Source organism: Episyrphus balteatus, chromosome 3 (genome assembly GCF_945859705.1).
Source record: "Episyrphus balteatus chromosome 3, idEpiBalt1.1, whole genome shotgun sequence".
Lineage (NCBI taxonomy): Eukaryota > Metazoa > Arthropoda > Insecta > Diptera > Syrphidae > Episyrphus > Episyrphus balteatus.
In genome coordinates this window covers 50,576,494-50,856,700 of record NC_079136.1, presented here as the reverse complement: position 1 = coordinate 50,856,700, position 280,207 = coordinate 50,576,494, and the positions used below count along the sequence as shown (strand labels likewise).

The 280,207-nt window shown below is 29.6% G+C and overlaps 6 protein-coding genes across 11 annotated transcripts; 4 read left to right on the top strand and 2 right to left on the bottom strand.

Annotated features, from left to right (window-relative positions):
* Positions 1-3,607: 3,607 nt before the first annotated feature.
* LOC129916703 (probable cytochrome P450 6a20) lies at positions 3,608-20,389 on the bottom strand. The gene is made up of 3 exons (XM_055996811.1): positions 20,348-20,389; positions 4,138-5,272; positions 3,608-4,075 (listed from the first exon to the last, which is right to left on the bottom strand). Exons 1-3 carry the CDS (start codon positions 20,372-20,374, stop codon positions 3,654-3,656), a joined length of 1,584 nt encoding a protein of 527 aa, XP_055852786.1. The 5' UTR covers positions 20,375-20,389; the 3' UTR covers positions 3,608-3,653.
* LOC129916706 (probable cytochrome P450 6a20) lies at positions 6,762-8,447 on the bottom strand. Its single transcript, XM_055996814.1, has 2 exons — positions 7,291-8,447; positions 6,762-7,229 (listed from the first exon to the last, which is right to left on the bottom strand). Exons 1-2 carry the CDS (start codon positions 8,357-8,359, stop codon positions 6,808-6,810), a joined length of 1,491 nt encoding a protein of 496 aa, XP_055852789.1. The 5' UTR covers positions 8,360-8,447; the 3' UTR covers positions 6,762-6,807.
* On the top strand, positions 11,200-12,828 carry LOC129916708 (probable cytochrome P450 6a20). The gene is made up of 2 exons (XM_055996816.1): positions 11,200-12,315; positions 12,375-12,828. Exons 1-2 carry the CDS (start codon positions 11,247-11,249, stop codon positions 12,788-12,790), a joined length of 1,485 nt encoding a protein of 494 aa, XP_055852791.1. The 5' UTR covers positions 11,200-11,246; the 3' UTR covers positions 12,791-12,828.
* Positions 20,373-21,906, top strand: LOC129916712 (probable cytochrome P450 6a20). Its single transcript, XM_055996819.1, has 2 exons — positions 20,373-21,435; positions 21,490-21,906. The coding sequence occupies exons 1-2, from the start codon at positions 20,373-20,375 to the stop codon at positions 21,903-21,905; spliced, it is 1,479 nt and encodes a 492-aa protein (XP_055852794.1). The 3' UTR covers position 21,906.
* A 5,699-nt stretch (positions 21,907-27,605) lies between these two features.
* LOC129916705 (probable cytochrome P450 6a20) lies at positions 27,606-29,243 on the top strand. The gene is made up of 2 exons (XM_055996813.1): positions 27,606-28,729; positions 28,797-29,243. Exons 1-2 carry the CDS (start codon positions 27,661-27,663, stop codon positions 29,216-29,218), a joined length of 1,491 nt encoding a protein of 496 aa, XP_055852788.1. The 5' UTR covers positions 27,606-27,660; the 3' UTR covers positions 29,219-29,243.
* Positions 29,244-67,514: 38,271 nt separating this feature from the next.
* Positions 67,515-273,920, top strand: LOC129916700 (acetylcholine receptor subunit alpha-like). 6 transcript variants are annotated; one of them, XM_055996804.1, is made up of 13 exons: positions 67,515-69,069; positions 132,357-132,415; positions 182,704-183,287; positions 186,054-186,098; positions 186,169-186,278; positions 191,324-191,504; positions 216,251-216,366; positions 234,117-234,285; positions 237,663-237,799; positions 265,557-265,700; positions 266,618-266,737; positions 267,137-267,386; positions 272,035-273,920. In XM_055996804.1, the coding sequence occupies exons 3-13, from the start codon at positions 183,078-183,080 to the stop codon at positions 272,230-272,232; spliced, it is 1,680 nt and encodes a 559-aa protein (XP_055852779.1). In that variant the 5' UTR covers positions 67,515-69,069; positions 132,357-132,415; positions 182,704-183,077; the 3' UTR covers positions 272,233-273,920. The 6 variants fall into 6 exon arrangements, with proteins under 6 accessions (XP_055852779.1, XP_055852777.1, XP_055852778.1 ...); XM_055996802.1 differs by having other exon boundaries at positions 267,122-267,386; XM_055996803.1 differs by lacking the exon at positions 191,324-191,504 and adding an exon at positions 187,090-187,270.
* Positions 273,921-280,207: the final 6,287 nt, after the last annotated feature.

Genomic DNA, 280,207 nt, shown 5'->3' with positions numbered 1-280,207 from the left:
ACACCTTACATTTTGATGATCTTTTTTTTTCAAACGTCGGTAACGTTATGGTGTTGCCATTTTGATTTTTTAAATTTAATTGAAGATTTTTGTGAACAAACAAAATTTTTTTTCAAAAATTTTTCTTAAATTTCATAAATTAATTGATGCCAAAAGATTGTCTAGGAAATTCAAGGAAAAAAATCAATCTTCCATCGTTCTTATTAATTGACTTCAAACACAAAAAAAAATACTTGAACACAACGGCAACACCTACAATAATTAAATATACATTTTAAAAAAGCTAGAAGCTTAGTCACATTTGTAAAATTAAAATTAAATAAATTGAATGAAGGGCTTTTGAAAGAATAGTAATTGAACTCAGATTTTTGAAAAAAAAAATTATTATTTTAAAACTTTTTCGTAATATAAAATGCATTTATTTTTCAAATTTTTTCGGCCACATTTATTATAATTTGAAATTATAAAAGGAAATGTCAATATGTATAACAGTTTATGAAAAAAATTAAAGAGTATTTCATTTTCGGAGAACTTTTTTTAATAGATGTTTTGAAAAAAAAAATTAACTTATTTTTTTATAAAAAGTTCAAAATTTAAATATAAAGTTATTTTTTATTTATTCAATAGCCTTTACTGTTGAAAATTAAATAGCAAAAATTTAAAGTTCCTATTTACCACAGTCTTTGAGAAAATTAATTATTTCAATGCAAAAATTCAGTTTTTATAAAAAAAATCCCATTGAAATTGAAGTAATTTTTAATTTTTTTTTTTTTCAAAATTGTGATACCTATATATTACCTTTTCTGCTTCCAAATTCAATTGATAATATTTATGGCCAAATATTTGTTTAAAATAAATTCATATTTTATTAGAAAAAGTTTGGAAAAAAGTAATTTTAAATTTTTTTAATAACATTTTTTTTTTTAATTCTGAGTTTGATTACCATTTTTTTCAAAAAGTCTTACTTAAATTTAGTGGATTTAAATTTAAGAGTTAAGAATGAGCTTCTGGCTTTTTAAAAATGTATTTCAAAATATTGTAGGTGTTGCCGTTGTTTTCAAAATATTTTTTTTTTTTGTGTTTGAAGTCAGATTGTGAGAAAATTGCATTTATCGCTTAAACGATGGAAGATTGTCTCTTACTCCCTTATATTCTTTTTTCCTTAAATTACCTAGAGAATCTTTTGCTATCATTTGTTTTATGAAATTTAAGCAAAAAAATAGTTTTGTTCAAAAAAAAATTTTATTTTAATTTTAAAAAACAATACGGCAACATCGGCAATTTTTAATCTATAGACTTTAAAGTATTTTTAATTGCCTAAGTTTGAAAAAAAAAAATCGTCAAAAACAGAGCTGTTCGGCCAGGTTCCCTAATAGTCCAAGCAGCGAGTTACTTAGCTCATAAGGTTAGAGGTTAAAATTGGTGTCAAATGAAAGATAAGTTGATACTGAAAATAAAAAAAATAGGGTTGCCACTTCTAAAATGGGAACTTCCATGTGGCAACCCTATTTGAAAGGAAAAATTGTCACATAACTAATACATTCATATCTTTGTTGTTTGGCCAGATAAAAAATTTTTTTAATTGCCAAACAAAAGTCAAAATATTAAAAAAAAAATAATAAAATAATATAAAGAACGTAACCCTACAAATGTGGCAGCCCCATTCAAATGAAAACACCCAACATTTTTCAGATAAAAGAGAGTCTTAGCTAAACATGATGTATTTTGTTGCCTTTAACTCTATCAAATATTATACACTTTGGCCAAAAAAACAAGTGATTTTTGCAATTTTTAGCATTTGGATAGGGTTGCCCAGTACTTGTCTGCACTTGCGAGGTGGCGACCAACATTTTTTAGATAGAAGGGACTATTATCTAAAATATAGTGCATATTTTAGCTCTAGTGCATATACAAAGTTACACTGTTTTGTTCAAAGAAGATTTTTGTCAGTGTTGTTTTCATTTGAATGGGGTTGCCACATTTGTAGGGTTACGTTCTTTATATTATTTTATTATTTTTTTTTAATATTTTGACTTTTGTTTGGCAATTAAAAAAATTTTTTATCTGGCCAAACAACAAAGATATGAATGTATTAGTTATGTGACAATTTTTCCTTTCAAATAGGGTTGCCACATGGAAGTTCCCATTTTAGAAGTGGCAACCCTATTTTTTTATTTTCAGTATCAACTTATCTTTCATTTGACACCAATTTTAACCTCTAACCTTATGAGCTAAGTAACTCGACGGTCGCCTCTCCGAATATAATAATTTGATTTAGTTATTCTACTAAACAGGAGATTGAATGTTTTTTTAAAATTTGTATTTACGGTGTTGATTAAAGGAATGGCAGCTTATATGAACCTTGCGTCTAATACGGACCACCAAATTTCTTCCATCACACACACAAATGCAATCGAGGTGATTAAGTTAGTTAAGTTAGTTTTTCCACCTTAATTTGAGAAAATACCTAGATGGTCCAAATTACCCGATACTTTTTATTTTCAACGTTTCTCAGTTTCTTCAATATTTATTTTTTGTATAAATTGAATTTTTATTTGCCTTCTAATTATTCATAAAAATGAAATGTTGTTTGGTTTTAAATGCCTTCACAATACACAATGCAGCTCAAATTGTGCACTTGCATTCGATAATAATTTTACTTGTTATTATTAAGTGTCTTTAAGTATTTCTGACACTTCTAAAATTCTTATATCATACATAGATGAACTTGTAAGTATAAATGAATTGACATTTTTTCAAAATAATTTCATTCTACTATTGATTTGAAAAAAATGACAACACGTTCTCTATATTTGACTGAAATCAATGTAAACTTTAAACCGTTTTTTTTTCGCTCTCTTCCGAGATTTAAAATCACTTCCAACGGAAGATTTGGCCGAAGTCCGATGTATCATCGGATAACGATTGAACGATAAAACATAGTATGTGTGTAATTATAAAGCGCAATATTTTGTGCTAGGTTTTGATTCAATTTGTTTTGATTGATTTGATGTGTCAAATACAATCAATTTATGTACACAGAGAAAAATATGACCCGCTAAAAACTAATAGATTGCCATATTGTTTTACCGTCCATGCATTTCATAAGGAAATCTTATTAAAATCAACGATTAATAAGGTTTTTTTTAAGGAGATTTCTTATTATTTTTATAGAGAAAATCTTATTAAAATTTGACTGAAAAGTTGATTTTTTTTGCAACTTAGCACTAGAACAAAAATCGCGATCAATATTTTCATGGCAGGTTGGTTCAGGTGGTAAGGTGTGAGACTAATGATTTGAAGTCTCCAGTTCGATTCCCAGCCTGGTCATCGTTTTTTTTATTTTTTTGCAGATTTTAAAACAATAAGGAAATCCCGATTGTTTTAATAAGGTTTTCTTCTTGGATGAAAACCATAGAGAAATCTTATTGTTTTTGTTCTATTTTATGTGGTCTATTTTTCTCTGTGTAGAACAAAAAAAAAAAAAAAAAAAAACTTGAACTTCAATAACCCTCTACAGGTTATTATAGACTTATCACTTTGTCCTATTATGAAAGATATTATTTTCTTGCTGAAATTCCACAGTGAAAAAGAATTGATTGACCTTTTTTTTTAATTTATTTTTCTAAATAAATAACTTAAATTCTTAAATATCACAATTTTATCCTCTCAACACGTAAGAAAATACCACCTTTAGCTGAATATACCAAATTTGTCACATCCGGTTGCAGGGGATTTGGAGTTTTATCACAATAATGAAATTTGTAATTTCTCAAAAGCAAACTTAGTCCAATATAAGTTTGCATTTTGCCAAACCTCAATCCAATACAATTGCGAGGTCCTTCACCGAAGGGCAGCCAAGTGAGAGGATGACGTTTTTGTGTCTCTTCTGGACTAAATCGCTCCGGATCAAACTTCTCTGGATCAGGATAAATCTCTGGATCACGATGAATAGAGTCTGCTGGAATCATTACCGTAATTCCTTTGGGAATTACATATTTAGGATTCGATGTGGGATAATCATTGAGTGCTTTTCTTATAAGGTTTGTTGCAACTGAGTGCTTTCGGAGAGTTTCTGTAGAATAAAAAAGAAATTAAAAACTTTTTTTTTTTTCCCAAAAACTGAAAGTTACCAACCTTTCATAACCATATCCATGTAATGCATCTCAGCCATACTATCATACGTCAATTTTCCTGCATTTTTATCAAATTGAGTATTAATTTCAGCTCTCAATCTATCTTGGATCTCCTGATTTAATGCCAGTTCAAAAAGTGCAATACCTATTGTAGTTGAAGAAGTTTCAAAACCAGCTAAAAAGAATACAAACGATTGAGCTGCAATTTCGTCCATTGTCATTCCTTCTTCGGAATTCTTCAAATCAATCAACAAATTCATGAAATCATTTCGTTTAACCGAATTCTTTTCACGAAATTCGACAGTTTCTCGCGTCACACGCATATAAAACTGATGAACTTCTTCATGTATTTGTCGCATGCGCAGCGTTTTGGCTAATTTCGGAAAACTAAAGATAAACATATCAAGAAGTTTGTTGTGCCGCGGTTGTGTGAACGCTTTTGTACCCATAATACGAAATTCAGCGTGTGGATCTTTAAGGCTATTGCATTCGAGACCGAAAGCACAATTTCCAATAACATCGACAGTGAATCGCGCCAAAATATCTTTAACTTCAACTATGGAATCTTTTTCAACCAAATTATCGAATGCTTCTATAAGACGATCTCCAACTGATAAGACTATTGGAAACATTCCCTTAATTTTTCCGGAACTAAATGTTGGTGTCAGCTTATTCCTTAAATGTTTCCATTTTTGTCCTTCAACAGCGAATAAATGTCCAGTCAATGGATCATCGCGTTCATTGTGGAAAATAGTTCGATCAGTAAAATTGTGGAAATCTCTTATTAAAATATTTTTTGCCAAATCCAAGTCATAAACGATGACTGCTTGCTTGAGGAAGAAATAGAAACCACCAAATGGACCAGAATGTTTGTATTTTTCGTAGTTAGCTCGGGTTAAGTCTCTCAAATGATGAGTCTTCTTGACACCTTTTAAGTTTCCACTCGGGAAATCTGGTGGATCGTGTGGAATTCCGCGACGTTTCCAATATGTCATGTGTTGTCGAATAAAGTAGACCAATGGCGATACCAATGCCAATACGATGTAAATCAAAACTTCCGATATTGCCATGATGATAAGTGTTAAATTTCTACTTTTAGTTAAATTCAACCGATCTCGATGAATGCTAATAGAAAACTGAGAAAATGAGAATATTAAAATACAAACTGTTTCATAATATTGTTAGAGATTATTTTATTTTATTCCTTGATAAAATAGGTTAGGTATAGACTGCAGTTATGAGTGTAAACAAACAGGTTGATGTCTTGATTTACAATTTACATTACTAAAGGTCACAGAATCGTAAGTTTATTTGTGTTAGGTAAGTGGATGATCTAATTTAGAACCTTAGGCAATCATAGTTTATAAGAAAAAGCTAAAAAATGTACCTTATTTTTTCTTTTCACGTTATATCATTTTCTGTATAAGACAAGCTTACAAAAAAATTATACCTTTATACCTTGAATAAATTTTATACCCTATATAAGGTTATTATTTTGCCCAAAATATTTACCTCACTCACGTCTGCATGACATCTAAGAAAAGAGCTAGAATTTTTTTAATGCAATCACTTTTCATTGAAAAATCAAAAAATAAAAACCTTTTTGTCTTCTATCACCCTAGTGTCCTTTTTTTTATAAAACAACTTATAATAAAATTTATATCATCTGAGAGCATATTATTTTACCTTTCATAATATGCCTCAATCATATCTGTATGAGGTTTAAAAAAAAAGTTACAATTTTTTAAAGCCAAACATGTCGAAATTTAAAAACTGAAATTACAGTACTTCTTTTACTGGTAGTTGGCCATCTGCAACAGATCTCTTCACGTGTTTTGTGGTAATTTTGAGTTTTTCAATTGAAGATTGTGAAAGGTTATACATATTATTTTTATGCGAAATAAAGGAAAACCAAATTTGTATGTAAGAAAAAAAAAAAATAATTTAACCGTCATTTCAAAATTGTGAATACGAAATTAATTGAAATTTTGTACACATATAGTCCTGTCTATTGTCTATTTACAGTATAGATTTCATTCATTTATCTTTAAAAAAACGGTTAAAAACTGTCAAAAAATGTGGGACAAAAATAAAATAATACCTAAAAATACCCTTAAAAAAGTATGAGTTTTTCAACATTCATAATTAAAAACGCAGCGCTTTTGAAAAAATCCGTTCGAGTATCAGATCCTAATATTTTTTTTTCACTTTTCACTCAAATAACTTTCACTTCATAACTTGGTTTTTGAAATTATTTAGAATTTTTTTAAATAACTTTTTCAGCCGAACAATAAATACATCTATCGCTTCAACCAACTCATTTCAACATATTTCAATTCATTTTCTATATTTGACTAAAATCAAAGAAAAACACAAGTTTAATCCGTTTTATTCGTTCTCTTCCGTATACAGCGCAATATTTTGTGCTAGCTTTTTATTCAAATTGTTTTGATTGATTTAATGATATCACTTACAATCAATTTATGTGGAACAAAAAACAAAAAAAAAACACCTTGAACTCCAATAACCCTCTACTGGTTATTTTAATAACCTTATCATTTTGTTCTATTCTGATAGATATTTTTTTTTACTCTTGACCACAAAAAACTGACAAAACCTTTTGACTATTTTTTTTTTAAATTTATTTTCTCTCAACTAAAATCCTTAAATATCAAAATTTTATTCTTTCAACACGTAAGAAAATACCACCTTTAGCTGAGTACAAAAAATTTTTCACATCCGGTTGCAGTGGATTTGGAGTTTTATCACAGTAATGAAATTTGTAATTTCTCAAAAGCAAACTTAGTCCAACATAAATTTGCATTTTGCCAAATCTCAATCCAATACAATTGCGAGGTCCTTCACCGAAGGGCAACCAAGTCAGAGGATGCCGTTTTTGTGTCTCTTCTGGACTAAACCGTTCCGGATCGAATTTCTCTGGATCAGGATAGATTTCTGGATCACGATGAATAGAATCTGCTGGAATTATTACCCTAATTCTTTTGGGAATGACATATTTCGGATTTGAAGTGGGATACTCATTGAGTGATTGCCTTACAAGATTTGTAACAATTGAGTGTTTTCGAAGAGTTTCTGAAAGAATGAAAAAAAAAATTAAGAAATGATTTTAGCCAAAAAGTCGAAAGTTACCAACCTTTCATAACCTTATCCATGTAATCCATCTCAGCCATACTATCATACGTCAATTTTCCTCCATTCTTATCAAATTGATTATTAATTTCAGCTCTCAGCCTGTCTTGAATATCCTGATTCAATGCCAATTCGAAAAGTGCAAAACCCATTGTCGTTGAGGAAGTTTCAAAACCAGCCAAAAAGAATACAAACGATTGAGCTGCAACTTCGTCCATTGTCATTCCTTCTTCCGAATTCTTCAAATCAATCAGCAAATTCATGAAATCATTTCGTTTGACCGAATTCTTTTCACGAAATTCGACAGTTTCTCGCACCACGCGCATATAAAACTGATGAACTTCTTCGTGAATTTGTCGCATGCGCAGCGTTTTGGCTAATTTCGGAAAACTAAAGATAAACATGTTAAGGAGTCTATTGTGACGCGGTTGGGTAAATGCTTTTGTACCCATAATACGAAATTCAGCGTGTGGATCCTTCAGGCTATTGCATTCGAGACCGAAAGCACAAGTTCCAATAACATCGACAGTGAATCGCGCCAAAATATCTTTGACTTCAACAATAGAATCTTTTTCAACTAGGTTATCGAATGCTTCTATAAGACGATCTCCAACTGATAAGACAATTGGAAACATTCCCTTCATTTTTCCGGAACTAAATGTTGGTGACATTTTATTCCTCAAATGTTTCCATTTTTGTCCATCAAGAGCAAATAAATGTCCAGTCAATGGATCATCACGTTCATTGTGGAAAACAACTCGATCAGTAAAATTGTGGAAATCTTTTATTAAAATATTTTTTGCCAAATCCAAGTCATAGACGATGACAGCTTGCTTGAGAAAGAAATAGAAGCCACCAAATGGACCAGTATGTTTGTATTTTTCATAATTAGCTTGGGTTAAGTCTCTCAAATGATGAGTCTTCCTGAAACCTTTTAAGTTTCCACTGGGAAAATCAGGTGGATCGTGTGGAATTCCACGACGTTTCCAATATGTCATATGTTGTCGGATGAAGTAAACCAATGCTGATACTAATGCTAATACGATATAAATAAAAACTCCCGATATTGCCATGATGATAACTGATAAATTTCCGCTTCTAGTTTTTCATTTCAACCGATCTCGATGAATGCTCAGAGAAAACTGAGAATGTGAGAGTATTAAAATACAAACTGTTGAATAATATTGATAAAGCTTAAGCTTATTTCATATATGCTTTGAGAATAGGTTAAGTAGACTGCAGTTATGAATGTAAACAAACAGATTGAAGTCTTGATTTACATTGCTGGGTTACAGAATCATGTAAATTGGTTAGCTTGGTAGATAGATAGGTATAGCTATTAAAGTTTATTTGTGTTTGATAAGTGGATGACTTCTACTTTTGAACCTTACGTGGTGTTTCTTGTACATTATGTTTTTAAAATAATACAAAAACAATACGAACAATTAAGAAGAAGACATTTAAGGCCGAAAATACATATAACTAAGAAGTGATTCAGCAAAAAACTGTACCAAACCATTTGGAAATTATGCTGTTTTTTTTTTTTATTTTATTTGACTTGCACATTTTTTATCAAAGAAAAACAAGAAACAGTGAATTTCGCTTAGTTAAGTTCAGTTAAATATTTTTTTATAAAATGAGTTCTATGCTTTAAACCATACAAAGCAAACTTAACCACAACAAATTCACTGCTTTCAAAAGCTAAACAATATGTTAAGAAACGAAAAACCGGCCATATAACCGGTTTTTTTTCGGTTTTTTTTGTGCTCCCTGTTTAAACCGGTTTTTGCAAAACAAAACCGGAAGAAAAAAAAACGTCGAACAAAAATATCCTAAGAAGAGACAAAAAACTGAAAACCCTCAAATGGTTTGTTCCCTCTCTCTACTAACTATATAATTATCAATTTTTATTCATATTCAGCTTAAAAAAATCTTCAAAACTCCTTGGCCCGGTTTAACCGAAAGGAACAAAATCGGAAAAACTGAAAACCGGTTTTTGTAGTAACAACCGCCATCCCTAGTTTAACCAATTTGGTTATATTAATTCATGAGAATCAACAAGAACGAATATTTTTTTTTAAAAGCTTTCATAACTTTATACTGTGCGTGTGCAGCACAAAATGTCAGAAAAATTGTTTTTAAACCTTTTTTTAAAAAAATTTCGACAAAACGTTCATGTATTTAATTCATTTAAAATTTAAATAATACTAAATTCCTTGTTTTTTTTTTAATATCGTAGTATTGTTTTGTTTTCGTTTTAAAATAAAATGCACGACTGGGGTCGCACGTACTTGTTCTTATGATAAAAGTACCTTTTATGTCAAAGCTTTTTTTGGAAAAATATTTTGAATTAGGTACATAGTTATAACTCATTAACGATGTACGGTTAGAGCCGATATCAGCGATTAAAAAAAAATGTAGGTATTATCATATTTTCACTACCCGTATTTTTTGAGAAAAACTAAAAATGGAGTTTTGTTAGATTTACGTACAGTATAAAGTGTGTCAAATTTAATCAAAATCGTTAGAGTCGTTTTCGAGAAAATCGCAATACCTCGAAATCTTTGTATGGGAGGTATATTATCTAAGCGAGATATTAAAAAACAAAAAAAAAACCTTGGAAATTACAAAAAAATCATCTGTACCAAATTTCAAGAAAATCCGTCCAACCCGTTTAGGCTGCAGCTACATGTACAGCTTTTTGTGACGACGCACCGACGCACAGACCAACGGACGTCATGACGAAAAGCACTTTTTCGGACTTCTCCATCTTTGTAATGTTGGTTTTGATTAAAACCTCGAATTTTTTTTTTACACGAAACCAATATACTTGCCCTATTGAGCAAGTAAAAAATTCTAGGTTTTATGCAAAACCAACATTACGATGATGGAGAAGACCGACAAAGTGGGTCTTGTAATTCTGTCCTTGAGACAGTCAAGTCAATCAGTCTGTGCGTCCATTTGTACAATTTTCTTCAGCTTAAATGGATAAACGGATTTTCTTCAATTTTCGTACAAGAATTTCATACAATCATAGAATCATACAATTTTTTTGAGTTATTCAATTTCTCGAAAACGAATCTAAAGATTTTAATCAAACCTTGTATCTACACGCAAATATATTCATACTTAAAGCCATTGCAAAAGACCTGCATTTTTTAAATTTTTATGAAAAAAAGTCAAATAACTAATAAAGTTTGACACCCGTATATTTGTAGTAAAAATAATTATTTGATATGATATGTTTATTTAAATACCTTCACCAATTATTTTAATACTCGATACTAACCTTATTAAAAAAACAAAAACAAAAGCTTTGAATCCGAGTTTTTTTTTTACTCATTACTAAAATTACTCCATTCAAACCGTCATTTGACCTTATACGTGCGAAGGCACTATCAGTTTTTATTTAATTGATCAATGGATTAAGTATTTATATTATGATTATCATAATACAGATGTTAAATTAATAGTTAACAATATAACCTGTCATACCTTCTAACAAAATAAAAAAAATTGTTTATTATTTCATTTTGGTCACACTAATTCATGAGAATCAACAAGAACGAATATAATAAACATGCAATCGTTTCCTAAACTTAACACATAGAGTGTGTTAAACATAAAACAATAAACTCTGAATCTGCGCTGAAAAGCCCCCACCCTGGGTCAGATCAATTAATTTAAAATATCAACTATAACTTCTTTAAGTGTTTTATTTATTCAGATAAGGTGAAACGTGTATTTCGTTTGTTTACATATTTTATTTAAACGTTAAGTCTTCACCAAATTCCTCGAACTTGTTTCTTTAGTAAACAATTTTAGACGACTTGCCCACTACCTCTCAACAAACCACAAGATAATTCTTGACAATATCAAATTCCATAATAATTATTTCAATTTTCTATTTCAGTTTTGTTTTGGCATTCATTCAGATCGGTTTAATTCTTAGCTACCATTATGGCGTTATCGGGAGTTTTTATTTATATTCTTTTAGCGTTAATAACAGCACTAGTTTATTTTATACGACAACGCATGTCATATTGGAAACGTCAAGAAATTCCACACGATCCACCTGATTTTCCAACTGGAAATCTAACTGGCTTCAAGAAGAAATATCATTTAAAAGATTTAACTAAAGCTAATTACGAAAAATTCAAACACACTGGACCATTTGGCGGGTTCTATTTCTTTCTCCAACGTGCTGTCGTTGTTTACGACTTGGATTTGATTAAAAACATTTTAATAAAAGACTTTAATAACTTTACTGATCGTGGTTTGTTTCACAATGAGCGTGATGATCCATTAACAGGACATTTGTTTGCGTTGGATGGACCGAAATGGAAACATTTGAGGAATAAAATGTCACCAACTTTTAGTTCGGGCAAAATGAAAGGAATGTTTCCAATAGTCTTATCAGTTGGAGAACGACTTAAAGAGACATTCGACACCATGGTTTCAGAAGACTCAATTATCGACGTTAAAGATATTCTAGCTCGATTTACTGTCGATGTTATTGGAACTTGTGCTTTCGGTCTAGAATGTAACAGTCTCAAAGATCCAGAAGTTGAATTTCGAATAATGGGAGTGAAAAATTTCACTCAACCACGTCATAACAAACTAATTGACGGATTTATCTTTAGTTTTCCAAAATTGGCCAGAACCTTACGTATGCGACAAATTCATGAAGAAGTTCATCAGTTTTATATGAAAGTTGTGCGAGAAACTGTCGAGTATCGTGAAAAGAATTCAATCAAACGAAACGATTTTATGAATTTGCTGATTGAAATGAAGAATTCCGAAGAAGGATTGACACTTAACGAAGTTGCAGCTCAGTCGTTTCTATTTTTCATCGCTGGTTTTGAGACTTCATCCTCGACAATGGGGTTTGCTCTTTACGAATTGGCATTGAATCAAAATGTTCAAGATAAACTGAGAGCTGAAATTAATACTCAATTTGATAAGAATCGAGGAAAAATGACTTATGAAAGTATGGCTGAGATGCATTACATGGATATGGTAATGAAAGGTAAAGGATTTTAGATTTTTCGTCAAAAACTATTGTTTGAAAATTATTGTTCCTTACAGAAACTCTTCGAAAATACTCGATTGTAACAAATCTTGTGAGGCAGGCATTGAATGACTATCCCACTTCAAAACCTAAATATGTGATTCCAAAAGGAGTTATGGTATTAATTCCTGCTGATGCTATTCATCATGATCCAGAGATTTATCCTGATCCAGAAAAGTTCGATCCGGAACGATTTAGTCCGGAAGAGACTCAGAAACGTCATCCACTTACTTGGCTGCCCTTCGGTGATGGACCGCGTAATTGTATTGGACTGAGATTTGGCAAAATGCAAACTTATATAGGACTCAGTTTTCTTTTGAGACATTACAAATTTCATATATCTTCAAAAACTCCAAATCCTCTGCAATTTGACAATGAAAATATTCTTAATTCAGTTAAGGGTGGTATTTTCTTACGTGTAGAACGAATTTGAATGTGATATTGAAATTTCTATTAAAAAAATTAATTTAATTATTTTTAGTTTGATTTTGGACTTTTATTCTATTCTAATTATGACCAAGAGAAATGAACTTTTACTCGAGGTCAACATTCTTTAGTGTTCTTTCGGGAAGGTTTCAGAAAATCGGAGAAAATGACCCTCGTTTTTTATGCACCATGAAGTAATAAATATAGATATGACTCATTTAAATCAACAGTTCAACACATTGAAACTGAAAATGTAAATTGCGTTTTCGTTTTCTATACGTTCAATGAACAATGTTTCATATTGTAAGCATGTAATTAAGTGTCCAAAGCAATTAAGCGAGTTAAGCATTTCAATATTGTTTGATATGGTTTCTAAAGTACTTAGACACTTGATATACCAAAACAGATACAAATTTTTATTATTTTATTATTAACATCGCAAATGCATGTGGAATAGTTGTAGGTATATAAATAAGCTGCATTTTATGAATATGCGTAGGAAGTAACTAGTTCATTCTGGGCACGAGTGGGATTAATTGTTATAAAGTAGCGTAATAGATAAAAAGCTTTTTATTAATATTGTTTTTATTTACGTTGTTAGTTTGAAAATGTAAATGTAAAACTATTGTAAACAAAACATGCTGAATAATTAAGCCTGATAAAGATGTTAAAAAAATACCTTACAGGCTATACTAGGCTGTGCCATTTTGAGGCAACTTTCTTTTTTTTAAATAAAAAACAGGTTCAATATTTTCGAAAATATGAAGCAAATAGTTTCTCAAAAAATGAGCTCTTAATATTAATATTTAGAGGTGCCTCTTTCTAATTTTCTATTTTCCATATAAATAACATGGGAAAAAGATCATTTTTTTTTTTCTAATTTTTCTAACTTTACAATACCTAAGGCATTGTAAAAATTAACTGATATATTATTCTTATAGTAAATTGAACGCTCTATCTCTTATGTATATCTCTTAGAAATTTTTTCATAGAGTGAACCCATTTGAAGTTATTCAAACTTAAAGTTCAAAATAAATGAAATTATGACTTTTTTGGACTAATACTGATTGATTGAACTTTTTTTGCCACAAGAACCAAGATATACTTTTCTAAAGGTTTTCGGGTTGCTGAGCTCGAATCCGCAATAAAAAAAATTCTATTTGTCTTTGTTCTTGAAATATTAACGTTATAAAATGAAAATAAAAGTTTTTTTTTAACGGTTATATTTCAAGAACATAAGCTAATAGAATTTTTCTGATTACGAATTCGAGTTCAGCAACCCGAAAACCTTTAGAAAAGTATATTTTGGTTCTTGTGGCAAAAATTCTGTGGCCAGTGGCTTAAATTTTAGATTAAGTTTAGTTTCTCTTTGGCTTATTAACTGAAACTTAAGATATCTCGAGCAATAAAAGAGATATCGGAAAATGTAAACAGTTTTTGAAAAAAGAATATCAGTTCTTATTTATAATTCATGTTAAGTAGTTATTTTTTATAACAGAAAAGGCAAAAAAACGATTTTTTTACACACGGGTTACACGAATTGAGAATGCAATCGGAAGCCCCTTTTTCCGAAAAAAACAGAAAAAATAAAATTGGTGTTCGTCAAATCGACGAAGGTTAGCTTTCTAGGGTTAGTGGACCCATATCATTAACATTACCATCCGTTTTAATGATAGGATTGTAGGTACCCCTCAGATCTGATCGTTCTGTCTCTAATTCATACCCACCACAGCATATCGATGAAACGATTTCCGACCCAATAAAATCTGATTAAGTTCATTTCTACATTCCTTTACTCTGTACTCAAATGTTGAAAATTATTTGTTTTACCTAAAATCAGGCTTTAGACGTTAAAAATTATTTTGGAAGCCTTTCTCAATAAATTTGTTTACAAATTAAGCAAAGTTAAAATTTTTAAAAAGATGGGAGAAAAGTTATTATTTTTTTTAATACAAACCATCTACATATAAATACCTTTCAAATAAATAAAAAATTTCCAAAATCGGACCAGCCAAACGCGAGTTTATCGGCCACACACTTATCGAACTCTGTTTTATATTACCCTACATACATAAAAACAAAACCTCGAAAACAGCCAAAATTACGTTTATTAGCATTTTATAACGGTAATATTTAAAAAGTGGAGGCCAATCTAATTTTTCTGACTTCAGATTCGAGATCAGTAGATCAAAAACCTCTAGAAAAGTATATCTTAGTTCTTGTGGCAAAAAAAAAGTTCAATCAATCAGTATTAGTCCAAAAAAGTCATAATTTCATTTATTTTGAACTTTAAGTTTGAATAACTTCAAATGGGTTCACTCTATGAAAAAATTTCTAAGAGATATACATAAGAGATAGAGCTCTCAATTTACTATAAGAATTAAGAATAATATATCATTTAATTTTTACAATGCCTTATTGTAAAGTTAGAAAAATTAGAAAAAAAAAAATGATTTTTTTCCAAAATAGAAAATTAGAAAATTAATTATTACTTTTGAATAATTTTAGCGACCGTACTTTTTCATTCGTTCTTATTTTCTACATATATCAAAGAGGCCCCCAAATATCAAAGAAGCCTCCAAAATTTAGTCTTTCCCCGGAGCCCTGGCAAATCAAAGTAGGTACGCCTCTGCGACAGGTTTACACGAAATTGCTCTTAGAGTTCTTATTATTTCTTTTATTTTATCTCTGATCCAGAGAAGTTTGATCCGGAACGATTAAGTCCGGAAGAGACTTAAAATCGACATCCTCTTACTTGGCTGCCCTTCGCTGAAGGACCTCGTAATTGTATTGGAATGAGATTAAACAAAATACAGACTTATATTGGACTTAGTTTTCCCCTGAGACATTACAAATTTCATTTGTCTTCAAAAACTCCAAAAAAAAAGAGTGTGTGTACACATGTACACGCGACTGAAGTTATACTTCTCATTCAGTATATGTAAATGAATTTCATTTGATATTTTTAATTTCTATTATTAAATTAATTAATCTACACTTCGTTTTTTTTACATTTTTATCAAGTGAACAATAAATTTATTAATTCTTTCATCCTCCTTGCGTCCATGTAGTTTTCAATTTATTCTGTGAAACTTGCAGGGTTCCTACAAAGCTCAAAAGTAAGCTGAGCTCAGCTCACAGCTCAGCTTAAATTTTGAGCTAGCTCACTTTTGAGCTATGTACCATAGCTCAGCTCATTTGAGCTGAGCTGAAAGTGAGCTGAGCTGATGGTTGAGCTGAGCTGTCGGGTGAGCTGAGCTGTCGGTGAGCTGAGCTGTTGGGTGAGCTAAGGTAAAGTGAGCTGAGCTGAGCTGTGATGGGTGAGAGGATACATTGATTTTTATTTGGAAAGTATAATGAAATATGAAGATATTTTAAACTTTTATAAAACACCATAGCTTAAGATGTTTGGTTCTAGTTATTAATGGAATTATTTTAACACATGGATATTTTTATAAATAAAACAAATAATTTTTCGTGATCTTTTCTCTTGGTTTTTTTAATAGTAAATATATTTCTATTTTTTTAGTAAAATATTTCTTTTTTTATCATAAAAAAATTTCGGTACATTCCGGTTTTTCGACTTTTTTCAAAATTCCGAGAAAATCGCGTTTGAAAGTTGGGTTAAAATTTTTTTTCGAAAAATCCCCGAATCTTTGAACGCTCATGGAAGCTAAACCGCTTGAGAGCAATTTTTGGGAGTGATGCCAAATGATAGCTTGTGTCATGGGCCTACGCTTTGCACATTGTCAGATTTTTAAAAAATCGCCTTCCATGTTAAACCGCCACATCATGCCTATTTTTTCAGAATCGTGCCTATTTTTTTTTTTCACTTTTAAGTTCTCCCGGTTTGAGAACGCGTGGACCTACAGGGATGGGAGTTGTACCCAAATGTAGGTTAGAGTCCCCGCTACCTTTTGGCATCAAAAAATTTTTTTTTCATTTTCTTCAAAATTCCGAGATATAGGCGTTGGAAGTTGGGGCGCTCACTTTCAGCTCAGCTCAAATGAGCTAAGCTAGGGTACCTAGCTCAAATTTGAGCTGAGCTGAAATGTGAGCTTTTTGCAACCCTGGCAACTTGCCACATGGAAATTACCACATGCAACTTGTCACATGCAACTTGCCACAAGTAACTTGCCACATGCAACTTGCCGCACGCAACTTGCCACATGCAACTTGCCACATGCAACTTGCCACATGCAGCTTGCCACATGCAACTTGCCACACGCAACTTGCCACATACAACTTGCCACATGCAACTTGCCACATACAACTTGGCACATGCAACTTGCCACATGAAACATGTAACTTGCAACGTGTTGTGTGTTTTATGTTTGTCGTACTGCGGCGTACTGCATTTTTAAATACTAAAGTACTGCCTACTCTAAAGGTGAAACGACAGCCCTGCTACCCAGGGTGATCGCGTCATAATCCCTTTGACATTCTTGTCAAAAAGTAAATTTTCATACCCACCCTCCCATAAGAAGTATAACTTCAAAAAGAGTTAAAGCTACGGCTAGTTTCCCGAACATGAACAACTTTTCACCCGAAACTCACAAGTAACAAGTTAAATTCAATTTTTCGTTTGCAATTTTGTTCACGTAAAACTCACGATAGGGCTGTATTTGAACTTTTTAGTGAATACATTTAGAGTGAGTGAACGTGGCTCAGTATTTAAAATTTTGAAATGACAACAATTAAACTTTGGTTAGGTATTATTAAAAATTTTAAAAAGGGAGTAGTTTTTCATTTGGGCTAAAACGCAGTAGATCTACTGCTAAAGGAGTAAGGTGGCAGCCCTGATGACACTCCTTTTGGTCTGTTGAGAAACTTAACCTTTTTGCGAGGCAGTTCGCTACCACATAGTGTCACAACTCCTCCAGTAATTGTTCTCAAAGTTCGTTCTGAAGAGGTAGGTATTCTTCCACTCTGGAAAAATCAATAAGTTGGCTTTTTAATTTGTCCTTTTCAACTAGTTTATTCCCGAGTGGTAGGAAAACAGCATTTGACCAGCCTTTCGTTACAAAAGCCGAATTTTTTGTAGAACGTTTAAGCCCCTACAAAAATATATCTTGCTAATTTGAAAATAATGAAACAAATTTTCAGCGAATTAGAAAATTTTGAAAAGTAAAAAAATGTTTTTATAATTTTTTTAACTTTGACCTCGAATATCTTTAGAATGGTTAGATTAATGAAAAAAGTTAACAAGACCTTATTTGTGAAACAATCTATTTCCTACAAGAATATGTCTTGCGCGTTTGATTATTATAATTATTCAATTTGTTACAAAATTAAGAACAACAAACGAATTTTTAAAGATTTTCTCGATTTTTGGACCTCAAATATCTATTAAACGGTTAGATAAACGAAAAAAGTATACAAGGCCTTTTTTGTAGAGCGTTTAATTTCCTACAAGAATATGTAAAAAAATTTGCTAAAAAGTCGATTTAAAGCTTGATGTAAAAATGGAAAATTGCAAAGCGGAGGACCTTCCTATTAATATTAAGAGCTGATATTTGGTGTGTATAATCTAAAGGTGCCTAGCAATCTATTTTTCGGAGTACCAAATCAACCCACCCTAATATACATAATACTAAATATCTAAATATTAATAAAAAAATCTAATAAAAAAACATAGTTTTGAACTTAATGCATTTAAAATTGTCATTTACAGACACTCGATACAAAAGTAAAGTTTATTGAATATTGTTATCAATTGATTGAAGGGGGCTATGTGCACCATAGTTTACACCATATTTTGCGAATGTGGATCTTGAACGGCTAAATATTATGATAAGCTAAGCTTATTAGATTCTGATCTTGATAGCATTGTCTATTGGAGAATAAGAAATCTTTAAGAATTAAATGCTTCAAAAACACAATTCTATTTAGTATTATTAAAGCGGAACCTTCCTCCCATGCCCCACTTTCCATGATTGGTACTTGGATCGAGGAAACCGACAAGTTTTCCATTTTGGGTACGTGCATTGCAAACCTCCTTTTGCGAAATGAACACTGCGAAATGTTTAGGTTTAGTACAATTCACACTTCTAGTTCGTACAAAAAAAAAAAGTTGAGATAGCATTTTTCCATGACATTACGATGGTAGAGAATGCCAAAAAAATTGCGTCCCGGAAGTCCGTTTGTCTGTCAGTCTGTCTGCCTGTAAACCAAGCTACAGCCTAAGCGGATAGACCGATTGATGTCAAACTTGGTATGTAGCGTTATTTGGCGACTCTCCAGAGGGGTTTTTGGAATTAATTTTTTTGGACCAAAAATAACGGTACTTGTCATATACCGATTTTAGTAATATTGAAATATCTCGAAAACGGCTCTAACGATTTTGTTTAAAAAATTCAAATGTTAGTTTAAAGACAAGGTCTATCTTCCAATGAAAAAAATTTTTTTTTTGAAAATCAGTATTAACGGTACCTGCCATACAACGGTTTTTTTTTTTTCAAATCCTATTATCTCCGAAACCGCTTATTTGATTTCAACAAAAAAAAAAGAATTTATATGATTTAAATATAAAACAAAAATTAAATTTCCAAAAAAATAATTTTTGGATTTTTAAAAAAATTTTGAAATTTTTTTTTTTTTGAAAAATCAAATTTTTGAAAACGGGACATTGAATTTCTTTGATATTTTGTTTTTACATGTTGATTAGTGATTTTTACAAAATGGCATACCAATTTTATTTTAAAACTTTTTTTCAAAAAAATTATTTATAAAAAAATAGTTTTTTAAAAAACGACTCTAACGATTTTGAAAATTTTTTTTTTAAATGTATCTTAACATATTAATCAAAACTGTATACTTGTTTTGGAGGGCAATTTTATTTCAGATTTTATTTTATTTTTAAAAAAAAACGAATTTTATTATATTATATTTTTTTTTTTGTAGGTACCAAGTTTGCCAAGTGGCAAACAATTTTCACTGTCGAAAAATTATTTTTGATGAATTCTTAGCAAATCTTCTGTAACACTTAAATTAGATGTGAATTACATATATATTAAAAGAAAAAATTCAGTATAACAGTGCTTTTGTTGCACTCTGTATCCAAAAAAGTACCAACTTCAATGAAGTTCTGAATATTTTCTCACGACCACTTTAATGGTTCACTTTCCGCCACTAAATTTTCTTATTTCACAAATTTGTCTTCTTTTCAAAAATTGGGATAATTTGTGCTTGGAAGTTGGAGTTCAAAATTTGCTGAATTTTGTTTGCTAAGGTTCATTTTGAATTGAGTTCAAAGTCACGAATGAAATAAATTGTCCGGGCTTATCAGAGTCGGAATTCAAAATGCACCGTTATCTAATGCTTATATAATTCCCTTCTAAGGGAAAAATGTATTTATAACCACAATATTCAGGATATTAATTAAACATGCACAAGTGAAACACAAAAGATAAAGTTAATTAAATTTTCCAAACGAACAGATAAAAATGATAACAATATTTGATTGATAAGTTCCTATTAGCCTTCAAATTTTCCAATAAAATCAAACTTTTACGCTCTCCTGACATTTTAGTTTATTCCCAATTTTCAATACATCATCATTTACCTTATAACGCCGTGCGTTGGTTGTCATGGATCTGTGGATCTTCATAATTAACGTGTTTCTTTTTTCACTATCCGTGGCTTATTTATTCGTTAAACGACGTTTTTCATATTGGAATCGCCGAGAGATTCCTCACGATAAACCGTGTTTTCCTGGAGGAAATGTCAAACCTAACTGCCACATTAACGAAAGTATTCGTCAAAATTACTTTAAATTCAAAGAAACTGGACCATTTGGTGGATTTTTTATGAATCTTCAACCAGCTGTTGTTGTTTATGATCTTGATTTGATCAAAAACATCCTTGTTAAGGATTTTCATAATTTTACCGAAAGAGGATTATTTCATAATGAAAAAGATGATCCACTGAGTGGCAACTTATTTCGCCTCGATGAAACTAAATGGAAACACTTTCGAAGTCAACTTTCTCCATCGTTTTCTGGAATCCGGATGAAAGATATGTTCCTAACAATTGTGTCAATTGGTCAAAATTTGGTGGAAACCTTTGATGATATTGTCGATGTTCCAAGTACGGTTGTTGAAATGAATGAAATAATCGCCCGATATGTCACTGATGTCAATGGAAATTGTGTGTTTGGTCTCGATTGTAATAGTTTGAATGACAAAAATGCTGACTTTTTTCGAACTGTCAAAGATATGCCCGGATTGAAACTTCATTCGAAATTAGTCAGCATATTGATATCTAGCTTTCCGAAATTGGCTCAAAAACTACGAATGCGAATAACTCATGAAGATTTACATAATTTTTTTCTGCGAATTGTGCGTGAAACTATCAAATATCGTGAAAAGAATTCAGTGAAACGAAATGATTTTCTCAATTTAATGATTGAATTGAAAAATATTGACGCAGATTTGAGTTTGGGAAAGATTGCTGGTCAAACGTTTGCATATTTTTTCGCTGGTTATGAAAATTCTACGGCTGCTATTGGATTGACATTGTACGAACTTGCGCTAAATGAAGACATTCAAGACAAATTGAGAGCGGAAATTGTGAATCGGATGGAAAAACATCGACAAAGGTTAACTTTTGAGTGTATGATGGAAATGAAATATTTAAAAAAAGTTGTCAAAGGTTAGATATTTTTTCAAAATCTTCTATCTTTAATGTTTTGTTCTTAATTTTTAGAAAGTCTTCGAAAATATCCAATAGTTCCGTTTCTATTGCGATTAGCTAAAAATGATTATCCCACATCTGATCCAAAGTATACGATTCCGAAAGGAACGATTGTTATTATACCAACTGATGCAATTCAAAATGATCCAGATGTTTATGTCGATTCAGAACAATTTGATCCAGAGCGATTTAGACCAGAAGAAGTTCAACTTAGAAATACTACAACATGGTTGCCGTTCGGAGAAGGTCCAAGACATTGTATAGGTTTGAGATTTGCTAAGATGCAAATTTATGTTGCTTTAATTTTATTGCTGAAAAATTATAAATTTTATTCGTGTTTGAAGACAAAAAATCCAGTCGAATGGGATCCAAAGAAGAAAGTTCTTGGTGCAAAAGATGGAATTTTTTTGCATGTGGAACATATTTAGAATTAAATTTTTGTTTTTTCGTTTTTTGTAAATCTTTTGTGTTGGCAAGTAATTTATAAAAATTACAAACTATTTAATTAAAAGCTATTGGGCAGGTTCAGAAACGTAAGGGACTAAATATTTAGGTAATTTCTCGGTCTCTGATTGGTCAGCTGTCAAAAAAAATCTTTCCAATTTAGGTAATTTTAATGGAAAGCTAACTGGAAAGTTAGGCAAGAAAATTTTCCCTAAAAATTTAGGAAAGTTTTTCTTGTCAACATGACAGCAGATTGTTTTTAATTAAAGAATTAATTTAGGAAAAATTGAATTTATTTGTGTGAAAAACGAGTAAAAAGTGCATTACCGGTTATAATTAATATTATTTGTTCATTAAAGTTAAGTGAAATTTGGTGTCTTCGCCATGCGATCGGTAAAATACTTAAGTAAATTTCGAAATTTGACAATAGCATCAAATCCAAACTAATTTAGGCAATTTACTTAAATTTCCGTTCAGAAAATGACGTTGCCTAAATATCTAGCCCCTAATATTTCCTGAACGTGCCCATTTTCATAAGCAATTGAAGTATATTTCTATTTATGTCGGAATAGTTTCATTTCATATTTGAATAAAAAAAAAAATTGTCTATTCAATTCTTAAGATCTCAGTCGACGACAACGTTTTCAATTTTAACAGTCAATAAAATCGTATATTTTTACTATAAACAATAATTTATGAGTTTTTAAAGGTTATTTTTAATAATGGTACTCCCTCTAAATAATAAATTAGGTGTTATGATGATGCAATCGCCCATTATATTTGTTTTGCATGCAAATAGAAAATAAAAATACAATGTTTTTAGAAGAGGTAATTATAATTAAGATTTTATACATTTTACAAACTATGCAACAAAAAAACATTGTATTTTTTCCCATAATTTTCTGAGCAACTTCTTCCTTAGGACAAGTAAAAAATATGGAAATTTTAATTAATAGCAAAAAAGTGGGTGAAAGGATGATTTGTTTTGAAATGTCTCGTAATTAATCAAATATTTTTTCAAAAATATTGCATGTTTATTTTTCAAGCAATAAGCAATTAATGCATTTTTTTGTTTTTTCTCGTGAATTGTACAACCAAGTGCTGTTTGCAAAACTGAGTTATGTGATCTTAATTTAAAAATAGATAAACTTTTGAAGAATCGCTTTCATAGTTCTATAAAAAAGTTCCTTAAAGCCAAAATTCGTGAATTTCAAAGAGAGTTTATTCTAGTCTAGAACGTTGAAAAATCGAATTGAAGTTAACATTCTGACGGTAAGTACAAGTAAAATAGTACATTCAATAAATAATAAAAAAAATGTTTACCCCCATGAAACTGAACAAATAGTTTTATTTTGAAATCATCAAAAGTGTCTAATGTCTATACATACATTTAGCATGGAAGTGTGTTTTTTTCCCTGCAAAATAGGGAGGGGGTGAAGGCCAACAAAACAGTGAACAAATTTTGTTTGGAATATAATTATATCGTTTGTGATGCGCGCAAAGTGTTTAACTACATTTTACGAAATTTTTTAGGAAAGCAAAACCAAACTTCCTATTTTCAAAGCAAGTCAAATTATTTTCTTAAAAATGTAATCATAAATAATTTTAATTATGAATAAATGGGAATTTTTGGTTTGAGTGATTGTCGTATTCAGACAAATCTAATAGATTGCATCAAAATCTAATCTTCGAGAAAATTAGAGTTACACAGTTTGCGCCCGCCCCACCGACACAATTACGAATTATTTTTATTTATTATTTATTATTTTTTTTTGCTAAAACAGGTTTGTAATTTTCGGATTTTTAGAAAAAGCATCACAAGAAATCCAAAATTTCTTCAAAAATATGTGTCAAAAAGGTTTTATAACAGCGGAGATATTTTTTTTAACATGGTGAAAAAATTACGTCTTTTTTTTATGGCAGGTACCATATTAATAACGATCCCATTTACTTGGAATTACGACGTTATTTGCAAAAGGACACCACAAACATTTGAAACAAAATCGGCTACCATCCCACTTTTAAATAAAAGACAGCTAATATTTTTGAACCATTGTTCTATTTAATTCTAAAAAATATTCTCGGTCAGACCATTGACCTAACCGATTTCCGCGAAAATTTCTAAAACACCCATGTTTGGGTTTAAAAATAAAAATATAATGTACATAGGTACCATCGATGAATCTTACTTTTCATATCAGTCGAAAAAAAAACACCCTTTCAACTTGAAAATTTGTATAAACTCTTTTGTTTCTTGTTTATCTCATATACCTACCTCACCACGTGAAAAATAAAAATAGATTTTATCGATCAATTTATTTTATGACATAGTGGCAAATTTAACTAATTTTACTGGTATTTAATAATTTTTCGCTATCGATAAATTCTTTTTGGGGGAGAGCGGGGCTGAAAATTAATACTTTTTGCTTTAACCGATGGTTCTCTTGCTCGAAAAAAATCCTCCAAACCTTCATATTTCATCTTCATTTTTATTTTATAAATTAATACATTTTTAAGTATTTTCCAAAAATGTATAACATAAAAAACCTTTTGTTGATATTTTTGATATTTTTCAAACAAAAAGTGAATATAAAAAATTGGAAAAAGTTAGTAGGGTCAATGTGGGTAAATGAAAACATGGCTCATAACAAGCTTCAGTTATATCCCTTTGATGCATACATAAGTACAAATCGAGGACGCATGTATGTTTTAACTTATACGTCAAGCTCATTGCTGTCAAGAGAGAATTCATTCGACGAGCGTATTTTCCGTGAAAGATAATTTTTTAAAGTGCCAAACAAGTCGTTAGTCTTTCAGAAAAATTAAATATTTTTGCAGATTCAATTAAGTCAGTATAATTTGCAAATACTTTTTAGTTTTTAATTTTGATGTAGATTCTATGTGAAACAAACAAATTTTAAAATACAGGACATTTATGTCGATTTGCATGTGTTTACATTTACCCCAGAATATTTTTCATAATGGGTAAATGTAAACAACGTATTTTTGCTGAAATTATTGGTTTTTATAAAAAAAAAACGTATTTTTAGTCAATTACCATTGCCAAAGTGCCGCGGAGTCCAATTAAAGTAGCCAACACCATATATTTCAGTGGATGATGTTGCAAAATCGGTCTTTGACGTAAAAAAAGAAATATGACATTCAAAGCTGCACACAATGCATTTTGGGTGCCTATATAAAGATTCAAAGGAAGAAAACAAAAACTTTTATTGGAATTTGAAAAAGTTTTTGTCAAGTAGCTTCTTGAACGTTTTTCAAGTTGTAATTCATATGATAAAGAGGAATTTCTAAATTTTAAACCACCGTTTACATTTACCCCGAATTTGTAAAAAAACACAAACATGGTGGGGTATTTGTAAACATGCCATATTTGACAGTAATTTAAACAATTTGGGAAATATTTGTTTATATTTATAAAGAAGAATTGCCATCATTTCATATTTGCATTTTAAGATACCATTCAAGTTGTTTCGTGAAAACATATAAAAATCTAAAGTCGAAAGAAAAAAAAGACATGAAATTGTTTACATTTATCCACATTGACCCTACACCGAAAAAAAAACCAATATCAATTTAACATTTTTTAAATATCAGCCAAATAAAATGTGTTTTGTGATATTTAAAATGTTAAAACAACATTTTTATTATCAGGATGATAATATTATCAGGATGAAAATAATCACATTTTGGAATTTTTTTTTTTGATATTTTATTATCATTTTTTCATATCAATTTCTTATTCAAAATTATTGAAAAATATTAAATAAAAAATTCTTAATGTATACTAATTTAAAGGCGCTTTGTGTTTTTTCAAAGTAAAATGTATGATTTACTGAGAAAATTCGATCGGCAATAAGATTTTACTTCTTATATAGTTTGGGAGAAAATAACAAAACAATTATATCACCTATAATAGAAAAAATAATATCACCACTATTTTATAAAGAATATTCACTTTCAGTAATTTTTTTGAAAAAAAGAAAGAAAATACTTAAAATAATAAAAAATAATAAAAAAGAAAAAAAGGAAATAGGTTTCATTATAATAAACTAAAACGTAAAATCTAGTCAACATTGATATTTTAATTGTCAAAGTGAAGTTTCCCCTATCCACTTAAACTTAAAAAAATGTCAAAATGATATTTTAATTGTCAAAGTGAAATTTTTACTATCCCATCTGAAATTAAAAAATGTCAAAGTGATATGATAAAATATCAAAATTGATATTTTAATTGTTGGACGACTTTTGTCACTGAAAAATGTTAATTTAATAGCTGTTATTATCAAATTTTTTTCGGTGTAAGTAAAAAATTAAGCAGCAAATTGTTAGAAAATGACTTTACAAAATTCTACAAAAATTAATTGGAAAATGATAAAAAGTACGCGCAGAATTTTGAAAAACATAATAAAGAAAATCAGAATTTAAAAAAACAGAATTATGAAGACAAAAAATTGTAAAGCTGTATTTTGAAACCAGAATTTAAAAAAAAAGTATTAGGACCCCGGTAGAATTTTGACCCAAAGCCCCAACCCACAAAAAAAAAAAACAAAAAGTTACAAAAGTGCTAAGATATTTGAAAAAAAAAAAAACAGTAAACAAATCACGTATACGCCACAGTGCATGCGAACAACGTGCACAAAATGCGCATTACATCTTTGGATTAGATGATGCTAGCACACCCTTATCGAAATCAAATTAACAGCACTGCGGCTGTTAAGTAAAAATAAGAATTTCAAACCCCGTCACTGCTTAAATGCAATGTTTCATAATGAAAACATTTATTAACAAAATATTAATTAATGATTTTAAAGATACCTAAACTATTCTATTATTTAGAAAAAAAAACAAGATACTGATCGGACATGTGATATACAATAACGGACATGTGATACAATAACAACAAAAAAACAAAACATTTAGCGATAGATAACATATATCACTCTTAATATAAACTCACAAAATTCATATCATCGAATCGCACTTCAAGCGCATTTCTAGAGATAGTGATATCATAATATTTTTCATTAATAAATTAACAGCATTTCGTACACTGAATTAAAATCAACTCGTTATATATTTATTTGTTGGTTTATAGACATGTAGAGTAGGGCATTCGTTATTTAAGAATCCAGTTCCTATAAGTATAAAAACAATTTCAAAATATTAAAAAAAAATCCCCTAGATGGCGCCCCAAGAGCAAAGTTTTTTCTCATTGGAAATATATAGGTGGTATGTTGACTTATAAGGCAATTTTTTGAAAAAAAAAATTGTACCTTCTTGGAGCGCCATCTAGCGTCAAAATAAAAATCTGAAGAAATTAGGGGATTTTTTCTTTAATATTTTGAAATAGTTTTTACACTTCTTGATTCTGGAAAAAACCCTTAAATAGAGTCATACCACGTTCAATTCTAATTGAACGACGAATTGTATATCGTTTTTTTTTTCTAGCTTGGTATATTTTCTATAAATCAACAATTGCTAGTTTTAACAATGTTTTTCTCTGAGTGTATACCTAATTGAAAAGCTCGTTAGTCGTTACATCTTATAGACATGTCACATGTATGATTAAAAAGCTTCAAAGTCCAAGTTAATAGAGAAATATGTAAATAAAGTTTAGAACCACTCGAACTGCATAAGCTTCTTAATTATCATCAACTTAAAATACCGCCAGTCGATTTTTAACACTTAACGGTGATAGAGTGCTCTGAGTTCGAAATCATGGTTTTCATTGCAACTTTAGTTTGCCTTCTTATAACCGCTGCAAGTTTAATATTTTATTTTATCAAACGCAGATATAATTATTGGAAAGATCGTGGAATTCCACACGATACACCAGTTTTTCCGTACGGAAATGTAAAAGATTACATGACAACACGTCACGGACGCTATGTAATGCAGGAATACTATGAAAAATACAAACACTCCGGACCCTTTGCTGGAATGTATTTTTTCATTACACCAGTTGCTTTCATTGTGGATCTTGATCTTATCAAAGATATTCTTATTAAAGATTTCCACAACTTTAGTGATCGTGGAATGTTTACAAATGATAAAGATGATCCACTGTCCGGACATTTATTTTCACTTGATGGTGAAAAATGGCGAACAATGCGTAATATAGTTTCACCGACATTTACATCGGGCAAAATGAAGTTTATGTTTCCGACAATTGTGACAGTTTGTGATGAACTTTTAGACGTAGTTTCCAAGACGATTGAAATAGATCCAGTTGTTGAAATTAAGGATCTGTTGGCCCGATTCACTACTGATGTAATTGGAACATGTGCATTTGGTATCGAATGCAATAGTCTCAAGGATCCGAATGTTGAATTTCGTGTTTTTGGTGTGAATGCGTTTACAAAGACAAGACATGGTAAAATAGTTGAAGGTCTTATAATTGGATTTCCGGAATTGGCGAAAAAGCTGAGAATGCGTTTGGTTCATGATGAAATTCATGATTTTTTCATGAAGGTCGTCAGAGATACTGTGGAATATCGGGAGAAGAATTCTATCAAGCGGAATGATTTTATGGATTTGATGATTGATATGAAAAATTCTGGGGCTGGATTGACAGTGGAACAGATTGCAGCTCAGGCGTTTATATTTTTTGTAGCTGGTTATGAAACTTCATCGACAACAATGGGATTTGCACTTTATGAACTTGCACTTAATCAGGAAATTCAAGATAAACTTAGAACAGAGATTAATTCTCGTTATGATCAACATAATGGACAATTTAAATATGAAGCTATGGCAGAAATGCCATATATGGAGAAAGTTATAAAAGGTTCTATTTATTCAACTTGAAATTGTAAAAAAAAGAAAGTACTAAATTTTCTTTATTTTTTTTCCAGAAACACTTCGCAAATATGCTCCAAGTTTGGCATTGTTGCGAAAATGTCGCGATGATTATCCAACTAAAAATCCAAATTTTACTATACCCAAAGGAACAATGATATTCATACAAGTGGATGCTATTCAAAATGATCCGGAATTATATCCAAATCCAGACAAATTCGATCCGGAACGTTTTAGTCCGGAAGAAGTTCAGAAACGACATCCAATGACTTGGTTACCATTTGGTGATGGACCAAGGAATTGTGTTGGATTGAGATTTGGAAAGATGCAAATTAATGTTGGGCTGGCAATGTTATTGAGAAATTATAAATTTAATGTTTGTGAAAAGACTCAGATACCATTGGAATTTGATATTAAAAATCCATTGTTATCATCGAAGGGTGGTATTTATTTGAGAGTTGAAAAAATTAAGCAATAAAATCAACTTGATGAGATCGATACAATTTTGTTTTGTTTTTTCTTTGAGACTTGCTAAAATAAATTGCACGTACTTTCTCTTATGCTAAAATTAACTCTATGTTAAAGCTGTTTTATTCAAGAAAATTAGGAATTAGTGTAAAAAATAAAATCTGTTTTTATAATTAATTAAATGATCTTTTATCAAAAAACAAGTTTGCTATTTTATTACATACTTGTATAAAAATGTATTTTTTAGAAAAAAATTTTCGAAAATCGTTAAAGCCGTTTTTTAAAAAAATAATTTTTTATATATAAAAATTTTCTTACATTTAAAAAAAAAAAAAAAAAAAACAAAAAATTGGTATGTTATTTTGAAGAAATAACTAATTTCCACATAAAAACGAAATTTCATAATTTTTCACAAACCCGTTTTCAAAAAATTGATTTTTCAAAAAAAAAAAAAATTTTAAATATTCTTAAAAAATCAAAAAATGTGTTTTTTAAAAATTTTCTTAAATTTTAATATTACTTTTACTTAAATGCTTTCGCATAAAAATTTTCGTTGAAATCGGGTTAGTCTTGAACGAGATATTTAAAAACCTAAAAAAGCGTTCTAAGGTACAAAAAATATTTTTGTACCAAAAATTTTAATCAAAATCGTTAGAGCTGTTTTTGAAAAAAATTAGCTTTTCTATTTTCGTTATATGAAAGGTAAGGTTATTTTTGGTCCTAAAAAAAAATTTCATTTTGTCCTCTATTAAATCACCCAAAACTGTTAACTTCCAAGTTTGAAAAAAAAAACGCTCCAGTAGTTTAGGCTGTAGCTCGACGCTCGAGGTACTTACAGACGGACAGACAGACAGAATTGCACTTTTTTGGCTTTTTGGCGGCATAAAAAACATCTCGTCTACAGTATGATTAAGTCTACACGTGACATACTTTATAACGTTTAAAAATTTTTCCTCTCCCACAAAATTTTAAAAATTAGTTAGATAGTGTTTTTCTGCAATTTTTTTTTCAAAATTTTGAGTTTGAAAGAAATGTTTGTATTCCTTAAAGCAGTTTATTCAGGCTGTTATTCGATAAATTGTCATTCGGAGAATTGTTTTCGACTAAATCTCATTCGAGGAATTTTCATTCGAAAAAATGCATCGAAATTCATTTTGAAAACAATGAAATGAACAATAATTTTTCGTTTAACCAAAAATCTCTTTGCCATTTGACACGCGGCCGGCGGCGTTTATAAAATTGATATTTTTGATACCAAATTAAAGAAGTTCTTACTCAATCAAAAACCCAGAAAATGTGATTTTGTGTTTCTGGTAACATTTTTAATACCTTTGGGCTTCAACTGTCCTGACGAACTCTGATTTCCAATTACTTTTTCACCTTCAAAACTTTTTGTATATTACTTCCTTCCATCTATTTAAAAGTTCAATCTTTTTCTAGACTGATATGACACTGTCACTCATATTTGCTTTCAACTTGATTTTACTTAAATCCTTAAAAAATCCTAGAACTCATAACTCACCTTTTCAATCCAATCGATAAATTGCAAATTTTCAATAAAATAACCTCAAAGGACCGTTATGGTTTTTTTTTCACTCAACCTTTTTATTTTTCATAAAAAAACCTTCTTTGTTCTTTCGGCAAAAGACACCTTTATCATAACGGAATAGGTATCGTCATCATGCAAATAAAAGCAAATAAATTTCAATTTTTTTTTTCTTTTTTGAAATATTCTTTAAAACCATTTTTCTTTCTATTTCAACAATTGTTGTTTAAAGTCGTCGCTATTCTTATTTGCATCCCAGAGATCGAGATGAATACCTTAGGCTTGAATGAACTCATTCAGGCAAATAGACATCTGGAAAGAATAGAATAATTCCTAAAAAGGTATTTTTTGTTTTTTATTATAAACGAAGGAGGAGAGCATTATTGCTTTGAAAAGTTTTTGCCGCACCTTTAAAAGGAATGAAAATACCAACCTACCAAGGCTCCAATCTTTATTGATCCGGGGATGATGATGGTGTATAGACTGTGTAGAGCAATGTTGGTATATTTACTTTTAGCTTAAGAAAATTCTTTGCTTTTCTTCAACTTATTCGTTGTTTTTCTTCATTGTTTGGGTTGAACGATTTGGTATTAAAGTAAAAGGAGAAAGAGAAGGTTACATTCTTCCTTTTAGACGGGAACGTGCCTCCATAAATCAAATAATAACCACCGATAAAAAAAAATGTGAAAAAAATGATATACGGCTTAGTACGAATTTGATTACCTTGATAACTGGGTTGGGGGTGGTAAATATTTGGGTAAAACAGAGTTGTGCGGTCGCGTCTGATGTTAAAGGTTGAATATAGAACAGAACAGTCTACCTAACCTATAGCTATAAAGCAAAATTTTGAAAATTACTTACACACGTGAGAGCAATGACAAATATTTTTGTCGTACAAAATGATAAATAAAACCTCGAGCAGTGGGGTTTTCGTTTTGCGCCAACAGCGATGAAATACGATAATCCCCAAATAAAGTACCCCAAATCAAATGATGGGAAAGAGGGCATCAACGAAATTTTGTAGGTTTGGTTTGAGGAGTATCTGTTTCTACGATTAGGGAGATTAAATTGGGGATTATTTTGGTAAGGAGTCTTAGAAACGTTTAACCACATTTTTTGTTTCTGATTATTTCCACTTCGATAGAACTAAAGGGATCACAAGGTTTCACCTTGTTTTGTTACCGTGGTGAAATTAGTTTAATATTAATAGTTACATCTTTTAATTTGGTTTAAAAATACATTAAAGCGAAGAAACAAAATTAAAATTAGAAATAACTGTAGTATAAAAAGATTGTACTATTAGGTACTATACCTTCTTAAGGGTATCTCCAATTTTTAAAGTTCCATAAAGTTTAATTAAGGGCATTCATAAGTAAAAGAAAGGATGGGTATACTAAATGTCAAATTTAGGTATTTGAACTGTAATACCAAAACGAAAAAAAGTGTTATAATTGTGTCTTGGTAGGAAAGCAAGTAGATTTAAGGAGATTTTACCAAAACAAAGATTTTGAATAAAATTAGGTATATAAACTGAAAATGTAGGTATGGGAAATCTTGTTGATTCCGATTAGATTTTGAAATTTTTCGATTTGTTGTGAGAACAATATTATCTCCAGCTTAAATTGCAGATTAACATTGTATAACTTGATACAGTCTTAGTAACTTGCTAATGTTTGTATCAGTGATTTTCAAATTTTCTTTGTTTTTAATTAAAAGGGGATTAAGAAAAGAAGGTTTAAAAAAAAAAAATAGGGTAAATAGGGGTAAAACGACATTAAAAATGAGGCTATTTTCTAAATGGTAAGTAGCAGAGAGTTCATTTTTTTAAATCGAACAAATACAAGAATTTGAAATAGGTAGTGAAAAAACTCGAAAAAAAACTTCAAAACCAAGTTATGAATAGTTTTTAAAATAAAAAATAAAAACCAAGTTATGAATAGTTTTTAAAAGAAAAAATAAAAACCAAGTTATGAATAGTTATTAAAAGAAAAAATAAAAAAAAAAAACCTAGACAAAGTAGTCATCGTTTGTAGTGAATTTTTTTTTGACAAATTTATAATTTATAAAAACAAATTAAGAGAAAAGATGATCTTTTTTTGACATTTTATATCTTTTTACCTAGAACCCTTAGAAATTCGATTTTACTCTTTGATCACTAAACTATCATTTGATATAAAATTTATTGTACTTTTTTTCTATTTTTACAGGACATATGTATAGAATAGAGTTATTATTTTTATAATCTTTTAGATGTTACTATATAGCTTTTTTTACTTTTTATCAGAGATCAGAAATAAATCTCAACCTTTTGAAAGGTTCCTTAATAACTCTTATTTGTTGCCATTTTCATAAAATAACTTTTATTTAAAAAAAAAAGAAAAATTTCGGTGAAGGTCTGAGAGAAACCTTTATTTTGTATTTTTTGTATGTTTCGGTCTGCAAATGTATCAATTAGAACATCGGTCTCCTGAAATATTCGAAATTGCATTGGCTGTGCTTGGCTCGTCTTTACATTTTACTTTAAACGAAAAGATATATAATCTTGGGTCTTAATAACTTTGAGAGTCTATTCAGGGCCGATTTTAGGGGGGGGGGCAGCCTGGGGCGTCGCCCAGGGGCGCAAAAATTTGAGGGGCGCCGAACTTTTACAAAAGTTATATAAATAACACATAAATAACATAAGTCTTTCCAATCGATGTTTTATTTATTTTTACTTTCACAAAGGCGCCCCAATTTTTTTTCTATTTTACTTTTTCAACGGCGCTCGTATTTTTTGTCCTAAACTTTTTGAAGAATGAAGGTGCCCCCAATTTTGGGTTAATTTGGTGTCCAAAATCTTCGTTTATCTTTGAAGAACAAGGCGCCCCAATTTCTTTTGGAAAACTAAAGCAATCTTATATCTTAATATTCCTCCAACCAATTTAATTTTTGCAAAGTCGCCCCTATATATAAATCACTAAATCATAGCTGATAATATGGAGAGGGAGTGTGTTTCTTTATTTTTTCCGGATATGGAAAAGAATAGACCGACGAGCAGGCATGGAAAAGTCGATACAATTGTATCGAATTCGATACAAATGAGTTTGCTCGAGTACAAAAATACAATTTGTCGAAATTCAATACAATTTTTTAATCTGTGTCTTAAAAATTTTCTTGCAATCTAAGCTTTCAAAAATCGAGAAAATCGAAAGAATTAAGATTTAAACTAATTTCAGATTTTTTAACCAAAATAAATGTTACAATTTGAGTGAAGTGGCTTGTTTTTTGAAAATATTTATAAAACTGATCAAGCTGTTTTATTTTTTCTTATTTAAGCCCAATTTATTCACTCTCCATTGTATTTAAAGTCTCCATTAAAAATTAGAAATTTGTCAAATAGCATACAAAATTTAAAATTTCCCTGTTTAAATGACGACTTAAAATTTAATGGAGTGTGAATAAATTAGGTCTAAATATAGAAAGTTTTTAAAACTTATTTTAAGTTCAAAAGTGAGCCATTATCTACAAACCTGTCAAAATTGTACTTTTAGGTATTTTTGGGTCCTACGATTTTTGAATTAAGAAAAAAAAATTTTTTAGGTAATACTTGTGAATATGTACTTCCTCCATTATACTGAAAATAAATAAAAATTACTTTTTTACGCAGAAAATAATGAAAGGTATATGGAAAATTTTAGAGTTTTTTCAAATAAAACATTTTGAATAAATTTTATATTAATTTCTCTCGTGAAAAATAAATTTCAATACAATTGGACCCATTTCAGTACAATCAAAATGAAATTTTCAGTACAATTAAAAAATGTCATTTTCCATCCCTGCCGACGAGACAAAATAGTTTATGGAGAATATCCAGACTGTAATATTGAATAAAGAAACAGAAGGGAGACGGACAGAATCCCGAAATCCAAAATCCAGAAAACCTTATTCCCGAAAACTCAAAAACCAGAAAACCCAAAATCCCGAAAACCTAAAATCCCGAAAACCCATGAATCCCGAAAACCCAGAATCCCGAAAAACCAAAACCCGAAAACCCAAAAACCCGAAAATAAAAAAGAAAAAAAAAAAAACAATTCAAAATTGTGAAATTTTAACTGAAACATAAAATTAAAACCAATTAAATAACAATTTAAACATACAATTATTATAAGTTAAATATTAAAACTCATTATTCCTTTGGCGGTTTTTCAACTTAACTCAATCACAACAAAAGACTGCTGAAAGTGCAATAAGAGCTTGAAATCATGTATGTAAATCATGAGAATCATACACTTACATTGTTTTTTTACGTGTTAATGTTAACACCTTTATTACACACTAAGGATTGTTTTCGAAACCGAAATCTCGAAAAAAATTTCGGGATTTCGGGATCCCATTCTGGATTTTGGGTTTTCAAGGTTCTGGGGTTTTCGGGATTTTGGGTTTTCGTTTTAAAATGATTTTTGTTTTAAGGCACCACTTGCAATCTTGCCCAGGGGCGCCGGTAGTGCTTAAACCGGCACTGAGTCTATTTATTTCATACATTATTTAATACATAAACTTAGAAAAAACATCCTTTTCATATATATTTTTGCAAAATAAAGACATTCATCACATGTTTGACATTTTCCTTTGAATTGACCATTTTTGATTTATTTTCAGCGAAAACGGTTAAAGGTTGACCTTTTCCAATTATTTTTTTGTAAAAATCTCAACCATTGAGAGATATTTGGCTTCAGAAAACTCTCCCTTTTCTGCTAAAAAACGTATACAGATTAGACTGATTCAAAAAAATTTTTTTTTTTTGTTCAAAGCATTGTTGAAAATATTGTTGGAAATGACGAAAAAAAAATACTGTAAAAGTTTCAGCCTTTAATGTTAACATTTAGTACCGCCGCATCGCAAATTTCTATTTCCCATACGATTTGTATGGGAAAGATTGTGTATTTGTGTTTTGAATTTTTCATCTTTTTAATGGTTCATCAAAAAGGCTAGATTTAATCATTTTCTTGTATAAAATTGAACGCTCTACAAAATTGCATTTATAAAATTTAAAAAAAATGGACGCGAAAAATTAATTAAAATAATTTTTAGTTGAAAAAATGAATAATTCGAATTTTTTGAAGAAATCTAATAGGATAGTATTAGGGGTTTGAGATGTATATAAAAGGATCTATGAAACCAAAACACAACATAGAATACAAATATTCGAAAATTTTGCCAAATTTTTTGAAAAACCTAATAATTTCGTCAAAAAATCGGAAAAAAAATGAGAAAAAAATACTTTTTATATTTTAAAGTTGAATAACTTCGAAACGCTGGGGTAAATCAAAAAAATTAATAAGAGCTTTTTTGTAGAGCGGACAATTTTATAAAAGAAAATGTTTTTGTCAAGCCTTTTGGATGAACCATTAAAAAGATAAAAAATTCTAAGCACAAATACACAATCTTTCCCATACAAATCGTATGGGAAATAGAAATTTGCGATGCGGCGGTACTGTTAACATTAAAGGCTGAAACTTTTACAGTATTTTTTTTTCGTCATTTCCAACAATATTTTCAACAATGCTTTGAACAAAAAAAAAATTTTTTTTTGAATCAGTCTAATACAGATACTGATATAAAGTTTTAGTTTTTAACTTTTATATTATAATATGAAATGGTATTTATTACATACTACAAAAAAGTTGACAACAGTTTATTTTTAAATCATATTTTTTTGTTTTAATAAAGCACACAATTATAGTCCTTAAAACAAAATTCTAGATACAGAATGCTACTCAACTCATACATAACCAGAACCGTAATAAGATCTTTCTCAAATATCCGTATTTCCAAAACAAAAAAAATTTGTTTTATGTTTAACAACAAAATTTAAATAAATAAATCAGAAAAACTAAAAGTCAAAAGCTGCTAATTACAAATGCCCATTCACATAATAGTGACATCTGACATCCTTGTGTTTTTTTTCGTTCTGAAAATCACATACAAATTTTAATTGCAACACCCACTTGAGTATGCCAAGGACTCATCAAACAAGAAGTAAACAAGGCTAGTTGGCTCTCAATGTTTTCAATTTAGTTGAATATAATCACATTTAAGTGCTTCTCGTTCTCAGTTTATAGTTTTTAAATTGTGTAGCAATTACACTCCGAATTGCTAGCGGTCTGTCGGTGTGTCGGTGCGGTGTCAGCAGGGTAGATAGGGTTTTGAGGGAATTGAGTACAAGTTTAAACCGCACAATTGGTGGTGTTGTAGAAATGAACAATTGAACTTGTTATACCTTTTTTGTACCTACACCGAAAGAACGTTTATGATATGCGATTTCTAGCTACAACCATTTTGAATGTACATTTTACCTTTACCTAAAACATAAAAGCATAGCAAACCACGGCCAAACCTTATCTATAAAGCAGCTAATTCTCACACATAACCCACATTCCGGCTGCAGGGTTTTCTCTGGCTTTAATTCACATAACATTCATTTTGACTTTTAGTCAGTGCCAAGGGCTTTTTTTTTTTTAGCTATGTACGCTTGGTAGATCCTCTTGTGACTTTCGTACCATGCTGCCGGTTGGTGGGTGCTTGAGGTAGAAAAATCAACACTTTTTTTTTTCACTACCAAATACACGGGATACACAGTTCCACATTAAAATATTAACTACCCCCCCATTATTTTAATGGCAATACCAAACTCGAATCGTGTGAATCCAACACCTACGTATTTTTTTTGTATATATGTTTAATTCCATGAGTTGGTCGCATTGACTCGATCATAAAGGCAAGTTTAGAATTCGTAAGAAATAGAACTCGATCAGATATGATATTATTAGGACGGAGGATCTTCCGTGAACTTTCTATTTTTTTCTATCTAATGGCATAAAAATAAAGTCAATACGATTGCTCTAAGAAAAGTTATTGCCGATTAAAAACAAGGGTGCTTGTTTTTTGACTTCAACAAGTAAAATATAACCGAAACCCATGTGAAAAACATGCTACACTGATAAAATTCGGGATGAAGATTTTAGATAAAGCAGGGACAAAGGATTCATAAAGTTCTTAAAACTATTTTTGGTAAAAGGGTGTTTTTTTGATGGGTTAAGTTGTGTGTGACGAAGGTATCATAACAGCTGACTTAAATTTTATTAATTTTTAAAACTTGGTGTAAATGTTTTGGTTGGTATAAGAATTAAGAATCTATAAAGTGTACAAAATTATCTTGAGTGAAAGGGTGTTTTTTTTTTTTAAGAAATGATGAAATTCGGAATTAGTACCACAAAAATGGGAAAAAATTGTTACACCATTGAAAATTGGTAAAAATGTTTCATTTAAAACAGAAACCAAGAACACAAACAGTCTATACAAATGTTTTAGGTTAAAGGGTGTTTTTTTTTTTTTTTTTGAAAATAGGGTCAATCTGCGATAAGTCCGATAAAATCATTGGTATAAAAGGTAGCCTTACGAAATTCATTAAATATGTTCTCTTTCCAATGGGAACTACGAATAATGTAAGTCTATAACGTTTTTTTTATGTGAAATGGTGTTTTTTTAGAAGTAAAGAAAATATGGGTATATGTATTTGAAAAAGTGTGTAATACTAGAGTACCTATTAGTGGTACCCTATTGAAATTTAGCAATTATGTTACTTTTAAGATAAGAAACGAGAATCTTAAGTGTCTATAAAAATATCATGGTTAAAAGAGTGTTTTTTTGAGTGACAACAAAAATGAAGAGTCACCCTAATGAAATTTGGTAAAAACATTGATTTTGGGTTTCGAAAGCAAGAATAGAGAGTTTTCATAAAACAAGATCCAAAAAGTGCAAAATTTGTTAAACACACTTAAGATCATTTATTATTCTATTTCATTCAAAATTTTGACATTTTCCTTACCTATTGTTTTTTTTTCATAAAAAAATTACTATTTTGGCCAACTATGTTTTAAAATAAAAATAAAAAAAAAACTTTAGGTATAAAATGAACAATTACAATGGGCAATTAAACTGAGTAAACTTGGTACATCTTGAAAATCTTATATCTAAAAAAAACGTGAAGTAATTGATTTTTTTCTTCTCGAAATTGAATTTGGAATGTTGAAATCTATTAGAAAAGTTATATTGGTTTACCAAAAAATAAATGCTCAGTTTTATTCAATATTGTAATTTTTCATTTTATCGTGCTTTTTTAATTAAAAAAAAAATGAAGGAAATAAAATGCACAGCATTATGGAAAAGTTATTTATTTACAAAAATTCATTAAAGAATATTTTTGTTATTTTTTTATGAAAAATTTATCACAAACTCAAAAAATAACATAAAATTTGTTTTCAAATAACAAAATCATCTCTTTTAATATTTGGAACTCCAATATATTAATGCAAATTAATTTCTTGTATAACAATGAATTTTTAGAATTTTTGTTTTTTTTTTTAGTTCGGAACCGATTTTATAAAAAATAGTTTAATAGGTAAAAACGTTTACAAACAAAAATTTTAAATAAAAAAATATTGTTTTTTTTATGAGAATAAGAAATTTGTTTTTTTTTTTTTACTACCGAAGGTGGACCATATTTTCCAAAGTATAACCTATTTTTTTTTTATAAAAATCGTTTTATAGAAAAACAACCTTTTCATTTTGGTCAAAGTAGGTATCGTTGATTTTAATCATAAAAGGGCAATTCCATGGTAACTCACGTTACATTCACAAAAATTTCAAACACATAAATAATATTTTTTTTTTTCAATTTTAATGTAAATTGATACGAAATTACTATCCATGACTGGAGCATAACTATTACTTTCATAATTAACTAAAAAAATTGTCTTTACTTTTAACATTTGCTTGGGAAAAATAAAAGTTTGATGGTAACTCACGTTACAAAAATCGGACACGAATTTTAAGAGTCCGACAGTATGAAGTTTTTATGTGAAATTAAGAATCTCAATTTGTTTTCAATGAAGATTCCATACATACAAAATTACAAGCTTTTAATATGAGTGACAAAACCAATATTCAATATTTCGAGGAAAAATTTTAAAATATTTAGGTAACTCACGTTACATTATTTTGGTAACTCATGTTACCTGCGATTTGTGGTTCCAAAAGTAAAGAAAAGATGCATTTTCACTCAAGTTTTTTTTTAACCGAATAGTGTGTAACGAAGCTTGGTTAAATGTTAACTTATTTTAGCACTCACGAGGGGATATTGTCATCGTCACTATTAGACTCATCATATTTTCAGTTTGCTTGTTTTTGCGTCATTTTCATGTGAAATTCTTCTGTTGTTGGCAAGCTCATGCTATAAAAATGCTTTAAGATTATTAAACTCCCTGAATCTTATGTCTATCCATAAGAGAATACAACAAAGAATCTTTTCTTGCAACTAAAATTTGCTACTAAAAAAAGTAAAAAAGACTGCATAATTTGTTCAAAATTCGTGTCCACTTTTTCATGGAATTACCCAAAAATAAATTCAATTTCCATTTTAGGCGGTGTAACGTATGACCAAAAACTCTTAATTGCCAAGTTTGAAGCAATTATAGTGCTCTATGAAATTAAGAAATTCAAGAACTTACCTAAAGAATTTTTACAAACATTAAAATAAAAATTCGTATTTTTTTTTACAAAACAGTAACATACCCTCTTAGTATCAATATCATGTTGCTAAACGTATGCATAGATATATAGGAAGATTCCAAACGCTATATGGTGCTATGCACAGCACACATACATAATAAAAAAAGAAGATTTTAAGTGTTGCAAGCGATTGTCGGTTGTAGAATTTTTTTTATATTCTTTTTTTTTTTTTTTTTAATTTATTACAAATCACGAGGACACATTTTTCAATTTACGAGGAATTTATTCATAATTTTTGCTTAAAGTGTCGCTAGAGAGTATATGTTTTTCTGCGAAGCTCCAAAAAAAACCATAAACATTTTTTGTCGTATAGCAAGAAGTGGTAATGTTATAATTTTGTTGACAAAATATATATGAACATTTTTTATTTTGAAAATAAAAAAAAAAATAAAAAGACAAAATGTAAAATAGCTTGTTGAATAAAGTCATGTTTAATGGTAGGTTATTTAAAATATTTATATGTCTTGTGTGTTTTTACATACACACATGTATTTGTGATTTTATTTTGAATCTTATGAGGCTTTAGGAGGAAAAAATACTTAAAACAACGGTTGTGTCTCTTTATGGCTTAAATAAATATTTCTTACAATTTTTATGGCAACATAGAATAAGACAGGATTTAGAAAAGAGATTTTTCCCGGTGAATTGTATTTAACGAAAAATTATGAGACTTTTCTCTGAAAATAAAGTCCTTTAACCACATTTGGGACATTTCTTTAAAGAACCAAACTTCTTAGTAATATTTTGTCTATTTTCCTGGGCTATAGTTTGTTCACACATTGACTCCTTAAAACTTCCTTTCTCCACCTTAATTGAAAATTGGCACTCCTACGATTAAAATCTTCAATTCCTTTTTATAGTAACGAGTTAATTTCATACCTGTTTTGAATATTATATAAGAATCCTTTGGGTGGAAGTAATACAAATGGCATCAGCTTGCCACAAATTTCCCATTACCAATCATTCTGTTGCCTTGTGTGTTGAATCATTACAACGAATTTTCAAACCCAAAATGATTATACCTGTGCTGAAATAATGAAATCCATTATCGAAGGATCGAATAATTTATTATCTAGAATTCCAACTCTCATGCATAAGTAATGTGCGAATCCTTTAAGATTTGTTATTAATTCTCTTAAAATCTTTCCCTATATAATACCTCGCTGCGTTATATCTTATTCCTTTCTGCTCTCATGCTTCCGAGGAAAAACTTCCGATACCATAAAACAACCTTCCCCTCCCCCCCCCCCCCCCCTTAACTGAGGAAATATCTATCGTTTCTTTCAAAGTAAATTGTAACGAAGTATAGCAAAACCGTCGCCATCTCCATTATCGCTTGAAGCTCATCCGTTTAAGGACCAAATCAACCACCAACTTGATATTGGATAACTCGACACTTCTGTGCTGTATGCCTGTAGCCCTCTCTATCAACCCCCTCCCCCCTATTTTCCCAGGTAGACATGGTTTTGGATTTGTTGGCCTTAAACGACTTGATTGATGCCTTTCTACACACCCGCACTCTCTACAATAAAACGACACATTTACAGCGTGTAATAGCATCTTATGTATATATTTGAGATGGAGCTTCATCCATATCTTTACACAAACTAAAGTTTGAAAAATTGTTTTAGATATCGATCCTATATATGCGGAGAAACAGCGAATACCGTCATGTGTGTCAGAGAAATTTAGTTCGGATTTTTTCGGATAAATTTATTCATTGTTGTATATGATTTTTGTTGTTCTCTATTTGACATTTGTCGGTAGGTATAAATAACTCTCAGAGTTTTATTGGGAATTTGTAACTAAATAATCCTCGTTATCGAGGACAAATATGCCATAAAGATGAGTTTCATCATTTTTTTGTTTTTGAAGAACATAAGAACATGATAAGGGCAATAACAACAAATTTTTTGACATGAAAATAAACTCGTCAGTCATCAATCAATATGATGACGAAATTGGTTTTCATTTTCTTTTCTGGGAACATAAACTTACTGACTGAAAAGATTTACCTCAGAAGACGATGAAAAGTATCTATTGGGATTTTTCAGTCAAAACCGATTATATTGGTGTAATTTGCTTCAAGCTGAATTCTTTGATTTGAATAAGAATAAAGAAGAATTTGTTTGGTTGGTTTAAAACGACTTCAGAGGTACGAGTACGGCTTTCAACAAACAAACTAATATCGTTTTCGATTGATTTCACTCAAGGATTCACTCATTCTGACATCCAATAAAACAGTTTGAATCGTTTTCACTCAATTCTGAAATTTTATAGGTATCTGCATTGGTGAATAATCAAATAAAAAATATTTTGCTCTCTATTAGGAAATTTGGTTTGACGTTTGTTTACTAAAAATTTTAGTTTATTTAAATATTAGTGATTTTGGGTGAATTCTGTTTTGAAATAAAGAAGGAATTTGAAATTTTATTCCGAGAAGCGTCATTTCTGTCATGTTCGTGCGAATAAAACACTTTCAGAAGGCTGATGATTCAGAATGATTCGGGACGCTTCTGGACGACCAATAGAAAATGACATTAATGAAATTTGAAATACTAGTAAAAAAAGAGTGTGTGTACACATGTACACCCGACTGAAGTTATACTTCTCAAAAGCCATGTTCCATGGAAAAAAAAATCGTCCCAAACGAATTTTTTTTAATCTTTTTTGAGACATTTAAGTCAAATTTTTAAAATTTTTTAAATCGCCTCAAAAAAAAATCGAATTTTTGGTGCTAAAAAGGAACATGAAAGCAGACCGAATTATTTTTGCGATTGTATGTGCGTCTGCGTCATTTGACAAAAATTTTTACACGAACGTCAAGCTGAAACCAAAACAATTTCTGCGAAATAAAACCAGAGATTCCTTTTATTTTCTTCAAACGGAAATTTCTGTTATTATTAAGATCTGAGTGAAGATGAAGTAGGTTAATTATTTTGCACGTATGCTGTAGTTTTACAGAGAAATTTGCTGAAGACAATCACGAGAAGAAAAGTCACAGTAATTTGAGTTTTTCACAAGAAGTATGCCGGGAAAAAATGTATTTTGATCACACATTCTATTTTTTTATTTATTTCATATTTTTCCGCAATAAAGTACGATATACGATTATAATTAACAAATTATTAAATATTTGATTATAATTAACTCTTTATTTGAAGTTGGTGTTCTCAAATAAACAAACAACACGAAGAAAACATTCAGCTTGACATTTGAGAAGCGGCAGCCACCATAAACAAAAAATACCAAGACTGGAAACTCGGCGGTCAACTGACGTTTGCCTACAAGCTGCAAGGTGTGGTGAATGTCGTGAACCTATCGTTGTGTTCGTGTCAAATGTGTGGTGAATGTCGTGAATCTATAAATGTGTGCGTGTTAACGTCATTTACCAACGTGGTGGCTTTCACATATATTCACAGACAGCACTGTACACAAAAGGGTTTCGGGGGGAAAGACGTACGAAAATTTCCAGTCTTGGTATTTTTTGTTTATGGCAGCCACATTTATTTTTTTTAAATTGACGTTTGTGTTGTCAGCACTGATCAGCTTTAAAATTTTACTTCTTTACCGACGTATTGTCGGCAAGGTTTAAAATATTTACAAGGTGACTCAAAAATCGTTTTTGTATTTAAGGCGAGACCCACACCCATAAACAAAAAATACCAAGACTGGAAACTCGGCGGTCAACTGACGTTTGCCTACAAGCTGCAAGGTGTGGTGAATGTCGTGAACCTATCGTTGTGTTCGTGTCAAATGTGTGGTGAATGTCGTGAATCTATAAATGTGTGCGTGTTAACGTCATTTACCAACGTGGTGGCTTTCACATATATTCACAGACAGCACTGTACACAAAAGGGTTTCGGGGGGAAAGACGTACGAAAATTTCCAGTCTTGGTATTTTTTGTTTATGCTAAATGATTATCCTTAAATAGATTTTGATTCTTTTAGTGCCTGGCTACACGGTGATTTTTCAATCGCCTAAGCAGTGAGTTTGTAGGCAAGAGGGAGTAGGATTGAAGGGGGAAGATGCTCACGAAGCCAACTGAATTTTCTGTGGGTAGTACAGTTCCATTCCTAAATTTTTCCACTTTTTAACGTTTGTTCCTAGAAAATGTAAAAGTGGAACGCGATTGGGCACAACAGTGTGTAGCCACCTCATGTGATTTTTCAATCGATTGAAAAATCACTGTGTAGCCAGGCACTTACAGGCCGCCTCCACAGGAGATATTTTTCTCTAACTCAATGTCTAACATCTACACTCTACAGCATAAAAGTTTTCATTTTGTCGTCCGCTATTACTGATACAACCTTGCTCATGAGAAGACAAAAAATAATGAAAAAACTACACTTCCAAAAGAACAAAAATACACATCTGTCAAATTCGTTGTTATACATCCGTGTTCAGACAAAATCGAAGACACGTGTCTTACATTGAATCATAACAAGAAATGGCGAGCCTCCACAAGAAATTTCTTGTTAAGACACGTCAACGTGACAAAAATTATCTCCTGCGGAGGCGGCCTGTTATGTTGTAGATGTTAGACATTGGCATCTCCTGTGGAGGCGCCCTGTTAGTTAAGGCTTTACACATAACTCAGATGATAAATTTGTTTAGTTTTACTAAAAAAACAAAATATTGTTAATATCTCGAGATATACCCGATGCACTTTTCAGATAAAAGTCTTAAATGGATCCTGATAAGATTGTTGAACAGATATGTATATAAAATTACCAAAGTTTTTTCGAAAAATTAGAAATAAAAATAAAAAAGTTTTCACATTTGATTTTTAAAAAATCGAAAAAAAATTCAATATGGCTACCTTCAAACGCTTATAACACAAGAACGACGCAACTAATGTTAATGGTCATGGTCTTAAAATGTAGCTAAGAATATACAGATAATTTTTGGTTTTTTGTGAAAAAACAATTTTTTTGAATCCAACATGGATGCCATGGCCATATGAAAATTTTTGTTTGCATCCAACATGGATGTAATGGCCTTCCCACTTCAGAGTTAAAATAAAAAAAAAACAAAAGCAACATTTTTGACAGACAGCTGCCAAAGTATATGTACAGTGGTGCCAAATGTTTTCATGGATTTCAAAAATCCCGATGTCGTTTTTTTGCACAAAATCTATATAGATAAACTAAAAAACACACCTATTATTCCATTAGTTTTAAGTATATCTATTGATAATAATTTTAAAAGTATATAATTTTTTTTACCGCACCCAGGAATCGAACTTCGTACCTAATTGGTGGCAGTCCGCCACTCAACCCACTCGGCCATCCTAGTATATTCATTAATGAAATCAAAAACTTAATCAGTTCAAATAGCAGAAATGTCAAACAAATGTCTGAGCTAAATTATTCAATGTCAAAACCAAAAAGTGTCCGAGCTAGATTATTCAATATCAAAACCAAAAATCAAATACTAAACTTGGTAATTTCTGTAAAGCTCCTATAAACTCACTAAGCAGGCTTTTCCGAAAACAAACTTTTTTCGTTTAACTTTCTTTAACAGTATTTAAACAACTTATTAGAAGTTGTTAAACAAGTTCGAACTTCTATACCTAAGCAATTAAATTCTGAAGCAAGCTCAATACAAGCTGTATAAAAAGTAGTACCTCTGAGATCTCAATTTATAGAAGCTGTTGTGCTAGTTGGGTTCTGCATCATTATTTTTAATTTTGTGGGTGGAAAAACTGTCTCAAAGTGAGTTTGAAAATTTTCACTTTTTGACTTTTTGCAAAAAGTGGCCGTTGTAGTTATACCTTTCTTCTATATCTTCTTTGAAGAGATTTGGTACTACATTTTGAATTTTTTATTTTTTTACTTGGTCCGGTACAGCTGCTGTGTGAGACCTCCGTTTATTTTCGTATGGAAAATAACGTGATTTAGAGAATAATTATATATATTTAATATTTACTTAAGCCTGGTACGCTGCTCGCGCTAAATTTTAGCTCCCATACAAATTATCGAAAAAATTTCTCTGAGCTAAAATGGATCCCATACAAATTATCGATAACTTGTATGGGAATTTTATCTCAGCTAAAATTTAGCGCGAACAGCGTACCAGGCTTAAACCCTAATCTAGATTTTGATGTCAGTATGAAGATGGAACATAAGTTTCAAAATTGATAGGGAACACCCGACAAACAATTTTGGTTCTATAAAGCTTTACAGATGCAATTGTTTCTTCTGTAAAGCATTATAGAAGCAAAATTGTTAGTAGGGCAGTCAACGCTATAAAACAAAACACTACTTTTCTAATCCCTTTTGTTCTGACAGTTTTCACGTATTTTCTAGTGAATTAATTTAATTTTATTTTCTTTATTAAAGCCTTGTACGCTGCTCGCGCTAAATTTTAGCCAAGATAAAATTCCCATACAAGTTATCGATAGTTTGTATGGGATCCATTTTAGCTCAGATAAAATTTTTCGATAATTTGTATGGGAGCAAAAATTTAGCGCGAGCAGCGTACCAGGCTTAAACAAACATGATCACTCCCAAAAATCTTTACAAATTGAAAAAGTAGTGAATTTTTTTGTTCTCTTCACTCCACAAATATTCTGATGTTTTTATGATTTTTTTGTATTTGTATTTTTATTATTTTGACTTTGACATAATACTCGATATTGTTTTTTCTTTAACATGTTCGCTGTGGGCATTGGGGCCTCAAAAATTTTTGTTTTCCCCAACTACGTACTAGTCTTAAGAAAACGAGCCATAAAATAATCAAAATCTCTTTAAAGAATAATCATTTAGGTGTAGCCTCGGCTTAAATACTAAAAAGATTTTTGAGTCACCTTGTAGTTACTACCTTGCCGACACTTCCTAAAAAAAGAACTGTCAAAAGTCAACCTGTGGCGCTGGGAGCACCGTTAATCCCTTTGACAGTTCTTGTCAAAAAGAAAATTTTTACTCCCACCCTCCCTAAAGAAGTATAACTTCAAAAATTACAAATTCGTGCGAATTTTTATTTCCACACCTCAAAACCTTCGCGTTTGGGTTGTGCAAATTCGGAGGAGATTCACATGGTTATCACAATTATCAATTAAAATTGCGTTGATTCAATTTCGACTTACCAATAAATTAACTTTGGTTTTGTTTTCCAATATCTTGTAACTGTACTTAGATTGGAGGTGGTTTCTACTACGAAAAAAAAATTAAGAGAGCAATACCGGTACCATTATTTCATCAGCTGTGGTCACTTTAAATAGTTATACACTCCTGCTCAAATTTAACGCACGTCATATTTATTTTACAAAAAAGTCCTACTATTACTTTATCTCACAGTATCGTGGTTATTTTCTCAAATAAGACAGGAGTTAGCTTAAATTGAATGTATGGAATAAAATGTTTGTGGGGAAGATTTGGAGCGGTATGCTGAAGTCTGTCTGTCAACCCGCGAACCTTTTAGAGATGAGTCATAAATTTTATTGGAGTAAACTCTGCTTTACAACACCTACGGAGTTAGTGAGGTCTCCTAGACCTACTTTAAGTACCCAAAGATACTTGACTGATATCCTCGAACAGCATCCGGTTCCAATCACCCCTAGATTTGGTCCACAGTTCAGTCTGATGCACGATAATGCATGCTAGATTAGTTTGAGAATATCTTCAAGGTTAAAATATGCCAGCTTTGAAATGACCACACAGATATTCGGATTTCAATTCAATAGAACATGTCTAGGAGATGTTGAAAAAAATGCATTTGCGGCCGAAATCCACCTCTAAGCATTCTTGATCAAGGGAAAACTGCAGTAAAAAAAAGTTGCAACAAAACCTTCAAAATTTAATTTGTGGAATGAATAGACAACTCCAAATTATCATATGCGCTAGAGGAGACAATGCCAAGTATTGAATAAAATTATTGGAAAGAACTGTCACGCGCTTCCATTTTTTAACATTTTTTTTCTTAAAAAACAAAAATTATTTTAATATCAGTTTTCAGACCTTGAATTGCTAAATTTGGTTCATCTTTTTTTTGGTTGATAATACTGTTTCAGTTTAGCATTTTTCTGACTTGCTAAACAATAAGCAAACACAAAAAAATACAACAAATAATTTTAAAGTCATTTTAAATAAGATGCAGGGGTATAGCTAAAGAAGAAAAAAGTGTGCGTTAATTTTGAGCAGGAGTTTATATACGTGGGACATAAATCCCGAAAATTTTTTTCGAAACTAATGTTTCAGTAAGGTGGGACATAATTCCCGAATTTAATTCGGGACTAATGACCGAGTAAAGTGGGACATAAGTCGCGAAAAAACAATTCGACAAAAAAACATGACACGAAGATAGAAAACCAGCAAAATTTTTTCTGAATGCATCTCTCTAATGCCTTTCAAAAACATAGCACAAGCAAGAAGTATAGAATTTGAAAACTTTTTAAACGGTTTTACAAGGCAAAATCTTTTGTTTACTTAAAAGTACCGATTTAGAAAAAAAAAATGAAAATATCCAATCTAACGGTAATCGGTTTTCCAAGGGTTTTACTTTCAGATATAGTGCTTTGAAAATTATGTGTACATATTTTAATGTTTTTAACTAACTTTAGGAAGCTGGAGCCAAGTTTTACATGAGAAAAAATAAAAAAAACCAAACTTTGTTATGCTCTAACTCGATATAAATATTTACTCACAGCAGTGAAATTTTGAGGAGACATTAGATGACTAATTGAAGTAAGTGATGGTGGTTGAGTTTTAAAACTTACAAGATTCAATGATGGACAATGAGCAATGCTGTGATGCGTTTTGTCCGTTGGCGTTGTAGACCAGTGCCAATCCGGTTTTCAGAGGGTAAAATTTGAAAAAATTATTGGCACCATGAGGGGGTGGGAAAATTTATAGGATAAATGGTATATGAAAGGGGAAAAATAAATTGCCCACAAACAAATTGGCGGAAAGGGGGTGGGTGGGCGAAAAAGTGGGGTGGGTGTAAAAAATCGTGTTTTTTTTACGATTTCTGTCAAAAGTAGACCTCCTATCGAAAAAAGTTAAAAGCAAAAGTTGTAGATCGTAACCATTTTTTTATATAACCTCAAAATATTGAAAAAATTGCATAAATACGATTTTTTTATTTTTTATTTTTATCTGTTACAAAAATGGTTGAATTTTAACAAAACTTAATCAAACATTACTTTGTTATATTTTCTATGTATTGAAAATTTTTTTTTGAGCAAAAAGTTAGTTTTTGGATTTTTGACGAATTTAATTTGAAAAAATAGCCTATTTTTCAAACAAAAAAGTTACCAAAAAAAATTTTTGAAATGTTTGGAGTACAATTATTTAGATTAAAACCTATTATTTAAGATTGTGTGGAAAAATTATACTTTTGTTTTAAAAAATATTGAGAAAAATTGAAAAAAAAAAACAAAAAAACGATTTTTAAGATCGATTTTTCCGTAAATGACAGTAATATTGGCAAGAAAAAATTTTCCATAGAAACTAAATTATAATTTTCTAATGGCCTTTGACCTTCTTAATTTGAATCTAGGATTAGAATAGCTCTAACGTGAAAAGTTTTTGAGATATTGAATTTTGAACGTCCAAAACACTATTTTTGTGATGCTCTGCATGGTAATATCTCAAAAACGTGATGTGATAGAATTTTTTTTGACGGTTTCGAGCTTAGCGCACAAAAAACCATTAGAAAAATATATTTTGATTTCTATAAAAAAAAATCTTTTTGACTAGTGAAATTGCACATAAGGCATTCGATTTTTTCTTCCGTGTTCGATTTTACCAGTCAAAAAGTTTCAAAATTCAATAAAAAATAAAAAAAAATCGTATTTTTGCATTTTTTTCAATATTTTGAGGTTATATAAAAAAATGGTTTGAGTAAAAGTTGTAGACACTTACGATCTACTTACGATTAGACAGCTTATATGGATAAAAGTATTAATAGGGATCGGGTCAAAATTCTGGCTTTAAAATTCTGCTTTTCAAAACTCTGCTTTTTCAGCGAAAATTCTGTTCTTCAAAATTCTGCTTTTTTTCTATTCTGTTTTTTTTAAATTCTGCTTTTTAAAATTCTGCCAGCATTATATTTGAACAAAAAAATTCTGCTAATTCTGTTTTTTTTTATAGCATATGAGCTGGCTAAAGAAAAATACACCTCATTAATGTAATTCAACATTGGTACTTTCCTAAATTTTTTTATTTAAGTGTCGCAAATATTTTTTGAAATGCATATACTGACTTTCTTTCAAATAAAATATGTATACTAATTGGAACCGATGTTGTATATTCCTTTTCTTATTCAAATTTTTGAATATTCATCTTTAATTGATAAATTAATAAATTTTTAGTTATTTTCGGAAATGTTTAATATTAAAAACCTTTTCTTAATATTTTCAAATTTATTCATTTATAAAACAAAAATTAATTCGCATTTAAAAAATGACAAATTATGTAGGTAAGTAATCAAATAAGCAGATAATTTTTCAAAAAGATGATTTTACAGAATTCTGCAAAAAATTAAAAAAGGGTTTGGAAAATGTTAAAAAGCGCGCGCTTTTTAACATTTTCCAAACTCTTTTTTAATTTTTTGCAGAATTTTGAAAAGCAGAATTATGAAAAGCAGAATTTTGAAAAACAGAATTTTGAAAAACAGAATTTTGAAAAGCAGAATTTTGAAAGCAGAATTTTGTAAAGCAGAATTTTGACAAAAGAATTTTGACCCCGGCAGAATTTTGACCCCAACCCGTTTTCATAATATCAAAATTCGAGTTAGCCTAGGTGATAAGGTGAGTGCCTCATAATCTCATGAATTTCCATACGATTTTAAAACGATTTTTTTTTAAATCGAAAACGTTCAGAAAAAACGCAACGCTCTCGTCTCGTCGTCTCGCAATATTGTAAATCAGGCATAAGTCACTATTTCTTGAATTTCATTTATAATAATTTTGAGTCTTCGTTGACTATAGACTACATTTATTTTTTTCTTCGTTCAATAATATTTAAACTCGTCAGAAAAAAAAACTTAAACGGTATTATTAGTTACTGGTACTGATTAAGTTCTAAATGATATTGGAAAACATTAAATAGATTTATTACTTATCATTGTTATAAATGAACAATTCCCATTTCCCAATGCCAATCCAACACGACTTCTCATTTTCTCCATAAACTATGTACAGTGCACCTATATCCTCCATAAATCTGTTCAATTACAGCAACGAATATTTTTATCTATTAATCATAGTTTCTCCTTAAGGAACTACCATCATGGATAAAATGTCTATGATTTATGAATACTATTCTGTACCAACAGGAAGGTGCAACGAAACTCGCAGGCAAAGCAGCCGATTGCAATAAACGGAATGAAAACTTGAGTGCTTCACGATGTTCGTCATAATTCATGTTCATTTGTTCATGTTCACCCATTGGTAAAGGTATATCATAGTTTTGGTGGTACCCTATAGGAATTGATTCCCAAAATGGCCCTGAAAAAAAATCTCCTTTATTTTTTTGAAAAGTCCATCAAAGAAATGGCTGTTGAAAGAGAGAACAAAAAAAATTAAGCAAATTATTTGCACTCTTTCTGGGTCTCTGGATATTTACATTCTGAAAACCTTTTTGGTTGATTTTTCTGTGATGGGTCAGCTAAGTAAATATACTTCAGTTACACTTCTACAGGAACTTTTGTATTCGTGTAGTAGTTGCTAGTTGGCAATGGATTACAGTTAGTGAAGAGAAGAGGTGTGTCGTACAAAAAAAAGAAACCAATTATTTTGTTAAAATTTGCATTTTCAGTTTGAATAAATTACAGTGAGAGCTTTTAATGAGTTGATAATTTTGAGGACCAATTAAGAAAACAGACGTCGTCGTTGCCGTTGTGTGCGGTTGGTATTGGTATAATTGCTTGGTTCTGCTATTCTGCAAAGCTTTTCTCGCGGTCTAATTCGCAATACACACATAATGGATAAATGTATGCAAGGGGTGCATCAATTTATCCTTTATGTTTAGTATAGAGTTATTTCAAGGTTTTTATACATCATGAGTGGGTCTATGGGTTTTTTAAAGGAACTATTTTCTCAAGTCTTTGCTTAGAAAAGGCATGTAAATTAAGAATTATAATTTTCTAAAAATATAAGTTCATTATTTGGTTCTTTGAGGTCTTTTATAAAATTAAATTTAATAGAAGCATATTGAAACTTAAAGATTCATTATCATAATAAAATATGTATACGGTGCTAAAGCAATAATGGAGAGAAATTTTTTAAAACCACTCCTAACAAGATTTTTATGTTAAAATGGCTTTTTATTACGTATTTTTGGATAAGTTTTGTTTTGAAAACACTTTTACCTTTTTAATAAAAACTGACGAAACTATAGTGGAGAAGCTTGAAAGTTGTAACAATTTCTACTCGTTCTCGAGGAGTTTCCTCCTGCATAGGAAAAGTAAGAAAATCACAAAAAATATAAAAATTTGTTGGAAAACTGTTATTGGTCTAGATAAATCTTAAGAAATATTAAATGCGATGACTTTTTTTGAAGTTTTAAAATGGAGTGCACTCGTAATTAATTTTATTTTTTGATTTATCTTTGAAAATTTTTTCAATAAATGCTTAAACTGAGGTTCAAAAAAACATTTTGTGCTACATTCATTGTAGCTCAGGGAAATTAGTCAAAATATGGGCATGAAATCGCATTTTTCGCGGGACAAAATTTTTTTCATGGAATGTGTTCGGGTGGTTGTCCTTATCATAAAAGTCAATTTGTTGGGATAATTGGAGGTTGGGAACAGCCGCCATCTTGGAAAAGAGATTGGTATCGTTTCTATTGAATAGCTCCATTGTTATTCATTTTAACAAAAAATGACAAAGGTAAGACTTATTAAAAATAAAATTATCTAAGAAATGATATACAAAACAATTCCGTGAGTTGATTAAATGAAATTTTATAGTTGGTCAAAGTGCGGGTTTGTATCGCAAGGTTGGGACAAAATGATATTTGTTCATATATCTGACGAACTTTTGATTTGTTTGGATAATTCTTCAAGAATGAATTGTAGTACTTATAATTACCTATAAAATGAGCCCACAATCGTTATTGTCACCATCGTATTGTAGAAGTAATCTAACTCCGAAACTCTCCATGTACTAGTCAAAAGTAAGAAAAAAGCTGTTTTTTTGCTAGTAGGCCGAGAAAATTTTGGGAGTAGAGGTATAACCAAAATATAAGTACGCAGTTTTGCAGCCATACGCGTGTTTATGTCGATTTCGAAGGTCTGACAACTCTAATTTTGTGCTTTATACGGTTTTTGGGGGGTTAAATAACGTAAGTTTTCCAGTTAATGTGAATGGGTTAAATTTATACTATTTGAAATTATAAATATACAAGCTGATGCTCTATTATTTTTCCTAAATCTGAACACCCCAATCTTGAGGATGTGACCAATAGAACTATATATAAGCCGTTTATACGATTATGTTTTAGAAGCTTTTTTTGTTTAGATTTTTGTTTGTTTATTTGAATTGAAAAGCCTGATATGGTTAGATAAAAAAGCTTATATCGTGAGTTCTATTAACCCCATAGCCGAGATTGAGGTGTCCAGATTTAGGAAAAATAATAGAGCATCAGCTTGTATATTTATAATTTCAAATAGTATAAATTTAACCCATTCACATTAACTGGAAAACTTACGTTATTTAACCCCCCAAAAACCGTATAAAGCACAAAATTAGAGTTGTCAGACCTTCGAAATCGACATAAACACGCGTATGGCTGCAAAACTGCGTACTTATATTTTGGTTATACCTCTACTCCCAAAATTTTCTCGGCCTACTAGCAAAAAAACAGCTTTTTTCTTACTTTTGACTAGTACATGGAGAGTTTCGGAGTTAGATTACTTCTACAATACGATGGTGACAATAACGACTGTGGGCTCATTTTATAGGTAATTATAAGTAGGTACTACAATTCATTCTTGAAGAATTATCCAAACAAATCAAAAGTTCGTCAGATATATGAAAAAATGTCATTTTGTCCCAACCTTGCGATACAAACCCGCACTTTGACCAACTATAAAATTTTATTTAATCAACTCACGGAATTGTTTTGTATATCATTTCTTAGATAATTTTATTGTTAATAAGTCTTACCTTTGTCATTTTTTGTTAAAATGAATAACAATGGAGCTATTCAATAGAAACGATACCAATCTCTTTTCCAAGATGGCGGCTGTTCCCAACCTCCAATTATCCCAACAAATTGACTTTTATGATAAGGACAACCACCCGAACACATTTCATGAAAAAAATTTTGTCCCGCGAAAAATGCGATTTAAATTACTAATTTCCCTGGGCTATTGCTTAATGCTTATACATATTGTTTTAATCAGTTTAATGAGAATTGGAAAAAGTTCCAGTAATGTGAATCCCTCTAAAATCCGAAAACGACTTGTTTTAATTAGTTGACATTATCGAGGGACTATACCTTCTGTATATGCACATATGATACATGATTTCGAAGTATTTTTTTATGCTGATTGATTTATGCTGAATCTAAAATCAAGGCAATCTGACGTCTCTGAAAAAAGTTATACCAGTTTTTCAGCTGTCAACTCATATTATTATAACAGTTGCAAACTTACTACCGAAAAACCCTTAAAAGTTATGGTAGAGGAACCAAATTTTGCATGAAGGTTTTCATATCCATTATTATTAGGAATCAAAAAAAAATGCAAAGAAAAAAACATTCATATCTATGAAAAATTGGTATTTTTTGAAAAAAGGGGACATTTTGGGATATGCACTAAAAATATCCTGGTACAATCTTGGAATTAGTGCTAATAGGCAAATTTTGTTGTTTCTACCTTTGTTTGGATATTCTATATCTTATGTCAAAAATCTAAAAAAATCAGCATTAAAAAATACCTCGAAAACATGTATCATATGTGTATATAATACCATAGCCTCTTTTTGCTAATTTTGAAAATTTCCATTTCGCGATTTGACCTTGAAATCGCGACAAGCGGACATGAGATTTTTCTAGACTTTTGAGATATGTTATAGAATGGCAAAAGGAAGATATTGAGCAAAAAAAAATTTTATTAACATTCATTCCGAGATTTACCCCTTTTTTCTCCTTATTTGACTGTATTATATAGGTATAGTATCTAAAAATCTAATATTTTTTTCAAAATACATAATAAACTTATACTTAAGTCTATACCAACGTCTTGTAAAAGGTATACAAAAAAATAACATTTTTCCCACAACATTTTGTCAATATTTTACCTGGAAAACCTAGGTACTACAAATTTATATTATCTGATAACTTCCTATTTCAGCTAAAAATACTAACGACATCTACAAAAATGCTAAAATTTTTTTTAATGCAATCAGTTTTCATACAAAAAAAAAAAACAACAAAACAACAAACTTTTTTCATTCCATCAACATTTTGTCTATTTTTTCATAACAACCAATAATAAATTGTTTATCACCGAAAAGCTTACCTATTATTTTAGCCTGAATGAAGGCCGCCTTCAAAATAAGTTATAATTTTTTTAAGCTAACGCACATCGAGAATTCGGTACTTCTCTCACTGGTGGTTGATGTCAAAACGATCTCCACAAACGTTTTGTGGTAAATTTTTTGAATTTTTTGAATTTAAGATTGTGCATATGAAGCTCGTAGTGCTCTAAGTAAAAAGACATCAGGTGTCAAAAAAAGATAATCCTTTTACTGTTACCTCTAAATTCTGAATTTAAAAATTATTGTAAAAATAAACTTAGGCCTGTCTATTATTATCTACCTCGCCTATAAATTTCATTTTTCTTTGCATCTTTCATTCAAAAACAAAGTTTTATGGACCATATTCCCACAAATTTCTATCTGAAGGATCCGTGAAACGCAAAGGAATGGTTAAAGCTCCGTAAAATTTGAGAATTCAATTTTTTTTTTTCAATTTTTGTTTTAGGTATGTAGGTATTATCTTCCCATAAATATGGCAAAATTGTCTTCTTAGAGCTAAATTCGAAGGGTACTTTTGGTAACCAATTTTGACGTCTTATAAATCGATGAACAATGGTAGCCACCACAAAAAAGTGACGCCATGTTCTCCCGTTCTACTCTCGCACTTTCGCAGTGCGGCAAAAAATTTCAATTCAAAATTAAAATTAAACTATTAGAGGTACAAAAATCTTCTAAAGCTTATTTGAAAGACAATAACCTAAAGCTTAATCCAAATGAAAGATTTTAAAAAATTAAGTCATTTAATAGGGTAAACAGGGGTAAAACGGAAAGATGAAGTTTGGGCTAAAATCTAAACGCAAAGTTGTAGAGAGTTGATTTTTTTTTTTGTTATAGATAGACAAAACTAATTTAAGAATAACTGCGTTAAAAAAAAAAATTCTAAAAAATTTTGAAACTAAGCTACAACGCTTTGTTTGAACATTGTACACGTGTTGGGGCTATGACAAAATGATGATTTGGGTAATGGAAAATTTTTTTGACAATTCTAAAGGTGCCAGGTGAAAGATGAGGGAAAAAAAATTAGGTGTCTGATACGGATTTTTTCCAACACTCTGCATTTCGAAATATGAATTTTTGAAAAACACCTTGTTTTTTACGTGTATTTTTTGATAGTTTTTGATTTTTAGCTTTTTTTTGGAGCGTTCAAAAAATCTCAAACTTAAAGGACATGTAGGTTTTTGCCACAGGTTTTATGAATACATGTGCAAAAAACTGGAATCGTTTAGTGAGTTGTGACTGAATAACGAAGAAACAAGTTTTTAAAAAACCAACCAGCCGTTTTTAACCAATTTTCATCGTTTTTTTATTTTTATCTTTTTTTGTTTAATGGATAAAAGAATAAAGTATATGGAGTAATGATAGACCATGACGACTATATGTGTGCGAACTTTCAATCATTTTCGTAAACACAATTTTGAGATAACGGTTAAATAAAATTTTAGAATTCAACAGGTTATAACTTTTGGCCAAGAGCAGATAGAAATTTTATTAAACTTGTATAAGCACCCTGATACAATTACCTTTCATTTGGTATATCACACATAACGGTAGAAAAACTACAAGCTACACAATGTTAAATCAAGAAACTTGTGAAAAACCTCAAAACACCATGGAATAACGAAGAAAAAAATAACAAAAATAACAAAAATAACAAAAATAACAAAAAATTATTTAAATTATTTCTATTTTAAGTGGAGCGATTGAATATAATCCAATTTTAAAGTTTAAGTGACCTCAACTCTAAATTTATAAAGCGTTTCGCCCAGGTATGACAGTGGGCTCATCAGTTAGATCTGTCGTACCCTTGCTAAGTGGAAATCTGTTGCCCCCCGAACAGCCACCAGGGCGGGAAGTACCGTAATCTTAGCCTGGAAATTTTACATGGTGTAAAATTTTGTATTGGTTGTCAAACAAAAAAAATGCACGACTGGGTCGCACGTACTTGCTCTTGTAGTTCACAGTATCTTTATCTTAAATGTCTATTGGAAATTTAAGATTTTATTTAGTGTCGAGAAAAAAAAATCGAAAGTTTAAAAATTAAATTAAAAATTTTTTTTTTCAAAAATGTTTTTCAAAATATTTTTTTTTTTATTTAATACTTCAAAATGATGTCTGTAAATTTTTAATAAAATTGACTTATGCTTTGGTGAAATATATGAACTTAAAAAACATGTCAGTTTTTGAAAAACGGCAACGCCATATTTCCGTTCTCCGCATTTTTTGAGAAAAACTAAAAACGCAGTTTTGTTAGAATCAATAAGTCTATTACGTATACCAAATTTTGATCAAAATCGTTAGAGATGTTTTCGAGAAAGTTGCAATACCTCGAAAACATTACATGGGAGATATGCGTTAAAAAGGAGATATTAAAAAAATAAAAAAAAACTGTCCTAGGGAATAACCTAAAAAGCATCTGTACCAAGTTTCAAGCAAATCCATCCATCCTTTTAGGCCCTAGCTCGATGTACAGATGGACGCACACACGCACAGACCGACGGACGGCATGACGAAAACCACTTTTTTGATGTTCTCCATCATCGTAACGTTGGTTTTGATTAAAACCTCAAATTTTTTTTCTACACGAAACCAATACTTGCCCTATAGAGCAATTCTAGATCTTTTTGTAGACCTGATCGATATATATATTTTGAGCTAAGACAAAAAGCTTTCAGATGGTATAAAAATTTTTATATGTTGTTAGGGAAAAAAATGGAATTAATGACGTGAGAAGATAAAAATTCATGTTTTTTTTGCTTTTTTTTATGAAAATGATTGTTTTCAATTAATTATTTTTATGCGTTGTAAAAATTTAAAATTAGTTTTATTCTTAAGAAGAAATACTTGGCTTTTAAATTGCATAATTTTTTACTTACTAGGGCAAGTATTGGTTTCGTGTCGAAAAAAAAATTTAGGTCTTCGTTTTAATCAAAACCAACATTATACGATGGTGGAGAATCTAAAAAAAAAAAGGGTCTAGCAATTCTGTCCGTGCGTCTGTACGTCTGTGCGTTCATCTGTATGCATTTCCACAGTCTAAACGGCTAATTTTTATGGAATTCTGAAAGTTGTTTTTTTTTTATACTTTGCTTAGAAAGTGTACCTCCAATACAAATTTTTAAATTAATACCAAATAACTCGAAAAACGGCTTTAACGATTTTTATTAAAATTTGCAAACGTAATATTCAAAGCAATGGCAATAAAACTGCATTATTATTTTTTCCAAAAAAAAAGTCAAATAAAAATATGTTTTTTCATTTAACAAAGTTTTGGACTTAATGTCAGCTCTTCCCAAAGATCAACAAAATTTCTTTCAAATTTATATAGAGGCAGCTCTTAAATCTACATGTAGACTAACATTAAAGTGTGTTATTTAAAAAATCACTTTTAAAAACACAACGGCTCTAAAGATTTAAACAAAAAAATAAAAATTTTATGGATTTCAAAAAAAAAAAACAAAAACTAAACAACTTTGTATCATTAAGGATATTTTTGAATTTTTAAAAACTTATTTAATTTTTTTTTTTTTAGATTTCTATTTTTGAATTCCTTTTACTTTCGTGGGTTATATCTAGGGGGACATAGGGCCTCAACTACAACTGTTCCCCGTATCATGTTCGTTTTCCAGAGATGTACTTCAGCTCCCTCCCGCTCTTACCAAATTTCACTGATATCATAAGTTTCAAATGGTATCATCAGCTATCAAAAACTTTTCAGACATTTTTGAGTCTCCAACCTTTGAACTTTTATTAAAGCCATAGAGCTGCTTTCAAGAAAATTGTAAAACCTTCCCATAAAAGGTATTTATTGATATTGAAAAAGAAACTTTCCAATAGTATAAAAGCAAAAAATTTTTTGATATTATGAAAGATTAGACTTTCCTGAATCTAAATCTGGTTTCAGAAAAATTCTATCACATACCATTTTTGTAAAAATGATTTTTGAAAAAAGTGAGTAGTTTCTAAAAATCACCCTTTTAGATTCATTTGAACTTGTATAAAATTAAAACTATTTGTCGCATTGAGCTCAAATTTGGAGGACTTATTCTTCATAATATGACCTACCGACACCAAATATGTTCTTTAACACTCATGTTTACTCATTTTTTAAAATACTGATTGACAAAAAAAGCAGACATTTCGAAAACCTTCACTTTTTAGTAAATCCAACATGAACAAAAGCACCTTAATTAAGGAAAATGTAAAATATCAATGACCATTATATTTTAAAAGTCAAATATGTAAAGAAAACCAAAATAAAATACTTTAAACAAAAATTTTATTTACTATTTTTCTATTTAGAAATATCTTATTTGTAATAAACCATTCGATAAACTGATTTGTAAAGCTTCAGATTTGTACACTTTTCTTATAGTTTTTGATGTGCTGAGTTAGAATCCGAAGTCAAAAAAATTCTATCACGTCAGGATTTTAAGATATTCGCATTAAAGTATCACAAAATCAAGTTTTTTTTTAGAAAATCTCAAAAAAAAACTACTTTATCTCAAAAACCAGAGCTGACCGAATTTTTTTGAGTTCGGATTCAAAATCAGCACACTAAAGTCTATTAGAAAAGTATACTTTTGTTCTAGGGAGAAAGATATATTAATTTTTAGAGATCAGTTTCTCTATGGTAAGATATGCCAAACCTACTAAACTTACTTAAATTAAGATATCTCGGAGAAAAAAAGAGATATTGAGAAGATTGAAATTGAATTTGAAAGAAAAAAATAAGTTCTTTCATAAACCGTAACAATTTTAATTGAAAAAGATTACATTGTGCCAAAATATTTCTTTGAAAAAAGCAAAAAAATGGGTTTTTGAGATTTTCTAACGGGAATATCTAAAAAACGTGACGTTCTAGGTCAATTCTGACTCTAGGTCAATTCAGATTCGAAATCAGCATACAAAAATCCTTTAGAAAAGTATAGTTTTATTTAAAGAAGAATTTCCTTGCAGACCAGTGTTATAGTTTATTTTCTGTAAAGAAATTCGGTTACATTTCAGCAGCTCAAAGTTATTTTCTTAATAAAATCAAAAATTGCTTTGCTTTTTTTTAAATTATTCTTAGATTTTTTTTTTGCCTAAAGTCATTGAATGGCTGTGAATAAAGAAGCAAACATTTATTTTTTAGAAGATGCCCTCCAGTGAAATATCTATTTTCCCTTTTCAACCCATGAGGAGTGAAATAAAAAAAAAAAATAAGAAAAAAAAAACCAAATCCCTTAACGTAAAGTCCTCCATTTAAATGAGATATGCGCCAATGGGTTTGTTCCTATAACTTTAACTCAAAAACAGAAAAAAAAAACTAAAAATAAAACATCAACATCAACAAACACCGCTATATTTGATGATAAGAAGAAGAAGAAAACACATTTTCCATTCTTCTTCTTCCAAACTTCATAGAACCCTCGGGAGAAATCTTCAACAAAACTTAGGAATAGGCAAATCGATAAACAAATCCCAGCCACGTTTCTTAGCTGTCCGCAACATAAAATCACAAAACATAAAATAATCCTATTTCCAACACACACTTTATACCAACAACAACAACTATGTGTAGAAAAGCCACACCATAAAGCTTAAAAAAAAAAAGAGAAAAAACAAAAACAAAATACCTTAAGAAAAACGAAAAGAAAAAAAAACTAAAAAAAAAAAAGAGGAAGAGAGCATAATAAAATGCCAAAGATAAAAAGGCCCAAAGTCAAATCTCCCACAAATTGCCAACTGTTTCCGTTATCCATCCGAAATGGGCTTCCGCCGGCCATGTCGGTCGTTCAACCCCCTCTTTCCTCCACTCAATCTGTTTTGCTTCAGTCCAACTGAGCTCACCCCCCCCCCAAACTGGCTGTCAATCTAGCGTTCAATAGTCCAACTAATGATTGTCATCAGTATAATGTCAGATCCGAAATAATTTATTTATGCCGTCTACAAATCCCGACGTACAATCACTTGAGTTTTATAAATCGCCCTCGATTCCATTCACTTGAGTGTCTAGCACTTACAATCTTTCTCAGTTTTTTTTTTTTTTTTTCATCATTTTTTAGTGAAAAAAAAAAAAAAATAATAAACTTAAAATGAAAGAAATCAGCTTCCCACCTTTTTTTTCCACCCACATCTCACGCCTATACAGAATCGAGCCTTGAAAATGTATCTAAACCAGAATGTAAGTATCTTTTGCCATCCAACCATCCAACCAACCAACCCTCAAACCCCCAACATCACACTTTGGGCATTTTTAATGAAATTTTCAATCTCATCAGGCGCAGATACTTTCGTTGTGGTGTGATTTGTTGGTCCTCGTTCGGTTTTTGCAGATCCTTGGAGCTTTATACTCTGCTCATCGTCGTAAAGGAGCTGCTGCCTGCTGAAATTGAGTGCATTTTAAACATTACTCGAGGAGGATGGAATTAATTTCAAAGATACTTTCTGCTCTCGAGCAACGAAACAAAAGAATTTAATTGTGAATTACTTTTTATGGACCCTTGTCAAACTTATAGTAGAGAGGGAGTAACTTGGCCCGAGAGGAAAGAGAAGATTGAAAACATTTAAATGATAAACAATTTATGGCAAATGGAATGAAATATGAAGTTTTTTTTTTGTTTTTTTGTTAATGTTGTTGTTTTGGTCATCAGAGATAGAGACGATAGAGAGCTTGCCAAACGAAAGGATACTTTTGCTTATACTTACTTGAATGGGACGAAGGTCGAATCTGAATTTGAAAAGGTGTTTTTTTTTTTGTTGCCTTGTTTGGCTTTAAGGATTTTTTTTTTTTTTGCTTTTTGGAAATATGATTCCAAAATGAAGGTTTCTATTTGTGTTTGTGTGATGTGACCTATGGAAATGGGTATTTAGGATTCATTCTATAGAGGTGCTTTTTCATTTTGATAGGGTTATATGCTTAAAGTAAAAAGGTTAAAGGCTTTGATGGGTCTATAAGTCGAAATGTTGACTAGGTATATTAATTGGTTTTTGCTGGAAAGTAACTATAATATGGAAACGATAGAAAGATCCTACGATTTCAAGTAAGTTAATTAATTATAAATGATGAAAAAGGATATCAGTTATGGTAAATTATTTTGTTTTCGACAGGACTGGAATATGTATGAGATATATGGAAAACAAGTTCCTTTTTTTGTATACATGTAGTTTTTAGTAAATTAATTTTGGTATCAAAATTATGTACAATAGTATCTTTTTTTTGAGTAGGTACATACAAGGTCAAGAATTAACAAAATTAGATCGCAATAAAACTATTCTTTCGGGGCGTTGACATCCTAAAGATACAATACCTTTGTATTAAACTGAGACGTTTTTTATGGTTCGAAAAATAAATTAAGTAAAATATTTAATAGAACAAGAACGGTTTTGCATAAATATTTTCGTTGAAATCGATTTTATTATTACAGAAATAAATAAAAAAAAAAAAAACGGTTCAATGGCCGGTACTTTTAAAAACGGTTCACGGTTTCGCTTCAAAAGTACGATTATAGATGAATTACTGCGCACACAAAAATAATCAAAGTAGTTAAAGTCATTTTTGAGGAAAGTCGGTTTTTACTTGCGATATAGGTACTTTATATCAAGTTATGCATTCGTAAAAAAAAAAGTTGAGATAACATTTTTCCATGACATTACGATGGTAGAGAATGCCAAAAAAGTGGGTCCCGGAAGTCTGTCTGTAAACCAATCTACAGCCTAAGCGGATTTACCGATTGATGTCAAACTTGGTATGTAGCGTTATTTGGCGACTCTCCAGAGGGATTTTTGGAATTAATTTTTTTTGGACCAAAAATAACGGTACTTGTCATATACCGATTGTAGTAAAATTGAAATATCTCAAAAACGGCTACAACGATTTTGTTTAAAAAATTCAAATGTTAGTTTTAAGCTCAGGTCTATCTTTAAATGAAATTTTTTTTTTAGAAAGTCATTATTAACGGTACCTGATATAGAACCATTTTTTTCAAATCCGATTATCTCCGAAAGTGCTTATACGATTTCAATGAAATTTTTTGTGAAGAAGAATTTATATAATTTAAATATAAACCAAAAATAAAATTTATAAAAAAATAATTTTTGGATTTTTAAAAAAATTTTGAAAATTTTTTTTTGAAAAATCAAAATTTCCAAAACATGACATTGAATTTTTTTGAAATTTCGTTTTTAAGATGTTGATTAGTGATTTCTAAAAAATGGAATACCAATTTTATTTTAAAACTTTTTTTCCAAAAAATTATTTATAAAAAATTAGTTTTTTAAAAAACGGCTATAACGATTTTGAAAATTTTTTGTCCAAAAATGCATCTTAATATGTATATCAATCAAAACTGCATACTTGTTTTGGAGGGCAATTTGATTTCAGATTTTATTTTATTTTTATTTTTTTATTCCAAAATTCTATAAAAAAAGTCTTAAAAATCTAAGCAACTTTAACTCTAAGAGCAAGTTCTTGCGACCCAGTCGTGCATTTTATTTATTTATTTTTTTTTTTTCATTTTGGTTTGTTGGACTGTATATTTTGATCCTAAAAATTATATCCAAATGTCACCTCTACGGAATCTTAAAAAACTCTTAACTTCCAAGTTTGAAAAGTTGTAAAAGTATCAATTGACAAAAAAAAATAAAATGCACGACTGGGTCGCACGAACTTGCTCTTAGAGTTAAAGTTTCTTAAATTTTTAAGACTTTTTATATAGAAATTTGGAAAATGTAGGTACCTACTATATAGGTAAAAAAAAAAAATAAAATTAGTTTTTTAAGAAAATAAAATAAAATCTGAAATCAAATTGCCCTCCAAAACAAGTATGCAATTTTGATTGATATATTAACATGCATTTTTAGAAAAAAAAATTTCAAAATCGTTAGAGCGGTTTTTTAAAAATCTAATTTTTTATAAATAATTTTTTGGAAAAAAAGTTTTAAAATAATATTGGTATGCCATTTTGTAAAAATCACTAATCAACATCTAAAAAAAAAATTTCAAAAAAATTCAATGTCCCGTTTTCGAAAATTTGATTTTAGAAAAAATAGTTTTCAACATTTTTTTAAAAATCCAAAAATTATTTTTTTTGAAATTTTGTTTTTGGTTTATATTTAAATTATATAAATGCTTCTTCACAAAAAGTTTCGTTGAAATCGAATAAGCTCTTTCAGAGATAATCGGATTTGAAAAAAACGGTTCTATGGCAGGTACCGTTAATAATGATTTTCAAAAAAAATTTTATTTATTGAAAGATAGACCTTGTCTTAAAACTAACATTTGAATTTTTTAAACAAAATCGTTGGAGCCGTTTTTGAGAAATTTCAATTTTACTAAAATCGGTATATGACAAGTACCGTTATTTTTGGTCCAAAAAAATTAATTCCAAAAACCCCTCTGGAGAGGCGCCAAATAATGCTACATACCAAGTTTGACATCAATCGGTTCATCCGTTTAAGCTGTAGCTTCGATTACAGACAGACAGACTGACAGACGGACAGACAGACGGACTTCCGGGACCCACTTTTTTGGCATTCTCTACCATCGTAATGTCATGGAAAAATGCTATCTCAACTTTTTTTTTTGTACGAATGCATAACTTGATATATAGTACCTATATCGCAAGTAAAAATTGATTTGAAATTTAAAAAAAATATATTTATTGCAACCAAACAAAAAATTAGCATTAAAAAAAAATTTCATTGCAACTGAAAAATATTTGCATTGAAAATAAAATTTTTATTGAAAATTCAAATATTTTGCCCTAAAAAAAATTATTTTATTGCAAATAAAATTTTTTTCTGCATTTAAAAAACTCAATACTTTTTTTTTTACTATTCAATGAATCTCTTAAAATTTTGACTATTTGACTATTTAAAAAAAAAAACTATATGCCAATCAATTTTTCAGATCTCACAAAAGAAAATTTAAACTAGAGGCCAGGAAACAGAGGTAAAATTAAAATCACTTATCGTTAAAAAAATTAGTAAGTCGCCATATAAAATCATTTGGTTTCATCTTTTTGGTCCCTGAAAAAAAAAAATGTTTTATAATGTTTTAATTTAAAAACTAATGCGGTCACTGTGGCGTATGTGGAACATTTTTCGTATATTGAAAATATAATAAATAAATAATTTACAATTATTCAATTATTTAAAAATCTTTAGACAAAGAGGAGCAGGAAATGAAAAATGTTATAATACGTGAAATATTTCCAAGATATTTCCGTAGATGGAATGAAGTTAAAAATTTTTATCATTCAACTAAATCGAATATGATTGAACATAACATTTAAATTATTATCAATGGTAAAAAACAATAATGGAATTAGGTAGGTATTCTATTTTAATACTTTTGCTGGGATAAATTTCGGTTTCAATAAACTCCAGTTTTTGAAAGATAAATAGGATTTTGTAAGTGGCCAGGCTTAAATTGAGCCATCAACGAACGCTTTTAACTTTTTAACCTAGAGTAAATACCTTTTTTTATTTGCTTTTTGGTTTTGGAACCCGTAGTGACACAACACCACAAAATTCACACACCTTTTTTAACCGTTCTGTTGACTTGTTTCCACTTCCATTTAAAATAAGTTTTCATAAATGTTACCGATGCTAAAATCAAACATATGCAATGCTTAATCAAAGACTTGCTAACTTAAAAAACCAAAATTGCATATTGAAAACAAAACCTGAATACAGAATAAACAAAATTTTGCTTCCTAAAGCAATTAAACTCCTCAAACTGCAACCTTACAAGATAATAAAGTTAACCTAGGTTATGTTCCACACCAAAAAAGGCTAACGCATTCTCATACAAAAACCCATCACACCCTCTTCTAAATATCAAAAAAATAAAAAATAAACTCTGGTAGAACAAAAATTTTAAAAAATATTACAAAAGGCATGTTAAAAAATTGTGTACACTCATATACAAAAGCGTGTTTGTGTGTGTTTGTCTTTCCACGCGTGTGTATGTATAAACTGACCTAATTTCTATCCTAATACTAGGTCACTCTTTATCATCCACAACAAAAATAGTGTTCCTTCGTGAAGGCCACATTAAGTGCCTCTCCATTGCCATCACATCTCTTTACCCACATAAATAATAAATATATCCTCTACTTGCAATGTTTTTTTTTGTGTACGAGTAAAAAAGTAAACGGCTGTATATGTCGATGCTGGGTTTTTGTTCTCATAAAAGAAAAAAAAAATACAAAGAAACAAAAAAAGGAAAGAAAGAAAGAAAATTTGCGCGTTTCTATCCTTTTTCGATAAAAATCTGATAACAAAAAAAAACGCAAAAATTTCTCTCGATTCCAACACAAAACTTATCCCCTTTTTCATTCTGCCTCCCTCTATCTTTTTTTTTTATCTTATCCCAACAATGATGTCCTATTGTGAATATGGTTTAGGATTTTCGTACAAAATCATATGTGTGTAAGGCCATGCGTCAAAACAGCTGTTTTCCTTTTTCGAAAGCTTTTTATTTTCTTCATTTATCCTTGTACACAATGAACAAACGATGATGCTTACGTTCCACAACAAAACTGAGATGACATCAACTTCCGTTTTAATCTGAGAGAACAATTATTGAGAGAGAGAGAGATTTTTTGGTCCTTCGAGCTGGATTCATCGAAGAAGAAAATTCATCTCAAAAACTTCTCTCAGTCAGTGAATGGATATCGTCGTGTTTGGTTGAAGTTTTTATTTCTCGCGTAAGAATCCGTTACAAGGATAATAGTTTTTATTACAAACAAGGATATTTTTTAGGGTGTTTTCCCTTATTTTTTTCCTCCAAAAAGGATATTACAATCTCTGGATGACATTTAAATGCATTTTATGAAAAAAATACCAAAAAAGGACATAATTATTTTCATCCTTTTTATGTGTTTAAGTGTTTTTTTCTGATTTCTTGGTAGAATAAAAATCATGTCCTTTTTCTAACAATTTTTTAGAAAAAAAAAAAACAAGTGCTCTCCCAGTTAACTTCTCTCAATTTATATTTACGTTGTTGTCGTGTGGCTGTGTGTGTAGCTCTGACTCTAAAGCAGAGTAGGAGTATCGTTGTCGTCTCTCCGTCTGACCTCGTGCAGTGAATCATTGAGTGAAGTGAATCGCACAGGACCTTCATTCATGCAGTTGTCCTGTGACGTGTCTCTACTGCACAACGCGCTGTGTTTTTACTTTGTATAAGAGCCAAGAAGTGTATTTTTTGTTTGCGTTGTTCTTGTTTTTGTGTTCAAAAAAAAGGATACAAATCTAAAAAAGGATCCTCTCGGAAAAGCGAAAAGATTTAGGTGTGGATTTCGTGGGCGGTGGCACACACAAAAGGACCAAACCCCAAACCATCTCTAGACCGCATTCTGAGCGCCTGCTATGCCATTCATTAATGCAATTATATCCTTTTCAATTCTCAGCATTAGAGAATGAAAGGCAAAAAAAAAGAAATGTGTGAGTAGCTCCTGTCAAGAACAACAACAAAAATAAAAAGAGAAAAGAATTATACAAAAAGTAAAAAAAAAAAAGGAAAATAAGAAAATTCATATAAAGGAAAAGTGTGTAAGAAAAGAAAATTATGTAACACAATACAAGACGGGCAGTGAAAATTCCTTTTTGGTGGGGGATGTAAACCAAAAAGAATAAAAAATAATAAATGCAAAAAAAAATCCTTAAAAGTGTTTTGTCCTCGCGAATGCGTTCGATGCAGAAAGCAGGACCAACACACAAAACAAAGTGAATGAATGAATTATTTTTATATAAAAATTTTAATGTCCTTTCTGGATGATCCTTAAATAGTGCATTCAGATAATTGTAAAAATATTTTCTATCCTCTTTTATTGAAAATTAGAATCCTTGCTGTTTAAAATGGTGTTAAGAGGAATTTGATGATGAAAATGTGCGAATAATTCACAGATTGTCAATTGTTTTTTGCAAGGATATTAAAATTAACGCGTGTGTTTTAGTGAATTGAAAAGTGTTTTTGTTATAATTTTATTCTGTTTGTCCTATATTTTGTGTGTATTGTAGTTATGCAATGATGTCCTTTGGTGGAAATACTTTAATTTGTATTCTAGATCATCTAGTTTAGCAAAACCGGAAGTGAAACCGCCCATCAAATACAATATATTATATAAGTTAAAAGCATAAGGATATATTTATTATTATTATTATTGTCCTCTGTGTGTTTTTGTTTTCGTCCTGTGGTCCTGGAGTCCTTTCTTCATATTTGTAATCAAAGTAAGTACCTTACTACAAGATTAGTGTTGTTTTTCGATGTGAATAGTTTACTTTTATGATTTAATGTGTCTTTCCTTCCTTTTAAGGACCAAAGTGTCCTGTATATTTTCTCTCTATCTCCATGTGGTTTCCATAAATCCTGAGAAATATAACAAAAAAAAAATAAGAAAAAAGAAAATGAATAATTTATGAATTTGTGAACACAATTGCCGAAAGAGGATATTATTTAGCATTATATCCTTAATCTCTTTATTTTCATTTTATGTGTGTGAGTGTATATGAGAGTGTCTCGTGCTCTCAGACAAAGCCTAATCTTTAACATTTTTTTTTTGTGTTTTCTTTTTTTTTAATAATTCTAAAAGGTTATTTTATGTGTGATAGAATATTATAAGATGTTATTGTTCTACTACTTTTCATATCCTTTTTTTTGTGGGGTATGTGTATGAGCGAGGGAGGATGGAAAATAAAGGTGAAAAGCAAATTTTAATTAAAAATACGTCTTTAATACGAGCAAACTAGGTAGGTAGGTATAAAGTCCTCGTGTCTACTCTTAAAGTTTGTGATGATACCTACTAATTCATCTTAAGTGGATTATCAGAAAAGATAAATTTATTATATTGAAAACTTGGTCCTTTGGAACAAAGTTAAGATAAGTATTTTATATTAAAAAGCTTTGCATGAGTATGTAAATGCATAAATGCAAATTTATATTTGTTTTATTTTTGTAATTATACATGCTGACAGAAACAAAAAAAAAACTCATGTGTAGGTGTTAAAAACTTTTTCAATAAGTAGGTAGTGTGTGTGTTTACTATAGAAGAACATTATACATATATATATAGAGAGATTATTATCCTTTTGTTTATTTTTCTGATGAAGCGGATAATTATAACATAAAAATTGATTTAACCAAACAATGGGTGCTGGCATAAATTGAAATTTTTCAATTAAAATAGTGTTTGTTAATTTAAAATAAGGTTGTTAAAATAGTTTCTTTATTTTATAGTTTTAAGGACATTGAGTAGGTATGGTTAAGTGATTTGTTGACTTTTAGAATTTCTATAGATGGCATTTTTTGTGTGTTGTAAAAGTGATTTAAAAGTTTACTAAATCACTTTAAGTTCAAAATGAAAATATGTAATTAATTTAAAAACAATAGTGTTTTGTATTGCTTTGTGTGGGAAATAGGATTTGAAATTTTTTTAAGTCACATGATTAGGTACTTAGTATGGCTTTGATACTGTAGCATTACAATTTTTTTTTTTTTTAATTAAGTAATGATTAAAGTAGAGTGATGTAGCTTGTTAGTTATCGAGGTTCTTGTGTGTATTGATTTCTTTTATAACTTTTATGCATTTAAAACTTAATATTCATACACTATTTTTGTTTATTAAAGAAAAATTAAAAGATTCAAAAAATAAGTTCATTTTTTAAGCGATTTTTTATATGGTCGTGTAACTTTGTTAAAGAACGTTGTATCGGAGAATCCAAATATAAAATTCAAAATCGAAGTTTCTAGTTGAAATATCTTATGATTAAAAAATTCGACACACTGTTTGTTATTTTTATACCTTGATTTGACCATATCCTGCTGAAAAATAGGTCTTTATAAGGATAATTTTAGTTTATTGATCATTGATATTTTTGCAAGCAATGATCACGAACAAAACTAAATGATAATTTTTGTATTAGTTAATTTTTGGGTTAGCTTAATCTTGTTTTTTTAAGATCTTAAATTCCAACATTTTAAACAAAGATATGGTCATTTAGAACTCATTTAGAACGTTGATAAAAACTACAAAATACATGAGCTCTCATTGCGGACTCCTATTTTAGGCAGTTAATTCACCCAATACTAATTGTCTTACACATTCAGTCTAAATAATATAAAAAGACGTACAAAACCAACTTAGATATAATAATTCAGTTCAATTTGAATTTATATTGAAAAAAAAAATAGAAACATTTTACATGAACAAAAATTTAGTTTCGCATTTTAAAAAACGCAGGAACTGATTTTTAAATGTTCCTTAGCAAACGGATTTTAAAGTCTATTGGCTAACAACTCTTTATTGTTTACACTTCTGTAAAAAATAAAGTCATGTTCATGACTTTGAGTTTTCAACAAGTAGGGGCTAGAACCCTCAAATAAAAATTTCCAATTAGAAAGTTTTTATACCTCTAAGCAGGGTTCCCAGGTTTTCAAAATAAAAATCCCCTTTTTTTAACACCAAAACGTTTATTTTTCCCCTTTTTCGTAAAAAAATCCCCTTTTTTCCAGAAAAAAATGCAAGTATTTATTTAAAAAAAAAAATTTTTTTAATCTTTTTTTAAACATATTAATTTTGTATTTAATTTATTCATAAAAATAAAAACTTTTTAATGGACATAAGTAAATAAAAAAAAAACTAACAAAAATGAAGCTCAAAATACATATTTCATTTTCAAACTAAAAACTGTCAAAATAAAATTTATGAAGTATGGAACTACTTCATAAATTTTATTTTGAGGGTAAATCTAATATAAAATATCAGTGCTAATTTAATAAAAAATGGATGTTATTTTCTATATTTAATGTATTTTTGTAAATCATAGAGTATTTATGCCGATTAAGGCAGGATTTTTTAACAACGATGTCTTAAAAATGTATAAGTATTTTTTTTACTTTTATTTTTTTACTGCCGCGGCTGCTGGCCGAAAATATTTTGAGGAGTGAATTAAAAAATGGAAGCACCCTAGTTTTTAGTTTATTAAAATATCCACTTAGCGTGGAATACGATAGTTTATTTCGAAATTAAGTTTTATGTAAATTGATTCCATTGTTCAAAGATTATGTCTAACGTTTTTGTAAGTTTAAATTTTTCCCCTTTTAGATATTTTTTCCCCTTTTTTATCCCCGTCCCCTATTTTATCCCTTTCGTCTAAGAAAATCGGCAAAAATGGTGATTTTCCCCTCAACCTGGGAACCCTGCCTCTAAGGCCTAATTTATTCACTCTCCGTTTAATTTTAGGTCCATTCAAATTTTAAAATTTCTTCTTTTTAAATGAGGACTTTAAATTTAATGGGTAGAGTGTGGATAATATCGTCTTTAATTTCAAATTGTTTTAAATCCCTTCATAACAAAAAATGATTAAAATTAAATGAAGGAAGTAAAGTTGTATTAGTAAATAAATTTTAAAAATCATTGTAGATAAATAACAGCTTTTTAGAATTGTAATATGTTATTATTTTTAAACAAGTGTGTTGCAAGTTATGGATATTTTAAAAACGTCATTTTGTCAGGTTTTATAGTAACGCTTATCTTCAATAAATAAAAAATACTCTAGTACTATATTTTACGATTAGTTTATAACCATTTACATGCAGTTTAAAAAAGACCCATAATATGCTATTTTCACGGTTATTTAAATTAAATTTACGGTTTTTGATATCAAGCAATTTAAAAAAACAATTTTTATTTCTTTAAATAATTTATCAATTTTTTTTTTAATAATCATTTTTATCAAAAAAAAAAAAAACAATGGTTTTATGGTTTTTCTCATAGTTTCTATTGCCAGAACAGAACGAAATTGAAATCCGAACACACTGCAGTAGTACCATGTAGACAATATACAATTGATATGATGCATGTTTTCATATATTTCTTGGTAAAATTGTATGTTTAAAATCAATTAAAAAATAAAGTTATTAAACAAAAAAAAGTATTAAAAAGTTACGTATACGTCATAGTGAACATTTTTTATGTGTAAACTTTTTTATTTGATTTATTGGAAACTTAAAAAAATAATATAATAAAAAACAAATATTATTTGTAATCCAGTTAAATAAGGGTTTAACCTCGGAATGAATGTTAGTAGAAATTTTTTTTGCTCAATATCTTCTTTTTGCCATTCTATAACATATCTCAAAAGTCTAGAAAAATCTCATGTCCGCTTGTCGCGATTTCAAGGTCATATCGCGAAATGGAGATTTTCAAAATTATCAAAAATAGGCTATGGTATTATATACACATATGATACATGATTTCAAGGTATTTTTTAATGCTGATTCCAAAAAATCTAAAATTAAGACAATCTGACGTCTCTGGAAAAAGTTATACCTGTTTTTAATCTGTCAACTCATATTATTATAACAGTTGCAAACTTACTGCCGAAAAACCCTTAAAAGTTATGGTAGATGGACCAAATTTTGCATGAAGATTTTTTGAATTCATTATTATTAAAAATCAAAACAATCTATTGCAAAAAATATATATACCTACGAAATAATGGTATTTTTTGATGGAGGGGCAAATTTTAGGATATGCACTAAAGAAGATTCTTGTTCATCTTAGGAATAAGTGCAAATAGGCTAACTTTTTCATTTTAATCTTTGTTTGGATATTCTTTAACTACCCTCAAAAATCTAAGAAAATCTCATGTCCGCAAGTCCTAATTTTCTTGGTTTGAAAATAAGGTGCAGATTTTTAAAAAATTAATAAGAAAAGTTTAAATTTTTATATGTATACCAACATAAGCGACATGATTTAAAGGTATTTTTTAACACTAATTCCAACAAAACTCACAAACAAGTCAACCTGACCATCCCTGAAAAGTACCTAATGCACCTTATTCATGTTGATCTGACACAAATATCTGAAGTGTAGTTTTCCAATTTTTTAAAATCTGCACCTTATTTTCAAACCAAGAAAATTAGGACTTGCGGACATGAGATTTTTACCTTGAAATCATGTATCATATGTGTATATAATACCATAGCCTATTTTTGCTAATTTTGAAAATCTCCATTTCGCGATTTGACCTTGAAATCGCGACAAGCGGACATGAGATTTTTCTAGACTTTTGAGATATGTTATAGAATAACAAAAGGAAGATATTGAGCAAAAAAAATTTCTACTAACATTTATTCCGAGGTTAAACCCTTATTTAACTGGATCATTAAAAGAATGAAATTGAGCTGGAAATGTTGTGAATGCAAGGATTTAAAAGTCTGTTTAAATGGTAAAAGATGTATGAGAGACCTTTTAGTAGTTCATATGACCTTTTAATAGTTGCATATGACCCTGAAAAAAAAATGATGATCGAAACAATTCTCCCCTATTCCTCCAAGTATCTAATTAAAAACTTCGATTCAGCTGTTGAGGAAGCAAAATTTCCTCTGAAAACGCATTTCAAACACGTAACGGCCGGTTACACCAAGTATCACTTAAATTTCAAGAACGTTTCATATATGTAGGTAGAATAAATCCTCTTAAAATTAAACTTAATGTGAACTCTGGAGTGTTATTACCTCCAGCTGCATAGTCTATAAAAAAATTACTATTACCTTGCTCGAGTAGTCACATTAACCTACACATACTTAAGATGGCTCGGGCCTGATATAATCACATTTTCTTCTCAGCTGTTTTACGTCAAGTTGCCTCCAAGGGCTTTTATTTTCGTTTCGATTTGAATTTCTTTCGTTTTTTTTTTTTTTTTTTGTTGCTTTTTTTTTTGTGTTCACACATAAGGAAAAGTGGATTCTAGAAAAGTAATTTTAATGGCGGCTCAGCATGTTTGGTGACGGTCGGTATTTCCTCCGCACTCGATAGAACATTATCACTTATGCTATACTTTCGCTCACGCTGAGTGTATGGGATGTGAATATTGTGTGTATGTGCCTTGGTTACTAGATTAAGAATTTATACGTAAAGAAAGGATGCAAGGACATTTTTTTGTATTTTTGTTAAACTTGTGTGCGGGATTGGTATTTCTTTTCTAAGTTTATGGGTGTGACACAAAAATGTAATTACATAGGTAGGTTTGTATGGAACTTGGAAGTTTTGGAACATTAAAATAGAAAGATATCTCGTAAACATCTGCTGTCGAATAAAAAAGAAGTTTTATGGTTAAGAGAAATGGAAATTAAGTTTATAGATACTTATTGGCATATTTGAAGTTATGTGTTTTAATTCAATCGCTCCACTTAAAATAGAAATAATTTAAATAATTTTTATTATTTTTGTTATTTTTTTTTTTCTTCGTTATGTGTTTTAGCTATTTTGCACATTTTACTTCTGTTATTTTTTTGTTTTTTTTTTTTTTTTTTAATTTGTACTAAGTCCGGTGTGTTAAAACAAAAATTAAGCTCGAAAAATATTAAAAGGATACCTAAGCCAGAAATTTTGGGCTCCCAAAATCTTGACGAAATCTCGATTAAAAGCTTTTCTTTTAAAATTTCAAGAAAAGTATTTCTACAATTTTATCACTTAAGGGCTTTTATCTAGTTCTAATTTCGAAAAAAAACTTGAATATTAAATAATATTATTTAAGAATATATTCCGAAAATTTCACATTGATACTGCAAACTAGCATATTTGTAAAGATGTGTTAACTTAGTTTATATGGTTTCCAAAATTTTTTTTATTCTCGAAACCGTGTTTTAAAGTGTAAATTTTCTTAATAAAAAACGATTTTTTTCTTTGGGAATACGCCATAGTGTCAAAAAAATTGATTCCATAGCGTGAGAACATAAAAATAAATGTTTTTTTTTTGCTTTTTTTTAATGAAATGTGATCGAGTTCAAAAAATTCTAGCTCTTTTTGTAGATGTTTCATAGACCTGAAATTTTAAAATGATTTTATTCTTAAGAAGAAATACTTGGCTTTTAAATTGCAAATTTTTTTTTGTAAGCTTTTAAAATAAAAATATTAATATGATGAAAAAATAAAAAAGGTATTTTTTTTAGCTTTTTCTTGTAAATTATGATTGTTTGAAATAAGTAAACGCTTCAAATGTGCAAGGAAGAGACGCTAACACTTTTTTTGTTTTTACCCCACAAACATTTTTAACATGCCTAATCAAAGTTAATCGGATTTTTCAAGAATTTTTGTTCTTGACATACGAATTTGTAAGCATGAACCATTTCATGCAAAAATGGTAAAAAAATGCGATATAGTAATCAAATTCGTTGCAAAGTAAAGGAGACACGGAGAAAAAAAAGGCACCTTAAAATAAGATGATGCCCACCTTAAATATCACTCTCTCAGAACAATACGATTTCCGCTTAAAATAAGTGGAATTCGCTTAAGTTCTGTTAAATTTAAGGTGAACTTTAGTTATTCATTATGAATTTTCATCTTATATATAAAACTGACAAAAACAAGAGGTTGTCTGTAAAGCCGGTTTACGGATGATGATTTTACGTGATCAAGGGACACGGTAGTGCCCAGCCAAGTTCTCTAGCAACTTTGGCACTACACCCTTATTTACAGGAAACAACTCAGGCCATTTTCGACCCCCCTCTAACTTCCACACCAAAGATGCTAGAAATTTCAAACTCGCTACATTTATTGAGCTTGTCAAAACCAAACTCCTCACAAAATTTCAGCCTTTTACGATGAGTAGTTTCTGAGATATAGGGCTTCAAAAATCGCAAAAACCGTAACTGACTGACTGACTGACTGACTCACTCACTCACTGACAGATCATCAAAATTATGGAGAACTTCCCGTTAACGTAGAAACTTGAAATTTTACACGGGAAAAATCGAAAATTTGAGATTTTCAATTCAGGGGGCGTGGCATCCGCCCATTTCCGCTGAATTATCATCAAATATTATAGATCTCTTCTGATTATCGTAGAATCTTGAAATTTGGTAGAATGGTAGAGATGGTAGTTTATACAAAGGAAAAAGTTTAAAATTTGAGAATTTCAGCCAGGGGGAGTGGAAACCGCCCATTTCCGCTGAATTTTCATTAAATATAATAGAGCACTTCTGATTATCGTAGAATCTTGAAATTTGGTAGAATGGTAGAGATGGTAGTTTATACAAAGAAAAAAAATTAAAGTTTGAGAAGTTCAGCCAGGGGGCGTGGCAACCGCCCATTTTCACTGAATTTTCATCAAATATAGAGATTTTCAATTCTACAGCCATACCTTGCAAAAAGTAGTGAAATCACAACAAAAACATTACTGTTAAAAAAGGAGCCAAGTTCTCCTATGTTGAAATTATGCTGGCACAAAAAGTACTGAGATGTTAAAGTGTACCAAGTTCTAAAGTTTTGGTTCAAATTCGTATCAATAAAATTTTGATTGTTTACTTGGCAATTTTTGAAATAACTTTAAAAATCGGTAATTAAAAGAAAAATTGTCAAGAGAACAATCAAAATTTTATTGATACGAATTTGAACCAAAACTTTAGAACTTGGTACACTTTAACATCTCAGTACTTTTTGTGCCAGCATAATTTTCTGATAGAGTTATCAGAAAATAGGTTGTGTGCTTTTGTTTAAAATGAGTTAATTGAAGCGTTTACTTTTTTCAAACAATCATAATTTACAAGAAAAAGATAAAAAAAAAATACCTTTTTCATTTTCTCATTATATTAATTTTTTTATTTTAAAAGCTTACAAAAAATATTATGCAATTTAAAAGCCAAGTATTTCTTCTTAAGAATAAAACCATTTTTAATTTTTACAATGCGCAAAAAGTATAAAAATAATTTATTGAAAACATCATTTTCATCAAAAAAAGCAAAAAAAAAACATGAATTTTTATTTTCTCACGTCATTAATTCCATTTTTTTCTCTACCAACCTATCAAAAATTTTATATAATCTGAAAGCTGATTGGCTTAACTCAAAATATATATATCGATCAGGTCTATGAAACATCTACAAAAAGAGCTAGTATTTTTTGAACTCGATCAAATTTCATTAAAAAAAGCAAAAAAAAAACATTTATTTTTATGTTCTCACGCTATGGAATCAATTTTTTTTTTTGACAACCTATACAAAATATATACCATGTTAAAGCTTATTATTTTACCTTTCATATGAAGGTAACGCAGAGTGTTGGAAAAAAATCCGTATCAGACGCCAAATTTTTTTCCCTCATCTTTCACCTGGCACCTTTAGAATTGTCAAAAAAAATTGTCCCTACCCAAAAACATCATTTTGTCATAGCCCCAACACGTGTTCAACGTTTAAACAAAAAGTTATAGCTTCGTTTCAAAATTTTTAAGAATTTTTTCTTAAATGCAGTTATTCTTAAATTAATCTCATCTATCTATAGCAGAAAAAAACAACTCTCTACAACTTTGCGCTTAGATTTTATCCCAAATTTCATCTTTCGGTTTTACCCCTGTTTACCCTATTAAATGACGGAATTTTTAAAAATCCTTCATTTGGATTAAGCTTTAGGTTATTATCTTCCAAATAAGCTATGGGAGATTTTGTATCTCTAATAGTTTATTTTTAATTCTGAATTTAAATTTTTTGCCGCACTGCGAAAGTGAGAGAGTGGAACGTTAGAAAATGGCGTCTTTTTTTTGTGGTGGCTGCCATGGTTCATCAATTTATAAGACGTTATCACGTCAAAAAGAACATTCTTCGTGAAATGAGGAACTTCACTAAAAATAGTCGAGTTCTTAATTATTCAAGAAAATTTGAAAAAAAAAAAATTGTTTTTGGAAAAAAATTAATTTTTTTTTTTTTGGATTAATAGAACAACTAGTAATCACCTTAATATTATACCAAACCCGATTTTGTACTTACAGTTTAGGACATTTTCTGTTAATTGCTCTGCTAAATTGATTTAAAGTTAGCAAAGCAATTACCAGAAAATGCCTTAAACATTAATTTTTTCCAAAAGTAGTGGAGCACAAAATTTGGGGTACTTAACTATATTAATTACACTGGTCAACAAAATTAAACTTTTTTTTTGTTACAGAAACCAAGGTATACTTTTCTATAGGATTTTGGTGTGCTGAGCTCAAATCCGAAGTCAAAAAAATTCTATCACATCACGTTTTTGAGATAATCCCGTTAAAATATCGAAAATGCCGCTTTTTTACCAGTTTTCGAGATTATTTCTTAGCTTTTGGTTATTTGTTCTAAATAAATTTGTAACAGTTTCTAATAGAACTAAATGTTGTCTTTCTAAATCCGTTTAAATCTTTTAAAAATCTCTTATCTTCTTTGAGAAATCTGAAATTGAAATCAACGTGTTTGGTATATCTCATGTTTATTTACTTTTAATAGCGAATCTCGAAAAGTTCTTTGCCAATCGCTTTCAAATTTTGACACAACGTTTCATTTAGAATCTTGCAAGTTTTTATATTTGCGAAGGTGGTGAATCGCAGTGAGATACATCAAAGCGTGACCGTGTCAGATACTTATACTAAATAATTACTAGTGAGAAAAATATAATTTTTTTTCTTGTTAAAAACAAGATAAGAACTTACTGGAATGTAAATGAAACGTTGTGTCAAAATTTGAAAGCGATTGGCAAAGAAAATTTCGAGATTTATTATTAAAAGCAAATAAATATGAGATATACCAAACACGTTGATTTCAATTTTAGATTTCTCAAAGAAGATAAGAGATTTTTAAAAGATTTAAACGGATTTAGAAAGACAACATTTAGTTCTATTAGAAACCGTTACAAATTTATTTAAAACAAATAACCAAAAGCTAAGAAATAATCTCGAAAACTGGTAAAAAAGCAGCATTTTCGATTTTCTAACGGGATTATCTCAAAAACGTGATGTGGTAGAATTGTTCTGACTTCGGATTCGAGCTCAGCACCCAAAAAACCTATAGAAAAGTATATCTTGGTGTCTGTAACAAAAACCTTGTTGACCAGTGTTATCACTTAAAGATCCAATGACAAAACTTTTGTTCTGTTCACCTTGCTCTGTTAACTTGAGGGACATCTTATTTTGTTCATTGCAATAGATTATGTATTTTTAACATTACTTTTTTTCATTACTCAATGAAACACAAAGACGTATTGACTAACCAATATCTCAATGCAATCTACTCTTCTCTTGCATATATTCAATATCCAAGCAAAATAGTTTTTCAACTAAATTAAAATTAATTCCAAAAAATCTAAATCAACCTTCTTTTATATAATTAATTAAATAAACTTTTTTCATTATTATTTTCTCTATATCCTTAAGGACGTGATTTGAAATTGAATATACCTACATTATAACAAAAGAATAACTTTCATGCTTGGAATTCATTATAATTTTTATTTGTTTTTCTTGTTGGGCACTGATGGCCTAACTTTGTGCAAAAACTTACTTTAAGTAGCTAGAATTCAATTATACAATTAACACCAATGAACGTAAAAATGATTAAGTAATAGTGCGAGAGCTTATTTAGCTCACCTTTAAGTCAATGAAATACTACAGACCGTTATGCTATGAATTTCTTTTTTTTTCTACCTCAAAAATTGCTTGTAAATAACAAAAAAAATTACTTTATCAAAAAAAATCAATATGTATGGAAGTGTAATTGGAGTAAAATTCCCTAAATTGCCATACAACACCACACACAAACACATAAACATATGTGTTAATTATTCATATCCCCGTAGCGACGACGACCGACTACGATAAAGTCGACGACGAGGACGTTGAACAAAAACTCCCTCATCCCCAAAAATGCCAGAGCTCTTCCTCGTGTAATATTTGTTAAATGGTCCGTTAAGAGTAACACAGTAACAACCTAAATGATAAAACAACATGTTTACAAGTTCATTTTCATGCACAGATGGATTCCCTGCATTTCCACCCTTCAGCCAGCTTGATGGTACAAAATGTATGTGACCGTTGTTTGACACAACAAATTCACATTCTTGTCCTCCATCTTTATTATATTTTTTTTTTTTTGTTATTTGTTTAACTTTTAGTTGCGTCAAAAAGTGAATTCTGTGCGTTTCAATTTCCTTTTTTTTTTTTCTTTTTCTTTCAAAGGAATGTTTGATATGTCGTGTGTTTAAAGAGTGACATCGGGGACACTCGGGCGTATACTTGTTTTTTTTTTCTTTTCTTTTTTTTAGCTTCTTAATTTCAATTAACGAAAAATGTTCTTGGTGACTTTGGCGTTTAGATTTGTTTATATTTTTTTTTTCTGTTTTCTTTTGTGTTTATTGTTTATTCAAGTCACTCATGTGAACGGAACGAAACAGAGACAAGTCATTGTGACATTTCTTAATTAAAATACTTAATTTCAGAAAATGTACAACAGAGTGTCATGGATTTGTTACCTTGGGGGGATGGGAGTTTGACAATACCATCATCATTGGAGAGTAGGAGGCCGAGGACGCATGCAAATGTGTGTATATTCTGGTGTGTTTAGTTTCGACCTTGGACTAGGTCATTTGAAGAAGAAGGGTAAAGAAGAGAATATACATCAGTGATGTCTGCAAAGCAAATCCGCACTATGTATAGATATTTATGTGCTTTGTTTATTTTGACGTTTAATCAGTCAGAAAATGATGTCGTGAGCAATATAATACAGGAGCTCATATAGAAGCTCATAATAGAAGTACTAATGAGAAGTAAATTGTTTGTATCCTTGAACGAGAGACATCATTTCAGTAACTCGACTCGTATTCGTATGTATGAAGGTTGTATCTTGTATCATCCAATTGTAGGTAGAGAGAGTGTGCATAAAGTCAATATAACTGACAGCAGAATGCGTTGTCATTCGTTTTTGTTGACTAAAGTAGGTACTTAGAGTTGACAATAATCTTCAACATTACTAAAGCTTTTTTATTGCATTTTGTTTGAGTATATACTACATTCACAAATACACATGTTCATGTCATGACAAAAGTAGGATTTGTGCTCATATTTATCTTGGAATTTATCTTTGACTTCTTATTTTTTTCAAAAAACAAAAAAAAAATACAAAACATTCTGTAATCTAGATAAGTTTATGAGAAAGAGTTTTAGTCTTTTGAAGGAGGGTTATAAAAAATTCAATCTTGTAGCAAATAAAGAAACTTAGGATTATTATAGTTTTCTGGAAATTAAATAATATTATGCTGTACGAAATTAATGTTTATTTTAGTAGAAAATTCATACAAAATTGATGTCAACGATGCTGAATGTGCACATTATGGGAGCACAGGAGCATTAATAGCCTATTGTGTGGGTTTTTGGTAAAGGCTTTTTCTTTTTGTTTTAATTCAAAAAGCACATTACCTACATCTTTAAGCCAGAAAAGATACAGCCGTCTTAGTGAAAATGGTAATAACTCAAACATTTGTTTTAAGCCAGATATATGCAAAAAAAAAAAAAAAAATTTTCAGAAATCCATAAAAATCATCTGTACGAAATTTGGAGCAAATTGGTCCATACGTTTAGGCTATGGAAATGTGTACAGATGAATGTACAGACGCACATAGGTGATGGACGTACAGACGAGAACCACTTTTTTAGATTCCTCCATCATCGTTATGTTGATTTTGATTAAAACCTCTATTTTTTTTATAGCGAAACCAATACTTGTCGTAGCAGGTAAAAATGTTTGTTTTAAAGCCAAAAAAACGTTTTTGACCTAGCACCCATTAAAGATTTTTTTTTTAAATTTTGTATTTTAATCAACTTTAAAAAAATTGTTTGAAGAATTTTAGAAGAGCCCTGATTGATTTGAAAAATTTAATAAGGGAGTCACATACAAAATTTTGTTTGTTTTGTTAATTGATTTATTTTTTTAAGCAACCATAATTTTAATATTAAGAGACATATCAAAAAAATCATTAGTGTCCGACCGAAGGTCAATTTTCAGCTCAAGCCGAAACCTAAGCCGAATTATTAGGCTAAAAGAAAATCTTCGGCCGAAGCCAAAGCCTAAGGTTGAAAAAAGTCAAGAATTCTCCTTTCCAATTGGATACAAATATTATTTTTATTTATTTATCCCTTTCGAACCCAAGCTATGAAAATCAATAGTAAAAAATGTTTATTCAGTATTATGACGATTATAAAAAAATTGAAAAAAAAAAAGAAAAAAATGTGAATTTCAGTCCCTTTTTCGATAAAAAAAAATTAAAGGTATGATATTTGACTAACTTTTTGTAATAATCCAGTAACAAGGCAAAAAATGCACAAATACACAAAACATTTCAAACTTGAAATTGACAGTATTTGTATTATCTATTCACAAATATCTCAATGATGTTTTTCAAACTGGAAGTTGGCCAACTTTAGTTTTTTAAACTCGAGAATTGAGAAGAACATTGTGAAAAAGAAACAAATCTTCAACTCTTCAACTCTCGAGTTGAAGTCAACTTTCAAGTTCGCCCACTCTAGACTTTGTTCCAAATTGAGGAATAGTGAATAAACTGGCCCTAGCAAATGTTTAAAAAACAGGGCTTAGAGTAATAAGGCCTACATTTTCAATTATTTTTTTAGAAACTTTGGAACAATTTTTTTGAAACATTAGCTGTCCATATAAAAATCTTTTTGGATTTTTGGTTTGGTGGGAGTGTTTTTTGTAATATTTGTGACCTGTTTACTTTAAACATAGGTATAAAATTTTAGTGTAATTTGAGGAATCAGAGGGTAACCTTGTTTTCATTTTCTGATTTTTACTTTGTCAAAATGGGTTTTTCTTTTTAGTATATATCTTCAATTTTCCATCATTGATTTGTTGGAAAACGTTTGAATACATATTTGTTTTCGAAATAGGGGAATCTTTGAAAAATTATTTTTATTGAAAAACATGACTATTTAATTGTAAAATGTGTTTTTAAGATAAATACTCTGTTTTAATTTTTTGTAGTTTTGAAATAGTAAATTAAGAAGTTCAAAAATTAAAGATTAAAGACATCACAAGCGAAAACTTCTACAACTCGGAACAGTAGGGAGGCTATTTCAAAACGATTTAAAACGATACGAAAAAACGGGAACAAAATGGAGCAATTTTAAGAAAAAATATTCAATTTCGATTAATGGAGGCTAAAATAAATAAATAAATCGAAACTATGATCAATCTCAAAAAAGTATAATCATGATTATATGGTTTACTAGCTGACCCGGCGAACTTCGTTCCGCCATTTTTTGAATTTATTTTTAATTTTCGACTCTATAATTAGTTAACATTTTAAATGAAAAAGGGAATCATAACTTGAAAAGTTCGTAAAATGAGTTTAAAAATATTCACTTTTAAACTTTTAGCAAAAGTGGCCTATGTAAAATATGGCCTATGTTAAAAACGGCCAAAAAACTTGGGACAAAAAAACTTGTTTTTCCCGTTATTCGGTCAAAAAATTTGTAAATGCTTGCGCATGACTAAAGCCTATATTTCCTATAAGCTTGAGATTTTTTGGAGGCTTATAAAAATTACAAAAAAAATTAAAAACTACTCAAAAATGTCCCTAAAAATTAGTTGTTTTTCAAAAATTCAAATTTCAAAATCCAGGGCCTATGAAAAAAATCCGTATAAGACGCCTAAATTTTTTTTTTAGTATCTTTCCAATCGTGTAACTCAAGTTTCCGTACAAAAATGTCCCTACCTTTAATAAGCCTTTTGTCGAAGTTCTACCAGATGTTTCACTGCACAAAAACCTTCACAACTTAGTTTTGAAATTTTTTAGAATTTTTGCAATACCTTTTTCAACCTTAAAATAAATTTATCTATCATTAAAAAAAAAATTCAACACTCTACAACTTACCGTTTAGAAAATAGCCTCTATTTTCAATGTCGTGTTACCCCTATTTAACCTATAAAATCATTAATTTTTTAGCCTAAAACCTTCTACTCTTATTCCCCTTTGATTTAAAAAAAATAAGCAAAATAAGGTGTGGCCGGTTAGCGAACGAAAAAAAACCAAAAAAAAAAAACATGTAATTTTATTTTCTCTCGTTTAAAATGTGTTATCAAATGAAAGGTAATATTATCAGGATGCTCAATAAAGATAAATCAAATTTTTATAAGCTCCAGATCAATATGTAATATGTTGAAAAATGAAGTTTTATTTTACCGTTATTTCATATTTGTCATTACAAAATTAATTGAAACTTTGTACAAATATAGTCTTGCCCATTTATCTATCTACACTGTAAATTTCATTCATTTATCTGTTGAAGAAAAAAACATACCGCATGTATGTACAAAAAAACAAAATTTTGTACATGCATGCGCATGATTGAAACCTATATTTCCTATAAGTTTGAGATTTTTTGCAGACTTTAAAAAATTCCAAAAAAATAAAAGACTACTCAAAAATGTCAGTAAAAATTAGGTTGTTTTTCAAAAATTTTTATTTCAAAATACAGGGCCTATGAAAAAAATCCGTTTTAGACCCCTAATTTCTTTTTTTTAATATCTTTCTCATGGTGTAACTCAAATTTCTGTGCAAAATTTTGCGTACCTCTAATTAGTCTTTTGTCGAAGGTCTATGACTGCAAAAAAACCTTCACAACTTGGTTTTGAAATTTTTTGAATTTTTTCAATACCTTTTTTAACTATTGAACAAATTTATCTATCATTTAAAAAAAAAGTCAACTCTTTACGACTTACCGTTTAGAAAATAGCCTCTTTTTTCAATGTCGTGTTACCCCTATTTACCCTATAAAATCTTAAATTTTTGTTTGCCTTAAACCTTCTGCTATTATACCTCTTTGATTAAAAAAAAAAAAATTAAGAAAATAAGTCAGGCGGTGTGGCCGGTTAGCGAACGTACACAAAACCAAACTTGAATATATATAATAGATTTTATGTGGTTATTTTTATTCTTAACCATGCGTCATGGAAAAATTCTAACAAGAGTAAAAGCAACCAAATTTGATATTTCACATTTCTTAAAACCAAGATAAACTACAAAACCTTATCACTTTTCTTATTGCGAAAAAATAGGTTCCCATCTCATCTTAAACAGCACGAAGCACACTGCCATTTAAAGACAAATGCTTAACTTATAATTATTGTTTCTCTTTGACGTATAGCTATCAAAATTTCTCTATGTAACTCCATTAAAATTGTTAAACATTTAGTTTTAAATTTTGTTGGTGTCTTACCTACTTTTTTTTTTTTTTGAAAAGACGAATCCAATGAAAACATGAAAAACCTTTTTCTTGCTTTTAGTACCATTTTGTGTCGCTCTTTTACTTTTATGTGTGAAAGTAAAAGAAGCTTTCACCAAGGAACCTCTTAAAACTATTAAATATGCCTTTTCTGTTTCATGTTTCAGTTTTTTTTTTTTTCTTTTTAATTTTTTTTTTTTTTCTGCTGCACAACATACTGTGAGCAAACTCAAAAAAAAACATCCCATCAAGGCCTTCTGGCCTTCGCTAGCTGACACGAGACTATGTCAATCCTGCAACGAACGTCCACGAGATATGATATACCCTCAAGTTGAATGTGTGTCTAGGATATAAGTATGTAGTATAGGGATATAGAGAGAAAGAGAGGATATATGAATATCCTGCTGCTCCCTTATGTGTAAAATTATTTTAATTTAAAAAGGATTCACGACTAAGAGTATCTATGGCAACACAACTTGAACGAAAACGAGACTACACAGAATTTATATGAATTTCAGAGATATTGCTTAAAACACACACAAACACACACCCGCACACAAAAGTACGTGTACGTAGTTATACCTACATGGCGTGTACCTACGATGATAAATCGCCAGATTAAGGTTCCATCATCCATCTGACCATGGACAACAACGACGACCGACCGACCGACGACGATGATGATGATGACGAAACGGATATGGACTTAACTGAAAAATACACAGTAAAAAATAAAGGATCCCACTTTTGATGAGTTTTTATGGTTTTTATTTGGTCTTTTTGTTTGTCAGGATACATTTCATTGAATATTTTGGGGAATTTCTTTTTTATTCCCTGTCAATGATGATTTTGAGTATTATAAACGTGAAAATGCCATTATTCTTTAAGAATCATTTCATTACGCTTAATGCGTGTGTCCTGAGTGAGGGAGGATGTTCATCTACGAGGATTCCTTTAAATGAGTGTTCATTTTTTCAGCTCATTTTCATCTAAGCACCTCTAAGATAAAAATAAATTTGAGATTTCATTTTCTCGAAAATACCCATCAGCGAAAAAATAACCAAGACTCACCATTTGCAAAAAAAAAAGGACTGAAAAAAAAATGAAAAAATAAGATGGACAAGAAGAAGGAGGATGATGATGGCTTTTGTATATGACTTTGCCACCGCCCATTTAATGTGGCCTAACCTTAACCTTCGGGCTTTGATATTTTAACATTAAACTCATACCTACCTTTTTTTATCCTCTCTGATGATGAGAATATATACATACAAAAAAAAAAAATCATGTTTAAGAGATTATGATTTGGGAGCCTTGAAGGATACATGACGCATTATCCTTATTTCTTTCCAATAAAAGCTATTATTTAACAGAGGACGTTAATATGAAGCGAAGGGCATCCCTCGCACATATACAAAAGAGGATGAATATGATTACCACAAAATTGTGGCGTTTATTTTTTTTTCTTTTAGAGATTTCTTATTTTTTTTTTTTTTTCTTTGTATTATTTAATGGTTGTTGTACGTGATATTCATGTTAGATGAGTTCTTCAAAGTTTAAGGGCAGATTATGGTTATGGGCGTTTGCATTAAAATAATAGTTTTTCACATAAAAACCATATCTTGAATGTTGTAAAAGAGCTATTTAAGAATGATGTTAAGAATTTTTAAATCGGAAATAAAAAAATTTTATTTTAAGTCTATAAAATGAACATGGGATTTTGTATACAGCTCAGTCAGATTAGTCTGTGTTGGAAGACATAACAAACAGAAGTTTAGTTCATAGAAACTCGTACAAATTGTGAAGAAGGGTTATTTATTTAAATCATCTTATAAAACCTGCGTCAGTTGCAGATTGCAGTAATCTGGAATTCGAATTCGCTTGAAAATTTTTATTTTTGAATTTTTTCTGGAAGCAATCCAAAAATTTGTTTTTAAGTTTTAAGATTTGGTAATTTTTCATCAAAAGCTATATATTTGTCAGAAATGTTCGTGTTCTATATCTTTTTCTTTTTAAATTTGTAAACACGATAATATCTGATAAAAATTAAGAGGTTGTCTCTAAAGCCGATTTACGGACGATGATTTTACGTGATAACGTCGTCAGAAAACAGGTTGTGTGCTTTTGTTTAAAATGAGTTTTTTTTTATTTTAAAAGCCAAGTATTTCTTCTTAAGAATAACACCATTTTTAAATTTTTACAATGCGCAAAAAGTATAAAAATAATTTATTGAAAACAATCATTTTCATCAATAAAAGCAAAAAAAAAACATGAATTTTTATCTTCTCACGTCATTAATTCCATTTTTTTCCCTAAAAACCTATACCATCTGAAAGCTTATTGTCTTAGCTCAAAACATATATATCGATCTGGTCTATGAGACATCTACAAAAAGAGCTAGAATTTTTTGAACTCGATCAAATTTCATTAAAAAAAGCAAAAAAAAACATTTATTTTTATGTTCTCAGGCTATGGAATCAATTTTTTTGTTTGACAACCTATACAAAATATATACCATGTGAAAGCTTATTATTTTACCTTTCATATGACGTATCAATCTCATTTCAAAGATGCCTACAAGAGAAGTAAGAATTTTTTAAAGTCAACCATGTCGAATTTCCAGACTGAGATTACGGTACTTCCCACACTGGTGGCTGTTTGGGGGGCAACAGATATCCACTGGTGTTTTGAGGTTTTTCGCAAGTTTCTTGATTTAACATTGTGTAGCTTGTAGTTAGTCTACCGTTGTGTGTGATATCCCAAATGAAAGGTAATTGTATCAGAATGCTGATAAAAGTTTAGTAAAATTTCTATCTGCTCTTGGTCAAAAGTTATAAGCTGTTTAATTATAAAATTTTATTTTACCGTTATCTGAAAATTGTGTTTACGAAAATGATTTAAACTTCGCACATATATAGTCGTAGTCATGGTCTATCATTAGGTACTCCATATACTTTATTCCTGTTTCTATTAGAGACAAAAAGATAAAAATAAAAAACGATGAAAATCGGTTAAAAACGGTAAAAAAAACGTGTTTTTTAAAAACTTGTTTCTTCCGTTATTCAGTCAAAACTCACTAAACGATTACACTACATGTCCTATAAGTTTGAGATTTTTTGTACACTCCAAAAAAAAAGCTAAAAATTAAAAATTACCCAAAAATATCCCTAAAAAACAAGGTGTTTTTCAAAAATTAATATTTCGAAACGCAGAGTGTTGAAAAAAATCCGTATCAGACGCCTAATTGTTTTTCTCTCATCTTTCACTTGGCATCTTTAGAATTGTCAAAAAAAAATTTACTTTACCCAAATTTCATCTTTCCGTTTTACCACTGTTAACCCTATTAAATGACTGAATTTTTATAAATCTTTCGTTTGGATTAAGATTTAGGTTATTATCTTTCAAACAAGCTTTTTTTGTATCTCTAATAGTTTATTTTTAATTTTGAATTTAAATTTTTTGCCGCACTGCGAAAGTGCGAGAGTGTAACGTTAGAAAATGGCGTCACATTTTTGTGGTGGCTGCCATGGTTCATCGATTTATAAGACGTTATCACGTCAAAAAATATATACATAGTCGAAATCTGTAAAAATCAGAATTTAGATTGTTAGAATTTATCTAAATTTGATTCCATATGAAATCTGGTTCTGCACCTTTTTGTATAAAGAAGAACCAATGAAGACACTTTTGTAATAGAATATAACAAATTATTATATTTGATTCATTTTAAGAATGAAAAATTCAAAACAAGTATACAATGTTATATCAACTCCAAAGTATCTCTTGCGGAAATCTTTAAGAATTGGACAAACTCCCATAAAATGGAACACATCAAGAAGTAGGCCTGTTGTTCTAAAAAGTGCTTAACTTTACTGTAGTAAGCTCTATATAGTGATGATTCCGTTTCCTCAATAAACTTGTTGTACATCCTGTTACCTAGTTTCATCAATAACTCAACAAATTTCGTTTTAAGCGAATAAGGGTTATCATCAGCTGATATTGAAAAGGTTATTGAGCAATCATTCACCAGCTTATACCACTCACCTACGCATTTTTCCATTTTTTAACAATTAAAAATTAAACCCAAAATGTTATTGAAAAAAAATTGTATTTTCATCCAAGATTTATGTTTTTTTTCAAAATTTTATTTTTGATTTATGATAAAACTATCATATAGTCCAAGAACTAGTGGCACATTTGACTAAGGTAGCTCTTGTAAGGCTGAAAATTCGTACAGTGGTAGATTTTAGCATGCTTAGTAAGAAAATCTTGGTCTGGCAGGCCTCAGCGGTGCACATCATATATGTATATGACCTTGAAAGTGTAACTTTCAACTTTTTTTGCCCAAAATTTCACTTTGAAATCGATTATCTCAAAAAGTATTGATTAAAATAACTTGATTTAAAAATTAATATAAAGTGCAATATTCTGCCTTTTGAAAAATGTATCACTCATAACTGTAATATGATGTTTTTGCATAACGAAATTCTTTGAAATAGAATTAGTCCTTTTGGAGGAATTTAGATTTAGAAAATGGTACCGTTATTAATTATTTTCGAAAAACTAACCCCTGATTCTTATTCGTTTTAGGGAAGCAAAACCGATTGAATATCGTAAGTAATTAAAACAACGAGAATTTTACAAAATTTGATATACCTACCTACGTAATGAAGATATCTCCATTTATCTTTATTAAATGTTTTCACTATAAAATCGATCACAAAAATGCATTGTTTCTAGTTCTTTTCAGTTGAAAGTATTTTTCTACAACAACAGAAAAGTTTTTTTTTTTGCATCAATTAAAGTAAAATATTAAACCAAAAAATACTGTATTGAATTCAAAGCAATGCAATAAAAGAAAATGTCGATACCTTCCCGTAAGAATGTATTAAGCGACATTTCTAAAATTGTTCAGGAAACGCAAAAAACAACAGGGAGCGCGTCATAATTCTGCTTGTCAAAATTCTGTACGACAAAATTTTGTGGGGTCAAAATACTGTAAGACCATGATTCTGTATGTCATTCTACTGTAAACACAAAATTCTGTACGTCAAAATACTGTATGAACAAAATACTGACTTGCAAAATTCTGTTTTGTAAAATTCTGTACTGCAAAATATTGTATTTTCAGTATTTTTCAAGAAATTACAAAATTTTGAAATACAGTATTTGGCCAACCAGAATTTTGCTATACAGAATTTTGACTTTCAGAATTTTGTTCGTACAGCATTTTACACATACAGAATTTTGACATAGGTACTGTATTTTGACATACAGTATTTTGAATACCGAATTTTACAACATACAGTATCTCGACCCCAACAAAAAAAAAAAAAAAAACAAATGTATGGGTTTCACAATTGTATCTATGTATAACTATAAAAAAAAGGTAGTTTTAAACAGAGGTGAGATTTTGGGACATGCACTAAAAAACATCTTTACACATTCTCGAAATTAGAGCTAATAGGCTAATTATTTTGTGTTAATCCTTGTTTGGATATTCTATAGCTATAACTAAACTAAAAATCAATCAGGCGTGCATTTTGTTTCTTTTTATCTGAAATAAAAATGATCATTTATATGACCACTAACAGTTTCCGAAAATAAAAATTGGTTGTCTCATTTTTGAAAATACAAACATTTTTTATTTTTAGTTCAAAAATTTATTTTTTTCTAATTTTCAAAGATGAAAGCAGTTACTTTAGTGACCATCGTTTGAAATTTATGTTTTCTTAAAACATGATCATCTTTAAAAATCGAAAAAAAAAAAAAAAATTTCAAAAATCGAAAATAAAAATATAGCTATCTAAAACCAGTCAAAAAAGTTTAAGGGAAGCCTATTACCTAAATAGAATAACAAAATTTGAAGAAAACAATTTTTCGGTGGCAGTGTACTTCTCAAATAAGAAAATCATCATGATTTTGGGCCTCCAATATTTATTTATTGTAATATATTTATTGTAACACCTCAAATTGCATATATTTAATAATTATTAAAAATTAATAACAAAAATTAAGTGCGAATGAAAACACTCAAGAATTTCATAAAAGTCCTGTTTCGTCCGGTAAAACTCTCAATTAGAAAAACACATCCAGCCACAACTGCCATACCAGAAAGTATCTGAAATGCCCCAGAAAAATGTTGCGTTGACATTTTCACTGGCAAATATTTTCCTGCTACAAAATTTCTCCTCTGCATTTCATTAAAAATTATATCCCGATAAATTCTAATAGTCACTCCACTTGATTCCATATCTGTTAAATGTTTATTCAAAACTGAAGTTAAAAATGAAAATTTTGGCAAATACATCGTCGTATAAAGTATTAACAATGGTTTATCTGAAATAATCCATCGCTGATATTCCTCTTTGAAGGGTGATTTTTCATTTCGAAAACCTGCCAAATATTCTCCACTCGATATTAAAATATATTTTCCATTAAATTTGAAAAATTCTTTAAAAACTTCATTAACTGTTATATCCAATATGAGTATTCGAGATTCATCAATTCCCATTAGCAAATACTCACCAAAAAGATCCCAAAATACTTGTCGAACAATTAAAGTGTATCCATCAGCAATAGCTTCGTCAATAGATTGAGGAAGTTTTTTGGATGGATTTTCATGGAGAAATTTATAAATTGATCCTTCGTAGGAACTTCGAAATATCAAAACACCTAAAAGCCATGCAGGCATTAAGAGTTTAAAGGATAATTTTTTACTGATGCTAAATTTTGATGATATTTTCTTCCAAAATTCGTTGAGAATCCATTTGCCTCCGATAAATGACAAAATTGCAAGCCAAGTATATCGGTCAAAGGGAAAAAGTAGAACTGCTAAGGGGCCATATTTTTCAGGAGGTTTCATTGTTAGTTTTACGGATAAGGTAAAATGTGGTTTTGTAGCAGCAAATTTGGCCGTTCTTTTGACATCAATTGTTATTCCAGTGAACATTAAATCTCCAAGTCCGTTATTCAGCTAAATGGAAATAATGAGTTCTGGAACTTAAATGGAACTTTTGGACTAATTTTTATAAGCTTACCATTTTGAAGCCTTTTGTCATCGTTCCATTGGGGTAAATTCTGCCTGGACCAGTGGAACTTTTTATATTCCAAGAAACGTTCATAGCGTGTGACAAAAAGTTCAAAAATTTCTTATCAACTCCCAAAATATGATCCGAATTATTTGAATTCTGAACAAATGGAGGTTCGTCCCATAAGATAACTGTCAAAGGACATTTCCAAAGGTTTTTCAATTTAAGTGGAAATACAGGTTTCGTCCATGTGAAAGTGCCATTTTGGTATAAATTATGAATAAAAGGTTCAATATTTCTGCAATTTGTAGGTGTAAAAGGATAATACGAATAAATTGTAATAGTCTCATTTGGATTTTCCACTAGAATATTCAAGTCTGTTATCATATTTTCTCGACAAAATTTTATTAAATTTTGCAAAACATGATTCAGTTCATCACCAATATTTGATAATATGACATAAAAGAATTCGAATACACCAGAAACATTGTTTGTACGAGATCGTTTCAATCTGAGAAGTTGTCTTAAAAAAAAAAAGTTTATGGTTAAATATCTTGAAAAATCTATTCACTTACTTAAAAGATATAACTGAATCAACAAATAAAATTCGTCTATGGATGGGGAATTGTAAATCCACATCTGGATTAATATTGTCTATTTGAAATGTCACATTGAAATCATTTGAAGATAATAGTTGATTCACTATTTCTCCGAAATTCCATTTTTCTAATTCTGAATCAGTTTCGATGCTTATTTGAATACATTTGACAAAAGTTGCATTGTCATTGCGAATTAAATCATGGAGACATTTAGCTAAATTTTGGTTGGTTTCAATTGATTTCCAGGTAATACCAGCTATTGGATAGATTGTTAACAACAAGAAAACAGTTGACCACAAACGTGCCATTTCTTTGGATTTTAACTTACGAATGATTCACTTTTTGTGAAATTTTCATTATTTCATTTGGGTTGCATGTCAACAATTGGCTTATCACTGTCGTCATACAAGGTTAAACAAACTCGATTAAAGAAATATTAGTCAGGTATTCATTTTGTTTGCAAAACATTATTCTTCAATTGAGTCAAAATTGATTTTTAGAAATCTTACAATTAACATAAATTGGATTTTGTCAACAACTTTCGTTAAGCAATAAGGAAACATCTGGTAATTCAATGTTCAATAAATTCAATCGCTAGTTTTTTAAATAAAATATAACGCACAATGCATGCTGGATGATAGAAATTAGTGATGGTAACTATTGAATGATTTGAACTATCGATAATAAAATTAGTAACTGAATGATTTGAACAATCAAATAGTTCATTCATTTATTCATTCGAATAAAAACTATCGAATAAAACTATCGAATAAAACATCGGATAAAAACTATCGAATGAACTATTCAATAAAAACTATCGAATAAAAAAAACTCTTCGAATGAAAAAACTATCGTTTAAGAAAACTATTCGAATGAGAAAACAATCGAATAAAAAACTATCGAATGAAAAAAACTATTCGAATAAAAATAATAAATAAATGAATGATTTAAAACTATCGAATGAATGAATATTTTACAACTATCGATAGTTTGATAGTTTTAATTCGATAGTTCCCATCATTAGTAGAAATCAACCCAATATTTACCTGTGAGAAAAATCCATCATTAACTACCTCTTTCTCGTGCCTTTTTTTTACTTACCTCATTTGCAGACTTTATAGCAGTACAAGGGACGGATCAGCAATAACAGTTAGAAATAAAGTGAAGTGAATTTTAACGACACACAGTGCGGTATTTTGGTCTTAACCTGGCCAAAAAAATATTTGAGCACATTTTCCACATCAAATATGTACCAAATGACAAAAAAGTTTTTCGGAAGGAAAAATTTACATTCTGTTGGTACAGTAAAAGTCACTTAAGTGCTTACCTACTTACCTCCCGATTAGACGGGAGAGAAAAAAAAATTAAAAATCATAAAATGCACGTACAATCCTGTGTTATAACTTTTCTTAAAGCTAGTAATTTATTCTTTATTTTATTTTTGCCTCAAGTTGTTTCATTAAGGCCCAATTTATTCACTCTCCATTATTTTTAAAGGCTCCATTAAAAATTATAAAACTGTCAAATCGCATACAAATTTTAAAATTTCCCTTTTTTAATGGCGACTTTAAATTTAATGGAGTGTGAATAAATTGGACCTAAATAGTTTTTGTGAAATTATGTTTTAAAGATGAAATTTAGAAAATAAAATGTTTCGATTTTTAATTGATTTTGTATAAAATTTTGCAATATCATGGACATATTTATACCATTATTTAATAACCTGGTAGTTTTTAGTCACTACATTCTAATAAATATTAAAGTTCCAAAGAATTAAAAAAAACTGAAACATACACTTTTTCCCGCGAAACCCAGTTTTTTTCATTTGCATTAACATTTTTTTATATATCAGAAATATTGTGTTCAAATTGTAGGTCTATTGGAGCCAAATTGACCAAGTTATGAGTACTTTGGAACACTATTTCTTCCATATTTTTAAAGGTATCCGTTGAGAAATTTTCTTAAAAACATAATATTTATAAAAATCTATAAGTAGAGGTCGCTTTCGAGGAGTTTTTTTTTCAAGGGGTCTTTATTGTCGGGGGTAGAAACTTGGGCAAACTCTTGAAATGCAAGATTGTTCTACATATCCAGCAGTTCAATAATATATAGGTTATGCAATGTTTTGACGTGTCGCGCTATTTTAAAAACACTAATGTTAAAAAAACAACGAAAAAAGTGCAAATTTTTTAAGTGTGTACTTCAACCCCTCCGTATGACAAATAGAGTTGCATGCAATTGATTTTTTTTTAGAATACCATTCATACTTTGATTGTCGATGTCCATATCAAAATTTTTCACCAAAATCACTTTAAAGTTTAAAAAAAAAATTGGAAAATTCACTTTTTTATAAAATCGAAAAAAATTCGTGTTTACCCTACAAATAGTCGTTTATTTATTTGTGGGGTGGAGCATTTCATTGAAAAGGGATGCAACACACAATAAAATTCGCATTTCCAGCCAGAAATAGACAAGAGTTTCACTCAAGTTCTTTCTGTTATTATTCAAATATTTTAACAACTCTTATTATTTGATTTGCTTTAAGTATTTTTGTTTTTTTTTTTGACGGGAGGAAATCTTCAAAAGACACTTGGCAGTATTCGACACCAAGTAGTGTGGGACTCTTGACCACTAAAACCACCAGGCTTGTAAAAGAATGCAATCTTTTGTGAATGCAGTCATTGCCATTCAGTTACACAATTCCAACAAAAGATTGCATTCATTGACTTACACTTGAGACTTAGACTTCAAATTTTGCAATCACCAATCATTTTCCATGAAATGATTGCAATCTTTTTTTTTCCCCAATCAATTGACTGCATTCAAATGATTGCAGTCTTTTGGGACTGCATGCAGTCTTTGCATTCTTTTTGCAATCTTTCCATTCCTTGGCAGTCTTTGCATTCCTTGGCAGTCTTTTGCATTCATTTGCATTCCTTGGCAGTCTTTTGCATTCATTTGCAGTCTTTTGCATTCATTTGCATTCTTTTGAATTCTTTTGAATTCTTTTGCATTCTTTTGCATTCTTTTTGCATTCTTTTGAATTCTTTTGCATTCTTTTGCATTCTTTTGCATTCTTTTGCATTCTTTTGAATTCTTTTGCATTCTTTTGCATTCTTTTGCATTCTTTTGAATTCTTTTGCATTCTTTTGCATTCTTTTTGCATTCTTTTGTCACACCCACACCAAACGTATGGGTTTCACAAAAATTTTAACATTTTTTTAGTTCAAGGATGAATTTGATAGTTTTAAGAATTAAGTTCAACTATAGTATCATTGTCTATGCAGGAGTAATAGTACAGTCAAATAAAGTGAAAAAGGGGTAAGCCTCGAAATGAAATCTAATAATAATATTTTTTTTGCTTAATATCTTCGTTTTGGCATTCTATAACTTACCTCAAAAATCTCATGTTCGGAGGTCGTGATTTTTAAGGCCAAACCACAAAATTAAGATTTTGGAAATAAGCAATAATAGACAATGGTATTATTCAATGATGAAAAAAAAACTAAAATCCAGGAAATCTGACGTCTCTAAAAAAAAGTTTTAACTCTTTTTCATCTTTCAACCTATATTATCAAAACACTTGCAAACTTACTACCAAAAAACATTTAAAAATTATGGTAGAGTAACCAAATTTTGCATGAAGGCTTTTATATCCATTAATCATTAACAATCATAACAAAAACATATCTCTGAAATCATGTATCATATGTTTATATAATACCATTGTGGTTTGGCCTTAAAAATCACGACCTCCGAACATGAGATTTTTGAGGTAAGTTATAGAATGCCAAAACGAAGATATTAAGCAAAAAAAATATTATTATTAGAATTCATTCCGAGGCATACCCCTTTTTCACTGTATTTGACTGTACTATTACTCCTGCACAGACAATGATACTATAGTTGAACTTAATTCTTAAAACTATCAAATTCATCCTTGAACTAAAAAAATGTTAAAATTTTTGTGAAATCCATACGTTTGGTGTGGGTGTGGCAAAAGAATGCAAAAAGAATGCAAAAGAATGCAAAAGAATTCAAAAGAATGCAAAAGAATGCAAAAGAATTCAAAAGAATGCAAAAGAATGCAAAAGAATTCAAAAGAATGCAAAAAGAATGCAAAAGAATGCAAAAGAATTCAAAAGAATTCAAAAGAATGCAAATGAATGCAAAAGACTGCAAATGAATGCAAAAGACTGCCAAGGAATGCAAATGAATGCAAAAGGCTGCCAAGGAATGCAAAGACTGCCAAGGAATGGAAAGATTGCAAAAAGAATGCAAAGACTGCATGCAGTCCCAAAAGACTGCAATCATTTGAATGCAGTCAATTGATTGGAAAAAAAAAAGATTGCAATCATTTCATGGAAAATGATTGGTGATTGCAAAATTTGAAGTCTAAGTCTCAAATGTAAGTCAATGAATGCAATCTTTTGATTGAAGTCATTAAAGATTGCATTCAAAAAAGATTGCAATCTTTTACAACTCTGAAAACCACCTCTTTATCAGGACCAATCTTGAGAGATCGACATCAGATTTTTCTTTCTTAACTTTGTAAAATCACTTTGGGGGAAGTTTAAACTTTTAATACTTTCCCATGTTTTTTTAGACCATAAGCTCATGAGGCTTGGTTCTTCTTAATCTCCGAACATGGTTTCTTGTATTCAAGACGGACACCATTTCAGAATTGGTATGACTTTGCAGTCTCTGATTATGCGATACAGCGTATTTTTTAACAACTTCTGTAACCGTTTCTATTTGTAAGTCACGATGTAGATCGCTATTTCTTATGTACCAAGGTGCATTAATTAGGTGCCCCCGTTCCCCCCCCCCCCCCCATGGATCCGCCGTTGTTCACAAGGAATAACTTATTTCAGATAAAGCTTTAAAGATTAATGTCAATCTATTGAATGCCTATACAAGGACTCCACTAGGCCTAGCAAAGTTGTATTGAAAGAATATTAGAGCGCTTCTTTTCTAAAAACAAAACAAAAAAGTTTTTGGCTAGAATTCCAAAAAATTAACATCCCAACATCACCCTAAACTCTAATAACTTTTCAAGCAGTCCAACCAGAATACTACCTAAGATTTGTCAAAAATCGAAATTAAAATCAAACTCTAATTTCCTAGGCCATGACAGAGAACTGTAAAAAATTTAAAAAAACACGCAGCCACTTCTTGGCAAGTTTTCAAACAACTTTAAAAGTTGACAATTAAAAGAAAAATTGCCAAGAAAACAATACAAATTTAACTGATACAAATTTAACTGATACAAATCTTCCTTCATGCAGAACGTGGTCTTTTCGAAATTGATTAAAAACAAATGAATTAGCACCGCAATGCATAGTTATGATCCTCATATCAACATAATGTACCTATATGATCAATACAGGAGAAATTGAAAAGCTTATTAAAATGTATCAAAGTTTAACAAAATCAATTTTTAATATTTCTTTTTATTTTATGTTTTTGTACTCTATTATACCACATAATTATTATTTGTTTAAAATGTGTTCAAACAAATAAAAAAAAACTCCTTTTTTTGAAAGAATATAGCAAACAAATTATTTCTTAACAAAATCTGGCTTATCCACCTACCAATAATGGCTAGCGAGACCAATATGTTTGTTTATTTTCTTTTTAGGTGTTTCAATTGATTTTCACATGTATTCAACTAAACATGATACTGGAAACGTTACGATTTCTAAAAATAATATGGCTCAAATCCAAAGCAATATTTTAACCCAGATTAAATAAAACTACATTTTATGCTAAGTGTCTCTTAAATAGAATTTGTATCGCAATAGTTAGAAATAAAGGAAAGAATTTTTGAAACCACAGATGATTAAGTACAAGAATTTATTGTAATCCCAGAATGAATAGAGATGCTCCTTAGAATATGCTCCTACCTACCCGTAAAACAACTTCATCAACTGGCACCAAAGTCAATGTATCAATTTTGTTTGAAAAAAAAAAAATCGATGTAATTTCAATCTTAAAACTACCAAGGAACTGCAATTAAAATTTAAGAATAAATCGTTTGCTTTTTATCTGTCCAAAAACAAACTACACTACTTTTTTGAAATAGCCAAGATACACAAAAAGAAAAAAATATGTTCTCAACATTTTCTGTTATATATTTATTTTTCTTCAACTCAATATATCAAACCCACAGGCAGTTAGTACATAAATAAAATGTTTTGTTCAGCACTTCATTTCTTCTTTTTTTTTTCAAAAAATACCCCAAAACCGGAAAAGGAAATGGAAATACAATGCAAAATAAACCTTTAGGGGGAAACCATTTTAGAAAGTTAAGGTACACAGAAGAAAATACTTAAATAATGTCCTTTATCATTTTCTCTGAGTCGGCAGATGACTAATTTAAATTTGTTGGTTTTTGTAGACTGTTTTTTTTTTTTTTTTTTTTGTGTAAGAGTAGCTTAAGAATTTTTTATAAGTAGTGGATTTGGTACAAAAAACATCATTCTCAAGGCGTCAAAGTTTTTTTTTTTTGGAAAAAGTCAAAGAAAATGATGAAAATTGAAAAGAAATTCAGAAAAATCTTGTCTTAGAATAAACTCCTGCGGAATATCACAAGGTTTTTAAAAAATGCATTTGTTAGCACCTCTTTATATACATAAACAAAACCCCATGGACATGGTCACAAATGTGTTTAAAAGTCTGTTTAGAGTAGTTTTATGTTCGTTTGTTCAGTTTTATCAAAAAAAAAAGTTTATAAATCAGAAACTTGTTCAAATTTGCACACGCCAATGTCAACTCTCAAATAAACAGTGTCTCTATGTAAATTTATAAATCCTCTCCTGTGTAAAAGAGTTATCGTAAATACCTTAAATCCATTTTTTTTTTCTTTGTTGTGTATATGTTTACAATATCCTTGCTTCGAGGTACATTTTTCGTTCGTATATCTTGATACTTTTTTTTTTCTTTAAAATTCCCGATGAGTTGAATATAAGAATTTACCAAATAATCGAATAAACGTACACCTTTATTTCTACAGAAAGATATTTTTACACGTACTTTTTTTTTGTAAGAAAAGAGAAAAGTATTGTTTTCCTTATCGATAGCGATACATCGCTAATGGAATGGCAAAATGGATGAAATATTTAGGGAAATGAGTTTTGTGTATTTTCCTTTTTTTTTCTTCTTTTTTTTAACTTTATTTGCAGAATTTAACTAACAAGACTATGCTTTGTATACAAACATTGTTCATTAATTATTTCTGAATGTAGATGAATCTTTTCAGAGAATTGTGGTCATTATACTACAAGCTGCAAAGCATTATCATGTAAAATGATCTTTTTTGTACCACAGTTGATTTGTATTTACATATTTTCAGATTTTATTTTTAATTAACATTTTGTAAATGAATCGTATTAGTTATTTATTTCCTTGAATATATTGAATAAAATGTTTCATCATTATGAAGTAAGAAAGAGCTTATAGAAAAAAATAAATGCAAACATTTTGGAGGAAGTTGTTGATTTTGTTTGCAAAATAATAAGTATTAATTTGGCACCAAAAAATGTCAGATATTTTAATTTTTCTTCTGTGACCACTTTTGACCACCTATTACTTTTCTGTAAACACACACAGTTTTTGATACAAAAAATGGTTTTCAAAAATAATTGGCCAAAAGATAACTGTCGAATTTTCACCGAAAACGAAAATTAGTTCGAGTTAGAGGAAAATTCGAGGAATTAGTATTATCTTTTTTGACTGTATTTACATTTGTTTTTTTAGTGTTTTTCTTGGAAATAAATTCTTCAAAGCCAATTTCTTCTTCAAAAGAGGCTAAAAAAATTAATAGGTGGTTAAAAGATGGTCATTTCAATGATCATCATTTGGGGAAAATTTAAAAAAAAAATTGACAGTTTTTAAGACGAAGAAAATTCGAAAAGATTTTCTGCTATTTTGTCATTTCTCTTAGAACTTTATTTATAGATATCATTTTCTGTCATTTGTAATTGCTATGTTTTTAAAATCTAAAAATTTAGAGCTATTGCTGCATACAAAATTAGATTGCTCGATTTTATTTGAGATGATTTCATTGGAAAGTTTGCAACCGAAAAACTACAATTTCATTTTTAGCTTAATGAACTATTTAAGTTACTTTTATTCCACATAATTGGACATATTAATGGGAATAACTTCACTTATTCTTCATGTAGTTATTTCTACACAAAATTGAAATAATTTTGGGATAGTTCAAATGACTTTTCTATAAAAGTCAGTTCTAAAATCGTAAAACTAGAAGAATGAAGTTTTCGCATACTTTTTATTTTTCACTGAGATACAGCTTATCGAAAACCACTAAAAAAATTAATCATTTTTGAAGTGAAAACTTCTTTAGTATCGTAGTGATTTGAAACAAAATGAAACGAAAAGCGACATGAAAAATCAATTGATCATAACTTTTTTGTTTTAATAGATAGATGAATGAAATTTATACAGTAGATAGGTAATAAAATAAATTATGATTGTGCAAAATTTCAATTAATTTCATATTCAAAATTCTGAGATAACGGTAAAAAGATGTTCTTTTTCTAAACACGTTATATCTTTTGATCTAGAGCACATAACAAATTTATTTAACTTTAATAACGCATGCTGATAATATAACCTTTCATTTAATATATCACACATAACGGTACGTGCTCTACAAGTTATATAATCTTTAATTGAAAAACTTGAAAAATACCTCAAAACACCTGTGAAGCCAGCAGTAGAGGAAGTACCGTAATCTCAGTTTGAAATTTCGACATGGTTGGCTTTAAAACATTCTTACTTTTTTTGTAGGCATGGTAGAAATATAATTGAAGTGTCATATAAAAGGTGAAATAATAACACAGCCACACATAAAAATATAAAAGTACTGACCTGGGGTTGCGACTAGGTTTTTCATATAGTTTTTGGGTCGCTGAAACCAAATCCAAAGTCCGTTTTGCTCCATCACGTCAGGTTTTCGAGATAACCTCATAAAATGTCACGAAAACAAAAATTTTTTTCTCTGATCTGGGTGTGCGAATATGTTAATCATATAGTTTTTGGATCGCTGAATCCAGATTCGAAGTCAATTTCGCCCTATCACGTCAAGTTTCTGAGATATCCTCAAAAAAATGTCAAAACCAAAAAAACAAAAGTTCTTATCTGGGGTTGCTACTAAGTTTTTCATATAGTTTTTGGGTCGCTGAAACCGAATCAAATATTCTCAAAAAATGTCTAATCTCAAAAAAAAAGTTCTTAACTGACATATTTTGAGGATATCTCAAAAACCTGACGTGATACGACAAAAAAGAGTTCAGATTCGGTTTAAACAACCCAAAAACTATATGAAAAACCTAGACGCAACCCCAGATAAGACCTTTTGTTTTTTTGGTTTTGACATTTTTTTGAGGATATCTCAGAAACCTGATGTGATGGGGAAAAACGGACTTCGGATTCGGTTTCAGTCACTAAAAAACTATATGAAAAACTTAGTCGCAACCCCAGGTCAGAACTTTTATTTTTTTTTGTGTGGCTGTGTAATGATATAAAATTTATTATAGGAGAAAAGAGATTGATTGTTTTGCTTTTTTTATGAAAACTAATTGGGATAAAAAAATTCTAGCTCCTTTTGTAGATGTTGTATAGACATGGTCGATATAAATATTTTGAGCTGAAACAATTAGCTTTCAGATGGTATAAAATTTATTGTAGGTTGTCATATAAAAAAGTGATGGAATAAAAAAAAGTTATATTTTTTCGATTTTTTTAAAATGATTTTTAAGGTTTAAGTTTTATGGGCAACTGTAGGTATATAGCGATTTTTTAGACGATTTTTCATTTTCAGACTTCCAATAAAAAAAAAAAAAAGAATTTGCTCAAAAAATGTTTTGCAGCTTGGACAAACGAATATTTTGGGTACGCGAAACAATGGGCAAAAAGTGGACAAACAAATTAGACAAATTTGGTTCAAAAAATTTAGGCTGGATTGGATCTGAACCTGAAGCGTACCAAATTTTGTCTGTGCCGGAGAAGATAAGACATAACGCTGCTATTTAAAAACGGTCTTAACCGTAGACTACCTTATAAAAGAGTCGATGTTTTCTCACACGATTTTTACGTAAGCTAAACCTCCTCTATTCATTCTATAATATTTCCTAAAAAAACAACCTTTTTTTATGGAAAAATGTTTTTCTTTGATGATCCTAGCTTATTTAATTTTTCTAGTTGTACTTAGTGTTCTCATGTTTCACACTTTCTGCCAAATTTCACGATTTTCAATTGTTCAAATTCACAGGTACCTCAAGTTTTTCTCTAAAGAAATGTTTTTCCTTCCATTTTGTCAAATCATATTTACTAAAGTTACAAAATTGTATGTAGTTGTGTTTGTGTATGCATTTTTGAATTGAAAACGAAAAGCCAATAAAATGATATCCAATTTCATTTCGTGTCAAGCGCATACAACTATTTCCAAGAAATACAGTTTTCCCATTCACCTTGAAGTTTGCAGAGGATAATAGTGGGAAGAAATAGGAACGATTGAAGAAGAAGTTGGCCTGGATGTTGGCAACTTGTACATCTTTTGTTGTATGTACCTCCACTTAACACCTACACAATCCTACACACATAAAACTTGGAGTTAGAGCTATAACAATTTTGTAAGGAAGTACACACAAACACATCGATCAGATAGATGCACCATGAAAAGCGATGATGCGTAAAGCACTCTCGACTATAAGATTAAAGCATTCAACTGAAAAGCTAGTGGGTTTTGCGTCTCATGTTAGTGTGTTTGTGTCTCTGGATGTATCTGATGGTTGTTAAAGTCGATTTCAAAGGATTCTTCGGTTTTTACTTGTTTTCTTCTTTCTTCTTCTTAGTCGTCGTCATCGCTTATCTTGCGTGCATATGACTTGGATAAGATGTCGGCGGTCTGCCATGCGAGTTTATACTGTATGGAACGTGTTTTGCAGCGCATCTGACAGTTTTCTAGTGAAAAATTAAGTTTTTAAAACATACATAAATCATTTTCAAGACACAGAGTTGAGAAACTGAGAGAGGAGAGTAACGAGATAAAGATACACAGATAGTTGAAGCGAGTATCTATAAAGTTTTCTATATGTACCATATCATAACCAAAACCAAAGGCAATGACTTTGAGGGTAGTGCCATACATACTTTAGATTAGATTATTTTTTGATAAATGGATTTATGAAACTAAAATTGGAATTTCTATTCAAGATTATTAACTTAAGGTTTATGAACATGAATTGCTTTTTTACTTGTAAAGAAAGCATTTTCTGAATATCACGGAGAGCATTTGAGAAAATCTTAGAAAAGTCCGAAAAACTGCAATTTGGAACCTTGTCGTTTCTGTAGAGGAAACTATTCTTCAGAGAACATCCTAAGAAGCACATAAAATATCGCAAGGTTAACAAATTTTTAAGTATTTGGTGATTTTAGCAGACCTTTATCCAGACGTTTCTTAGCCTTAAATACCACTGATCAGGATATGTTAGTTGATTTCACAGCCATTACAAAAAAAAAAAAAATAAAAATTGAATAAAATTCGTTTTTCAATGGAATAAAACAACATTGCAATAAAACAAGTATGCAATTTCATTTCTTTATTAAGATGCCTTTTTAGGAAAAAAAATTCAAAATCATTAAAGATTGTTTGTAAAAACCTTATTTGTAAAAATCACTAATCCACATATAAAACCAAAATTTCAAAAAAATTCAATCTCCTGTTTTATAAAATTTGATTTTCCAAAAAAAAAAGTTTAATAGGTAAAATTAATTTTTTTTTCAAATAAATTTTATTTCTGATTTATATTAGCTGCGTTCCTTTGGAAATATTTATCTACTGCTTAGTACTTAAAACTACTTTGAACTACTTTTGCTATACTGAAAAAGTAGTTCAAAGCAGCTTTAAGTACTAAGCAGTAGATAAATATTTCCAAAGGAACGCAGCTATTAAAATTATTTAAATTATATAAATTATATAAAAATTTATATAAAAAAATGTCGTTGATATTGAACAAGTAGTTTGGCAGAAAATCAGATTTGAAAAAAAACCGTTCTATTGCAGGTACCGTTAATAATGATTTTAAAAAAACAAAAAAAAATGTTAATGAAAAGATAGACCTTATCTAGAAACTAAGATTTGAATTTTTTCAAAAAAAATCTTTGAGAATAATTCCAAAAACCATGAAAATTCACCTTTTGATTAGAATGTCAATGGGATTATGACTTGATAACAATGTAAAAAACGAAGTGTGAATTAATTAAAAATTATTTTAAAAATATTTTTGTGTAATTGAACGTGTTTTATTGCACAAATAAACCTGTATTGATATAAAGGCCGTCAATCGTAGATAAAATTTAATTTTTTTTTCCCAAAAAATTAGCCCCGGAAATTGGTATGAAGATTCTTAATTTCCATTTATAAAAAATTTTTCATGCATAACTATTTTCAGGGAAGTCAGATTGTCTTGGTTTAAGGTAAGAAGATCTAGCATCATAAAAATTTCCTAAGATCACAATAAGCTGAGATTGTTAAAAAAAAATACGCTGTTTGATTACACTGGTTTACAGACAAAGTGGACACTCAATCCAACTATTTTTTTTCTAACGTATTTTTATTTCAGGGACTTTAAAAAAAATTACAGATGGATACGTTTTCGAGATATGATTTTTCAAAGTTTTTTGTCGTTGTTTTTTCCAGCCTCCTTAGTATTCGGGCTATATCTTGAGTAATAAACGACTAATCTGAACAGAAAAGCCTGCGTCTGAAAGCTGAGTACATAAACAACAAACACTAGAACATTTTTTCTGGGTCACTCCAGATGTTTAAGTGCAATGTATTAAATCATTTTTTAAAAAATCGATTTTTTAAAGGAAATTTTTGCAAAAAAAAACTTTATTACTGAAAGAAAAAATCAAAATCTTTCAAATCCTCATAGTTAAATTATGTATTGTACACTTCTTGGCATAGATAAAAAGTTAATTTTCTTCAAAATCTATGGATAAATTATAAAGATATGACCATTTTTGTAACGATCAATATTTTCGACTTTTTCTGTTACTTTTTGAGTTTTTGTCTATATAACTTGAAAAGCGAGCCGAATTTGAAAATTTGTATTTATTAATTTTTTGTAGATAAATTTCCTATCGATATAATTCTTTTAAACAAAATTAAAATTGAAATATTGTAAAAAACTTAAGAAAAACTATTTAAAAAAAGAAAAAAAAACGAAATGTTTGATGTTTTTACTAAATGGTCTGTTTTAATCATTTGAGCATTTATAGATATAAAACATGTAAAGGAGAAAAGAAGATACTTTATCTTCTAACATAATGGTCACAAAACTTGAATACTGGATAAAATATGATCTTTTTGTACCATTTGGTCTTTTGTACAATTTTTCTTCAACACATTTTAGAAGTTTTAATTAGGAGTTTTGTATTTTTTTTTAACCTTTTTAACCTTTTTTTTTAAAGAAATAATCTCATATGATATCGTTTATCCTTAATCCCGAAACTATTTTTTTATTTTATAAAATGTTTCAAATGAAAATAGATTTACTATTTGTTTTAATGTTTTATATTTTCTAAGTTTGAAAATATTTTTTGCATTAAGTGGTTTTATGGTTTAAATTAATGACAAAAAGTAATTTTAAATAAAAAATGCATACCTACAATAAAACCAAAAACCTTGCAAGCTAAGCATGGTTCTACTTTCGTCTTAGGTATTTTAGTTAGAAAAACATTGCTGGACAAATTCAGTGAATAAGCCTTGAAATAGCTAGAGAAAAATTATTTTTATTAACAAAAATCGTTTCTGAATCTGCAAATTTGACTTCTAGATTTTGCGATTTCACGCCCAACTTTGTCGACACGACAAATTTATAGCTTTTTGCATGGCCCTCTTAAAGTCCTTAGTTTAGAAATTTTAATGTTAAAGTGTAATATAACAATATAGTGTTTTTGTTTTGTTTTAATAATTATAATATAACACATAATTATATTTTTAACTTTGACAGTGAATAAAATGAAAAGATTATGCATTCAATATTTTTTATAGTCACACAGCTTCCATATAAAGTTAACCAATTATTTTCAAACCTTTAATAAGGTTACACAAATCAGATTTGCTTTTATATTTATTTAGTGATTTTTTTTTAATTTAAGTTCTCTTGTAACCCCCAACTAAAAGCACACAACAGTATGCATTTTATATTAAATTACAAAAGAACATATTTTCATGGCATGAAGAAGACTTTCACACCAAAAAAGTCCACCCTATTTCCTCTTTACAAAAAATTGTGTCATGGCTATATCTCAACATTTTTTTTTTTTTTGTGTTCATATCTATAGCTCGTACTCGTACACATATAGCTAAACGAGTATAAAACATTTGAACAAGTTCTTCAAATTAGTTCTTTTATATGAAAATTTTCAACACACACATTCACATATAGACCATAATTTATCACTTTTATATTTTTACATTAATTACCGCTGCTTGGCTGGTTTAGAGTCATTAGGGTTCCATTTTTAAATACCCAATTTACATAACTTAATCTCAGGCTATATTCCATCCCATCCTATAACCCCCCTTCGTAACCATACGTTCCTATAACATTGTTCCATATCCCAATCCATGTATGTATTTGTGTGTATAGAGAAGTGCACCAGAGAGCTTAATTATATGTTTGCCTTTAAAATAGCAGCAGCAACTACCAACTCTCTTGTAAAATACTTCCAACAACTATACCCTTGCACTTTCACAAATCACCAATTCACATATTCTGGCATATATATCCTTTTTGGCTAGATTTGCTCTTATTACGGTAGTTAAGCTTTGGGAAAACTGCACATGCACACATAAACTTGTACATCTACAATATAGGCTTGCATTGAATTTATAGACAAAAAAAAAAATATAAATAAAAAAAAAGAGAAGAAGAAAAATAAAATAAATTGAAAATTCGTTTGGATCGTGTGCATCAGAAGACTGTATTTTATTTAAGTTGATCCAGGCGCAAACTTTGACACACTTTTAAACACCACACTCTTGAATATAAAATAGAATACAAAAGCAGAGAAAATGGAGGGAAATATATTTTTAACCCAGGACCAAAAAACATACGTTCATGTGAATACATGGAAAGGATAATTGAGAGAAAAAAAAAAAAAAAAAACAAATATAGAAAATTTTGAGAAATAAAAACTGAGTTGGTACAAGTGAAATAAATTTAACCACCATCTTTTTTTTCGGCACTGGGTTTTAAGTTAAATAAAAAACCATTTTTATTAATCTGTACATTTATTTAAATGGTCGAAATAATTTTTCACGAAAAAAAAACTAACTTTAAAAGTAATTTTTGACCAGGATATAGTTTTTTACAGCGCTTAATTCTGAATTTGAGTTTAAACTTTGGTGTATGCTTTTGTATGAAGTATAAAGCTGAATTTACCTTATTTTAAGCATTTTTTTTTTTTTCTTTTCATCGTATAAATCGTCTGAAATCCCTCAGGGGAAAGCAAACTTTACCATTCTTTTTTCATTTGAGTTTTTCAACGGTTTATTGCTTTAAAACACTCATATACTTTGGATTGGACTGTGTTTCTAAAATTTTAAAGTTAAAACGCGACTCAACCATTACTCTAAATCAACGGTTCTCAACCTTTGAGAGTACCCCTAACAAATTGTTAGTTGGCGGACCCCTTTCAAGAATAAATTTAATTTATTATCATGAGTTAGAATCTTTAAATTAACAATATATACCCTGTTGCTGACTGTGAATCCTGCCCATTGGGCCGGAGCGACATTGTATGTGGAAAAAATCAAATTGAAAAAAAAAAAAAAAAAATAGGTGCCTACCCCCTGCAAAAGTTGCATTGGGTCCAAAAAAGTATAAAAAAAAAATTATTTTTTTTAAATTTTGAAAATGACCGCTAAGGGTCGCGTTTGCGCATTCGCGCATTGACAAAAAAACAAAAAACAAAATGGGCTTATAAAACACATACTTGCATTTTGTTTTTTTATTTAATTAATTTTTAATTTTTTTAATGAAATTTGCATTTTGTTGTTTTTTTTTTTGTTAATTTATGCATTCATTATTCATTAAAAAGCCTCCTTATTATTCCTTATTGCAATTGAAAACTGAGCAAATGAGCCTAAAAACAGACGATAGGTCAGGGCTCAGATACACTGAGAAAACAGACCACATAGAATTAAGCGGATAGCACCTTAATTTAAGCGGATTTCTGCATGGTTTTTTGCTAAGATGACTTTCACCTTAAATTAAGGTGACATAACTTTAAATTAAGGTGACAAGTCACATTAATTTCTTGAATGCGCAAATTAAAAAAAAAAAAACTGGCATCACTGTTGGAAATGAGTATGATAAACTGCAGGTAAAACTAAAGTGTCACTATAATTAAAAAAAAAAATTTTTGTCAGTTTAAGTGGAATCACCTTATTTTAAGAGGATATCACCTTATTTTAAGGTGATGAAATTTAATGTGCGCATCATCTTATTTTAAGGTGACACTTTTTTCTCCGTATACGGAGTAAAAACATTTTTTATTTTTATTATTTTTCAGTTTAAAAATTTAGTTTAGTTCCTTAATTTATTTAATATAATTCTTTTTAGTATCAACTCTGACCTGAAATTTTTTTTTAAATACCATGTAAGGAAACATACATTTTAGCATTTCAATGCGTGACCCCTAGCGGTGGAAAAAGATATTCAAAAAAACATCGAATTTTGCAGAGGGTAGAATTTTGAATTTCCAAAAAATTAGTTTTTGCTCCGGCAGGCAGTAGTTAGCAGGCCCATGTCATTACAAAGAAAAGCACTTGGTGGCCCTTTTGTAAATAAAATTAGATTCATGTATCTTTTATTGAGAAGGGTAAGAAAATGCAATACAATAGAGTGAGAAAACTAGTAAAAATGATAAAAAAAAAACAAAGTTTGTTGAGCTTCACATTAGAATAATGTTAAAGACGTATTTCTGATGCTTTATAGAAAAGCTGACGCGGACCCCCTAAAATTTTTTGCGGACCCCCAGGGGCCCGCGGACCACAGGTTGAGAACCGATGCTCTAAATTGTTATTTTTATATACTAATTTCAGCAAACTACTCAAAGCCATGGATTAGTGATGAATTTAAAAGCAATATTATTAATAAAATTGTCTTAAGAGATAAAAAGAAAGGAACACTCTATTCTATAAATCAAAATTTGTCTTAATTTTTGGTACATCAATAAAAAAGTTTATATCATTCTTTCGGTCACGGTGGTGTATGAGTAACTTTTTTTTTGTCACATTGTATCGTAAGTAGTTAAGTTTGCAACAAAATTTTATGGAATAAAGGGGTACCAATAAATGGCAATAAAGACGAACACAGTTTCACTGCCTGTTTGGGTGAAAATTTTTCTTTAAATATTAAACAGATTTAGGTATAGTTGATTTTTGAATTTTTTTTGTTTTCCTTTTATATCTATCTGATTACTCCAATATAACATTTTCAACTTTTTTTAATTTTTTTTTTCTTTCCCAAATGAGTACTACTACCATTTTAATCAATATTTATACAAACCCTTTACTTTTATTAAAATCAAAAACAAAAATGGAATTAAATTGAATATAAGAAAAAAGAATGTAAATCACAAAACAGTTTTAAATAAGAATTTGTTGTAAACTATTTAGGTTCAGTTTATTAACTCACCATTAAATTTAAAATCGTCATTAAAAGTAGGAAATTCTAAAATTCGTGTTCGGGAGATTTCCCAAAGGGAAAGTTATTTTTTTTAGAATTAAAATTAACGGTACTTGCTATTTGACCAATATAAAAAAAGTAATTTTTCTCAAAAACACCTCTACCAATTTGGATCAATAAATACGAGTAATGTAGCACAAATGGTCTTACTTTTAAAATAAAAATAATATTTTTTGAATCATTAATAATGCTTTACCTATTAATAGAATCGTTTTCTTGATTTATGAGATTCCCGTAAGCCATTTAACCGATTTCAACGAAAATTTTCGTACAATAACTTTTAAGTAACTTTAATTATAAAAATGAAAAAAGTTTTGAAAAATATAAATTTTCGATTTTCTAAAAACATTTCAATTTTTTTTTTTTTAAATCTATTGTCTATTATCTATTTTTTTTTTTAATTTAGTGTAGGTATGTTAATTCAAAAATATATTTATTTTGTTCATAATATGTAATTGTATCGAAAATATTTTTGAAAATTATAAAAAAAAAACCTGTGAGAGCCCCTGATATCAACAATAAGAACTGCCGATTTCCCATATGATTTACATGGGAAAGATTGTGTTTTCGAGTTAAGAGTTTCATAACTCATTAATGGTTCATTTAAAATATTTTTTTTTTAATTGAACGTCTTTGGTAAAACGGTGCGTTTTTAAGTTATAAAACTTTTAAATATTAAAATATGATATGTATTTCCATTTTTCTTGTATTTTTGACGAAATTGTTAAGTTTTTCAAAAAAATTTGTAAATTTTTTGTGTTCTAATTTTTTTTTTATTGTAGAGATCCAAATACTATCGTATTAGAATTTTGTATATAAAATCATTTTTTTTTTTTTTACTTTTATTCATTTTTCGTAAATTGTGTTTTTGTAAATTTAAAGAAGAATAAAATGAACGACTTTTAGGCTAGTTTACTTAAATTTTTTTCTTTTTGTTATTTGACTTTTTTGAGAAAAACTAAAAATTCAGTTTAATTGCAATTGCTTTACGTTTGCAAAATTTAATCAAAATCATGAGAGCCGTTTTCGAGGAATTTGCTATAACTTGAATTATTTGTATTTGAGGTACCTACACTTTCTACAATACAGACATACAAAAAAAACCAAAAAAAAAAAAACAAGTTTCAGAATTCTATAAAACTCATCTGTACCAAAATTTATAGAAAATCCATCCACGCGTATAGGCTGTGGAAATGTGTACAGATGGACGCACAGACGGACGGATGGAATTGCGAGACCCAATTTTTCGAACTTCTCCATCATCGTAATGTTGGTTTTGATTAAAACCTCAAATTATTTTTCGACACAAACCAATACTTGCCCTATAAAACAAGTAAAAAGTGAATTACATTGGTAACTGTATTTTTTCCTTTTATTTAACATTCTTTCGGGTTTTCTATAAGCAATTGAAAATTATATATGTTGTACATTTGCAAAATTAACTGAGTTTTGAGTGTTCATTGAGGTTCATAGTTTTCTAAGGTCCACGAAAAGTGCTCCAAAATTGTATTTTCTATCCGTTTCATGAATATTTACATGGAAATAAACTAATCCTGAAAAAATTCGACCTTTCATCAGCCATACATTTCGTGTACTTAATGGTAAAAAAACAAGGTTAATCAAACAGCATAACAATTGCCCTACTTCCCTCTTGGTATCTACATCTACGCAAAGCTTTAATTTCCCTTTAATTTAAGCATACATTTTGAATATTTCAAAAATGTTTTAAGTCCACTGAACCGAACTCAATTCAAAACAAAAAAGAAAAAAAAACTTTCCATTCTTCTGCTCAACAATTCTTTATAACAAAACTATGCTTATAGAGAGGTACCTACTGTGCGAAACAAAGCTTTTCCTTTCACACAAATAATCACAGTTTTTTTTTTGCTGCATTTTTTTCGTAATAAAAATATAATAACAGCTGAAGACTTTATATACAACATTTAGAAATAATTTTCATTTCAAATCCTATAGAGTCCTCCCATATTAAAAAAAAAAAAGAAAACAAAAAAAAAATGATTCAAGTTCTCGCAAAAAAAAAAAAAACAAAAGTACTTCACCTAGTTTTTGCGTTTCGCTACAAATTACGCAACATAAATTGTTCTAGGTCAAAAGAAATTGCATTTACCCGAGTGTACAAGTCGAAATATGGGAATGCCTTGACTTCCTAACTTACCAGCATACGCACATTCAGCACCGCAGTAATTTTTTCAAACCTTAAATGGATTTGGAGGTTCCATGTGCGGAATGTGAATGCTAGAATTGCAGAACTTACAAACGTTCAAAAGGTAACATTCTCATCGTGCCTCTTTAGTTCAAACACAAAAGGATACCTCGTGCGCCACCATCCGCATCCACACAACACACGTTAAAAGATACTTCTATTTTATTTGCACCAAGTTCCGGTGGCGCTGCGCCCATCAGCATCAGCGCCCCACTTAACCGTTGCACATTCCTAAAACTGTTTACATGAGTAAGCACGCATAATTTATGATTACGTTACCGGTGGAAAAGCTACCAAAACAGAAGAGTTCACTTTTTGTGCTCACTTTCAGGTTTTTCCTTTTTTTTCTGTACTTCAAACATACACACAAGCTCTTTTTATACCATTAGATGCCAATGTTGGGGGCAAAGGCAGCCAGGGATTTTGGGAAAATGGCAAGCGGAACTATGAAGCGCATTATTCACTTGGGGAATAAGAGTTGTGTAAACATTAGCTCTCAGGATCGACCATAACTTCCGGTTTGAGGGGAGTAGAGAGGAGCTGTCTATAGAACCACTCAAATTCCACATCCAGATCCTGAACATGGACACACCCAAACATTTCCCCTAAAGGTCTGGGTTTTTCACTGCAAATTGTGTGCCAAAGTGGCATGCCACTATTCCTACCATCCCAAAGCTAAAAGGTGTACAGGCGAGGGCTTTGCTGCAGCAAACATTTTTGTAAAATTCATTAGGACTATATAATTGTGGCGGGATCCTTATTTACCGTTGGGCGAGTGTTGGAATGTCCAATTAATGATATCGTACTTCAGTTTCAGCTGTGTGCTGTGTGAGTGTGGGCTTGATATGAATTTTTAAATTACTTCGGAAGCAACAAATGATGGATGGGGTTGGTGCTTTGAAGTTTAAAACATTTTTAATGAGAAGCTACTGTTGATTTTTTGAAAGTTTTTTTTCTGCTTTTTTTTTGTAGAATATTTTTTATGTTGTCAAAAAAACCTGTACGTGGAATATGAAACTGTGAATTATATCTTTCCGGTTGCAAACATTTGAATCAAGTTATGAACTGATTGACAAAACAAAAAAAAATTATAGAGAAATTAATTAGTTTGTGTGTTTCAGCTTTAAAAGAAAAATGTTACAAGCTATAAGAAATGTTTTTTGAAGTGAAAACTTCTTTAGTATCGTTCTTTTTCTAAACACGTTATATCTTTTGATCTAGAGCACATAACAAATTTATTTAACTTTAATACGCATGCTGATAATATTACCTTTCATTTAATATATCACACATAACGGTACGTGCTCTACAAGTTATATAATCTTTAATTGAAAAACTTGAAAAAATACCTCAAAACACCTGTGAAAATTTGTTGCCAATGAAAATTCTTACTTTTTTTGTAGATGTTGTATAGACATGGTTGATATAAATATTTTGAGCTGAAACAATAAGGTTTTAGATGGTATAAAATTTATTGTAGGTTGTCAAATAAAAAAAGTGATGGAATAAAAAAAATTATATTTTTTCGATTTTTTTTAAATGATTTTTAAGATTTCACTTCAACCACGTGTGAATTGCACACATGGTTTTTTTTGTCGTTGGTACAGATCCTTTTTCTTTTGAAGAATTATCAAAATTGGTTCACTCAGTCCAAATATATGAGGTAACAAACACAAAAATAAAATAATAAAAAAAAAAAAAAAAAAAATTAATTGAATACCTCCTTCTTTTTAGAAGTCGGTAACAACGTAAAATCACTGAGAACTACTTTTATTTAACAATCATTTGGAATGACTTAGCCTCGAAGATGAAATTTTTTTTAAATCAATATGGAAAAAAAAATTGATTTTTAGTGGTTTCGCTCTTTGCAGCAACATAAATCAAATGTTGGTCACTGTGGCGTATGCGTAATATTTTTTCTTGACTAAATAAACATTTTACAAAGCATATTTTTATAAAATGGTTGATTTATAACATAATATTCCTTTAAATATTATTTAAAACAAAAACAATAATATTAATTTACTTTTCTAAGCAGAGATGCACTTTTTCATTTTCTTGGAGGCTTTGTCATTTCCTCGTATAACTTAAATGAAAAATCACCGTATACCTTTTTTGTATAGCGTGCAATTTTCTACAAAAAATCTTTGATCCACATGGCAATGGAGTTTAATCCTGTGTTATTCTTATGGGAAGTAAAAAAGTGCGATTCGGAAGTACTTAACATGGGAGCGGGTCGTATTACTGTATTTCAAAATGTATGAATGAAATTCTGTATTTTAAAATACTGTAAATTCAAATTCCTGTAACTTAAAATACTGTATGAGTAAAATACTGTTTATTATAATGCTGTTTTGAAAAATTCTGTATTTCAAAATTCTGTATCTGGTAATTTAGTGATACAAAAAATACTGTATTGAAGAAGATTAAAATATTGAATTAATATTTGTGGAAGTTTTGAATGATCATACAATTTGATGGAGTTGGTGATTGATCAAAGGTAAGATGAATAAAAAAGACAAGTAGAAAAGGATGAAAATCATATTTAAAACGTTTATTTACAAATGTAATTGCAACTTTAATTACTTAAACGAAGTTTTTAAGAACGTTCTGGTGTCATGCTGTCGGAGTGAAATTGATATGATCCCGAGTTTTTGAAAAAATTGTCATTTTAAAGGTATTTTAAAATGCTGTAAAAGGATGGAAAATCATTTGGATTTTGAATTTTGAAAGCTGAATTTTCAAATAAGTAATTTTGAAACACAGTATTTTGACCAAATTTGAAGTACAGTATTTTGATATACAATATTTTGAATACAGTATTTTGACCCATACAGTAGTTCAACCCCAACCCACTTAACATTAATAATAAGGGCCCGAATTTTCATGGACCTATTTTTGGGTCTAAAAGAAACTTTTGAGTCTAATCCCGAGAAAATCAAACAAAAATTTTTTTTAATACCGAGTGTCCTACAGTCAGCAGTCAGCAGGCCAGACAAAAACTATATGGGTTCTTGAGATAATTCTAAAATTTTGTGGCCTTTTTTCTCGTTTTCGCTTATTTCTGATCATTTTAACAAGAATTAATGACGTTTTATAGCTTTTATCACAACTTTTTCCTGTTCATAAAACCTTTTTTATTGAATTTTTAATCAAAGAGGATTTTAATAATTTTGAGTGTTTTCCCCTACAAGTATTGTTTTGGTGTCAAAAACAAATTTTGAGGTTTAATCAAAACTAACATTACGGTGATAGAGAATTAAAAAAAAAGTCGGTCTCGTCATGACGTCCGTCGTCGGTTTGCAGTCTAAACTGTGGACAGATTTTTTTGAAATTTGGTACCGATAATTTTTTTGTAATTTTCAAAGTTGATTTTTTTGTTTTTTTGTTTTTTTGTTTTTTAATATCTCACCTAGAAATTGTACCTTCAATACAAATATTTCGATTTATTGCATTGTTCTCGAGAACGGTTCTTAAGATATCGAATAAATTTGGTGTGAGTAATGGTCTAAGGTCTAAGTTATTTAAAAAAAAAAATTGGATTTTTAGATTTTCTCAAAAAGTTCGGATAGTGATTATTTAAGTATGTTTTGTGGAAGGCTGGACCAATTTTATTTAAACTTTACAGATAGATATTTCTTATCGTTCTAAATGATTTTCTAAAACATTTTTTTTTTTTAATTTTTCTTTAAATTTTTTTCTGATATCGATAAATTTCCAAGAATTATCTAATATTTATGTACTTTGAACTATAAGAGCAAGTAAATACGTGCAATCCACTCGTGTATTTTATTTATTTTGACATCATTTTATTTTTAAAAAAATGCTTTATTGAAAAGCAATTTTGTCTTCTAATTATAAAAGACCAATTTCTTTAAATAGCTGATCTTTTTTTTTGACAATTTTGACACAAATAAATGAAAACTAAAAAAAAGATCCGAATGCGAGACAACATTATTTGCGTATGGATGCAAATAACAAAGCAAAGGCGATTGCTTACTGGCGGATACTGTGCCCCAAAAACTTAGAATAGAAAACATTCTCTTTTCTATCAGGATAACTTTTCGAAACACTTCATTGTGACTGTGAATTTGTTGATACTAAATTTTTTATGGATTTATTTTTTTGGTTTAATTGAAAGTGTTTTTCCAAAGTAAAAGAATTTATAACTAAAGCTAGCCCACTTTTACTGTGATTCACACCATCTCAATTCAATTCTTTCAAAATATCATCCTATAAATATGTATCTGGCGCGAATCTACGAAATAAACTAAAATCAGGTCACCGAGGAAATTTCCTCTGGATTCGCCAAAAAAGCCATTCCAACCTGCTGTTAAATAGTATGACTATACCCATTTTCCAAACCCAATACTCATTTCATTTCGAATCAAAATCCCCTCCATGGTATTTTATTGAATCCAAAACTGTCCTAATATCATAAATTTGCAAGTACCTAAAAAATATGCGCCATTATTGTCCCGTTTTCTTACAGCTTCTGCTTTTGTTTAAATAAACGCAAAGAGCCTCTTCTGAGGGTAGAATAATACAAACACCCTATATATACCCTAAAAAAACCGACTGAGAAAGCCAAATGAAACGTTAGAATAAGTATTGGAAAGCTTTTGTCTACGTTGTCCTTTTTTTGTATCATTTAAAAACTCAGAAAAAAAACATGATGTTCCCATTTGTTTTGTTTAAAAAAAAAAAGAAAAAAAAACTTTTTTGTCATTGGCATTATTTAAAAGTTATTGTTCATCACACTGAAGTATTTTTATGAATTTAAAGCTACCCAACAAGCTAAAGTGATATACCAATACCACCACGAAGATGTCTACAACTATTAACGCTAAGACTATGTAGCTTATAACCATAAACAACATCCGTATTTCGTATCCATGGGAGTCACTGAAAATCTTTTATACACTCTTCTTGTTAAAATGGCTATCTCGTTTTGAGTTTGTGTTAGTTTGTGTCTGTAATTGTGTGAGTGTGTTAATACGATATGCACAGCTGAGTGTTTTTGGGAAGTCTTGAATTTGGGTCAACAAGCTCTCTTCGGAGAAATGTGACCCTTTGAAATGCGACAAGAAAAGCGAGAACAAGATGGTTGGTTTGGGTTTGGGCAACCTTCCTTTTGTGTGCATCATTCAACAACAATTTATCTGCCAGCTGCTTGCTTTTTTTTCTTTTATTTTTCTTCTTTTTTATTCTGGTTTTTCTTTTATTTTTTTTTTTTAATTTTTACAAAAAAGACTGTCTCTGAAATCTATCGTTGCCGTTTTATGGAGAAAATGGATGGTAATGGGAGATGTGTAGGAAGGAATAGGATACTACTACTGGTTGCCATTTCTTGGTTATTATGCTTATTGCCAGAAGTCTGTATTGTAATGTAGGTTAATTGCACATCGCATCGCACCCATATGGTGGTGCTGTGCGGACGGATATAGGGTTGCATTTGAAATTTGGGAGATGCTTCAAGCGGCAAAATGGAATGTCATTAGCAAATTTAAATACTTACTGGTTTTCTTTTTGTGATAGAACAAGCACAATTTATTGCATGAATTAACCTCAAAGTTAAACCTTTGACACAATTTTGATGTAATTATTAAGATTCCGAAAAGGTTTTTTAAGGTACCTAGGAGACTTTAACGATTTAAAGTTGGTCAAATTCATTATTGCGATTATCCGTACTGTAAAAGTCTTTTTAATACTAATTTCATTATTTAGATATAGATCAAATTTTTCTATTACATTTTGCAGTTTACCTAAGAGGGTCACTGTGACGTATACGTAACTTTTTTTCATTTAAACATCATAATGAAAATTATTGAGGGGTTAAGGTATTAATTTTTTTATTTGCATATTTTTAATTTTTTAATACTCCAATGTGGTACTCGAAGAGAGAAATTTGACGTATGGCGGGATCTTTTACTACCAGATACTAATTTTATTAGTCAATGAAAATGAATAACGATTTGAAAGATGTTAACATATGAGTCGACTTGAAAGTCAATGTAAAGCAAAAAATATTGGCTGTCTGTTCGGCGGGTTTAAGAACGATTATTTTACGTGATAAAACCATAACATACAATATATTACCTAAAAACATGATTTTACTAAAATTTGTAACCAAAACAAATATAAAAGTAAAAACAAGTATGGGGCCCTAACCTACAGCCTAGTTGAGTTTGACTTGGTATTAGTTTAACACTCCAGAGGTATAAGTTTGACTTTCAATCTTTTTCTTGGCGTTAATAACACAGCCACACAAAAATTAAAAAAAAAAATTTGACCTGTTTGATTGTTTAATAATTATTTTAAACAGCACAAAGTATTCAACAAACTGCTGTTGCATCCCAAGAATTTTGTTTATCAATTTTAATAGTTTAAATTCAAAAAGTCAGTGTGGCGTATGTGGCATAATTTTTGAAGTTCTAATTTCTGTTAATTTTCAGTCATGAAAAACAAAGTAAAATTTTAAAAGGTTTGAGCTTTTTATATTTGGAATAAACAAAGTTCATATCCTTAAGCAAAATATTAAAAAAAAAAAAAATCATGTGTGCAATTCACACGTGGTAGAAGTGAAACCTTAAAAAATCATTTTTCTTTAAATCCATGTTTTTTTATATGACAACCTAAAATAAATTTTGTATCATCTGAAAGCTTATTGTTTCAGCTCAAATATTTATAGCGATCATGTCTATAGAAGGTCTACAAAAAAAAGTAAAATTTTTTTTAAGCCAACTATGTGGAAATTTAAAACCGAATTATTATAGAGCACTTCTGACTATCGTAGAACCTTGAAATTTGCTAGAATGTTAGAGCTGGTAGTTTATATAAAGGAAAAAATTTTAAATCTGAGAATTTCAGCCAGGAGGCGGGCGTGGCAACCGCCCATTTTCGCCGAATTTTCATCAATTATTATAGAGCACTTCTGATTATCGTAGAATCTTGAAATTTGGTAGAATGGTAGAGCTGGTGGTTTATATAAATGAAAAAGTTTTATATTTGAGAATTTTAGCCAGGGGGCGTGGTAACCGCCCATTTTCACTAAATTTTATCAAATTTTTTAGAGCACTTCTGATTATCGTAGAATCTTGAAACTTGGTAGAATGGTAAAGCTAGCAAGTTATACCAAATACAAAATTTAAAATTCGAGAATTTTGGATAGGGGGTGTGGCAACTGCCCATTTCTGCTGAATTTTCATCAAATATTATAGAGCATTTCTAACTGTCGTAGAACCTTAAAATTTGGTAGAATGGTAGACCTACCAGGTTTAAACAAAAGAAAAAATCTAAAATTTGAGAATTTTTGAATTTTAGACAAGGGGCGTGGTAACCGCCCATTTTATCTGACTATTCATCAATTATAGAGATTTTAAGTTCTACAACAATACCTTGCAAAAAGTTGTGAAATCACAACAAAAACATTACTGTTAAAAAAAGAGCCAATTTCTCCTATGTTGAAATTATGCTGGCACAAAAAGTACTGAAATGTTAAAGTGTACCAAGTTCTAAAGCTTGGCTTTAAATTTGTATAAATTAAATGTTAATTGTTCTCTTGACAATTTTTCTTAATATTACCGATTTTTAAAGCTAATTGAAAAATTGCCAAGCAAACAATAAGCATTTTATTGATACAAATTTAAAGCCAAGCTTTAGAACTTGGTACACTTTAACATTTCAGTACTTTTTGTGCCAGCATAATTTCAACATAGGAGAAATTGGCTCTTTTTTTAACAGTAATGTTTTTGTTGTGATTCATTTATCTATCTATTAAAACAAAAAAGTTATAATCAATTAATTTTTCCTGTCGCTTTTTCGTTTCATTTGTTTCAAATCACTACGATAATAAAGAAGTTTTCACTTCATAATTGTAAAAAAAATCTATATTCTGTTTTCCATTTCAAACTTTCAAATTGCAGAATCAATCATTTTCAAATACGATTGTAAAAATATGTTTCTTGAGTTCCATATTCTTCACCATAATATTTCGTTACTGGAAGTGAAGAGTATATTCTTTTATGCGCTTTTTATGCAAATATTATTTAGGAAGCAATGGAATATGACAATATTTTTTTACTACCTTATGTTCTGCATTAATGAATTGTTCTCTTGATGCCACACAAAACAAAAACACAAAGTCACATTGTAAAGAGACGAAGTAATTATTAATGTAGTATGTTTTTTAGTGAATAAATCTGTAGACAAACACAATTTCCTTGATAATTATTAAATTGTCTCTATTCTATTAGGTATATGTCTATTATCTTGCATTGGTGTAATATTGAGAGACACTATTTGGAGAACTTAAATATATGAAGAAGTGTATCCTATTATGATGATGATGTTTCCAAGCTAAAGGAAAAATACGGCGAATTATTCCCATCTCTTACCCGAATCTTAAGCTAAAGGAAAGGATTTAACCTTTTTCAAGGAACTGAAATTATTTGACACTGAAATACTTAAAAACAAAATGGAAATTAGAGAAAGGTGTACAATTTTCGCTTAAATGCAATCATTCTTCTTTTATACAAAAGCAATTATTTTATAGTGAAAAATACTTTACGTCATTTTTTAAATAAAAAGAGTGTGTGTACACATGTACACGCGACTGAAGTTATACTTCTCATTCAGTATATGTAAATGAATTTCATTTGATATTTTTAATTTCTATTATGAAGTAATTAATCCACACTTAGTTTTTTTACATTTTTATCAAGTGAACAATAAATTAATTCCTTCATCCTCCTTACGTCCATGTAGTTTTCAATTTATTCTGTGAAATTTACTCATGTTGTGCGGTTCAGAACGTACGGTTTAACGAAAGTAAATGAGGAGTCCGAGTCGAACCTTCGTGGCGAGCAGACCTGTATTAATTGTGACAAAACATATTTCCGTATTTGACTTTTACCTTGACGGCTTTTTGCCGGTCAATTAAATTTTCCTTGAGCCAGTGAGACAGTAACTTTATAAAGTGAAAATTGGTGAAAATACAAATAATTTTATTCCAGCATTAATGCTGGAATCAGAAAAAAGTGCAAATCAATCTAGTGCACGTGATTCCCTTGACATTTCAATCAATGATAAAAATAATCTACCCATTATTAATTCACATTTAGTGAATGATAAGAGTGCAACAAGTAGTTCTCTCTTAAATCAGATTTCCGCTAAATCAAATGAACTAAAGAGAGTCGCAGAATATTCTCCGACTACATCTCCAAGCCAAGAGATTAATCCCTCGAAGTTCTTCGCACAAGAGGTAACAAAACCAAATCAAATAATGAATGTCGATGGTGATAACAGCGTCACCCCCACCTCTGAGTGGACAACTGTCATAACGAATTTAAAAAGAGCCGCCACCAGCTATCAGCCAAGGCACATGAGAAAACAAATAAATGTGTCATCTACGAGCAATTCAAATCTTTCAAACAACAAATTCTTTCCTCTTGCAAACATAGAGGCAATGCAAAAAAATACACAAATTGATCTTACTACAGCAAACAACAACAAACCAGATGAGCAGTCGCAGCCTAATGCTACTAACAATACTAATGTCAATTCTTTGCCTCTTAATGTAAACAAATTACCTTTTTGTCCACCAATATTTATTTTTGGTGCTAATTGCACACTTATAAGTGATTTAATAAAACTTGCAGCTACTGAATGTAAAGTTAATGATCTTGAACATAAATTTGTCAATATGGGTTACCGTAAAACAAAGGTTTATGTTAGCCATGCTTCTGTACATAAGCTTATCATTGATCGTCTTCGCGATACGGGGATAGGGGCCTTTTCATTTTCTCCAAAAGGCACAAAGAAAGTGTCAATCTTGTTGAAAGGTCTTGATGGGGACACCCCAATAGATAAGATAAAAAAAGAGCTTGAGAGTACGGTTCCTAATGTAAAAATAAGCAAAATTACTCCTTTTACTACATCTAGAACTAAGCAATTAGATCAAAAATTAAATATGTTCCTCGTGCAGTTAGAGGTAGGAGAGTCCATTAAGGATCTTACTTGTGTAAGATATTTACTTTACCAACGTGTATACTGGGAAAAAAAGCATAACCGGGCAGTACTACGATGCTACCGATGTCAACGTTTTGGGCATTCTGGGGAGTGCTGCGCTTACGTCAGTCGTTGTGTTCTCTGCGGGGAGAACCACGATTCCGTAGATTGTATAAATGCGTTTAAGAATCTGAAAGAAAAGAACGAAACTGTTCCCACTCCGAAGTGTGTTAATTGTAATGAAAGTGGTCATGCAGCCAGTTATCAGGGTTGCCAAGCATATCTCAAGTACAAAGAAAAAAAAGACGCATATTCTCAAAAGACTAGGCAGGTTGTAAGTAATACTAGAGATTTTGTTGAAGAATCTATACGTAATTTCACAAAGCCCACTATTTCTTTTGCTGATAGAGCAAAAGACGCAATCGATGTAACAAGAAGTTACCCAGTTTCTAAGAACCGAAATCAATCTGAAAAAAATCCAGCTTCAACAACCGTTTCAAATGTTCAAAAAGGAGAACTGAATGATTTTCTAAACGAAGCTAAACAGTTGTTCAACATCTCGTTTACAGATCTTCTCATTAAAATTAGGCAATTTTGGCCTAAGTATAAATTGATCAAAACCCAGGAAGAAAAAATGTTTTCTTACCTTGAGTTCGTTGCTTCTATTGTGGTTTAATGATGACTATAACAAAACTTAAAATAATATCGATGAATTTAAACTCCATAATTTCACATGAAAGAAGACTTGCGCTTTTAAATATATTAAAAACTAAAAACCCTCAGATTTGTTTCCTTTCTGAAACTAGACTATCCGAAAGATATAAACCCTCATTCGAAGGTTTTAATATAATAAGAAACGATATTGGTAGGGGGACAGCAATCCTACTTGACGAAAAGTACAAGTTTAGCTCTGTTGATTTCCGAAGTAATATTTTATCTGTCTGTCTTGCGTCAATTTCCTTTATAAAACCCAATGGTTCCAATTTTCGCCTTTTGGTTGGTAGCATTTATATCCCATCAGACGCAGGGACTACTCTGCTTAGAGAACTAGATGACCTTTACGCACTTACCAATAACTATGATGGAACTATAATCGGTGGAGACTTTAACTCTCGTCACACCGCCTGGGGTGATAGTGTCCATAACAATAATGGAGTTAGGGTAAACAATTGGTTTAACAATGGTCCATATTTGAATCTCGATTTAATACCTTCGGATACACCGACTTTTCCAAGATCCGGATCTTATTTAGACTTTTTCATTATTTCGTCAACCCTTAATCCTGCGCGTTCTGTAAATAATTCTTATGTGGCTTCAATTTGTAAAACGTTTGCAACCTTTTCTGATCATTTTGGAATTGCTTTTGAAGTAGTTCTGGACGACTTTTCTCCTATATTAATGCCTTTGCCCACATACAGAAGCTTTAAAAATACTAATTGGGATGCTTTCAGACTTAATCTCCATGTCTCATTATCGTCTCTAGTTTTACCAAATGATAAAAACATGTCTAACTTAGAAATCGATAGTCTTATAGATGATTTAAATTCTACAATTGTTTCAAGCATAGAAAGCCATTCTAAAATACATAATTTGAATAATCACAAGTATAAGTGTATTTCAGATATAACAAAGAAACTGATTGAGTTACGAAAAATTTGGCTGAAACAACTTAAAAGACTATACCATCGGTACCTGAATAGAGTTAATCCTGTATATTTAGAGCTTAATTCAAAAATTCAGTGCATTAGTAAAATTATAAAAGTAAATGTTAATCTTGATCTTAACAATTGTTTTAGATCAAGACTAAAAAAAATTAAACCTTCCCCTCAAGCTTTCAGGGAAATCGACAAAGTTACCGGCAGGAAATTCTTTGGTACAGACATTTCCAAGGACATGCTTTTCCATAATGGGCAAGAGTTGACTGATATTCAGTCTAAATTAACTGCATTTAAGGTTCTTTACTCTTCAAGTTATCCTGATAGACAGCCGGATGACCGTATCTTTGATCATGAAGTCTTATCAACAGTTAATCTGTTCAAAGAGAATTGTTACTCTGAAACACTCATTACCTTTTCCTCGATAAACATTGCTAGTGATCCAGCAATATCACCGTTTACTTCACCCAATAGTGTAAATATTTACAGATCCTCGCTCAATAATAAAAAGTCTTCAGGTATAGATGAAATTTCTAATTTTATTTTAAAGAAATGCCCATATTCGTTGGATATAGTTTTATCATTGATATTTAATCAATGTATTAATAATGGTTACTTTCCTCAAATTTGGAAACAAGGTAAGATCTTGCCAATAGCCAAGAAAAAGGGTACACGAGAAGTTGATAACTTTCGACCTATTTCGCTTCTATCTAATATAGGCAAATTATTTGAGAGAGTATTAGCCACCCCTTTAAATATCTTCTGTGAAGATCCAACCAACCAGTTTGGCTTCAAAAGAGGAAACTCTACTGAACATGCTTTACTATTATTTCAGGATAAGGTTATTCAAAATCTTAGAAATAAAACTTGTACTGTATGCTTAGATATTGACCTTGAAAAAGCGTTTGATTCGCTCTGGCATCAAGGTCTTATATTTAAACTTCTACAGCTGAACTTTCCGCTTTGGATTACCAAAATTATTTTTAGTTTCTTATCAAATAGAACAACATCAATCTTTATTAAATCTGAACACACAGATTTTTTCCCTGTGAATTCAGGTGTCCCTCAAGGATCGATACTGGGACCATTTTTATTCAATATTTATTTGCAAGACTTTCCTCTCTCAGACCCTTTTTCAGACGAACCTGGTTCACTACATTACGCCGATGACACCATCATTTTGGCAAGTGACGTTCAACCAATTTTAGCCCTTAACAAAATTAAGCGCAGACTTCCTCTAGTGGAAAATTATTTCAAAAAATGGAGATTGAAAATCAATACTAGTAAGTGTGGATTGACATGCTTTAGAAACGCCAGCGGGAAGGGACATTATCTTGCAGTTAAAGAGAGCAAATCTCTTAACCTACAGATAAATAACTTCCCGATTCCATTACGTTTGGAAACAAAGTATCTTGGAATACTATTCCAAAATAGATTTCTTTTCAATAAACATGCAAGAAATATACTTAAAAAGGCGAAAATGGTTACAGGGTCATTAAAATCGCTATTCAACTCAAAGTTCGTGTTAGGATCAACAAAAATTCTAATGTACAAAACCCTCATAAAACCAATTCTGACATATGGGTTTGGTACTTGGTTTACCATATCACCCACGGTGGCAAAAGAATTAGAGATTTTTGAGCGTAAATTATTGAGATTTTGCTGTGGTTTGTTTAGAAAACCAAATAAAAAATGGTTTTCAAATAAAACAATATATGATGCTACCCAGGTTACACCTTTAATGAGGTATCAAATAGATCTTCTTTTAAAAAAGATGGAACGAATAAGTTCCCATTCAAACCAACTAGTAAGATCCTTAATGGACTCTAATGCTAATGACAGCTTGGTTGACAATTATTATGTTTCACCGTTTAATATGCTTAATGAGGGGTCTGTCACTCTTTTAAGACCCGATACAAATGGCAATTTTCAAGTCCCGTTTTATGAAAAAGCTTCTCCCTTAAACTATAGGGGATGACACTTTAGAAATATATGTAAACTTATTAATTTTTTTCAGTAGATGCTAACATAAACTTTTACTTATTGTTACGGTTTCCCTTTGTACAGTTAGCTATATTTTCATGTAAGGTGGATATCTTTAGTTTTAGTCTTATTTTAGTTTTAGTTTTAATTTTAGTTTGTAAGTTATATTTGCCAAAATAGAGCAAAAAAGTTATTGTTCGCCGGGAGCAAGCGACCAAAAATTTCAAATATTTATATAAGTTATGAATAACTATGAATTTTGATAATGTTTCCAATATTTTACTAATTATTTATATAGTCAGACATATCTTTAAGTCGACCAAAAAGAAAACTTAAATTTTGTAATTGAATTATACTGATTTTATTTGCCTCAATAAAGTTAACTTGAACTTGAACGAAAGTAAATGAATTGCGCATAAAATGTGCGATATGGTAATTTTATGAGAATTGTGTGTGCTTCAGCACTAGTAGTAGCAATATGGAACTTGCAGGGTTGCTACAAAGCTCAAAAGTTAGCTGAGCTCAGCTCACAGCTCAGCTCAAATTTTGAGCTAGCTCACTTTTGAGCTATGTACCATAGCTCAGCTCATTTGAGATGAGCTGAAAGTGAGCTAAGCTGATGGTTGAGCTGAGCTGTTGGGTGAGCTGAGTTGTCGGTGAGCTGAGCTGTTGGGTGAGCTAAGGTAAAGTGAGCTGAGCTGAGCTGTGATGGGTGAGGGGATACATTGATTTTTATTTGGAAAGTATAATGAAATATGAAGATATTTTAAACTTTTATAAAACACCATAGCTTAAGATGTTTGGTTCTAGTTATTAATGGAATTATTTTAACACATGGATATTTTTATAAATAAAACAGATAATTTTTCGTGATCTTTTTTCTTGGTTAATTTAATAGTAAATATATTTCTATTTTTCAACTAAAATATTTCTTTTTTTATCATAAAAAAAAATTCCGGTTTTTCGACTTTTTTCAAAATTCCGAGAAAATCGCGTTTGAAAGTTGGGGTAAATTTTTTTTTTTCGAAAAATCCCCGAATCTTTGAACGCTCCTGGAAGCTAAACCGCTTGAGAGCAATTTTTGGGAGTGATGCCAAATGATAGCTTGTGTCATGGGCCTACGCTTTGCAAATTATGAGATTTTTAAAAAGTCGTCTTCCATGTTAAACCGCCACATCATGCCTTTTTTTTCAGAATCGTGCCTACTTTTTTTTTTACTTTTAAGTTCTCCCGGTTTAAGAACGCGTGGACCTACAGGGATGAGAGTTGTACCCAAATGTAGGTTAGAGTCCCCGCTACCTTTTGGCATCAAAAAAATTGTTTTCATTTTCTTCAAAATTCCGCGATGTAGGCGTTCGAACGCTTTGATCTAGAGACAGGGGAGTGGTGCCATATGAAAGCTTATATTCTCAGCTACCCGATAGTGGTATAATCCGGTTTTTCGATTTTTTTCAAAATTCCGAGAAAATCGCCTTTGAAAGTTGGGGTAAAATTTTTTTTCGAAAAATCCCCGAATCTTTGAACGCTCCTAGAAGCTAAACCGCTTGAGAGCAATTTTTGGGAGTGATGCCAAATGATAGCTTGTGTCATGGGCCTACGCTTTGCACATTATCAGATTTTTAAAAAATCGCCTTCCATGTTAAACCGCCACATCATGCCTATTTTTTCAGAATCGTGCCTACTTTTTTTTTTTACTTTTAAGTTCTCCCGGTTTAAGAACGCGTGGACCTACAGGGATGAGAGTTGTACCCAAATGTAGGTTAGAGTCCCCGCTACCTTTTGGCATCAAAAAATTTTTTTTTCATTTTCTTCAAAATTCCGAGATATAGGCGTTGGAAGTTGGGGGCGCTCACTTTCAGCTCAGCTCACTTTCAGATCAGCTCAAATGTGCTGAGCTATGGTACCTAGCTCAAAAGTGAGCTAGCTCAAATTTGAGCTGAGCTGTGAGCTGAGCTGAAATGTGAGCTTTTTGCAACCCTGGCAACTTGCCACATGGAAATTACCACATGCAACTTGTCACATGCAACTTCCCACATGCAACTTGCCACACGCAACTTGCCACATGCAACTTACCACACGCAACTTGCCACATACAACTTGCCACACGAGACTTGCCACTGCAGCTTGCCACATGCAACTTGCCACAAGCAACTTACCACATACAACTTGCTACATGCAACTTGTCACATGAAACATGTAACTTGCAACGTGTTGTGTGTTTTATGTTTGCCGTACCGCGGCGTACTGCATTTTTAAATACTAAAGTACTGCCTACTCTAAAGGTGAAACGACAGCCCTGCTACGCAGGGTGATCGCGTCATAATCCCTTTGACATTCTTGTCAAAAAGTAAATTTTCATACTCACCCTCCCATAAGAAGTATAACTTCGAAAAGTGGTCTTGGAAAGGTGATATGTAGTTAAAAAAAAAAAGGAGAATGTAACTTTGCACAATGCTTAAGATTATTTTCGTGTTATTATTGATGCAATCCTCTTTCCGTCCAACTCTGAGTAAAATTAAAAAAAAAAAAAAAACACACCCTCGTAAGTTTCTATCTACTTCTGACAATAGACACAATTTGCATTTGTAAAATAATCTTTCACCTGACTTATTTTTATACAACAGTCATCATCCTCACAATAAAAAGGTTTCAAATATTTAGAATAGATTATAATGTTTTGCTGTATTTTGAGTATTATTTTATCCTTTTTCTGTGATTTATTTTTAATAACTCGTTCGTTACAAAAAAAAAGGACCACTTTAAGTCGTTTAAAGATTTGTTTTAATATTTTTACGTTTGCTTAGTAACAGTATTTATTTGGAATTGCCAATTCTTAACCCTGAGTCGAAAATATCAATCCTAAGAGTTTAGGATTGAAATTGAATTCTAGAGAAATGTAAAAAATTTGGTAATAGTTCTGGACCCAGAACTATGTTTAAAAAAAACAAACACGAATTCTAAAAATGTACAAGAAAATACCTTAATACAAACAAATGTAAGGCGCAAAGAAAATTCCGGTATGTATACATTAAAGTAATAGTATCTGGGGTACAACATTCGAATTAGTTAGTTATAGTATCAAAAGTTGGACAAAATTCCTACAAACCAAACACCAAAAGTTAAAAAAAAAATTTTAATTTGCACTTCTATTGTAAGATAATGTTCTTTTGATAACATCTCATAACCTCAATCCTTTGTCGGCAAATTCAAATTTCTTGTAAATTATTTTTATCACATTTTTTAGTACAGACAGACAACTTTACACTTTGATTTTTATTTTTAACCTACAAAATAGCAGTAGCGGGGTCATGTTTTTGAATTAAAAAAAAAGTCTGCAGTTAAGCACTAAATTAAAGAGAGACAAAATTTGAAATTAACTGTTTCAATTTAACTATTGTAAGGCTAGTAGCAACTAATTGGTTAAAAGTGCATGCAAAGTCTTAAAATGAATAGCAGTTTAGTCGAGTTAATTTTTTTGCAGTGAGTTGGGCAAAATTTAATACATACAAATCACCAGAGATCTCATGCTGTCAATTCCGATAAGCGAATTGCCAATGTCAATAAATGGAATCTAAAGAAAATGTTGCTAAACATCTTTAATTTATAAAAATTTTCCAAGTGTAATTTTAAAATTCCAGCCCGCATCCTTTTGAGAATTTCTGTATAGACAGATTTCATATTCATACAAACAAAAACATGAAACCCAGAAGGTAACCTTTTATTTTGTTTTTTCGCATCCTCAACACTTTCCGGTGCCAAAAAAAATTAGCATATCAGTTCTTTTTTTTTTTTTTTAAATAAGAAAAAAAAAAACCTCAAAACAGTTGGCATGGTCTTCATAATATTTATCTCTTTCATTCTCACTATCCCCTTTTTCCTGCAGTATAATATAGTTGTCAAGTGCGATTATGGTGGTGTATATTTGTGTGTGTGTGTGTGTGTTTTTCAGTTGGAGGTGGTAGCGGCGGATAATATCATTTTGGAGAAATTTGTTATTTTCTGGGGTCTCCTTTCCGGTTCAGTCTTTCTACACAATTTGCATTATGACAGTTATATCGTTTATTATATATATAAGAGAATTGCTGGAAAAATTTTTGTTGGCACAAATCCATAGAAAATATAGTACAAATATAGACAAATGTTGTTTCAAATTCGTGACATATTTCTTTGTTATTATTATTTTTTTTTTTTTTCATATTCCATCAAAAAAATCATCATTTTTATCGATATCATTGAGGTCCATCACAAAGAAGATTCTAAAAATGTGCATTCATGTTTAAGGAGTGTTAGATGCATTTGTTCGGTTTTTCAAGACATCAAGAACTCTCTGAGAACAATAACATAGTTTTTAAAGATGGGAATTATCGAATTAAAAACATCAAACTATCGATATGCAAGATATTCATTCATTCGATAGTTTTAAATCATTCATTCATTCATTTAGTTATTATTTTTATTCGAAAAGTTTTTTTATTCTATAGTTTATTCGATAGTTTTTATTCGATAGTTTTTATTCGATAGTTTTATTCGATAGTTTTGATTCGAATGAATTAATGAATGAATGAACTATTCGATAGTTCAAATCATTCGATAGTTCCCATTACTAAATTAGTTTCAACTATTTGAATTGAAAATTTGTAGATGTGTGGCAACCCTATTTGTTTTTTTTTTTTATCAAAAACCTTGATGTGCAGCGTAAAATAAGTGAAAAAAAGCCTTTCAACAGTCTTATCCAACAAACAATCTTGCTTCTAAAAGGCCTAAAAGAAGATACTGTAGCTCCTAAAAAGCTTTATAGAAACAAAATTGTTAAGGGCGTACTGAAAAGTACTCCGTAAACTGTACTTATAAACAAAGAATTGCTTTTATCAATTAGTGCAGTCATAATTTAACTGAGCAAGAATACACTACAGTCAAGTTAGATAGCGTAAATTTACAAGCTTAAATTCAAGCAGTTAAATAATGGGAGTTGTGAATTTACTCTTACTTACCAAATAGTTGTTTGTTGACGATATACCTGCTTACACTTTATAGACATAAACAGCCATTAAGATAACATCCTATCTAACTAAAATATCTCTATACCCATACACTAAACAATAACTCTCTTTACTATGCGTTGCTTCAATTTATCTAATAGCTTTTAGTCAGTTGAAATAATTTATTCATTTGTTTGTTTTCATTATTTTCAGGGAAAACAGCCTTGATTGAGGAATATATATATACACAACAACGTTTACCAAAAACAGATGTAAGTATAAAGAATATTGAAACACAAAAAAGAAAAAAAAAACTAAGCACGATAACAAAAAATTCAGCAATGCTTTGCAATTTTCTAGGTAAACACTGTTACTAATAAATTTTAGCGAGAACACATTTTTGGCGGAAGTTGATGTATCCAATTTGTCTGCTGTACTACATCGCATCGCATAAACTCTATTCAATTATAATTTTGTTGGATGGTGGTGGTGGGTGGTACAAGGAGGATTTAACATTTTTCAAATTATTTTAGAAACACAATGACGATGGTAGGATTTCTTGAGAATAAAAAAATAGACAAGAATCAAGTGTAATGTGTATTTGCAGGATGTATGTACATATATATTTTATAACAAAGAATGTAAAGTGAAATATACATATTTACTTTAGCTATATGGATTTATTAAAATAGATTTAAAACTTAATGTTTTTTTTTTCAGCAAATTTTTTACGTCAACCATGAAAAATTATCGAACAAAAATTAGTGGCACAAACGAAATTAATTTTGGAAAATGTTTTTGCTTCCATCATCTCTCAATCATATAGCAAGAATCCGTCTTCAACTAACAACACTTTTTCGCTATTTAAATTATTGTCCGCAACTTCGTTATAGTGTCTGTAAATATAACTAGGGATTTCGTTATGATAAAATAAATAAACTAACTGATAATAACACGGTGTTACAAAAATGAGGTTTTAAAATATACGCGGGCGGAGACCTATCACGTTTTGTAGAGCTAGTCGCACTGATTACGAAACGGTATTTAAAAAGTCCCTAACACCCCCAAAATCTGGAGTTAGGGGCAAAAAACGGTTTTTTTTACCTTCACCCATTGAAAAAAATCTAGCTTCGTCAAATGTTTACCCATTTTTTTTACAGTTTCTCATAGGAGATAAATATACCTTTTCAACAATGTATAAAACATGTAACACGGTTAAACCACCTAGAATTTATAAACTGTCAAAGTTCAAAAATTCCATTTTTTTCGTCATTTATCCAACTTCTACATCAAATTAAAATATATGTATATTTTCACAACAGCATGCTGTTTTAAAAATATATTCTAAAATAATATTTATTTCCAAATCAAACGAGGTATTTTTTATGAAAATCAGTTTAAAATTGGCTTAGAAAAAAAAAATTTTTCAATTTCAACCCAGATACTGAAATTCGAACTTTTAGGTATAGAACAAAAATGTTGTTTTGGCACGTAGTTGGATAACTTGGACGCCAGGATTTGATAACGGGTTTTTGTAGAGGAGCTCAATACAAACATTTTTTTCTTTGGATGGGGAGTCTATCTCCCCCGTTAAGGTGGGGGAGGGGCAGTTTTCTTAAAAAAAATTATCATAACAAAAAAAAATTATTAAAAAACAACGGCATCATTTACAGTAATAAATGATACCATTTCTGAAAGGCAAAATTGTACATTTAATTCTAATTTTTAAATCAATATATTATAACTAAAAGTTTTTGAAAAAATCGATTTCAAAGTTAAAAATAGGGGAAACAAATTTTTTTAAAACTCATTTTATACTATTTTTGTCCAGACTGTGAATTTTAATAAAAAAATTACTCACACAGAAAACTGCCTAAATTGATTCCTTATCGAACAGTGAAAACTATGTGTTTTTATGTCTTCTAGTTTTTGAGAAAATTGAGAATTAAAAACCAAATAAAAACAAAAAATATTTTGAAAAAAGAAAAATCTGATAAAATAATTTTTCAATTTTCTCAAAAACTAGAAAACATAGAAACATATAGTTTTCACTGATCTAAAGCAAATACAAACATGGTTTAACTTTATTGAGCATCCTGATAATATTACCTTTCATTTAATATATCACACATAACTGTACATTCACTACAAGCTACACAATGTTAAATTAAAAAGCTTGCAAATACCTCGAAACATTTGTGGATATCTGTTGATCATGAACAGCCACCAGTGTGGGAAGTACCGTAATCTCAGTTTGGAGTTTCGACATGGTTGGCTTTAAAAAATTCTAACTTTTTTTCTAGGCATCGCAGAAAAAAGATTGAAACGTCTTATGAAAAAATTATAAGCTTTTACATGATATAAAATTTTGTATGGGTTGTCATTGAAAAAATTGATTCAATAGCGTGAGAAAATAAAATTAAATTCTTTTTTTTTTTGCTTTTTTTGATGAAAATTGATCGAGTTCAAAAAATTCTAGCTCTTTTTGTAGATGTCTTATAGACATGATCGATATACATATTTTGAGCTGAAGCAATAAGCTCTCAGGTGGTATAAAATTTTTATAGGTTGTTATGTCGAAAAAATGGATTTTTGGGTGATGGAAGTGATTTTTTCACTTTTTTTCATAAGAAATGATTGTTTTCAATAAATTATTTTAATACTTTTTTCACATTCTTTTTTCATTATTCTTTAGAAGCAATTTTTGGCTTTTTTTGTAAGCTTTTAAAATCAAAAAAATTAATATAATGAGAAAAGAAAAAAGGTAATTTTTTTTAGCTTTTTCTTGTAAATTATGATTGTTTGAAATGAATAAACGCTTCAATTGACTCATTTTCATTTAAAAAAAAGGCACACAACCTGTTTTTTACGACGTTATCACGTAAAATCATCGTCCGTAAACCGGCTTTACAGACAACCTCTTTTTATTTTTTTAATATCTCCTTTTTAACGCATATCTCCCATATAACGCTTTCGATGAACCTATTGCAATTTTCTCGAAAACGGCTCTAACGATTTCGATTAAATTTGTTATTGATTCTAAGGAAAAACTGCGATTTTTATTTTTCTCAAAAAAAAATCGGAGAACGGAAATATGGGGCTGCCGTTGTTCAAAAATTCTATCAAGGCATAAGTCAATTTTATTCAAAATTCACAGACATAGTTTTTAAGTTTCAAATGCAAAAAATAAATTTTAAAGTTTACGAAAAAAAATTTTAATTTAATTTTTTTAATTTTCAAATTTTTTTTCTCAACACTAAACAAAATCTTAAATTTCCAATAGATATTTTTAAGATAACGATACTATGAACTATAAGACCAAGTTCGTGCGACCCAGTCGTACATTTTATTTTCTTCCTGTATCCAGGTGAAATTCTGCAAGAAAACGTATTTTACCTGTCAAATTTTCTACCTTCCTGTCTAGACTCCTTCTTCGTATTAAATCCCTTTATAACATAAAATTTGAATCACTTTGACGATATTACCTCACTTTTATCTTATATTATTTGACTAACAAAAATATGTAAATCCATCAATAACATTGAAATATAAGAAAATCCTCCCAAAAAAAATGTTATTGCCTAATTTGACAGAAAACAACCAAGAAAACGCAAAACTTTTCAACATTAACGAATATATCTTCTCATCAGTGACTCAATGGCTTTGGTAATCCAAAAATGGTTGTCAATAAAATGAAAAAAAAAATGTTTTATCAACAAAAACAAAACAAACAAAAAAAAAACTTTGAGTGATAATCTTCTTCGTTTTTCTATTTTGCATAAATTTTATTTACGTAAAATGACTTCATGAGTTCTTATTTTGGTTACAAATTTCACAGCCCAGTAACAGATAATAATTACTTTTTTGTTTTTTTATCTTTATCTTTGTCTTCTCCTAAGCCTTGAAAAAAAAAGAAATTTTAAACAAAGCTAGAAAAAGATTATAACATAAAAAAAAAAAACACCAAAACAAACTGTATCATGTCAAATGTGATTTTTAGATCCTTTAGGAGTCTTGAATTGGCATAAATTTTATATCCTTTAATCACTCTTTTCAAAGATATAACTTCATATGCTTGTATAAAGGATGTAAAATAAAATTGTTGTTTTGTTCGAAAGTCGTCTTTCTAAGGATACCAGAGAGTTTATCTGTGCTCCTTTGTAAAACAACAATCGTCATCCTGTGACATACTTCTTCGTTTTCGTCTTATTTAAAGAAAAGTATAAAACTCACAACAAAATCCAAGTAAATATTTGAAAATGAGTTTATGCACTCAACAAATCCCAAAGAATGTAAAGTCTTAGTATAATACCTACCCAGTTACCAAGGGAGTAAATTTCTCGTTCAATTGTATAACAAACACAGGGCTAACAATAGTCCTTGTTTGCTTCTTCGAAATTCTATATCTCTCTCTATTTCAACTCAAGGTCTCAAGACAAAAGGTATATCTATACTTCTGGAAAGTAAGAAAAGTAAGCCACTTGCCTAATGTTATCCTTTCTCAATTTTAAAACAAATTCTTTCTTAGCTCTCGTTCTGTAAAGTGTGAGTCAGGATGTTTTCGTTTTGCTTCAACAACTATACTGTGAAATTTTCATTTTGTAATGAATCCATTTGTTTTTCAAGGAAATTTTTGCAAGAAAAAAAAAACCCGAAATCGATTCTTGTTTTTTTGTTATTTTTTTTTTTTTTTTTTTATTTTTAACTTGAAGTGGAGAATAAACAGAAAGTCCTGAATAAAGGCAATAGGATTGTTGTAATGTCGATGGCGCCTTTCTCTATATCCTAGGCAAAACTATATCGAAGAAGTAATAAAGGAAAAAAGAAGATAAACAAAATGGGTATTTGGTTCGATTTCGATACGATTCGATTCGGTTCGATTTTGAACCGCACTTACAAGTGCCATTAGAGTTTGTATATCCTTAAGAATTTTATATCGAATAATGTGAGAAGAAATGAGAAGAAAACTCAATGAAAAGTAAACGGCTAAGGGTTTTTTTATTTTCTTTTTTGTTTTTGACGAAGGGTTTTATAAGAACTAGGTGTAGGTGGTACCTAGAACATTTTCAAGACTTTAAGAATTGATTGACTTTGAAAAAAAAAAAAAAAAAAAAAAATAGGAAACGGAATGTTTTTGTTTATGATAAAGGAGGTGGTTTTATCCTTTTTCATGTGGTTGTAAGAAGTCAATAATATTTATCGATCCTAATATTGTGGTAGAACATAAATATATTATATAGCACATGACTTTTAATATGACGTAGGCATTATCATTACGCTATAAGATTTTTTATGTTAAAGCAAAAAAGAAAAAAATATATAGAGCTTAAGGGAGAAATGATTACAGTAAAAAGTTCTTAAATAGTGCATTTAATTATGCTAACCTGTAAATTCAATACAATTTTGAAACCTGGGTTCTGATTAATAGCAACCTTTATCAATTACTTCAGCTACATCAAAGATGACGTTAAACATGAATTAAATGAAGCTCTCGAAACACTTTTTAGAACATACAAAGTATTTCCCAGAATGAAATTCAATTCTCCTACTAATTTTTGAAGTTGTTGATTTAGGTGATGTATTAAGTGGATAATAAGCCCTCTAACAGATCCAAGTTGTTTAACTAAAGATACTCGCTTGTTTTTCTTTATTTATTTCAATCTTCAAATTAAAATTACTGTTGGGGAATGCATTTTCTCCTTTTTGAAGTTATATTTTGATTTAAAAAAAAAAACAAATTGTATCCCGATATCGTCTAAATATCGTCTGTCTATTTTCACTGTAAGTCATTTATCATTTGCTATTCCGTTCTGAAATCAATGAAATAAACACATTACAACAAAATTTAAAAATAACACCGGCACACAAAAAAAAAGTGTCATGTGTCAGGGACCAGACCTATCTTTCTATATGTTTTTGAATCCGAAGTTCAAGTCCATTTGGCCCGGTCACCCTCCAGTTTTGAACTGTGACTGCATTTTGTTTGAATTTTTATGACTTTTTTGGGGTTTTTTTACATTTTTCTCAAAACTGGAGGGCGAACGGGCAAAACGGACTTGAAATTCGGATTTAGCGGGTCCAAAAAAATAAAGAAAGATAGGTCTGGTCCCTGGTACATGACACTTTTTTTTTGTGTGCCGGTGTAATCATTAATGTGTTTTGAAAATAGAGTTAAAGTTGCTTAAATTTTTAAGACTTTTTAAATAGAAATTTGGAAAATGTATGTACCTGCTATATAGGTACAAAAAAAAAATAAAAAAATTCGTTTTCTTAAAAAATAAAATAAAATCTGAAATCAAAAAATTTTCAAAATCGTTAGAGCCGTTTTTTTTTTAAACTAATCTTATATATAAAAATGAGTTCGTTTAGTGTGTGTGGCCGATAAACTCGCGTTTGGCTGGTCCGATTTTGGTAAATTTTTTTTTGTTTGAAAGGTATTAATATGTAGATGGTTTGTATCAAAAAAAAATAATACCTTTTCTTGCATTTTTACATAGCTGTCAATTTGTACGAGTAAAAAAACACTCTCGCTTTTTAAAAAATTTAACTTAGCTTAATTTGTAAACAAATTTATTAAGACAAACTTTCAAAATAATTATTAGTAAAACAAATAGTTTTCAAAATTTACCTACATATGTACATACGTACAGGTTCGCAGAAATGAACTTAATCATACTGTGTTGTGCCGAAGATTGCTGTGGATAGGATATGTATGCAAAATATCCTCTGCAGGCTTTATTTCCTTTTAAAAGACGCAATAACACCCACTTCAAAAAGGCATTAAGCCTCACGGTTGTTTTTTCATTCTGAATTTGAATAATAGGTAAGCACTTTCACTTGGAAAAAGACACCCACCCTAAATACTATAGTGTGCCCAAACGGGGGGGTTGCAGGGGGGCAGCATGTCCCCCATACCTTCCTCAAAGTGAAATTACAATTTTGTTGTTTTTCGATCTTATAAAGTGGGTCAATTAAAACTGGGAAAAGTAAGAAAAGGTTAGGTATAACACACACGGGTGAAATTGGCATATTAAAAAGGAAATAAAGCCTGCAGGGATAGAAATTAAAGATCTTTTGTTGCCTGGATCGCCGGCTGATAGGCATGATATAATGATATAATAGCGCATTTGTTTAAGATGAAGTTAAAATCATTAATGGATTTTATCATTAAACATAAAGGTTTAGGGAAAGTACAATGCTGGATGTACTCAGTAGAGTGGGGTTACTGCATGCCCGCATTTTGATTTGGCTGCAGAAAAGTATCCAAAACAATGCCGCTAAAACAACTTATATCTTGAGTTCCATAGATCGCATCGTCAAGGTTGGTGTCTTCAGGCTTAGGGGAAATGACAGAACATCAGTGTTTGTATTCAGAATGTGAATTTGTGTTAATTTAGCCTACTCACATTAATTGGAAAATTCGCGATATCTAATCTCCCGAAATCCATATAAGGCTGCGACTAAAAGCTGCCAGACTTTTGATTTCGTTATAAGGCTATAAATCTGCATACTCACATTTTGGTTATCACTCTATTCCCAAAATTTGCTGTAGGCTCTTAGACTAATAGTAATTCCCCATGTGGTTGATGCAAAATGTTCGAAACGTTATCCAAGAGCTTTGATATCAGAAACAGTTACTGGAACTGATGGATACCCTTTACATCATAGGCATTTGGAGAATGTATATTTTACATCTGAAAATTCTGCTTCAAGACTCAAGCGCAGCGGAACCACCGCATGTAATTTTAACCGCATTTTTTTCGTTATGCAAGAAATGTTGTATATCAAAAAGCATAAGGTTCTATAAATTGGTTTCAAATTATTTTCAAAAAAGTTCAATTTTTACAAAAGTGCACTCAGCGAAGCGGGTGGGGGTTAGCTAGTTTTTAATAATAACGAAAAAAAAAATAACAAAAATAATAAAAAATTATTAAAATTATTTTTATTTTAAGTGGACCTCAGCTCCTGGGCGAAACGCTTTATAAATTTTTGGAGTTGAGGTCACTTGAACTTATATTTAATTTTTTATAAATAACACTGGTCAACAAGGTTTTTGCCACAAGAACCAAAATATACTTTTCTAATAGTTTTTAGGGTGCTGAATCCGAACCTGAAGTCAGAAAAATTTGATTGGCCTTCGTTTTTGAAATATTACCGTTAGAAAATGTCAAAAAACGTTATTTTGGCTGTTTTCGAGGTTATGTTTTTATGTAGAGTAATTAATTGTGAATAAATTTGTAACGGTGCCTATAAGAGCTAGTTTTATTCTTTCAAAAAATGTTTAAATCTTTCCGATATCTCTTTTATTGCCCGAGATATTTAAAATTTAAGTAGCGGTCTTTGAATCAGAAACAACACTGGCCAACCAAATTACACTTTTTTTGCCACAAGAATCAAGATATACTTTTCTGAAGGTTTTTGGGTTGCTGAACTCGAATCCACAGTCAGAAAAATTTTATTAGCCTTCGTTCTTAAAATATTACCGTTATAAAATGCAAAAAAGGGTTTTTTTATAACGGTTATATTTCAAGAACGGAGGCTAATAGAATTTTTCCGATTGCGGATTAGAGTTCAGCAACTCGAAAACCTTCAGAAAAGTATATTTTGGTTCTTGTGGCAAAAATTCTGTGACCAGTGACTTAAACTTTAGATTAAGTTTAGTTACTCTTTGACTTATTAAATGAAACTTAAGATATCTCGAGCAATAAAAAAGATATCGGGAAAATTTTAAAAGTTTTTGAAAGAAGAATATCTGTTCTTATAACAACCGTTACAAATTTGTTTATAATGAATTACCCCACATAAAAATAGAACCTCGTAAACAGCCAAAATTAGGTTTTTCGACTTTTTCTAACGGTAATAATTCAAAAACGAAGGCCAATCAAATTTTTCTGACCTCAGATTCGGATTCAGCACCCCAAAAACTACTAGAAAAGTATATTTTGGTTCTTGTGGCAAAAAAAAGTTAAATTTTGTTGACCAGTGTAATTTTTTGGAAAAAAAGTTTTAAAATAAAATTGGTATGCCATTTTATAGAAATAACTAATCAACATCTTAAACCAAAATTTCAAAAAAACTCAATGTCCCGTTTTCGAAAATTTGATTTGAAAAAAAAAAATAAAAAAAATAAAAAAATTTTTTTTTTTACATCCAAAAATTATTTTTTTCGAAATTTTATTTTTGGCTTATATTAGAATTGTATAAATGCTTCTTCACAAAAAGTTTTGTTGAAATCGAATAAGTGGTTTCAGAGATAATCGGATTTGAAAAAAACGGTTCTATGGCAGGTACCGTTAATAATGATTTTCAAAAAAAAAATTTTTCATTAGAAAATAGACCTTGTTTTAAAACTTACATTTGAATTTTTTGAACAAAATCGTTAGAGCCGTTTTTGAGCAATTTTAACTTTACTAAAATCGCTATATGACAAGTACCGTTATTTTTGGTCCAAAAAAATTTATTCCAAAAACCCCTCTGGAGAGTCTCCAAAAAATACTACATACCAAATTTGAAGTCCATCGGTCTATCCGTTTAGGCTGTAGCTCCTTATACAGACAGGCAGACAGACAGACTGACAGACAGACAGACGGACTTCCGTGACCCACTTTTTTGGCATTCTCTACCATCGTAATGTCATGGAAAAATGTTATCTCAACTTTTTTTTTTTACGAATGCATAACTTGATATATAGTACCTATGTATATCGCAAGTAAAAATGGGTGATATACATATGCCTACAAAATAGTAAATGCTTTTACCTACTTGACAAAATATATGATCTTTTTCAATTCACATTTTGTGCATATCAAAACTAGTTTTCAGTTACTAATAATTCTCTTTAGTATTTACTTTATTTTTATGTTTACGGGCCATTGTGTTTAAAACCTTTTTTTTAATCCAAAAATTTAATCCAAAAATTATATTAATATTTTTCATTTTGGTCATATGGCATCCCTATCGTTAGTTTTGAAATTGAAAAAAATTTCAATTTTCCCTCTAGCAGAAACCCTAAGCTGCCAAGTTTTAAGCAAATTGCTCTAGTAGCCTGGGCGGTAGCTTGAGATGGAGGCAGACAGAATTTCGAGACCAACTTTTTTCAAAGTCTCGGGTTCGATTTTTTTTGTACGAATCCTTGGTAGTAGGTACCTATATCGCAAAAAAATTTGAAATTGAAAAACCTCCTCCTTTTTGGAAGTGGATTCAAAAATTAAGGCAACTTTAGTTCTAACAGCTGAGTTGTGTGACCCAATTGTATATTTCTTATTCGTGTCTGAGCTCACATTCATGTCCTTTAGATCGCAAGCTTAAGCATATTATTAATTAATTTATTCAAACCTTGATATTTTTAATTTGACAATCAGTAACCGTGCAAAAAACTTCATGCCGCCTTAATCTTAAATCTTGCATGTACGGATACACTTTTATTGAGTTTCGATTTCTTGAAAATTCTTGGCTGATAGCTTAACAAAAAAAATTATCTTAGCAGTCTTTCATTTTGTATGTAAGTACTATAAAAACTTAGTTGTTTACTTGAAAGATGACAGAAGAAACAAAAAAAAGCTTTGAGATGTACGAATTTAAATTTACGTGCAGATACACCTTTCAGAATTGATAATAAAATTAGTGTAAAATTGATTTAAGCCCAATTTATTCACTCTCCATTAAATTTAAAGTTAATATTTAAAAAGGGAAATTTTAATTGACAGTTTTTAAATTTTTAATGGAGATTTTAAATTTAATGGAGAGTGAATAAATTGGGCCTTACAGCATTACCTAAACAAAAATATTGTAACTTATTTAAAAATATTTATTTTCAAAATAAATACATATTTATTTTCTGCTAATAGTCATGTAAATAGAAAAACAAATTCTTTTCGTAATTATAAACAATCAATAGAAAATTTCTGACCAATTTTATTTTTCAATAAAAATATTACTCATTCGCTACGATGTTCCAGTTCAATTGGCATTCGATCTTTAAATTGAGATATTAAATAAAATTGGTACAACATATCCTCTTTAAGTATTAAAAATTGTTTATAATCGAGCTTGGATTTAAAAATCCATAAAATGTAATTCAAAATTCAAAATTGTTTATGAGTGTAATAAAAAAGTCGTAAAATTTTCAAAATTACCACTATGTTTAGTTATTGCTTTATCACTTATTTTAAAAACTGTTAATACGTTTTTGCTTAAAATATTTACAAAATCTCATTTTAATTAAAAACGTTCCAATTTAGTAATGTTTCTTTTATCCTCAAATTTCAAGCAAACTCTCAAGCACATTACAGAACTATTTTGTCAAACTTATCTTGATGATTTTCCTTAATTAATAATTTTCCATGTGCGCCTGTAACCCGTTTAGAAAAAGTAAAGCTCTAAAAACAACGACACTTTCAAAATATTTCAAAATACATATTTCATTTCAACAAAATTCTCTACTTTGGTCGAGGTGAAATTATTATTGATGACTGCATTTGAACTCAAGAGTTTCTCCTCAGTTCTGATTCAAGGCAATATAAAGCATCAAGGAAAAACAACATGCCCCTGTTTTTCAGCTAATGTTGTTATTTTACTTCTTAAATGTCATCTTGTTTAATCAAATTTAAACAAAATTCTCAAACTTTCAACCGCAGAATATTCAACTTGAAGCAAAAAAAATGATGATTACACAAAACTTTGAAGTTTGAAGTGTTTCAATCATAAGAACTATATGCTCTTACTTTGGCCTTTCCTTTTTCCAGTCAAACGAAAACTTTTAATTCGATTAAAAGTCAAAGTCATTCCTCACTACTTTTTTGCCTTTATATATGGAAGGTATGTATGTCCATCTTGAAGATATACAAAACTATTTGGTACTTGCATTTGAAAGTTTGCATCCTAATGAAGAACTCTTGTAAACTATCAACACAAGGGCAACAAGCTTAGTTTCAAAAACTATCAAAGTCATCCCTTCCGAAACACACACAAAATCAGTATTTTTGTTTTCTTCGGTTTTTTTTTTAAATTTTATTTTATTTTTACTACAAAATGTTGAAAAGTATCTGGAAGAAACTAAACAACTTTACAGCGCATCAAAAGAAAATATATCGATAGAGGAATTGTTTTTAATTGAAGTTCAATATTTCTTGGACTATTTATCAAGTCTTGACATTTCGATAAAAAAAAACAAGGTAAACTTATTTCTCCAATAATATAGTGGGTCGATCCATCCTTTAAGGATAGAGAAACTTGTTAAAATCTAACGTTAAAAATCACAAAATTATTGTCTTTGATGCACTGTACTGCAGTCGTTCCAATGAAGTATAGAGACTCTATCGTCAGTTTCACCTTTAGATAAAATTCCAGCTCAATATCATAATGTATGTTTTATGTAAGTCCTGTGGGACATAGAACATTATATTATTGAGCCTGTGATATATTTTGTATGCCCATAAAAAATTACATATAAAGAGAAAATGCATGGGGATTTAGCGAAAAGTTGAAATATCTGCTGTAGTAGAGTTCAAAATGGGGTGTTGAGTTTTTATTTTATTTTTGTTGTTGTTATACAAACTTAAAACCAAAAAAAAAAGTATATTTTCCATTTTGTTTTATCCAAGCTCATTGAAATGATAAATAGAAAAACTTTGTCTTGTCACTTCGAAGAGTTTCAACCTCTGGGTTATGTATTTTTTTTTTTTTAAGGATTTATAAAAAACATACATATGAGGATATGAGCAACGGAATTGTTAAGGAACTTCATAAATAAAAGCACATAAACAATTCGCAGCCGCATACTCACATGAACTTGCTTCCATAAAAAATGTAAATTTTTTTTTTTTCAAGTAATGTCCTAGTATAGAAGGAAATAGTTTTTCCATGTTTTTAGCTAAAAGACGAAGAAGAATTTGAAATAATTTTTTTATGTGAAGAAGATATAATAAATGAACGCTTTAATTTAGCTATATCCGTATTTTTTTTAATTTTTTTTTTTTTGTTTTTCTCATTGAAAAGTTAAGTCTCGTGATATTTCTTAGGGTTGCTCAGTAAACACTTCTGAATAAGATCCTTATACTAAAAACGTGGAGATAACAAATGCTTGTTGTCTTATCTCAATACGCCAATTTTTTACTAAGAAAATGTTTGTCGAACATAACGAAAAATTAGACAAGTATTTTGTGATTTTTTTATTTCTTGGACTAGAATAATTTTTACACCTTGCATGTAAAATTTAAAGCCTATCAGACATCATTGAAAAAATTTAAAATTTAATTGCCTAAATTTTAAATTAACTTCTTTAGTTTTCTTATAGAAATGTTATGTATACGCCACAGTGATCCACATATTTATGTATTTTCCTTTCTTTTAAATTTTTTAGGTAAATGGAGCTCAAATGAATTCGCCACTTTTCGTCAATAGGTTCATTTGGGAGGGGATCATAATTCTGCTTGTCAAAATTCAGTACGACAAAATTCTGTAGGGTCAAAATACTGTAAGACCATAATTCTGTATGTCATTATACTGTAAATACAAAGTTTGTATGTCAAAATACTGTATGAACAAAATACTGACTTGCAAAATTCTGTTTTCTAAAATTCTGTACGGCAAAATACTGTATTTTCAATACAGTATTTTTCAAGAAATTTCTTTTGATATAAAAAACACATAATACTAGCTTTAAATATAATTATTGACTATAAAGTTGTAATTGTATAGTATACAATGTATACTTACTAATTAAGTAAAAAAGTAAATCAATTCTAGGAAGACAAATCAAACTTTTCTTAATAGTACAGGTTAAATAGTACATAAAATTAAGAAATAAAAAAAAATACTTATGATAAGAACCAAGTACAAAAAAAGTCTATAAAAAAAAGTTGGGTGGAAGGGTGTTTTTTCGCGGACAAGAGGGAGGGGGTGAAGGTCAAAAATATACTGAAAAAATTGTTTGTTGAATATCATCATATGACACATGTTATCAAGGTATTTTTTGATGCTGAATGTAATGACATGAAAATAAAGTCAATACGATTTCTCTAAGAAAAGTTACATATTTCTGATTAAAAACCAGTATGCTTGTTTTTTGACCTCAACAAGTAAAATATAACCGAAACCCATGTGAAAAACATGCTACACTGACAAAATTTGAGATGAAGGTTTAAGATAAAACAGGGACAAAGGATTCATAAAGTTTTTAAAAATCTTTTGGGTGAAAGGGTGTTTTTTTTGGGAAATAGGGAAAAATCCGCGTTAAGTCCGATAATATCAATGGTATAAATGTTACCCTTAAGAAATTCATTAAATATGTTCTCTTTCCAATGGGAATTACGAATAATGTAAGTCTATAATTTTTTTTATGTGAAAGGATGTTTTTTTTAGAAGTAAAGAAAATATGGGTATATTTGATTCATTGGCTTTTTGGGACCAATTACAGATTTTACTGTCTCAAAAAAAACACCCTTTCACCAAAATTTTTTTTATGAAAACTCTTTATTCTTGCTTTCTATCCCAAAATCAATGTTTTTACCAAATTTCACTAGGTTGACCCATTATTTTTGTTTTCGCTCAAAAAAACACCCTGTCAACCATGATATTTTTATAGACACTTAAGATTCTTGTTTCTTATCTTAAAAGTATAATAATTGCTAAATTTCAATACCGTACCATTAATATTACTCTAGTATTACACACTTTTTCAAATATACCCATATTTTCTTTACTTCTAAAAAAAACAGACCCCAACCCATTAATTTTTTGGACCAAAATTTTAGAAAAATTGAAATTGCTCGAAAACGGCTCCAATGATTTTGTTTAAAAAATTCAAATGTAAGTTTTAAGACAAGGCCTATCTTTTCATCAAAAATTTTTTTTGAAAATCATTATTAACGGTACCTGCCATTGAACCGTTTTTTTTTTTCAAATCCGATTATCTCCGAAAGTGCTTATTCAATTTCAATGAAACTTTTTGCGAAGAGGCACTCATATAATTTTAATATAAGCTAAAAATAAAATTTCCAAAAAAATAATTTTTGGATTATTAAAACAATTTTAAAATTTTTTTTGAAAAATCAAATTTTCGAAAACGGGACATTGAATTTTTTTGAAATTTTGTTTTTAGATGTTGATTAGTGATTTCTATAAAATGGCATACCAATTTTATTTAAAACTTTTTTTCCAAAAAATTATTTATAAAAAATTTGTTTTTTAAAAAACGGCTCTAACGATTTTGAAATTTTTTTTTTTCTAAAAATGCATCTTAATATATCAATCAAAACTGCATACTTTTTTTGGAGGGCAATTTGATTTCAGATTTTATTTTATTTTTTTTTCCAAATTTCTATATAAAAAGTCTTAAAAATTTAAGCAACTTTAACTCTTAGAGCAAGTTCGTGCGACCCAGTCGTGCATTTTATTTTAAATGGTTCTAACGATTTTGAAAATTCTTAAAACCATTTAAAATATTGTTTTGTTTTAAGTATTCAAAGGCTTATAATAATTAAAATTAACAAAATCTAGGTCAACAAATTTTGAACGAACGCGTTGGTGTTTGGAGATTAATCCACTAATCTATCAACCCATTAAAAAAGGAAATAAACATTGCTGCACAAAGCTAATAAGTAAGTTTAAAACAAAATAAGAAAAAAACAAAAAACTTAAAAAAACAGAAATGGCTCTAAAGATGTTCATATATCCTTTTGTGTGTAAAATAACATTCGCACATTACTTATAGTGTTTGCACACTATGGTAGTGGTATAGTAGTCTGTCGTGTCGTCAGGATCAAACAAAAAAAGACAACTAGGATCAAAAGTTACCAGTTAGTATAATGCTGCAATGTGAGAATCTGGCTATCTGAACTATAAAACATTGTGCAAGGATATAAGAATCAAAAAGTTTTCTTTTGCATCGTCGTCGTCGTTGTTGTCGGTTGGTCATATACCTACGGTTTCAGTTAACATAGCTCTCTACTCTATCCTCAAGTAGGATAGGACTTCCGTTTGTCCTTTTATATTTACGCTGGCTGTGTGTAAGTTATCCTGTTTCCTGGTATAAATATCTCCCTCGAAAGGGGTCACAAATGTTAAGAAATTAGTGCAAGAGTCGTCTCCGGTGTACAATGTTTTGTGCATTGTGCATGTTGTGTATAGTAGTTGTCGTCTACAACTCTCATTGGCACATCACAAACAACAAACTCTCATCCTCCTCCCATCATGATTTCTTTTCGAATTTTGTAATCATCCCATGGGTTAAATTTTTCTTTTGTTTTCCCATACAGAACAAAAAAAAATATATTCTCTAGGACAACGGCAAAGTCGTCAGCAAGGATGAGAAAAAGGACTTTCTTTATTGGGGTTGTTGTATGTAATTTAAAAATGAAGAAAGTTAGTTGTTTTTTTTTTTTGTTTTAGGTTTTTGAAGTGAAAACTTCTTTAGTATCGTAGTGATTTGAAACAAAATGAAACGAAAACGCGACACGACTTCAACTTGTTATAACTTTTTTGTTTTAATAGATAGATGAATGAAATTTGTACTGTAGATAGGTAATTAAATAATATATTATTGTACAAAATTTCAATTAATTTCATATTCAAATTTCGGAGATAACGGTAAAAAGATGTTCTTTTCCAACACACGTTATATCTTTTGATCTAGGGCACATAAAAATTTGATTTAACTTTAATACGCATGCTGCTAACATAACCTTTTATTTGATATATCACACATAACGTTACGTGCTCTACAAGTTACACAATCTTAAATTGAAAAAAAATTAAAAATACCTCAAAACACCTGTGGAGATCTGTTGGCGATGACCAGCTATCAGTGTAGGAAGTACCGTAATCTCAGTCTGGAAATTCGACATGGTTGTCTTTAAAAAATTCTAACTTCTCTTGTAGACATCTTTGAAATAAGATTTCTACATCATTATACAAGGTGAAACAATAAGCTTTCACATGGTATAAAATTTTTTATAGGTTGTCAAACAAAAAAATCGATTTGAAGCATGAGAACATAAAAATAAATGTTTTTTTTGCTTTTTAGATGAAATTTCATCGAGTTTAAAAAATTCTAGCTCTTTTTGTAGATGTCTCATAGAACTGATCGATATATATATTTTGAGCTAAGACAATAAGCTTTCAGATGATATAAGATTTATATAGGTTGTCATATAAAAAACATGGATTTGAAGGTGATAGAATAAAAATAGGTAGATTTTTTCTATTTTTTTTTTTTTTTGCAAGAAAAATGATTTTTTAAGGTTTCACTTCTACCACGTGTAAATTGCACACATGATTTTTTTTTTTTTTTTGTTTGTATTTTAACTTTAGTCTGGTGTTTTCATTTTGGGTTCTTTAAGGAGGTCATTTTGATTGTGCCAAAAAGGACGATCACCGCGCACACAAATGGGATAACGATAGCTCTAGGGACAGCTTAAAGGAATTACTTTTCATTTGAGCTTGAAGTTGAAAGATGCGAGAGATGCTTTTACTGTAATTGAAGTGACATATTTATGTGCCATTGGTTATTGTACTCTCTTTCTCTTAGTTCATATACGTACACAATATAGTGTTGTATCCTTGTTGGATATGGGTATGAGGAAATGATAAAAAATGTAAAAATATCATCACAAAGTCTTTTCTCTTAGTGGAAAAACTTGGTAAACTTTTATGTTTATTTTTCGTATTTTGTGTGGTTTTGTTTTTTTTTTTTTTGTTTTCATTTTTTTTTTTACAATAAAATTGTTAATTTAGTTTCATCACGTAAGCTAATCGAGATATACACGAATACTTTTTCGATAACAATAATTTACACTTGATGTTTGCAAAAGAAAACTTATATTTTAAATAGAAGAAAAGATATTAGGTACTTTTAAAACTTTTGCTACGAGGGTGTCTTTCTCAATTTTTGTTTTTCTTAATACGGAAAAAGATACATGTAGTAACACTCCGACTCGCTCAATAGAGTTGTTTTTATTTATTACTCAGCAAGTCACTTTGGGGTTATAGTTGAGAACTGACTTTGCTTAAATAATTTTGAGAACAAGTATTTTGGTAAATTCTTTGGAAAACTTAATTGTAAAAAATCAAAAGGGCTAATGTGAGTTCTATGATTTTTCGTAGTTTTGTGAATTTTTACTATTTTAAGTGCATTTTTTGCAACAAGACTTCGTAATTTAAAAATAAAATTCACTATAAATAGCAGAATTGACAACATTTTTATTCAAAATTGAATGTGTCTGTATGTCATTTTTTACTTGCCATATAGGTACTATATATCAAGTTATGCATTCGTACAAAAAAAAAAAGTTGAGATAACATTTTTCCATGACATTACGATGGTAGACAATGCCAAAAAAGTGGGTCCCGGAAGTCCGTCTGTCTGTCTGTCTGTCTGTCAGCCTGTCTGTCTGTCTGTATAAGGAGCTACAGCCTAAACAGATGGACTGATTAATTTCAAACTTGGTATGTAGCATTATTTGGCGACTCTCCAGAGGAATTTTTGGAATTAATTTTTTTGGACCAAAAATAACGGTACTTGTCATATACCGATATCAGTAAAATTGAAATATCTCGAAAATGGCTCTAACGATTTTGTTTAAAAAATTCAAATGTTAGTTTTACGTTAAGGTCTATCTTTAAATGAAAAATTTTTTTTTGAAAATCATTATTAACGCGTACCTGCCATAGAACCGTTTTTTTTTAATCAAATTATCTCCGAAAGTGCTTATTCGATTTCAACGAAACTTTTTGTGAAGAAACATTTATATAATTTAAATACAAGCCAAAAACAAAATTTTGCAAAAAATAATTTTTGGATTTTTAAAAAAATCAAATTTTCGAAAACGGGACATTGAATTTTTTTGAAATTTTGTTATTAGATGTTGATTAGTAGTTTCTACAAAATGGCATACCAATTTTATTTTAAAACTTTTTTTCCAAAAAATTATTTATAAAATATTAGTTTTTTAAAAAACGGCTCTAACGATTTTGAAAATTTTTTTTCTAAAAATGGATGTTAATATATCAATCAAAACTGCATACTTGTTTTGGAGGGCTATTTAATTTCAGATTGTATTATTTTTTTTTTTTTAACACAGAGAAAAATAGACCACATAAAATAGAACAAAAACAATAGGATTTCTCTATGGTTTTCATCCAAGAAGGAAACCTTATTAAAACAATCGGGTTTTCCTTATTGTTTTAAAATCTGCAAAAAAAAAAACGATGACCAGGCTGGGAATCGAACTGGAGACTTCAAATCGTTAGTCGCCCACCTTACCACCTGAACCAACCTGCCATGAAAATATTGATTGCAATTTTTGTTCTAGTGCTAAGTTGCAAAAAAAATCAACTTTTCAGTCAAATTTTAATAAGATTTTCTCTATAAAAATAATAAGAAATCTCCCTAAAAAAACCTTATTAATCGTTGATTTTAATAAGATTTCCTTATGAAATGTATGGACGGTAAAACAATATGGCAATCTGTTAGTTTTTAGCGGGTCATATTTTTCTCTGTGAACGAATTTTATTTTTTTTCCAAATTTCTATATAAAAAGTCTTAAAAATATAAGCAACTTTAACTCTAAGAGCAAGTACGTGCGACTCCAGTCGTGCAATTTATTTACAATGGCGCATCGTCGTTTTAGAGTTAGCGTAAGTTTACATTGTTACGCATTCGCCACAGTGACCCACTTATATATTCTTCAGTGTTCCAAATCTCATGGCAAGAAATGACTGTGTATATTAGGGTGGGTCAAAAAATTGAGTATCTTTTTTTTTCATTTTATACTCCGGAAAATCGATTGCTATAGACATTTCTAGAATATACCCACCAAATATAAGCTCTTAACCTTAATGGGAAGATCCTCCGGTTCACAGTTTTACGTTCTTACATCAATCTGATATTAAAAAAAAAAAATCATTTTATTATCAATCGATTTCCAGCAATTTGTTATAATATTCTTGAAGGAAATTGAAAGTTCTAAAAAAAAGGCCTCGTAAACTTTTCTTGTTTATCTAACCGTTTAAATGATATTCAACGTCCAAAGTTTGAAAAAATCAAGACATATTCGGGCATACATTATGTTTTCTTATAGGAAACAGATTTCTTCACAAAAAAAGATCTTGTATTCTCTTTATCATTTAAATAACCATAACAAAGATATACGAGGTCAAATTAAAAAAAAAATTATAAAAACATTTTTTACTTCTTCAAAATTTTCTAATTCAATAAAAAGTCATTATTATGAAAATATCAAGATTTATTCTTTTAGGGGCTCATTCGATTGACTTAAACGTTCAGAAGATATTGACTATTTATTAGAAAAGTATATTTTGGTTTAAAAAAAAAAAATAAATAAATATTCAGTTAAGTTGAAAAGTGAAATTGCCAATTATTTTTCATACTTTTACTTTTGCACCTTTTTCCTTCAAAATTTGATTATGTATGAAGATTCAATAAAAAAATAAAAAGCAAGCTCTTTAAGTTTGTCATGAAAATTAAATGTTCCATGATAAATATAATGAAATTTTTTTTTTTTTATTCGCATATGGTACCATTTCAAAAGTGTTCTTTCTGCCTGAAAAAAAAAAACACCTTTTAATCAAAATATTTTGATGGGCATATTTTATTATTTTTTTCTATGGTATCTAAAACGACCATACAAAATTTCATCAGCCTTCCACTTATTTGCAATGAGTAATTGGTAATATTCAGCCTCTTGCTCCTTAAGTAAAAGACTATTCATAAAGAGACCAATAACTTTTTACGTGGTGATCGAGACATTTTGGTATTAATTTTATTCGATCGGGCGTTTAAAAATACCTCGAAATCATGTCATCATACTACAATATGCAACAAAGCGAGTGCAACACAGAAAAACTCTTATATCTTGCGTTCCGGATGGAATATAAGGTGGTCCAATATCTCAAAATAACCCTTTTATTGAGTACTACCAACGATGTAAATTTCATGCTTTTATCAAAAAGCGCACAATTCAGCTGTTTTTTCGCGCTAAGCCACCTGACTATTATTATGATTTAACTCTAATAAAAAAAAAATTATAACAATATAAAGCAAAAATAGTCAATATTGTTAAGGAAAATAAAGAGGAAGTTGTCAGAATTGTTGTTTATTACCTACAAAAAATCCAAGAAATAGCATTATAAAAGATCTTTGGTAATAAACAATTTGTTGTCCTTTTTTCAATTTTTTTTTAAATATGAACAGTTGTATCTAAATCCAAGATCGAATCACCTTTTTGGTATTAATTTATCTGAATTTCTATTTTTATTAATGTCTGAAAATACAAGGAAAAACGATGTACAAAGAAAATCCTTATAATAGTTTTTGTTATGTATGTAGGTATGTATTACCAAATTTTGGTTAAATTAAACTGTACTTCCTTTCTTTTTAATTTTTTTTTTACTTTGAGCGTTATTGAAAAAAGTCGTCAAAGTGTGTTTTTCTACTCAGTCAAGCTTTTTACTTGCTCTATAGGGCAAGTATTGGTTTCGTGTAGAAAAAAAAATTCGAGGTTTTAATCAAAACCAACATTATGATGATGGAGAAGATCAAAAAAGTGGTTTTCGTCATGCCGTCCGTCGGTCTGTGCGTCTGTGCGTGTGTGCGTCTGTGCGTCCATCTGTACATCGAGCTAGGGCCTAAACGGATGGATGGATTTACTTGAAACTTTATACAGATGATTTTTGGGCAATACCCTAGGTCCGTTTCTTTTTAGTTTTTCAATATCTCTTTTTTAACGCATACCTCCCATATACCGTTTTCGAGATATTGCAATTTTCTCGAAAACGGCTCTAACGATTTTGATTAAATTTGGTGTACGTTATACTCTTATTGATTCTAACAAAACTGCGTTTTTAGTTTATCTCACAAAATTCGGAGAAAGGAAATATGGCGTTGCCGTTTTTCAAAAATTGACATTTTTTAAGTTCATATATTTGATCAAAGCACAAGTCAATTTTATTCAAAATTTTAAGACATCGCTTTGAAGTGTAAAATGTATAAACAAATTTAAAAAAAAGGTTTTGAAATTTTTTTTTTTATTTTTGGATTTTTTTTTTCAACTTTCGATTTTTCTTTAATTTTTTTTCTCGACACTAAAAAAAGTCTTTAATTTCCAATAGATATTTAAGATAAAGATACTTTGAACTACAAGAGCAAGTACGTGCGACCCAGTCGTGCATTTAATTTACTACATCTTCATTGCATTGAGTGTTACAACTGCAATATCAATCCACTTAATTTTGCAAAGTACTATTCAATTTAAAGGTTATCATTAAATTACCAAAAAGATCTTTTAGATACTTCCAAATCGTCTCTTGAAAAAAAACACAATAAAATCGAAACTCTCAAACTTCCTTAATCATGACAGCAATAAATGAAAAAAAAAGAAATATCCTTTGAAATAACACAAAACTTATAGATACCTAAAGGGAAAAGGCGGAAGATAATATTTTTTTACTTATCCAAAAAGTTAATAATAACAAACATTGAAAATTTCTCAGACTATATAAATTGTATAAATTGAAATTGAGTTCAAGAAGCAGTAAAATAATTTTGTTTTTTCAATTTTTTTTTTTTTTTTTTTTTTTGTCCTTTTACAAAAGAGAAAAGTTATCCTGTGAGTGTGTATCAGCAGCATCATCATCATCATCAGTGATTTGAAATTCATGTCAATGCACATCAATTGACGTTTTATTACAGTTGGGCATTTTTTCCATCTGATAGAATCCAAACATCAGCAGCGTTCATCGACGACGAACGAACGACGACGATTGCATCCATTTCGATTTTCATCGTTTCTATACACACTCAATGTCATCCATCGTTATTTTTTCTTATATTCGCATTCAGCTTGTCCTTGTGCAATGTGCATTCTCTGATTCTGATGGCGGGTGGGCGAAGCGATGCAGTTTCTTGGCAATCAAATGCTCATAAAATATTTCGAAAGTCATACAAAATTTATTTACCTTCACGCTCCACCATCAAAAAAGGATTCGTGGTACTTTAATAATCCAATATGAAAAAAATAAGGAAGAAGAAAAAAAAATACATAACCAACGAAGTAAAAGCACAACTCTCGTAAAATAACAGGAAATGACATCTAAATAAATGTGAAAATGCAATTTTCTTATGTACATATACCATCTCTACCAGTGTTCTAACCTGGTTCTTGTTTTATTTTTTATTAATGCTCATTTGTCAGGATATCTCTCGATAATCCTATTCAATTGTTGTTGATTTTGAAGATTTAAGTTTTGCTATGGTGGCAGATGGCAAAATTCAAATTATGCTATTTATTTATATGATTGTGATATACGAGCACATTAAAAATTTACATTTGTGTGGTCAGTAAACGTTTTTAAAATTTTATTATTTAAGAGATATCCTCTTTAAGATACACATAACAGGACACATAATTCGTTTGTATGTACCTTCTTTTGGGACTCAAATAGCTAAGATTGTTTAAATCTTTGATACCAGAATTTTTAAATGTAAATTTTTATATACAATGCTTTCTTTTATAAACCCTCTGTCGGCACACGGGTGCGAATTTGGCAGGACAAAAATGAAAAGTGGTCACAAATAAGTGTCTTTATAAGGGTGAAAATACATTCTTTTTGAATTGTGAATACAGTATTCGAATTCATGGGAAAATTCTACATCAATTTCATATATGATTCTCCATAAAATAGTGAGAACGAAAAAAGTTCTAGCGCCATGAAAAAGTATAAACCAAATTCGCAAAAAAGAGGTGTGCCTACAGTGGGTTAATAGTCTATTAAATAGACCCTTTCGAATGGAACAAATTCGTTCAAGAGTTTTTATTGCTGACTATGATTCCATGGCATAAAAGAATACTCTAGCCAAAAGTGCTACTAAATCCATTGGTGCATTTCTGAGAAAACGGCAACACTGGTCGGTTTTCAGTTTTTTTGATTTTACTCGAAAACCAAGCCTAACTTTGAAATGGTTCAAAGACACTTTCATAGCAAATTAAATTTTATGTCAAGTTAAGATAGTTAAAAAATTTAAAAAAGTATTTTTGACTAAAATTCTAACCTAAAATCAAAGAAAAATCAGTTGAAAAATTGAGGATTATATTTTTTTTACTAAATCAGAGGGCATTTTGTGTATGAAGTCGGTCGATCCGTATTTATAAAAACGCACATACACAAAATTGCACACAAGGCTATAAGGATGCAAATAAAGTGTATATTAAATCAATCCCTCGAAGTCTGTTTACTTTTAAAGTCTAAAAGTTACCAATTAATACGATTTTATCGAGTTTTAAAAACTTGCTTTTAACTACAAAAGTCAAAAATATAGAAAAAATGCTAATTTTTGGAAAAGGTACATTTAAGTCGTTTCTTGGATTTTACCTCTACTTTATTTTATTAGTACAAAGTTTGGACGTACCGGCTTCATACACACAAAATTCCCTCTGATTTAGTAAAAAAAAAAAAAATCCTCAATTTTTTAACTTTTTTTTCTTTGATTTTAGGTTAGAATTTTAGTCAAAAATAATTTTTAAAATTTTTTAACCATCTTAACTTGATATAAAATTTAATTTTCTATGAAAAGTGTCTTTGAACCATTTCAAAGTTAGGCTTGGTTTTCGAATTAAATGAAAAAAACTGAAAACTGACCAGTGTTGCCGTTTTCTCAGAAATGCACCAATGGATTTAATAGCTTTTTTGGTTGGAGTATTCTTTTATGCCAAGTAATCATATTCGGCAATACAAACTCTTGAACGAATTTGTTCTATTTTTGCTCTGGAGCTCCTTTCTATTAAATAGACTATAAATAAATTTTAAGAAGAAGAAAATTGAAACTTGAAAGTAAAAGCTGATTCACGAAAAAACTATTTAAAATTTCTTGATATTAAATAAAAAAAAATATAAATAAAATAAATGTTTTTGACCTACCTTTCTTCTTCACGCTATAAAATAACGCTGACAGAAACAAAGCCGACCCCTCGGTGTTATTTCTAGGCCCCAATATTGCCTTTTTGATGCTTCGATCAAATTTTATTGCTCGAGCTGTCATACGGAGCATTTTCATCTCAGATACCGTAAATTTACTCTCATATTTTTCGTACATTATTGAACATTGTGAATCCTGTGTGCTGTTAGAAAACCAGCGTTGTATAGCCTTCCTTTCATTTAGTAAGTTGACATTTTTCGATCACAGAACATTACTGAAATTTTCGCCACTACATTCATCCCATGCTCACGCGATGATTTAATACTGGTCTGCAAAAGATATCCTCCTTTTAACCCATAGGTTTCTTAGATATTTCCGTTAGAAAACGATAAAAACCCGCTTTTTTTCTGTTTTTGAAGCAATATTTTGAGGTATAAGGAAATCTTTTTCCACTAAATTTGTTATAAAAGAACTGCCATGTTTGAGATAATCTAATGCGTATTTCTCAAAATCCTGACGTGATAGAATTCTTCCGACTTCAGATTCGTACTCAGCACATCAAAAAAGTGGGACAAAATATTTATATTCAGCGGTCCTAATACCTTGGATTGCACTGTAGTTGGCTTATCCGGGCAAAAACGCGAATAAGTCATGCGAGAGCTTAACTATTTTTCGAAATCGACTACCGAAGACTCGTTCAACGATCTTCGTAGTGTGTTACATCAACGAATTACACTGGTCAACAAAATTAAACTTTTTTTTTTTGTTACAGAAACTAAATTATACTTTTCTAAAGAATTTTGATGCCCTAAGCTTGAAACTGAAGTCAGAAAAATTCTATCACACAACGTTTTTGAGATTTTCCTGTTAGAAAATCTAAAATGCCACTTTTTACCAGTTTTTGAGGATATTTCTTAGCATTTGGTTATTTATTTTAATTAAATTTGTAACGCTTTCTAAAAAGTTTGGTTAAGCTAAGCGAAGCTTTTGGAAATAATAGTCTTAGAATTTTTTTTTTTTAAAGTTCGTCAAATACTGTCGCCACTTCCTGTCTAGAATTTCGTCTCTTTCATAAGAAGTTGGCCTTTGACATTGTTTAAGAACTTTGGCGAACAAATTTCTAGAGCATTTTTTCTTTTTTGAACGCAGAGCCGTACGTTGAGTTGCCAGGGCCCCGGGCAAAAATAAATTTTGGGGGTCCTTTGATAAAGTAAAAAAGTACGTATTCGCCCTACTTTTTTTTGGGCCACTGATTATAATCATTTGTTGGTCACTCAGATTATTCAAGTAACATTTTTTGGGGCCCTAAGACAGTATAAAATTAATTTTTTTTGGGGCCCCTGAGGTAAAACGGTTACGCCATGATTCGTATTTTGTGGAAGGTCGTGAACAGCACCATCATGTCAGCGAAGAAATTTCATCCTGCTCCCGACCCAGGCCCTCCGTAATCTTTGGTTGAGTTTGGGCCCTTTTTTCTTCGCTACTTTTTTGCAGTTTCTGTATTCGACTTCGGTGAGTGATTTTGCATCTCTATTATGAGATAGGCACGATCTTCCCAAATGCCTTTGTGTGTGGGACCTTCGCAGAGATTAATCATGAGAAAGAAAATTCATTAACAAATTGATTTTCGTTTCATTTTTAAGAAATTGGTTCTTATTTGTGATTTTCGTTTACGAATATAATTCACATTCTGTTAGACATGGTTTAAGTTCTTCACAACCTGGGCTCAAGTCGATAATTTTCAATAACTATTTATTAAATGTGAACAATAAAATTACATATTCCCACTTATAGCAACTATCTTCCTCATTATCCATACAAATTCTTATATTAAAAAGAAATTCTATATACTTTACTACAACTTTTAAACGTAACCAGCTGTTCACCTGTGAAAATGCTCATTCTTTTAACCACAGTGTTGCTTGAGCAGAACCAAAGTTTTAAAAAAATCTAACACAAAAGACATTTAGTTGCCAGTTGCCATCCTTTTACGTGACGGTGCACATTTGCAGTAAGATTGTCGTCGTAGTGTATCCTTACAAATGATTTTGAATAGCGCCAAACGAAAAAATAAAAAGATAAAAATAAGAAAAAGAAAAATGAAATAAATGCCAACTGTAACACTGCTTCGTTCATATGCAAAACGAAAAAAAAAGAAACCCCCTTTTTCTATGACTTTTTTTTCTTTTTTTTTTCTTTTAGTCGCAGGAGAAAGTTAAAAAAAATACACTAACATTCTTCATTTCTAGAAAAAAGTATGACAAACACATACACAAAACACACATGCATAAGTCATGTTAGAATTACTCAAAAAAGAGGTTAAACGTAGCGCAAGGACTAAAGGCACAAAAAAAAATGAAAACAAAAACTCACGGAAGTATAATTTTATTTCATACTTTTCTTTTTTGCATTAACGTTTGAGCTGAGAGAAAATGCAAAAAAATTGTCATAGAACGAAAAATAATGTCCTGGAAATAAAAAAAATAATCAACTTTTAGTTGCCTTTTGCAATGAACTTCAAACATCGTTTTTTTTTTTTTCGTCATGTCGTGGCCATGAGTGAATTCCATATTTCGTATTTTGCTTGTGATTTATGTTTTATTCAAAATAAGCCAAAATACCTTAGATTTTAAAGGAGTCTCCCCCGAAGGTAAATGTCGGAAACAGAAGAGATGTAAAAATGGAGGTGATTATTGCTGTAAATTTTTTCGGAATTCCATTTGTTTGATTTAGTTCTTTTTGGAAATCGAAATTTTAATGATCAGTTTTGACAAAAAAAAATTATCCTGACGAAAAATTGGAGCATAGAGAAGTGGAGTAATTAAAGCAAATTATTAGGAAACATCGGTAATTAAAAATATTTTAACCTCCGTAGGTTAAAAATTGCCCATGTTGCCGTATTGTTTTTTTTTAATTAAAATTAATTTTTTGCTTAAATTTCTGAATAAAATGATACCTAAAATTATAAATAAAATGAAGAGTTTTTGAAAAATGGTCTTCAAACTCAGAGTTTTGAAAAAAAATTTAAAATGACTATTTTTCAAATTTTTTCATAATAAAAGGTAATACATATTACAGTTTTGAGAAAAAAAAGAGGTTGTCTGTAAAGCTGGTTTATGGACGATGATTTAACGTGATAACGTCGTAGGAAAACAGGTTGTGTGCTTTTAAAATGAGCCATTTGAAGCGTTTATTTATTTCAAACAATCATAATTTACAAGAAAAAGCTAAAAAAAATACCTTTTTTCTTTTCTCATTATATTAATTTTTTTATTTTAAAAGCTCACAAAAAAATTATACCATTATATTTCTTCGAAATAATAAAACCATTTTTAAATTTTTACAATGAGCAAAAAGTATTAAAATCATTTTTTATGAAAAAAGTGAAAAAATCACTTCACACAAAAACTCATTTTTTTGATACAACAATCTATAATAAATTTTATAACACCTGAAAGCCTATTGCTTCAGCATAGATCATGCCTATTAGACATCTACAAAGAGAGCTAGAATTTTTTGAACTCGATCAAATTTCATTAAAAAAAGCAAAAAAAAAACATGTAAATTCATCTTCTCACGCTATTAAATCCATTTTTTTTCAACAATCTTTACAAATTTTTACACCATCTAAAAGCTTATTGTCTTAGCTAAAAATATATATATAGATCAGGTCTATGAGACATCTACAAAAAGAGCTAGAATTTTTAAACTCGATAAAATTTCATCAAAAAAAGCAAACAAAACATTTATTTTTATGTTCTCATGCTATTAAATCAATTTTTTCCCTAAAAACCTATACAAAATTTTATACCATGTGAAAGCTTATTGTTTCACCTTTCAAATGACGTATCAACTTCATTTCAAAGATGCCTACAAGAGAAGTTAGAATTTTTTAAAGTCAACCATGTGGAATTTCCAGACTGAGATTACGGTACTTCCCACACAGGTGGCTGTTCATGGCGCAACAGATCTCCACTGTGTGATATACCAAATGAAAGGTTGTTGTATCAGAATGCTCATAAATGTTTAATCAAATTTCTATCTGCTTTTGGTAAAAAGTTATAACCTGTTGAATTCTAAAATTTTATTTTACCGTTATCTCAAAATTGTGTTTACGAAAATGATTGAAATTTCGCACACATTACTCCATATATAATATTCCTCTATCTATTAAAGAAAAAAAGATAAAAATAAAAAACGGTGAAAATGGGTTAACAACGGCCAAAAAACCTGTTTTTTAAAAATTTATTTTTCTCCGTATTCAGTCAAAACTCTTTTAACGATTCCAATTTTTTGGATAGGTATGAGCATTAATCAGCCCTACATGTCCTATATAACTTGAGATTTTTTGATCGCTCCAAAATAAAGCTAAAAATCAAAAACTACCCAAAAATACCCCTAAAAAAGTAGGTATTTTTCAAAAATTGATATTTCAAAACGCAGAGTGTTGGAAAAAAATCCGTATCAGACCCCTTATTTTTTTTTTCCTTCATCTTTCACCTGGCATCTTTAGAATTGTCAAAAAAAATTTCCCCTACCCATAATCAACATTTTGTCATACCCACAACACCTGATCAACGTTCAAACAAAACGTTATAGCGGAGTTCCAGAATTTTTTAGAATTTTTTTTAAATGCAGTTATCCATAAATCAGTCTTTTCTATCTATAACAAAAAGAATCAACTCTCTACAACCACGCGTTTAGATTTTAGCGCAAATTTCATCTTTCCGTTTTACCCCTGTTTACCCTATTAAATGACGGAATTTTTAAAAATCCTTCATTTGGATTAAGCTTTAGGTTATTATCTTTCAAATAAGATTTAGAAGATTTTTGTATCTCTAATAGTTTATTTTTAATTTTTAATTGAAATTTTTGGCCGCACTGCAAAAGTGCGAGAGTGGAACGGGAGAAAATGGCATCAATTTTTTGTGGTGGCTGCCATGGTTCATCGATTTATAAGAAGTTATCACGTCAAAAAATTAAAAAATTTCTTTAATTTCATTAGATTTTTTTGATAAGCTTCAACAAAAAAGGCTGTTGAATGATGTAAAAATAACTTTATATTTAAATGTTGAACTTTGTAAAAAATTAGTTATTTTTTTTAAACTTCTATTAAAAAAAGTTCTGCGAAAATGAAATACTTTTTAATTTTTTTTTTTCATAAATTGTAATAAATATTGTAATTTTCTTTTATGAATTCAAATAAAAATTAATGTGGCCAAAAAAATTTTAAAAATAAATGCATATATATTATTACAAAAAAGTTCTAAAAACGATATGTTAAATTTTTGTCAATAATTTGTGTTTGTTCCCAAAAATCTTCAATTAAATTAAATTAAAAAAAAAAAAACAATACGGCAAAAGCGGCAATTTTTAAGCAATAAAGGTTAAAGTATTATTAATAACTGATGATTGAAATAAAAGATCAACAAAATCTGAGCTAATGTTTCCATTTTTTGAGCTTTAGTTACTCCACTAAAGCCTTATGTTTATAATTTTATGTTCTTGTTCATAATTTGTCAAGTCTCACTTTTTCCATTTTTGAAAGGATAACATGTTTCGCGAGAAAACTCACTGAAAACTTCACCCAAAATAACAACATTACTATCTTCCACCAAAGCCATGGTCGTATCCGTTTTTCTTCGCACACAATCTTTGCAATCGTGTCAAATTATATCCCAAGGATATATTGAAACTTCATATACACAAGCCTTATAGAAGAGTTCGTTGAATTTTAAGACGCGAATTGGATCCACAAGACAGAGTTCCGCTATAGAAGAAAGAAGAAAACACGAACATAAAGACGAAAAAGAAAAAAAAAACTGAAAAAGTCGAATGTTCTCAATAGTTAACTTCTTTATTGGGACCCTGGGGGTAATTTATTTCATATTGCTTATTTGGCTTCCAACACTTTGCAGTTGCTGTGTTGCTGCCACCTATAGGTTTTATCAACTTTTTTCTCTCTTCCATAACTTTATCGTCTTCTATTCTAACAAATGTTTGTAGAATATGATGTTGTGCGTTCCCAGAATGAACAAAATAAAAAAATAGTGCACCCGGAAAAACTTTAACCTCTCCAATGGCCGGGAAATTAAGTTTTAAACTTTATAGTGTGTAATGGATTTTGTGTATAGTATACCGAAAGGGTGTAACCCGACATTCGCTTGTACTATATATTTTCTCAAACACGCAACTCTTTTTTGAAAGAAGATTTACAATGTTTTGTGTGTGTGTTTTCTGTCTATATTCTACTTGGGCCCGTTGCGTTAGCATCAGATTTACACAATCTCATCTCGAGGGACTGGTGAAGCTTTTATTGCAAATAAGTTTCTTTATTCTTTGTGTGTCCTAGTTTTCATCATCGTTCCAGATTCTACCACGAGTATGTATGTGTACATTACCTACATTGACTTTGTCTTAAGTTCATTTTATGAGCGTCTTTACGATGTAGCAGCTAATCTCGATGATACCGATGATAAAATTAAGTTTATCTCCTACTTCTAGGTCCTTGAAGGCATAATAAATCTATGGTCGACTATGTTATATGTGTTGGAAAGGATATATTCCGTTCTGTGATTCTTTTTCTCTATGTTGTAACTACAAAATAGAAGCAGAAAAATCATTTTCAAAGGTTTTTAGAGAGATACATATAGATACTCTAGAGGTGCTTTTTTCTTTTTGTTTTTTCTTTTAGAGTTTTTTGTCCCGGGAATATGGTTTTTATTGTTGAGGGAGTATCAACTACATTGTGAAAGAGGAAGTCTCTAGTTTATTGGTTGTAAATCTTACACATGTCGGCTTCTTCTTCTTCTGAATAATGTATTATATGGCCGAACTTAAATGAGTTCTTTTTTTTAGGAGAAACTTACTTTGTTTTTCCTTTATAGTTTAGAATAACTATAGTATCTGGGGATCAATCAATTTATTTTAACCTTTTCAATAAGTGAAAGTTTTGAAAGTATCTTTTTGACCTTGATATAAAGATAAGAATATCTGGAGAAGGAATTTGAAATTTTTGGGTCGTAAGTTGAGTTTACTTTAATTTTTATCATAAAAGAGAAGATATTTTCTCCATTTTTTATCGATTTTTTCCAGTCTCAGTAAAATAAGGCTTGAGCTTCTTCAGTATACTTCATGCGTAAGCATTTCCATGAAATAACATTATTTCGGATTACGAACCCGTTTAAGTCAAGATATAATAAAGGATATATATATTGAAGTGCTACAAAGGAGTGTAATACATAGAGGAACACCACGTTTTCAGAAAAAAATAAAATGCGCAAGTGCGACCCACGAACTTGCTCTTGGAGTTCAAGTTGCTTAAATTTGTAAGACTATTTATATAGAAATTTGGAAAATGTAGGTACCTTTATTCGTTTTTTTAAAAAAAATATAATAAATCTGAAATCAAATTGCCCTCCAAAACAAGTATGCAGTTTTGATTGATATATTAAAGTGCATTTTTAGATAAAAAAAATTAATTAAAAAACTAATTTTTTATAAATATTTTTTTTGGAAAAAATGTTTTTAAATAAAATTGGCATGCCATTTTGTAATAATCACTTATCAACATCTAAAAACAGAATTTCAAAAAAATTCTATGTCCCGCTTTCGAAAATTTGATTTTTCAAAAAAAATTTTCAAATTTTTTTTAAAAAACCAAAAATTATTTTTTTTAAAATTTTTTTTTTACTTATATTAAAATTATATAAATGCTTCTTCACAAAAAGTTTCGTTAAAATCGAACAAGCACTTTCGGAGATAATCGGATTTGTAAAAAATGGTTCTATGGCAGGTACCGCTAATAATGATTTTCAAAAAAAAAAAATTTTATTAGAAGGTAGACCTTGTTTTCATCGTAATGTCATGGGAAAATGCTATCTTACCTTTTTTTTGTACGAATGCATAACTTGATATAAATAGTACCTATATCGCAAGTAAAAAGAGAAGGTAAAAGCTAAGATACCACAAAAATAATTCAGAAATGTCTCTGTCTAAAAAGTACAAGGCACAATTTGGAGACTGCAATCACAATTTTTCAGCCTTTAAGGACTAGTTTTTAACAAAAATTAAATGTGTCACGGTAACGCCCTATAAACTAAAAAAAATTACTAACATAATCTTAAGTTAAAAAATTAAATGCCTCTATAAGCTAAATGGTTTCCAAAATATTTAATCAATTTTGTCAAAGGCAAGTAGACCGGTCATAATAATTTGGCCCTCAAAAAATGTGAAATCATTCCAATTTTTGTAGGTACAAATGTTGCCTGAATATTTATTCTCATTGAAATTTTTTAACATCAATGGAGGTCTCGATCCGACTTTTTGAATCAAAGATGCATTAAAGGTATCGGTACATTTTTCGAAACACAAAATCGTTACAAAACTGTTAGAACATAAAATTAATGTTTTAGGATCAAATTTACGTTAATCAATTGTTTTCAAGCGTAATTATGATCTCGAAATGTTTATTTCGTGCTCTTCCACATTTTCCTTTGCTACAATATTTTGTCAAATATGCTGGTAAAGAGTCATTTGATGTTATTCTTGTGCACACATGCGTAGCACCGTTGCAGGTGTACGTTGCCCTGCCGCCGCACAATGGGGCAAAATGACAAAAAGCTGGCATTAAATCAACCAAAAAAGCTAGACACTTGAAATTTGGAACAAGTCTTACTGATACAAATGTTAGTTCCATAAACAAAAAATACCAAGACTGGAAACTCGGCGGTCAACTGACGTTTGCCTACAAGCTGCGTGGTGTGGTGAATGTCGTGAACCTATCGTTGTGTTCGTATCAAATGTGTGGTGAATGTCGTGAATCTATAAATGTGTGCGTGTTAACGTCATTTACCAACGTGGTGGCTTTCACATATATTCACAGACAGCACTGTACACAAAAGGGTTTCGGGGGAAAGACGTACGAAAGTTTCCAGTCTTGGTATTTTTTGTTTATGGTTAGTTCATAGCCGAAATTTCGAATGGCCACACCCATTTTTAGGGTTACCACCCATACACTTTTTTAAGATTTTCGAAATTTCTCGGAAAATTCTCAATCAGTTTCAATTCAACTTTGAATGCCTTTTGTAAAACAGTAATGCAATTGCAATTATAAAAAAAAAAATAAAAATTAGGATTGCCACTTTTGAATTTTTTTATGTTTTTTTTTTTAATTATTTTTATTTTAATTTTTTTAAATAAATTCATTCAATTAATTTTTTTTTAATATTATATTATACATAAGTACACATTTAAAAATGAACGAATATAATAATTAAGATGTCTTTATCACTCTCAATTTCGACTAAAAAATTGGCATTTATGGAAAATGACATCACCAACTAAAAATTAACAATTTTCACAGGGTAACAAAAAGTAGCAAGAAAACTTTTCATATTCTAAAACAAGATAAAACCCAGAACAAAATGACATGTAAAACTTATTGACGTTTTACGGCGATCACAACTAAAAGACTAAGGTTTTCAGAAGAGTGCAGAAAACACATTATTTTCAGGTTATTATTCATTTTTGACTAGGAATTAAAGTATTTTGAATACAAATTTTTCATAAAAAGAAAATTTATTAGGGATCACTGATTCCATTTCAAAAAGATTCAACTTAGTACAATTAATAAATAATAAACAGTACACAATTTATTGAAACAACCAAAAATGATAAAAAGTCGTAAAAATTCTACCCAGAAGTGATCTTTCTCTTCCTTTGAGACAATTTCCTGAATTACACGTGGTTTGAATTAATTTTTTCTCTCTCATTTCTAATTCTCTATTATTTTTCAAAGAGAAATAGTTTGGTTATTCAAAACAAAGCTAAACTTTATGATTTAATTAAATGCCAGCTTTTTTGAATTTTGCCCCATTGTGAGCCGCCGGGGCACCGATGCAAAACAATTTTTTTTTCTTAATCAAGTTTTGTTCATATCTGAAAACTACTAAAAGTTTTTTGGAGGTATGTAAAAAATGCCCTACTTCTTGCTTTCTGACTTTCTCGTAAGCCACTTAGCGATTTAAACGAAACATTTTGTACAAACACGTTTAAGAAGCCTTTATTTAAAAATTGAGAAAAATATTTAATTCTTTTTCAAAACGGATCAATGAATTTACTTGAAACTTTGTTTATATATGTGGAATAATAGTTTGTTTTTTTTTTAAATAAGGCATACCAATTTTTCTGTTTGAAAACTTTTCAAAAATGTTTAATTAAAAAAATATTTAAAAAAAAATTGCTTCAACAATTTTCAAAAAAATTTTAAAAATTGTTTGTTTTAAAAAAAAATTAAAACATCATACTTCATAAATGCATACATTCAAAAAGCTGTTTTTGTAATTTTAAAATTAACTTTTCTTAAAAAAATAAAATTAATTTGGACAAAGTTTATAAAAAACCTTTACCATTCTAAGAAACTTTAACCTTATGAGCAATTAAGTGTGACCCAGTCATGTATTTTATATTTTCTTCAATTTAACTTTTTATCTTCACTTTCTAACAAGATAAAGTTTTACCGAATTATGATATAAACAAATTTAAATTCAATATCCAAAATGAAACTTTATTTAAGTTTATAATTCTTAAAAATTATTTAACCCTACTACATAAATATAGTTTATGTCATTATAGCAATTAGATGACATCCATTTATAATCCTTTAACAACCTATTTAAGTCATCAATGTGTGGGTGATGTGGGTGTGGTATTCATTTCTCATCTAAATATGAGATAATTATTATAATACTATTTCGTATTTCAACTGGCCAAATTTCTGTCTCTGTGAAAATTTGCTTGTTTGCCATAAATTCCCAACTTCTTGGCTTCTATATAATATTGTGAGATAATGGAATATAAATAGTTCAACTATCAACAGCTCTTTAATGTATGAAGTCATAATATAATGAAAATTGATCTTGATATTATTATCAATTGATTTTGATTTTTAATAATACTTGAGATTTCCAATAATGGTGTCTGTATAATATCGACATTATGTTCTGGTTTACATATAAGATGCCTTAATGTTTATTGTCGAATAAAATTAAGGACAAATGAGTGATTTTCCTTTCCCATAAAAGCGTTCCCTTAGTAAAAGCGTTCCCGCAATTCCCAAACAATCTCTCACTTCCATATTCAAAATGCAACAATATTTAAATCTGTCAATTATAAATCTAATAATTAAGTTCATTTAGCAAAACTAACTCGTGTTTATAATAAAATTTGTGCCACAACAAAACAATAACACCACAAGCATTGATTAAAAACTTCAACTTCAGCTAAGAAGACGATAGGCAAACATAAAACGTTTTTGCTTCATCCTTTCTAATCAAAAATAAGACGTTTTCGCAAAAACACTTGGGTATATATAAATTGAAGATGTGTTTTGTATTGTGTTTGGCTTCCGCAAGGATCTACAGGATCAAAAGTTATATTATAATCAAAAAGTTTATAATTAAAAAGTAATTAGTGGATTATTGTTATTATTCGAGTTCATACATTTCTCATTAAGGTCCTGTATACTCGGAATTAATAATCAGTCAGATAACTAAATTATTATATTAAAACACTCCCGAGGGTCCTTTTTCCTTGACTACACCACACAAATGCCTGTCAGTGTCCGAGTGAGTTTCGAGTTCGAGTTCCAGTTTGAATATTTCCAGTTTGTGTGCGTTTGTGTCAGAGGCAGGGTGCTATTATTGCTATAGGGGGAGGATATAGGAGAGCCAAAGGGGGGGGGGGCAAATTATTATATTTTGTCTCGGCCAGCCTTTTGCTGTGCGCTGCTGACGAAGGAAAGCAATTTTGTCTTATCTCGATTCTCATTAAGATTTTTGAGATTTTTTTTTTTTCTTTTATTTTTTTCCCCTGATTCTTTTTTTGAGTGAAGTGTTGGCCCTAGGGATATTATAAGTATCTCTACGTTTTGCAAGGATTTTATGCGCGACGCGGAGAAAAATCTCAAAAGAAAATCCTTAATTTCTCGTTAAGTAGATTAATAATGTGAAATGCATTTATATTATGTTCCAAAAAAAGTTCCAAATGATTTGAGGGTACAGCAGGATGAAAATTTTAAATCGATTCAAATTTTGATTATTCTGATGAGGTATTTTAAATTATGCGATGGAGGTGTAGGAGAGAGAGAGAAATTGAAACAATTTGCAAACTGCTGCCATTTTGGTGTTTATTCAATTAAGTTTTAAAAAAGTTCTTAGAAATTTTTACAAATATATTCAATTTATTAACGTGGATTGTGGTAATGTTCATTTGTTTGCTTTTTGCACGTAAATTATTGAATTGGGTCAAAATGATTTTGCTCATATAAAATTTAAGTTCAAAATTTTTTTAAAAATGTTTTTACAGGTATACAATATATGATTTTGGTAAGTACTTTGATGAAGTTGTTGACAGTTGCCAATTGTTAACAAAAAAAAAAGAACTAAATTTTCAATTTTTGGTGCACCGAGAAAACATTCATGCTTAAAACAAATAGAATATGTATTAAATTAATCGGATTTCTACATGTATTTTTGCCAAGAGGACTGCCATCTTAAAATAAGTGAATAAATCTTCTTTTTTTCTTGCACCTAAAAAATTAATGCCAAATGAAATTATATTAAGACGAACATCCTTACATTTGGTTTAATCATATAATTGCAAATGCAAATTAAACTTATGAAAAATCACTTCATTCTTAGCAGATACACTTACATTTTTTAAAGAAGAAAATTCTTATTAAAATAAAATGAAGTTCACTTTGATTTTGATAAAGTTTTAACGGATCCTATTTATTTTTATAAGAAATCTTGTTATTTTAAAAAGATAAGTAGGTAATTTAAGAAGATTTTTCTCTGAGTGAGATTGGATTCTGACAAGAATTATGTCCTTCCATTTTTTAAGGCTTTTGGATGAAAACTTTTTCAGAGGTTTTCATTTATCAGAGACAAATTGTTTTCTAAATCTCCATAGATTGATTGGTTTTTGAGAACGGAGAAAGGATGAAAGTCTAATAGTTCGTCTTGTATCCTCATGGGTATACATGGAGATGAGCTGAGCAGCTTGGGAAACAAGACTCTTGTTTTAATTAATTGGGACAAAATTTCTTCGAACCTCTTGAGCAATTGGCGATTTCTTGTCAACTTTGAATGCCAATGACTAAATCCCTTCTTCAGAAACTTTGTAATGATGTCTTAAATGTATTTTCACCTATCCATTTTCTCGAACACATGGCAAAAACAGTTTGAATCGTCGTAGATGATTTTTTCTCTTCAATTAACGTGAAACAGAAACTAAGCCTCTTGATACTTCGTGTCAATAGGCGTGTTTTTTCTAAAACTCAGTAGCTACTCATTTTTCATTTTATTCGCAAAACAATAATAAAAATTACACAAGTAAGTATTTGCTTTTATTGTTTTTCGAATAAAATAAAAAATTAGTAGCTACTGAGTAGAGCTGTAGCAAATCGTATGTATTCGTTACTAAAATGCGGGCATTCACTTCAGTAACGAGTAACGAAACGTTACTTTCTAAACAGTATCGTTACTCGTATGTTTCGTTACTGGGTAGGGCTGTAAAAGTAACGACAAAATGAGTACCCGCATGTATACGTTACTTTTGATACAAGTACCCGCATCAATAATATCGTTACTCGTTACTTTCGTATGCTTAGTATATTTCGTATGCTTCGTGTGTTTCGTATGTTTCGCATGTTTCGTATGTTTCGTTACTTTCGTTACTTTCGCATGCTTCGTACTTTTCGTATATTTCATGTATTTTATACGTTTCGTATGTTTGGTATTTTAAGTATGTTTCGTACGTTGGTATAACGAGTGAAAAAATTTTTTTTTGAAAAAAACCAAAAACAATTTGTATAACCTAAGATACATTTTAAAGCCATAAACATTAATTTAAGTTGCGACGTTCTCATGTTATAAGAGTTTGAAGGTAGCCATACTGAATTTTTTTCGATTTTTTTTAATCAAACGTGGAAACTTTTCTTTATTTTTTTCTATTTTTTCGACAAAACTTTGGTAATTTTTTGTTTATATCCGTTCCGTAATCTTATCACAATTCTTTAGAGACCTTTATTTCAAAAGAACATCGCGCAGATCTCGGAATATTAGCACTTCAATACAACCATGTCCAACAATTTTTCATTTTTTTTTTCTATTGACAGTGATTTTCAAACCTCGTTTTCTCGGCTTTTTTTTTAGTTGAAAATTTTGCTCTGAATATTAACAAATTTTTTCAAAAAACCAAAACACTTTTGTACATTCTTAATCTACTTCGTTTCGTATCTCATATATCGATATATCGGATGATTTAGTAGGTATTGAAATTGGAATGGGGTCGTTACTCGTGTGTTTCGTATCTCGTATGTTTCGTTACTTCAGTACCCAGTAACGAAGCATGCGAGTAACGATACTGTTTAGAAAGTAACGTTTCGTTACTCGTTACTGAAGCAAATACCCGCATTTTAGTAACGAATACATACGATTTGCTACAGCTCTATTACTGGGTACTGAAGTAACGAAACATACGAAACGCACGAGATACGAAACATACGAGTAACGACGCGATTCCAGTTTCAATACTAAATCCGATGTAAGAGATACGAAATGAAGTGATACACTCAATTTGTCGCATTTCGCATCTTGTGTTGGTATCATAACCAATGTCAGAATGCTAACTGCAGATAATTATCTGGAGTTTACTTTTGTCTCGATTAAAACAGTAGTGCCAAGGTTCAATAATCATTGTGTTATCGATAATTTATACAGAAATATCAAAAGAGACGTTTTTGTATTTTCTCTATTTGGCCGAAATATGTATATCCACGACGCGGGAAAGCGGCTATGATACGCCAACAAATGTTACTAGCAACTATGATATGAGCAACTATGATACGAGTATAACGATGTTACGAATTCAAATGCCCCGAATTCAAATGCGACGAATTGTATGGAGGCTTTTTTTTCGTGTTGTATTCGATCTGGCAACAATAAGAGGAACGTTGTGAAATAATGATAATAATGGAACATAAGAGATGTTAGCTGATTGGTCAAACATTAGTATATAAGCCAAACAGAAGGTGGGGTTGGTTGAAATTTTTTTGTAAGGTCTCAAAGAATTATGAAGTCGTTGTCGGTGCAAAGGAAAAATGAAAAAATGATAGAGAAGCAAAAGAAATAAAATTGGAGGGGTGATTGCCATTGCATGTACATATGCTTGAAAGTAAGAAAGCTGGAACATTATAAACGTAAAGGCAAAAACAATGTAAGTAGGTTTGAGCATCTTGCAGACCTTTTAGAACAAGTTTTGGTCTTGTAAGGAGTTTTGTTTTTTAGATTTTAATGAAGGGAGGTCCTTACTAGAGCCTGTCGTAGAAGTGTCCGTGCATCTGTTCAGTTAAGGGTCCATTTGTTAGCTACTGTTTTGAAGTTTGATGATTTTTATGTGACTACATTTTTTATGTTTTAGGTTTAGGTTTTAGGTTTAGACTCAAATAATTTTGTTAATATATAAATACCTACATATCGTCGTCGGTGGAAAGCAAAATTGTTCTTAATCCACTTTTTACCATTAATGAGATAATGATGCAGTTTTACTAATTTGAGGGTGCTCTTTCCGAATTTGAAAAGCGTTTTTGTCTAAAAAAATTTCTGAAAGTTAGACCCGAGTATTCTTAATTGTTCTAGGTTCCATCATATTTTGTTCTAAGTCCACTTTTTATTTAAGGAAAGTGCGTAGATAGGTACTTGTATAGGAATTTTTCTATGTTCAATTTTGGTTTTTAGTAAGAAAAATAGAAGTAGGTTTGTAGGGTTTCTTCAAAAGGAAAAAACAAACTTTATAAAAAATATAACTTGAAATACCGACGAGCAAAAAAATATCACTTTCAATCAAATTGAAACTTAAAAATCGCTTTTTAGTGGGGTGGCTTAGCATTAAAAAAGACCTCCATTATGCACTACTTTGTGATAAAAGCGTGAAACTTATATCTTTGGTAGTACTTAATAGAAGAGTTATTTTGAGATATTGGACCAATTTGTATTCCATCCGGTATGGTAGATCCAAAAGTTTTTGTCTGTTGCACCCGCATTGTTGCATTTTATAGTAAAGCTAATGAAACAATTTTATTAATAAAATACATGATTTCGAGGTAATTTCAAATGCCCGATCGAATAAAATCAATACCAAAATGTCTGAACCATCATGGAAAAAGTTATTGCACTCTTTATAAATAGTCATTTACTTAAAGAACAAGAAGTGAAGTGACATGATGGTCGAGACATTTTGGTATTGATTTTTTTCGATCGGGCGTTACAAAACACCTCGAAATCATGTATCATTTTACTAAAAATGTTTCATTGTCTATACTATGATATGCCACAAATCGAGTGCAACACAGAAAAAGTATTGTATCTACCCTTCCGGATGGAATACAAGGTGGCCCAATATCTCAAAATAACAAAATAACGATTGAACTATTTTTTAACGCTAAGCCTCATACATAAGTTTTATGTTTGACTTCGTTCTACATAAAATGCTTCAAAAGCCAAGTTTAGCTATATGAGCAAATACGTGCGACACTTTCGTGCATTGTACTTATAATTATAATTACATATGCAGAACCTTCTCGTCAGGAGGCTATTGAGCCACTAAAAAAAAAAAACAAATATAAGAAACAAAATCTTCACATTTCAGTTGTTTTGGTTTGGTGGGGGGTTACTTATAAATTTTTATTTAGTCAAAGTAACCACCAATCAAAATTTTTTAAAATGACCAGCCAATAGAAATTGCTTTTCAAATATATACTTAACCTACCTATTTAAAAATTTTCGCAACTACAAAAAAAAAATTCAAATTTCCTATTGGCTATTGCTTTGATAAATAAATTACAAAAATGAAACTGCCCCCACCAAATTGAAACGACTGAAAGTGAAATGCAAATTTGTGTTTTTTTTTTTAGTGGGTCTCTGACCTCCTAAGCAGAGGGTGGTGTAGTTTGTATTACTCTTCTTCTATATTTTTAGCAGATATATATAATATAGATGAAAGATATCTTCATTTATGTGGTCGTATTAGTCTAGGTGGTAAGGTGATTGCCTCCCACTCTCACTGTTTTGGGTTCGCATCCCAAAAGTTACATATGTTTTTTTTTTAATTTTTAATTTTTTTTTTTTTATTTTAAATTTCAAAAAATATTGCAATATAGCATATGCCATATGAATTTAAAATGATTTTTTTTTTTAAGAAAACCTTGAAAAATTTAAACGCGCAGTCTAATTTTCAAATGCTCAGAATGATCTTCAAAAATTTTTCAGCTTCCAACGTCTAGGTATTCAAAAGAATTTTTGGGTACACTCAGGTGTATACGTACTTATTTTTATTACTTCAAAAGAAATGATAATATTTGAAAGCTTTTAGCATTTTTATTTTTGAACTCATTTTTATGTGGAATTAGAAGATTTACACTTTTAGTCCACGAAATTACATAAAAATTATAATTAATTAGTTTAGTTATAGGTTGTCATCGAAAAAAATTGATAGAATAGCGTGAGGACATAAAAATAAATGTTTTTTTTTGCTTTTTTTGATGAAATTTGATTGAGTTCAAAAAATTCTAGCTCTTTTTGTAGATGTCATATAAGGATGATCGATACGAATATTTTAAGCTCAAACAATAGGCTTTCAGATAGTATAAATTTGTTTATACACTGTCTCAGAAAAAATTGCATTTAATAGGTGTTTTTTTGTTTTTTTTTGATGTAAATGATTGTTTTCAATGATATATTTTATACTTTTTGCGCATTGTAAAAAGTTAAAAATGGTTTTATTCTTAAGAAAAAGGGTTTTAAGTTGCATAATTTTTTTTAAGCTTTTAAAATAAAAAAAATAATAGATTGAGAAAATAAAAAGGTATTTTTTTTTAAGCTTTTTCTTGTAAATTATGATTGTTTGAAATAAGTAAACACTTCAATTGACTCATTTAAAAAAAAAGAACACAATCTGTTTTCTGACGACGTTATCACGTAAAATCATCGTCCGTAAACTGGATTTTTTAATTGAATATCAATTGATAATTGTTAAATTTTCAAAGTCCATACCTACTTTTCATAAGATTTAAGGTAAAAAGTTTTTAAAAAATTAAGTGTCACTTAATTTTACACTCATATATAAAGGAGAGTGGGCATTTTGGCCCATCGGTGTAACACATTGAGTCATACATCAAATGAAAGGTCTCGATGAGTGTATTATTTTTTTGTATGGGCACAAGTCTGTATCTCGTGCAGGGAAAGTGCATTGGTGCATTTTATTTTCAAAAATGTATGTAATAAAATTCATAAAAGTATACATTTTGACTAGACGTTCGATAAAATTGTTTCAAAAACATTACAAAACTGTGTTGGAAGTTCAGTTGGGCTATTCCATCACCAGTTTTCACCCATGACGCAATGCATTTTTCGTTTTTTAGAACACTTTTGTATGGGACGTGGCTCATTTGTTTAGATGCTCTATTGACTAGATTCAAAAACATAATAATAACGGTGTTCTGTTTTATTATAAATATATATTATAATAAAAATAAGTACGTATACACCTGAGTGTACCCAAAAATTCTTTTGAATACCTAGACGTTGGAAGCTGAAAAATTTTTGAAGATCATTCTGAGCATTTGAAAATTAGACTGCGCGTTTAAATTTTTCAAGGTTTTCTTAAAAAAAAAAATCATTTTAAATTCATATGGCATATGCTATATTGCAATATTTTTTGAAATTTAAAATAAAAAAAAAAAAATTAAAAATTAAAAAAAAAACATATGTAACTTTTGGGATGCGAACCCAAAACAGTGAGAGTGGGAGGCAATCACCTTTACCACCTAGACTAATACGACCACATAAATGAAGATATCTTTCATCTATATTATATATATCTGCTAAAAATATAGAAGAAGAGTAATACAAACTACACCACCCTCTGCTTAGGAGGTCAGAGACCCACTAAAAAAAAAAACACAAATTTGCATTTCACTTTCAGTCGTTTCAATTTGGTGGGGGCAGTTTCATTTTTGTAATTTATTTATCAAAGCAATAGCCAATAGGAAATTTGAATTTTTTTTTTGTAGTTGCGAAAATTTTTAAATAGGTAGGTTAAGTATATATTTGAAAAGCAATTTCTATTGGCTGGTCATTTTAAAAAATTTTGATTGGTGGTTACTTTGACTAAATAAAAATTTATAAGTAACCCCCCACCAAACCAAAACAACTGAAATGTGAAGATTTTGTTTCTTATATTTGTTTTTTTTTTTTAGTGGCTCAATAGCCTCCTGACGAGAAGGTTCTGCATATGTAATTATAATTATAAGTACAATGCACGAAAGTGTCGCACGTATTTGCTCATATAGCTAAACTTGGCTTTTGAAGCATTTTATGTAGAACGAAGTCAAACATAAAACTTATGTATGAGGCTTAGCGTTAAAAAATAGTTCAATCGTTATTTTGTTATTTTGAGATATTGGGCCACCTTGTATTCCATCCGGAAGGGTAGATACAATACTTTTTCTGTGTTGCACTCGATTTGTGGCATATCATAGTATAGACAATGAAACATTTTTAGTAAAATGATACATGATTTCGAGGTGTTTTGTAACGCCCGATCGAAAAAAATCAATACCAAAATGTCTCGACCATCATGTCACTTCACTTCTTGTTCTTTAAGTAAATGACTATTTATAAAGAGTGCAATAACTTTTTCCATGATGGTTCAGACATTTTGGTATTGATTTTATTCGATCGGGCATTTGAAATTACCTCGAAATCATGTATTTTATTAATAAAATTGTTTCATTAGCTTTACTATAAAATGCAACAATGCGGGTGCAACAGACAAAAACTTTTGGATCTACCATACCGGATGGAATACAAATTGGTCCAATATCTCAAAATAACTCTTCTATTAAGTACTACCAAAGATATAAGTTTCACGCTTTTATCACAAAGTAGTGCATAATGGAGGTCTTTTTTAATGCTAAGCCACCCCACTAAAAAGCGATTTTTAAGTTTCAATTTGATTGAAAGTGATATTTTTTTGCTCGTCGGTATTTCAAGTTATATTTTTTATAAAGTTTGTTTTTTCCTTTTGAAGAAACCCTACAAACCTACTTCTATTTTTCTTACTAAAAACCAAAATTGAACATAGAAAAATTCCTATACAAGTACCTATCTACGCACTTTCCTTAAATAAAAAGTGGACTTAGAACAAAATATGATGGAACCTAGAACAATTAAGAATACTCGGGTCTAACTTTCAGAAATTTTTTTAGACAAAAACGCTTTTCAAATTCGGAAAGAGCACCCTCAAATTAGTAAAACTGCATCATTATCTCATTAATGGTAAAAAGTGGATTAAGAACAATTTTGCTTTCCACCGACGACGATATGTAGGTATTTATATATTAACAAAATTATTTGAGTCTAAACCTAAAACCTAAACCTAAAACATAAAAAATGTAGTCACATAAAAATCATCAAACTTCAAAACAGTAGCTAACAAATGGACCCTTAACTGAACAGATGCACGGACACTTCTACGACAGGCTCTAGTAAGGACCTCCCTTCATTAAAATCTAAAAAACAAAACTCCTTACAAGACCAAAACTTGTTCTAAAAGGTCTGCAAGATGCTCAAACCTACTTACATTGTTTTTGCCTTTACGTTTATAATGTTCCAGCTTTCTTACTTTCAAGCATATGTACATGCAATGGCAATCACCCCTCCAATTTTATTTCTTTTGCTTCTCTATCATTTTTTCATTTTTCCTTTGCACCGACAACGACTTCATAATTCTTTGAGACCTTACAAAAAAATTTCAACCAACCCCACCTTCTGTTTGGCTTATATACTAATGTTTGACCAATCAGCTAACATCTCTTATGTTCCATTATTATCATTATTTCACAACGTTCCTCTTATTGTTGCCAGATCGAATACAACACGAAAAAAAAGCCTCCATACAATTCGTCGCATTTGAATTCGGGGCATTTGAATTCGTAACATCGTTATACTCGTATCATAGTTGCTCATATCATAGTTGCTAGTAACATTTGTTTGCGTTTCATCATTACTAATTCCCACGACGCAACCAATCTGTTTATGGCCTTGGTGTTAATGGTATTGATATTTAGCTTAAGAATGTACAAAAGTTTTTTGGTTTTTCAAAAAATTACTTTATTTTCGGTGCAAAATTTTCAACATAAAAAAAAAGCAGAGAAAACGCGGTTTGAAAATGACTCTCAATAGAAAAAATAAATGAAAAATTGTTCGACATGGTTGTATTGAAGTGTTAATATTTCGAGATCTGCGAGTTGTACTGATTACTGAACAGATTACTGAACGAATATAAACAAAAAATAACCAAAGTTTTGTCGAAAAATTTGGACAAAAATCAAAAAAGTTTCCACGTTTGATTAAAAAAAAAAACAAAAAAAATTCAATATAGCTACCTTTAAACTCTTATTACATGAGAATGCCGCAACTAATTTTGATTACATGAGAATGCCGCAACTAATTTTGATTTTTATGACCTTAAAATTTAGCTTAGATTATGGAAATTGTTTTTGGTTTAAAAAAAAAAAAAAATTTTTACACCCTTATACCAATGTACGAAACATACTTAAAATACCAAACATACGAAACGTATAAAATACATGAAATATACGAAATGTACGAAACGCACGAAGCATGCGAAAGTAACGAACCATGCAAAACACACGAAACATACGAAATATGCGAAAAATGCGAAACATACGAAAGTAACGAGTAACGATATTATTGATGCGGGTACTAGTATCAAAAGCAACGTATACATGCGGGTACTCATTTTGTCGTTACTTTTACAGCCCTATACTTAACCTATGCATCTTTTGCAAATGGTATGAGCAAGATAATATTCCTAACATTTTATAGCTTTAAATCTATTCACCAAATTTTCTCCAACCACAGGATTTAACTTCTGTTGTTTTCAAAACGGGCCTTAAATTGTTGTAATAAATACAACCCTGTCATGTCCCTAAATGTATAATCATTTAAAAAATAATAATTCCAAACATAATAAAGTAATATTCATGATCCTTCAACTCTCCCAGAGACAGAAAGAGAAAGAAAAAAGCATTATTAAATCCTTTCCTGCCATTCTATCCCACAGAAGCAATTAATTTTTATGATAATTATCATTATGATTACAATAAAAGGCAATGTTTACATTTTAAGGCATAATAACTACCACGTTCATTGGTTTCCACGGGCACAAAGTTCACCAGTATAAATTGCTGTGTTTTGCTGAAGCACGCCCTCGGGGGTATGTGCCGCGGCAAAGGAATTGACCAGAACATTGAGTATTTAGTATACCAAGGACGACAGTTGTCATAGGTCCTACATAATATACACAAACCGTTTACCTGGTTATAATTTCATACATTCCCATTTTCCAGATCCTAGTATATACAAACATACTCAACACTCATATTTGTTATAGGTAAGTATAAGTACTCGAGTTATGCCTCATAAAATTTAATCATAAAGTGGGTATTATGCTATATTAAAATAATGTCTCGTCTTGAGTTAAATTTTGGGGTTTACATCCTGCCAGTTTGTGTGTGTGGGTGTTGTATGCAATTCCATCAATTTAATCTTAATGTCTGAAGAGGATGTTATAATGAGGATAGGAGGTATATGCATGAAGTGTGGCAGGTTTCAATGAAATTAAAAAGGAAACATCAAAGTTTTATGATGCAATTAAATTGAGTGGATCAATTCAAGGGTTTTGAGTTTTATAAGGGTGTTTACCAGGCGTTTAACTCTTGGATATCGATATGAGTCTATTGATTTTCTACATGCTTTAAATTTGTTTATCCCTAAATAAACTTAAAGCCCACAAATGACCGACAAAAGAAATTTAATTTTGTGGAAAATTCGTCCTGAAATCAAGTTATGTAAAGTTAAAATCTCGATCCTTGAAACATGTTGACACTATTTCAAACCAAAAAACACCCACGGTACATATCTTTTTCTTCTACATTTCTTTCAATTCAATTGAAATTCCAAAATTAAATGTCGGAATTCCCTTCACGAAATTACAAAATTCAACATAAAATACAAATAAACAATAAAAAAAAAAAATAAAATAAAACATCTACCACCTGCGAAATAGAATCTCTTCTCTTCAAAAGGACGACTTTTTCTCCAATTACTATGACTTCCTTTTCAAGAAAAAAAAAAATAATAAAAACTAAACAGCACAAGGAAAAAAAAAAGTATCGACTTGACACGGAAGTTCCTGGAAATAGATTTTATTGGAAACTTATTCGGTTTTATTTTCACGTTTCGCTTGCAAATAAAAACAATTTTCTGTTTTTTATTTTGTTATTTTTAACACTTTTCCCAAAAAAAGTAAGGACATGAAAATATTCACAAAATTGAATTTTTTTACTTTGTTATAAGGAAGTTTGTAGAAAAGGAGCTTCTAGAAGGCGTTAACTTACAAAGGATGACATATATATGGGTACCTACTTGGAATCTGTTACAGAAATAAGAAAACGTTGAGGTGCAATATTTTCCTTCGAAATAGAAAAACAAAGAAGAAAAGATATGACAACGATATACGTATACCAATAACCGGTCTGTTATAGTACCAAAGAAAACTTTTATATTAGTTTGAATATAGTTTATTGCAAAACAGGATAATATTTGGGTGACGGAATTTTTTTTAAGAAGAAGAAAATACTTTGTGCAATGAAGTGGATGTTGGAGAAACTAAATCAACACAACATACAATTCGTATGTTTTTTTTTTTCTATGTTATGTAGCTAGTTTTCCAATTAAGAATTTAAACACCAAGATGGCAATAAGTTAAAGTGAGTGAAGTTGAAGGATAAAATCAATAACAAAAACACTCGATACTTCTATTCAAAACAAAACTACTCCACCGAAAACTCGAAAAATAGGTAGTTTTTTTTTGACAAAATTGTTTGTGCGTTGTGAGTGTACTTCCATATTTTCACGTTTTTAATTTTTTCCTGGACATATTCGCATCTTTTAAGAAATTGATTTTCTTTGCAGATTTTTTGGAATTTTTGCAAAATTTATGGGAAAACTACAAACAAAATAAGTTTTTTTCTTGTTGTTTTCTTGGGGTTATTACTTAAAAAGTTTTTTTTTTTTCAAAAATGGATTTGTGTATAACAAAAAGAAAAAACACTACGCAAAAATTGATGACCCTGATGGTAAATCGATGAACTAAAATCAGCCGGTAACAGAAAGTAACGACTTTTTGATTAAAAAAAATAGAGTTTTATTAATTGTGTTATTTTGCAATAATAAGTAGCTCTTTGATTAATTTTTTTTGTTGGATCAATTAAAGAAGGTTTTTTTTCATTTGGGGAAAATTATATTGCTTTTTTCATATAACTACACATTTCAAAATGCATTACAAAATGAGTTTTTCATGAAATGATTATTCAAAAATAGGGCCAAAAATGAAAAATCCGCTCAGACCATAATCTAATTTTATTCATTACCTTTAAATTGACATATATATCATATGTGTTTTCCACTTCAGTTTCTCTTAAACTATTCAAGAAAAATGTTGTTTTGGACTATTTTGCAAAAACTGTTACTGAAATATTAAAATAAGGTATGAACAAAATTAAAAAAATAAAAATGTGGCTAGACCATATTTTAGATTAAATGTCAATCTTTCTTTAGCAAATTAGTTTTTTGCAATAAGTGTTTTGTGGACCTGACAAACTGTGCAGAAATTTTCCAAATTTCTCGTTTTTCTCAAAATTCTGTCCGGAGGCCTCTTAACCATTTTTTTATAGGTACAATTTATCGTGTGCTTTTCAAGGTCACTTTCACAGTCACTCTGTGAAAAAAAAAAACAAGAAAATATGTACATACGTTGTTGAAAGAAATCTTGTTTGATATCTTACAAGAAAATTAATTAAAGACTTAAAAAAATAAAGTTCGCTGCTCAGCTCTTTCGTTTATAGTAAAGTAAAGTATTAAGAAATACAGGGTGTCCCACAGTCACCGCCCCAAATGAATACCATGGATTCCTGAGGTCATTTTAAGTCGAAAAACTTAAGAGGTAATTTTCTCGTTTTCGTCCTGTTTTCGAGTTACCACGGTTTTTATGATTTTTGCTCTCTTGTCCTTTAACTGGCCTTATCTTTGCCAAACTACGTTTGATTTGAAAGATTTTTTTTTACAACCAATCAAGAATTTACTACAGTTTAAGTTTGTCTCAAAACTTTTTTTTCTGAGGACAACCGTTTCGCCACAATTTTGCATCAAACACAATTTTCTTCGTTTTTTAAGTTGTTTTTTACACTTTCATATCATTTTAGTCAAAAAAACAAGTTAATGAGTATTAATTTTTTGTGCTTTTTATTAAAGCCCAGTTTATTTTCATAAAAAAAATAAGTTTTATTTTATAAAAAAGGCTACTGAAAGTAATTTAAAAAAAATGAACAAACTGAGTGAATTTAAAAAAAAAAATAATTTTTAAATACAAAATTAATTACACTTTTCAATTAACAAATAAATCTTTTTTTTTTCTTTTCAGATGGACGACCTAAATCAACTTCGAATACACAGTAGAACAAAAATCTTTCTATTTATCACGAGACTCTCAATCTCAATGCCCTTCTAAGAAGACATTAATAAAAAGGAATATAAAAAAAAACCCTTCACACTCATCCTAGCACACACACACTCATCACGAGTATAACGGACGAAATTATTATTCATTCACATTGAACTCGGAAAAAGTCAAAAAATCAAAAAAATGTCACATCTTCAACAACCGCATACAAATCTCTGTTGATGCAGCAGTAAATATTCCTTTTTCTCTCTAACTTTCTATCTCTCTCTCTGTCAACCCCACCCGCCGGTAAACTGCATCAACCATAGCAAAGCAACCTTCAAACGGTCTTCAAAATGAAAATGTCACCCACAACGGGGGAGACGATACGAGCATGGCTCCTATCGGCTCTCATGGTCCATGGAGCGGTGGCGGGCAATCCCGATGCAAAAAGGCTCTATGACGATCTACTTAGTAATTACAACAAATTGGTGCGACCTGTGGTAAATACAACCGATGTCCTTAAAGTCTGCATAAAGCTGAAATTGTCACAGCTTATTGATGTGGTAAGTACTCTATATCCTTACATCCTGATGTCCAAAATGCCTCAAGTTTCACAGTCATTCACACAATTTTCCTCCTTTTTTCACTCCTTTATATCTCTCGACCATCAAAAATTTTCATTTCAAAAATAAATAAAAAAAAAAAAAAAAAGGACGAAGGAAAAAAAACCAACTGTTCACAACTCACAAGTCCCTTAAGGCCATTTAACGTTTTAAACTGTCATGTTCCATTTTTAATGTCACACATGACAAGCAAACAGCAAAAACTCAAGCTGCTGACTTTCTCTTACTAAACGATTACAAGCAAATAAAAGCAAAGGTGCGACCGCAGGCAATGAGGGCATAAAAGTTGGGGGTGCGGTGCGGTCGGTGTTCGGTGCGGTACAAGTTGTGGGTGTTGTATGGGAATATACACAATTTCATGAGAAATGGAACATCAAGTGGAAAGGATACCCGCAATGCTGCTCGAGCTCGAGCAGTTCTAATTGAGAAAAGTACCTTTTAAGAGCTGTCACGATGTCCCTAGGGTCAAAAGAGTTTACATTTTTTTCGTTCTTTGTTGTTGTAAATTTCTCTCTCTCACTCTACATACCACTTGAAGATATACAAAAGAAAAGAAGTCACATAAAAGGATGACAGCTTTCTTTGAATACAAATACAAAAAAAAACAAGATACAATTTTTTTTTGTAATAAAATGTCCCTGGGAATCCTGGACGAACAACTACGACGACTGAATAAACTACTCAACTTTATTCATCACACTAACATAAGAAAACTAAGAAAAACTTTGTATACACTATAGAACTAAGCTACAACTACAGATTCATTTGATATTCATGCCAAGGATTTATGAACACTACTTACCGTTGTTTTTTAGTTTTCAATTCATTCACTCGCTCACTCATTCATTTCATTCATTTTCGTTCGTTATTATTATTATTCACTGAAACGAAAGGAGTTGACACTTTTTCAATTAAATTAGAGACACACAGCAGGGAAAAAGAGAGAGAAAGTTAAAAGTGACATAATTATGAACCAGTTTTGACTAGGAGGCCGAGCTTCTTCCGGGGTGAAAATATGGCCGACCGACGATGACTCTAGGTGCTAACTAACACTTTCATTGGCTTTTCATTTATTAATAAGAATCCATTGGAATTAGCTTTGAGACAAATTTTCTTCTTAAAAGGACACCAATGTGTCCTCCCGACTGAAGATGATTCTAGCAAAGTTTTGTGCATCAATGTTTTAAAAATTTTCCATTCAAGGTAATAATTTGAAAGTTTTGACAAAAAATAGAAAAATTGAAAACTTTTTTTTGGAAAAATATTTTTCCATTGTCATTTTCTATTGGTTCATCATTTTTCATAGAATTATGCGAGCAATGAGAAGACAAATAAAAGCTAGGTGGAATAACTTTTTGCATAGTTTTTTTTGTGAATTACAGTTGGACTTTGGTGGAAGTTTTTTTTTTTCAATTGGACGTGACATGATGTGACAGTGGTTGGGTAGATTTTGATTGTTTTATGCGCTCAAATTTGTAGGTTACTTTGAATAGAGAATTTTTATTGTTTTTGTCTTTTCAAGTCAGAAAAAAGGATTTAACTTTGGACTTTTTTCTATCATAGGTTTAAATGTAATGATTTGTTTTGCAAAATGTTTATTTTGTTCATTGTTACTATTTGATTGGCTGTTGAATTATGCGTTTTAGAGGTACTGAAGTTTCATCAGTCTTTGAAGTCTTTTTGCTCGATGAAGAATTTTTTTCTTCATAAAGTCACATCTCTCTTTGAAGTCTTTTTGTTCGATGAAAAATTTTTTTCTTCATGACATTGCATCTTTCTTTGAAGTCTCCTTATTCTATGAAGAAGTTTTTCTTCATGAAGCCGCATCCCTCTTTGAAGTCCTTTTACTCTATGAAGAATTTGTCTTCGTCATGAAGTCGCATCTCTCTTTAAAGTCTATTTATTGTATGAAAAATTTTGTTCTTCATGAAGTCGCATCCCTCTTTGAAGTCTTTTTACTCGGTAAAGAATTTTTTTCGTCATGAATTCGTATCCCTCGTTGAAGTCTTTCTGTTCGATGAAGAATTTTTTTTCTTTATGAAATTGCATCCCTCTTCGAAGTCTATTTATTCTATGAAGAATTTTTTCCTTCATGAAGTCGCATCCGCGTTTGAAGTCTTTACTCTACGAAGAATTTTTTCTTCATGAAGTGGCATTCCTCTTTGAAGTCTTTTTACTCTATTAAGAATTATTTTCTTCATGAAGTCGCATCTTTTTTTGAAGTCTATTTATTCTATGAAGAACTTTTTTCTTCATGAAGTCGCATGCCTGTTTGAAGTCTTCTTACTCTATGAAGAATTTTTTTCTTAATAAAGTCGCATCCCTCTTTGAAGTCTTTTTGCTCGATAAAGAATTTTTTTCGTCATGAAGTCGCGTCCCACTTTGAAGTCTTTTTACCCTACGAAGATTTTTTTCTTCATGAAGTGACATCCCTCTTTGAAGCCTATTTATTCTATGAAAATTTTTTTCTTAATGAAGTCGCATCCCACTTTGAAGTCTTTCTAATCGATAAAAAATTTTTTCACTCAGTAAGTCGCATCTCACTTTTAAGCCTTTTTGCTCGATGAAGATTTTTTTTCGCTCATGCAGTCGCATCCCTTCTTGAAGTCTTTTTTATTGATGAAGAATTCTTTCTTCATGAAGTCTCACCATTCTTTGAAATCCTTAATTCTTAAAAAAAAATTCTCAATTTATCTTTTATTGCAGAACCTGAAAAATCAAATAATGACAACGAATCTTTGGGTGGAACAGGTATGTTAACTCTATCATCAACCAAACACAATTTAAACTCTCTCTGAAATCAAAAATTTCAAAATTGTAGTCCTGGTACGATTACAAACTAAGATGGGAACCTAAAGAATACGGTGGTGTTCACATGTTGCACGTACCCTCCGATCACATCTGGCGGCCAGATATTGTATTATACAACAAGTAAGTATGATTTTTGCAACAAAAAAAAATCAATTTATAAGAAAAATAAAAAAGCAGAATTACAATTTCGACTCAAATAGTTCTAAAAAAAATACAAACAGCGAAAAAATATAATACAATTTTGTGTATTCTTGCGAGAATTCTTAAAAAGAAAAACAAAGACAATTCCCCTCTACATACATAAATTATATATAAATATCTATTTATAAGTTTAATTTATATTTTGATTTTTATTTCATTTTTAAATTCTCATTCTTGAATCTACTTATTCGTAAAAAAAAAAAAAATATTAACTCTGAATATATTCATATCTCTCTACTATACATTATGTACTAAATTTTTAAATGTTTTATTTCGAATTATTTCGATATATCAGTGTGAAGCTAAATTTTATTTAAAAATCGAAAACAATTTCCTTAAAAACTAAACTTAAATAAAAAAAATATATTATTACTTAAAAAAAAAAAAAAAAACAAATTACAATTACAGTTTAGGAGAAAAAAAAGTTTGAATGCTATTTTTTTTTTTGTAAGGAGTTAACCAATAGGATAATTTATATGAAACATACAATAACACACACACTCACACACAGTCAAATCCTCTTCACTACATCAAAAACACCCATTTTCAACCCAAGTACAGTCTCTCTTACAGTTCTGCCTTAATTTTTTTAAAGAGAACTCCATAATATTATTATAATAATAAGTTATAATTTTCTATTATTTAAGTATATTTTCAATATTAAATTAAAAAAAAAAAAACAATACAATTAAAAAATGAAAAAAAAAAAACATAAATAAACTATAATTAGTGCCGATGGTAACTTCGAAGTGACACTAGCAACAAAAGCAACTATTTATTCTGAAGGATTAGTTGAGTGGAAACCGCCAGCTATATACAAATCATCATGCGAAATAGATGTAGAATATTTCCCATTTGACGAACAGACATGTGTCCTGAAATTTGGCAGTTGGACATATGATGGGTTCAAGGTAGGTTTATAAACCAAATTGTAAGACAAAAAAAAAACTACAAGAGTATGAAAAAACAAAAATTAGAAAAGTTGTCAAAATACAAAATAAAATTGATCTTTTGAATAGTACAATGGAGGTTATTGGTAAGCGTTTACTGAAAAAGAGCGTGAACAAAACTCAAATCTAAACGAAAAAAAAAAAACCATTCTGATTCATAGTTCAGTGAAGTTGCTTTTGATAGATTGTAGTTGCTGGAAAAACAAGATGGCTGGTTTCAAAACATTTAAAATTTTTAAATACTGCTTTTGGATTTGAGAATTATTATAACAATATTTGTTGTGTACTGCCAAGTAAATAAGCAAAAAGAAACGCTTAGCGAATTCGTCGTTCAAACCTCTAAAATATTGCTTATGGAAATGCGAGCAAATTTTTTATTTTGTAAAACGAAATTTTGAAAAGAGTCTGTTTCTGGTAAAAATTGCTAGGACTTTAAACTATTTAGTTTGAGTTTCAATGCCGTACGAAATTGATTTGGTAATTTTGAAATTTCGACTAAATAAATTTTGTCCGCAGCATGATAAATTCAATAAGGGGACAATTTCAATGGATAGAGGTTTGAGCAAAATCAAATCAAAAAAATCCTCTTAGATATCCAGAAAAAAACCAAAAAATGTTTTTCCAGAAATTAATATAAAATTTAAGTACACTATTTTTCAGTAATAATAGGGTTTTAGCATATCCTTTTTTAATCAGAGTACTCGGCAAAAGTTTCCAAATTTTTTTTTCAAACTCAAAAATGTCCTCAAATTTTCCAATTATGGACATTAACGCAAAACAAAAATAGTTTGTATTTTGTATTGTTTTTCAACAAATTTTTATTTGGATTGCAAAATGGAAAAAAGGTTAAAAAAGTGAGGCGGCTTAGCAACAAATGATGAATCGTTGTTAAAAACTAATTTATCAAAATTAAGAAAATTGAAAAAAAAAAAAAAAATAAAAAAAATACCATGCTTAAGCACTTGTTGAGTAATTAAAAATAAGAAAAATAAAAGTTTCAGTATTCCTTGCATTTTTGTTATTCAGCACTGTTTAGAAACACCAATTAAAAGATTTCTTTAGGTGATCTTGCTATGATTATAATCAACAATCGACAAATTAAATTTCTTGCTACCAGTGTATTTCTATAAATTTATAAAGTTACGGTGTGAGCAAATTTTGTATCTATTTGGCACATAATAGTTCCTATTTAAGGAAGCTTTAGAAGCGAGTCACAATGGTATTTGAAAATCTAGACTAAATCACAACATAAAAAAGAAAGAAAAAGAAATAATAATAAAAAAACTATAAACGAAAGTTCGCTGCTCAACTCTTTTGTTTGAACAAACTTGAATTTGTCGTTTCATTTTGCTTTTAAATTCTTCTAATAAGGGTTTTAGCTAATACAGAAATAATTTAAAATAAGACCCTTTAGACAAAATAAAGGAAATAAAATAAAATAAAATAAAATAAATAAAATAAAATAAAATAAAATAAAATAAAATAAAATAAAATATAAATAAAATCATGCGCAGTTAGCAGCCAATTTCTTCCATTGTACTATCTACGATCTAATGTTAGGTACCTTAAAATTAAAAAAAAAAAAGAAATAAAGACTAGATTAAAATGAAGCTTGAAAAAAATATTCTACTTATTTAAGATTTTTATAATTGCTATTGAAAAAAATTAAAAAAAGGTTAAAAAAAAATGATTTTGAGAAAAAAAATAATAATAACTATTTGAAATCTTACATAAAATTTATAATTTTGTTTCTCCTCATATCCATATCGTTACATAAATATTTTTTTGAATATTGTTTTTTTTTAATTTAATGATTCATCTCATTTCTTCCAAGGCAAAAGCTTTTGATAATTTGACAATAGAAGTATAATGCTTAAATAAATGCGCCATATATACATATTTTTGTATTAAATAATAATATCTTCTTTGTATTTGAAATGTTTTTAATCCATTAATCCATTTTTGCGAATTTTAATCATTTAACAAAAGCTTTCGACCTTCAAAATTTGTTTATTCTATTTTAAATAAAAAAAAAAACAACTTTTAATTTATTTTTATTAAATTAAAAAAAAAAAATAATTTATTTCAATTTATTTTTTGAAATTCTAAATAAAAAATAATAGTTCAGGTATTAATAAATCAATTTAAAAAAAAAAAAAAAACTCATCTCAAGGAACTGTGATTTAAAATTAAACCTTTTTTATAAAAAAGTAAAAATTTACTTCATAACTTACAGTTCTTTTTAGATTTAAATAAATTAAAAAAAAAAATTAATACTCCATAAAAATACCCCAACTCTGTGGGTCTTAGGTTATACTTAGATATTGATATTTATTTTTCCGCAATAAAAAGATACAAAGATAATACAATAACAAATACCCTAACCCTTTGACCCTCTTTTCAACTGTGTGATGGTAAATAATATATTAGTCCTTACTAACCAAATATTTTGTATATATATATATAATAATAAACAATTTCTTCTTTACCTATGTATATGCTACTAATACTACTAACAAAAATCAACTAAAACAAATAGTAGATTTATTAGAGAATCTTTTCTTGCGAGTGAATGTGTGACGTTGGTAAACAAACAACAAAAATACAAAACAAACAAAAATTTAAACATTTAAAAAAAAAAAACAAACCATACACACACATTAGAAGAATTTAGACCTATTATAAACTTATAAGAACTCTCATAACTCTTTTTTATTTTATTTCAACTTTATTTTTAAACACAAAACCATACATTTATACAGCTTGGTACTCAAACAAAAAACACTTGAATTTAATTTTAAATAACAATCGAAAACTAGGATTTTGAATAAATTAATTAATTTTATATTTTTTTTTATATTAAGTATTTAATTATTTTTTGTTTTAAGATTGTAGAGCAATTTTTAAAGTTGATTTTTTCTAATTTATACTTTGTTGAAAATTTAAAATAAACTGAAAGCATTAAATTAAAAATAAAAGTTTGAATAAATTCATCATTCTGTATAATTACGTAACATGTAGCAATTAAAACAACTTATACCAATAATCAAGAAAATTCAAATAAATTCAGTTTTTCTCTCTTTTATTCACAAACTTTGAAGCAAAAAAAAGGACAACAAATCAACGTTAAATCATTGAAAACAAAATTGGGGCAGAGTAGAGAGGTTTAATACATTAATTTTTTACTATGCGAAGGGGGTCTACCTCCCCCATTTTCTAAAAAAAATTGCTTAAAATCCAAAGAAAAATTATTAAAAAACAACTTATAGACTTGATTGATACTTTTTTCAAAAATAAAATTTTAAAAACTAAATTTTACCTGTTTTTTTATATTTTTATCGATTATTATCAATACAAAATAATATTCTTTTCTTTAGTAAACCAAAATGTAAGTTTAATACCAATTTTTAACTCAATTTATTTCAAAAAATCGTTTTTGAAATAATCGATTTCAAAGTTTAAAATGGAGAAAAAAGTTTAGAAAAAAAAACAATGAATACTGTGAACTACAATACCTAGCAAATTCCTACCGTATAAAATAATAACTTGAAATTTGAAAACCATAACTTACCTTCCACTAGTTTGAGCCGAATTCTTGCTTCTATTGATATAAGTTGTTTTATTCCAAAAATCAATCAGCTGCATATAACGTAATTCTATTAATTTTTTTTTTTTAATTTTGTTAAAAAAAGCCCCTTGAAATTTTTAAATACCTTATTTTATAAAATTTGTCCAACATGATCGTTGAACAAAATCAATAAACAAAACATTTTAAATTTTTAATTACAAAAAAAAAAATAATTAATTATTTTACTCAGCTGTTCACACAAAAAAAAAACTAAAATATAAAAACTCTTCATCGAACAAAAAAAATATTTTTTTTAATTCATTATTTTCTTAATTTTGATCAAATTTTTTTAAGTTAAAAAAAGTGTTATTTCAAAAAAAAAAAAAAAAAGTTAAAAAAAAATTAAGGAAATTGTAAAAACAAAACAACCACAAATATTTTTACAGTGCTGATGGTCATTATGAAGTAACACTTATGACAAAAGCAACAGTCTATAGTAATGGTTTGGTTATATGGCAACCACCAGCCGTCTATAAGTCATCCTGTTCAATCGATGTTGAATATTTTCCATATGATGTACAGACGTGCATCTTAAAATTAGGAAGTTGGACCTATGATGGTTTTAAGGTGCCCATACATGATATTCTATTATTTTCCTAAATTAAAAAAAAAAACATTAAAATTAAAACAAAAAATTAAATTAATTAAAAAAACAAATCAAGTATCATGCAAATTAATATTATGTGAAACTAAGTGAATTCATTGTTAAGATAACGGAATGTTAAATTTTAATTTTATTTATTAATTTTTTTTTTTTTCAATTTTATTTTTTAATGATAGCGTTCTTCTTAGTCAAGTGAAAATAAAAAGACAATCGATTATTGAATTCTGTGGAATTTATCTTAAAAAACAAGTGAATGTCCAAAAACAAAAAGTATTTACTAAAAAAAGAGACAACAAATTAATTGGTTTAAATATAAAAAAAAAAAAAAATAAAATGCATGGAATATAAACAAAAAATTATAATAATTAATTTAAGTGATTATAAAATCTGCCACAGAATTCAACGGGAATGATATTGTCGTGTTTTAGTTGATTTGAATATTCAATGAATTAAACAAAAATTCCCGCATGAAAAACATTGCATGTCGAACGATTTTCAAACACCCGGGCGTTTTTTTTTTTTTTTTGCACAATCCTCGCGAAATCCGATTTTTTGAGTCTAAGAAGCTTCTTCAAGCAGCTTTAAATTTGTTGCAGGGTGTCTTGGTGTCATTCCATTAGTGCATCCCAATCCTGGTCAGACAGTAGACAGTTACTCCGATGGCAGGAGTTTCCAAACTTCAGGCTAGGTAGTTACTTCAATGACTCCAAGAACGGCAGGCCGATCATTCGCAAGTTCAAAAGTTAATGATTTCTTAAAACAATTTTTTGTATCTACATGGAATCTTTTTAAGGGCTGTTTTTAAAGCAGTTATCAATAAGAAAAAGCCAAACACATACAGGGGACACTTCAAAATGTTGTCGAACTTTAGAGCATTTTTCACATTCCATCTACCAGTAAAAAGGTAAAAAGTTACTCTTTGAAAACTATTTAATTTTGGGAAATTTAAAAATTCTTGATACATTGTTGATCGCATATAGTTGTCTCCATTTGCACACATAAAATTGGTTCTTTTCTTTAAACGCAGCGTAAAAAAGCCAATAAGGGAATTTTATGAGACTTTGGACAGTGGAACTGTTCATGGCTCCTAATGGACCTGTAAATCTGAAGATGAAAGTATACCGACACACTTTTTGGAGTAGCCCATATCCGTTGTCCAATGTTAATTCAACTGAGCGCCTTTTCCTTTTACCATATCATCTGCATATCAGTTCTTAAAAATTATATCTACATAGTCCTTGAAAATGAAAAGAAAATTTTTGTCCTTTGAGGTAGGACAAAAATGAGACTATTTGGTTGTAGTAGAAAGAAGCAAAACGTTCCTATAATACTAATTTATTAACTTTATTGCGCTACAATCATTCTTCTTCAAGAGTTTTGTTCATATAACATTGTGTACTAATTACCAAGTTACATTTATAGCATAAAACCCAAGCAGCTTTTTAACTACATTGAAGTTTCGATAAAGGATCTGTATATGGCAAAAGCAGAACGAGCTGCTAGCTCTTTAAAAAGTCTTAACGAAAGTTTCAAGAAGCTTTTGTGGAAGGTATCTTAACCCTCTGTAGGCACACCTCTTTTTTTGCGAATTTGGTTTATACTTTTTCATGTCGCTGGAACTTTTTTCGGTCTCACTATTTTATAGAGAATCATATATGAAATTAATGTAGAATTTTCCCAGGAATTCGAATATTGTATTCGCAATTCCAAAAAAAAATAATTTCACCCTTATAAAGAAACTTTTTTCTGACCACTTTTTATTTTTGTCCTGCCAAATTCGCACCCGTGTGCCGACAGAGGGTTAAAAGTAAAATCAATAATAATAGATTTGAAAAAAAAACTGCAATAAAATATTTAGTCTTAAAGGCCCTAGCTTCTTCTATCTAACCTAACCAACCAAAGTTCTAATTTTACGGTTTTACGTGGTGTTAAGATAAACGAATTTTTATTTTTATTTTTTATTCGGAAGTTTTCACGAATTTGACATATCGATCAACTGAATACCAACTAGTTTTTGAAAATGAATGATGGTCCATAAAAATATAAACTTTTTCCTTTGGATCATTTTCTTAACAAAATTTCTACGAATACCTAAAAACCTTAAATTCAAAACGGAATGCATGTTTACTGACACAATTATTATTTTAAAAAGCATGTTGATTTTTTTTTTTTTTTAACTATAAACCGGTATCAGTAACAGTTAACTCAGCGCGGCTAATACAAGCAAACGTTTAAAACCGACAGAATTTTAAAAATGTTTTTTTTTTTTTGTTTCTGCATGTTATATTGGCTATATTATTATTTTATTTAACAAAATGCATGTCCAAATGTAAACAATTCATTGAATATTCAAAATGAATATATATTTTTTATTAATTAATAAACATTATTAATTTTGAAGTTAATGGAAAATTTTAGCTACCATTTAATAAGTGTTTTATTTTTCGTGTTACTTGTTGTTGTAAAGGAAACTAAAGATACATGAAATCAGAAAAAAAAAATATAAAAAGAAAAAAAAATATATTAATTTTTATTGGAAATTTTTTCTTTAATAATAAATCTAATATCTAATCTTAAAAAAAAAAAAAAAAAACCAAACAAAAATTTAAATAAAAATATTTTTTTACCAAATAATATAAATGGTCTTTATATTAATTGACTTATATCCTTCTTCTTTTCTCTTTTTTTTTTTGATAAATTTTAACAAAAGATAAAAAAGAAACATTTTAAATTTGTTTTTCAAGTGTGGCATCGGCGAACTATAAAATAAAACCATCGTTTAAACTTTAAACCCAAAAAAAAACAAAAAAAAAAATCTTTATTTAAATGTGAGAAAAAGTTTTCAATATCTCTGTGCACTTTTAAATATCTTATACAATATTTGATTAAAAATTATACATAAATTAATTTTTTATTAAAAAAAAAAAAAATCAGTAAACATTTGATTTTTCTGTGAATGATTGATGATGATGATTTACGGGACTTGTAGCTATTAAAAAAAAAAAAAAAAAAACAATTTTAATTTGTGGAAAATATTATTATTCTTCTTGTTATATAGTGTTCATAATGAAGTTCTAGATTAATAAACACATTTGGCAAAGCTAGAGTTATGTCAGTATAAATGTTATTTTGATTTTTTTTTTTTTTTATAAGTTTTTGTAAAGCTTATGCTTGAAGCTAATTAACTTAATTTAATTTTTTTTTTTCTCTTAAGAACGTAAGTGAACAAGGACCTGATTGAAAAAAAAATTCAATGAATCGATGAAATTTCATTAAATTGAGTTCTAATTTTATAGAAAAATAGAATTTTTTAATTTAAATTTTTATTTTTTATTAAACGTATAAGAATATTAAGAGCAATTATAACAAAAACAAATGAACAAACGTGCTAAACTCATATTTAAAACATTTGAAATACATTAAAAAAAAAACTTTCAATCAAGTCCTTGATCATGAATTGAAAGGGGATAGTATGAATAATCTTAGGTTGGTTTTCTAAGAGCTTCATACGATTAAGACATAGTCTATTGTTGAGAAATCTGTAAAATTAGCTCTGTAGCTAATTTGATTGATTAATTGATTGTAGAATCAATTCTATGTTTAAAAAATGTTAGTAAATCTTTAGCCATATCATTGTTAATTTTTGGAAAGTTCTTATTACTTTACGGTTAACGGCAAAAAAGCATAATTTTATGTCTTTAAGGGCCATTTGCTGAATCGAAACTTAAATAATTTATGTTAAACATAAACTCTTATTCCCTACTTTTTCCTCTGCGTAAACTGTCACATAGGGATTTATGTATGTTAATTTAACTGAGATATGGACTTTCAAAGTTTTCTGTGATTTGGTCCTTCTTTCCAGTTTTCACTAAACCTTAAGAAAACCTAAAGGTTTCTTTAATTTTATGAATACCAAATGAGGAGATTTTGAAGTAAATGCTTGTGCAAACACTCAGAAAATTCATCTCAGACTTGTGCTTGGGAAAAAATTTTACTTGATAACGACTCTGAATTCTGCCCTTAAAGAAATTCAAACCATTATAAAAATATTTTCGAAATAATAAATAATAGATCTCTTTGTATTTTGAAACGTGAATCATGAAAAATAATTTTAGAATCATAAATCTTTGTTTATTTTTTAACAAGATTTTTATTTGTTAATTAAAACGATTTTAATGATGATAATAAATCATTGAAATAAAAAAAATTAAAAAAAAAACATTAAATGTTAATTTTATTTTGATTGAATTATACTTTGATCTTTGAAATCATAGATGCGTTTCCTTAAAGGTGGTCATGAGTAGATGAAAACAACAATCAAGTAATATTATATTATCTACACATAACATAAATATGAATCCTTTTGAAAAGACATCGCCAGCTCCAAACAAGCGTGGTTAATGTTTTAATTTAAAAAAAAAAAAGGTCACTGTGGCGTATACGTTTCATTTTTACCTGCGATATAAATACTAATGTATAGACAAACATCGAGGTAGCAATCAAACATTAAATAGGAATTGAGTCTGTCTGTATATATGGATAGTTCGGCTTACTTCGAACCTGCGGGTTTTTAAGACTCTTCTTTGGAATTAATTTTTAAGCCCAAAAACAACAAATGTAGTCATCTGCCATTAATTTTTAAAAAGATTATTATTTTAAAAAAAGACTAGTACAATTTTGATAAAATAATAATTATTATTTGCGTTTGCTCGTATTTTACATATTCAAGATCAACCTTTTAGTTATTTTTAAATAGTTCCTTTTCTCGTAGACGACAGAAACGATTTTAATGAAATGTAATAAAGTATTTTATTGTTAACTACAGTTGAAACTCGATTAACCGGGATGGTCGGGACCGAGCCCATTACGGATAATCGAAAATCCCGGATAATAGAACTTTTTTTTTTGAAGAAAAAATTTATATGTTTTTAAGTTTTTATTAAAAAATTTATTAAAAAAAAAAAGAAAACAATTAAAAAATTATTCCATAAACGTAACAATTCATATTTTTGTTTGAACATACATTACAATATCACAAGATTTATTACGAGTATTTTGAACTTTAAGGAGCTGGAAAAAAAAAGCGCAGTCAGGGCTAAGCAATTTACATGTTAAATGCAGCAAAACCTTAGCCCCTTGGGCTTAGTTGTTAAGCCCGATGATATCCCTGGGCTTAAAGGTAGAACTATTGACTGAAACGTCCGATTCAACGGAGGAGAACAGCGCTTCCAACCGCAGTCGACGGATAAAAACTAATCAAAAATTCAAAAAAAAAAAAAAACAACAACAAAAACGTAGGATTTGACATAAGCTTCCGACTGCTTCCTTCTGTTATAATTCTAGGTTAACTTTTTAAATAGTTTTAAATCTGTGGTACTAAACTAATTTTTTCATAAATTGTTTAGAATTGGTTTACAAACGGGAAAACTGACGTTTGAAATGACAAAATTTATTTAACTAGTTTTGCTAGCATACATTTTTAAAATATTTTCTTTATTTTTGAGTGCTGATTTTGTATTTTTTAGTAGTTAAATTTTCTTCTTTCCTGTTCTCATATTACGGATAGTAGAGTTAATTACGGATAATAGAGTTTAAATAAATAAATTTTGTTTATTGTCGAGAAAAAATTTCAAATATTTTCATCACGGATAATAGAGCGTCCCGGTTAATCGAATCCCGGTTAATCGAGTTTCAACTGTATATAAAAAACATTTTGAATTTGAAAATTTAATAATTTTTTTCACAAATTGTTCATCAAAATAATTTGACTTCATGAAATAAATAAATGGATATCAAACTTTAAAAAATGTTTAAACGGTTGATAGAGATTGGTTTTTGCCACTTAATTTTAAAAAATACGTATACACCACAGTGACCCTTATACGAGTACAAAACATGCTTTTAAATTGGTTGACAAAAAATTTAAGAAGATTTTTACTTAGAAAAGCGCTCAAAATCCTTGCTAAGGGATTTTTTTTTTTATAGAGGATTAGTTGATTTATCAGTGAAGAAAAAAATTGTATACCAGTTGGAAAATATATCTATTGTTAATTTATTTTTTAATTTCATGCTATCCCCTATTCAAATTAATTTTATATATTTTTTTTTTCTTATTTTTGTTTGTGTATAAATGCATTTATTATAGTGGATAAGGTATAAATAAAATGCAGTTATCAACAAAAAAAAATTCTAAAACAAAGCACTTCTAAAAAAGATTCTACGTGAAAATATGGGTTCACTCATCCTAAAACTTGTACTTCATAGCCTTCTTAGATACCAAACAAAAAATAACATTAAAAACGGAATGAAAAATATGAAATTTGAAATGCATTTTTCGATCGGATTCATTACTGCTATTCAGCATTTTTGATGAGAGGCCTTCACCTTATAAAAAAAAAAAAAAAAACAAAACAAAAACAATATGGTATCAGCTTTAAATGAGAGGAGATGTGAAATTTTTGTTTAAGTAGATTTTCTCTTATTCCTTTGCAGCTTTAGTCAAAACTTATATTCAGAGGACCTAGATCAATCAATTTAAAAATTTTGAAAAAAAAAGTTAAATATTAACAGGTTAAAAATAAAATAACAAAAACAACAACAAAAACAACAACAAAAACACTTATCTCACACCCAAAACTTAAAAAAAAAAACTAAACTCAACTAAAAAATCATGACGTTTCTTTAAAACCAAATATTAAAGTGGTTTACTACTACACACACACAATATACCGACAACAACTTTTCAGTTAAAAATTTTAAGTTTACACACATTAAACACCACACAAACAGAGCACATTTTAAAAACTCTAATTAAACATCCAACGAACAATTTCTTTTTCCTAAAAATATACATTTCCAAATATATAATTAAATAAATTAAATATTTAAATAATGACCAGCATAAATAAAACGAATGAAATCGATACCTTTACTATTAGTTAGTTTTTTTTTCCCCGTATTTTTATTAGTTTAGTCAAATTTTATTTATTTATTTTTTTTTATATATATTAATTTTGTGTTAAGCATGAGGATGATTAATATGCATGTAGTGATTTTTTTTTTTTTTTTTTTTTTAATATTTTCCATAAAAATTTTAATTTAATATAAAAATAAAATATTTTTTTTTTTTAATGCGTGGTCTTGAAATGCGAACAAGTTTTCATTTTTTTTGTTTTTAATTTCTGTGAATGTTGTGATGGTGCTACACAATTTTTTTTATAAGTTTCTTTGAATGAGCATCAATGCTTGTTAAATATAAATTAATGAGAATTATATATAAAATAATTTATTTATCAATGAGTTTATATTTAAGTCAATAATCAATAAAATTCATTGGAGATTATATGGACTAGAATTATTAAGTGTATAATTTTTATTGGATTAGAGGTTTATGGTATAGGTTTAATTTAACTCTGATTTTTTTTTTGGAATATTGTATTATATTCCTGAGTTATAAATTTAAGTTAAGGGCTTGATTTTAAATTAAAATGTGTTAATATCTTTCTTTGTGACTTCTTTAAAATGGTATACAATATTCAAAAGTCACTTAAAATAAGTTTAATTTAAAAAAATTAGTAATTAAAAATACAAATCTCAAGGTTTGCCACAACAATTTCAACCTATTTAAGCTACCTACTTTCTTTGATTTAAAGAATATAAGTAAAACAAAAAGCTCATATTTGTTACTCATTTTAATTTCAACTCAAAGTAAGTTGAACGGAACCAAGTAAATATTAATTAAAAGCCTTTTATAACCACAAAACAAAAGAATTAATTTACCTTTTCTAATTCTTGTTGTTTTAAATATATTTTTCTCAGTGTAAATAACCCTGACCGTGCAAAGAAACTAATTGTCCCCTGTCTGGTGATTCACATTTAACCCAACACAATACATTTTATTCGACACAACAAGAAAAGAAAAAAAATATTACAAGTGACTTTAACATGATGAAGCTTCTTCAAAACCAAACAAATATTTTCCTCTTTAGGTTTTCAACATCAAATATATGCCTGCTGACATTTTTTGTACCCACTTCGACGACTGTCAAGTGTTGTTGTATATACCTCTATTCTATATATTACTCTCATTCTATATGGATTTCTATTGTTTATGTCACTTCAATATAACCTCTAAGGCAAAAAATACAATGAAAAACAAAACAAAACAAAAAGTAAAAAGCTAACAAAAAGATGAGGATTTGTGAAAGGAGAGAGCTCTATACTAAGCTAAAGGATATGCTAGGATTAAAATGAAATCTTTCATTAAACATAAAGTGAAAGGCCTTTTCTTTGGCTATTATTTGTAGTTTACCTTCTATTGTTATAGACTTTTGCTTTGATTTACAAAAAAAAAAAATGAACAGAAAATGGAGTAAAATATAGAATGAGAAAAGACAAACTGTCAAATGATATTGAATTGAGCTTTGGAACTATAATTAAAACTTAGAAATGATAATTTTTTATTTAAAGAGAGAGAGGGAGCGAAGTTGGTCGTACGCCAAATTAGTTTTTTTTTAGAAAATTGTTAATTACAAAATTTACTACTACTAACATTTCATTGGGAAGGTTAAATGTAAAATCTAAATTAAAAAAGGAAATGACAATTTTTGAAAACATTCCAACATCTTCTTAAAATGAAGAACGTTTAGATCAAAGAGCTGGTTAATGGCTCAGGATATTTGAAAATTAAATTTTGTAACAATGACTTACTTAAGTTTTTTTTTTTTTCTCTTCATTAATTATATCTCTAAATCTGTATAACAGATTATATACATAAGTATTTTAACAACAAAAGTTACTTAAATGCCATATTCTAATCCTAAGTAATTAAATAAAATGCTTTTTTTTATATTTGTTCCGAAAATGTAAGAACATTGTCCAAATGTGTATTAGAACCTCACAACTTTTATTTGCACCATGTTCAATACCTCAGATAATGATTTAATAAGATAGTTGAGTAATGGATTTACCCTAACCGACGTCATTGGAGATTGGGTTGTTCCGAAATTTATTCGAAATGCTAATTTTTTTTTTTTTACAAAAATAATAAAAATAAAACTTTTTTCCTAAAATGAAACCTTAAATTGCTAAGAAAATAAAATTCACGACTGGGGTCGCACGTACTTGCTTTTTGCCAAAAAAAATTAGAAAAAATCTACATTTTGTTATTTTTAAGGAAGTTCATAAGTAGTGCAAAAAAATAAAATCTGTTTTTATAAATAAATTAAACACTGTATTGAAGGAACTTTTACACAAAACCAAGTATGCAGTTTGATTTCTTGCATAAAAAGGAATTTTTAGAAAAAAAAAATTCGAAAATCGTTAGAGCCGTTTTTTAAAAAAATAATTTTTTAATTGTTATCATTTTTCAAAAAAAAAAGTTGGTATGCCATTTTTAAGAAAATACCATTTAACACATAAAAACAAAAATTCGATGAAATTCATCAAACCTCGTTTTCAAAAAAAACGAGTTTTCAAAAAACAATGTTGGAATATTTTTTAAAAATCCAAAAATGAGTTTTTGTTTTAATGTTTTTTTTTATAAAAATTTTGATTGAAATCTGTTTTTTCGTTTACGAGATATTCATAAATCAAAAAAAAACCACTCCATTTTATTTTAAAAGTTGGCTCTTATGTGTAATACTACACACAAAAATTTTAATCAAAATCATTAGAGCCGTTTTTGAAAAATATTAACTTTTATAGTTATATAGAATTTTTCCGTACATTTTATGAACATCATATAATAAAACGGCAAACACTTATTTTGTGGTACAAAATACGCGGCCCACAAAAACCGAAGGGGCATAAATTGTATACCGAACGATAGGAAATTTTATCTAGATGTGCAGAATGTATACTTTGTTTATTTTTTTTACCGAAGTAGATAAAAACAATAAATTAAAATTGAGGAAAAAAACAAAAACAAATGTGCTGAACCACGCCCTCTCCCTTCTGGAAGTGGAAACTTCTAAAAGCAAAGACGAGAACCTTCGAAGACATTCTCGAATTTCGAATAAAATTAAGTGTTGCATATTCTTAGTAGTAAATAAAGTGATTTATATAGTGTGCTTATTTGAGCATAAATAAAAGTTACAATTGGCACTCGAATTTTGAGTGCGGGGTCGGCTAGTTTTAATTAAATTACGAAAATATATTCGTTAGCTAACGAAACTTTGCGTTGTATTAATTATTCTTTTAGTAGATTACTTACTTTATTTTCGTAGACCTAGGAATTTTTTCGTAAGCCTACGAAATTTTTCATTCATTCATCCCTAATTTTTTTAATGAAAACCCTGGAATTCAAAAAAAGTGGAGTGCCGATGTAATATTTCATTAACTGATGAACATTTTTGTTAGCTAATGTTGAGTTTCATAAGTTGATGAATTATTTCGTAACTCAATGAACATTTTGATCAAAAAACGAAAATATTCTTTTTTTAAAAAATTTTTTTCCGTAAAAATGAGTATGACATTTTTCGTTAAATGATGAATGTTTTCATATTACGAAAAATTACATATTTTCGTTGAGCCAACGAAAGTTTCGTTGGGCCAACGAAAATGTAGTGTATGAAACGATTTTCGTAATTTTACGAAATTTATTATTTTCAGTGTAGGAATATAGATATCTTCTCCAGTCTAGCAGTTGATTTAGCATCATAGGTGCAATGGTGCCACTTTGCTGCAATTGCAGCAGATCTACTTTTAATTTTAAGCTTATCAAGGAAATTGTAAAGAAGTGTTCTTTGTAATTAATATATTACCTATTATTATGAAAAAAAAGTAAAAAAATCTGCTCTTAGCTCAAAACCAGATCAAATGATATAAACTAGACCTCAAAGCAATATTGTAAGAACTATTTTTGTTCAAAATAGAACAACTGCAAATAACCAATATTAACAGTTAATTAAAAATCTACTGCGAAATTTTCAATCTACTACTGCGCAAACTTTTTTTCAAAATGGCAACGCTGCAGAGGTGTTTTATTTTTACTATACCCGCAGATTTATAAAAAACTCAATTTCTTACTTTTATTTCAGAGCAACACGTCGAACAATTTTTGTATGGTGTGACACTGGTTTATTATTTTTAAAACTTATCCTGGTATTGCAGTCTCCAAAAAAGTATAAAAGTTTCCAAAGTTGAAGTTATTTCGAAAAATATAACAGTTTGAACTGAACAAAACAGGGTTTTTTTCAGAGCGAAAATCAAACAAAAATAAACAAATTTTCTCGAACTGTTGTTTGTTTATTTCTTTTCAAACAAAACTTGAAACTGTTAATTAATTTGCAGCAAAATGGAGTTTGAAAAAAATAATATTTTGTTCAATTAATTGTTTCTTATTATTGGGCAATGTTTAGTTGAAAGAATAATAAAAAAAAAAAAAATCAATTGGGGGCGGAGGAAGCAAAATACTGTTGCAAAGTAGGGATTTTTCAAAATTTCACAAGCACTGCATTTAATCGAAAACCGTAAGGATTTGGGATAACCTAGTTAGCAAATTGTGAGTGCCCGTAAGTTATCCTAACAGCATAATTCGTTTGATCCATTACTTTTGGGACACCCTTCTTATGTAGATTTTTTCTTGAAAATGCTGTTCGTAACTTGGTACCTTTTTTATTGGAGTTTTCCGCTTTCTTCTTTTTTACCACTGCATTTGCTTTATTGGTCCAATTTCATGTTACTCTGATTCGATGGTAGTGACCTTTTGAAGCTTCTAAAAGTGTTCGATTTTTTTCTGCGTGAGACTTAAAATTCTTTATGCTGTTCTTTCAATGTGAGATACCTACTTTAGCAATTGAAACTCCTGAAAGATTTAGAATGTTTTATATTCTTCACTATATCATTGCTCTTTCACTATTCACATTGAAATTTTTTACTTGCAGCCCACGAAACTGGATAGCAAATGGTAATTGATAGAGTGTGTGCCAGTTCTTACATTATCTCCATGTGATCATCATGTTTCGGTTTTATTTTCTTTCCATTATTTCTTTAAGCTTGTTCCTTTGAACAGTCTCATAAATCGAACGTTTCAACGTCTCATCTTCAGCTCTCAGATTTTGTTTAATCGGTTAGAGCAGTTTGTTAGTCTCGAAATCCATTAGAATTGACCTGAGCATTTCTATTTGGTTCAGGAGCATGCGTTACAATAGTAGTGACTAACTTTTACCATGCCTGTTAAAGAGATTTTCCAAAATGCTGAAATTTCACTAAAATTTGCTATTTTTTGAAACAATGACATTCACACTTTTTGTATTTTGTTTTTTATTTACTACGTATGCATAAAGACACTACTAAGGTATTGTAATGTATGACAATACTGAAGATTTGAAATCTGTTCGTAAGAATGAGAAATTATTTCTGCCGAATGAAAAACCATTAATCTTCCAACGGAAGGCTTATCAACAGAATATTAATAGCATCATGCATAAGTTAAACATGAGTTAATTCTTGTATCATTTTAAAAGTATATATTAAGCTCTCCATTTTAACGTATGGCGAATTGGCGACATTGATTGGAGCTATACGTATACATACATTGATTATACATTATATTATTTTTTTACTTATTGTCACTTCAAGTTTTATTTAAAAAAAAAAAAAAAACTGAATTAATTTAATAACACATTTTGATATGTTCATGTCAGTTAACAATTTCAAAAGGGAACAATAAAAAATAAATTAATTAATAAAAATTAATACAAATGTGAATATGAACCAAGAGCAAACCATATTCAAGACTTGACATCAGAATGAATACAATTGCGATTATATTCTTTTTTTTTTTATTTTTATTTGTTCTCACTCCTTCGTTTAACTTGTTTAAGACCGCAACAGTTTACAATTAGCATTTTACCACTTCAACAATACGAATTCACTTGTCTGTCATTTTTAAATGTAATTAAAATACATTTATAATGTATTTTTAACAATTTTTTAATGACCATCTCAGTTTGTTAAAAAAAAAAATATAAATACAAAAAAAATATAATAATTAATTTAATACTCAACACATACGGAAATGGAGTTTAACAGAATTTTTAAAAGCATAAACTTATACACATTGTTCTGCCACGAATCGGCTCAAAATAAAAATAAATAATTAAAAACACGGATGTGATTGACTATTAATGACTATATGAATTCATGTACAATATTGTGTGTTCTTTTATTGGCCGCGTATCTTATCTGATTATAATAATGTTTTAAAAAAAGAGTCATGAAATACAGTGCGATTCAATCGCTTAATATTTAAATATCATTATATTATTTTAAAGAAAAAATAAATAATAATTTATTATTTATAATTATAATTATAATAATTATTATTTTTATAACAACTCTGCATTTTAAATGTCATTACCATTTCAAATGGCATTTTTTAATATAAAAGTAATTTAAAAAAAAATAACTTAGATAACGAACTAAAAAACGCATCTTTTCGAGGGGAAACCGACGCACGTAGTTACGAACACCAGAGTTATGGGCGACAGAGTTACGAGCGTCAAAGTTACGCGAAACCGAAGTTACGAAAAACTAGAGTTACGAATTCTAAAGTTATGTTAAGCTATGACATGTGATTTTTGGGTTGGCAACAATTGCGAGGAACGATATGGAAATACAAACAAGAGATTAACATATTTCTCATTGGTCAGAACTAAATGAGTAAAGCGAGAATGGGTGTTATTTAATCTTGTTTTGTTTTTGTGAGAAGATCGCAAAAACGTTGAAATAGAAAAAAAATAAGTATACTTATGTAAGTTTGGGGGACATAATTGAAATTAACTTCTTATTTGTCTCTTATTTATGTTTCCATAATTCCATATCGTTCCACGCAATTGTTGCCAACCCATAAATCACATGTAATAGCTTAACATAACTTTAGAATTCGTAACTCTAGTTTTTCGTAACTTCGGTTTCGCGTAACTTTGACGGCCGTAACTCTGTCGCGCGTAACTCTGTTATTAGTAACTCCGTTACCATTTCCTTTTCGAGTACTAGTACTAAAAAGTGACTCTAGTTCAAAAATAAAAGGAAGTTAGCAAGGAAGATAAAAATGAAGTAATTAATTCAAAATGCATAATTGTTTTATAAGAATTTTAGAGTATGCCCTTACGCAATGAATCTCATCTTCTTCTACAATTTTAATTTGAGTTGAAAGTTAACTTCCTTTCCACAGGTTTTATGGCAATGGCATGCCTAGTTCATGGTCATTTTACATATATGCTCTCAGGAACGCATTCTTTGACTTCTCCATCATTTACATGGTGCAACACACCGCTTCATTTGAATATCAAAGATGTGCAAATTAATGAAATTATACGATGCCTACTTTGATCTTGGCCCTTTTAAGTAAAAGACTAAATCTTCAAACCCAACCGTTTCAGAAAGATGTTATGTGTGCGTGCGTTAGAAAGTATACTCTTGTTTGCATTTGCATTGCATATGAAATCACTCTCTTTTGCTTTTTGAGACATTAAAAGGCAATGTGTTTAAAATTGGTTTGTGTGTTTTGATGTACTGTTGGCTGTAATTTACTCAGCAATCATCCGGCGGTAGGGAAGTTTATTTATTAACACTAGAAATACATAGCTAATTACTAGCACAAATTTCATGCAAAGAGTCAATATTTCCATTAATTAATTTAACAATTAAATTGAAAAACATAAATAAATAAGACTTTCTGTCCTTAAGGCCAGGCATGTCAATAGGTTTAATAAAATATATGATTTACAGCCCACATAAGAACTGTGTTTTGTAAATTATCACTAAATTTGTTCAATGTATTTTTCTTTTCTAATTTTATTATTATTTACTTTTATTTGATAAATTAAGAAATTTGTAATTATTTCTAGAAAATATTTAACATTTTTTTACTGATCAAAAAAATCTGAATATTATAAAAATGACAAAATTTGTAAATAATTTAATCACACATGCAGAAGTTTTTACAGAATTCTGCAAAAAAATTAAAAAAAAAAAACACACGCTTTTTTCCAAACCCTTTTTTAATTTTTTTTTGCAGAATTTTATAAAACAGAATTATGGAAAGCAGAATTTTGAAAAGTATAATTTTTAACAACAGAATTTTGAAAAGCCGAATTTAAAAAAAAAAATGTTTGACTCTGGTAGAATTTTAACCCCAACCCGTAATCTTTCTATATGACACACTGCACTAATAAAATTATAAGTGTTACAAAATAAAAATCATGTCAATTACTTTGGAAGTGTAGACCCTCAAAATTTCAAGTTATCGTCAAAAAACCGTTTTTCAATGTTTTCAGATTTCAACGATTTTTTACTCAGTCATTTTTCGGTCAAAACGGTCTCCGGTCAAAACAGTCTCCGAACTCTAAAAAACGATGAAAATATGTTGTAGATGAGATTCAGCTCTTAATTGACATGATTTTAATTTTGTAACACAGTGAATTGGGTGACCAGAACTAGCAAGCATACTCAAGAATGGGGCAATGGAATGTCATGAAAAATTATAAGGATCAGAAAATCGGCGTGATTCTTTTTTAATTCAACGAAGAAGTGAATTGGCACATGAGAGTAATTTAATGGGCAACAATCTTTTAAAATCACCAAGTAAGACCTGTTCAGTAAATAAGATTGAAGTCAATATACAAACAAATATTCGATATTTCCAAGAAATCTTAGTTTCCGGATCAAAATTCAATAATAGTGCTTATCAGTATTAATGTTAAAGTAAAAGTATGAAAGAGGTCTTAAAAATTCAAAGTCTTGACAATTTTCGTCAAATTTATCAGAGGTTGTAGTATCACATTTAAAGATATCTCAGTTAATGGGCTCGTTCAGGAAATATTAGGGACTAGATATTTAGGCAACGTCATTTTCTGAACATAAATTTGAGTAAATTGACTAAATTAGTTTGGATGTAATGATATGTATTGTCAAATTTCGAAATTTATTTAAGAATTTTACCGGTCGCATGGGTAAGACACCAAACTTCCCTTAACTATAATGACTAAATAAAATGAATTATAACCGATAATGCACTTTTTAGTTGTTTTTAAAACAAATAAATTTAATTTTCTTAAAATAATTCTTTAATTAAAAACAATCTGCTGTCATGTTGACAAAAAAAAACTTTCCTAAATTTTTAGGGAAAATTTTCTTGCCTAACTTTCCAGTCAGCTTTCCAATAAAATTACCTAAATTGGAAGGATTTTTTTTGACAGCTGACCAATCAGAGACCGAGAAATTACCTAAATATTTAGTCCCTAACGTTTCTGAACCTGCCCAATAACATTACAGTTAAAAGAACTTTGAAAAAAGTCAATTAATAGTTAAAGAGTTTTGAATAAGAAGTAGTCAAGAGACAAATTTCGAGTTTTAAGTAATTGTCGTTTAAGGTTTTTGGTTTGCAACTTTTTGTATGAAAATGAGAGAGATTGAGAAAAAGACTTGAAGCTAACTTCTAAACTAATGACAATGACACAATAAGAAAGAATGAAAGCAAAAAGACCAAGAATTAAGTTGTTGTTAAATTTCGGCTGACGTAATAACAAATGGATAAGGACAAGACTTTCTTTTACCTTTATGTCTAAATTTCGAGAAATATTTGAAATTAATTTTAAGGTCTTTTTGAACCTTATGTATATATTCTGCATATGCATAGGTACCTACTATAAAATCAAAGCAACAAAATAGATTTTTGACATAAGTTATAGAATATCCAAACAAATATAGAAACCAAAAAATTATAGCCTATTGGCACTAATTCCAAGATTGTACCACGACGTTTTTTAGTGCATATCCTAAAATTTCCCCTTTCTCAAAAAATACCATTTGTTCATAGAAAATTTGGTTCTTCTACCATAACTTTTAAGGGTTTTTCGGTAGTAAGATTGCAACTGTTATAATAATATGGGTTGACAGATGAAAAACAGGTATAACTTTTTCCAGAGACGTCAGATTGATTTTAGATTTTTTGGAATCAGCATTAAAAAATACTTTGAAATCATGTATCATATGTGTATATAACACCATCGTCTATTTTTTCTAATTTTGAAAATCTCCATTTCGCGCTTTGACCTTGAAAATCGCGACTTGCGGACATGAGATTTTTCTAGACTTTTGAAGTATGTTATAGAATGCCAAAACGAAGGTATTGAGCAAAAAAAATTCTATTAGCATTCATTCCGAGATTTACCCCTTATTTCACCTTATTTGACTGTATTAAAAAATGTTATTCGGTTTTTTTTCCAAAAACTAATACCATTTCCAATTTTAGAATAAAATAACGGCAAAAAATATTTTATTGAATCTAATCAGCTGCATTGTACTGTATTCAGAACATTCAGAAGCAATTTTTTTTTTACTTTAAATTTAACTTGTCTATAGTGATAGAGACCATCGAAATGGCCATGCAAATGGAAATGGAGTTCAATATAATTTTTGTTGTTGCAAAACTAATGAAGTGTAAACATGATTTTTGTAGAAGAATATGTAGAAGCATGAAAATCCATAAGTGTGCTTGAGGGCAATGATGATGATGATGATGATGTTGAGAATGATGGAATAATAATATGCAGATTCTCATGCTCTCTCGACAGCAATTAAATTTTGGAATTTCAAGAAAAATATTATTCCATTTTATTTTAATATTGAAAAAAAAAATAATGATTGACTTTGATCAGAATACCAGAAAGAAAGTGGAATTTGTATGAATCTTTATGAGAACAAGATATCAATGTACTTTAATTTATTAATATTTTCTCATACACTGAAACAAAAAATGGTGAAAAGACTATCAAAGTTTATTCTATTTCTAGAGAAATTTAATTTGTGCACCGTTTCTTAAAATTTGTAGTTCTAAGAAGATTTCGTTTGAAAATTAATTTTATCCAGTTTCTTTTTTTTTAGAAAACAAGAGTTTTGATCTTTTTTCTCAGGTAAAAATGTATTTTTTAAGGACAAAAAAATAAAACTGTTTTATGAAATTATGTCAATTTAAATCAATCAAATTTCCATATCCTTCAGCCAGACACATGAATGCTGCAATAAATTTAATATTAATTTATTCATGTGTACATATTTGTAAGACCTGACGAATGGCTGCAACGTGACATCCTGCCAAAGCAGATACAAATTCCTAACAAACGTAATGTACACACACAAAAAAAAAGAAATATTAAAAAAAAAAAGAAAAAAAAACTCTAATCGCTTAGATAAGTTCCTCCAAACTAGAAGAAGCATTGCAGTTGTAGCGTTATGTAGGAGGATGAAGAGAAGTTATTTGTGAAACATTCGACAAATAGTTTTGCATAAATCTTAAGGGCACAGACATACTATACACAGACAGACACTCAAAAAAAAAAAAAGGACAAAAGTACACAAAAGGGACACTTCTATACTTGACAGAGAAATCGATGAATAAAACTCTGCTACTGCTAGATATACAGAAAGAAGAACATGTGCATGTGCAATGTGCATACTTAGTGGTGTTTCTGTCTTTTTGCAGCTTGTCCTGAAAATATATATGTACTTAAAGAAGGATGAAGAGGGACATCATTTCAACCAAGATCTACAAAATACAATGTGTATGTTTAAACTGCTGAGTGACATTTTTGTAAAGCATGAAAACTCTTGAATGCTTCCCCCGAATATCCTGCAGCTGAAAAGGATACACATTATATTTGTAGTAATCTTGAGAATTGCAAGCTTTAGAATATATCTACTTATTTTATTCATGAATATATAAAGAGTTAGAGATAATACCATTCATATGTGAATATTCGATTAGATTTTTGTTGTAAGAAGTAAAAGTTTTAAGTAACCTCATATGGATATTGGTTAAGTGTTGCATTTTTAATTACACAGAACTAAGTTGTTGAAATATCATACAAAATTTACTCAAAGTTGAAAGCTACTTCAATCAATGTTTATTTTATGAGTTAAGCCTTGAAGGGAGACCTGGAGTGCAGTAATTAATGGCACTTTCGTTGTGTACCTGCTGTAAAATTTAATCTAAGTAAGCTTTCTATGTTTAACTACTTTGTTAGATTTCGGATTCTACATTGATAAGTAGATAGACAATGTATTTAACAACAAATAACTGAAAATGAGCATCAAATATCAATTTCCATTGTATATTTAAAAATGTCAATACTTACAACTTACAAGGAATATAAGAGAGGATATAATACTTAAAGTGAAACAAATATTAAGCAAAATGAAAATAAAATTTTACTTTTCACCTTCCAATGTCCAATTCATCCGGACGAACTTAAGTTAAGAAACAAATCAAACCCTGTGGATGAGACTCCAAACGTTAGTGAAATACGAACCCAAATTGTCAATATAAAACCTTGTTGTTTTTTTTTCCGCTTTCTAAAAAGTTATAAAATTATTGTAAACCCCATTTGAAAAGTAAGCCAATTAATTTCTTCACTTAATAACACTGTGTGACAAAAACTGTAAAGTCGGTTTACGGACGATAATTTTACGTGATAACGTCGTCAGAAAAAAGGTTGTTTGCTTTTAAAATGAGTCAATTGAAGCGTTTATTTATTTCAAACAATCATAATTTACAAGATAGAGCTAAAAAAAATTACCTTTTTTCTTTCCTCATAATATTAATTTTTTATATTTTAAAAGCTTACAAAAAAAAATTATACCATTAAAAAGCCAAATATTTCTTCTAAATAATAAAACCATTTTTAAATTTTTACAATGCGCAAAAAGTATAAAAATAATGTATTAAAAATGTTATCATTTTTTATGAAAAAAGTGAAAAAATCATTTCCATCACCCAAAAATTCATTTTTTTGATATAACAACTTATAATAAATTTGATACCACCTGAAAGCTTATTGCTTCAGCTCAAAATATATACATCGATCATGTCTATTAGGCAACTCCGAAAAGAGCTAGAATTTTTTGAACTCGATCAATTTTCATCAAAAAAAGCAAAAAAAAACATATAATTTTATGTTCTCACGCTATTGAATCAATTTTTTTTCAGACAACCTATAAAAAATTTTATATCATGTAAAAGCTTATAATTTCACCTTTCATATGACATTTCAATCTTATTTCTGCGATGCCTAGAAAAAAAGTTAGAATTTTTTAAAGCCAACCATGTCGAAATTCCAAACTGAGATTACGATTCAACAGATCTCCACAGGTGTTTTGAGGTATTTCGCAAGTTTTTTTAATTTAACATTGTGTAGCTTGTAGTGAATGTACAGTTATGTGTGATATACCAAATAAAAGGTAACATCATCAGGATGCTCAATAAAGTTAAATCAAATTTGTATTTGCTTTAGATCAAAAGATAGAACCTGTTGAATAATAAAGTTTTATTTTAACGTTATCTCAAAATTGTGACAACAAAATTGATTGAAATTTTGCACAGATATTGTACTGCCTATTATCTATCTACAATATAAATTTCATTTATTTATCTGTTGAAAAAAAAGATACAAATAAAAAACGGTTAAAAAAGGTAAAAAAAAACTTGGGACAAAAAAACTTGTTTTTCCCGTTATTCGGTCAAAAACCATTTTGAAATACCAATTTTTTTCACATGTATGCACACAGTAATAGACTACATGTTGTATAAGCTTGAGATTGCTACAAAAAATTTAAAAAAAAAAATAAAAACTCATCGAAAAATACCCCAGAATGAGTAGGTGTTTCTCAAAAATTCATATTTCGAATCGCAGAAATAAAAAAAAATCCTTATCAGACCCCTAACTTTTTTTTTATTATCTTCCGAATGACGTTTTTCAAAAAAAAAAATTCACTACTTTGTCAAAGGTCTACCTCATGTTTTAGTTTTAGTAAAACCATTTATAGCTTGGTTTTGAAATTTTTTAGAATTTTTTCAATACTATTGTCAGTCTTGCAATAAATTTATCTATTGAATAAAAATAATTCAACTCTTTACATTGTCGCGTTTAGAAAATAGCCAATTTTTTGAAATTTTGTTTTACCCCTATTTACCCTATTAATAAATGGAATTTTTTTTAAATCCTTCAAATGTGTTTAATTTTAGGTTATTATCTTTTAAATAAGATGTATGTATCTCTAATAGTTTATTTTTAATTTTTAATTGAAATTTTTGCCGCACTGCTAAAAATTTCAAGTGGAACGTTAGAAAATGGCATCACTTTTTCGTGGTGGCTGCCATGGTTCATCGATTTATAAGACGTTATCACGTCAAAAAACTTAACTTCGACTTGCTGTAGGACCTGTTGAACAAAAATACAGTAAAAATACCTATACATCAAAATCAGGATTAAAGAGCAAAAAATGTTTTACCTTAAGCCACAGTCATATTTGTAATTTTAAAATTCTACAAACATTACTGTGTAATAATAATTATATTTAACTTAAGAAAAAAAAATAAAGGAGAATGCCAAAAAAAAGTATATACAAAAAAAATTGTGAACAACTTCTTATTATAAAATTGGATCACGGTGGCGTATGAGTAACATTTTTTTCTATAGAAAAACTTAAATTATTATTAACATAACATTTCTACCACCAACCACTTTTTTTCAACGAATAATGTTCAGCATTGATCACTTAATTTTTATATCAAATTTTCAAAAATCACATATGTACCTACTTGAATGCATTGTTCAAATAAAAATGTGCCTTAAGTTTTGTAAAGAACCCCAAAAGCTTTTTCATCTTTTAGACTAGAGTTTGTTCACAGTCGATTATCTTTTAATCAAGGATTATTCCATAGAAAAATCCTTGATTAAAAGATAATCGAGTGTGAATTAAACGGCCCTAAAGGCACTTAAGTGTGAAAATTGAATTTTTTTGTGAGTTCAATATTTTTCATCATATGCGAGCTTTTAAGTGAAAACAATTTATCAAAACTTTTAACTTAAAAAATAAAAGAATAATAAGAAAGGGAACGTGATATCTTTAAATTTATGCATTCTAAACTGTGATAAAACCTAAAATTACAACTAAAGAAAATATTTGGGCCGAAAGTTAAAATATTGTATTCAAAGACCATTATTTTAGATCAATGATAAAAGTAGGTTAAAGGCTATCTTATTTTTTCAAGGAAACGTTGGTAAAACTATATTTTTTGTATTAGAATATTTTTAACAAATTCTAGGATAAATCAAGGTTTTTGTAAGAAAAACATTATTTTACTTGTTAAAAATTGGTTATATACACAACATTCATAAAACATACAATTTGTTGACTATCCTATTATTCTTCCAGACCTTTTATCTTCTCTATTTTCTTTGTATACACGCTTTTTACCTTCAAATAAAATTACAAAATAAAAAAATAAATAAATAAATAAAAACAGTTTTATTTAGTGAAAAGCGTCAGAATCTTTTTAAATATTAAAGGTACTGAAAAACTAATCGAACGTAACCGATTTCTATTAAATTATTAAAAAATAAAAAAAAAACAGGATAAAAGTGAAAAAAAATCAACAAATCAATATGAAATTCTCAATAAACGAATTATTTATCTAAGGGTAAATGTTGTGTATAAAATAAAGTTAACCAATTTATGATTTCTACTACATCATATACCTATACCTAATATGATTTCATTTTAATTTTATTTTTCAAAAAAAAAAAAATATTTTAATAACTACAAAAGCATTTACAACCTTTTGAATGTATGATGTGATTGTAAATATTTTATACATACCTAAATATTTAAAAAAAAATAATAACAGTTAAAACAGATTAAATTGATTGAATTTGATTCCTGCACCTTTCTACACTCCGTTTCCCACTTGTAAATAATAATAACCAAAAAAATAGAAATACTAAAAAAACAAATTCCTATAATCAAAACCTCAATTTATTATTCGGATTTATTTTTTTTATAAAAATAAACAAAACCACCAGTCTGTTTTTGATGTACCTATTTTTTTGTATACCTACCTACATTTTTATGTCATCACGAATTGAATTGCACCTTAAAAAAAATTAATCAATATAATCAAAAAAATCCAACCACCCTTTATGATATGTGAATTATTCTATTAAAAAAATTTGTATTTTCATTTAATGTTTTTTTGTTCATGCACTGTCACAACACTGATTTTTATCGAAATTAAAAATTTAAAGTCTTAAAATATCAGTTCTATTATTTTTTTAATTTTGTTTTTTGCATAAAATTCAATTTTATTTCCTATTAAAAAAAAAAAAAAAATCGAATGCAAAGCATGATTTCCGTTTTTTTTTTCTATTTTTTTTTTTTTTATTTCCAAGTCTCAAAATGCATCTTAATTCCAAGTCCCCTATGAAAAATATATCTATGAATGCGAATGCAATATGTATTTATGCATCTAATTTCCGTAGACAAGTGTTATCCTCTTTTAGAAATGCATGCGTCTGCTGCTACATATCTGAACCCCAGAGAATGAATGAATGTGCCTGCCACTATAGTTCCTTTGCATTATGTAATGAACATTGAACAATAAATATATGCGATACACACTCTATAACGTTAGTTGCATCCTGTTTCCTTTTTTTTTTTCTTTCATTTTTTTTTTTCTTCTGTTTTAATATTTGTCATGTATTCTTGAACGAACGACGTGTAGTGCATGTTATTGTGAATGCTCTCTTTATTTGGAATGAGATTGTGAATGATTTTAATTTTTTTTTTTTTACTTTATTTAAGTTGCAATGTGTTTGCTGCATTAATTTAGTTTTTTTTATTCTTAATAAAAAATCAAAGTAAATAATTCGAAACACCAGTGTTAAATAAATAATAAGCAAAAATATGTATATACCCGCTTCATAAACCTTGTTTTCAATTTTAGTTAAACCCTAAATTTAAAATTTTGTTCGCAATTTTTAGTTTAATTCCTATGAAAAGAATTTTTTTTTATAAAAAAAAAAATCAACAAATTTTTTTTTTCTAAATTTTCATAAAAAATTAAAAAACATTATTTTTATTTATTTTAAATTTAAGTTTATCCTTACATTTTATCAAATATTATTTTTTACTTTCTACATAAGAATAAAAAAAAAAAAAATAACCAAGTTCTATTACAAGTGAAAAAAAAATATATAATTAATTTTAAATTAGAAAAGAAACTTGTAACGTTATGAGGCAAATTTAGCTGAAATTAAATATTTCTATAGAAATATTTCATAAAAAAATTAAAGAAAAATACAGTCTTTTATTTTTGTGTTGTAAAAAAAAAATAAACATTAATTTATCTAATTTTATTCTATCATTTTTATTTTATTTTTATTTATTTATTTTTTTTTTTAATTTTAATTGAAAATAATAAAACCTTGAAAAAGAAAATGATTAAATTAAATTAAAAAAAAAACAATTGCATGCTTTCTCGCTTTCATTCTTCATTTTTTATTATTATTATGAAATTATTAAAAATAAAATTGTTATAAAAAAAAAGGAATATATATAAAAATATACCTATATCTTAATATCTTAGATTTAATTTTAAGTATAAATTTTGAAAATTTTATTTTAAAATGATTCTAATATATTTTTTTTTTATTCTTATTTTCCGACCAATTTTTTTGTGTTGGTTAAATCGACGGCGACTTCAATCCGACAAAACTAAAAAAAAAAAAAACTAAAAATGATTGACGCAATGATTTGTGCACGCTATGTGTTTGTATACTACACACTCAACAAAAAAAAATATATATATAATTTTCCCGGAAATCGGAATTGCAAAATGGCAAACATCATCGAATTGAAAAAATAGGTGGATTTGCGGCACATGGACGAACAGCAGGGAAGCAATATTGTAGATGTCGGAGTTGATCTCTCTGAGTTTTATATGTCCGTCGAATGGGATATCCTTGAAGTGCCAGCAGTGAGGTGAGTTTGATATGCCTATATTTTATTATTGGTTTTATTTTCTATTATTTTTTTTGTCTGTTATTCTTGCTGGACGATGAATTATTTTTGGTATTGATTTTATATTTATTTGTATATTTATTCCTATTTGATGGATATATATTTGTTTATAGAGACAGAGAATTGATGGTAATTTTAATGATTTCATAGAAGATGCTTTGATATTTTGTGATATATTCCCAAAGGATCAAATTTTAAGGGTATTTTATTATTTGTGATGTGTTTCTGTATTTAATATTTTTTTGGATTAACGTAGCCTCTGGTCTTTTACAAAAAAATGTATTTCAAATTTGTATCTCATTTGATCTGGTTGTTGGTGATGCGCACATACCTTTCAATATATAGATTTTACACTACTATGAAATTATGGTGACACAAAAAGTACTGAGATGTAAAAGTGTACCAATTTCTTGAGTTTGGTTTTAAATTTGTATAAATTAAGTTTTGATTGTTTTTGGCAATTTTTCTTTGAGTTATCAATTTTTAAAGTTATTTGAAAACTTACCAAGCAAACAATCAATACCCCCCCAAAAATATTCCTAAAATACATTCTAGAAAAAAATAATTCTATTGCATACAGTTCAGTTTCTTTCATCTTATTTTACCGAAATGTTCAATAACATAAAAAAAAATAAGTTTTCGCATTTCGGTTGGGTCTTTTAACTTCTGCAAACTTCTTTTTTTAGACATTTTTTAAGCACAACCTTGAATATTTAAAAAAAATATTTCAGGAAGAAAATCGCTACAAAAAAAATTCAAAAAAGTATTGCTTCTATTTCTCCACTATAAAAAATATTTAAGTTTTTTTTTTTTTAATCTGAAAATTATTTCTTACAATATGTGCGAGAATATTGCATTCTCTAACATTTTTGTTCACAATGTTATGCCTCATTCTTATCTCGAGTTCGATTTAAAAAAAAAAATAATAATTTTTGGGCCAGAAATTATCTACAATTTTGGGCATACAAAAAAATACTAATTTCCTTATTTTCGTCAGTCTTATTTTAGCGTGAACTTCAATAACTCAAAAATAATCATGCGAGCTACAAGTTTTCGGTTTGCACAATAAATTAGCATTTAACTATAGCAGCAATATCTATAAGACTTAAGTGAAAGTGAAAAGAAACCCAAAGCTGCATTTAAACATTTCCAACAAGAGACTTTTCATCAAATGAATTCAATGAAGTATTGAAACACTGAGAAAAGTCTACTATGAACTTATGCAATTATGTCTCCGCGCCAAGTTAAAACACTCTTTTAGCATTAGTATTGCTTTTGAAATTGCGAAATTTCTTTCATCACTCGTTTTGAAGGTAAATCGATAGTTCAATCGCTTTCTGCCGCGATTAAAAATTGCTTTCACTAAAAGTGTCCCACTTCAATAAATCGTTCTTTGTTTGTTATTAGCGGAAAAGGATCTTCATAACATAACTGTTTAATTGTTCAACATTTCTAAAACCTGATACAAAAACTTAAGTCTTTTAATATAATCAAGTTCCTTTAGTTTTTGAACTGAGTTTATTGGTGCAGCCCAAGATCCTTTCTCAACATGCACCACAGTGTTTTTTAGCAATGTTTACTTCTAAGAATTGACTGTTTCGCCATAAATACTTTGACCATCGAAAATTTAAACTTAAATTTGATCACTAGTCTACTGGAATAGGTAAATAGGGTAGCGCACAGCTAAGCTGCTGCATACACGGGGGCCTATTGGTCCATTTACGACACAACTCAAGTAGCACACTGGTGTATAAATTGGTGTAAATTCATTAATTTTGGTGTAAAATTGAGGAAATTGAAAAAAATATGGTGTATTTCTCAAAATTAGTGGTATAAAAATTATACCACTGTCTTTTCTGTAAAAAATTTCAACATTTTTTTAAGATTCCGTGCAAAAAATACACCGATATTCAGTTGTTTTTATAATATACCATTAATGGTGTATAAAATTATTCGATTCTGAAATCAACCAAAAACGGTACATTTTGTAAACTCTCTTTGGTGTAGAAAGCACACCCTGTGGACATAAAATTCACCAGAATGCATAAGTAGGAGACGACATATTTTTCAATGGCCGCCATTTAAAAAAAGTAGACAGCAATTAATTAGTTTTCTATAATAGTATATTTATCGACCTAATTATCCCGCAATTTGTTTTTTTCTATGCGGTTTATTATATTATAAAAGAACTCTTCTAAAAAAAATGTAAAAACAACAAAAAAAATAAAATTTTTCAAAAACTGATTTTTAAAATCTAACAAAAAAATCATTAATTCACTGATATTTTTGAGGCGCTCGATTTTTAGAGGGGGTAGTATGTAAAATTAGTAGACAGAATGTGTTTCGTTTTAAAATTAGGCAAACAAATTCATATTTAACCATTAGTTTCTTATGGCAATATTATGAAAGTGAATAAAAATTCATTTACATTTATTTCATAACAAATGGTGTGAATTAGAATTCATCACACTGTTTGAGGTAAAAAATAAACTTTGGTTCAAATTTTAAATCAGAATAATTTAAATGGTGTATTTTATCCGTAGATTTATTGTGTATTCTTCAATTTCAAAGGGATAATTTTCACCAAAAACCAGATCATTTAATATACCACTAGCGCCATTTATACACCAAAATCGGTATATTTTTTTAACCACCGGAGTTTATTATATACGAGAAAATGGTGTATTGTTTATATTCAAAATGCATATCACGAAAGTGCAAAAAATACACCAAATATTTTGGTGTATTTTAGACTTTTGTGCTACTTGAGAAGCAAGGTTGATGGCTCTAGAATTTGAAGTCTTTGACTCGGAATTATAGTAGTTAATCTTTATTTTTCACTTGTTCTTCTTTCATGAAACTCATTATGGAAATGTTGTTATATCAATATTCTGACACTGACTTTTGATCATTGAAAATAGCTTTAAGAGGAATATTCAAAGTTCCAGTTAGAACTATTTAGACCTTGTTGGATATTTCAAGATCTTGCATAATATTTTGTGGCCACCATAGAATGAATCAGAAAAACAATCTCCGTTTGCTATGAATTTATTTTCATCTTGATTTAGACTCTATCCAATTTGCCTTGGCACTCAATCGTTATAATTCAAAGAAATACTTTTAGTCAAATCAAAAATTTCCATTTATCTAAAGAACAAGCTTTTTCTTCACTTCCGAAGAGAATAAGGGTCAAAATCATGGAGGTGGAAAATTTGATGTCCAGGGCCCTATTTCACCAACTACAAGTTACAAGCACAAATTTGTAACTTGTAAATTACAAGTACAAGTTTGTACAATGGAATTCTGTTTCACAAAGTACAAATAAGTAATTCACAAATTTGTGATTATCAAAAAAAAATTACAACTAACTTTTGAAAACCACAAGTTTGTAGAATTACCGTTTCACCAAATATATTTTTTTCTTGTAAGCAACAAGTTTATCTCACAAACTTGTAAAGCTCGTTTTATTCTTAGCGGTGACCGTTGAGTTACTTTACTCATAACGACTGAGGTTAAAATTGGTTTCAAATGAAAAATAAGTTCATATTGAATATGAAAAAAATAGGATTGCCATTTTTAAAACTTGAGCTCTTATTTGGCAACCCTATTTAAAAAGGAAAATTGTTAAATAACTAATACTTTCATATCTTAGTAGTTTGATCAAATAAGAAAAAATTTTAAATGCCAAACAAAATTGTAAATATATATTAAGATTTTTGTATTGCTGGATTATTTTTATATTTATTATTTTATAATGACATTATAGAAGTAAAACAAAAGGTAAAATAATAATATTGTAAATAGTGAGGAAAATTAATATAATTTTAATTTAATTTTATAATAATTTAAGGAATGATCAAAGCAGAATGAATTTTTCCATACTTAAGAGGCAGGTTATAGCGATCAGGAAATTTTTTAAACAGATATTTAGTGATGTTTTCATTCGATTTGAAACACAAATGCTATACCAATATTTAAAGCATTTGTTTTCCATTACAAATTCCAAAAAAAAAATATTTATTACAAATAAAAAAAATATTGCATTAAAAAAAAAACATTGATTGCAACTGAAAAAAATTGCATTAAAAAAAAATATTGCAACTGAAAAATATTTGCCTTAAAAAAATATTTATTGCAAAAAAAAAAAATTTGCATTAAAAAAAATGTAATTGCAACTGAAAAATATTTGCATTTAAAATACAAATTGTATAGCAAATTAAAATATACTATAAACAAATTTTATCGCAAATAAAAAATTTTCTAATTAGAAAAAAAATCAAGGCAAAATGTGTGTGCATTAAATATTTTTTCTTAATATTCGTCGAATTTCTTACAATTGTGGGTATCTGACCATACCTACATTAGTTATTTCAACTACCTTACTATTGAACCTTATCTAAGGCTTAAAAGTCAAAACTGTAAGGGATTCGCAAATATTAAAAAAATATTTAATACACACATTTTGCATTAATTTTTTTTTAATGCAGAAAATGTTTTATTTGTAATATAATTTTTTTGTAATGCAAAACAAAATATATTTGTTTGCAATAAAAATATTATTTTCAATGCAAATATTTTTCAGTTGCAATAACATTTTTTTAAAGCAAATTTTTTATTTGCAATAAATATTTTTTTTAATGCAAATATTTTTCAGTTGCAACAAAAATGTAATGCAATTTTTTTCATCATGAATTTTTTTTACTTGCAAAAAATGATTTTTTTTTAATTTCAAATGCATTTTTACAACCCTGAATAATAATAACATAGCTTTTCTAAAAATAATAATAATGGCCTTCGGCGTAAGGCCATTTTAAACACTTTAATCACTCTAAATACGGTTTTTACAAACTTGTATCAAAAATGACATACGTCTTGACTCTTGTAGAAAATTTTCACAAATAAATAGAAACTTGTAACTTTTTTTTTTGGTGAAACAGAAACCCACAAGAAACTTGAAAGCTCACAAATTTGTTACTTGTAAAATACAAGTTTTGGTGAAACAGAAAATGGATTTTTTCACAAATTTAAAATTGTAGATTACAAGTACAATTTTGTGATCACAAGAAACTGGTGAAACAAAATTAATCGATTTTTTCACAAATATTGTGAAAATTACTTGTAATTACAAATTTGTAAGTTGGTGAAATAGGGCCCAGGCATTTTTTTTAATCAAAATATCTTTTATTTAAAGCTTTTTTCTCATTTACCAATTAAAATAGTAGACGTGCATCTAAGAATATATGTATTTGTTTCGGTTAGAAAAGTTTCGATTTCTTTTTTATTGAAAAAAAAAACCGTTCCCGGACATGTCCATAACTCAAAAACTGAATATCAAATGGCTTAAAGTCAATTATTTTTGAGTATATCTTTTCTTAACACTACATATACACAATACTCTTTATAAATTGGTACATCTCTTACAAAAAAATTAAATTTTGTTATTTTTTGAACATTCATAAAAGTTGTCCCAAGAAAAATGACGCATCATACCAACATTTCTTAAAGTGTCAATATTTTAATCATCTAACGTACAAATGGTACTGCAAGCAGTTTTTTAAAGTTGATATTATATAGATTTATCATTCCACACCTATTTGTATGGATAAATATATAAAATGTATGTTAGAAGCTAGTTTTAGTTTCATTTTTAAGGTGCGTACATCAATTAACCGTCATTCCGGGAACACTTTTTTGGGGTATAGTTGGATTGAAATTTTAATTTTTTGGTGATATTATGATCAAAAACCGAGGCCACTACAACATAATCTCAAAAATATTTTGTTTTTAAATTGTGACATAAAAAATAAAAATAAATTAAGGTCAAAACGTCATTTCCGGGAACGCTCTTAAAATCTGAATAAATAATCTAGTCTAACACTGATAATTTTGCATTTTTTGGGTATTTTTTATCAGTATCCTATCTAAGTATGGCTGTAATATACACTTTTATCAAAAAAGTTACAAAAAAACAAAAGAAAAAATTACTTATTGCCTGAGTGTTTCGGACATGCATAAAAGCATTTTTTTTGTAGAAATTGGTCTCTAAAGCAAGAAATAAAGTTATATTTGATTTATTTAAGACCTACTATCTTTATATAATGATACATCATGCACATTAATACTATTTCTAGACCCCTAAAGTCGTTTTGAAGAGATCACAACCATTTCGAAGAACGTTTTTCCAGTACTATTTTTTGGGCTTTTGCTGTAAATTGAAAAATATACATTTTTGTGCTCTGCCCGTTCATGAACCGACAAATTATAACTAAAGCGAAAATTTAAGCATGAAATTTTTTTATCATAAAACAAAGTTGATTTTTTAAGAATTTGGTCATCAAAATTTCCCACCTCCATGTTTTTGGCCCATAAAGCGCTACGACCTGACGAAACTTTATTTAAGTAAATTGTTGAAAAAACAATCTCTGTAACTCGAGTGTCTTCAGTGTCAAATAATTACCTTGCCTCCGAATCAAATTTGAGCAGTGAACCATTATATTAAAGGAGTTTTCGTTAATAGTTTATTTATTGGTATACTGAATGTACATTCAACACAACATAAAAAGGGCTTTAACCTTTTGGGGTAGCAGATAGCAGTATCGTATCGTGTTGCTTTAAAAAACTCATTTGATCCAAAACAAATTTTAAAGCGGCTTTAAAAAAAAATGCAATAAGGAATATGTTATAAAACTTGGAATTCCGTTTCGCTATCAGTCACAAAGTCATTCATGAGTTAATTTTTGTTGATTTCATCGGTTCAAATTTGTTTTACCATAGCCACCTATATTCTTCTTCTTCCTTTTTTTTTCTCGGCGCTGTTATGATCTCGATGTCGAGGGGATCATAACCTTCCCACGTTACTGCTTCACACTAGTGATCCGCCTGTGGGGTTCGCCGGGTTGACCTCAGAAATCGGCGGCAAGCCTCCCGGTTTTGTATTGTTCCGTTTCTGAGGCCAACTGAATGCTGGTGTTTTTGCATTTGCTTGTACCAGGAGTTTTTAGGCCTACCTTTCTTTTTATTTCGTGTTGGAACGTTATATGATATTGCTTTTTTGACAGGGTTCTCAGGATCTCTCCTTTGAACATGGCAATACCAACTGAGTCGGTCGTGTTCAATTTTTTGGGAGATGGTATTTTTAACATGAAGGCTTCCTCGGATCTTCGTACTTCTAATTCTATCAAGCTTTGTTACTCCTGCTGTCATGCGAAGCATCTTCATCTCAGCTGCCGTTAACTTACTCTCATACTTTTTGTACATTGTCCAACATTGTGAACCGTATGTGAGTGCTGGACGCACAACTGCGGTGTAGAGCCTTCCTTTCAGCTTAGGGGGCATTTTTCGATCACAGAAGATAGCAGAATTTTCCCGCCACTTCATCCACCCTACGCTTACGCGATGATTGATATCGTCATCACAAGTACCTTCGTTATTTATCATAGACCCCAGATATTTAAACTTTTCACACTTGGGAAGCACTACACCATTCAAATAAATGTCAGGAATAGGCCTGTGTGGATCAGAAAATGGGCAGCATAGGTATTCTGTCTTTTTCGCGCTTATGCGGTACCCACTACCTTCTAGAACATCCACCCATACATCAAGTGCTCGTTGCAGGGATATCGGGTCTTCACTTATGATGGCTCCATCGTCAGCAAAGAATAACTGATGCACTTTTGGGTCCGTCACTTTGCCTTGAAGCAGGTAATCAAGAACGGTAATAAAGAGCAGAGGACTCAAGACGCTTCCCTGGTGTACACCTACTGTGATTTCGAATTCTTCGGTGACTCCAGCTGCACATCTTACTTTAGTAACTGCTCCATCATACATGTCCATAATTATCCGCACATAGGTTTCCGGAACTCCTCGTTGTCTGAGGGCCACCCATATCAGATCTCGTGGTTGTCGATCGAATGCTTTTTCAAAATCAACCAATACCACATGCAAATCCTCCAAGGAATCTCGATGTTTTTCCATAATGATTCTGATACTCTGGATTGCATCTGTGGTTGATTTACCCGCAACAAACCCGCACTGGTCATCAGATAGCCTTATTATTTTTCGCAGTCGGCTACCCAAGACTCGCTCAACGATCTTCATGGTGTGTGACATCAGCTTAATCGAACGGTAATTATCACAGCTTCGAGTATCACCCTTTCCTTTGTATATTGGAAGAAGGTAACTTTCCCTCCATTGATTAGGCATTCGATCACCTCGTATAAGCTTGGAAACAAGAACCATGAGCCATCTAGACCCGATGTCTCCCATCTTTTTCCAAAACTCTGAGGGTATTTGGTCTGGCCCAACAGCTTTTCCCTTTTTGGAGTATTTTACAGCCTCACTAACTTCTTCGACTGTGACATCGGATACTTCGCTTAAGTTAGGTGAAGCTATTGGAAAGTGTAGCCTTGGAAATTGTTCATTTAGAAGTTCGTCACAGTACTGTCGCCACCTGTGGAGGATTTCGTCGTTTTCCACAAGTAGTTGGCCTTGAGCATTGTTAATAAACTTCGGCGAAAAGATCTCCTGAGCATTTCTTCTTCTTTGAGCGGCTATTTTGAAGATGGTTGCGCCCTTATTCACGTTTTGTCGTAGCTCTTGAATAGCACCAGCAGTCGGGGAAGAAATTTCATCTAGCTCCCGATACAGGTCTTCCGTATTCTTGGCTTGAATTTGGGCACATATCTTCTTCGCTTCTTTCTTGCAGTTTCTGTATTCCACTTCGAGGCGTGACTTTTGCTCTGTATTATTAGAGGGGCACTTCGACCAAGCTTTGAAAGCCATTTTCTTTTTACTTACAACTGCTTTAGCTTCATCATTCCACCACCATGTTTCTTTGCCTTGTTGGTTGTGTCCTTTTGAAACCCCTAACAGTGTTTTGGCTTTTTCTATGCAAGTTCGCTGTAGGAGGTCCCACATACTTTGTGCTGTACTCTCTTCATTTCGAAATATATTGGTGTTGTTATACAGATAGTTTTGCATATTCGAAATAAAAGCTTCGCCTTTTTCCTTATCCAGATCATACCATTTGATCTTCCCAAAAGTCTTTGTCTTTTTGTTGTCGTTCACTGTCTCCATAAAAAATTCTGTCAGTAGGAGACGGTGTTGGTGGGCGATCGCTTCTCCCAGTATCACTTTACAATCCTTGACCCGAGGTTTCATGAAACTAGATACCAAATGGTAATCAATCTGAGTCTCATTTCCACCACTGCTGTAAGTGACCAGGTGTCGGCTTTGTTTGATGAACATGGTATTAAGTACGATAAGACCATATGTTTTGCACGAGCTCAGGATGTCTTCACCAGGAGAGTTCCTGATGCCGTATCCGAGGCCTCCATGGCAATCTTCATAGTCTTCGTTTGTTTTCCCGACATGTCCATTTAAATCTCCGCCCACGAACAAAAACTCTTCCTTTGGGATGTCCTTAAGTAGGTTGTGAAAATCTAGCCAAAATGCATCTTTTTCCACCTGCTCACATCCAATTTGGGGAGCATATGCAGTGACAATATTCCACAACTTTCCTTTAATCACCAATTTAAGGGACATCAAACGGTCACTGAATTTCGAAATGGACAATATGCTGCCTAAGAGGTCTTTTGCAAGGATGATTCCGATTCCGTTCTTACCCTTTTCCGTTCCATAGTAGAACATCTTGTAATTTTTTGTCCTTGTATCCAAGAAACGGGCCCTATTTCCCGTGTTACGCCATTTCGTTTCTTGGACACACAAGATGTCTACTCGCCTTCTTATCATCATCTCTTCCAGCTCGAAGCTTCGACCTGTCATACTCCCAACGTTCCAACTCGCAACTCTCAGATTTTGTATAATCTGTGGCATTACTTTGCTAGCCCCCGGAATCCGTCTAGCTCTGACCCGAGCATTGCTACTCGGTCCAGGATCAGTACCATTAGTAATGGTAGTGCCTGGCGGGGTAGTGTCATTTCTTTGGACGAGTACTTCCATAATGCTTCAGTTCACAAAATCTTGCGAAACGTTGTTGTTGTTGTTGTTTTTTCGACGCGTGCATACTCCAGTTTTGTATTTGATCTCTCTTTAACAGCACCGGTGATCTCCAGTCGTGCCAACCCAGGGACTGGCATGCACACTTTTGGGAAAGTTTACAGGTGTTAAGTGTCGCTAGGTTCACCTTGGTGTTTGTGACCTAGATAAATTTGCTCCTTTAGTCGCCTTTTACGACAAGCGGGGAGGCGCTGCAGGAATATTCTAACCCGTCCCTGCACAGGGAACCATAGCCACCTATATTATTCGTTAAAAAAATATTTCAACATGGCAACTCTGAAAAAAAAAATCAGAATATATAATTTTTAGACTGAATTTATTTAAAAAAAACCTCCTCAGCCACACTCAGTTGGCATGGAGACGATGAAAATTACGCCAGTGCTGGGTGCTGGTTTTTCATCCGCGTGTGTCGGTTGAAAACGTGTGCCACGTGTGTGCATGTGAAATGTACAATGTGCATATATATGTAGTTGAAACTCGTGTATGTTTGCACACAATAGTAATTGCAACCGTTAATATTTTACTGCCAGCTTTATAGTTTATAGTCAGTCACACCCATACAGAGTAAATGCGGTGCGCGGTGGGCCATTTATGCATGAATGCACTTATCATGGTGCATTTTTGTGCATTTGTGGGGGGACTACATGGTGTATGCGTAACTTTTTTTTTTACTTTTTTTTTTCAATTAGAAGCATATCTCAGATCCATCAACAAACAAATGCAGTAAAATGATTTTTTTATGCTATATTATTTTTTTTTTTTTTTTCAACTTATTTCCTGGTGGGAAAATGAAATTTTATGAAATTTTAAGTATCTTTTCCCAACCAGGATGTGTAATTACTCAGAGGTCTTGAGTGTCGGAAAGTGTTAACTTTTAATTGCTAGCTGGTGTGGTGGGATTTTTTTATATGATGGTGTGTGTGTTTGTATTTTCGTATGATGTGGTGCATACTATTAAAAGTAGAAGTGAACAGAAAATTTTTTGAAAATTAAATTTAGGTTTTACTTTTAACGCCAAATGAATCATAAAAGGATAAAGTTTTGTTTTTTTTTTTAGTTCAAATATATGGAAAGTTTCTCTGTGAATACGAAAGCAGAAGTTGTGTTAAAATTAGTGGTGGAATCTTGTTGGGGATGAGAGGAGGGGAGAAAAACCCAATGTTTTGGTTTTGATTGAAAAAAGGGGTGGTATTTGATAAATGGTGGTTTTTTTTCGTATTTATTTTAGTATAGTTAATGGAATGTTTGAAATGAGATTTGCGTCCAAGTTTCCAAGGAATTTAAAATAAAGTTTTGCTAAAGTTAGTTGGAAGGCGTGCATTATAAATGCAGGAAGTAGTCTATTGGAGGAGAAAAAAGAGAAAGATGAGATAATTGTTGATGCATTTATATCTTTTGAAAAGAATTTTCAAACTTTGACAAAATCTTTGCAACTTGAGGCTTGCAGACAAAAAACTTAAGAATTTTATATGGACAGCTGATCAAATATTTGAGTTGAGAGTTAAACTACTTAGAAATAGATGATTGATTGGAGAGAGAAAACTTTTAATCTTTGGAATTGTGTTGTGGTGTGATTGAAGAGATTAAGTTGAAGTATTTAAAAATGTTCGGAATCTTTTTTAACAGTTGAATTTTATTGGTGGGAAGTATTAAGTCCCAATTAAAACGAGAATCGAACGTTACCAAATCGCTAGAAGAAAAAAAGCAAACAAAAACACAAAACCAACAAAGCAAAACTACTTGTATAGTATTTATGTACACTTTTATAGCAGTATTTCCGAAATCATGAAAAAGTTAAAGAGCAAACAGTAATAAAATATATTATTCCCATTGAGAATTATAGTTCCTGATAATCGTATAAAACTCCAAATAAACGAACCTCAAGAAAAGAGTTGAATATCCTTGTTTCCTTTTTTTTTTAAACAAATACACAATATACTCGTATAGCAAATGGCAATGGTATAGAGTTCTGTGTTATACTACCTATATTATTCTGATGATAGTGTAGTCTGTAGTTACCGTTCACAGCCATATATATATGTACTCTTGTACTCGTGTACAAATGTTGAATCGTATTTTCTTTTTTTTTTTTGTAATGATTTCCGTTTTAATGAAAACATTTAAATTTCCTCTTCGCCAACTTTATATTCGTTGAACCATTATCGTCTCGTGTCGGTTCGGGTCAAATTGGTTTAATGGTTGCCACTGTGATGTTTTACTACAATATAGTCTATTTTGTCGCTTCTTTTATATTACATCCAAAATGCAAATTAACACTTTTTCTGAAGTTGATAGAGATAAAAAATTTAAAATGACAGTCCAACTAACATTTCAGCTTTGGTAAAGGTATTACAGAAGCTACATTTTAGCTTCTTTTTAACTTTAGTAAGGTTGTTGGGCATGGGAAAAGGAGAACGTTACACAAGTTTGACCCTTTATAAAAATGTATTTAGGTAGAAGGTCTATAAGAAGCTTAAACGAAGCCTTACCGAAGCTCTACCAAAGCTTTGAGATTTGACATATTATAGCTTCGGAAGAGCTTATATAGCTTTTTAAAACATGTCTTATCGAAATTTAAAAAAAAAACAATTACAAAAACAAAAAAGAATTTTCTTTTTTAATTTAATTTTTAAATTATGAATTTCTTCTTTTAATCTGAAATTATATACAACATTCCACTGTTTTTAGTATATGTATCTATTAATAATAATTTAACAAGCATATCATTTTTTTACCACACCCAAGAATCCAACTTCGTACCTACTTGGTGGCAGTCCACCACTCTACCCACTCGGCCATACTATTATATTTATCAATGAAATCAAAAACTTAATCAGTTCAAATAGCAGAATGTCAAAAAAAAATGTCTGAGCTAAATTATTCAATGTCAAAACCAAAAAGTGTCCGAGCTAGATTATTCAATATCAAAACCAAAAATCAAATACAAAACTTGGTAATTTCTGTAAAGCTTATATAAATTCATTAAACAGGCTTATCCGAAAAACAAGCTTTCTTCGGTTATGTTTCTTTAACAGTATTTAAACAACTTATTTGAAGTTGTTAAACAAGTTCGAACTTCTATAAGCAATTAAATTCTGAAGCAAGCTCAATACAAGCTGTATAAAAAGTAGTACCTACCAGACTTCAATTTATAGAAGCTGTTGTGTTAGTTGGGAGAGTTGGTTCGATGTGAAGATGGTAAAGTGGGATTTTACTGGTTATGGATCAACTACGCGTAATTTAATTTTTGTTTTAGCTTCATGGTGAATGTTATGAACTGTATTAATGATGACTCAATATTGCTAGCCAGACGTTCCAGCTTCATTCCCTCAGTCATCCAGATACAATTTTTAGGTAACAGCTTTTTAGTTAAGTCATTAAAATTTGTTTTTTTTTCAGTGTAAAAATTTTTAATTTTGATTTTTAAGAGGTTGATAATTTGCAAAAAAAAAATGTTTTGTCATAATTTTTGAACTAAGGGTTGGTTTACCAAAAAAATGTGATGTAATTTGTTAACTATGGTTAATTGAGAAAAAGTGTTAAGAGGACAATTGGTGATTATATGGCAAACCTAAAAAACCAATGATTTTTATATTTGAAAAAATATTTTTATTTTGTGGTTTTTAAGGTGAAATGAAACAAATCAACCTAAGCTTTTAAACAGGATTGTTATATGCACTGCATTCAATCAAGTTAGAATTTTTAGTCAAATAAATACCATTTGAGACGAAATGCCCACACCAGTGGATTTAATTTTTCTAAATTATAAATTAAAAAAGTCACTGTGGTGTATGCCTACTTTTTTTTTTTTTTGTTTGTGAGGCGAATTAAAACTAATGCTTTAATTTATTTTTAAACTTAGCATAGGATAGCGAAAATAAAAGTTGGGCTATCATAGGAGTATTTCGATCAAAAACCTGGACAAAATTATTTTTTGACGTAAAACAATTTATTTTTGCTAGAAATTATTATATATGCAATTAAATGCGGTTTTATGTAAATAAGTTGAAAAACTTTAAAAACGCTCGTGATAAGAAAAACAAAAAAAAATAGTATGAAATTTCATACACCCAAAATGTGAAAAGTTAAAATATCTAAAATATTAGAGCTTCTAGAAAGGAACCATCTTGATTTTTAGGCTTTGTGAATCTAAATGCATCAATTTCAATAACAAAAATTTCTGAAAAAGGTTAGAAACCAGTAAAAAAAAACGTAGGGCGTATGAGTGTATTTTACTCAAAGTGAAAATTTCATTCGCAAATTATTTTGTTAACCGCAAAAATCCGCCACCCAAATTGTTGATATTAAATTAAATGACAAAAAGCATTTAATATTTCCATAACTACTCTTTAATTATTATTCAATACCCTGCAATTGTATTTTTCATTTGAAAATTTTATGTTTAAAAGCACACTCGCTCACAATCAATCTCCTAACAATGCTCACCAAATCACCACAAATTAAAAAAATATCCAGAAAATAAACAACTGACTTTGAACTTGTTTGTCACTCCACACAATTTACCACAAAAAAAAAGAAGTGCATCATATGAGCCCCTGTATATTTACCATCTGCTTTGTTAAGAATTTAATTCAAAATTTTGATTTTTAGAAAATCGACTTTTGTCCAGCTTTTCAACCAGAATACTCCTATGTGCGTTGGGCAAATGAATCACAAAACTAACAATTTTTACACTCAATACAAAAGAAATTTTTTGTGATTTTTGATGTGAAAACAAAAATAATTCCGTTATAGCGAAAAAAAAATCTTGGGCTATCCTGGGCTAACGTTGGGCAAACGAACCCAGGCAGGTTTGAAAAAAAAATTTGCATTTGGGGGTGCCAACTTCACATAGCCTACTAAACGTACTAGCACTAGAAAGGTAAATATTAGTGAAAAATACATTAAATCAGTAAAAAAAAAACTTCATACAAATCAGCTCCTTTTGAATATCAAACAAAATTTCTTTGCAAGTGATATGTTAGAGAAAGGTTTTTGGTTGGAAGTAAGAGTTATTCATAATAACTACACGGAGAAAAAAGTGTCACCTTAAAAGATGATGCGCATATTAAATTTCACCACTTTAAAATAAGGTGATATCCGCTTAAAATAAGGTGATTCCACTTAAACTCAGTTAAATTTAATGTTAACTTCATCTTATTTTAATGTGAATGTTCACCTTAAAAAAAACCCAACCAAAAATACAAATTTAAAAAATTATGTATACACTTTAGCTTTACTTGCAGTTTATCATTTCCAACAGTGAGATAGCACAGTGGTAAGACACTGGCCTAATAACCCAACAGTTGTAGGTTCGATCCCCGGTGGCTGCCAGTTTTTTTTTTTTTAATTTGCGCATTCAAGAAATTAATGTGACTTGTCACCTTAATTTAAGGTAATATAACCTTAATTTAAGGTGAAAGTCAAAAAAAAAAAACATACAGAAATCCGCTTGAATTAAGGTGCGATCCGCTTTAATCTATGTGGTCTATTTTCTCCGTGTATGTATACAGCTTTCCTACAGCTTTCCTGGGCATAACCACAACGTAACAATTAATCAACTAAAGTTTTGTCAAAAAAATACATAGATATTGACGGTTCTGTTCTTCTTCAAAATGCCATCACTATTTCCTTTTGTTGTGTTCTGTTCCATACCAACGGACCACTCTGAGACATGGTCTATATCATTTTGTAAATACAAATACCCGTTCGAGTTTGAGAAGAAAAGCTTGAAGTCATCAACGAAGAAAAGGATGTTTGAATATACCTAATATTTCCTTGCATATGACATTGATAAATACAAAAAAGAGAAGCGGTCCAATATATCTTCCTTGAGGTACTGTAGGTAAACATTAATAACTTTTGACACTCAATTCTTGAAGCGTACATGCTGAGTGTAGTCATATACATGATTTGATTCAAGAAATGTATATTCTGAAAATCTATTTTTTTCAGGGTTCAGCAAAATTAAAGAATAGCTTTCGAAAACTTACACTTAAATCTTAATCTGTTTGGAGTCAATTTTGCGTATTATTTTTTTATAGGATTTGTAAATTCGAGTTGATGTTGATATATGAAGACAAAAACCATATTGTACAATTGGACTAGCACTAGCAATAGAATTGAATCAACAGTCAACTTTTTCAAAGAGCTTTATAATAAAATAAATAGTTTAGCAGTTCCACGATAATTTTCTATAATTCTTTTTGAAGTGAAAACTTCTTTAGTATCGTAGTGATTTGAAACAAGATGAAACGAAAAAGCGACACGAAAAATTAATTGATCATAACTTTTTTGTTTTCATAGATAGATAAATGAAATTTATACAGTACCTAGATAGGTAATTAAATAAATTATGATTTCAATTAATTTCATGCTCAAAATTCTCAGATAACGGTGAAAAGATGCTAGAGGAAGTACCGTAATCTCAGTTTGAAATTTCGACATGGTTGGCTGTAAAAAATTCTTACTTTTTTTGTACGCATGGTAGAAATATGATTGAAGCGTCATATAAAAGGTGAAATAATAATGATATAAAATGTATTATAAGTTGTCTTTTAAAAAATGGATTTAATGGCGTTAGAAGAGAAAAGAGATTGATTGTGTTTTGCTTTTTTTATGAAAACTAATTGGCTTAAAAAAAATTCTAGCTCTTTTTGTAGATGTTGTATAGACATGGTCGATATAAATATTTTGAGCTGAAACAATAAGCTTTTAGATATTATTATTGTAGGTTGTCAGATAAAAAAAATTATGGAATAAAAAAAAGTTATATTTTTTCGATTTTTTTAAATGATTTTTAAGGTTTCACTTCAACCACATATGATTTTTTTTTTAACGCTTATAATAAAATGAAAATTTTCACTAATAAGGAAAAACATCAGATGGTAACGAACAAATAAATATACATGTATATGGGACTGATGCTCTTCTTACATGTACAATACATATCTACTAAAAAAAATTTTGGACTAAAAGTCAAAAAAACTATTAAATTGAATATCTACTAAAAAAGATTTTTCATAAAACTAAATAGAATCCGTTTAAACTCTGTTAAAATCAAAGTGAACTTTATTTCATTTTAATAATTTTCTTCTTAAAACAAATTAGGTATATCTGCTAAGAATGAAGATTTCTCGTTAAACTTATGTTCATTCTAGTCGACTCCCTCTAAGTCGAACTTTCACGGGATACAAAAATTGGTTCGAGTAAGAGGGAAATTCGAGAATGCGAGGGATTAATATCCTTTTTTCTTTCGAGTTAGTGGGAAATGAGATTATAATACAACAAAGAGTTTGTGGGAACTGAAAAAATATTTTTTTTAAATTTGCCGAAATTGTCAAAATGTTTACAAAACTCAACATCTTAAATGTTCTGAAGGTAAATATGGCAACCATAGTCTTGGTTTGAAATGCTCCTTTTAACAAAAATTCTCTTTATGTATATATTAATAAATAAAGTAGGGACAACCAGTGCATAGTGTGTAAACGTTAAATGTATGTGTGTTTATTTTAAACTCGTATATCTCATGTTCACTCATTTATTCTACTTTTGTTGTTGTTGTCTTTTTCGGTTCTCTATACAAACACATTCGGATGCTGTTGCTGGTTGTTGGTTCTTTGATTCTTGTGGATTTTGTCGTCCTGGGATGTCCTCGTCGCGCACTATATAATATTTGTGTGTACACTATATAGAAACGAGAAATTCTACACATGCTGCGATGAGCCTTATTTGGATATCACATTCAACATAACGATGCGAAGGAAGACTCTCTTCTATACGGTGAACATAATTATTCCTTGCATGGGTATATCATTCCTGACGGTGTTAACATTTTATTTGCCATCAGATAGTGGAGAGAAGGTAAGTGTCATACTATTTTTTTTTGTTAACACTTTATTTTTCTTTAAATATAATTATATGTACGTTATGAAGGTACTTTTATTTTTTGATATCCTGTCAAAATCACAAAAGATTTACTGTCATTTTTAGTCTACGCTATTGCTTAGGGAGATACCCAGGAAAAAAAAATTGTAAAAATATGGAAACGATAAAAGAAGGTACTTTTTTGTCTCTTTATTGCCTTGCGGACGGGCAAAATTTCCCAGGACACTATCATCCTGATGATACTGATCCTATTTGTGTGCGCCACACAAAAGTGTCCTCTGTGACAACAGAGAAAAGGGAAATTGTAAAATACCTACCGGATGTCTGGATTAAGCGGTGTTTAATTGAAATTGGTTGCATTTTTAATGCCAATTCTCCTCACAATGTTGTTTAACGACGACGACGACGAGACGAGTAAACGAACCCTTTTTTGTTCGCTTTCATTTTGGGCTTGAGAAAACCCTATGATGTGGTTGTTATAGCCTACATACTACCTATAGAAACATGGGAGGAAGGATATTTTTAAAGAGTAAAAACTTTTGCAATATAGTTAAGGGAGGTTTGTCTTGTGGTCTATGTGTATGAATGTATATTAAACTTGTGTACATATACATTTTGAGGAAACGGAAAACCTTTTGTTTGCTGCGATAATATTTTGAAAAGACATAGTGAAGAGATTAAGAATATAAAGTGTTTTGAGGGATATAATATTTTTTTTTTTTTTTATTTTTACTTTTTTTTGTGGGGGACTAGCAGCTACCTTATCATATCTATCTGTACCTGTATGTATGTTTAAATTGGATTATTTATCTCTAATCTGACACCTGATATATAAGCTCAGGTTTTGTTTACTTAAAGCTGTTGATTTTAGTTTTGGGATTTCAAATTGCGGATTGTCTTTGGTGATTTTTTTCTTTCACCTAATGAGGATAATCCTTTCAATTTAGGATGCTTAACTATGGACTTGGGGATTATGGGTTTTCATTATATTTTGAAAATGAAGAGAATCATAGTTTTATCAACATAATCATCATTATTTCAAAAAGTAGGTGAATGAAAGATTAAAATTTTGGTTTCTTAATTACTAGCAACTGGGTTAAACTTATCATTTTGAATTTTGTTTCAGTTTACTCAGTTTTTGGGTATAGTTTTGTTGTTTGCCAGACTTTAACTAAAGTAGGTACCTAAGTACACATAAATTATAACTTGAACTTTAATGTGCACTGAGGTTATAAACGTGGTTGTTCGTTTAATACTTTTAAACTTCTTCAACTCTTTGTATGTTCAAAGGATTTGTATTCGTGATTCTAATGGGCTTTAAATACATTAACAATCAATTGTTCATTACAGAATCTTTGATTTTCTGAAAAAATACAAATACCTTTCAAGTATCACAAGAATCTCATATAAATTGCGTTAAAAATTTCTTTCCGTAGGACTACACACTAAAATTTTCCAAATGATAAACAAGAGGGCAATCAAATATGGAACGAATTAGTTCATCTTCTATTTAAGTTTCGTAAAAGTAGATTTCTTGACAATAACAAATCTTCGATACAAAATATTGTTAAGCCCTTTTGACCCCTCTTGAAAAGGAGCAGAAGTTGGAAAAACAATTATAGCAGAATTTGTAGGCATCTTACGAGAAAAGTTTTAAATGTTCAAGTTGTAAATAAAAGAAAAACAACTTTTATCTTGCCAGTTTTTTATATACAACTTCAAAAATATAGAAAAATATATCAAAACCAATTTAACGAATATAATAGCTCGGTTTTGATAAAATTTTATGTAATTTAAGTTGGGAAATCCCTCTGGACGACAGCTTTTTCAATAATTTTTTTTGGAAAACTGAAAGCATTTATTGAAATTTGGGAAAGTATGTGATATTATTGACATTATAAAGTATTGATACAATTTTTTTGAAGTACAAAAAAAACAAAATGGCGGCTCTACAGCTTTTAAAGTTGACGCCTCGAGTTTGCGCCGTGCAATGTCCAGGTCCAGAAAATGATTTATAATCAAAAAAGAAATTTTTTTTCCAATAAAATATATTTATACGCATTGCATGGACCTAAATTTAGTAAAAAAAAAGTGTAAAATAAAAATTAGAGACCAAAAAAAACGAAAAAACACAATGTTTTTTTATAAACAAATTGTTAAAAAAAATATGTATTGTAAAAATTTTGTTGAAATTTTAGGTTCATGCAATGGCCAATAAATTAAAGAGTAATTTGCAATTTATTTCAAGTCGATAGCTTTATTAGTTTTTGAGTTACGTTGCACGGCGCGGAAATAAGCGCATTTTGAGGAAAAAGCGTTTAAAGTTTTCGTTTTCGTACTGAGGTAGGTTCAATGGGCATGGGTTTCGGGACTATCTTGGGGCATTTGAGGCTTCATTTAAGGCTTAGACCACTGAAAATAGTTTCTTCGGTTGATAAATGAATTTATAAGGCAAACAAAAATGAATGCAAAAATAAAAATTTCCAGAGGGATTTCCCCCCTTAAAAGCAGTGAGAACATTTTACGAGTTTTTAAAGTCTTTACCCGGAATTTTTTCGAAAGTTTTGGTGAAGTGAAGAACTTACGAGTAAATCATAAAAAAAATAATTACACTGATCGGCAAAAAAAAACAAAAAAAAAGTCGGGAGCAAGAACTTTGTAAGGTGATTTTAATTAACTTGAGCGCGCTGAATTCAAAACTGTTAACAGATTTATTCCATCACGTCTAGTTTTTGAGCTATACTCATCACTTTTTTAGCTATAAAATCACAAAAACTTATTTTGAATTAAATACTTTTTGATGTTTGGTCTAAAAAATATATGTTTTTCAGTATTATTTTGCTTTTTTTTATCCAAATCAGTAGTCGAAAGCTGGAATTTACTTCAAATCTGATTCAAAAAACCATTAGTTACGTTAACTACTAAGATTTTGAGATACATATCATAAATTTATATTTCTAATATCTTTATGAAAAAAAAATAATACAAAGATAAAATATAGCTTTTTTAAAATTGCATAAGTAAATTTGAAATTTTGACGCCAAAAGTCCCAAAAAAACGCGTTTTTGACTTGTTAAAATTTAAATTTATTTCAAAAATGTGACATGCCAGTGAAATTTTGACTTCGGATTCGGAATCAACACATACAAATCCTATGTAGAAGAGTATGGCTTGGTTCAAGCTCTATTTTCGTTGCCGACCAGTGTTATTTTAGTTTGTGTTTTCTTTTTCCGAAATAATAAGGACCCAAACCTACAACAAAAACAAATACAAAAATATATGTACATTTTATATAGATACCTATTACACACATTTCAATTCATTAAAATGAAAATATTCTTTTTTTATTCCAGGTAACACTCTCAATATCCATTCTTATCAGTCTCCATGTGTTCTTTTTGCTGGTTGTCGAAATTATTCCACCAACATCTCTAGTTGTGCCTTTACTAGGGAAATATCTAATATTTGCTATGATATTAGTTTCAATAAGGTAAGTTTATTTAATGTTAACACTTTTAAACCACAATCTTATGTGTTAAATACTATATGAAATAAATACAAATGATAAAATCATCATTGGTAACGTAAGTGGTGGATAGCCTTAAAAGGTCGTAAAATATAACTTACCTTGAACTTGCAATAAATTCAAGGGAAACGAAAGAATTAAATAGCTCTACACTGTTAAAAAATAAAATATTTAAATTATCGTTTCTGGATAAAAAGAAGTGCAATTTGACATTTCGAAAAAGCTTTCCAACTTTTAATTCAAAATACCGACAAAAACGAACGTTTCAATAAATGTTTCTTTTTAAAAAATTTTAATTGTTAGAAATTGAGCTAATAGACCAGGGTCGATAATTTTTGAAACCAAAAAAAATCATAGTAGGATGAAACCCATTGGAAAAGGAGGTGAATATGATGAAAATTAAAGGAAAAATAAATTACGGGCGAGCCGAGTTCGGGAAGTGGGTGGGTTGAGTTTTTAATGGTAAAAAATGGTATATCTCGATTTCCGGCAAAACTACAAGTCCTATTGAAAAAAGCTGATATTTTGACACGTGAATTTTCGATTGAAAAACAGGGTGTTTTTTTGGTATTAAGTCAAAAAAAAGGTTAAAAAATAAATATTTCAAATCAAATAAATTACAGTGTATTTGGGATATAATAAGGTAAGTTTTCACCAAATTTCGTAGAAAACTTTTTGTTTTTGAAAAAGATAAAAAACCAAAAACTCGGTTTTTTGAATTTTTCACATACAATTTGAGGTTATGTGAAAAAATTGTCTATACAAAAGTTGTAGATCTTTTTATTACCTACAACTTTTTTCGATAGGACTTGTAGTTTTGCCGGAAATCGAGATATACCATTTTTTACTATTAAAAACTCAACCCACCCACTTCCCGAACTCGGCTCGCCCGTAATTTATTTTTCCTTTAATTTTCATCATATTCGCCTCCTTTTCCAATGGGTTTCATCCTACTATGATTTTTTTGTACTTTTTAATGTTTTTGAAGGCATCGGCACTGGTCTATAAATTGATATCAAAAAAATAAAATAAAGTAAAGATTAAAAAAACATGAAATAATAAAAAAACAAGTTAAATATTGAATTTTTCGTTGAACCGAAATATAGTTTGGTGTTAATATTTAGATATTCTTAAATCAAATACGAATTTAAAAAAAATCTATTTCGTCACTTTTTGAAGTTAAAAAAGAGAATTTAAGAATTGGAATTTTTTTCCCCTAAAGGAGGTGAGGCAAAATTTTGTGGGACTTCAGCCAAGGTCGTAAAACTATGAAATAGGTGTCATATCAAAACAGTCTACTGCTTGTTAAACTTGAATTTTAATGAAAATCTTGATTAGAAAAATTAGAATATAACCACCAAATCAATGGCATTTCTATCAAAAATTATAATTTAAATGTCATTTTCCAAAACATGTATCAATATGACAAGTTGGTTAATTTCTAAACAATGACATAATTTTGATTGAACTAGATTTTTTTTTGCAAATTTATTAGTTTGATTAATTTCAAACTTTTTTTTCGGTTATTGTTTAAAGTTAAACCACAATTTTTTTACACAATTTATAAATGTTTAAAGATATTAAATGGACTCCATTTCAATTTTATTGATTTTTTTTTATCGAACAACTCAATTTGCTTCAAATTATACAAACAATAACCGCAAATAGCTGAAAAAAAAAACTACATACCTAAATATTTCTCTCTTTGGCAATAAAAACCAAATTATTAACGATCAATTGTCACAAAATTGAAACCACATTTATATTTTCAACAAAGACTATTTTGGTTTCACCACAAAACTAGGTAACCATATGAATGGCAAAATATTTCTCGTTCCAATTTAATATTCTAAATGAGTTTTTATTTTTTTTTTTTTTATGAAAAGGGAAAAAAAAACATTACTTTCATATAAAAAAAATGAGGATTTATATATGAAATAGACACTCCAAATCGCTTGATTAGGTTCATAATTCGGTTTTATAAAAAATTGCTTTTTTTGAAATCATGAAAAATATACATATTTAGAGGACAATTGAATAAATTTATAATGTCTCTGAAAACCGGAAATAACTATTTATGTTTTTGAATTTCAAAGCTTTTTTTATTATCTTCTTCTGTCTGTTTTAAAAATGGAATTGAATTTAAATTTTTTTTTTGTTTTATTTTTGTGACGGCTTTCTTCCGGACCAAACCAACAACGATTTGTGAGCTTCTATCTATATCTTTTATACCATTACGATTTGCAAAGTACACAAACACAATCACACCCACAACAAAATGTACCTACTCCTACCCATCATAAAAAGAAAGAATAAACACAACGAAATAAAATTTAAATTTGCTTTGTGGCTGACACGATGGCAATTTAAATTTTATTTCTTCACAGTCACGCTGCGTGGATTACACATTTTCCAACACAATATCCGGCCCAGAGGTATATTTTAGCTCTACTACTACGACCCACATTCATACATATACAATACACATAATGTTTTTTGCTTCTCAATTCCACCACCAGTCGTAAAAAAAAAAAAAATCGCGCTTTAAAATCTTCTTACAGACAATTTTGTTGAAAATTTTACTCTCCAAATAATACCAGAAAAACAATTTTATTTATATATAGGGGGAAATAGGGGAGGAGGGGGTTATATTTGAACAATAAATTTCAACGCGCGAACAGCATGAAACAGAAATAATGACCCGGCTTCTTATAATTAAGTTCTCATCGTAGATTGTGAACAAAATATTAAAATGCTCGTATATTTCGAATTTATTTCCGCCCAAATGGTTCATAAACTTGTTTACCCTTCACCCCCTACTATAAAATACATCCTTTTTCTTTATACCCACCTTCATACCCCTCGTCGCTGTCGTCGCGTTGCGCCTCACGCCGCCCGCCAAGGTTATCTCTGATGGTGTGACCTCAAAACAAAAGGAAGTCGAAGGATGTCAAAAAACATCCTTAAGCACCCACCATCTCACCAAAACACCATCATACCATTTACCATCATCATCATCATTATCACGAAGAAGGCGAGGACACAAAAAAAATTTTTATTTGACGCGTTTTCATTTTGCATCAATAATTGGTGTGTCTGTTGTACATGGTTAAAAGGGAGGATCATGAGGTGGCAATTATTGGAATAAATTATTGTAACCTATAATCCTAATTTGGCTGTGCTACCATTGTGTTTTCATTTCGAGGCCGAAATCGCTTTAAATCCTGCTTGTGTCGCGCTATCACTGGTGTAGATATGGAGGAAAAAAGAGAACCTCTCTAGAAAACTGCCAACAAAAGGCAAAAATTAAATGCTCCTCATTTTCAAAGCTTAAACTTCCGGTTTAAAGAGGTGGAGGAGGAGGATGTGGAGGTGGATAATGATTTTTTTTTTCTTCATCTTCTTCTGGTAGATGTATGTATTGAGAAAGGAAGTTCTATTCTTTTTTCATTGCCATTATGTCTTGCCTTGGGGATTCGAATAGAAATACGATTTATAGATGCCAGCTATATAAAAGAGTAAAAGAGAGAGCATAAACTTTTAGAGATAATACGTATAACACAAAGTCTGCATATTTTATGGGACAATATAACTTTTGTTCACTTTCTTTCTTTCTTTCTTTCTTTCTTCGTTTATATTTTCTCTCTTGGTTTTTCTGTTGAACTTTTCATGGAAATTTTTTATTTATCAAAGCTATCGTCAAACTGGTTAATTTTCAAGCCATTGATTAGATTATGGTTAGTTAAACCACAGAGAAGCAGAAAAATGAGCGATTTTTTTTTTTTTTATTTTGTATGGGTAGGTATCTTTATGCTAAACGAAACCTTTCAAATGGATTTAAATAATTACTTTGATCCGGTCAGCAAGGGATAACAATATGATTTTGCCATTTAAACGGTCATTAATGACTACATTCTCTGATTACTTCAGGGTTTTAATGGGAAAAAAAGTTGAAGAAGGCAACATAAACTTTCTAGGTTTTTTTAATCGGAATCCAATCGCATTTAGAAATGCTTGATCGACTTACCAGCGGGCGCTGACTAAAAAGGTAAATTGATAGCAGGTCTTAAATTTTAGTTTGAAATTCCATGATTTTCATTTAAAACGCATGCAGCATAGGCGTCATTAAACTGAGGTCTAGAAACGATATTTGTTCTGAATTGTAATCGAAATTATCGATTTTAAGTTTGGTTACGGGACAAAACATGCAAAACGTCCATAAATTTAGCTTCGTGAAGTCCTGATCAGTTATGAATACTTTTTTCTGCCTGTTTCATCATGAAGACTTTTTTCTTTCATAAATTCGCATCTTAAAAGAGGTTTTAAGCTCATACTTTTTGCTACGTGAAGTCTTGATTCGTCATGAAGACTTTTTTCGTTCATAAATTCGCAGATTAAAAGAGGTCTAAAGCTCATAATTTTTGCTTCGTGAGGTTCTAAAACGTCATGAATACGTTTTTCTTTCATAAATTCGCATCTTAAAAGAGGTCTTAAGCTCATACTTTTTGCTACGTAAAAGCCTGTTTCATCATGAAGACTTTTTTCTATCATAAATTCGCATCTTAAAAGAGGTTTTAAGCTCATACTTTTTGCTACGTGAAGTCTTGATTCGTCATGAAGACTTTTTTCTTTCATAAATTCGCATCTTAAAAGAGGTCTAAAAGCTAATAATGTTTGCTTCGTGAAGTTCTAATTCGTCATAAAGACTTTTTTCTATCATAAATTCGCATCTTAAAAGAGGTCTTAAGATAATACTTTTTGCTACGTAAAAGCCTGTTTCATCATGAAAACTTTTTTTTTTCATAAATTCGCATCTTAAAAGAGGTTTTAAGCTCATACTTTTTGCTACGTGAAGTCTTGATTCGTCATGAAGACTTTTTTCTTTCATAAATTCGCATATTAAAAGAGGTCTAAGGCTCATAATTTTTGCTACGTGAAGTCTTGATTCGTCATGAAGACTTTTTTCTTTCATAAATTCGCATATTAAAAGAGGTCTAAGGCTCATAATTTTTGCTTCGTGAAGTTCTAATTCGTCATGAAGACTTTTTTCTTTCATAAATTCGCATCTTAAAAGAGGTCTTAAGCTCATACTTTTTGCTACGTAAAAGCCTGTTTCATAAATTAAAATTTCTATGACAAAGAATGTTTCGAGATTTTATTTTTGTACCTTTTATTTCACTACATTCTGCTCACAAAAATATTTTGCTACAAGCAAACTTATTAAATAAAATCCATTCTGTGAAGAGGCTACTCAATGAACATTGAGACCTAATTCACATGAGCACACAAATAGACGTTTGCTGATGCTCAATGATGATAGATAGTTCGAAATATATTTTCAAGGATACAATGTAGCACTAGTTTTCACTTCAAATATCCGCCTCCAACAATGACGATGACGACGAACGACACGACAAGGACGCTGCTGCCATGTTGGAGAGAAGATAGAGAGAAGAGGATAATATGCCCATAATCTGGTTCCGTGTAATGGTATTTCCTTCCTCTTGATGTGATTGATTGATTGATGTGCTGCTGTCTATAAAAGCATATAGGTGGATGATAGGGTCCTAATGAAGAGAAATCATCACCGAAGTGGCTAATGCGCCGTGGGGCCCATCAATGCACACACATTACACTATACCTATACTCTCGGAAACCATCATAATCAGGTAGACGACAACGGTTAATTGTCGTAATCCTGCTTCATGCAGAAGTTAATTAAATTACCAATCCAATGGATGAACAACGCAAACAGGACTATTTCGACTGTAGGCAAAAAAAGTTTTCTATTTTGGAACTTGATGATGTTTTTTCCAACATGTTTTGTTTTATTAATAATTTTTTTTGTTTATACTTAGCTGACTTCTCGTAGAAATTCAATCATCAGACATTTCTAATCGAAATGATTTAATTACATTTAAGTTTAATCACGGAAGTAACACAGAGTATAGGTTTTGAGGTATGAGTTCCGTTCGCTGCCGCTCCGGAAGGAGACGATGAAAGTCATGAATCGTCAATCGATATCGAGACAGATATTGTATCTCATTAGTGAAATCGGCATCAATGTCACACTCTACATAGAAGCGAAGCGAATGGTAGCGGAGGGGAGAAGGGGGGCTTGTGTCTTATATGTGAATTAATTGGATGCTAGGTTTCGGATTTAATTAATTTTTCATCTGTCGAAAGCAATTTGAGTGTAGTAAAATAATTACTCACTGCTGAATAGAATCATGTGAGATAGAAAAGAAGAAGAAGAAAAATAATATAACAACCGAAGAAGCTATTAATTTCCATAAATTTGTATCGTACCACTATAATTGTTTTTGGGTAAAAGTATATTAATACTTTTGAATAAGATATTAGATGTATTTTCTTTTCTTATTTATTTCAAACATTCTTTACATAGAAACTAAAAAAAATGGTAAGTTCTTTGTATGAATGGCAAATCACACTAGCCTGCAAAATTTATGTTTTTTTTTTCCTCCAAATAATTTTTAAAACAAAAGATTTGACTTCCCTGAATCTTATTTTGGTTTTAGAAAAATTATATCACGCACCATTTTTTTAAATAACTTTTGAAAAAATATGAGTAGTGTGTAGAAAATAATCCTTTTAGATTCGTTTGAACTTTTACAAAAATAGAACTATTATTCATATTTAGCTCAAATTTGGAGGACTTATCATTTATAACCATGTGACACCATATTATTCATTAATTTTTACTCACATTTTAAAGTACCGATTTACAATATAACAAAAATATTGAAACCTTGTAGTTTTTAGTATAAATACCACATGAACATAACGTCTTAATTAGAATAAATATCAAATTTGTGATGAAGCATTCGATACTCTGCCCTGAAAAGCTTCAGATTTATTGTGTCCCAGGATCAAAAGTATAATTTTCTTATGGTTTTTGATGGGTTGAGTTTAAATGTAAAGTTGGAAAAATTCTATCACGTCAGAATTTTAAGATATACGCGTTAGAAAATTTTTTATAGAAAATCTCAAAAACGAAATCTGATCGAACATTTTTGAATTCGGACTCAGAATAAGCATTAGAAGTACCTACGCCAAAAAATACCAATATGCCAAACCTACTTTACTCACTTAAATTAAAGGTATCTCGGAGAAGAAAAGAGATATTGCAGTTTTTGCAGACTTTTAGTAAGCTTAAAAAAATGTGCTCAATGAAGAGGTTTACTTTGCATTAAAAAAAAATCAAATTATTTTTTTTATAGCCTTTGTTCAACGGTTATAACGCTTTTTTAATAGCTATGTGTTAGAAGAGTTATTGTAAAATATGACTGATTAAAAAAACTGATGGAATCCATGCATTTGTGGCAGCATTGTGAAAAATTTAAGATTTTACAGTTAAAATAATTTATTAAATTAATAGGCTTTTTTTTTGCACTTTGATACCAATAACTTCCTAGTAACTATAGATTTGATAAAAACTTTTACCACTCTGCAATCCCCTTTGGACGCGCATATTTTTAAAAAAGTTGGCCACCTACGTTCCTATAGATTTTTTTTATACCACAGGTGTTTGAAAATTTTCATAAAAATTTCAAAATTTTTTTCAAGAAAAGATGCAACAGTTATAAAAACTTTTAACTTCTTATGTAGTGAGCCAATTATTGTAAAAAATTATAAAAATAAGAAATTTATAAAATTCATTCATTCGTGGTTGTGGTTAAAGAAAACGTAAGATGATGAAATTTAAAGTGCACTGAACGAAAAAAAGCTCATATTTTCTAAACTGGTTGCGATAGAAACTTTTTCTATTCGGTTTCAGAACAGTCAAAAGTGCACCTATCAGCCATTTTAGGATTATCCATTTTCTACCGGACACCCTGTATATTATATATTTTTTATTTCAAATTAAAATAACTTTTGAGAATGAGAAATCATTTTTGCTACTTATAATTAAAAAAAATATATATTTTTAAAAGTCTCTTTCTCAAAACTCATCTTATTTAATTCTTCGTTCATGGGTTGAAAATCGATACATAAAAAATGAATGCCTTTGAAAAACAAAATCCTTAAAAACCATTCAAAACCATTTGAGCCATTAAATCCATTTAAAACCAAAAAACCTTATTCCAAACATATATTCAAAAAGTCAAATTAAAGATTCCAATCACCAACACCCCAAGAACCGATAACCCAATGAACTGAAACTAATTTCTAACTTTTGCTTTGAGTTCTCCCTTTTGCCAAAGAAATTCTTTCATAATATTTTGTTTTGCTTTGAAAAGAATACTTTGTTTATGTTTAAATAGCAGTAAAAGGTTTCTAATCTGAATTCAAAAACAGCTTGCCTAATGTTAGCTTTTCCATTTAGTCCATTATTCCAAGTCACTCGGGCGTATACGTAACTTTTTTTTTTTCTCTTTCTCTTTTTCTTTTTTTGTTATCCCTAATTTCACAATTTCATTTCGATTTCGTACAAACTGCAGCAATAGCTTTTCAGTTCGTTAGTTTTAGCATTTTCATCACCTGAATCACATTGAAAGTTTATAAAAAGACCCACAGCTTAGTTTTGTGAGAAAACCAAATTCCATTAATTAATCTCTTTTCCTGTTCACAAGAAGCAAAGATTCATTCCACATTAAGTTCATCAAATTTAGCTATGTAATTTGTCCTCCCAACATTGTGAAAGCAATTTTGACAAAAAAGTCCCCCAAACAATCAAACAAAAAACCTTCATTTATCATTTTCTTTCCCCTTTTTATTCCTTTTGACATGTCAAATAGGGAGGGGTTAGGAATTGAACCCACATTCTGGTATCTTTCACCAAGCCTCCAACCATCAACCTACTCACTCACCTTCCCTATACGAAGTGTATAGTCTTCATTGAAAACCTATTTTCATTTGACAAAGTTAGAAAGCTAATTACCTCAATGACAAGTTGATTTTTTGTTTAATGTTAATTTCTTCGCCCCCTTTTCCATAAGCCCATATGAGTTTTCAAAGTCTTGGATCACATTTCAATGGTTGATGGCTTTGGGGGTGTGAATTTTAGAAGATAACAATTTTCTATACACATTTACCCCGAAGGTATTCACTGAATAAATTCCCTTTCTGAAAGTGGGGGGAGGTGTAAGAGAGTGTTTTTTTTTTCAACTTGTATCAGAAAGGTTTTTACCTCCCGGCTTTTTTTAACAAACAAACAAACAGAATATATATATACATTCTCTACAGAGTGTGCTTTGCTTATATCAAATGAAAGTCCTTGCCACAGTTAGTCCGCCTATAGTATTGGGCCCATTCATAAAAATGCTCATTCATGGCTACACGTTGCCGCTTTTCTAGAGCATGTCTATTTGCTTTTTAGATAAGCTATATAAATGTATGCTATACTTTAGGTGGTGAAGACTAAGTGAATGGTTTTCATTTTATTTTTCAATAAGTAATAAATTGGTAGGTTCATGTGCGGAGGGAATTTATGAAAGAAAGTTTTTTTTATAAAAGATTTTTTTTTTGTATAAGATAATGAATATGGTGACTTGTGACAGTTGTTGTACTGTAAGGTTAAAAAAAGTTCTAAGAAATAAAAACCTTTAAGGTATAACATATTTAAAGACTTTGAAATACTTAAGGAAATACATATAATAAAAATGTCAAGATTTGGGATTAAATAAAAGTATCATAAATGTAAAACAAAACTATTTATTTAGAATGTTTCAATTGGCATCATTGGGCATTATTTAAAATATCCTTAACTTGAAACAACAATGAGTTTGATTGTTATTTCATTTTAAAGGTATTTTAAATAATGCCTAAAGGGATTTCTTGTTTATTATTTGAAATTTTCTACGATCTGAAAGAGAATCGAAAAAAGAGGGTCTGAATGCCTGTCTTGAGTAACATCCTGAGGCACTGAAGAGATTGTCTTGCTGAATAGAAGATTTAACAATTAAATAAACGAACAAAGCAATAAAGTTTTTCAAAACAAATGTATTAATTCTTTACGAAAGTTGAAAATTAATTCAGAACAATATTAAATTGCTTAACAGCATAAGGAAAACCAATTTGACAAGTTTTAATGTAACTTCAGACTAATGCATTGACTTTCGCAAATTCAATAATGTAATAATTAAGGGAGACGGACAGAATCCCGAAATCCAAAATCCAGAAAGACCAAAATCCAGAAAACCCTAAATCCAGAAAACCCAAAATCCCGAAAATTCAAAATCCCGAAAACCCAAAATCCCGAAAACCCAAAATCCCAAAAACCCAGAATTCCGAAAACCCAAAATCCCGAAAAACCCAGAATTCCGAAAACCCAAAATCCCGAAAACCCAAAATCCAAAAAGGCCAAAATCCCGAAAATAAAAGAGAAAAAATAAAAAACCCTTCAAAATTGTGTTTCACTGAAATTTTAAATGAAACATAAAATTAAAACCAATTAAAAAACAATTTAAACATACAATTATTATAAGTTAAATATTAAAATTCATAATTCTTTTGATTTTAGTTCAACGACTTTTCCAACTTAACTCAATCACAACAAAACACTGCTGAAAGCACAATAAGAACTTGAAATCATGTAAAAATGAGATATTGACGGAATCATACACTTCTATTGTTTTTTACATGTTAACACCTTAATTTTACACTGAGGATTGCTTTCGAAACCGAAATCCCGAAAAATTATATAAAATGAAAAATTTGCGCAAATTATTTTTCGGGATTTCGGGATCCCGTTCGGGATTTTGGGTTTTCGGGATTCTGGGTTTTCGGGATTTAGGGTTTTCGGGATTTTGGGTTTTCGGGATTCTGGGTTTTCGGGATTTAGGGTTTTCGGGATTTTGGGTTTTCGGGATTTCGGTTTTCGGGATTTTGTCCCCAATCCAATAATTAAAAATGTTATCCTTGCTTATGACACCCTCGATCAGTTTATGGTGGAAGAAGGTTCCCAAGGTTGGATCTTCACAATATTGTTATTAGCAAATTGAAATAAGATTTCTATGAATTAACAGTTTTTTTTTAATGGTTTGTGGTAGATCAACGTTCCAGCTACGCTTATTTGAAGAGGTGTTCACTGGTAAAACGTGTTAGATCTACTTTCAAGACACTATAATTATTGGACATTTTTTTTAAATGGGCAACTGAAGAGTGAATAAACAAAAGGCCTTGAATATAAGGTGGGAAATTTCAAATTCTAAAAATAATTAGAGTTATTTTCATGGGCGTTATATCCCTGCGTCTGTTTTTATTCCGGCCTTTGTTTGGTTACATTGAGCTTTATTTCTCAATAAGGACCCGGTGGTGGTGGTGTTATTTCTCTTTCGTCAAAGTACGCAACTGAAAGTTTTTAGATGCTTACCCAACTTTATGCCTTATTGTTATAGGTATATCTAAATATTAATTTGTGGATCTACTTTCCAAATTTTACTCAGCTTTTTTTTGCAAGTTGGAGCAAAGCAAACTTTTTTGGCACTTTTCTTAAGAACTTCATGAAATCTATAGCTATGTACATATAATGCCCAATTTTCTTAGCATTAAAGTGCAGGTACAACAAAATAGACTGAACCACTACCAAAAATTAATCAAAAACGATTATCGAAAGGGAATTTACTTAAAATATGATACGCCTATAAGAAAAAACTATACACTGTTTATTTAAGTTCTTAGCCAGGGGCGTACACTCCCTTGGGGCAAGCGGGACGGCGCCCCGGGGCCCCCGACCGACCCCAGGGCTCCCACTGGAGACAATGCAGAGAAGGAAACTGTTTGCATAAATTGAGTTACGAAGTAAATTAAAAAGTATTTGAATCACTTCGGATACAAGGACACAAATTATGTCATTCAGTGTAATGTACAATGCATTATTAGCCACACAGTATATATTGATTTAATAAAAAGGTTACCCCAGGGGCCCCAAAAAAATAAACTGCTTTGTTAAAAGAAAAATTATAATTTTATCTTAGGGCCCCAAAAAAAATTACATGAAAAATCTTTGCAACCACAAATAATACATTAGGGGCCCCAAAAAAGCAAAACACAACTTCAGGCCAGGGGCTCCAAAAGCCTTTACTTCAGGGCGTCAAAAAAATTGTTTTTTAAATTAAATTACATTTGTTGATGGATTACTAAATATTACTTTAGGAGCCCCACAAAAATATGACTCCGGGGCTCCAAAAATATTATATGAAGGGTCCCAAAATCATAATTTTTCAGGAACCCCGTTAGTTGAGAGGCAATCAAATATTAATTTGGGGGCCCCAAAATCTATTACTAAGGAGCCCAAAAATATTCATCAAATTTTCTGATGGCATGACAAATATTATTTGGGGACCCTCAAAAGCTATTACTTCAGTGGTTCAAAACAATCAAATGGAAAATTAAATATCAATTCAGGGGCCCCAAAATAAATACATCAGGGCCCAAAATATAAACATTACGTTATTGGTGGCATTCCGAATATTACTTCAGAGCAGAGGCCCCAATACCTATTAATTCTTTGCTCCAAAAAAGTTGTATTATATTTTAGGGGCATCTAAGCACTTAATTTTGAGGCCCTAAAAATAATTTTTCAGGGGCCCCAAAATAAATAAACTATGTTTGATGATGGAAAATCAAATGAGTACATATAACTTCAGAACAGAGGCCATAAGAACTGTAAATTCTAAGCTAAAAAAAAATGTATTTTAGGGATCTCTAAATATTTAATTTTGGGGGCCCCTACACTGAGGGAAAAAACAACTTAAAATCAACGAAAACCACGTTGATTCAACTATTTTTCGGAATGATTTTGAGTTGAAGACGCAAGTTGTTTCAACTTTAAAGAAAAAGGCATCCATTTATTAAAAAAATAGAAAAAATGGGCAGCCGCTGGGGATCGAACCTACAACTCTTGGGTTACTAGGCGAATGCTATACCAACGTGCTATGTCACTGTTGAAAATAAGAGTGATAAAATGCAACAAAAGCTGAAGTCCGGCAAAAATAAAAAAAATTCTTACGTTGTTTCAAATTTATTTTGAAGAAGTTTCATGTTAATTTTTTCAACATTAAATCAACGTTGAACATTTTACATTTTACGTTGCGTTTTTTCCCTCAGTGTAGTACAAGTATTTACTTCTTTTATGATAGACATTGTAAGTAAGTACCTATAGCAAAGTGCATTACGAGCATATTAAAACATTAAAATAAACCTAAAAATAAATAAGCCATACAAAGAAAAATGTATGGCGTATACGTACTTTTTTTTGTATCTAAGGGGCCCCCGATTAACAAAGGGGGCCCAAATTTAGTCTTGCCCCGGGGCCCCGGCGACTCAACATACGCCACTGTTCTTAGCCACATCTTACTTTGAGATTTTTAGAATATTTCTTTTGAATGTGAATTATGACGGAATGGAGAATTATATACTTTGTAATGTGTATGTTATGTATTTCTTTTTACTCTACTTTAATTATCATCTTGTTTCATAAATGCGGTACAAATACTGCTCATATACCAACCAATCTTTCATAATAACAACAAAAACCACTCAAAATCGACTAATGGCAAACTTTAACTTTCCTCTACATAGACCATATACTGCTCCATTAGATTATATTAAGGGCATAACAAATCATTTCCATGCACTCATGTATGCCACCACTAAAACTCCAATTTCGCCGCACACATTATTGTCTGCCTCACTAATTCAGGCATCATGCACAAGCTCAATATAAAGTTCAACCACATAAACATCCACTCTTATCTTCAAACCAGTAATATGGACTAGACATTTATATGCTCCATTTTCGACCCCGAAAAGTCCTTCAGTCAGATTATGATTGTCAATTTTGATATATAGTTAATCGTTTCCAATGGCACATCCTTTAAGTTTTATTCGAATTCGTATTCTTATAATTCAATAGGATGCCTTATGGCCGCCTCTTCTAATATTACTAAATTCATTCATGCACGATATTTCATATTTAATGGAGAGAATTCTAACCTACACTCTCGACATCAGTCTTTGATTCAATCAGTGTAAACCGTGATGGTTTAACTACAGATGCATTATGTGGCAGGATCTGCTTGGCCAAAAATTATTATACATGCACCATGCAGAACCAGCTTAACGATGGATGATGATGATATGAAGTTGTTCAAAAAGTTTAAATTTAATTTAATTTTATGATTTGGATGATGTGGATTCTCTTGTTTTTCACTTTTCAAGTCAGAATATTCTATTGGCATTTATGAGGAAATACAGTCATACCCGGATAAATTATAGCAAAAGTCAAATTGATAATGTTGACTAATTTACCACACAATAGGGACTCATCGTTCAAAGTTTGGTTCGAGAGTAAAATTGTGAGCATTTCGCAATTGCAAGGTTTACGATGAGATTCATTGAGGAAAAGCATACATCTGACTAATTCCAATTGATAAAACATTTGTATTGTACAGGCATGATACATTTTAGTCTTTAAAGCGAAGGTTAGATCTTTTTTGCTGTTTCAAGTATGGGTTGCCTCTAGAGGGCGCCATTTTCAATTAAATCTGACCTCATACAGCCTTTAACTACCGTACACTCAAGACTCGTCTAATGATATCTTATTTTGTTAAGTTATGATAAATACTTAAGAAGCTATGATGGAAAAGATGAACATGCATGCATTGCTTACTTAAATATCATTCAAACCCTTATTTTGGCATTAAATTCTACAAAGTTCCTGATTCTCCTTTAAGCAATGCATTCGAGTTCAGAATTAAATGAGCTTATTCTGTTTGTCCGTTGAGGAAGGTTCAACATCCAAAGAACGGGTATGAATCCTAAGTTAAGTAGGTTTGAAGTTTCAGAAATCAGATCATTGATAAAATGACGATGAGATGATTCGTTCCATGGAGGCATGTGCGCCTTTATATATAGGAAGAGTCATGACCAGGGATAGAATGTTGTGGAATTTGCCTTTTTTTCTTGCTTAATCGTACGACATTATAGATTAAATACAAACACGTTTCACATCCCCTCGTTCCAAATATATGTATTTTATTTTGCCTTTTTTTTGCCTTTTCTTTCGTTATTGCCTTTTTTTGCCTTTTCTCTTGTTATTGCCTTTTTTTGTCTTTTCTTATGTTTTTTTATCTTTTTAGCGTCTTAAAGGTAATGCCTACACACAAAACACTCAAATATACAAACAAAAAGCTAACTTACTCAGTATATTACTTACTCAATATATCTATTCTATATTTAAAATTCACTAATTACCCCACACAAACAAAATTTGAATGAAAAGATCTACCTATGCAACTTGTTTGTCTGCTATTGCTACCATTTATTGTCTTCTACGCTCTATTGCGCTGCCGACAACCGACACGTATCAGAGTTCAAAAGCTAACTTACTCAATTTACAATACTCCATTGAAGAAGTTCTCCAGATTTTGGACATAATCCAGAGAGATTTGGAAGCTGCGAAAGGGGCAGTCGCAAAAGATGTTTTTGAGGGACTCGAAAAAGTTGAACAAATAAATTGCGTAATACATTGGAACACAAATCCAGGGGTCGAACTACGTACGTTAACGTATTGACGCTTTATGTCTCCATCATTTTCTTCTAATTAAATAGAGAAAGCAATAGTCAAAACAGTAACGAACTTATGCCGTAGTTCGACCCCAGAGCACCGGCAAATGTTGAAGTGGGCGATGTCGAGTTATTTAATTGGGGTCCAGTCGTCTCTACAGATGTAGAGAGATATTTTAGCTCCTTTAGAGCACTCTTAAGACTGGTACGCTGCTCGCGCTAAATTTTAGCTCCCATACAAATTATCGAAAAATTTTAGCAGAGCTAAAATGAGTGCCATACAAATTATCGATAACTTGTATGGAAATTTTATCTTAGCTAAAATTTAGCGCGAGCAGCGTACCAGGCTTTAAGGGACAATCGCAGGCGCTTGTTAACTGAAAATTTAAAAAAAACTCATGATTGTTCAAAATTACTGCAATTAATTTTTATATTTCATTCTTCTCTCAATAAATGCCTTTTTATGCCTTTTTCGGAGTTTTATTTTGCCTTTTTTTAAGTTTTTAGGTCCACAAGATCCTATCCCTGGTCATGACACTGTCTGGCAGTAAGTGACCCTAACCAGGTACATGCCCTGAGGAATACTTGAGACTTCCAAAATTGTTTTTTACATGCCCTTGCCTATCAGATTGTAGAGGATGACCTTCTTTTTTATTCGGTGCTGTTGTTATCTCGATTTCAAGAAGAAATTAACTCTCCAACGTATCTGCTTCACACTAGTGATTCCGCTAGTGGAGCTCATTGATTTTGTATTGTTCCATTTTTGATGCTATTTTTCCATTTGCTTTTACCTGGAGTTTTTAGCGCTCCGTTTCTTTTTATTTCGTGGTCGTATCGCCTTTTCGGGCTTCAGTTGTGCAGTTCCTATAAACAAAAGTGTTGAGCCTTAACTATGCAAAATTAGGCCTCCATTTCAAATACTAGTGAAAACAGATTTGCCATAGTTATGTGTACACTGAGGGAAAAAAAAACAACTTAAAATCAACCAAAACCACGTTAATTCAACTATTTTTCGGAATGATTTTGCGTTGAAGACGATAATTTTAAAATCAAAGTAGAACATCGTTAGTTTAAAGTTGTTTGCAGTTATAAAACATCCTTGAAAAAGTTGGTAGACTTTTCAGGGACATTTTATATAGAAATTTTGTAAATGTAATAAATTATTGTAAAACAAAAATAAAAAAAATAACACATACAAATCGTTTTTCAAAGGAATAAAACAACATTCAAAATCAAATTGCTCTCAAAAACGAGTATGCAGTTTTATTTGATATATTAAGATGCATTTTAAGAAAAAAAAAATCAAAATCGTTAGAGCCGTTTTCTAAAAAAAATAATTTTGTATAAATAATTTTTTTGGAAACAAAGTTTTAAAATAAAAATGGTATGTCATTTTCTAGAAATCACTAATCTATATCTTAAACCAAAATTTCAAAAAAATTCAACATCCGGTTTTTGAAAATTTTATAAAAATTCAAAAAATTATTTTTTTCGAAATTTTATTTTTGGCTTATATTTAAATTATATAAAAATGCTTTTATACAAAAAGTTCAGTTGAAATCGAATTAGTAGTTTCGGAGAAAATCGGATTTATCCGTTTGGGCTGTAGCTTCGTATCAGACAGACAGACGGACTTCCGGAACCCACTTTTTTGGCATTCTCTATCATCCATAATGTCATGGAAAATTGTTATCTCAACTTTTTTTTTGTACGAATGCATAACTTGATATACATGTAGTACCTATATCGCAAGTAAAAATTAGATATTAGGGTAATAAAATGCAACAAAAGCTGAAGTCCGACAAAAATTAAACATTTTTTTTTACTTTGTTTCAATTTTAATTTATATTAGATATTTCATGTTAGTTTTTTCAACATTAAATCAACGTTGACCATAGTAGTTACATTTTTTTTTCCTCAGTGTACCATTTCTAGTAGGTTTTTGAGAATGTTGGAATAGATCTCTTTATTAGATTATTTTTCACAAAAAGACAGCGATCAGCTCGATTTTATTGAATACAGCATATTTTTGGTCTAACCATCAGGATAGTTGATAAGCTCTTTTTTTCTTTTTGGGAGAGACAATTTTAATATCAATGCTGAAGAGTTTTTATAAGCTTTTTTTCTAGAGTGGAGGCATGTAAATGTACGGAAGTCAGTTGAAACTTAATGTTTGCATAATCAATGCACTCAGGAGAAACTTCCATCCAAATTTTCAATGACACAGCCATAGGATATAAAAGTTGCAGTTTTTCCTGGAAAGATTAGAGGCCCAGAAAAAGCTATTTTTTTGGCTTTTAATATCCTGAAAGTCATCTCAACTCTTTTCACCACATTTCATCTCATCTCATTTCAGAAAATTTAACAATTTCCATCTGAAATAAAATGCACGACTGGGGTCGCACGTACTTGCTCTTGCAGTTCAAAGCACTTTTATGTTAGTGTACTTATAGATTTTAAAAGCTGGCTCTAAATTTAAAAAAAATTGATATTGGGGAAGAGCCGACATTTAGGGTAAAATTTTGTTAAATGAAAAATGTTTTTTTGTTATTTGACTTTTTTGAGAAAAAATAAAAATGCAGTTTTATTGCCACTGCTTTAAATATTACGTATACAAAGTTTAATCAAAATCGTTAGAGCCGTTTTCGAGAAATTCGCAATATCGTATTTTTTTGTATGGGAGGTATACGTTCTTCTTCTTCTTCCTTTTTCTCGGCGCTATAACTATCCCACGTAACTGCTTCACACTAGTGATCCGCCTGTGGGGTTCGCCGGGTTGACCTCAGAAATCGGCGGCAAGCCTCCCGGTTTTGTATTGTTCCATTTCTAAGGCCAACTGAATGCTGGTGGTTTTGCATTTGCTTGTACCAGGAGTTTTTAGGCCTACCTTTCTTTTTATTTCGTGTTGGAACGTTGTATGATATTGCTTTTTTGACGGGGTTCTCAGGATCTCTCCTTTGAACATGGCAATACCAACTGAGTCGGTCGTGTTCAATTTTTTGGGAGATGGTGTTTTTAACATGAAGGCTTCCTCGGATCTTCGTACTTCTAATTCTATCAAGCTTTGTTACTCCTGCTGTCATGCGAAGCATCTTCATCTCAGCTGCCGTTAACTTACTCTCATACTTTTTGTACATTGTCCAACATTGTGAACCGTATGTGAGTGCTGGACGCACAACTGCGGTGTAGAGCCTTCCGGGAGGTATACGTTCTAAACGAGATATAAAAAAACAAAAAGAAACCAACATTTAGAATTCCATAAAAATCATCTGTACCAAATTTGAAGAAAATCCGTTCATCCGTTTAGGCTGTGGAAATGTGTACAGATGGACGCACAGACGCACAGACGGACGGACGGAATTGCGAGACCCACTTTTTCGGAATTCTCCATCATCGTAATGTTGGTTTTGATTAAAACCTCAATTTTTTTTTCGACACGAAACCAATACTTGCCCTATAGAGCAAGTAAAAAGGTTCTTTAGAATTAATACGTGTCTTCATATCTCTAGTTTGCTTCCATCAGAAAATTTCCATTAATAAATAAGCCGATTTTTTTCATGTTATTGTCCAGTCCAGTTTTGTTTTCTGAGACCAGCTTCTAAAAAATATAAACTTAAAAAGTATTGCATTTACTAATTTGTAAGTCCTTTGTCATAATAAAATTTTAATCCAACTGTAAACTCAATTTTCAACACTTTCCAAATCAATCAGGTGATAATTTAACTGGAATCTACTGTAGACACTTTCAGTTATTACACGAGGGCACGAATCGAGATTTCGTTATGATATGCTATATGAATGTGTATGTCAAAACCTGATGATGCATTCCCTGGTGTCCTATTGGCTTCGCAAACTGACAGAATACGGCCAAAAATAGTGGTGACGCCTGGTTTGTACCACATTTTGCTTGCCTATATGACTTATCTATGCATATACACTTCTTCATACATTAATATATATATTTCTAATGAATTGTATAATGAACTGGCAAAACATTTCTATTAATAAATTCATCCATCAGGGAATGTGCTACTATACTGTTATATGTATGATAAAGCTTTTACGTTCTAACCTCAATCTGCATTTGAGGAAAAACCCAATTACAAGGATGGAAGCATCCTTTTTTGAAAATATTATGTACATATACCGAGTAGGTTTGGTATACCTCTATTAAATTCTATCAAACTTTCTATACTAGATCATCATCATGCTGATAGGGATTTTTGTGTATAGACGTATACTTATAGTAATATATGACCAAACCACATCACAGTATAGCTATCAATAACACAAAAGGTTTTTAGCCAATGTTAAGTTGCGCTTTTCAATTTGCAATATAGATTAAGCTGTTTATGATGAAATTGAATTTGTAATTTGAAAAGGTTTCGTTATTTCGTGGAAAACGTGCTAAACGTTCTATGAATCTTTTAAGAAATTTAAATGAAAATTATATACAACACCGTAATGCTTCATTTTAATGTAGGTATGTTATTTAAACAGGAGGAGGCTTAAGTTTATATTTGGTTTTATGAAATCTCAAAGCTTTAATACGTAATTATTTTGAGGTGAAATTTAAAGAGCACAGAGGATTCAATATTAAATTTTTGTTTTCCTAATAAATGTAACCACAGGATCTAAGGGTTCCTTAACAAAAAAAAATTTGCAATTTATCAAACATATTTGCCATAACTCGATTTAAATCACTCTTTTATGGTTGCTAACAACAAAAAATAAAAACTTTAATTAAGCCACCATCGAATATTTACTTTTCACAAATGACACTCCTTTCCATTCACATTTTTTGTTGTTTTTTTTTTTTTGATTCGGTTTTGGTTTCATGTTAATTTTATAACCCAATTTATTGTGTAAATATATGCATATATTTGAGATTAAATTAAGTAATGAAAATAGATTGCCAACAATAATAAATTTTGTCACCAGTGAAACTATACTATGACCACACGTTAGTAAAGTTTCACACCAAAATAATATAAACAATACATCATATAGTGTATGAACTGGTCTGGAATATTGGCAATATAAATAAACACATTCCAATATTACAAATCCCTAAAGCCCAACCCAGCTTTAATTTTAATATCAAAACCCGAGGATCGAAATATAATGTTTGTGTTTTAACTTCAGGCATTTCGAGGTATCACAGCGTGAAAAACAACATACAAAGCACAAAAGTGAAAATTTTCCAGAATTACACCCACCCATATACATTATGCATGAGAGGTTACCATCTGTCCTTAAATTTAAATGATGGTAATTTTACTTCTTATTAGCAATTTTATACTAATACAATAATTTTTATCTCCAAGCTGCTCAACACACTGCACTCTTGCCCCACTAAACATTCGTAAGGGTTTCTCTCTGGGTCAAATAAAAACTTTAACACAAGGTTCATAGGGTAAGCTGGGGTGCATTTGACACCGGGGCACATTTGACTTTGCGTTTTTCGGTATGATGGTGCCCTTGATAAAGAATAATTTGGATGAAGAAAGAAGCTTAGTTTGATTTAAAGAAATTTTGTGAAATTTCGCAGTCTTTCATTAACTTTTAGCGGAGTACCACGTGTTTTCGTGTTTTCTGTATTTCTGAACCTAATAAAAAAGTTTTTTTAATGGTGAATCAATATTCTGATAGCACTATGCTTAAAGTTTAGGAATTTAAAACCAGCTTTGTAAAAAAATAATATTAGTTATTGGAAAAAAAGAAAAACACTTATGAGGCTCCTTCGGGGCACTTTTGACTTTTGCAATGGGGGCACAGTTTTAAGTTGACTTTGGGGAATTATATATTAAATAAATTATTTAAAAATAAAGCGACATCGATTTATTTTGATTAATATATCAATGGATGGATTTTTTTAAATATTTTATAGTTTTTTGTTTTTTCTTCTTCTTTTTAGAAAATTAATTTTTTGATTTATTTTTTTTCGTTGTATTGCTTAGTAAGTAGATTGCTTAAAACAAAACATTTTTTTTTTGTTTTCTAATCAAACAATAAACGAGCAAGATCCGCTGATTGTTTTAAAAAATAGAATCCACCATTGTCAAATGTACCCCTTTTAAAGTCAAATGTGCCCCGGTCCCGGCGCACTTTTGACAAAATGACTTTTTTTAGAAAACATTATTTTTTTTTAATGTTGAAATGTTGCAAAACAAAAAAAATTACTGTTAGTATAATTTTGAATAGTCAATAATTTTCAATAGTCAAAAATCAAATACAAAACAAAACATTGGAAAATATTAACAGTTTTCGAAAATACAAACCTTTAAAAACTAAATGTCAAATGTACCCCCTTCTTCCCTAACGTTGTTAACAAAACTTGTTGATTTGTTCATAATTTCTTAATTCCCCCAATTTTTTCTTTAAAATGCAACTTTTCTTTGGAAAAATGGTTACAGATAAATCATAAATTGTTCATCTTCAAACACAACTTTTTTCCATCTTTCTGTTTGGAATATCTTTACTGTAAAAGTGTGTATCTTTTGAGGTTATCCACGAGTGACTTAAGACAATATCCACGCAAACTCTTTAAAGCTTCCGTTGCACAACACATGTCATCAAGACTTTCTTCCAATGACGATTATTTGCCACAGTGATTTTCTGTTGGAAAAAAAAAATCACCTGGTAAAATTACAGTTTTTTTTCAGAACAATCACAAATTGCTTTGTTAAAGTCGTGGATTTGCCCGGGAGAATTACGGGTCTCACGTATTTTATCAGTCATTATTATAATTCAATCTTTTTGAATCAAAGACTTTCCCTTATAACTTTGGTAAAATTAGGAATCACTGTTTTTCACTCTTGTTGAATACATAACTGATAACCCTTTCAGAAGTAAGAAATTCCTTCTAAACGGAAGAATTCTGAACGAAACACCAAAAGGTTCGAATTCCTCAACGGTAAACAGAATTTAAACTGGTTCTTAAAATATTCTAATGCAGGGTCACATTTATTAAGTACTATTCGGATAGAAGAACAATTAAGTTTATTTAAGAAGTTATTATCGTATTGAAAATTCAGCCTTGTGCCACCATTCCAATTATTCCATTCTTTAAAAAATTTTGTTTTTTTTTTTTGCAAAATATATATGAGAAACGATAAAATTTTCAATAAAACCTGAAGCTAAAAAGTTTAAGTTAAGGCATAACCATCTATCTGATAATACAATGGCTTTACAAAAAAAAAATCATGTGTGCAATTTATACGTGGTAGAAGTGAAACCTTAAAAAATCATTTTTCTTACAAAAAAAAAAAATCGAAAAAATTTACCTTTTTTTTATTCCATCACCTTTAAATCCATATTTTTTATATGACAACCTATTATAAATTTTATATCATCTGAAAGCTTATTATTGCAGCTTGTATATGTTGCTTCAATCGTATTTCTACCATGCCTACAAAAAAGTAAAAATTTTCGAATAAGCTAACCATGTCGAAATTTCAAACTGCGATTACGGTACTTCCTACACTGGTGGCTGGTCATCGGCAACAGATCTCCACAGGTGTTTTGTGGTATTTTTTAAGATTTTCAATTTAAAATTGGCCCACTTCAGCTACTCGTTACGTTAAGAAAACCTAAGGGTTTCTTAACATTTTAACTTATAAATTCCAAATGAGGAAATTTTGAAGTAAATGCATGAGCAAACACTCAGAAAATTCATCTCAGACAGACATTACACATGTGTGTAATGTATTTCTAAAGTAATTTGTTTAAAAAAAAAAAAAATCATGTGTGAAATTCACACGTGTTAGAAGTGAAACCTTAAAAATCGTTTTTCTTGCTAAAAAAAAAAATAGAAAAAATCTACCAACATATTTTTATTCTATCACCTTCAAATCCATGTTTTTTATATGACAACCTATATAAATTTTATATCATCTGAAAGCTTATTGTCTAAGCTAAAAATATATATATTGATCAGGTCTCTGAGTCATCTACAAAAAGAGCTAGAATTTTTTGAACTCGATCAATTTCCATCAAAAAAAGCGAAAAAACACGTATTTTTATCTTCTCACGCTATTAAATCCATTTTTTTCCCTAACAACCTATACAAATGTTTACACCATCTAAAAGCTTATTGTCTTATCTCAAAATATATATATATATAAAGTCTATAAGACATCTACAAAAAGAGCTAGAATTTTTTAAACTTGATGAAATTTCATCCAAAAAGCAAAAAAAACATTTATTTTTATGTTCTCATGCTATTAAATCAATTTTTTTGTTTGACAACCTATAACAAACTTTATACCTATACCATGTGAAAGCTTATTGTTTCACCTTGTATAATGATGCATAAATCTTATTTCAAAGATGTCTATAAGAGAAGTTAGAATTTTTTAAAGTCTACCATGTCGAATTTCCAGACTGAGATTACGGTACTTCCTACACTGGTAGCTGGGCCCCTGTTCTGTAAGTTTATCACTGGCGATAAACGTTTTTCAACGTCTCTAAAATCCATTTTCTTCCATAAATAAAGCAAATTTTCTTTCAAATTCAGAATTTATGAATTGAGAAATTATGATTTTGAACGAAATTTCTTTTATTTTGAAAAGATAAAATGCATTTTAAAGTCATTCAAATATTTTATCGTTCGTGATAAAAGTTACAGAACATGGGCACTGGTCATCGTCAACAGATCTCCACAGGTGTTTTGAGGTATTTTAAAATTTTCAATTTAAGATTGTGTAACTTGTAGAGCACGTAACGTTATGTGTGATATATCAAATAAAAAGTTATGTTATCAGCATGCGTATTAAAGTTAAATCAAATTTGTATGTGCACTAGATCAAAAGATATAACGTGTGTTGGAAAAGAACATCTTTTTACCGTTATCTCCGAATTTTGAATATGAAATTAATTGAAATTTTGTACAATTATAATTTATTTAATTACCTATCTACAGTACAAATTTCATTCTTCTATCTATTAAAACAAAAAAGTTATAACAAGTTGAAGTCGTGTCGCGTTTTCGTTTCATCTTGTTTCAAATCACTACGATACTAAAGAAGTTTTCACTTCAAAAAACTTCATTAAAAAGAAAGTAAAGCAAGATCACTAAAGTTAAAATTTTTCAAAAAAAATTACATAATAAGAAAAATATGAAAAAAAAAAAAAACAAATTGATCGCTACGAATAAAAGTTTTCTCAAATTTTTCTTAATTTAGAAATTGAAATGTTATAATTTTCTTTGAAAAAATTAAACACTAGTTAGCCTGCCTACTAGTGTTGAACACATTGTAACTATGGTCACCACATTCAAATTGGAAAGGTTCCCACACAATATTATTCCCTTTTTTTCTGTGAAGGTATTCTCAAATACAATGGTAGGGGGGGAAGAAGAAAGCTGTTGGTTTGAATTGCTCGCAGCCTGATAAAAATATTGAGCAGCAATTTTTCGGAATATTAATCATGAACTTTTTCCCACCCGGGAATAAGATATACCAGGTTCATATATGAATAGGAGTATGTTTGCATGTGTATGTGTGGTGTATTCCCTTTTTTTTTTGTTATTTGCTGTTGTATGTTCATTGCTCCCACATTGTGAGTGTTTAATATTTTAAATTATTCAAGAATTTCAAGTCGTTATTTGAGTATAAAATACAACAAAAAAAAAGGAAACACACGTACGAAGCTATTAACAAGAAGGGAACAATTCACAGGAATCAGCAGAAAAAGATGTTGTTACTTTTTTTTTTTGCGTGCACTCGAAAATTTATAGAATTATTTTAAATTAAGATGGATTGGCACAGATTGTTTTGCTTTTTTGATAAATTAGCGTAATATGAAAAAATAATACACGACAAACATATAGGTATTCGCATATACAGAGGAAAAAAAACTTTATTGAGGTTTTGTTCATTTCAATAGAAAATTGAGTTTATTTTTAAACCTCAATTATGAACCCATATTGAATGGAATCTAATAGACGGATGAAGGCCTTAAGGTGTTTTTCTCGTATTTTACATTATTTATTTTTTTTTTTTTATTTGTTCATAAATGAGGATATACCTAAGTAAAATCTATTCTTTAAACATAAACTTTATTTAATAATTTATTCATTATTTTTTTTTTTTTGTTTAATTAGGGTTTTGTACCTAATCAGTCAGTTTTTAGGACAAAACCTTTATTGAATAATTTAATTATTTATTAATTTTACAAAAATGGAAGTTTTCATTTCAGTTGTGCAAAATAAAGATAAAAAAAAAAAATCAATAGGTACTTTTCGTTTGAATACTTTTTTATAACGAAGAAAAAAATAACAAAAATAATAAAAAATTATTTAAATTATTTCAATTTAAAATTGAATTACTTTTTTATATATACAAAATTAGGTTATCTTTTGCTTTTAGTAAAATTTCTAGCATGAATTAAAAACAGTGGTCGGCAACGGATATAGAGCAAGAACCAAACCCTACTTTTCGGGAGGAATTTTGTGTGCTGAGTCCGAATCTGAAATCAAAATTTCACTGGCACGTCACGTTTTTGAAATAATTGAATGTTAATAGGTCAAAAACGCGTTTTTTTGGGTACTTTTGACATCGAATTACATCACCCTTAATTTTTTTTTTTTTTTGTAAAACTACTTATGCAATCTCAAAACGCCATTTTACAACGTCCTAATGGTATTTATATTTTTTCAAAATTATTTTTTTCTCAAAGATATTGAAAAAAGAAATTTATGATAGATATCTCAAAATCTTGATTATTTTTTTTCAAAGTAATGAATGGTTTTTTGAATCAAATTCCATCTTGCGTCTTCTGATTTGGACTTATAAAGAGCAACATATTACGGAAAATATATATTTTTGACTAAACATAAAAAAAAAACTCAAATAAAAATTAGTTTTTGAAGCTTTATAGCGAAAATAGTGATGAGTATAGCTTAAAAACTAGACGTGATAGAAAAAATCTGTAAATAGTTTTGAATTCAGCACATTAAAGTCAATCAAAATCACCTTATAAAGTTCTTGCTCCTGACTTTTTTTAGTTTTTTGCCGACCAGCGCAATTTGAGAAAATTAACTTGACTTGAGAACTTTTTACCAAAAGTTCTTAATCCCTTGCAAAACCATTGCATTTAAATCTAACAGCCCCTTTTTTATTCTGTTTTTTGTACTAAAAACTCTTTTTTATAAATTTCACCAAATTTCAAAAGCTTTTGGAGGTGATCAAAGATTTTACACAATTGTCTTCTAATGAACAAAATTTACCAAAAGACGAGTACTTGAGTATAAATAAACCGAGTAAAATTTTATTTAATTGCTTATTTTAGTATAAAAAAAAAACAAAATTAAGGATTTTTGGAGTACCTATGCTTCTTTTATTATTATCGCTATACACGCAGAAAAATGATCGGTTAAAAACAACGTAAAACTCGTGTAAAATTAACAGAGAAGATTGTTAATATAGCACCTGCAAACTAACCCCGGTCGACTCGGTTATTCAAGATTGTTTAATCTTACCCACTTTCTCGGTTAAATTTTACTAAAATCTCAAATTTTAACCGAGTTTCTTGATCAATATAAACAAGTTGATCGGTTAGAATAACCTTCCAAAATGGTTATTTTAAACAATTTAACTTAACCGAGACGACTACGTTGATTTTAGCAACGAGAACTAAGTAGTTTTTAACCAAGACTACGTTATTTTTAACACATTTGTTTTAACCAACTTCCCGGTAGTTCCATTATTTTTCTTAGTGTTGGTTTCCTCAAGATAACCCAATTATTATAGCCTCTTTTCTTTTTTCTACCCCTTATATGGATAAAATGATAGCTGGATTACGAGAAAAAAGCTAAAAATAATTTATAGCAGATATAAGATTACTTCGAGCTTTAAAAGAAACTTACTTAAATTCTCTTTTTGAGGAGAGGTCTTCTGAGAAATAGAATGATTTAGAAAACTTGGTGTTAAGTAAAGTTTTCTCGAAGGCTTTCTGTTTTCCCTGATTTCTGATTGAAAAAAAAAATTTACGAAAACACACTTGAGAGTGTGAACTTGAAAACTTTGAAAATGTTAAAAACCGCGAAAACTCTTAAAGTTATTTCCATTGTTTTAAATTTAATAGAAAATCGTCTTCATGCAAATTTACTCTTTCCAAAGTATGAATTTAAACTTGTGATAACAATCAATATAAATTAAACGAACCTGTTTTTTTAATTTATTTTCAGTATATGCGTCACCGTAGTCGTACTCAATGTCCATTTCCGATCGCCGCAAACGCATCGAATGGCACCATGGGTTAAACGAGTGTTCATCAATTTCCTGCCCAAATTTTTATTCATCAAACGGCCAAAATACAACTTTGAAACAAGGTAAGCAAAACTTAGGTATCAATAAATTATATTCTTATTTCCTGGTTTAGATGGTAATGCGTCTTTCTTATTTGCGATATAGATACTACCAAGTATTATACCAAGTTATGCTTTCGATTAAAAAATATTCGAACTTGAGATTACAATTAATTTTACATTACAATGATACAAAATACGAAAAAAAAGCTGGGTTTATTAATTTTGTCTGTCTTTTTGTGTATCAGTCTAAACACTTGCTATGTAATGTTTTTTTTTTTTTTTAAACCTCCAGAAGAGTTTTTGGAATTATTTTTTTTTTTTAAATTTTAAAAAGTTAAATTGTTTTTTTTTTTTTGCCTTACTTCCAATGGATCAGTTTTATTTTGTTTAATTTTAACTTTCTCCTAAACGAGTCTTTAAAGATTCCTGAAAAAAACTTAATTTTCAAAATATCTAAATATTTCATATTTCTTTTTTAATTGATTTTTTCGAAAAAGAGTATATTGATTTTTTTCAATTTTGTTTAAACCCCGTTTAAACGAAAATTACTCAAAATCAAATAAAAGTAAACCGTACCTACCCTACATATATCTTTTTCTTTGGAAAAAATTTCGAGTACATCTTTAATTAAGTTGCATTTGTAGTAAATTAATAAACTGCACATCACGAATGTAAAACATTTTTGGACTTTGCTTTCAACACTCAAAGTATTTAATTAAATATTGCAATATAAAATTCAGTTTCCCACGTTGGATTAGAAAAAAAAAAAAATCTATCAGATACTTTTGCACGAGAGAAATAATGAATCTTCAAACACTTAACAACACAAAGATGACTTTTATTGATTGCAACATAAACACGCAAACTATGAAGCTTTGTCAAGCTTACTTCACACCTACTACTGATTGGTAAATCTATTATCAAATTCCTATTTCTAGCAAATTGCTGCTGAAAGATACACACGCCTGTTTCTATCCATACTATTCAACAACGAATCTGGATCACAGTCCAACTGCCTACAGTCGAACGCCATCAAAAGAGGATTTGTCGCCATCCAGGTGAGTGGTTTTAGCGAGAATGCTTAGCCTTTTAGAGCCAGTGAATATACCCAGGCAATCGGAAGTAAATTTCCTGAATCCTGTTTATCGCGTGTCGTAACTTATTATTACTTCATGGAAATTAACACAATCTAATAAAGTTCAAATCGTAGTTTTTGCGAAAAATTGATTTCGACGTTATAACCTAAGCTACAAAAACAAGAACGAGCAATTACATTCAATATAAAAGCTTAAAAAAATAGAGCTTTAAATGTTTTTTTTTTTTTTTTGTTGTGTCTGTGTATTTTTAATAAAAAATGTCTGTCCATAGTATTTTACTAGAATTTTGTATTTTTTTGTTTTTTTTTCCAATTTTTTTTTTCTTTTCCATATCTCGCTATATAGCGTTGCTTTTTGCAGCTTAACTGGAACTGGACCATTCGGTGGCAGTTGTCAAATCCATGGGCCAATTCCAACCCTGCCACAATCTGGATCGAATGATTTATCTGCCGTTCCCGATTTAGACATGGGACCACCCACGGGCATTAAGAGTCCCATAATCAATAACCCAGCATTCTCCCATTCGAAGTGTCCACCGAGAGTGCATCGAAGTTGTTTTTGTGTACGTTTTATTGCGGAGCATACAAAAATGCAAGAGGACTCAACTAAGGTAAAGGGCAATTTTTGCTATTTTTTTACTTTTTTCTTTTTATATTTTTTGTTTACAATTTTGTTGTTTAAGCGGATATTGCAAGGAATCGATTTTCAAAAAAAAATAAAAATAAAAACAGGAGCAAAAATAAAACGCAATAATAAAAAAGGAAATGACAATTTCCGTATTCGGATAATTGATTGAAATTGAAAATGATTCTTGCTAAATGGAATTTTTCGATACTAATTTCGTATATGGATTTTGAAATGTTTTTTTTTATATAAAAGTATATTTTTTGAAGCTGTATCATTAATTTCCAAGAAAATCCATTCATCATATTCTTTTAATCCTTAAAGTTTTGTTACTAACGACCGACGTAACATAAAATGTTTGGATTATTTTACAAAATTCATTTAGTGGAGTGGAAAACATACAAAAATTCTAAAAAAGTGCAAAAAAGTCAAACAAAATTTGAGCTTTTAATCAAAACCAGCATTATGATTATGAAAAAATCGAAAAAAGTGATTTTCTAATAAATTTGCTCCTTGAGATTTTTTTTCCAAATAATTTTGGGTCAGCTGTTGTCTTATAAAATTTTAAAAATTTAACATTTAAACTCAATAATTTCCAAATCAAATTCACTCTTTTGAAAATCAAATTCAACTTCTGAAATCAAATGCTTGAACTTTTCAATTTATTCACTTAAATTTACAATATTAATAAAGAAACTGATGCTGTGATTTTCCAAAAACCTGCTGAAAACGTAAATTTTTGCAATCTACACAAAAAAAAAAACATGATAAATACAAAAATAGAGTCTGTATTAAATTAAGCACATTTCTGCATAGTGCTTAGTCCAGAAGAGTTCCGTTTTAAATTAATCGGTTTTCCTGAATGTTTTAATTTAAAAGAATCCAATTAAATCGATAAGACAATAGTTTTATTTTAAAGTGAAGAACTTTTAGTTTAAAGTGGAGTTCCATTTAAAATAATGTGTAAGGCACTTAAATTCAATACATTTTCTGATAGAAATAGCTTAACTCGTTTTTGTTTCGAGGTGGAATCCTAAAAAAGTAAAATGTCCAAGACTTTAACTTTTATCCAGACTCCATTCGTACCATTCGTAAATTATTATTGAAATTTGATTTCATTATTTTACCTGCTTAAGAATAGAAACTATGCAAAAACTTTTTTAGAACTTAAATTTTCACTGCTAAAACCGTTCACTTCACTGCCAAAAACTTTTTGCACTATTGACCACCACTCACTATCGCACTCAAAAACAATGCATCTAACAAAGAAAAGAATACAAAACATTTATGTTTTAAGAAGATTTTTACATTAATTTTAAAAGATTGTCTTGTTTTTAGGAATATCTTTTTCAACTGGTACCTATGTACATAGAATAATTTTCACAACTCATGTTTCTAGCTCAAATGAACAGGCTTGTTTCCACAATTAGGCAGGGTGGACAACCCTTGTAGTTTGAGACAAACGACCACCCCACCTATGTACATAAAATGATGATAAAAAATCTTTTAGTTTTTTTTTTGTCGAGATCTTTTGAAAAGATAATTCTGATTAAAATGAAATGAAGTTCGCTTGAAAATTTAACAGTGTTGAAACGGGTAACATTTGTTTTAATAAGAAATCTTATTGTTTTTATTAGATGGTATTAAAATTGGACACCATCTTATTTTAAAGTGCCTTATTTTTCTCTACTGCGTTGACTTCCAAATAAAAGCAGATAAATGCAAGCAATGAGCTTAAATTTTATGGCTCAATTTGCTTTTGACATAGATTTTTTGTGTAACAGAATGTCACAGAAAAGGGTATTTAAAGCCGCTTTTAAAAAAGGTTAAATAAAATGAAATTTTACACAAAAAAGTTCATATCTGCGACTATGTTAATCATATGTTTTTCGGGTCGCTGAAACCTAATCCGAAGTCCATTTCACCCTGAAAAAAAAACATCTCTTTCGAGGTGATCTTGAAAACCTGGCGTGATAGGGCAAAATAGACTTTGAATATGGTTTCAACGACCCAAAAAACATATTGATATTTTATTTAAATTTTACATACACATATTTTTTATAATTTTTAATATAAATTTAATTTATTTTAAATACAGTTTTTGAAAATAACTAACAAAGAAAATATTTTTTTTTAACCCAATTTTTTTTGCTGTTTTTTTTTTCCTGAAACATTAAAGCAATTGCTTAAATTTGCGATGATATAATTTAATGAATAAGTACCTACTTTAAACTACAAAAACAAGTGCGTACCACCCAACCCAGTTGTGCAATATTTTGAATTTGATTTAACAAAATCTAAAAATTGCCAAATAGATGTACATTTGAGCATGTATGTAGGTGTAGTTGAACTAAGATTTGGCAAAGTAACTTGGAGCACATTTTGACACTTGTTATCCACTTTATCTCGTTGAAGAAGCAATCTTTTTTCTTGAAACATGGTGAGTCTTAAGGGCTAATATGGCTACGTTTAATCAAGGGGCACGGTAGTGCCCAGCCAAGTTCTCTAGCAACTTTGGCACTACACCCTTATTTACAGGAAACAACTCAGTCCATTTTCGACCCCCCTCTAACTTCCACACCAAAGATGCCAGAATATTCAAACTCACTACATTTGCTGAGCTGGCCGAACCCAAATTCCTCACAAAATTTCAGTTTCTTACGATGAGCAGTTTCTGAGATATAGGACTTCAAAAATCGCGAAAACCGTAACTGACTCACTGACAGATCATCAAAATTATGGAGAACTTCCCGCTATCGTAGAAACTTGAAATACATACATGGTGATAGGACTTGTGGTGTATACAAAGGAAAAAATCGAAAATTTGAGATTTTCAATTCAGGGGGCGTGGTAACCGCCCATTTTCGCCGAATTTTCATCAATTATTAAAGAGCACTTCTGACTATCGTAGAATCTTGAAATTTGGTAGAATGGTAGAGCTGGTGGTTTATATGAAGGAACAAATTTTTTATTTGAGAATTTTAGCAATAACTGCCCATTTTCACTAAATTTTATCAAATTTTTTAGAGCACTTCTGATTATCATAGAATCTTGAAACTTGGTAGAATGGTAAAGTTAGTAAGTTTTACCAAATAAAAAATTTAAAATTTGAGAATTTTGGATAGGAGGTGTGGCAACCGCCCATTTCTGCTGAATTTTCATCAAATATTGTAGAGCATTTCTAACTGTCGTGGAACCTTAAAATTTGGTAGAATGGTAGACCTGGTAGTTTAAACAACAAAAAAAAAAATTTAATTTGAGAATTTTAGACAAGGGGCGTGGTAACCGCCCAATTTCTCTGAATGTTCATCAATTATATAGAGATTTTAAGTTCTACAGCAATACTTTGCAAAAAGTAGTGAAATCACAACAAAAACATTACTGTTAAAAAAAGAGCCAAGTTCTCCTATGTTGAAGTTATGCTGGCACAAAAAGTACTGAAATGTAAAAGTTTATCAAGTTCTAAAGCTTGGCTTTAAATTTGCATAAATAAAATGTTGATTGCTCTCTTGACAATTTTTCTTAAAATTACCGATTTTTAAAGCTAATTGAAAAATTGCCAAGCAAACAATAAACATTTTATTTATACAAATTTAAAGCCAAGCTTTAGAACTTGGTACACTTTTACATTTCAGTACTTTTTGTGCCAGCATAACTTCAACATAGGAGAACTTGGCTCTTTTTAACAGTAATGTTTTTGTTGTGATTATTTTTTGGTGAAACTTCAACAACATTGACTTTATGATGAGCCCAAGTTTTAAGAAAATAAATTGATTCTCTAAAGAGATAAACTGGAAACAAGCGTCAATATTATGTCATCTCCGTTAATCTGGAATGGCCGCAATTTAACAAAAAATCTTGTTTTTATAAACAACCTTTAAAATCAATCTTTCAAAGAGTAAAACACTTGCAATGCAATGGATAAAAAAAACTATACGTTCTGGCCAGCCTATAGTCCTGAAACTTAACCCTCTGTCGGCACACGGGTGCGAATTTGGCATTACAAAAATAAAAAAAATACGATTTTTCAAAAAAGTGGTCACAAAAAAGTCACTTTATAAGGGTGAAAATATTTTTTTTCGGAATTGTGAATACAATAATCGAATTCCTCGGAATATTCTACATCAATTTCATACTTGATTCTCTATAAAATATTGTGACCGAAAAAAGTTCTAGCGACATGAAAAAGTATAAACCAAATTCGCACCCGTGTGCCTATCACGTCACAAAAAAGAGGTGTGTCTACAGAGGGTTAAAATTGGTAAAAAAAAAACGTCCTATGGGGCTCTCAGAATTTGTTAACTTGTTTTTGCCGAAATCTTATTGATTTCGATTAATTTCGTGAAACTTCCAAAAATCAATACTTTCAACCAGTATTTTGATCTCCTGATTTTTGTTTTTTTTTTTTACCGAAATCCGATAAGGATTCGGGATGAAGAAATTGCCAAATTATGAGAGCCGATAAGGTTGCATTTTCAGTTTAGGCCATTACTTTAGGTCCATAATAATAATTTAGTGCAAAGTCAACTTTGTCTATGTAGCAATTTTATTTATTTTAATTTAATTCATTTACGCATTAATATTCATGAATATTATAAAAAAAAAACTTAAAATATTTATTTTATCAATTACAGGTCAAAGAAGATTGGAAATACGTTGCAATGGTCCTCGATCGTTTATTCTTATGGATATTCACATTAGCTGTCGTAGCTGGTACCGCCGGTATTATTTTACAGGCGCCAACACTCTACGACGATCGAATTCCTATTATCGAACAAAAGTCCATTGATTTTTCGGGAACATCGGCTGGCCGTTGTCGTCCGCCCCAATAGCAGTTTTACTGTACAAAGTTCGTATTCTTAATTCCTCCTATAATATTATGTGCAATGGGAATGAGTGCCTGTGTTTTAATGTCTGAAAGTTATTACGCGTTTGTTAAAAAATATCTAGAACGATTTTTTTAAAAAAGGAACCGACAGAGAAATTAAAAGATGAACAAAAAAAATACGAGAACCAAATACAAAAAATTGACAAAAATACAAAAAAAAAAATATTTTAACAAAAAATAAAATTAAACAAAAAAATTGCAAAAAAAAAAGATAAAAAATCATACAAAAAAAAAAAAATAAACAAAACAAATGTAACGAAATTATGAAAAGAATTATTTAAGAAAACAAAAAAAAAAAATGATGTAAGAAAGATTATACATATACATTGATAAGCAGTTAATTCGTAAAAGAAACAAAAACAAAAAAATTATAGGTAAACTCTATAAATAAGAAACATTAAATTAAATAAAAAGAAAAAAAAAACTAGTTCAATTAAAAATTGATTTTAAGATGTTAGTTTCTCCTCCCACAACCACGCACAGAAAATTTGTTTATATCAAGTAGACAAATATCTTTAAAAAAAAAATAAAAACAAAAAAATACTTCATCTGTCTGTTAAATTTTTTGCTATTAATTTTCTTATAATAAACTTTAAAAATAAATACAAAAAAAGAAAATAATTACTAATTTTGATCAACATAAAAATAAGAACAAAGTCCAATTTCATACCTTCGTGTATATTTCATAAAATTTCTCTTTCTATCTTAAATGAAGTTAAAACCAAATATCACTGTATGAACCGAACAAATGTTGATGTGAGTTTTTTCCTAAAAACAATTATTTTTCTTTTTTTTTTTTCTTTTCAACCAAACAATTTTTATTTTTGGTTTACCTTACAAAACAGCACAATTGGTTTGTTATAATATAAAATATGGATGTTGTTATTGAAATATTCGTGCAGTTCACTCTACAAGTACAATTACTACCACTCGACTTCCTAAGAATAGCTTTTTTCATATTATTGTGGAATGAGGATATTAAGCTGACTTTTCGATTAGTAAAGAAACCCGTCTGCCAAGATGACTTAATTTACTCAGTTTAATTGATGTTACTCTGAATTCTGGTAACAGACCTGACCCGAAAATTTACACTTCTTTTGTATTAGAAAACTCATGAGTCCCATTTAATAAAGACCTAACACCTTCATAAAAAAGAATGTCTTTTAAAAGCACATAGCGTTGGCCAGATTTTGAGGATTACCCCAACATATCATCATAGGACAACTCATCATGAGCAATCCATTATGAGAAAAGTCATCACAAGGTTCGATTTGACCAAATTTCACCAAATTTGAATATGCTTCTTGAGTAAATTTGTGGTATTTTTTGATTTTATTTCTTGAATGTTTATCTTGACGGTTGCTTTAAGGAAATTTCCATGATTACTTGTCCCGAATTTATAAAGGAGCTTCTGAAAACGTAACAATTTAGTGGTACGTCGCATATTGGGACAAGATGACTGAATTCATGGCCTAAAATCAGCCCGTACAGTCAGAACCTAAAATTTCGCATGTAGGCTCCTAAGACTCTTACAAAGTGATTTCAAAAATTTTGCCACGCCCTCTAAAACGCCCACTTTATAGATTACCATTTCTGAATTAATGAACGATTTCTCTTATATATCAGCTTAACAGCTTAAGAGTTTATTTCAAGTCTAAAAAGACATACAATTTTTTTTTTCACTTGACTACTTCTTACCTATTCTCTTTTATGCAATCTCTATAATAGTAGGAAAAAATTAAACATGTTTTAAGAAAAAAAAATATATTTTTTTAATATTTTTAAAAAATTTTTTTCTATTTTTTTTTTTTTTAAGAAAACAGTAAACAAAAATATGACTTCAAGTTAATCATCAGTATCATCAGCACTATCCTCATCGAAAATGTTAGCTTCCGGGATGCTTGGTTGCCTAAAAAAGTTCAATTATTGCCTCCGGGGGTTTTTTTTTTTTTTCTTTCACCATTTCTGAGAAGATGGCTCCAGATCGGGTAATCATGTAGATTAATTTTGCAACTTGATGAGCTCCTTCTCTTCTGGTACCTATCTTATATTTTTCAATAAATTTTCCTTGAGATTTGGGAAACCCGTTATGCTAGTTTGGTATATTTCCTTTTTATGTATTGGTTCAAAAACTCAGAATCCAGTAAATACTTTCCTGACCGGCTATGCGTTAAGTTTATTAACCATTTGGATTAACACTGGAATTATCTTAGGAGTGTAACAGGCACGAATGATCTTCGGTATTATTTTTTTTAACAGTTTATTTTGCTTTTTAAATCCTTATCGCAAAGCTTTGATTCTTGTTTATTTTTTTGCATTTTCGAAATTATTTTAGGTTAAATCTTTCTGTTTTTATTTTTATTTATTTAAATAGACAAAAATTTTATTTTATTTTTTTGTTTTTTAATAAACAAACTGCCAGATACAACAATATTACTCGTATGTCTTACGAGAAAAGTAATTTTCAAAAAATACTTTAATATTAGCAATGACAAAAAATTTAATATTATATTAAATTTAAAAACAAAAGAAAACCATTTAAGTCCGTAAGACAACAAACAAATTAATAAATTCTTTATTAAAATTTTATTTAGATAATTTAAAAACAAACTATACAGAAAGAAGAGCGAAAAATTATGAAAACAAAGTTCGCATAATGATGGGAAATAAAAAACAGAAAATTATATTAAAAAAAAACATGTGAAATAGAAAGTTAACATTTTTTAGAAAATAAGAATAAAAGAAAAAAACAAAATAACAATTGAAAAAAAAACAAAAAAAAAACAAACTTAAAATACATATAGTGAATGTGTAGAAAACAAAATATTAGTCAAATAAATTAATTGAAAAAAAACAAAACAAAATAAATATTTTATCAACTAAAACAAAAAAAATAAAATTGTCAATGTTAATTAAAAATTAAATTAAATGTAAATATACAAACAACAAATTTGCAAACTAACTAAACAAATTTAAACTTAAAACAATAAAATAATTAAAAAAAAAAAAAAGAAAAAAATATTAGAAAATTTATTGTGGTTTAGAGGAACGAAAAAAAAAATTATATTATATACACACATACATTTATAAACTACATAGTTGATTTTTCAAAAAAATTAAAAAACAAAACAAAAACGAATAAAAATGTAAAATGTATAATTTAGTTTTTGTATGATTAACTGATGAATTAGCTAATAAGTTTTATTAACTGTATACTCGATTAGTTATTATTTTATATAAGTAAAAACAAAGAAAAATAATAAATTCGAAGAAAATATGAAGAAAAAAAAAAACACACACACAAAACACAGAGACTTAGTTTACAAGCTAAAGAAAAGACAACAATTATGTATTAGTGTTAAACAAATTATTATTATTTATTATTTTTATTATAAAACGAAGTTGATTTTTTGAATAATAAAAAAAAAAACAAAAACAAAAACATAATTGAATGTACTTACCATAAAATGTATTTATTATGAAAAAAAAAACACACTTTGAGAAATATTTATGGTAAGATCAAGATGAACAAAGTTTGAAGTTTGTGTGTAACATAATGAAAAGCTACTATTGACAAAGAATTGTTAGTTACAATGTTTTAAAATTATTTTACAATAAAATTGAGAAAAAAAAAAGTGAAAGTGTTTCAATTTGCTGGATAATAAAATTTAATGGACCGAGCTAAATTTAATGGACAGACCAAAAATTCTTATTTGGATATATGTAACAGTGTTTTTTTGTTCCTAAATTCTAAAAAAAATGAAAATAAATTAAAATACAAGATATTTTCTGTAAAATGATTAATTTTCGAGGTATTAATAGTTCAAGTCAAAAATATGGTTTTTGGTTTCATGACCGATATTGCAGTTATTAAAAAAATCGTAGAAGACTTAAACAAAAAGAAACTTAAGGTTTAATAGCTATTCTGAAAATAATGATCATTTTATCAGAAAAAAATGCCACTTTCTTATGAAAAAAAGTAACTGAATTTTGTAGAACAGTCAAATACAAGAACTTTTTATTATGGAAGGGGGGTTAATTTTTTAAAAAAGAAGTCAAAATGCATTTCGGATTTTTTCCCAAACCCCCATGCCCCATATAGCAAAATCTAATTTTCCCGTACTATTGAGATACCTTTTGGGGCGTCTGGCAGAGGGTAGGCTGAAACAAAACTGGCTTAAACTTACATTTTCTAAATCAGGAAAAGGCAGAGAAAGTTAATATTTGGCCATCATATGGTTACTCTAAACAAAAAAATATTATTTCAATTTTATAAGAAAAAAACAGAAACAAGGTGTTTTTTCTATGGAAAAACCTGTTTGGGAAACCTTTAAGGGCGTCTGGCAGAGGGAAGGCTGAAAAATATTTAGCTTAAACTTATATTTTCTAAACCAGGAATAGACATAGAATTTTAATTTGTTACCATCATACGGTTATACCTAACAGAAAATAAGTAATTAGGTTTTTTATTAGAAAAATGCACTTAAAAATGCTTTAAAGCGGTCTGGCGATGGCGGGGGGAAAGCTGAAAAAGAAACTTGCGGTACCCACAGATTCGAAATCAGGGGATTTTTTATGATTTTTTGGTGTATCATTTATTCGGTTATACCAAAACGCCAAAAATTGATTTTTTGCTGCACTTTGGATGCGTCTGGCAAGGGAAAGCTGAAAAGATCACTGCCAGACTTGTTCCGTTGACATACTGTGGTGCATATCTAGATATGTGGACACTCGAATTTCGGTTATATCAAAACTGCCAAAATATGCTGCCGGCTCTCGGTCTAACTGTGTATTTCAATACAAAATTGATTTAGTAATCTGCCTCAATTGATTTCTGATCAAATACTGGACACCGTATGTTTCTATGGCTTATAGTTTTTGAGAAAATTGAAAAACACGTAAACTACTTACTTTTTTCAGATTTTTAATTTTTTAACTGTTTTTGATAAATTTGGCATTACAGTGAAAACATTAAACTAGCATTTAAATAATTATAATTTAAGAGTTTAACTTCATTTGGAAGCGAAATTGCAGTAAATAGACTTATTTGTCAGTCCTTCAATTACTTCAAAAAAGAAATAGGTACAATTTAATTGTTTAAATAAAATTATTGAACTAGTTTTTCTTGATACCATGCAAGAAGTGACTTCATAATCATGGGCACATATAAGACTACATACTAGCAAAAAGTATTCTTCTTCAAGGGAACGGGTAAATCGAAATACACCCAAAAAGTTTTACGTATACATTTCCTTCAAAGGAAAAAATTACTGATTGTATTTGGAATGGATACTTATTCAGGAATTAGGATAAAATGATGGAAAGGTTTCCATATCATTTCTTATTTTTACCATTTATGACAAAATTAAATCATTTCCTACTGTAGAAAATTGTCATAAATTTAAAATATCAGCAACAATTGAAAAAAAAATAATAATATTACGTATACGACATAGTGACAAACTTCGAGAAATAACCATTTGATTTCAATCTTAATGGTGTGAATAATAGAACTCAATAAACTCTTCTTACATCTTGTGGAAAAAAATCGAGGTTTTTATCAAACCTAGCAATTAGATGGAGAAGTCCAAAAAAGTGATTCGGTTCTTCGGTTCGTCATGTACGACAGTTTGTACAATGCAGTGTACACTGAGCTAGAATTTTCGATTTATTACATTTTTCTCGAAAACGTCTTAAACTATTTTGATTAAATTTGTTATACATAAGCTGTAAGTTATTCTAATAAAACTGCGTTTTTAGTTTTTTTCTAATAGTGGAGTAACTAAAGCTCAAAAATTGGCAATATTAGGGAACCCGGCCGAACAGCTTAGATTTTGGTGATATTTTTTTTCAAACGTCGGTAATTAAAAATACTTTAAAGTCTATAGATTAAAAATTGCCGGTGTTGCCGTTTTGAATTTTTAAATTTAATTGAAGATTTTTGTGAACAAAAACAAATTTTTTCAAAAATTTTTCTTAAATTTCATAAATTAATTGATGCCAAAGGATTGTCTAGGAAATTCAAGGAAAAAAAATATATGGGAGTGAGGGATAATCTTCCATAGTTCAAGCGATAGATGCAATTTTCTTATTAATTGACACAACAAAAAATATTTGAACACAACGGCAACACCTACAATATTCAAATATACATTTTTTAAAAGCTAGAAGCTTAGTCATATATGTAAAATTAAAATTAAGTTAATTGAATGAACGGCTTTTGAAAGAATGGTAATTGAACTCAGATTTTTGAAAAAAAAAATTATTGAACAAATTTTAACATGTCGTTTTTTAAACTTGGTCGTAATATAAAATGCATTTATTTTTAAATTTTTTTGGCCGCATTCATTATGATTTCAAATTATAAAAGGAAATGTCAATATGTATTACGGTTTATGAAAAAAATTAAAAAGTATTTCATTTTCGAAGAACTTTTTTTAATAAAAGTTTTGAAAAAAAATGTAACTTATTTTTTTTTAAAGTTCAACATCTAAACATAAAATTATTTTTTATTCATTTAATAACCCTTACTGTTGAAAGTTAAATAGCAAAAATTTAAAGTTCCTATTTACCACAGTTTTAGAGAAAATTAATTATTTCAATTCAAAAATTCAGTTTTAATAAAAAAAACCATTGAAATTGAAGTAATTTTTAATTTTTTTTTTCAAAAGTGTGATATATTTTACATTTTTTGCTTCGAAATTCAACTGATAATATTTATGGCCAAAAATTTTTTTTAAATAAATTCATATTTTATTAGAAAAAGTTTGGAAAAAAGTCATTTTAAATTTTTCTAATAACATTTTTTACTTGCTCAATAGGGCAAGTATTGGTTTCGTGTAAAAAAAAAAATTCGAGGTTTTAATCAAAACTAACATTACGATGATGGAGAAGTCCAAAAAAGTGGTTTTCGTCATGACGTCCGTCGGTCTGTGCGTCGGTGCGTCGGTGCGTCGGTGCGTCGGTGCGTCGTCACAAAAAGCTGTACATGAAGCTGCAGCCTGAACGGGTTGAGGGATTTTCTTGAAATTTGGTACAGATGATTTTTTTGTAATTTCCAAGGTTGGTTTTTTTTGTTTTTTAATATCTCGCTTTAAACGTATACCTCCCATACAAAGTTTTGGAGTTATTGCAACTTTCTCGAAAACGGCTCTAACGATTTTGATTAAATTTAACATACGTAATGCTGTTTGCAGTTCTAACATAACTGCGTTTTTAGTTTTTCTCAAAAAATGCGGATAGTGAAAATATGACATTAACTCTTTTTTAAATCGCGGATGTCGGCTCTTCCCGTACATCTTAATGGAGTTATTGCAATTTTCTCGTAAATGACTCTAACGATTTCGATTAAATTTTACACAAGTAATGTTATACGTAAATCTAACGTAACTGCATTTTTAGTTTTTCTCAAAAAATACGGATAATAGAAATATGACTTTACATTTTTTTAAATCTTTGATGTCGGCTCTTCCCGTACACCGTTAATGAGTTATTACAATTTTCTAGACTAAATTTGACATACATAATGCTTTAAGTGATTTTAATATATGTAGCTAATTGCGTTTTTTGTTTTTGTCAAAAAAACACGAGTAACAAAAATATGGCGTAAGAAAAACTAAAAAAAAATAATTTCGTATTTTTGCATTTCTTATGAAATTCCTTAAAAAAATCAAATTTTAACTAATTCAAAATATTTTTTTTTTAAATCTTTGACATAAAAGCTACTTTTATCATAAGAGCAAGTACGTGCGGCCCCAGTCGTGCATTTTATTTTTTAATTCTGAGTTTGAGGACCATTTTTTCAAAAAGTCTTGATTAAATTTAGTGGATTTAAATTTCAGAGATAAGAATGAGCTTCTGGCTTTTAAAAAATGTATTTTAAAATATTGTAGGTGTTGCCGTTGTTTTCAAAATATTTT

Bases quoted from the DNA above. Each gene is read 5' to 3' on its own strand.
- LOC129916706 (XM_055996814.1), bottom strand. From the start codon at position 8,359: ATGGCAATATCGGGAGTTTTTATTTATATCGTATTAGCATTAGTATCA. The intron at 7,230-7,290 runs GTTGGTAACTTT...TCATTCTTTCAG, and splicing joins CATGGATAAGGTTATGAAAG to AAACTCTTCGAAAACACTCA.
- LOC129916708 (XM_055996816.1), top strand. From the start codon at position 11,247: ATGGCGTTATCGGGAGTTTTTATTTATATTCTTTTAGCGTTAATAACA. The intron at 12,316-12,374 runs GTAAAGGATTTT...TGTTCCTTACAG, and splicing joins CATGGATATGGTAATGAAAG to AAACTCTTCGAAAATACTCG.
- LOC129916712 (XM_055996819.1), top strand. From the start codon at position 20,373: ATGGATCTGTGGATCTTCATAATTAACGTGTTTCTTTTTTCACTATCC. The intron at 21,436-21,489 runs GTTAGATATTTT...CTTAATTTTTAG, and splicing joins TTTAAAAAAAGTTGTCAAAG to AAAGTCTTCGAAAATATCCA.
- LOC129916703 (XM_055996811.1), bottom strand. From the start codon at position 20,374: ATGACAACCAACGCACGGCGTTATAAG. The intron at 5,273-20,347 runs GTAAATGATGAT...TCATTTTCTCAG, and splicing joins CCAACGCACGGCGTTATAAG to TTTTCTATTAGCATTCATCG. The intron at 4,076-4,137 runs GTTGGTAACTTT...TTTATTCTACAG, and splicing joins CATGGATATGGTTATGAAAG to AAACTCTCCGAAAGCACTCA.
- LOC129916705 (XM_055996813.1), top strand. From the start codon at position 27,661: ATGGTTTTCATTGCAACTTTAGTTTGCCTTCTTATAACCGCTGCAAGT. The intron at 28,730-28,796 runs GTTCTATTTATT...TTTTTTTTCCAG, and splicing joins TATGGAGAAAGTTATAAAAG to AAACACTTCGCAAATATGCT.
- LOC129916700 (XM_055996802.1), top strand. From the start codon at position 183,078: ATGAAAATGTCACCCACAACGGGGGAGACGATACGAGCATGGCTCCTA. The intron at 186,279-191,323 runs GTAAGTATGATT...ATATTTTTACAG, and splicing joins GATATTGTATTATACAACAA to TGCTGATGGTCATTATGAAG. The intron at 266,738-267,121 runs GTGAGTGGTTTT...CTCGCTATATAG, and splicing joins GAGGATTTGTCGCCATCCAG to CGTTGCTTTTTGCAGCTTAA.